Source organism: Diceros bicornis, chromosome 29, assembly GCF_020826845.1.
Source record: "Diceros bicornis minor isolate mBicDic1 chromosome 29, mDicBic1.mat.cur, whole genome shotgun sequence".
NCBI classification, from domain to species: Eukaryota; Metazoa; Chordata; class Mammalia; order Perissodactyla; family Rhinocerotidae; genus Diceros; species Diceros bicornis.
The window spans coordinates 39,000,955-39,251,673 of record NC_080768.1 but is presented as its reverse complement, the minus strand read 5'-3'; the positions used below and the strand labels follow the sequence as shown (position 1 = coordinate 39,251,673).

The 250,719-nt window shown below is 40.7% G+C and overlaps 1 protein-coding gene and 1 pseudogene across 3 annotated transcripts; one reads left to right on the top strand and one right to left on the bottom strand.

Moving 5' to 3' along the window:
• Positions 1-36,986: 36,986 nt before the first annotated feature.
• LOC131394141 (large ribosomal subunit protein uL22-like) lies at positions 36,987-37,532 on the bottom strand (annotated as a pseudogene).
• A 28,777-nt stretch (positions 37,533-66,309) lies between these two features.
• Positions 66,310-180,074, top strand: KAT6A (lysine acetyltransferase 6A). 3 transcript variants are annotated; one of them, XM_058525291.1, is made up of 18 exons: positions 66,328-66,405; positions 68,534-68,690; positions 68,937-69,853; positions 126,852-126,960; positions 131,000-131,115; positions 131,844-131,925; positions 134,227-134,362; positions 135,685-136,001; positions 138,431-138,549; positions 155,274-155,389; positions 162,566-162,707; positions 164,255-164,416; positions 165,544-165,637; positions 168,238-168,469; positions 169,474-169,684; positions 170,879-171,481; positions 174,309-174,621; positions 176,735-180,074. In XM_058525291.1, the coding sequence occupies exons 3-18, from the start codon at positions 69,254-69,256 to the stop codon at positions 179,404-179,406; spliced, it is 6,024 nt and encodes a 2,007-aa protein (XP_058381274.1). In that variant the 5' UTR covers positions 66,328-66,405; positions 68,534-68,690; positions 68,937-69,253; the 3' UTR covers positions 179,407-180,074. The 3 variants fall into 3 exon arrangements, with proteins under 3 accessions (XP_058381273.1, XP_058381274.1, XP_058381275.1); XM_058525290.1 differs by lacking the exon at positions 68,534-68,690 and having other exon boundaries at positions 66,310-66,405; XM_058525292.1 differs by lacking the exon at positions 66,328-66,405 and having other exon boundaries at positions 68,489-68,621.
• Positions 180,075-250,719: the final 70,645 nt, after the last annotated feature.

Genomic DNA, 250,719 nt, shown 5'->3' with positions numbered 1-250,719 from the left:
AAGAAGCAGCACAAGATACAATTACACGTGGTTACTAAGCAATGTGTGTCTAAGGTGCAGAAATGCAATCACTGCTGTGGGCATTTCTCATTTGTTCACTGAATTAACATTTACTGAGAGCCTCCCATGTGTCAAGCCCTGTGCTGGGGATGGTACAATGACTAATATCACAGACATAGTCTCTCTTGTCACAGAGCCTAGCTGGGAAGACAAATGAGAAGCAAGTAATTACAAAACAGTGTGATGAGCAAGGAGCACATGGTCGGGGGGAGGATGCCGGTGGAGGGGGCTGACCTAGAATCAGGGAAGCCCTTCTAAACTGAAACCTGAATCAGGAACATGGATTCCATTGGGGTGGAAGGACAGAGAGAAGAGTGCATGTGGAAAGCTGTAGAGATGAGAGAGCTACAGCTGAGCTAGAATGGGGGAAAGAGTGCAGACTTCGTTTTTGTTGCTAAAATGACATGAGGATTGCAAGTAGGAGCCAGGTAGTTGTGAGCTTTGTGACAATTGTTAATAGTTATAAAACACTATGTGCCGTGCACTGTCCGTTCATTCCATAAATATTTAGTGAGCTCTACTATGTACCGTGCACTGTGCCGGTGCTGGGATACATAACAGCAGTGAACATAAGACAGAAATCCCTGCCCTAGAGGAGCTTCCATTCTAGTGGGTAAGATAGATAATCAACCAGTAAAGTATATATCATGCTAGAAGGTGGTAAGTACAATGGAAAAAAAACAGAAAGGAGATCAGGAGAGTCATGGGACTGGAGGGCAAGTTACAGTTTTTAAAATGATAGTGAAAGTAAGTCTCATTGAGAAAGAGACATTTGAGCAAAGACTTGAAGGAGGAGAGGGAGTTAGCTATAGGGATATCTGGGGGAAGAGCATTCCAGGAAAGGGAATAGGCAGTGCAAAGACCTTAAGATCAGAGCATGCTTGAGGATGCAAACAGGAACAGTAAGGATGATAGTGTAGCTGGAGTAGATTGAGCAAGGGGTAAAGTAGGAGATGAGGTTACAGGGTTGAGGGTGGGGACCTAATTACACAGGGTCTTGAAATCTATTTTAAAGGTTTTGGCTTGTAGTGGTAGTGAAATGGAGAGCCAATGGAGAGTTTGAGCAAAGGAGTGACAGGATCTGATGTATCAATCTGCTGGGTTGAGAAGATACTGTAGATAGGCCAGGGTGGAAGGAAACCAATTAGGAGGCTGCTGCAGAGACGGTGGGGCTTGGACCAGGGTGTGGCCATGGAGGTGATAAAGAGGAGTGAGATTCTGTATACAGCCTGAAGGAGGAGCCAGCTGGATTTCCAGATGGATGGGATATGGGGAGTGAGAACAAGACAGAAGTGAAGGATGACTGAGCCTGAGCACCTGGAAGGAAATTTCCATCAACCGAGATTAAAAGGACCGTGGGCAGGGCCGGCCCCGTGGCTTAGCGATTAAGTGCACGTGCTCCGCTACTGGCGGCACGGGTTCGGATCCCGGGCGCACCGACGCACCGCTTGTCTGGCCATGCTGAGGCCGTGTCCCACATACAGTAACTAGAAGGATGTGCAACGATGACATACAACTATCTACTGGGGCTTTGAGGAGAAAAAGGAGGAGGATTGGCAATAGATGTTAGCTCAGAGCCGGTCTTCCTCAGCAAAAAGAGGAGGATTAGCATGGATGTTAGTTCAGGGCTGATCTTCCTCACAAAAAAAAAGGACTGTGGGCAGAGCAGGTTTGAAGGAAAAAAATTAGGAGTTCAGCTTTGGAATGTTAAATTTAATATATCTCGTAACTCTATTAGCCATCCAAGTGGAGATGTTGAGAAGGCAGCTGGATATGTATGAGTCTAGGGTTCAGGAGAGAGGTCTGAGCTGAAGATGTAAATTTGGGAGTTATCAGTATATGGATATTGAAAGCCAAGAGACCAGTTGAGATGACTCAGGGAGTAAGCATGGAAAGAGAAGAGGACCAGAGTCTGGGGGCACTCCAAATGTAAGGATTCATAGAGGAGAGGAAGATCCAGATTCATTTAATCTTTCCAACTACCCTAAATGAATTTCTGTTATGATCCCCTTTTTACAGATGAGAAAACGGCAGTGAATGGTTAAGTAACTTGCCGAAGGTCAAGGAAGTAGGCAAGTAGCCGAGCTGGAATTCAAGCACACAGGAAGATCTAAGCAGTCTGGCCCAGAGTGTACACCTCCTGCCTCTCTCATAAGCCTGGGAGCCCACTGAAGAAATGGTAAGTGGGAGAGTGAAATGCTTTCAGATTTACATTTCAGGAAGCCCATGTGTGGGGGATGGATTAGAGAAGGCCAAGCTTGGGGGCAGGGAGATCATTTAGATATTGCAGTAATCCACCTGAGAGATGCTAGTGACTGCACCCAGGATGGGGGGTTGGAGAGAAACAGACAAATTCCAGAGGTGTTTTGGAGGTGGAATGATAGAGATTGGGGATTCCTTGAGTGAGTGGTGAGGGGGAATGAGGAATCAAGGATTATTCATAGGTTTCTGATTTGGGCAGCTGTATACATGGAAATATTGTTTGTTGCGATGGGGGTCACTGGAAGACAGGCATATTGGGGGAGGGGGAGGCGGCATGAACTCAGTCATAGCAATGCCCATGGTCACGAACAAAGTCAACACTCAAGTAGTTTTTGAGTTTAATCAAACATCATAGAATTTGGGAGCTTATATAGTACATTCCCATGGTTTTACAAGAGGCCACAGGAAATCATTGACAAATGGCAAATCTATTTTATGCATAAAAATCTCTAGGAAAAGATTTTCTAAAGCTGCCACTGACAAACCATCCAGTGTTTAACAGCTCTCGCTGCTGAGAACTTTTTCTACCATGAAAAGCCAGTCCCAGCTATCAGGGGTCCCTGGGAATGATTGTTTTATTATTATTATTATTATTATTATTATTATTATTATTATTATTATTATTAGTCTGAGGCAAGAGAGGCCTTGCTCACTGAGAAAGACATTTTTAAGGGCTCTGCAGTGAGGCCCCAAGACACCTCTCTGGCTTTGGTACTTCCTCCTCCTGTCCATGCGTGCTACCCCTGCACCGCACCTCACTGCTGGTCATGCACTGAAGAAACAGAATGCCACCCCTCCATGTCTTTGTTCTCACTGATCCCTCTACTTGGCATATATTCATATCTTACTCATTCTATTTGTGGAAATTCTCTCCAGCCCTCAAGGCCCAGCCATATGTTTTCTCCCCCACAAAGTCTGTCCCAAGCTTGATGTCTCCAACCTGGAAGTAATTTCTCCCTCCTCTGTCATCAAATAGCATTTCACAGCTCTTTCATGTAACCTACAGAGCTTTTGACACTCTGCCGTGCATTCCTGTATGCAATCTGATCACATAACTGGACTGGAAACGCTTTGAGAACCATAGTGTGTATATCTCAATGTCTTACAGACATTCATTCACCTATGAAGCTAACATTTATGGGGGGCCTACTACCTCCTGGACACTGAGGGTACAAAGACAATTAAGGCATGTCTTCAAAGAGTTTACAATCAAATGTGGAAAACAGCTATAAAGAAAAGACCAAGTCCCTTTAAAAAATCAAAACCAGCTCCTTTAAGGCTGGACATGGAAGGAGCCTGTCCTTGTGGAGAAGACAGCCTGAACCTGGCACCCCTGCTATGGACCTCCCACTACTGGTGGCTGCCCCCACCTGCTGGGCCTGGAAGGCTCAGTGTCCCTTTAACTCTTCACACCAGTGTAGACACACTAGTTTTTGTTTAACTTCCCACAGCAGAGCAAAGACTGGGGTGGACACTTATAAAAAGGTTGTCTAAGGACTTGGGGATAATAAAAGGGAAATGAACAAAAAGAGTAATAACATGCAACTAACAATGTAGTTCACAAGATGTGACATAATCAGGGTATCATGGGATGCACACCTGCTTCCAGGTGGCAGAGATTCTCTGTAACTCCTCTTACTCAGGAGGCCCAGCAAAGCCATCTCAAGTTCCTGAAATCCAAGCCCTGCCTGACAAGAAGACAGCAGCATCCCTCTGCTGGAGCCTCAGGCTAGCCTCCTGGTTCCAGTCTCCTGAGGGAAGTAGTGGTTGCACCAAACGGCCCCTTCCCTAGACGATTAACCCCAAGAGTATCCAGCTCTGAGGCCCCACTCACACCTCAGGGGCATGGCATTATTCTATGGCTTCTTATGAGACATCCTCCATTCTCTCTCTGCGCTCTTTGCCTAGATGGCCTCACGAGTCTAAGTACTCTTTTGATGATGGCAACTCTTGATTTTATACGTCCAACCTCAACCTCTTTGCAGACTTCCAGACCCACATCTCCGCTTACCTACTTGACATCCCTACTCAGGTGCCTCCCAGACATCTCAATAGGGCAAAAAGGAACTCTTGAGTTTCTTCCCAAATCTGTTCCTTCCTTCAGCCCTACTCCACCTCCAGTTTCCCCCTCACTAACTATTCAGCTACTCAAACCGATACCCACAAGTCATCCTTAAGTCCTCCATTACCCTCATTCCCTCACCTAATCCAGACAAACCCTGTTGATTCTATCACTCAAGTACGTCAGGAATCCATCCTGTCTCCAACTCCACTGTCACCACCCTAGTCCAGGCTGCCATCACCTCTTGCCTGGAAGATGCCACCTCCAGACTGCTCTCCCAGGTCCTCTCTCACCTTCAATCCATTTTCTATACAGCAGCAAAAGTGAGCTTTTAAAACTGTGAACAGTTATCTGCAGCTTAGAACCCTTGCATGCATTCCCATGGCATTAAAGCCAAATGCCTTTCCCACCCTGCTCTAGACTGAGTGTTTGTGTCCTCTCAAAATTTGTATGTTAAATCCTAACGCCCAATGGGATGGCATTTGGAAGTGGGGCCCTTGGGTGATTCAGTCAGGAGAGTGGCGCCCTCGTGATGGGATTAGCTCTCATGAATGGTTGTCTTATAAAAGAGACCCCAGAGAGCAACCTTGCCCGTTCTACCATGTGAGGACACAGCGAGAAGACAGCTGTCTATGAACCAGGAAGCAGGTCCTCACCAGACATCCACTTTGCCGGCCCCTTGATCTTCGACTTCTCAGCCTCTGGAACTGTGAGAAATAAATGCTTGTTGTTTAAGCCACCCAGTCTATGGTATTTTGTTATAGCAGCCTGAAAGGACTAAGGCACACCTCTTTTATCTATCCCCTCCCATCTGTCTAGTTGAATCTCTTGCCGCCTCCCCCCACCCTGCTGCCAGGCCCTACAATACGTTGTTTCCTCTGTTTGAAAGGCTCTTCTGGTCTTCATACAGATAGCTCCTTTTCTTCCTTCAGATCTTCCTTGTGTCATCTTCTCAGGGAGTCTTCCATTACCATCTTATCTTTAATCTATCATTTATCACCCGCTTCTTCCCCTCCCTCTGCCACCCTAAGCTATCCTCTGTCTATTCTTTATGACACACACCACAGCTTGTAATTACTCCATTTATTTCTCTGTTGTCTTTTTTTTCTTTTTTTCTTTTTTTTTTTTTTTGGTGAGGAGATTGGCCCTAAGCTACATCCGTTGCCCTTCTTCCTCTTTTTGCTTGAGAAAGATTTGCCCTGAGCTAACATCTGTGCCCACCTTCCTCTATTTTATGTGTGGGTCGCCGCTACAGCATGGCTGACATGTGGTGTATGTCTGCGCCTGGGATCCGAACATGCAAACCTGGGGCTGCTGAAGTGGAGTGCACCAAACTTAACCACTATGCCACCGGGCCAGCCCCATTGTCTTCTTCTCTTTGTCAGTCTTCCCCACTAGAGCATCTTGAGGGCAGGCACGGTATCTGTCTTGCTCACCCTTACAGCCATTGCCTAGCACAGTACCTGGCACCCAAGAGGCCTCAATAAATGTTTGTTGAATAAATGGACTGTTCTGATCACCTCCTATTCACCCTGTTGGTGAAGGAAGGATTCCCCCCTAAACAGCATGAGATGGCCAAAACATGACACCCAACACTGGACAGGTGAAATTGACAGCAGTTTTTTGGGACATATGCTCACAGCCCTGGGGAGGAGGACGTTGCACACGATGCAGGGCCTCATGGGGGCTGCGCCCTGGAATAGAGTGAACCAGAAAGGGCTCTGGGAGGCAAGCTTCGTAGTGACAAGAGGGCGGGCTGGCCCTTGTTCCCACAGGACTATGTAATTGGCTTTTTTGAATAATTTTGAGGACTGACAGGGAGGTGAAATCCATTAGTTTGAGGACTGTGTGGATAATCTAGCTGATAGGGGAACTAGCCAGGCAGGGAGACTTCCCTGCTGGTGGGGGTCATATCTGGTGGGAGTAGAGGAATTCCCAGTTAGGCTTTGGGCCCTGTGATGCTCAAAGACGTCAAGGCAGCACTTGACCGGTCTTATAATGCATGGACCTAGCATCCGGACAAGAGACACACACATATGGTAGCTAGGGGTAGGGAGTCGGGGGAGGAGATTGTTTCATTACATGACTATGTGAATGAATTATTATTATGCTATAAGCCCTGTGATGGTGTATATACAGGCTACTATATGAGCAATTAGTGAATGTTCCCAAAAAAGATCATTCAATAAAACTGAATTCCTAGCCTACTTTGTTCTTCTCCTAAATGGGAGCCAGTGGGGATTATGTTCAGCTGCATGTAACAGAAAACCCAAATAACACTGGCTTAAACAAGACAGGGGTTTATTTTTCTCACATTATGAGAAGTCAACAGGTAGGAAATCCAGCACTGGAACGGCAGCTTCACATCAAGGTCTCAGGCTTCTCTTAGCTTGCCAGTCCACCATTCCTACAGCAACTTGTTCACCCTCATGCTCACAATATTGTTGCCATGGCTCCAGTCATCAAACTATATCCCAGGCAGAAATAAGGGGGGAAGACAGAGCAAATGTGCATGAGCCAGTGGAGTCAGCTCCCTTCAATGAGTTTTTCCTGAAGTGCCACTTGTGCTCTATTTTTCAGTATTGAGCTAAAAGAGGTCCTGGGAATGTTTTTAGCTGGGCATATTACTAACACCCCACCCAAAATGGGGCTCTGTTAATAAGGAAGATAGGAGAATGGATGTTGGATAGGCAACTAGCAGGCTGTCCACAGCCAGTGGGAGTGAACAGAGCAGCTATAATCAATGAATAGATTGGATATTTTAAATAAAGTCTGAAAATGAAGGACTTACGGAAGGCCGATGGGAAAACAGGAAAGCTCCACGAGATAGCTTTTATTAAATCACTACAAGGTAGATTAAAATAAGAAGACAAAAACATGTCCATAGTAAAAAGAAGGTCCAGCAAGGGATAGCCAGGGAGGCGGAGGGAACGTGGTCAGCTCTGCTCTGAAAGCGCTGTAGGGATGGCAGGTGGTCACAGGGCGTGATCTGATTTATGGCATGATCTTGGGCAGGTTATCTAGATAAATTCCTTGGGTCTCAATGTCCTTATCTGTAAACTGACAGGTTTAGACTAAATCATCTCCAAGATCTTTTCCAACTCTAAATTTCTATTATAACAGTGGTCTTCATTTTTTTTTTTTCTTTTTTTAGCAGCGAAATCTTTTAGACAAATGAAAGTTTACATAGAAAACAGAGCAGAGTTGCTCTGGATGACACAGGGATCCGAATCCTGGAGTTCTGTCTATTTGGCTTCAATCCTAATCCCCGTGGTGGGCCCTGAGCTCCACAGTGCACACTTTACCTAGTTCCACGTGTAACTTTAATAAAATAACATGCCATATTTACACAACCATGAATATTCTTGTCAGAAAGGGAAAATTGCTTTTACTTGTTAAAAACAATCTTAAACACTTTTTTAAAAACCATTAAATAACTAGAATTTCTTTTGTGACTCTCATTTGAAATCACTGGGGAAATATTCATCAAATCTCACAGAAAAATTGACAGAATTTCCTCCAAAATGTATTCGATAGTGTTGGGGAACAAAGGAGCTTGGATTGTAAAGAAAAGTTTTCAGAGTAACATGCTTAAGATAAAAGTCATTCTCGGAGGGAAAACAACAACCCTTCGCTCTGCAAATCCTTGTCTTCTGTGTGCCTGGCTCGGCTGCTTCCTGTTTTCCGGGGTAATTGTTGGTAATTGAAAGCAAAGACCAGAAAACGTCCCTCTTGTCAGTCACCTGCTGAACTTCTCTTCCCGTTCAGTTTTTAAAATGTTCTTTCAAAATTTTAATTGATTCAAAAAAATAACAGTAGAAAGACTCAATGAGACCTGAAACAGTTTTCCTCAAATTTTTTCCTCTAGTAGTAGATAAAATTTTATGAATACTCTGATTATTTTCCCCAGCCACACAGAATCCTAAAGTGTGTCTCTATCTCCATAATAGTTCAATATACCCAGTTTTGCTCTTTCTTTCTCTACACACTGGTGATTACAAGCTTCTGCATTTCTCTCTCCACAGCATCCCCCATCCTCCTTTATCCTGCTTTCTCTCTCACCACTGTAACCTTTCTTATTTCTAGATAGGTCTCGAAAACACCATCTGTTCCACTTTTAGGATCGCTGGTGCAGATTATAGGTTCACAGGCAATATTCTTTGAACACCAAATGCCAGACACAGGGTCAGCCAAAGACTTTTTCTCGTTTTTAAATTCAATTTTTATAAAGTTCCTCCACAGACAATATAAAGTAAATCATATTTAGATATCCATTCAAAGTACTACAGAACTTTAAAAAATATTTTAATAATACATTTAAATTAAAAGTCTGAGAAAAATACAGGTCATGTTGTTTACATAAGTGTGTCGCCTTTTCTTTAGCCAGAAGGTGTCTAGCTGCTTGAGTGCGAGACCCCTAGGACAGTTAACTAGCTAGTCCTTGTCCTAGCGAACAGGCCGCGCCTTGAGACCAGCGCGGCCCGGAGCTGGGCGCTCCCGCGGGACAGGCGCGGTAATAAGCGCTTGGCTACAGAAGGTGGTGCTGTTGGGACTGCGGGGAGAGGCTCGCACGAGAACTCCAAGAGCAGAGTTGAAAAAAGAAACCTGGATTTCTAAAGTGAATTCCCCTAGTTTGGACACTACACTTGAGAGTGAGACGTCTAGTGACTGAAAGAGTTTGAGGTAAAGGCAGAAATGCTCGAGGAAGAGTGAATCCGAGAGGAAATTTCTACGCAAGTTACGGCCGAGGATGCGGGGCCGGGCTCCAGCGTCCAGGGGGCACTTCTGGGGACAGGCGCCGTGCGCGGAGGAAAGTTGTCGGGCGGAGAGAAAGGGTGGCGATGCAAACCAAATGTCTTTCATCCCCCGGAGACAAAGAAGTGCCTTCTTTTGACAACAGCTGCCAGTGCCACACACCATACGGCGCGCCGGCGGGGGAGGGGCGCCCGGGAAGAGAGTGTCTGCGGCAGGGACCGGCTCTGACTTTCAATAATGGGGTGGTTGTCATGGTCACGAGCCGTACATCTAAAGGGGGCGGCTGAAAGGACCCATTGTTCTGGAGCCGGGCTGCCCGGGTTGCGCCTGTTTCTCAGGGACACCTTCAAACACCTCGCTTTGCTCGGGGGAGGACTGTGGACCATGACTGGGACGGCATCGTCGGGAGATTCAGGCCAGGACCACAGACCACAGATCGCAACGCCACCTCGACGCAACGCACTCTGGGAAAGGAACAAGCGCCACTTGCACTCGGGATTGCTTCCGCCCACGCACGCACGCACCAGAAATCAGTGTAGGACACGTGCGTTCACCGCTGCTCAGACGCACACACCCTGACACATAGTTAATAACACACCCGGCTCCCACCGGGCCTGAGTGGGCAGGTGAACAGACTCATAATAACAATGCTGGATGAAGAACCGTGACTCCACAAATACTGGCCAAGGTCTGGGGAAGGGGGCCTCGGAATCACTTTTCCGTCTTGCTGAAAGAAAAAGGATCACAGGATAAAGAAGATGAAAAGTTACAAAGCAGCATTGCAATTTTCCTAATAAGAGCAAACAATTGGCAACAATCTAAAAGTCCGTCCCTGGGGGCTGGTTAAATAATGTAGGGCACCTCCCTTTGATGAAATATTAAGCTGCCATTGAAATACAAAGCAGCTCTGTATGCAGAGATATGGAAATTTTCTGGTATATTCTAAGTAATAAAGCAAGGTGCAGAGCAGTGTGAGTAGCGTGTGCACGTGTGTATATGCACACATAGTACACTGGTGTGTATGCGTGTGAGTTTGCAACTCTGGAAGTGGTTGCTTCTTAGGAGGGCAACTGTGGGACTAGAGTAAGCAGTGCAGCTGTGAGGAAAACTTCCTTTCCACCATGTAGTCTTTTGTGGCTTTTGAATTTCGTCCTATGTACCATGTATTATCTACACTCAAAATAAATAACTTTTAAAAAGAACTTTAAAATTGCATTTGCTTGAACACTATCTAATGAGATTTGGAACCCTCCAAAAGTTCTCTGAACTCTTTTTTTAATGCTTTAATAAATATTAATTTAAAAAATATACATGTACAAACAAATACCATTAACTCACAGATATGTAAAGGTAGTCACAGTAGCAAGTCCAACATGAAAATATGCACCTCCAGGAGCCAACTGATATTCGAGGAGCCCGCTGTAGAATCTAATCAAATTAATCACAGGGCTTCCAAATTACACAAATATGACATTACATTAGGGCAATTTTCCTATTTACAAAATGGTATACAATCAGTGAAATGGATATTGAACCTCAGTGACACGGATGATCTTTCTACACAGATAAAAATAAAAATTGTTATTTAGCAATGACTTCCTGAATAATGATAGTGAGTTAACATCAATTGAGCATTTGCTGTGTGGCTTACAGATCACTATGTGAAGTTTGAAATGCTATTTCTTTTAATCTTCCAAACAAACCATTTGCCTATTTACAAATGAAGAAACGTAGAAATGTTCACACAGCTAAGAAAGCTGTGGAGCCTGGATTTGAATTCCCATCTGACTGAATACTCTACATGTTCTTTTAAAATTATGGTGAAAATATAGGCTCAATATGACTCTCTAATCCTGAGGTTTCACAAATTGAATAAAAGGTATCTAAATATTAAGAATTAGACTATTTTTGAAGAACCATGAGTTGTAAACAGTGTAGTGGGCCTGCAAATTTTTAACTCACACTATAGCTTGGTTGTGCAGAGTAAATATGAGGTCCTTGTTTTGTGAATAACTAATGTAGTCTTATTTAGGTGTCCATAAATAAAGTTTAATTGGAATACAGCCAAGCTCCTTCGTTTATGTATTGTCTATGGCTGCTTTTGCACCACCTTTGCAGAGCTGAGTACTTGTAAGATAGACTGTATGGCCTGCAAAGACTAAAATATTTACTATTTGGCCCTCTACAGAAAATGTTTGCTAATCTTTGGTCTGGAGTTAAGCTCATGCACTCAGAAACACAGAAGAGGGAAGGACTTTTATAATTCAAAATCTAAAAGTATTGTTTTTATATTCACCCAAGTATTCCACTCCTGTTCAAATTGTATGTTCAGGGCTGTCCCAAAGGGCTTGAGCATTGAGAAATTTCCTTCAGTTCTTACCAGATAAGAATGGTGTATGTATTGCCATGAGTTTCGTTCAGCAATAATGCTATTTTTCTTTTCTGTGAGAAGAAACTATCACACTGACGAGCACACGTCCTTTTGCTTTGGAGGCTACTCTTAACCGAAGACCTTCTGGGAAAAGAAGGAAGCCAAGGATATATGATGCTTTGCCAAAATGAAGCAATTATTGTGAGTTGAAATATATAGCTTGTGATATCACGTACGGTAGTTGGAACCAGCTTAGAGGGATGACTGCCACTGTTTTCCTTAGATTTCAAAGAATTATGTTCCCTTTTCTCTTTAAAAGCTTTAATGGCTCTGGAAAACACGGAGAAGGGTGCTGAATTTGCAGAAGAGAGTATACGGGGAAAGAGCACTGTGCTATTCAGGAGACAGTTGCCAATAATCTTAGAGTGGAGCTTTAGGAAAATCGATGTTGGAGGATACGAATCCCAGTTGCCCCTCCTCGACGTCACTGGCCCTGTCACCTTCTAGCCCAGAGCAGTGGCAGTTGCTCCCTTGTTGCAGGATCAGAAAGTCCTAGGTTATGCCTATGGACAGCACCTGCTCATAAGAGCCAAAGCCGTAGGTGTCTTTAGGCAGCAAACCAGAGGACTTTTTGAGTTTGTAATTTTGTTTTTTTAAGCTGGGAAGAACTCTCCAGAAAGTCCTCCACCCAGCTAACAGCTGACCTGTTTTGGCTTGTTTAAAGCACTCATGGAATTGGCCGCAGTACAGAACTCTTGTGAAGCACTGGGCTTACCAGTAGGAACAGAACACTTCCTATGTAATTGTGGTAGAGCTGTCACTCCATCCAACATCACTCAGAGGTTTAGGCAAGTGCTAATTCTAGCTAATAAAAATTAATTCTGACTGTAGAATCTAGGTGGTGGGTATATGGGTGTTCACTGTACATTTCGTTCAAATTTTCTATGTGTTTGAAATTTTTTCTAATCTGATGTTGGGGAAAAATTAGACTCTGATCTGAACGACTCATTTTCTCCAAGTTTCTGAGGAACAAAACAAGACTGATATTTGAGAAAATATAGAACTTCTCATTTAAAAACATATCCTCCCAGCTCCCCCACCCCCACAAACAAAACAAAACACCTCGATTAAGATCATAAGGATACTATGAATCATAAAACACAGGATGGGCTTCAAAAGCTGAAATCATTTCAGCAGCTTTGCCTAGGCTTGAAAACACTTTGGGGAAAATATGTGGACATTTCTAATAAAGTAATTCCCAGCATCACTCTTAAATTGTCAGAGAATGTAATAACACTAGTTGTGTGTGTGAGTGAAATGTTCTTTTTTTCCTTCATATTCAGTATGAAACTGCGGTTACTTGTTCGTAACTCCCAAACTGCCTTCTTTGTAGGCTTTCGTTTACCAGCAGTTCCTAAAGAGACTCAACCCAATGTGGACGTCAAAGACTTCTGTTTTCTTTCCTCTCATTTCCTAATTAAGCGCCCAGGGGCGTTTCTTCCCACAGCTGCCAAACTACCCACAAATTTCTACTCAATCCATCTCTTAGTCCTTTCAGCACACATGCAAGTAAATAGAAAAGAATAAGGAAGTGACCAATGAACATTGTGCATTAGTTAATTAAACTTAATGAATTTTCTTTTTTCTTTTTTTTTTTTTGTGAGGAAGATCAGCCCTGAGCTAACATCCATGCTAATCCTCCTCTTTTTGCTGAGGAAGACCAGCTCTGAGCTAACATCTGTTGCCAATCCTCCTCCTTTTTTTTTTTCCCCCCAAAGCCCCAGTAGATAGTTGTATGTCATAGTTGCACATCCTTCTAGTTGCTGTATGTGGGATGCGGCCTCAGCATGGCCAGAGAAGCGGTGCGACGGTGTGCTCCTGGGATCTGAACCTGGACTGCCAGTAGCAGAGCGTGCACACTTATCCGCTAAGCCACGGGGCCGGCTCTCAATGAATTTTCTTAGCCTGCTATCTAATACTTTTTATATTAATATGTAATATTAATATACTGGCCTCCAAGGCCAGTCCTGCTTGTCTAGTGGTTAAGATTTGATGCTCTAACTGCCACAGCCAGGGTTCGTTTCCCAGTCAGGGAACCACACCACCCATCTGTCTCTTGTCATGCTATGGCAGCTGCGTGTTGCTGTGATGCTGAAGGCTATGCCACTAGGATTTCAAATACCAGCAGGGTCACCTATGGTGGACAGGTTGCAGCAGAGCTTCCAGACTAAGACAGACTAGGAAGAAGGACCTGGCCACCCACTTTCAAAAACACTTGTCATGAAAATCCTATGAATAGCAGCAGAGTGTTGTCTGCTATAGCATGGGAAGGTGAGAGGCTGGAGCAAAAAGACTGGGCATGGTTCCCCTTTGCTGTCCACGAGGTCAGCAGGAGTCAGAGTCACTCACAGCACTGACAACAGAAATAGCATCCTAACCTCAATACGCCACTCCACAAGAAGTCTCTTGATTAAGTACATAAGGAGCTAAGTATTTATCTTACTAAATCAGAAAAAAGAAAGGAACTATGAAGAGAAAATGAGAGTAACAATAAAAGTTGAAATTAATGAAATTGAAAACTGATCAAGGAATAAAGAGAAAGTAAAAATGAAAAAGAATAAGAAAGATGTACCCATGGATATACAAGAGATTCTTTTTTTAAGGTTTTCATCATTGGATTATGAATTATTGTGTCAGCAAATTTGAAGATCTAGATGAAATATATAATTTCCAGACAGAATATAAATGACAAAAAGTGACCCAAGAAAAAGTGGAAAATCTGAGTGGTTCATTATCATAGAAGAAATTGCAAAGAAAATTAAACATCTTCCATTAGAAAAAGAGAAAAACAAAAACTATTGTTAAAATCTTCAAAGATAAGAAGTGTCCACGGAATGAAAATAGGACAATATGAAAAAGAAGCAACAAAGAACAAAGACTAAGAAAGAACTCTTAGAAATTTAAAATATGACTATCTAAACAAAGAAATTCAATAAAGTATTGGGAGAATAAGTCTAGAAATCTCCCAGAAAGTATAGAAAAAAGGACAAAAGTATAGAAAACAGAAGAGAAAATAGAAGACGCAGTGCATGAAATCTAATATCCTAACAAGAATGCTATAGAAAATAGAGAAAATGGAGAGAAGGAACTTTTTTTTTTAATCTAGTAAATTTGCCAGTACTGAAGAGCCTGAGTATATAAACTGAAAGGACTTGCTAGGTGTCCAGGTCAAAGAATGAAAACCAACCCACAGTCAAAAAAAATAAAAAAATAAAAGAAATATCTAAAACCCACATGGATTCCAAAAAAAGAAAAAGGAGGAGGAAGAAGAAGAGGAGAACTGATAGGTTACCGGCTGCATTTGACCAGGTGGTAAACAATGGAGAAGGGCTATCTGGTTCTACTGGAGAGGGAAAGAAGAATGATCAGGGTACATAGCAACAGGAGCAAACAAACATTCAAAAAGTAATTGCTAACTTCAGGAGAAACAGAATGTTGTACAAGAAAGGAAATGTCATCTCAGTATATTACTCAGCTTATCAGTGATAAGGGGTTAATATCCAGAATATATAGAGAACTTCTACAACTCAACAGCGGAAAAACAAACAACCTAACTAAAAAATAGACAGAAGACTTGAATAGACATTTCTCCAAAGATACATACAAATGGCCAACAAGCATATGAAAGATGCTCAACGTCATTAATCATTAGGGAAATGCAAATCAAAACCATGGTGAGGTATCAGCTCACACTCATTAAGATGGCTACTATTAAAAAAATAATAACAAGTGTTGGTAAGGATGTGGAGAAATTGGAGCCCTTTTGCACAATTGGTGGGAATGTAAAATGGTGTGGCCACTATGGAAAACAGCATAGCAGTTCCCCACAAAATTAAAAATAGAAATATCTTATGATCCATCAATCCCACTTCTCTAGTCAAAAGAGTTGAAAGCAAGGGCTTGAAGAGATATTTGCACATCCATATTCATAGCAGCACTATTGACACAATAGCCAAAGGGTGGAAACAAACCAGGTGTCCATCAACAGGTGAATGAATGAACAAAATGTGGTATATACATACAATGGAATATTATTCAGCCTTAAAAAGGAAGGAAATTCTGGCACATGAGACAACATGGATGAACCTGGAAGACATTATGCTAAGTGAAATGAGCGGTCACAAAAGACAAATACTTCAGGATTCCGCTTACACCAGGTACCTAGAGTAGTCAAATTCATAGAGATAGAAAGTAGAATGGCAGTTGTCAGGGGCTAGGAGAAGGGGAAAATGGGGAGTTGTCATTTAATGGACCTAGTTTCAGTTTTGCAAGAAAAAATAAGTTCTGGAGATTGGTTGCACAACAATGTGAATATACCTAACACTATTGGATGGTACACTTAAAACTGGTTAAGATGGTAAATTTTATCTTATGTGTATTTTACCACAATTAAAAAATTTTTTAATTAATTCAAAATAGATCAAAGATTGTATGTAAGAGCTAAAGCTATCAAACTCTTCAAAGGAAACATAGGTGTAAATCTGCATGATCTTAGATGAGGCAATAGTTTCTTAAGTATGACACCAAAAGTACAAACTACCAAAGAAAAAACAGATAAATTGGACTTCATCCAAATTAAAAAGACACCATCAAGAAAGTGAAAAAACTACTGACAAAATGGGAGAAAATATTTGCAAATCAGATATCCAGTATCTAGAATATAGAAAGAACACTTTCAAGTCAACAAGAAAAAGACACATAACCCAGTTTTAAAATGTGTAAAGGATTTCTATAGACATCTCTCCAAAGAAAATATACAAATGGCCAAGAAGCACGTGAGAAGATGCTCAAGATCGTTAGTCAATAGGAAAATGCCAATCAAAACCACAATGGGATATCACTTCATACTCACTAGGAAGGCTATAATCAAAAAAATGAAAAGTAACTAGTGTTGGTGAGGATGTGGAGAAATGAAAATCTTTATATATTGCTGGTGGGAATGTAAAATGGTACAGATGCTGTGGAAAAGAGTTTGGTGGTTTCCCAATAAGTAAAACATAGAATTATCATATGACTCAGCAATTTCACTCCTAGGTGTATACCCAAGAGAATAGAAAATATATGTTCACACAAAAACATGTAATTGAATGTTCACAGCAGCGTTATTCATAATTGCCAAAAAGTGGAAACAACCCAAATGTCCATCAACTGATGAACAGATAAACAAAATGTGGTCTAACCACACAATGGCATAAAAAGACAAGCCCTGGTACACACTACAACAGGATAACCTTTGAAAGCATTATGATTCCATTTATGTGAAATATCCAGAATAGGTAAATCAGAGAGACAGAAAGTAGGTTAGCCTTGGCTTGGGGTTATGGAGAGTGGGAATGAGGAGTGATAGCTAATGTGTATGGAGTCTCTTTTTGGGGTGGTGAAAAATATCTAAGATTAGATTGTGGTGATGCTTATGCAACTTTGTGAATATACTAGAAACCACTGAACTGTGTACTTTAAATGAGTGAATTTTGTTATATGTGAAGTATATCTCAATAAAGCTATAAAAAAAGAGTGTCAAAACAAAATAGGAATCATTATCTCTCCCCTCCTCCTCCTTCTTTTCATTGTTCTGTGATATTTGCATTTCTTTTCATCTTCCATGTCCTTGGGCTGCTTCCTGTACACATTCTGTTTTCTCTAATCTTGGGTGAGGGTCTTCTTGCCTTTCTACCCTATCCCTCCGACCTCTATGTGTTGCTGTTTCCTCCTCTCTTCTATACCCTGGGAGTGGTGGAAGGTCAGGGAGGCTGAAAGGAGCCAAAGGCTGAAACAAGGGTACCAGGTAATTAAGGTGAGAAATGACTGGGGTTGCCTCAGTAGAGACAGTGGAGGTAGTTGGATTCTCTTATCTAATTGAAAGTGGGGCCAAAAGATTTGCCAAAAGATTGGTTGTGAAGTGTGAAAGAAAGAGGAGTCAAGAATGATTTTACAGCTATTGGCCTGAGCACCCAGAAAAAGAATGAGATTGCAACTCTTTATTAAGATAAAGAAGACTGCTGGAGGTGCAGCTTTGGGGTGAAATGTCAGAAAGTCAGTTTGGGCCAGGTTAAGTTGGAGATGCCTTCAAGTGGAGCTGTTGAGTAGTGTGGTACAGTCAAGAGTATATCCAGTCTTTGTCTCTGCTTCCTGGCACAGAGCCTCAAAAACCCTGGGGATTTCCTGAGTGGTAGTTGTGTCTTTTATGCTAATGAGGTGACTCGAGGTGAGCCCCTAGATAGCTTCAGGATGGGGGCTGGTCACCAGAGAGACCAACTGCGTGATTAGAAGGTTGGAACTTTGGGCCAGCCTGACCTTAGGGGATGGAACAGGGGTGGGTGGAGGTTGAGTTTAGTCATGTAGGCAATATGATTTAATCAGTCATGCTTGCGTAATGAAACCCCAATGAGAACTCTGGACCTGAGTTTTGGAGGAATTTCCTGGTTGGTGAACATACTGATGTGCCAGGAGGGAGATGCACCCTGACTTCCTGAGGAGAGAGCATAGAAGCTCTGCACGCCCTCCCAGATCACACCCTATGTGTATCCTTTATAGTAAAACTAATTGTAAGTATAGCACTTTCTGTGAGTCATTCTAGTGAATTATTGAACCTAAGGTGGTTATAGGAATCCCCAAATTTATAGCCAGTCACTCAGAAGTGTGGTGGTCTGGAGACACAGGTGGTTAGTGTCAGAATTGAATTGTATTGCTGCATACCCAGTTGGTGTCAGACCAGGTAAGTAGGAGTAAGTAGGAGTGAGCAGGTAGTTGGATATTCAACTCAAAGGATTCGGAGAAAAGGTCAGGGCTGGAGGGAAAACACTGTGAGCTATGAGTATGTAGATAAGTGTTTAAAGGCCCAAGACTGGATGAAGTTATCTGAGAAGTGAGTGTAGATAGAAAAGAAAAGATATCTGAGGCCATGCCAACGTTAGAGTGAGGAAGATGAGGAGGAACCAGCAAAGCAGGCTGAGAAGTAGCCAGAGAGGAAACCAGACAAGTATGGTCCTGAAGAAAATAGACTGTGTCTAACATTGCTGATAAGTCAAGTAAGTTGGAGACTGAGAATTTTTCATTAGATTTAACAATGTAAAGGATATGGGAGACCAAGATCAGAGAAGTCTCAATGGAGTGATGGAGTTCAAGAAAGAAGGGGAGGTGAGAAATTAGAGCAACTCATAGCAATTTTGTTATACAGAGAGGAAGAGAACTGAGGCAATGACTGGAGGAGGTAGTGGGGTCAAAGAGGGCATCAGTTTGTTTTTTTAGAAGAAGTAGCAGTAGGTTTCTATGCTAATGGAAATGATCCAGGTGAAAGGGAAAATTTTACAGTGAAGAAGGAACAATCACTGGATGGAGCAAGCTGGGTGAGTGACAGGTGAGCTGGGACAGGACCTAGTACACAAACGGAAAGGATCACCCACAGTAGCCAAGTGTGCAGTTCACTCCTAGTAACAGGAGAAAAGGTGCAGTGCACAGAAGGAAATAAGTACATAGGTTTGGTGTTACGAGCTTACGGAAACTCTTCTCTAATTACTGTTGTTGCAGGTTGGATTCTCCAGAAGCAGACACTGAGACAAAGTTTTTTTTAGGGATCAACACCTATAAACAGAAAGTGGAGGAAGCAGGATTAGGCAGAGGAAGAATGTGAACTGGGAAGCAGGCCCAACAAAACCTTGGCCAACCCATTGGCGTGCTCTGGAGGAAACATTGCCCACTAGAGTTGTCCTGCATTGAGCTGCCCTCTAGACACCAACTTCCCCTAGTCCATGCTACAGCCTGGGTGGTGGGATTCTCCTGGTTCTCCCAATAAAAGCCTATGATACAGGTGGGGCCATGCTTGATGGGCCGTGAGCCCCCAAGTATGCCCTGAGACTGTGCCTCTTCCAGTCCACTAGGTATTATAACTGGCCTCAGGGGACTGTGAGTCCGGGGCAGCTTGTGATGTATATATTGGTCCAGTATCTCTGATCTGTGGGAAAGGAGAGGGATATGTGGTGTGCAGGGTGGAGTTCTGGCAGCCTATGTGTGGGAAGAGCAAAAAAAAAGATGGAGAAGATGAATGGGAGGTGGACAAAATTGTGTTGACCAACTCAAAAACAGAGAACAGGCTCAAGAATCCATGCTCTGGCCAAGACTATATCACTCCCAATTCTCCATTGAGATGACCTCCTCTGGTGTAAATTTGGCTTACTGTCCATAGCCATGAACTGCTCAGTAGGTCATCTGGGGCCCTCTGATGTGGGGAATAACTCCTTGTGCTGTATATCTTCTGTTTGACCCTCCAGATCCACTCTCCACTCTTCTCTACCCTGCTTTCTGCCCAGGGAGGCTATAATTTAGCCTCTTCCCTCTCTCTTTTGGTTGGGTTCAGTCAATAGGGAGCACCATCAAGGAGCCAGAAGAAGGGAGGAGAATGAGGCCAGAGTATTTGTTCTCCTATGGTTTTTCCCTTTGGGATGGCTGTGTCCTTTGACAGAAGGTCACGAGTTCTCTCAAGGCAGCTTAATCTACAAGACTCTCCTTCAGATACAGGCAAACTTTTCCTCCTCTCATCCTTCTGGGCTACATGCTCCAGGTTCCTGTCTAGTCTCTTGTGTGGTTCCCCTATATCCTACCCACATTTGGGAATTAATCCCTTTGTAAATAAACCCTTCTCAAATATCTTATTTCTTATCTGTAGCTGACCCACCCTCTAAGTCCTGGTCTGCTGCTGGAGCAGCTGGGAGTGGAGGATGAAGAGAACTGGGCACAGAAACTACAGTCAGAGGAAGAGTATGTTGTAGTGAGGAAGAGTATGTTGTAGGGTAGTGATCAAACCAATGAAACTAAGGTGGAAAGGGAAACCATTGGCTCGTATAACTAAACAGCACAGAGGCAATCTCTCTTCAGGCATAACTCATCTAAGGACTTAAACATGTGCTCAAGACTCCATCTTTTCTTCCTCTATTGCTTTTGCTTTCTTCATTGTTGGTTTCATTCACAGCCAAGCTCTTTTCTTGTGGAGGCAAGGATGGCTTAAGGCGATGCTGTGCTTCTAGCATCCTTTAGCTCGCGCTCCCATAGTACAGAAAGCACTTCTTTCCTCATAGCACCAGCCAAAGTCCCAAGTCTTCTGCTGGCTGGCTTGGTTTGGGTCACATGCTCATTCCTAAACCAATCCTTATGACCAAGGGATGGTGTGACAGAATTGTCCAGACCTGGTTCATTTGCCCAACTCTGTGGTGGGAGATGGTGGAGGGCTAACCCCACTTGAAACAAATAGTATAAATTCCCCACAAGAGGGCTGGCCCAGTGGCTTAGTGGTTAAGTGTGCGCGCTCCGCTGCTGGCGGTCCGGGTTCTGATCCCAGGCGCGCACCGACGCACCGCTTGTCCGGCCATGCTGAGGCCGCGTCCCACATACAGCAACTAGAAGGATGTGCAGCTATGACATACAACTATCTACTGGGGCTTTGGGGGGGGTGGAATAAATAAATAAAATCTTTAAAAAAAAAAATTCCCCACAAGAAATAAGAGCTCTGTAACCAGCAGTGGGAGAAGGGAAATGGTCTGGGAAGCAGAAGTTAAAGCTGCCACAGTTCTCACAGCAGTGTATTCAGAGTGGGGATATGAATGGCAGCGTTTGGGAATTCTACTGTGAGAAGACACTGAGCCCATTTGCTCTGGATGTAGGTGGTGTAGCATCACACCACCCTTTCCAAACCTGATGGTCGGCCCGACAGGTAGTCAAATTGCAGGAGGTAGGCAGTAGAGGGTTGTGGATTGCTTTGAAGTCTGACCATATCTCCTGCGATGGGAAATAACTTGGAGCCTCCAAGTCTGTTTGGATAGCTCACGAGCAATGCTATGGACAGTGTGGGGTTCTGAGAGCCATAGCTGGGGAGAGCCATGTGCATCTGCAGCCAAGCAAGGCAGAGCCCCAGCCCGGGAACTCTAGGAGCTAGCAGGCAGATGTGTGTGGGCGCTCAGCCACTCCTAGCCTCTGCTGAGCCAGAAAGGGATAAGCAGTAAGCTAAGGATTAGCCATGGGACTAGAGACTGGAGACACAGATATCCAGAAATGAATAGGCAAAGCTGGGATTAGTCACAGAGAAGACAAAGATCTGATGAAGTGCAGACACGGACTAAGGTCAGGCAATTAGAAATACTATGGACATCAGGCTTTTAGAAAAGCAAAGTCTTTTTTATATTTAGCTGTCACATCCCCATCAGGGTAGGTCTTAAAAGGCAGGCCCCACTAAACACAGGATTGCCTGTCAGTCCCTAAAGTGATGATCATACCTGAGCAGCTTAGGCTAAAACCAAGAGTTCTAGAGCCATGTCAATTGCTCTTGGGGCCAAATTGCACAGCCCAAGGGGGTTGGATGTGTAGAGTCTGTTGGCTTCCCTCAGAGGAGTCAACCAGCAGTCAGGAGGGGAGTGTTTGAGAGGTGGTAGGTGGGTAACAAGCAGATTTGGGCTCCAGAGAATTGATAAAGGTGAGGTCCCGAAGTTAGAGAGGTTCCTGGAAGCACACAGGAAGCCAGGAGAATAAAGAGGTGGAACTGATTATTAGTAGGTAGCAGGATTTGTAGTTCCCAGATAAGGCACTGGTCCAGGATAAATTGGCATATATGCCTGGTCCTAACCTCAGTGTTTTTTCTGCCTGATGCCTTTGGGTGCCCACAGGGCCAAACGCAGGCTCAGAGCAGCAGGATTTTGCCAGACGCTCAAAGATTATAAAGTATGTGGGGGTAGGAGGTGGGAGGGGTAGGGAGTTGGGTAGGGGGGACAGGTCACAGATGGGACTCTCTGGGGAGAGAACTAAGCCTCAAACAGGATTTCAGTGATTAGGAACACTGCATATAGATCAGTTGAATTCTGCAGGACTCAGTTCACCCCACCCCCTGCCCCCCATAGAAAAGAATAAGGAGCAGAGGAATAGGAGGTAGAGCAAATAGGGCTGACCAAGTCAACTACTGAGACTGAGCATGAGAATCCATGCTTTGGTCAAGACAAGGGTCATTCCCAGTCCTCCACTGAAATGGCCTCCTCTGCTATGCATTTGCCTTGTTGGCCACAGCCCTGAACCACTCATGGGCCAGCCATAGTCACCTGGGGGCTCTCTGGAATGGCTCAAAAGGCCAGATTTTGGAGAGCAGACATGGCTGTAGTCTGTCAGTTCTTCCCCAAACCTTCATGCCCTGTAGATGTGGTCACTTGCCTCTCACCAGCTCAGCTTTGCTCAGGCCCTGTGTCGACTTTATTTTCTAAAGAGGGCGGCCATAATAACTCCCATCCCACGTGCTTTTTTAAAAAAATAAGTTTTATTGAGATGTAATTCACATACCATATAATCCAACTGTTAAAGTGTACCATGCAATGGTTTTAATATATTTAGAGTTGTGCAGCCATCACCACAATCAATTTTAGAACATGTCATCAACTCCCCTGCAAAAAAATTCCACATATCAAATCACCTCTCCTCCCCCTAGCCCTAGGCAACTACTAATCTACTTTCTATCTCTATAGATTTGCCTAGTCTGACATTTCATATAAGTGGAATCATAATATGTGGTTTTCTATGACTGGTTTCTTTCACCTAGCATGATATTTTCAAGGTTTATCTGTGTTAGCAAGTATCAGAGCTTCATTTCTTTTTATGGCTAAATAATATTCCATTTTCTGAATACACTACATTTTATTCATTCATTCATCAGTTGATGGACATTTGAGTTGTTTCTACATTTTGCCTATTATGAATAATGCTTCTGTGAACATTCTTGTACGAATTTTCGTGTAAACATATCTTTTCATTGTTCTAGGGTATATTCCTAGGAGCGGAATGGCTGGGTCATATGATAACTCTAGGTTTAACATTTTGAGGAACTGCCAGACTATTTTCCAAAGCAGGTGTACCATTTTCATTCTCATAAGCAGTGTATGAAGTTTCCCATTTCTCCACATCCTCATCAATGCTTGTTATTATCTGTCCTTTTTGTTATAGCCATCCCACTAGGTGTGAAGTAGTATCTTACTGACGTTTTGATTTGCATTTCTCTGACAAGTGATGTTGAGCACTCGTATTGGCTATTTGTATGTCTTCTTGGGAGAAATGTCCATTCAGACCTTCTGTCCATTTTTAATTGGGTTGTCTTTTTATAGGAGAGTGTTAAGCACTCTTTACATATTCTAGACACAAGTTACTTATCAGATACATGATTTGCAAATATTTTCTCCCATTCAGTGGCTTGTCTTTTGACTTTCTTGGTGGTGTCCTTTGTAGCACAATGATTTTTAATTTTGATAAACTCTTATTTATTTGTTCTTTTGTTGTTTGTGATTTTGATGCTATATCTAAGAAAACATTGCCTGGGGCCGGCCTGGTGGCGTAGTGGTTAAGTGCATGCGCTCTGCTGCTGGCGGCCCGGGTTCGGATCCCGGGCGCGCACTGATGCACCGCTTGTCGGGCCATGCTGTGGCGGCATCGCATATAAAGTAGAGGAAGATGGGCACGGATCTTAGCCCAGGGCCAGTCTTCCTCAGCAAAAAGAGGAGGATTAGCATGAAAGTTAGCTCAGGGCTGATCTTCCTCATAAAAAAAAAAAAAGGAAGACAAAAAAAGAAAACATTGCCTAACTCAAGTTCGTGAAAATTTATGCCTATGTTTCTTTCTAAGAGTTTGATAGTTTCAGCTCTGACATTTATGTTTTGACCCATTTTGAGTTTAATTTTTGTATATGGTATGAGCTAGGGGTGTAATTTTATTTATTTATTTATTTTTTTATTTTTATTTTTATTTTTTTTGAGGAAGATCAGCCCTGAGCTAACGTTCATGCTAATCCTCCTCTTTTTGCTGAGGAAGACTGGCCCTGGGCTAACATCCGTACCCATCTTCCTCTACTTTATATGGAACATCGATGCAAAAATCCTCAACAAAATACTAGCAAATCACATACAACAATATGTTAAAAAGATTATACACCATGATCAAGTGGGATTTATTCCAGGTATGCAGGGATGGTTTAACATTCACAAATCAATCAACGTGATACACCACATTAATAAAATGAAGAACAAAAATCACATGATCATCTCAATAGATGCAGAGAAAGCATTTGACAAGATACAGCATCCACTTATGATAAAAACTCTAAATAAAATGGGGATAGAAGGAAAGTACCTCAACATAATAAAGACCATATATGAGAAACCCACAGCTAATATCATCTTCAATGGTGAAAAACTGAAAGCTATCCCTCTAAGAACAGGAACCAGACAAGGATGCCCACTGTCACCACTCCTATTTAACATAGTACTGGAAGTCCTAGCCAGAGCAATCAGGCAAGAAAAAGAAATAAAAGGGATCCAAATTGGAAAGGAAGAAGTGAAACTGTCACTATTTGCAGATGACATGATTTTATATATAGAAAACCCTAAAGAATCCACCACAAAACTTTTAGAAGTAATAAACGAATACGGTAAAGTTGCAGGATACAAAATCAACATACAAAAATCAGTTGCATTTCTATACACTAACAACGAAGTAGCAGAAAGAGAAATTAAGAATACCATCCCATTTACAATGGCAACAAAAAGAATAAAATACCTAGGAATAAACTTAACCAAAGAGGTGAAAGAGCTGTACACCGAAAACTATAAAACATTGCTGAAAGAAATTGAAGAAGACACAAAGAAATGGAAAGATATTCCGTGCTCTTGGATTGGAAGAATTAACATAGTTAAGATGTCCATACTTCCTAAAGCCATCTATAGATTCAATGCAATCCCTATCAAAGTTCCAACAACATTTTTCACAGTAATAGAACAAAGAATCCTAAAATTTATTTGGAACAACAAAAGACCCCGAATAAGTAAAGGAATCCTGAGAAAAAAAGAACAAAGCTGGAGGTATCACACTCCCTGATTTCAAAATATACTACAAAGTTATAATAACCAAAACAGCATGGTACTGGCACAAAAACAGACACACAGATCAATGGAATAGAATCAAAAGCCCAGAAATAAACCCACACATCTATGGACAGCTAATCTTTGACAAAGGAGTCAAGAACATACAATGGAGAAAAGAAAGTCTCTTCAACAAATGGTGTTGGGAAAACGGGACAGCCACACGCAAAAAAATGAAGGTAGACCCTTACCTTACACCATACACAAAAATTAACTCAAAATGGATTAAAGACTTGAATGTAAGACCTGAAACTATGAAACTTCTAGAAGAAAACATAGGCAGTACGCTCTTCGACTTCGGTCTTAGCAACATATTTTCAAGCACCATCTCTGACCGGGCAAGAGAAACAATAGAAAAAATAAACAAACGGGACTACATCAAACTAAAAAGCTTCTGCACAGCAAAGGAAACCATCAACAAAACGAAAAGACAACCTAACGATTGGGAGAAGATATTTGCAAACCATACATCTGATAAAGGCTTAATCTCTAAAATATACAAAGAACTGATGCATCTCAACAACAAAAAAACTAACAACCCAATTAAAAAATGGGCAAAAGACCTGAACAGACATTTCTCCAAAGAAGATATACAGATGGCCAACAGACACATGAAAAGATGTTCAAAATCATTAACTATCAGGGAAATGCAAATCAAAACTACAATGAGATATCACCTCATGCCCGTCAGAATGGCTATAATTAACAAGACAGGAAACAACATGTGTTGGAGAGGATGTGGAGAGAAGGGAACTCTCATACACTGCTGGTGGGAGTGCAAACTGGCGCAGCCACTGTGGAAAACAGTATGGAGATTCCTCAAAAAATCAAGGATAGAACTACCATATGATCCAGCTATTCCACTGCTGGGTATTTATCCAAAGAACTTGAAAACACCAATGCGTAAAGATATATGCACCCTTGTGTTCATTGAAGCGTTATTCACAATAGCCAAGACTTGGAAGCAACCTAAGTGCCCATCAAGGGACGAATGGATAAAGAAGATGTGATATATATACACAATGGAATACTACTCAGCCATAAGAAACGATGAAATCCAGCCATTTGTGACAAGATGGATGGACATTGAGGGTATTATGCAAAGTGAAATAAGTCAGAGGGAGAAGGTCAAATACCATATGATTTCCTTCATTAAGTAGTAGATAACAACAACAATAAACAAACACATAGAGACAGAGATTGGATTGGTGGTTACCAGAGGGGGAGGGGGGAGGGAGGAGGGCGAAAGGGATAAATCGGCACATATGTGTGGTGATGGGTTGTAATTAGTATTTGGGTGGTGAACATGATGTAATCTATGCAGAAATAGAAGTATAATGATGTACACCTGAAATTTATACAATGTTATAAACCAATGTTACTGCAATAAACAAAAAATTGAAAAAAAAAAAGAAAACATTGCCTAACTCAAGTTCATGAAAATTTATGCCTATGTTTCCTTCTAAGAGTTTGATAGTTTCAGCTCTGACATTTATGTTTTGACCCATTTTGAGTTTAATTTTTGTATATGGTATGAGCTAGGGGTCCAATTTTATTTATTTATTTATTTATTTATTTATTTTTTGAGGAAGATCAGCCCTGAGCTAACATTCATGCTAATCCTCCTCTTTTTTGCTGAGGAAGACCGGCTCTGAGCTAACATCTATTGCCAATCCTCCTCCTTTTTTTTTTCCCCCAAAGCCCCAGTAGATAGTTGTATGTCATAGTTGCACATCCTTCTAGTTGCTGTATATGGGACACCCTCTCAGCTTGGCCAGACAAGCAGTGTGTCGGTGTGAGCCCGGGATCCAAACCCGGGCCGCCAGGAGCGGAGCGCCTGCACTTAACCGCTAAGCCACGGAGCCGGCCCTAGGAGTCCAATTTTATTCTTTCACATATAGATATCTAAGGCTGAGGATGCTGTATCCTTTCTGTCCCAGATCTCTTCGACATCAGGGTTTGGGTCTTCTAGATCAGATTTGTATTTGTCACCCCTTGAACTTTGTGATTTGAATAGGTGTTTTTATAGAATTTCTTCACTGGCAAACCTCAGTTTTTGCTTTTAAGGCGGTCAATTGATTGGATGAAGCTCATCCACATTACTGAGGATAATCTCCTTTACGTAAAGTCAGTTCATTGTACATGATAACCACATCTACAAAATGGCCTCACAGCAAAACCTGGATTAGTGTTGGATTAAATAACTGGGTAATATAGCCTAGCCCAGTTGACACATAAAACTACCCATCACAGACGTGGGCATATTAGGGGGTCATTATTCTGCCTCCCACAGGGGAGAATAGTGAGCATGATAGGAATGGCCATCCTCTCTCCTGAGAGTCTGAGGCAGTCCCTTAGGAAGGGAGGGCATTCCACTAAGTGCTGATAATATTTGGTGTAAGGAAACACCCAGAAGAGATAATTCCAGAGATGCAAATTTCCCATGTGAGGCAAGGCAATATGTATTGTCCAGTTTACATTTTTGGGTTGGGAAGGGGGTTTCCAAGAGGCATTCATAGGGGCTATGTCGAATAGAGGAGCGTAGTAAAGTAGCAAGTCCTATCCTTGGAAATAAAAGCCATGGGGTAAAGCCTTAGCCACTCCCTAAGGTTCTCAGGTGCATTAGATCAGGAGCCACAAATTTCTAACTTTCTTAACATCTCCATGTTTCCTCCACAACAAATAGAAATTAAGCCCCAAAGTCCTATGTGCTCATTTGTGGGGAACAGCTCTGAAGGTGAGGTAAGTAACAGTGTGGTCCACTGGTCAGCAGGCTTAAGGAGAGGGAGAGGGGTAGGATAGAGAGAAATACCGCAGATCTAGAGTAGAAGTGGCAGCTGCTGAAGAAAGGAAAAGAAGACAGAGTCTTAGGGTCTGTGATCAGAAAAGGATCAACAGATTCCTGGTTTGGGCTCAAGAGGACTTAGTGCTGAGCAGTTGAAAGGAACGTGCTTAATTCCCTAACATTTGGTGAGCTCAGGGTTGTACAAGATGTGCTTGACTCCCAACGCTAATCTTAATTAGCAGCCTGGATTTCATGCCCTATCATCATGGATCCCAGGACAGAGCCTGGATCAGGGGGGCTGGATCAGCTGCTCTAGGACCATCTGAATGGACCGGTTGTAGACATGGATTTGGATACTGTTCCCTAACTGTGGACTGGGAGTCCAGTGTTCCATTTGTTACTTAACAGAGCCTCACCAGATTGAAGGTCTTCACTACCCAGCCTTTGTATGAGCCCAGGATCCCTAAAGCAGGTCTAGGAGATTGGGGAGCACCAGTAGCAGGGGGCAAAGCTGGACAGAGCTCTGTAATAACATAAACAGAGGTTCCAGGACACTTATCAGTAAGACAGTAGCCCTGGCAGGTGAGGTGAATAAGCAGATAAACCCACGCTGTAGAGTTTTTCCTCAAGAAGCACTCGTAGGGTCTGTGCCCTTGGCTCTCATAAAGAGACGAGATCTGTGCCCCAGGAATTAGGGGGGGTGACAGGGCTCAGAATGAGCAAATTAAAATTATCATGAGGAGGCCCAGGTGGTTTCCCTAAAGGTACGAGCTGGAGAGCTCACTGCCAAATCCAGCTAGAAGGAAGACTCGCGAGAGGAGAGAGGACATTTGGCTAAGTAGAACAAAAAGAATTCCCAGCAGCTTCCAAAAGTAATGCGTAGAGTGGAATTCTGGAAATGCCTGGAGGTTTGAACGTAGAAGTGAAAGTGACTCAAAGTTTCACACATCTATTTAGAAAAAGAAATAGAATCAATGAACTTTTTTCAAACTGAGGTTACCTTTGTCCAAGTCTAGCCACTTAACATCAGGTATATGTGTCATAAAGTAATTTCCATTAATTAAGTCTATTTGTGGCCACTTCATCCCATAATTACATGCGAGATTTTATGAAAGATTGCATGGATTAAGGTGCTACATAAGTGCTGAAATAAATGTACTTGAGGAGAAGTTCAGGGTCTTCAAATGGTACTTGCAGGTGGTCGCCCAACAAGGCTGAAGGTAAACCATGGTGGTAGTAATTAGTGGACTGAAAGATATGTGTCCAGTCACCATGCTCTACTCAGTGGAGTTCCAAAATGCCTCCATATCTGCAAATGTCAGCTTTCTCTAGATGAGGAGGAACCACACCTTTTGGAACCTGGTTGCACAGGTTGAGTCGCTTTTGCGGAATCCCGTGAAGCTGGCTGTGGTTCACTTCAAAACATCTTGTACTAAGCCCACAGAGTATCTGGCCTTGCGTGTACATCCACATCCACCCATCTTCCTGCTTTGTGCAACCATCAGCTGCTAAGGAACATGACTTGAGTAGCACCTGGAGGAATTCACCCTTCATGATGATTATTAATTGGGTGAGAAATCCTAAATTTCATGGGCTCCCCAACTATTACAATGGAAACCCAAGAAGGCAGAGTAGGGACATGATTACGATGGGGAGATCATTTGTCAGGTTCTTATATGGCTTAATTTTCTGTCCACAGAAAGGAATTACCTGCCAGTAGAGTGGAGAGAGTTGCAGCAAACGCATCTGTGACCTTGCTCACGAATGGGTGCAGTTCAGCAGGACAAAGTTGCCCCTGGTGCCAAATGTTCGATTTCAGAGCCCTGTTGGTGAGAATTAAGTGTTATCTGCTCTCCAGAAATCGATAGAGGAGGGGGCATGGGGGGCTACCAGGTGGCCAGAGAGAATGTTATGCAGGTGTCATTCCTGCCTTGTCCCTGGTCTTCTCTCCCACATCTTGTGACCCAGGCAGGCTAACTAACTCCTAAAAGTTTCATGTATTTGTCTTTTCCTCTCTGTTCTCACCACCAAAGCATTAATCATTTCTCTTCTGCTCTATGGCAAACATCACCTTAACTGATTGCCATCCATACCCCACTCTAATTAATCCTCCACAGTCCCCTCAGCATTGATCAATTCACTCTGCTCCCTGAAATCCTTCAACAAAATCTTTTTGGGTGTCTACAATGAAATCTAAACTCCTGTTTTTAACCAAGAAAACTTTTTTTTTTGTGTGTGAGGAAGATTAGCCCTGAGCTAACATCTGTTGCCAATCCTCCTCTTTTTGCTGAGAAAGATTGGCCCTGGGCTAACAGCCATGCCCATCTTTCTCTACTTTATATTTGGGATGCCTGCCACAGCATGGCTTGATAAGCAGTGTATAGGTCCACGCCCGGGATCCGAATCTATGACCCCCAGGCTGCCAAAGCAGAGTGCGTGAACTTAACCACTACACCACCAGGCCGGCCCCCAAGAAAATATTTTTAATCAAGAATTTTTTCCTGATTATATGCTTATTATAAAAATTGGGCAATATATATATTAGTACAGAGAAAAAGCTGAAATTCACTGGTAATTATACCATCCAAAGATACAACTGCAAATATTTTGTGATATAATATGAATGTTCTCTGGGAACAATTTAGATCACTTTAACATGAATTACAATGGCTTTTAGACTCCATCTCACAACTGTATAGTGTCCATCTCAACCCTGCCCTCAAAGGCTCCCTCAGTTCTTCCTGAGGAGTCAGGGACGTGTCTCACATGTGCTCAGGAACAAGTCAGCACCTGATCTTCCACTTCAGTCTCCTCGTGGAGACTCTGCTGCATTCCGGCCTTTAAGAAAGGTGCCTCAGCTACAGGTGTCCACCACAAGAACACTGTTTCCCAGTCCTTCCACTAGACACAGACAGCCCCCCTGCCCCTGTGTGCTGACACAGAGAGGAAAGAATACTCTTCTCCCCTCCTCCGGGGTGACTGGGTCACTGGGTCCCGAAGAGGCATTGCTTGTGTTCAGAGTCTCAAAGTCTGGCAAGAAGGGACAGACACCACATCATCCTCTCGTTTCCTTCATTCTCTAAGCTCCCCCAGGCTCTCAGGCATCCAGAACACAAACAAAAGGGGAAACCCCAATAATTACAACAAAAACATCATCTTCTTTCAGGAAAAAACCCACAAAATCTTCCCCAGTATGTAATAGCAAACACTTATATTGTGATTTCTATGCGCCATGCACTGTTCACTAAGCACTTTTTACATATTGGTTCCTTTAATCCACAACAATCCTGTAAGATAGGTGTTACTGTACCTTCAGTTCACAGATGAGAAATTTGAGGCATAGAGAGGTTAAGTAACTTGCCCAAGGGCTCACAGCTGGTAAGTCTCCTGGGGCTTGAGCTCAGGCAGACTGGCTTGAGTGTCCATGATCTTAGGGGTCATGCCTACTAGTTCTGAAAACAGCAATCCAGTTTGACATTTACTGGGGTACCATGTTACAGGTGTATATACTTCTAGCTTTTTCTCAATGCATATACACACACCCATAAACCCAAACTTGTCAACATTGTACCCAAGGCTGAGGTGACCCCAACTCCCTGCACAGCCCCCAACTCTGCACCACTCACCCGGAGGGGTAGCCACTCTGAACCCTGGAGCTCTCCTAAAGCCCTCGTGCTCTTGTGGGTCTCTCTGCCTTCGCGCTCAGCTACACTCCTTGCCTGCTGTATTGCTGGTGGATCCTGGCTCATCTTCCCAGCCCTAGTTCAGCTGCTCTGTGGTCTCAGTCTCTCCCTGACCTCCTGCAAGTTGGATGCTCCGTCCTCCCCACTCCCATGCCCTAAACCTCTGCTAGAGGGCCTACCCATGGTATGAGAGTTCTTTGTGTGTTTGTCTGTCTTCCTGTGGAACTGTGAGCTCCTGGAGGGCAGGTACTTTGTTTTATTTACTATATCCCTAGTGCCTACCATAGCATTAATTAACTCGTTTTAATAAACATTAACTTTTACAAATGAACATTTATTGTATTTTTCAACAGTTTCTGGGAAAGGTGATTTCTTTGCTTTTCTCAGTCATTGAGTCTAGTCTCTACATCTTCCACCCAGGCCTTTTTTCCAGTTAAATCTATACATTTTCCTTTCTCACAATAGTTACCCAACCTCTGCTTCTTCTCTCTGTGCAGAATTTTGCAAAGTGGAGTATACAAAGTGGAGTCTGTATCATAAACAGACATTTATGATGTATAGGGACATCATAAATAGCCCTAAAAACCAAGTGCCAGGACACACTGATTGAGAAACAGTGCCCAATTCCACCCACCCTTCTGGGAGGAGGAACAAGTTCTACCTTTTGTGGTGGACATTGAAGCTAATTTTAAGTCTTCATTGTTTTGAAGGTGGAACCTTTCAACTTGCAGTATCTTTTAAGTCCTACTGCATAAGCCACATCACAGACACACTTCTGATTAGAGTCAAAGAAGAGTTATGTCAAAATCTCAAATCTCTGAGATTTTAGTCAAAAGATACACATTTTCCTTATAGTATTCCTTTATTTGCTTAGTTGTTTGAGTGGGAGGGAGGTTATTGCCTTAAATATTTTTATCATTAAATAATTCCAGGTCCTTTAATCTTTTTGGAACCATATATTTTTCCTGACATGTGTTGTTTCCCGAGTTTGCATTCCTCTCACATGCTTTAGATATGTATGTGTCAGCTCCATGTAGGAGCTGCCCACCAGGATCTTCCCTGCTGATGAATACTGGGGAAATTCCCCTAGAGAGTTTACATGGACTGAACTTTTGATCATGTTAGCAATAGCTCCTCACTCTTAAATACTCCTCATCAAGCCACAGTGCTCACCTGTGAAACTCAGGGCAGCCAGAGGCCTCTTGGCCTGGACACAGCCCAATCTAATGAGTAACTCCTCTAAATCAGAGGTGAGTCTAGATTAAGAGATATGTAGACATTGTATGGTCCAGTGGGTTATAAATCATAAACACAAGAGTTGATGCTACAGAATAGTGACCAAGGCTTAGTTTAGCATTGTATTGAAGCTCTACACAACCTGGAGCAAATCATCCCAACATCCTCCCTTCCCACGCACCTCCTTCCGGCACCTGCGCTTCGGTCAGACCCCAGGGGTGGTGTCACCTATACACCTCCTGCTGTGGCCCACCTTGGAGTTCATTTCTCCCCTCCCTGCTCTCTGGAATGTCTTCCTCCCTCTGGGCATGGCCAGTTCCTACTTAAAAGTCATTTGTTGTCTGAATTAACTGATATTTTCTGCTCTGATATCTTTGCTGCCCCTTGTCTTTCCCTGTTAAACCAAAATAATAAAAACCTGCCCAACTTACAACCACACACAAATGTGCTAATGGCTATCATTTGCTGAGCGTTTATTTTAGCCAGGCACTGTGGGATGTGCATGATCTAATTGCCCTAAAAGGTAAGTATATTCATTTTACATTTGAGGAAACTGAGGCTCAGAGAGATCAAATGATTTCCCAGGGTCAAATTAATAAATGTTAGAGCTGAAATTGGATACCAGGACTAACCCAAAGCCACACTTTATTTTTCTATCATTTTTATATGTTATAAATAAGTTAATGTCTATAACATAAAATTTTGAATGTAGAAATTCAGTGTTCATTGACATCCTTGATTTGTCTTGATGACTTGTAAAGATTAAAGACCTTCTTTGAAGATGGGTTGCTCAAATTACCAAGCTGTAACTGAATCTGTAACTGAATCTGTGGTTTTTCCTCTATGGACATACATTTTCTTTGACCTCTAATCAGAAGTATCTCCACGACATTGGAGTGAGGCTGCTCCCAGACTCTCTCGGTGGACAGAGCCAGGGAATGTATAGATATATATACGTATGTGTACATACGCATGTATACATCCACATCTACATTTATTTTATTACCCATCTCTATATATTGAAAACCTGAGTTCTTACCAATACCTCTAATTCATCCAAGTTTCTCCCTTCCCATTTTATAACTCCCTTTTCTGATAATGAGAAAGCTGATTCCCCTTTTCCTCAATATATTTACTTTCTGAGCCAACCCCCTTGTGTATAATCAATCTCCTGTTACTAATACCCCATCTTGCAAAGATCCTTCTCACCCTACCAGCACTCTGACCCCACGCATGCCCCAGCCCCACTCCAGCCCCCTACACAGGTACCCACCTTGCTTGGCCCACTAATGGTTTTTGGACTGAATTATTCAGGAGGGAAGGAAGGAAACAAAGCTAACAAATGTCTCTACTTAACTTTTTGAACATCTGGAATACAGTTATAATAATCATTTTAAAGTCCTTTGTTGATTCTGGCATCTACACCAGTTCTGCATCACTTTTGATTGATTGATTTATCTTCTTATTATGGGTCATATTTTCCTTCTTCTTTGCACGACTGGTAATGTTTTTACTGAATATCAGAAATTGTGAATTTTGCCTCGTTGGGTGCTGGATATTTTTGTTTTCCTATAAATATTCTTGAGATTTGTTCTGGGATGCAGTTACGTTTGTTGGAAACAGTTAGATCCTTTCGAGTCTTCCTTTTATGGTTTCTTAGGAGGGTCTGGAGCAGTGCTCAGTCTAGGGCTAATTATTGCTGACTACTGAGGCCACATCTCTTTAATTACTCTACCCAATGCCTGGGATGCAGCAGGGTTCCGCTTTGGCTAGTGGAAACAGACACTAGTCCAGGTCCTGTGTGAGCCCCAGGCACTGTCACCTTTCATTCTTTTGGATGGCTCTTCTCCACCCTCAGAGAGTTTCCTCACACACATGCGCTGCTAGGTACTCAGCTGAAGACTCAAGGAGGACTTCTGCAGATCTCTGGAGTTCTCTCTCTGTGTAGCTCTCTCCTCTGTGGTACTCTGTCCTGAGAGCTGTACTTGCCTTGGTCTTCCTCAAGTCTCAGCACCGTCTCCTGGACCCAGGGACTCTGCTGGGCTCTCCCAGCTCCTCCTCCCTGTGCCAGGGCTGGGAGTGCTCTCAGGGCAGTGACCTGATGCAATGCAGCACTCACCTCATTTGTTTCCTCTCACACAGATCACTGTATGTTGCCTAATGTCTAGTGTCTTGAAAACCAATGTTTTGTATATTTTGTCTGTTTCTGTTGCTGCTGTTGTTTCAGGCAGAAGGGTAAGTCTGGTCCCACCCCCATGGTGGAATAGAGTAATAGCAGTACATATTCAAGATGTATTTTCTTTTAATTCTTAAATTCTTAACCCTCAATATATTTCTCAATTCAGATTCAATGCCAAGAATTGGTATGTTAAAGGTCCCACAGTGTTTCTAAGTTATGAAATTATGAAATGATCCTAAGAGATAGGAAAAGCCTCTTGCCTCCCAGCTAAAGAATAGCGGTTAGAAATACTCCTGAATATTTCTGATGATTAGTTAAACTTACTTTTTAAAAATGCTTAATAATTCTTACTGAATATCCACCTTATACCTATAACTATGTTCAAGCATTTTGGGAGTACACAGTCCTACCCTTGAAGAGATTGCAGCTTCTCAGGGAGACAAAACATTTTACACATGTAAAATGAAATCTCAGGAGAGTATTGTTAATGTTCAAATGACTGATTAACACAATGAGTGACAGCAGCCAGCCTGGTGGTGTAGTGGTCAAATTCGCGTGCTCCGCTTCAGCAGCCCCGCCCAGGGTTTGCAGATTTGAATCCTGGGCGTGAACCAATGCAGCGCTCATCAAGCCATGCTGTGGCAGCATCCCACGTACAAAAATGGAGGAAGATGGGCACAGATGTTAGCTCAGGGCCAGTCTTCCTCACACACACAGAAAAAAAACAAAACAGTGAGTAATAACATACCACGTGCCAGAATTTATCTTGTTCGTGATAATGGACACTGGTGGAGTGGAGTGTTCCGGCCCCATTTTTTTTCTTTTCAGAATAACAATAAAACACTTCCACTAAGGTAGATTAACATTCTCATCTTGCCTGGTTCATTTGGCAAGAACAAAAAGTTTACATGCTGTGGCAGACAGACATGGTAGTTTGAGTCTCTCAATACTTATTTCAACCTTCTTCTGGGATGCCTTCTTGTACTGCAAATAGGAAGGCTAAACATGGTGTTCCCCAGACTCCCTTGCAGCTTGGCGTCTGCTATAATTTAGGTTCCACCAATCAGGTGCCTTCATGTAAGAACAGAATTGAAATCGAGTTAAGTGGGAAGAGAGGCACAAGCATTCATTTTGCTGGTATGGATGGCAGCAGATGGCCGTGGCTTTGGAGCTGACTGTTCCAGTGATGCTGCTGCATAGATCGCGGCTAAGGCAGCATGCACCTGGAAAGAAGAATATGGCAGCAGCTTCCTGAACTCCTGACTGAGGCTAAGATGATGATATTCTAGACAGTGGTTCTCAACCAGGGGCAGTTCTGCACACAGGGGGCATTTAGCAAAGTCTGGAGGCATTTTTGATTGTCACGCCGGAGGGCGTGCTCTCAGCCTCTAGTGGGTAGAAGCCAGGATGCTGTGAAACATCCTGCAATGCACAGGATGGCCCCCTCAACAAAGAACTATGCTGTCCAAAACGTCAATAGTGTCTGTCCTAGAGCCTGAATTTTGGGTGGTTCTCGAAGCTCTCGATCATGGCAAAGTAGTCATTCCCTCAGAGGGTCATTTTTTTTTTTACTTTTACTTTCATTTTATGCTGGATTTATTCTCAAGCCATAAGCTTTTGTTTCTTTAGTTTCTTCTGGGATATCTTTTTCTTCTGTGCAACCTCCTCTTTGAGTTTAGGGACAATTTGTCCTTTTTCAGGAAGGGTCGTCTCAGTGAGGCAGGAGGAGCTCATGCAGGGGTTAATCTGCCCAGGAGCTCTGCAAGTCTGAGGTCCCTCCTGGGGCCTTTGCTCACTTGGATGAGCTCCGTGACCAGAGAGTCGACATCAAAATCCTTAAGGGCAGCATTACTGTCTGCATTTCTAAGTATGTGCAACAAAAATTCAGCACTCTTTTTGGGCCCCCGACCCTGCGTCCAGCCCCACTGCTGGTCCTGGGCATATCTACCAGCTCCACCATTGTAACCATGTAATGGCACACATGGCTTCCATCAACTGGCGTCTATCAGACTAGGAAGCTTTTCGGACATGCATGTCCTTGACGGCCTGGGCAGTTTCACAGGTGTCCGTGAAGTGAACACGAAGATTTGAACCTCTTGATTTGCACGATTTTGTGGGGGTTTCCAGGTTAAGTAAGCAATGAACCATTTTCAGAGATCACTTCAGGCTGCTTTGGGGAAGAACAGAGAGTCCCTTCTGCAGAGTCAGTCTGAGAATCATTCCTAAAGGTTCAGCCTACAGCCTGCTTTTCTAACCCTCATACAATTTTGTAAGCACCTAAGTCCTTGGATTAAATTCCTTTTCTGCTTAAGATACCACAGCAGTTTTTAATCTGCTATTGAACCCTGATACCCATGCCATTGCATGAGTTGATCTCCATATGATCCCTCCACTGAAAAAATGCATAAAATGTCATTTTGTGCTAACAAACCATGAGAAGTGTTAAGCTCTTGCATATTTGTTTGTCTCTCTCCTTTTCTTTCACCTACAGAGGTATCTGTTGATCTGTCCGTAGAGTCATGTGTAACATGCTTGCTCCAAGGAGTTTAAGATACAATAAAGTGAAGATATGCTGAAAGTAAGAAGAGGATGGAAGGGGCCTTTTGTGAATTATCAGGATATAAATGCCAGCAAGCATTTTTATATATAAGCAGACAAACGAGAATTCACTATGGACTGGAGCTGGCATAAAAGGCTGAATGGAGGCAGCATGATATAGGGTTGAGAGCATGGATTTGGTCTAGAGCAGGTGTTTGGGCTCAAATACTGGCTCTGTGCTGCTGGGAAAGCTGGTTAACTTCGTCTGTAAGTCAGCAATGGATAATAGTCTTTATGTCACAGGGATGATGTACAAATTGAAATAATTAATATACGTAAAGCAGTTAAATAGTGCTTATGCATAGTAATGCTATTTAAGCATTTGTAGAACTGGAGGTAGAACTTCAGTTGATAAATGAGTGAAGAAATTTCTGAGGTAGGGACAAGTGGCAAAGCTAGAGGACAGGAAGGAAATTGGCTTGATCATCGTGCAAGCTGGCTGTTGTGGAACAGTGACATAAAATGTTGGCACAGTAAGGTAAGGGCATGAGTAGAAAGTCTTGAACACCTTCCTAAATAGGTTGAGCTTTCTCCTGTCAAACATTGGGAAACTTCTGAAGGATGTTTAGTGGGTAGGTGATGTGGAGAAAGTGATGTTTTAGGAAGAGCACTCAGAAGGTGATTTTTTTGGTTGGTATCATACACCTTGACACCAACCTGACACACCCATGAGCCACTTGCCAATTGGCCCATAAAAGGATGCTTTAAACACCTACAAATAATCGTGGCAACCATCTGGCCTTTCTCTATTCTGAAATTTCTGTCACGCCCTAGACAGCTTCGGCGGCCGTTGGGGAAGTTTGGAAAGTCATTTACTTTAATAAATGTTGGTCTTAAAAAGTATCATAGTTATTCTATTGGTGGCCTTACAAGAAGAGAAACACACACATACACTGAGGAAAGGTCATGTGGGCACACGATGAGAAGGCAGCCATTTGCCGGCTAGGAAGAGAGCTCTCATCAGAGCCCAACACTGCTGGCACCTTGATCTCAGACTCACAGCCTCCAGAATTGTGAGAAAGTAAATTTCCATTGTTTAAGCCACCCAGTCTGTGGTATTTTGTTATGGCAGTCTGAGCTGACTAACACACCTGTGAAGCCAGACCTGGGAACAGGTTGTTTGAGAAAGATCATGAACTCCGTTATGGACCTGTTGAGTTTTAAGGGACCTGAGTAATATTCAACTGGGAATTTCTCATATATGGATTACAGATCCAGCATCCAAGAGTGAGGCTAGAAATACTAGTTTGGGAGTCATTAATATATAAACAGCAATTAGACCCATGGGAGTGATGAGATCACCCAAACACAGTGTTTAGAGTGGGAAGACGGTGAGGTTAGAAACCAAGGTGGAGGGTGCCAACATTTAGGAGGTGGCCGGAGATGGACAGATCACAGAGAAGACAGTGACAGAGAAGGAAAGATCAGAAAGAAGGAAGGAAATCCAAGAGTAGAGTATGGTATTCTGGAAGCTAAAGAAAGTTAAAAATTGGTCAGCTTGTCAAATGCTATTAAGAAGTCATTCGAGATGAAGATTGGAAAGTGGCGGGTGGATCTAGCTACAAGGAGGTCTCTGGGAGCAATTTGATTTGAGGATTGAAACTAGAAACCAAACTGGGATGAGTTGAGGAGCATGTGGGTGAGAGGAAGTGTAGGGAAGGCGTAGGTCAAACTGGCTGCATCAGGTTCACCCAGGGAGCTTGAAACATACAGATTCCTGGGATCTCCATCAAGAGACTATGATTTGGTAGATCTGGGGTGGGACCTATGAATCTGTATTTTTTTTAGGTCTCTAGATAACTCCGATGCCCTGCCAGGTTAGGAACTACTGATAGAATGTAAATAACATGACTTGCATTCAAATAGACCTGGGTTCCAATCATGATTCTGTCACATTTTAGTTGTTTGAGCTGGAACAAGATATTTAAATCTCCTTGAGCTTCAACTACCTCATTGCTAAGAAATGGGATAGCCCTACTTTGTGGTATTGATTTGAAGATTGGAGATAATGTATATAAATCATCTGGCACATAGTAAATGTTTGGCAAATAGCAGCCAATGCTATTTAGCAGTGGAAATAATGAATTTAGACTATTCTCTTAATAAACAGCTTGGCTCTGAGGGGCAGGAGTAAGGATCAATAGCTACAGACTTACTAAGGGTCAAAGAGGGATAGCATTTTGTTTTGTCTTGATTTTTGTAAGTTGGCTGAGTTGATCATGTCCATAAGCTGAGAGCCAAGAGAATGAGATGGGGTATAACGAGCCAAGAGCTCTGAGTTGATGAGAGGAATTGTCTCCAAACCACAGGTGGAAAGATTAGCTTCTGAAGGGAGAAGAAATTCCCCAGAGAGAAGTTAGTTGGTATGGGGGCAGAACATGCAGGTGTTTCACTCTTAATAATCCCAATTTTCTCTATGAAGTAGGAGGCAATATCATACACTGAGAGGGGTAGGGATCTTGAGAGGAGGCACAGATTTGGAAAGAAAATGTTGGAAGTTTAAGGAATAGGAGAGCTAGATGACAAAAGATACACAGAAAGATTAACAAGAAGTGCCAAGGTCTTAGCTTAGGTTGGAGACCACTGATTTCTTCTTTGCCGTGTCTCTGTAATATACGTGGCTTGATTTGGCTAGCCTCTGTATTTATGTGGAAATAATAGATTATACCACTGACATTCGCTGAATAGTTAATCTGTGCCAGGCTGCACTGAGCATTTGCATGTATTATTGCATTCAATCTTCACAACAAGCCTATGATGTAGGTACCATCCATTATCCCCATTTGACAGATGATGGACTGAGACTTAGAGAGTTAAATAACTTGACCAAGGTCACTCAGCTAATTAGCTGCAGAGTAGGTTCTCAACTTCAGATTTGTCTGATTACAGAACTTCTGTTCTTAACTGTGGCACACCGTGCATTAATCAGGATTAGGTTTTGGTGGCATATACAATGGAAAATCCAAATAAGTGGAGCAAAAAAGATACAGGTTTATTTTTTTTTTTCACGTAAAGGAAGCTCAGGGGTAGGCAGCCCTGGGCTGGTATGGCAGTTCTTCAATCATAAGATACCCAAGCTCCTTCTGTCTTTTTGATCCACCATTCCACCATTTTAACATGTGGCTTCCATTCTCAAGATTGCTTCATGGTCCAAAATGGCTCCTGGAGTTCCAACCCTCATGTCAGCATTCCAGAAAGCAAGAAGATGCAAGAAGTAAAAGGGTGCATATCAGAGTCTGTCCTCTTTTGAGGCGCTTTCCTACAAATCCTACCCAATAACTTCTTTTTATTTCTCATTGATGGTCTCCCTAGATTCAGAAGAAACTGGGATATGTCATCTTAAAGGCACATTTTGCTGTCCAGAATATAATTGAGTTCTGTTAGTAAGGAAGAAGAAGAAAGAAGATATTAGGTAGGCAAATACCAGTGTTTGTCATACAATGATTCCCACGTATACTTGAAAACTTAGGGGAAAGTTGCTTATCCTTATTTCATTAATATGCAAACTAAGTAGTTCCTGCTAAGCTTTCCAAACTCATTAAGAAGTGTGTTTTTTCTTGAGCCAGCCCTGATGGTCTAGTGGTTAAAGTTCGATGCTGTCACCGCTTCGGTGGCCAGGGTTCATTTCCCAGTTGCGGAACCACACCACCCGTCTGTCAGTTGCTGCACTGTGGAAGCAACTCACATAGAAGAACAAGAAGGGCTTACAACTAGGATACACCACCACGTACAGGGGCTTTAGGGAGGTTAAAAAACAAAAACAAAAACAAAAACGAGGAAGATCGGCAACAGACGTTAGCTCAGGGTGAATCTTTCCTTAAAAAAAAAAAAATCTCTTAAAAAAAAAAAAGAAGTAGGTTCTCTCAGCAGTGGCTTTAGAGTAGAGTATTTCAATAATGTCTCAATGTGAAGGCTTAATTATTATGTAAGTTACGGATTTTTTGGCTCCTGGTAATAGAAAACAGGACTCAAACTGGCTTAACTAACGAAGACCTTGCTTAGGTTAGCTGGTGAAACCCAGAGGCAGAGTGGGCCTGGGGAGATGTTTCAGGCGGAATGGCTCTTGCTAAAAGCTGAGGCTAAAACACTTCTTCCTCACATCCACAGGGAGAGAATGAGTCCAGCTTCCCAGAGTTCCCCACTAAGAACAAGAAAGAAGTTTCCCAGAAACCTTCAGTCCAACTTCTCCTCATGTCTCACTGACTAAAATGGAAAAAGACTCCCCTTCTTGAACAAAGCATGGAACAGGATAAAAACACCTTTAGACTAATCAGACCACACCCCTTAATAAGCTGAGTTCAGTTCCCCCAACCACATTGCTGCTGGGGAGAGGTGGAGTGGATAGTGGGGCATCAACCATAATGTTGTCTATAGTTTTTTTTCCCAAAGCATTTCAGAAGACATTTTTGTATTCCAGTGTTATTATCATGAAATGGAATGTATTACAATGTTTTTGATTAATGGTTGAAAATATTGTTTATTGCTTATAGATGGGACTACCTTGGAAATTGTAAAAATTGAATTTATTAAATAAGAATGGGAAAATTGAAAGAAATAGTAAAAGGGAGTAGACCTACATAAATTCATAATTTTACTGTGGTATTTGGCCAGAGTTTCATTTTTCCCTATAGAGGATACATTCATGTATACCTGTATACATACATATATGTATGAATATTGATATTTTCCTAAGAAAATATTATATGTGGTTATCTCCTACCCTTTATGCCAGCCCTGGTGGTCTAATGGTTGATTTGGCACTCTCACCACTGCAGCCTGGGTTCGTTTCCCAGTCAGGGAACCACACCACCCATCTGTCTGTTGTCATCCTGTGGCAGCTGTGTGTTGCTGTGATGCTGAAGGCCATGCCACTGGGATTTCAAATACCAGCAGGGTCACCCATGGTGGACAGGTTTCAGCAGAGCTTCCAGACTAAGACAGACTAGGAAGAAGGACCTGGCCACCCACTTTTGAAAAAACTGGCCACGAAACCCCTACGAATAGCAGCGGAGCATTGTCTGATACAGCACTGGAAGGTGAGAGGCTGGAGCGAAAAGACGGGGCGGGGCTCTGCTCTGCTATGCACAGGGGCACTGGGAGTCAGAACCGACTCCATGGCACTAACAACAGTTTACCCTTTGTAGATTTTTAAATATTTTTGAAGCTCAAACTTACTGAATTTTATGAAATAACATAAAGACGGAAAGAACTGTATCTAGAACCTAAGAGTGGTAAAAGTTGTTGGGTTTCTGTAGCTTCCAGTTTCCACTATGGAGGGGCTTCTGAGAGGGTAGCAGACCCTTTCTCTTCTCCACGCCCCCCTCACTCTTTCCTATGGCACTGGGAATGACTTATCTGAATGGTGAGTTGGGGAGAAGGAACTGGGCAGATACACCCAGTCTGGAAATCTATAATTACTAACTGTTATTCAATCTATTTACGTTTATTATTACTGATATATTTGGATGTATTTCTTTATTTGCAAAAAGAATATACCAAGTTTTTAAAAAAAATCTTTCCAGTTTTTGCTCTATTAAAGACATGAATTATGTTAAAAATTAAAAAAAAATAAACATAAGAACTTTTAACAACAACAACAAAAAAGATATGAATTAAATTTTTTTTCTTATAGTAGTTATGCTTCAAATTTTAACTGGACTACCAACCTCTAAAAAAATCTAAAGATAATTGATATCTTTAACTCCAAATAATTCTTTAACTCTCATAACCCCCTTCCAGGCTTATATTGTTATTGTGGTCCAACCAGGTTGTTCTATCTCACTATTTTTTTTAACCCCACAAATTAAAAATTATTATTACTGCTTTATAACAATCAATGTTTGTTTAGATTACTCACATCTCAGATCTTCTTTCTAGGATCATTTCTGTATGAATCCTTTGGAAATTCCTTTAGTGTGAAGTAAATTTATTTTTATTTATCTTTCTTGGAATTTATTGGAATTCTTGAATCTGTGGATTACTATCTTTCATCAGTTATGAAAAATTCTCAGCCACTATTATTTTGAATATTGCCTCTCCCCCTTTCTGTTATCTCCTCTAGAACTCTCTTAGAACAGATGGCAATTTCTCTCTTTACCAACAAATATATTTATTTATTTATTTATTTATTTATTTATTTGGGAAGATTGGCCCTGAGCTAACATCTGTTGCCAATCTTCCTCCTTTTTTCTCCCCAAAGCCCCAGTAGATAGTTGTATGTCATAGTTGTACATCCTTCTAGCTGCTCTATGTGGGACACTGCCTCAGCACGGCTTGATGAGTGGTAAGTAGGTCTGTGCCCAGGATCTGAACCAGTGGTTCAGGCCACCGAAGCGGAGCACTCGAACTTAACCACTACGCCACCAGGCCGGCCCCTACCAACACATATCTTAATTAGCCTTTCAAAGTCTCTATGTATTTTGTGCTGGGCTGCATTCTTTGAAATTCCTCCAGATTTGTCTTCTAGTTCAGTATTTAAACTTTGTCCATTATGCTGCTTAACTTTACCATTTTTTCCTGATATTTTATTAAGATAATTTTCAGAATACAGATAAGTTGAATTTTACACTAAAATCTCATATACCCACCACCTATCTTCTATAATTAACATTTCACTGTACTTGCTTTATCACATGTCTATGCACCTGTCTCTCCCTCTACACATCCATCAATCCAGGTTTGTTGTGCATACAAAAGCAAGCTGTAGCATCAATATACTCACCCTTAATTTCTCCATTTAGTTCCTATTTTTGCTTCTTATATTTTCCATTTCTAGAAGGTCCATTTGTTCCTTTTTCATATCTATCTAGTCATTTCTGATGTTTTTTTGCTCATCACTCATCTTTCCAATTCCTTCTTTTATTTCTTAAACATATTAGACATAATTACTTTACAGTCTATATCTAAGGTTGTCAGATTTAACAACTAAAAATATAGAATGCCAAGTTAAATTTGAATTTCAGGTAAACAACAAATTTTTAGTATAAGTGTGTCCCAAATATTTCATGGGACATAATTATACTTAAAATTTATTCATTACTTCTCTGGAATTCCAATTTAATTGGGAACCCCATGTTTTATCTGGCTATTATCTGATAATTCACATATGTGAAGTCTTTATAAGACTGGTTCATTTGTTTTGCTGAATCTTACTCATGATGGCTTGTTTCCTTTGTATTTTGTGATTTGGGGTCATTGGCTCATTTTTGCTTAAATTTCTCTGTCAGATTTTTTTTCCAGGCTGAGATCAAGGGTACATTCCTCCAGGGAATGTTGCATTTGCTACTGCCAGGTGTCTGGGGCACTATAGATCTGATCCACTTTAAACTAAAATTCTCAGCTAATAGTTTTCTGGACCATGCAAAGAGTGAAAATTTGGGCCAGGAACCCTCAAAAAAGCTAGTAGCCACGAAGTGTCAATGGAGACTTTTCCTTTAAAAAAAAAAAAAAATCTTCACAAAGATAATGTAGAAACAATTTTTGTTACAATCTGCCTCTTCTAGTTTTGTATTCTCCTAGCTCAAAGTCTTACCATTTCTGAGTCCTGGCTTTATTTTGAGGTTGGAGGAGCTCCCCACCCTGCACACACCCAACGCCTAGTACCAGGTGCCCAGGGCAGAGGTTCTGGGGTACTATGCAGCAGCTTCCCTGTTTCCTTCCTTCCTTCCATAGACTTCTGTGCTGGTGTGTTTGGGGCATCAGAGGAATGCCACCTGAATCCATCAGATGCCTCCATTTGTTTAAATTAGTGATTTTAATATTTTGATTGGCTTTTTAGATGTTTTGTAAACCCTCCATTTAGCCTTATTGCTGGAAACCTGTTGTCTTTATTCATCAAACGATCTTTTGATTTCATAAAGTTAAAGAGTTGCTTCAGGTGTTGTTAAATATGGAGATCTAAATCAGGCAGACCCTATCTGATTATTATCGTGTGTAAAACAAAATAAGAAGAATTCCTTTCAGAATTCTATCTTACCTTAGGACGGTAATCTTTTTCTAGGTATGGCGGATGATATAAAAGTAAGTCAATTAAAGTAGCCACATCAAAAAAAAAAAAAAAAAAACCCAAACAGTGCAACTGGAATGAACAGCTTAACCAGGTCAGCGCACACATAACATCACATAATCAAAGTAACCCACCTTATTGGAGAGAGAACTGGAGAGCCTGATTGGTCTACCAGTGATCTCCATTTCCATTGTTGCAGAGCCCACTCCCTGCCTGGGGTTACCCGGGTACAGGCTCTTTATTTCATATTCAAACACTCTGCCTTAGTTCCTCAGACTCACCCACAGGGCCCAGATGGCTGGGTCAGGAGGTGTGTCCAGCCTCCCCCACGTGACACTGCTCCCGGTTACACACTCACTCTGATAATCTAGCCTTGGTTTTGGTTCTGATTCGCCTTCCCTCGTAATAAGCGACTGCCTGGGGACCCTTGGGATCTTTTCCTGATGAAGGATTTCAGACAGGTCTGACTCAATATAGCTGAAATATTCTAACATTGTACCTCAAAATGGGAGGAATGTGCACACGAAGGTCTCAATATTCTGGAGGAATCTTGGTCTCTGTGCAAAATTTCCTTTCCTCTTGCCATCACAGCAAGAAGTATTGGGAGGGGTAGCCTTTGTCAAGCCATTAACAAAAGGTCATGCTGCATCCTTATCCCAGGTCAGTTAAGTGCCTAATTAAGAAGGTCTACTCTAATGATTTGTTCCAGAAAAAAAATCTATTCCCAAGATGACATGCCTTATGAGCTATACTAGACACCTAGTTATGAGCAAAACTAGACATCAAAGCAGATGGAAACTTTTCATTGATAGCTTGTGCCTTAAAAAATGTACAACTCTTTACCTCACCAGACAACCTCTACAGAAAGTTGAAAGAGTGTCTCCCCATAGATTGATTATTAGTTGAAAGGAGAAAAATAGTAATTCTGCAGTAGTGAAAACAGACAATAACTTGGCCAGGTGATCAAAACTAACTTCACCAACTAAATATCTATATCAAAAAATAAGATATATCTCAAATCAATAACTTAACTTGCCAACTAAAGAAACTAGAAAAAGGAGAGAAAACTAAATCCAAAGCAAGCAGGAGGAGGGAAATAACAAAGACTAAAGAGGGAATAAATAGAAACAGAGGATAGAAGAACAGCAGAGAAAATCAACCAAACCAAAGTTTGGTTCTTAAAAAATGTCAACAAAAATGATAAACCTTTAGCTAAACTGAAGAATGAAAAAGAAAGAAACTCAAATCACTAAAATCAGGAATGAAAAAGGGACATTGCTGCAACTTTACAGGAAAAAAAAGATTAAAAGAGAATACTATGAACAACTGTATGTGTCTAAATGAGATAACTAGATGAAACAGACCAACTCCTAGAAAAACAAAAAGCACCAAAACAGACTCAAGAAAAAACAGAAAATCCAAATAGCCCTATAACGAGTAAAGAGATTGAATGAGTAATTTAAAAACTTCCCACAAAGAAAAACTCGGGCCCAGATGACTGCACTGGTGAATTCTACCAAACATCTAAAGAAAAATTACACCAATCCTTTATAAACTCTTCCAAAATGTAGAAGAGGTGGTAACACTTCCCAATTCATTCAATGAGGGCAGTTCTACCCTGATTCCAAAACCAGACAAAGATATCACAAGTAAGGGAAAAAAAACTATAGACCAATAGCCCCTAAGAACATAGTGTAAAAATCCTTAGCAAATACTACCAAACTGAACCCAGCAACATGTGAAAAGGATTATATACCATGACCAAGTGGGATTTATTCTAGTAATTCCAGGTTGGTTTAAGATATGAAAATCAATTAATGTAGTACACCACATTTGCAGAATTTAGGGCAAAAACCATTTGATCATCCCAATAGATGCAGATAAAGCATTTGACAAAATCTGACACCCTTTCATGATAAAAATGCTCAACAAAATAAGAATAGAAAGGAACTTACAGCTATCATACTTAATGGTTAAAAACTGAATGTCTCCCCTCCTAAGATCAGGAACAAGACAAAGATGTCTGCTCTCACCACATCTATTTAACATTATACTGGAGGTTCTAGCTAGCAATTAGAAATGAAAGAGAGAAAAGACACCCAGACTGGAAGAGAAGAAATAAAACAGATAACATGATCTTATATATAGAAAATCCTAAGGAATTAATTAAAAACTATGAGAGCCAATAAATGAGTTCAGCAAGTTTGCAGGATACAAGATCAATATACAAAAATCAATTGTGTTTTTATACATTATGAACATTGTAAAAATGAAATTAAGAAAACAATTCCATTTATAATAGCATCAAAAAGAATAAAATACTTAGGTATAAATTTAACAAAAGAGGTGCAAGATGTACACTGAAAACTATAAAATATTGTTGAAAGAAATTTAATAAGATCTTAATAAATGAAAAAATCTCCCATGTTCACAGATGGAAAGACATAATATTGTTAAGATGGCCAAATTGCTCTACAGATTCAACTCAATCCCTATCAAATTTCCAGCTGGCTTCTTTGCAGATGTTGACAAACCGATCCTAAACTTCACACAGAAACCAAGAGACCCAGAAGAACCAAAACAATCTTTAAAAAGAAGAACGAAGTTGAAGGACTCATAATTTTCAACTACAAAACTTATTGCAAAGGTTCAGTAATCAAGATGGTATGGTACATATAGATCCATTGAATAGAACTGAGAGTCCAGAAATAAACCCTTACATTTATGGTCAATTGAGTTGGGATGAAGGTGCCAAAACAATTTAATGGAGAAAGAATAGTCTTTTCAACAAATGGTGCTGGGAAAACTGGATATCCACTGGACCCCTATTTCATACTATACACAAAAAATAACTCAAAATGGATCAAAGACCTACATGTGAGAGCTAAAACCAGAAAACTCTTAGAATGAAACATAGGAGTAAGTCTTCATGACCTTGAGTTCCGCAATGGTTTCTTAGATACATATCAACAGCACAAACAATAAAATAAAAAAATTGATAATTTGGAGTACACGAGAATTAAAAACTTTTATGCTGCAAGTTATGCTATCAAGAAAGTAAAAAGACTACTTGAAAGTTACTAAAAAAGAAGATCTTAAATGTTCTCACCACACACAAAAAGATAACTATGCAAGGTGATGGATGTGTTAACTAACCTTATTGTGGTGATCATTTCATGATATGTACACATATCAAATCATCACACTGTACACTTTAAACTTATACAATGTTATATGTCACTTTATATCTTAATAAAGCTGGGGAAAAAAAGAAAGTGAAAAGACAACCCACAAAATGGGAGAAATTATTTGCAAATATTTTATCTGATAATGGACTTGTATCCAGAACACATAAAAAACTCTTATAACTCAATAATGAAAAGACAAATAACCCAATTTAAAAGTGGGAAAATGATTTGAATAGACATTTCTCCAAATGAGATACACAAATGGCCCTTAAGCATGTGAGAAGATGCTCAACATCATTACACATAAGGGAAATCAAAACCACAACAAGATTCTGCCTTACACCCTCTAGGATGGCTATAATCAAAAGCATGGACAATAGTAACTTTTGGCGAGGATGTGGAGAAACTGCAAGCCTTACAGGTTGCTGGTGGGAATGTAAAATAGTATAGACACTTTGAAAAACTGTTTGGCAGTTCCTCAAAAATTTAAACATAGAGTTACCATATGACCCAGTAATTTTACTCCTAATTAAATTTGTTTTTAGTGCCATGGAATTGATTCCAACTCCTAGTGACCCTGTGTATAGCAGAGTGGAACTCCGCCTGGTCTTTTTGTGACATCCTCTCCCCTTCCAGTGCTATATCAGATGATACTCCACTGCCATTCATAGGATTTTCATGGCCAATTTTTTTGGAAGTGGGTGGCCAGGTTCTTCTTCCTAGTCTGTCTAGTCTGGAAGCTCTGCTGCAATCTGTCCGCCATGGGTGACCCTGCTGGTATTTGAAACCCTAGCATAGCTTTCAGCATCACAGCAACATGCAGCCGCCGCAGTATGACACCCAACAGACTGGTGGTGCAGTTCTCTAACCAGGAAAGGAACCCAAGCTGCAATGGTAGGAGTGTTGGATCTTAACCACTAGACCACCTCTAGCTATATACACAAGAGAAATGGAAACCATATGTCTACATAAAAACTTGTACACAAATTTTCAAAAAAGCATTATTCATAATAGCCAAACAGCAGACACAACCCAAATGTCCATCAACCGATAAATGGATAAATAAAATGTGGTATATCTATACAATAGAGTATTATTCAGCCATAAAAAGAAATGAAGTACTGATACATGCTATAATACAAATCAATTCTGAAAACATTATGTTAAGTGAAATAAGCCAGTCACAAAAGACCACAATGATTCCATTTATATGAAATGTCGAGAATAGGCAAATCTATAGATACAGAAATAGATTAGCAGTTGTTTAGGGCTGATGGTAAGGTGGCGGGGGCCACAGGAGGGAGATGGGGAGTCACAGCTAACGGGTATGGGTTTCTTTTAGGGGGAATGAAAATGTTCTAAAATTAGATTGTAGTGATAGTTGCACAACTCTGTGGCTATAGTATAAACCATTGAGTTGTTCACTTTAAATGGGTGAATTTTACATTATGTGAAGTAAAAATGTCAGTGTCACGAAGGACAAATGAAGGCTGAGGAAATTTACCAGATTGGAGACTAAATGGACATGCAATATGTGATCCTGGACTAGAGGGAAACAATGTCTTACGGAACATATTTGGGACAATTAACAAACTTAGAATATGGATTGTAGATTAAAGTATTGCATGAATGTTAAATCTTCTGAACTTCACAACTGTACTATGGTTAGGTAAGAAAATATCTTTGTTATAAGAAAAAACCCTAAAGTAAGAGGCATGATGTATGCAATCTACTCTCCCACAGAGAGATTAGAAATCAACATGAAAAGAATATATATGAAGAAAAGCCAGGGAATGATTATCACAAAAGTCAGGAGAGCAGTGGGCGAAGGAAGAGACGTGACCAGGGAAGGACACCAGGGAGCCTTGTGGGGCTGGCGGGGGTGGGAGGGTGGGGGGGTGGGGGCAGGGTCAATACTGTTCTGTTTCTTGGCCCTGGGACTAGAACACAGGTATTTATATTATTATTGCCCTTGAAAATGACATATCTTTTCATATACCTTTTTGTATGTTTGTCACATTTTACAGTTTTAAAAACTAATTTAAAAGAAATAAGACTTAAGTCCTATGCCACAGTCCAGAAAACTGCCCCCACACCAGAATAGTCTAATCACCATGACCTTTTCTATGACTCCTTCTTTCACTCAATATTATGTTTTTGATGAATTTTCCCTATTAAAGACATCTTGTTAAAAGCTGCTTATTGAATTCTAAAAAAATAGATATTAATTCTGGATAGTGGGTAATACAGGTTTGTTAACTTCCCTAAACTTCTGGGGTTTTTCCTACAAATTAAAATAAACTAAATTAAAAAGTGCATTCCTGATTCTGCCTAAGAAAACACTTCCTAGATTCATGGGTAAGGGCGATTTGTCAGAGAGTGCCAGGCTGACAGTCACGTTTTTCTGGGGTTTTATACCTGACCACTTTTATGACCTTGAGTTATATCATGGATCAGTTACTGGCTTCAGGATCATTGGCCATCTACCTAAACATTTAAAAAATTTTCTCTCTCTAAAGTAGGAAATGGAATTTACCCAGTCATTTTGTTAGGATATAATGTTCTTTCAGGTAAGTTACTAGAAATCACTGTGAAAAGAATGTCATATGTCCTAGACTTAAAGAGTCTACCAACTTAAAGATGCATCATTTATTTAAAGCTTTAAGCTTTTTGAGGAAGAAAGGAAGAAAAGGAAGGAGGGAGGAAGAAAAGGACGAGAGAAAAAAAAAGAAACACTACCACATTGAACTAACAGATCATCCAAAAAAGTGCACCATAGTATCAAGAAAATATAGTAATTAATCTCCTTCTGCCAGGATCATTTTGTCTTGACCTGACTGCCTTTCCAACATGCCAAAGGAGCGAAGAAGCTCTCTTCCTGAACATTACTTATTCCTCGTAGAGGTCCTCAGTCTCTGTCTCATGTGACTCGGAGAGTTGGCAGTTGCTAAGAACTCTGTAAAGTGGTAGATACACAGTTATACAAAAACATAGGGGTAACACGGCAGATTAAGCACATGCAGCTAATTTTGTTCCCTCCTAAAATTTTACTAAAACTAGAGTGAGAGGATGCTTTTTAAAAAGACATAGCAATGATTGATGGAAAGGGCAGGAAAGGAGACAAAAACTGTGGCAATCAGAACACAGGCGGACATGTGATACAGACTTAGAAGACTTCAGGAGTGGGATTCCTAAGCCTGCAGTGGGGGAAGCTCAGAAACAATTCAAATTATCTGAAAATCCTGAAAAAGTATAGACAAACTGGCAGTCCCAGATACCTCTGGAATTCAGGATTAAAGGTATGGCTAAAATCAGAAGAACCGGGTAAATAAAATGTGTTTGTAAAGCAGTGAAATATCCAGATGCCTCTCCCCAGCTCTACACCACTGGGCAACTGCTTCTCACCTACTGATAAGAGAGTAATTCAGGTATATCCTCTACAGAGAGTTAAATAGAAAGTCTGTGGAGTGCGGGATGCCAAGTACATTTGAGGGTATAGGTAATGAATCAAAAAACAGGAGGATTAAGAGACAGTATGTGAGAATATTTTTGTTCTCAGGAAATACACACCAAAGTATTAAAAGGTAAATGGGCATCAATCTCTATTCTCAAATGGTTCAGAAAAATAAATAATAATGTGGGGGGGGGGCAAAATGTTAAATGCGGCAAAATACTAACAATTGGTAAATTGGATAAAAGATATATGGAAATTTTCAACACTATTCTTGCAACTTTTCTGTAAGTTTGAAATTACTTCAAAATAAAAAAGTTTTTTTAAAAAAATAAAGACAAAATGCATGCTGAATGCAAAGACCACCAGACCCCTTCCACCTCCACCCATTGGCTATCAAAATGTCTGTAGCCAGACTCTTACCCTACAGAAAGGAGAGTTGAATACCCCTCTCTAGGGAATTGGAGTAGCTCAAGAGGAAAGACCTAAGGATACTTACATGAAGGTTTCTCTCCCCAACAGCCCACTGAGAGTGTCCTCATGATGCCAAGTGTTCTGTGAGCCCCCTACATGGTCAGACCTTCCAATCACCTTTTTAGTACTCCACACTTAATCATGAACAGATAGCAAAAGAGGCGAGATAGAGAGATACAAAAGCAAACAGAAAAAAAAAATCCCAACTTAGAGAATCAGAGAGCATGCAAGAAGACAAAACCTGGGGAGAAACTATCATTAATATCCTCAGAGAGATACGATAGAGCTACATTCATGAAACAAGAAGGAGATGCTATTAAAAGGAACAGTAAGAGAATAAAAACAGCCATTCGAAATTAAAAACATGTTAGTGGAAGAAGAGCTCAATATTGGAAAGACAAGTTTTGGAAATTTCCCAACAAGTAGAGAAAAAAAACAAAGGGATAGAAAATTAGAAAGAAAAGGTGAGAAAATAAGAAGATCTGTCCAGTGGACCCCAAACCTAAATAATAGGAGGTCTAGAAAAAGAGAAAATGTAAAGGCAGAACTTAGCAATTAAAATAATTCAAAAAAACTTCTCAGAACCGAACAAGTTGTTCAACTGAAAACCCCACTGAGTGAATTTCAGAAATTTAGAAACCTGAATTTTTCTGTCATCAGTCGGTAAGGAGCAGTTGCCCACTGGTGTAGAGTTGGGGAGGGGTGTAGAGTCTGGCACAATTGATTGAAAAGACTTACACTAAGGTACATCGTTGTGAAATTTTGGAACAATGTGAACAAAGAGAAGATTCTACATGCTTCTAGAGACAGAGAGAAAAAAAGCTTAAAAAAGAGATAGGGTAGAATCTGGAATCTGAATGGTTTTGATTTCTCCTTAGAAACTCTGGAAGTAGGGGCCAGCCCCATGGCGTAGCGGTTAAGTGCATGTGCTGCGCGCACCGCTTGTCAGGCCATGCTGTGGCAGCCTCCCATATAAAATGGAGGAAGATGGGCACAGATGTTAGCCCAGGGCCAGTCTTTCTCAGCAAAAAGAGGAGGATTGGCATGGATGTTAGCTCAGGGCTGATCTTCCTCACCCAAAAAAAAAAAGAAACTCTGGAAGTAAAAAGACTACAGAGCATTGCCTTCCAGATTCTGAAAGAATATTATTTTCTTATATAATTTTATTTTATAACCAGCTCAGTTTCATTTATGTATGAAGACAGATTAAAAGCATTTTCAGACTTTCAAACCCACCTCCCCCAAATTTGCCTCCCATGCACTCTTTCCTCAAGAAGCTCTAAAGGAAAAAAAAAAAAAGACTTAGCTACGAACCAGGAAAGATATGAGAAAAAAGAAGATTCCATCCAGGAGAGGGGTAAAGGGAATCCCAAGAAGTCCCATGACAGGTGGGTCTAGGATCATAGCTACACACTGGATGTGCGAGCAACCTATCCAGTGTCCTCAAAAGATCAACGTATTGAAGGTTATAATTTCCAAGATCCCTGTGCCATTGTACCACCTTTTTAACCTTGACTTAGCTTAACCATATGCTAATGAATTTCTGCTCTTCTCTCTATGCCCAGCTGCCAGAGTCAGATGACACTTACTTCATCCCACATAACTGGTCTGCTTTAATCTACTCATGAGCACTAGAGGTGGGTCATAAGTATAGAAGCCTAAAATACAGAGCAACCCACTCTCCCTGACGTATTTCCGCCATGCATCCCATACTTGGTCTATATACACTCCAGCCCTGCCTAATGTTCCGACCATGGTGAGCCCCATGACACTCAGCCTCATTCACTCACTCACTCACGATCTTACCCACTGTCCTGCATGTAACAGCGGCCCTTTCTTTACACAACTAGGTTTCTACCTGTTACTCAGCTTTTCAAAACAATATACTGTTTTGTTTAGGAATACAAAAATAGATGGAAACTGTCAAGAAAAGCAAGGAAATTATTGACACAGGATAGTGGTTACTTGGAAGTTGGAGAAGAGAAAATGGAGGGAAAACATTAAAGGTACCACTAATACTCTATTTATTTGTGTGTGTGTGTGTGTGAGAGAGATGTATATGTAGATGTTCATTGTATTATTACTTTGTAAATTGTACATGTTTTATATTGTTTATCTGTATATTATATCTGCATGTTGGCTATATTTTGCAACAAAAATTTCTTTTAAAAGAGAGTAAGCAAAATCACTGGCATTTTGATCAAAAATTCTTTTTCCTTAATCAAGGATTTATAGATACTGACAGACTAATTTAAAGCATTTTTTCCTCAAGGAATTTAATGATTCTTCTAAAATCCATATTTAAATGCTCAAGTAGTTTTAAATGGTTGGAGGAAGGATGAACGTAACAGAGTGTAGGAGACGACTTTCTGGAGGCAGACAATGCCAGATCATCAAGGGCCTTGTATGCTAAAATAATCCTGGCCTGCAGGGAGGTATCTAACTAAACCTGGACAAGGACCAGGTATATGCAGCTAGTGACTTCCCCCCCAGCCTTTCTTCATCAATGTGTCTGGAGCAGATCAAGAGGTACTTTGGAATGTGCAAATCACATGTAATGTACAAGCACACAGGAAATGTCCCAGGTTCTTAGAGCAGGTAAGCATTTTTTTGAGAAACAGCTTTTGGCTTGCCACGGGGCTTGGATAGAGTTTGAGCATCTGGTCGTTAGACACCAAGATACCATGTAACCTAAGCTGCCTTACATGGACCAGGTGTTAGCCGGTCCAGTTAGCTGTTATACTGCTCCCGCCCAGAGGTCTACATCAAAAAAAGGAATAGGTATGTATAGTAAGCACTATGCCTGAACAGGTCCTGAAAGACCATTGTTTCAAGAGCAGAGGGATCATATTTGCCGTGTGTCTACTCATGCTACACTCTGGCCTCTGCTTGACTGTGGACACTATTGTGTTATCATGGGGTAATTCCCTAAATCCAGTTGACTGAAGAGGAACAATTCTGAGCCTGGTTTACTGACTGGTGCTTGTGGCATAGCCCATCTTAGGAGTTGTCCAGAAGAACAGTGAAGCAGAAAAACCTTCCCAGTGGGTAGAACATTTAGCAACACATCTCCTTGTCCACCACATCCAGAAGAAGAGATTAGCCTGAATTAAGAATCTACATCAATTCATGGGCAAAGACTGGTGTCTTGACTGGATCATCAGTGACTTGGAATGACCATAATGAGGAGATTGCTGACAAGGAGCTTTGGGGAAGAGGTTTGAGGACAGATCTCTCAGAGTGGGCCAAGAGTATACAACTATTTGTGCCCAGGTAAATGTTTACCAAAAGTCCTCCACCATGAAGAAGGCTCATAATAATCAGTTTGGCAAGACCACTCACTTTGTGGATGCCAGTCAGCCTCCCTCTTCAGTGCTTGCTCATGAATGAAGTGAGGTGTCAAGACAGAAGCTATGCAAAACCTCATCAACATGGACTTCCCCTCACCAAAGCTAGCCTTGTGTATCATGGGGTAAGGGCCCTTGCTGAGTGCCCAACATGCCATCCTGAGCCCCCAATATGGTACCACTTCCCAGGGGAATCAGTTGTCATATGGTAGTAGGTTGATTACATACCATTGGACCTCTTCAGTTATGAAGGGGGCAGGAATACAGTCTCACAAGGATAGATACTTATTCTGAATTTGGATTCATTTTCTCTGTCTATTGTCCTTCTAGCACCACCATCTGTGGATTTATGGAACACTATACTGTCATAGTACTCTTTAACCCAGAAAATCAATCCACAATAAAAGAAGAAAGGTAATGGGTTTATCTTCTCAGGATTCACTGATAATACCATGTACTCAGTCACCTAACAGCAGCTGGCTAGCTGTCCCTAAGGAATGGTGGAATGGCCTATTATCAACAGTTAGGAACAATAATATAATTCCCTATGGCCTCAGAGAGACAAAGTAGGAAAAGAATTTGCCATTCAGAATGGAACTGCATATGCAGACTCATGTAAATATGAGAAAACACAGCATATCTGAGGTGTTGCAGGTAATTCAGGAAGGCAGAGAACAGAGAGAGTAAGAAAATGGGGTGAGCAGGGAAACTTTGTGGGTCTCACAGAGAAGGGTGGTCTTTCTTCCACAGGTGATAGGGAACCAAGGAAGGTTGCTATATGGGAGTGACAGGGACCAGCCCAAATTCCAGTACAATTTACAGTTTGGAGGGAAGCTCTCATAACCTCCTCCTTTCCACAAACCTTGCCACCATCCCCTCCCTGTCTGGAGGATAATTCACTGCACGAGTGGTTGGTGGTTTCAGCCTATGTCCACAAATTCTTTAACACTCCTCCCTCCAGGAGGTGGAGCTTCACCTTCCCCTTGGCTGCTGGCTTGATGTGGTGACTGGCTTCTAACAATAGAGTATACAATGGAACAATAGTAACTTTACAGCAGAGAAACCCTCTTAACTAAGCCATCAAGGTTAACATCATATCATATCACGATATCATATCAATATCGTGTAGCCCCTGATATGAGGCAATGAGAAGGGCACATCATCTCTGTGGCATTCTTCCCAAAAGCTGGGTGAAGAGGAAATAGAACTTTCTGTACTATCTTTGCAACTCTTCTGTAAATTGAAAATTATTTCAAACTAAAAGTAAAAAAAGTTATTTCAAAGTAAGAAGTTAAAAAAAAAAAAAGGATAATACCTTTGCTTCCAAAAAATCTTCACTAAAGAGAATTTTAAAGGATATATTTTAAGCAGAGTAAAATGATCCCCCATGGAAGATCTGAGATTCTAGAAGGAGTAATGAGCAAAGAAATTATAAGTATTTGCGTAATTCTAAACAAATATCCGAAAATAATGTTTTGAGGGCTTAAAAAAGAGATACAATATACATGAAAACAATGCCAAGTATATCAATACGTGAAAACAATGCCAAGTATATCAAGGAGTATCGCAATTTAATGTTCTAGGATTCTTGTGCCATTCTAGAAGATGATAAAGATATCAACTTTAGGGCCGGTCCCGTGGCTTAGCGGTTGAGTGCACGCACTCCACTGCTGGCGGCCCGGGTTCGGATCCTGGGCACGCACTGATGCGCCGCTTCTCTGGCCATGCTGGGGCCGCATCCCATGTACAGCAACTGGAAGGATGTCCATCTATGACATACAGCTGTCTACTGGGGCTTTGGGGGAAAAAAATAAATAAATAAAATTATTAAAAAAAAAGATATCAACTTTAGACTTTGACAGGTCATATTAAAATTTCTGGCATTACCACTAAAAAAAGGATATTTGTCATCTAAATCAGTAAAGATTTTTAAAAATCTAAAAAAATCCAAAATAAGGTAAGAAAGAACTACAAATAAATATAGAAAAGGACAGGATAAATAGAAACTACAAAATAAAATAGTGGAAGTAAATATAAATAAAAATAAACAGAGTAAAAACTAGTTAAGGAAAAAATATTAAACTACTATGTTTTTAAAAATCAAGATATAAGGTAGCTTACAAGAGACATTTCTAAGACATAAAGATACAGAAAGTTGAAAGTATAGAGCGGAAAAAGATATAGCAGGCAAATACTAACCAAAAGAAAGCTAATAAGCTTTAAGGCAAAAAGCACTACTGGAGGTTGTATGTTACCATACACAGTCATGCTCCACATAATGACATTTCGGTCAAAGACGGACCACGTATATAACAGTGGTCCCATAAGACTAGTAATATATAGCCTAGGTGTGTAGTAGGCTATACCAGCTAGGTTTGTGTAAATACACTCTATGATGATCACATGAGGATGAAATTGCCTAAGGGCTCATTTCTCAGAACATATCCCCATTGTTAAGTGAGGCATGATTGTAACGATAAAAAAGGTTCAATTCCCTAGAATGATATAACAATTCTAAATGTGTATGCACCTAATAACATAGCTTCAAAACACATTTGTATTTTTAAACTTGGAGAGAATTTCAAGGGTAAATAGACAAATCTATCATCATAGTAGAAGATTTTACAACGTTACTCTCAATAATGGATAAAGCAAGCAGGAAAAAAACACCATCAGGAAACAGAATATTCAAACAACACAATTAAGAAGCTTGATCCAATAGCCAGATATATTGTTTTCCAATATCACTTTTTTTCAAGCACAGTGAAATATTTGTGAAATTGATCACATGCACTAGGCCATAGAGCAATTCTCAACAAATTTTCAAAGGATTAATATTTTCAAATTATGTTTTTTTTTTTTTTTTTGTGAGGAGGACTACCCCTGAGCTAACATCTGATGCCAATCCTCCCCTTTGTTCATGAAGAAGATTGGCCCTGGGCTAACATCCATGCCCATCTTCCTCTACTTTATATGGGACGCTGCCACAGCATGGCTTGACAAGAAGTGCGTTGGTCCAAGCCCAGGATCTGAACCTTCCAACCCCAGGCAACCAAAGTGGAGCACGTACACTCAACGGCTGCGCCACTGAGCCAGCCCTGCAAATTATGTCCTTTAACTATAGCTCAATTAAGTTAGGAATAAATAATAAAAAGATAATCAAAAAATTCCCTATATTTGAAAATTAATAAATACAATTCTAAATAACTCAGAAAAATATTGAGAATTTGAAAATGATGAAAATACCACATATCAAAACTTAAACGTGTTAAATTCTTATATTAGAAAAGAAGGTGAAAGTAAATGTGCTAAATATCCACTCAAGAAGCTGGATAGGGCCGGCTCGGTGGCTTAGCGGTTAAGTGCATGTGCTCCGCTGCTGGCAGCCTGGGTTCAGATCCCGGGCACGCACTGACGCACTGCTTCTCCGGCCATGCTGTGGCCGCATCCCACGTACAGCAACTAGAAGGATGTGCATCTATGACATACAACTATCTACTGGGGCTTTGGGGGAAAAAATAAATACATAAAAAATTAAAAAAAAAAAAAGAAATGTTTGATAAAAAAAGAAGCTAGATAAAGAACGAAAGACTAAATCTAAAGAAAATAGAAGAAAAGAACTATTAATAATAAAGATAGAAATTAAGGAAATAAAAATAAATAAAAAATAGAGATCAACAAATCCAGAAGTTGTTTCTTTGAAAAGACGTATAGCACTGATAAACTTCAGCCAAGAATGTTCAAGGAAAAAAAGGTGAGAAGGCAAAAATAAACAATATTAAGAATATTCAAGAAAACATAATTACAGATACTACAGAAATTACATGGATTATATAAGGATATTATAAACAACTTTCTGGAAATGAAAATGAAATGGACAAATTCTTAGAAAAATATGTTATCAAAACTGATTAAAGAAGATAGAAAACCATAAAAATTTTACAACCATTAAGAAATTGAATCACTATGCAAACATTTTCCCACAAAGAAAACACTAGCTCTGGATGGTTCTATTGGTGAATTTTTCCAAATGTTTAAAAAACAAATAATTTTATCTTATAAAACTACCTAGAGAATGGAAAAAGAAGGAACTCTTTTTTCTCATTTTATGAGATCAGCATAACTTTGAGACCAAAACAAGCAAGAATAATTCAAGAGAGGAAAATTATAGATCAGATTCACTCATGGACATAATCAAACAAATCCTAAACAAATTACTGAAGCATGTAATCCTGTTATTTATAAAAAAGATAATATATCATGACCAAGTTGGGTTTGTCCCAGGAATGCAAAGTTGATTTAACATTAGCAAAACAATCATTGCCACTCATTACCTTCAGATATTAAAGGAGAAAATCAGCAATCCTGTCATTAGTTGCAGGAAAAGCATTTGACAAAATTCAACATTTGGTAATGTTAAAAACTCTCAGCAATGTGGGAATAGAAGGCAAGTTCTTCCTCCTCTTAAAGAGCATCCTCAAAAACTACAGCAAATATCTGGGCTGGCCCGGTGGCATAGTGGTTAAGTTCGCGTGCTCCACTTTGGTGACCCAGGGTTCGCAGGCTCGTATCTCAGGAGTGGACCTACACATCGCTTATCAAGCCATGCTGTGGCAGGCATACCACATATAAAAGTAGAGGAAGATGGACACAGATGTTAGCCCAGGGCCAACCTTCCTCAGCAAAAGAGAAGAGGACTGGCAATGGATGTTAGCTCAGGGCTAATCTCCCTCACACACACACACACACACACACACACAACCAAAAAATCCCACAAAACTGCAGCAAATATCACCCTCAATTTGAAAGCAGTCCTTTTGTAAGATTAGAAGCAAGACAAGCATACCAACTACCACTACTCAAATGATAAAAGAAAGGATTGATACATTTATGTAAATTAATAATAGGAGCTTCTGTTCACCAAAAGATACCATTAAGAAAAGTGAAATGACAAGCTAAAAAATAGGGGAAATAATATGCAACATATATAACTGACATGTATCAGAACTTGGAATATATAAAGAACTAACAAAGATATGAGAAATGCAATAGAAAAATAGGCAAAAGACTAGAACAAGACTTCACAGAAAACTCAAATGGCAATAAACATGGAAAAAAAGGTCAATCTCACTAGTAATCAGGGAAACGCAAATTAAAATACTACAATAATAACACTAATAAGAGTTAAGATTATAGTGTGCTTTCTGTATAATGTAGACTATTTTAGCGCCATAACTATAGTAACTTTTAAAATTCTCACAACAATCCTATGTGATAATATGATAGGCATGAAGTGCTATTAACTCATATGCTGTGCATGAAAAAACTCAGAAAGTTTTCAAGTCAAGCAGTATAACACCTCCAACTTTGTTCTTTTTCAAAGTTGATGACAATTCTGTATCTCTTGTATTTCCATAAGAATTTCAGAACCTGCTTGTCAGTTTCTACAAACGAATCCTGCTGGGATTACAATCGTGATTGCATTGAATCTATGAATCAATTTGGGAATAATTGACATCTTAACAATATTGAGATTTCCAACCTAAGAACAAGGTATAGCTTCCCACTTTCTTAGGTCGTCTTTAATTTCTCTCAGCAATATTTTGTAGTAATCGATGAACATATCTTGCACATGTTTGTCAGATTTACCCCTAAATATTTCATATTTTTGAAGCTATTGTAAAATGTATTGTTTTTTATATTTTCACTTGCAATTGTTTGTTGATGGTATATAGAAATACGCTTTATTTTTTAAAATTGTGGTGAAATACACATAAAATTTACCATCTTAACCATTTTTAAATGTATAGTTTAGTGATGTTAAGTACATTGACATTGTTGTGCAACCACCATCACTATCCATCTTCAAAATCTTTTCATCTAGCAAGACTGAAACTCTGTACTCGTTAAACAATAACTCCCATTTCCTCCTCCCCTCAGCCCCTGGCAACCACCATTCTACTTTCTGTCTCTATGAATTTGACTACTCGAGGTACTTCATACAAGTGGTATCATACAGTTTTTGGTTTTTTCATGACTGGCTTATTTCACTTAGCAAAATGTTCTCAAGGTTCATCCATGTTGTATCATGTGTCAGAATTTCCTTCATTTTTAAGGGTGAATAATATTCCATTGTATGTATATACCACATTTTGTTTATCCATTTATCTGTCAATGGACATTTGGTTTGCTTCCACTCCTTGGCTATTGTGAATATCGCTGCTACAAATATGAATGTGCAATTATTTTTTTTTTGTGTGTGTGAGGAAGATCAGCCTTGAGCTAACATCTGATGCCAATCCTCCTCTTTTTGCCGAGGAAGATTGGCCTGGGCTAACATCGGTGCCCATCTTCCTCTACTTTATACGTGGGATGCCTGCCACAGCATGGCTTGATAAGCAGTGCATAGGTCCGCACCCAGGATCTGAACCTGTGAACCCTGGGATGCTGAAGCAGAGTGCACAAACTTCACCACCATGCCACTGGGCTGGCCCCTGGCTTTTATTATTTAAAAAACCATATGAAAATTCTAGCAGTTAAAAATACAATGACCAATATTAAGAACTCAATATATAGTTTTAAGAACTTAGCTTACATAGCTAGATAGAAAATATACAGACTCATGCACAAAGAAAGAGGCAAAAAAGATGATAGGAAATACAGATGGTAACCAATGAAAAATTCTGGCATATGTACAATTGAAATTCTGAAAGGAAAAGAAAGATAAGAAGAGATAGCGGCCAAGAATTTTCCAACACAGCTAAAAGATATCAAGCTACAAATAAAAGGGACTCCATGAGTGGTACTCAGCTTACTCACGAACCCAGGTGGGATAAATATAAAGAAAATCACATCTACACGCATCACAGGAAAACTGTTGAAAACTAAAGAAAAAAATACTAAAAGGAACCAGAGGAAAAAAGAGATTACTTTTCAAAGGAGTAACAAAGGAACGATGGAAACCAGAAGACAATGGAAGGACATCTTTAAAGTGCTGGAAAAAACTTGCCAAACTAGAATGCTATAACCAGCAAAAATATGAAGGATAAAATAAAGTTTTTAGGCAAATAAAAATAGAGAGAACTTGCCACCAGCAGATCTCTTGCTCTGAAAAGAGGAATTATTCAAACAGAAGGAAAAAAATTGAGTTGGAAGCACATAAATGCATATTCAAACAAGAAGCAACATAAAGGGTGATATAATGAGTACCGACTGTACAGAACAATGATTATAAAATCTTGTGTGGCTTAAAATACATGCACAGTTAAAATCCATGACAGCAATAAACACAAAAGGGGAAGGGGTAATAAGTGGGCAAAAGGAAATAAATAGTAAGATGGTAGGTATAAATTCAAATGCAGCAGTAATCATATTAAATGTAAATGGACTAAAAACTTTTCCTGTTGAAACAAGGATAGAGCAGCTTTCCAATTTTAGGCTTAGCTAGACTCTGCATGAAATGTAGTTACCAAGTACAACTGAAAAGACGGGGATTCCTAGAGCTAAAGGTGGAAGGAGGAAATAACTTTTAGCTGCCAGCCCTGCAGGGACAAACTTTGAGCAAAGTTTGAACCAAGAAAAACTGTCTTTTTAGTGCTACAGATTGTTTTTTAACATGCAAAAGATGAGGACTTGAATCTGGTTTTGTTGCAAACCTTTTATTTTGAGAAGACCTCCTGAATGTGTCATTAAGTTATGCAAATGTAAGGCAAACACTCTCTATGGAAGCTGTTTGAAAAGCTAAACTGTGCTTTGTTGTTGCAGATTCTTTTAAATTCTTGCTACTGTGTGTTTAGATCCCATTTTGGTCTTTTCACAGGAATGGCTGAAGCTAATTTTCTTCCAAATTATCCAAAAGCAAACACAACTCATCTCTGTATTCTTCTTCTGAAGACCACACACTAGTCTCACACAAAGAACTCATTTTCTTTCTATTAATATGACTTTATCTGTCCTCTTTAGGGGGAAAAAAAAAACCCTTGTTTATTTTTCTAAAAGAATCTCCCTCCTTTTTTTCTGGATGTATTTCCATTACAAATAGCTCCCATTTTACCTGAGAATGCATCTGTCTGATTTATGCAGGATGGAAAATATCCCTTCTAATAGTTATCTTGTATCCCCAAATTTCCCTCTTAATTTGGGGACAGGTCTTGGAAATAGGTGATTAAGGGTGATTCAGTAAATCTCACCACACCACACTTATGTTATCAGTGTCAGTGGTAGGATATTGAGTTGGCTAGACCATCATCTGAAAATATGTTTTTATGTTATTGAATGGTCTGGACAGTCTATATTATAGAACAATAAAGCTAAGGATTAGAGTGGAGAAAAGGTGTAGAGATAGGAAAGTATAGGTTAAGATGTAAACAAGGCAGTGCTTGAGCTGGGGGTGGAAATTCCACCTGTTTCTTAGTGGCTTAAAAATATTCATTCACTAGACACGTTTTTTTGAGTCTGTACTACTTGTACAACACTATGCCACTGGAGACGCAAAGAGACACCCTAGAAGAGCATACATCTGGGAATACATTTATAAAATGTATGTAAGAGCTACACACCAAGTGCCAAATGAACAGGGCAAATAGTCAATACTGCAAAAGTTCAGAAAAGGAAGTAAACATTGAAGTTAAGGCAATGGGAGAGACGGTGGTTTCTGAAAGGTAAAGCTGAGATAAACTGAGAAGGTGTTCTGGAGGACAGTCTACGCAGGGGGCACAAAGCAGATAAAGGTCCAGTAGCAGGAAAACCTTCCACACAAAATTGTTAAGTATTTGATATGTCTTTTCATTTGTCATTTACTGCCTTTCCCGAGAATGCAAGAAAAAAAAAGTATCACTCAGTCTCTGCCTCAAGGAGTTTAATGAGATGAGAGACAAGACAAAGAAACATACACGCAGTCAGTAGAGGACAGACAGGTCATGAAAAAGTGCTGGTGCGTGGTTCAGGCACAAATTCAGCTAAGGACAATTCTGCATAGGGCATGAGTAGAAGACAGGCCTTGGAATAAGACAGATCTAGGCTCTAAACTCAGATGTGTGCCACGAAACAGCTGTGTGACCTTGTGCAAGTCTGTGCTGTTTCCTATAAACATGGCTCTGGTAAGGTCCAACAAGTCTCTCAGTTGTGGGGAGGATGACGTCACTGTGGAGAAAGGACTTGACACGAGTGTCTAAGTTTCTACCCTTTCCCCCTCCTCATCACACCTACTCTTGCTTACAAAAAGGGTGAGATGTGCGGGGTGATGGTGCGAGCCGAAAGGGAATGATAAAGGGAGGCAACTTCCTCCCGGCCCTTCGCCCACAGCTCCCGGCCTCAGGTTCCGGGAGAGTCGCCGTAGAAGTGGGGTGAGCGCACAGAAGCGGGGAGGGAGGATCTGCTCACTGTAAACAGACGCCATCAAGAGTTCAGCTCCCATCTGCTACCGGATTTCCGTGCCACACTGAAGCCACCCCACCCATGCGCCTGCCCTCAGTGTCCCCAGCTGTGTAATGGGGACACACCGTCTCCTTCTTTCCCGGGTACCCGCCTGACCTAACCGCGTGAGAAAGGCGAGAAAGAGCCCCCAGCTGGTGGCCTCCAGCCCCGCCAGGTCCTCCTCCCACTCTGGCTTTGGCCTTTTGTACCGGCCCCACGTGACCCGCCCGGCTGGCTCTTCCCTCCTGCCCCCCCCCGCCCTCCGGCCTTTCCCGGCTCTCGGCCCAGCTCTTCCCGCTCCTCGGCCGCCCCCCTCTCGCACTGCCCCTCCCGCCTCCCCCTCGCCTACCTCCCGGCTGTTCCCGCTCCCTCCCCCAGGCCGCCGTTCCCTCGCGACACTTCCCCTCCCCCCGCGGCTCTTCCGCCGCCTCGCCTCCCCTCCCCCCGGCCGGAGCTCACTGTCTCCAAGATGGCGGCCGTGTCAGTTTGGGGCATCTCCGCGGTCCGGCCCGGGGCCCCGGGATCCCGGCTCTCTTTCCCTCCGGTAAGTAGCCGAGGGGCCACCCCCGGCCGCCCTCGGCCGCCGAGCCCGAGGCTGAGCCGCCCCGGGGCCCGCTCCGCCGCCTCGCGGGGTCGACGGGCCGCTGCAGGCCCCGCCGCGGCCTGCGCCGCCTCCCGCTGCTCTGCGCCAGGCCTCGGGCTGGGGCGCCGCGGCCGCCCCCTCGCGCCCGGCCGGCGCCCGGCTCCCCCGCCCCGCGGCCCTGCGCCTCCGCCCGCCCGCCCGGCGCTCGCGGGCCCGGCGCCCCCGCCGCTCGGGCCGGGCCCAGCCTGGGGGAGCCGGCGGCTGGGCGCGCGGCCCAGGCCGCGGAGCCTCGGGCTGGGCTGTGCCGGCGCCCGCTGTCCCTCGGGGCGCGCCCACCGCGCGGCCCCACCTGCGCCCGCCGCCCCGGGCCGGCCCGTCTGCCCGCGCTCGGGCGCTCGCTCTCCGGCTGTGGCGCGCGCGGGGGCCGCGGGGGTGACAGGCTGGCGGTGTTGTGGTGTGGAGGAGGCAGCACGTGTGGTGTTGTGTCTGTCGGGCTGACAGCCCGGCGCCGGGAGGGGAGGCGGCGGCCGCCTGTCAGTGTCGGCGAGTGGACGCGGCCGCCCGACCTGTCAGGCTCGCGGCCGCCGGCGCCCGGAACGCCGCCTTTGGACTGGCCTCGGTGGAGCGTGGGCTTGGGGAGCTGCGAGTGGGAGATGCATGGCTCCGAACTCTTGCACGTGATTTCATTGTTAACTTAGTGCTCGGGCTCTGTGCTGTCTGATGGGAACCGCGAAGCACCCGGTTGGCGAGCGCAGGGCTGTGCCGTTTCAAGTTTTTAAAGTTTCTCGCACTTTACAAAGAGAGCGCGAAGATGTGTTTGGGGCTGGGGAATGGAAACCGGGGCAGGACTGTCGGAAGCAAGCAGTGCTTTCTCTGAGGCCGCGGGGGTACTTGCAGAGTTCAAGTCTGCAGGCGCTTCACTTTCTGAGGACCTGGAGACTGGTGACAGCCCGGGCCAGAGAGACAATGAGCCACTGTCATTCATTCTTTTACCTGCGAGCTTTCTCAGTTAGGACGTTCCCAGCTTCTTACACTCGGGTTGTAGCTTAATTTAGTTTAGCGTTAATTTCTACATAATAAACTTTCTTGGAGTAATAATACGATGATTTCTGTCCTCTCCAGGCTCTCACCAAAATGAGGCATAGATCTCTCAGGGGGCTTCTTTTTAGTCTGCTAATTTAAAAATAAATCTTGGCTCAGGTTTGAGTGTTTACTGCAGCCTTTTCTTTCCTATCAGAGTTAATACTACCGCTTTCCTGGTATCTGTTAGTTTTCTTTTTGGTTTTTAATGTCACTCTTAAGAATAATTGCTGCGGGAGCCATTTTTCTAGCACTGTTTATGTTGTAATGTACATGCTTTAGAATAAGAGCAGACCTTCTAAAAAACACTCGTTAAATTTATATTTGGAGGCACAGGAGTTATTTAGATTCAGGATTTATTATTTTGGTGATTTTTAAAAAGATTGGTATCTGCCAGGTTTTGTCTTAAAGAAGGATATTGACTTTGATCCTGGAGGGGCAATATATTTATGTTTTTGTCGTATTCATTAATGTTAATTTCAGGACAGCAATCTTGAATTTTTATGAGATAGTCTCCTCTTTAGACCTGTAAACAGGCAATACATTTTTTTTTTCTGTACTGTACACTTGATATGTAGTGTGTGCACTTGAACGCAGTGATTCTGGGCCTTTCTCATTTCTTGTTTCTCTCTCTGTAGATTGGTTGTGAACACTGTGACAGTTGTTACTCCCTCCAGTCTATTGGTCAATGGTATTTTAGTTTGGTTTAGGAAAAGCTATCAGCATTTAATTGTTAAAATTTGACGGAAATTGGATTATTTTAAAATTCTTTAAGCACTTTTCACACTTGACTATTTCCAATATTATTTTTCTTTCCATTTGGAATGTTTAAAGTAATAAATTCTTAAAATATGAACTTGGTCTGTGTAATTGTCTTTGTTGTTTCTGTTAATATATGAAATAGTTAAAATTTTCTCAGTGGTTTTCTGCTATCTTGTTGACTGTTTTTATCCAGTCTCAATGTCTGGAATTTTGGAAGATGAAAGATTCACTCTTACTTTCATTGCAGGATTCTTTCTGCTAATCCAGATATTTGTTGAAGTGCTGAATAGTTTCTTGGGGAAAGATGTCAAGGAAGAGTTTCAATTCATAGACTGGTGAGCAGAGATTGTGGAGTACAGAATAGCAGCACCCCTCTGGTTAGTTGTAGCCTAAGGTCATTCATGGTATGTCTCATCTTGTTTCCTCATTGTATCCTAATTATTCATCTTTTTTTTTTTCTTTTCTTTTTTATTCCAGTGGTTTACATACATGATTGTTTTGGAATGTTGATAGAAACGTGTTAAAACTCCTACAGGTGCTCAGTAAACACTTGGTATTTGATTGCTTTAAAAGATTAGGATGTTTCAGTTAATGCTTATTTACAAAATGGGCCTTGATAGAAAACTGATCTTGTTTTAATTGTTTTTCAGGCATAAGATACACATTTTTCTGCTGGGAATGAGATGTTCTTGAGTTTTTACAACTTTATGAAGAGACCCATGTGTGGTGCTATTGAGAAATTTATTGGGAAGTTTGAAGATATTTCAAATAACAGGTTGTTTTGGTTTCTAAAGTAAAAGTGGGGAGGCACTCTATTTTGTGAAAGAAGGAAGGACTCAGGCCAGAAAACTTGTATGCTATGGTTAACTGGTTCCCAGCCTCCGAGAATGTTGTTTTCCATGGTGTAAAACTTACTCAGCATCAGGATAAGGGATAACGACTCTATGGATATACAGAATCCTTCACCATGGTAAAACTCGCTAACCCGCTGTATACGGAGTGGATTTTGGAGGCCATCAAAAAAGTGAAGAAGCAGAAACAGCGTCCTTCAGAGGAAAGGATATGTAATGCAGTGTCTTCTTCCCATGGCTTGGATCGCAAAACTGTTTTAGAACAATTGGAGTTGAGTGTTAAAGATGGAACAATTTTAAAAGTCTCAAACAAAGGACTCAATTCCTATAAAGATCCTGATAATCCTGGGCGAATAGCACTTCCTAAACCTCGAAACCATGGAAAATTGGATAATAAACAAAATGTAGATTGGAATAAACTGATCAAGCGGGCGGTTGAGGGCTTGGCAGAGTCTGGTGGCTCAACTTTGAAAAGCATTGAACGTTTTTTGAAAGGTCAGAAGGATGTGTCTGCATTATTTGGAGGCAGTGCTGCTTCTGGCTTTCACCAGCAGTTACGATTGGCTATTAAACGCGCTGTTGGCCACGGCAGACTCCTTAAAGATGGACCTCTTTATCGTCTCAACACTAAAGCAACCAATGTGGATGGGAAAGAAAGTTGTGAGTCTCTTTCCTCTTTACCTCCAGTGTCACTCCTTCCACATGAAAAGGATAAGGTAAGAATAGTGTCTACATCAGTGTTGGTAGAGCTGATGTAGCATGCTACAAACTCACGTTTCTAGCAAGTTATATAGAAGTTACTTTCAAGTTTTGTGTTTGGGGACTGTGTGGGATGATCACGTCTAGTTTTTTATTGGTGAGTTCTAGGTGTGACAACCCAATAGATGCTAATTGTTCTGATACTTTGAAATATTTGACGCCTAAGATTCAAAGTGTAGAATATTGATCTACCTAAAAGAACATATTTAGGTTAGAATTAAAAACTTTAAAACTGTTAGATAAAAGTTCTTGATACCTTAGTGCTGGAAGTTGATGGAGACTTGAATTTGAAACAAGCAGGTGATTCTAAGAACCTTTTTTCTTTTTTTCATTTTCTTGCATATTATCATTAGACAAGAATGAGACTGATTCTCCTGATCCATAGTAGTAGCTAAGCAAATTTAGCAATTCTTATTTCTGCTGTTGGTATTCTAACTTTCTGTCGTGTATTATTCTTTACATATGATGAAGTGCTAAATGTTATTATTTATGACAAGTGTAAGTTTATGGGTCAGGAATACAGTATCCTGTACCCTTTACTAAGTTCTGGGGTAGTTGGGAGTTTTGATACACAGATGATATACTTGACTGTGTTGTGTGTTTTATGCTGCTATTTTGTGCAGTTGAAAGTATGTGTTCTTAACAGTGAATTTTGGCCCTTAAATAGTTATTCGAGGTTGAGGAGAATTTTGTTAGTAGCTGTTTTTCACGTTGATTTAGTGTCTTAGCTGTAAATTTAAGTGCTTTGAATTGTAGTTCTGTGGAGAGTGGTAGTACTTTAAGTTGTTGCAGACCTTAGTATATAATAGTAAAATAATCTTCATTTTGCTTAAGTTCATGGAGGCTACTTCTAGGATGAGAAGATTGTAGAGTTAACATTGAATGTATTTTAAAATATTTGAGATTTGATCTAAATTTATTGCAGTTTAATAACTCACCTAACAGATTTTTGTTTAAATAGCAATTGAAAAGTTTTTGATGAAGTTTTAGAGATGAAGTTTTTAGAGATCCATTTTAGCATTCAGTTTTCCCTGTGAACTTTGAAATGGAAACATTATCATACTGTTATTACCCTTAAAATGATTCTGATAGAGTCATGAATTGATAGAGAATCTCATTCATAAAATGGTTCTGTATCATTTGAGCATTTATTAAGAGTGTGGTATTAAAAAATTCAAGGTGGGCAAGTGACTAAAATGCTTTATTCTGTAGTTCAGTACTGTAAGAACTCCTGTCTGTAAGAACTGTTTCTTGATCACATGTGGCTGAAGTTAAATGAAATATAATGATTGATTCCTACAGCTGTTAGCAAATGATCTACAGGTTAACTGCATGGAAACAGGAAATAATTTATAGTTTAGAATGAATTCAGTGTCATATCTGTGAATTGAGTATTCTAAATTCTTGTTAGAACACCTGGGTGCTTGTGTTTATTATAATTTCCCTTGCTTGAATTAGATATTTTAATTTTTAAAAATATTAGCCATACATAAAATGTCAATTGTGCATATTTTTGAAAGGTAGTCAGTATAGTACAATGTAGGACAAATCTGAGTCCTATCACCCTAGGATTTTGAGAGAGACCTTGAGAACCATCTAATCCAACTGTCCTTATTTTGCAGCTGAGCTGCAAACAAAAGCAAGACCTTTGCATTAAAAAAAATTTAATCCAGTAGAGATCTGCTGGTTCACTTTGGTTAGAAATATCTCTTTGGTTTTATAACTTTAATATATAGTGTTGTTAACTGAAGTAACTAAATTTGGGAAAATTGAGTTTCATTGAGTAGACCTCTATGCATGTGTGCTGGTCTGATTGGAAAACTAATTTCATGATAATAGCTATGAAATTAAAGTTGATGAGAGCTGTTAGATATATATATATATATATATATATTTTATTTTTGTGAGGAAGATCAGCCCTGAGCTAACATCCGTGCTAATCCTCCTCTTTTTGCTGAGGAAGATCGGCTCTGAGCTAACGTCTATTGCCAGTCCTCCTCCTTTTTTTCCCTCCCCAAAGCCCAGTAGATAGTTGCATGTCATAGTTGCACATCCTTCTAGTTGCTGTATGTGGGACGCGGCCTCAGCAGGGCCGGGAAAGTGGTGCGTCGGTGCGCGCCCGGGATCCGAACCTGGGCCGCCAGTAGTGGAGCGCACACACTTAACCGCTAAACCACGGGGCTGGCCCTGTTACATATTTTTAAATGGAGTCATTTTCAATAGTGAATTTCCTGAGTGACTTTCCCCCAAAATATGAAAAGCTCGCATTCAAAATCATAATACAACAAACTCTAAGGTGAAGAATTATTCCTCCTCTGAACAGATTATGTGGCTGCTCCTTTTATTGTATTTTAACTGCTGTCTTTTCTCTCCTTTAAACCCTCCGATCAGTTCCTTTGTGGAATTGATTGGTTTGCTGTTATAATTCTAGATATTCTTAAAAAAATTATCCAGAGTGTCTTTGACAGTGATGGAGAAAGGGAAGTGTAGGCTAGAAGTAGTTTCACTTTTAGGCATTAATTAGTTTAGCAAATAGTTACTGAGCACCTGCTGTGGGCCAGGCACTTGGAACTGAAATGGCATTATCTTCTCTGGAATGGAAATATATCTATTGGCCTGGTTAGCTGTGGAGTGAGAGATGCAATTCAGGGACTGTATGGAGTGACCTGAGCAAGTTCCTCTTTACTTTTTTCTATATCAATTCTAACATTTTGCTTATTTTTTTCCGATACTAACCTTTGGAAAGAACTGTAGAACTGTATGTTAGATTTTCAGCAGCTGTGTGGTTTTTGTTCTTTTTCTGTGAGATCAGCTGTGTAGAAGTATTTTTAAGAGTTTTTGTGAAGACACTTGAACGTAAGTGTGTTTTCACATTGATAAATAGTGAGGAGAATCCGTGGGATACTGTCATTTAAAAGTTTTATTCATGTTATAAGGGAAATTATTGAGCTAACTTTAGGGTGTGGTAGTTTATGGTGAGTTTATTTATTTAACTTAATGATGTCTTTACTATGTGCCAGGCATTACTTTAAAGCTATACATATATCAACTCATTTAATCCTCATACAACTCAGTGAGGTAGGTACTGTTATTTTACAGATAAAAAACCTGAGGCATAATAGAGGCTCAGTAACTTCTCCAAGTCAGAGATATTAGGTGACATAGCTAGGGCTGGAACTCAGGCAGTTTGGTTCCAGAGTCTGTAACAGCTATACCTACTGCCTCTTGGAAGTTATGTATAATGCCTATTGCTGCACTCAGGCACACAATTGTGAATGTTCTTGGTGTTAACTTCATAGCACATTCTCCACTTGTGAAAGGACACATTCCCCTCCTTCACTGTTTGTGTCCCTTTTTTCTCTATTGTAGAATGAATTATAAAACTGACTTTGAACCAGTGATAAGAATGTATCAGAAACTGAAGATTATGAATAATGTAGTTTTGTATACCTGAGGTCCATCCAAAAATAGTTTTGTCTACATGACATTTTATTTTTTTTCTTAAAGATAATTTCTGTGCTTATTAATTTTCATTTCAGTTGTCACTAAAGTTTTCTGATTTGCAGTTTGGGATTGGTTGCCTGGCTTTCGTTTGGGACAAAATGTTGCTTTACCTTGAATTGTGGGATATAGATGAGGGCGATAGTGTGTAACTGGCTTAAATAACAACTTCCTCCTTGCAAATTTCTTTCTTTTTGAAATATAGATATGAAATATAGATATTACTATAAGATAATTTGTTCATTTACTTCATTTATTCCTTATTCATTCAGCAAACATTTAGAAGCCTACCATGAACAGTGCATTTAGGATTTAGGTGCTGTTGAAGGTTAAGGCAGACGGCATAGAGATGTGAAATAAATTTTTTTGGAACCCTTTTTTAGTTTATGAAATGTAACTTTTAGTTTTTTACATTCACTATTACTTTTTCATAACAGTTAGGCAGTGTGAATCTCTGAGAAATAAGGAGATGTTTCTTGGGTGAGGTAAATTATTATTTGAGATTGTGATGGTCTATTTAAAAAATTATCTTTAGACACTGAGTCTTGGAAGGATCTGTTTCTTTTTCATGAATACTTTTCACCTTGATTTCAAACTTCTGGGTTCATTTTACACATTCACAGAATGTGTAAAATGAATTAGAATAATTTACTTGAAATATATATAGCTTATGCTCCATGTTACTAGTCCAGAAAACTATACTCTTTTATGGTAATCAGCCAAATCATTAAAGTGTTGTTATTCTGTGGAGTAGTATTGTGGAACAGAATTACAATTTGCTGAAGCATTCCAGTTGGAAAGGGAGGAGAAGATATTGTAACTAATGTTATTGTTTAGATTATTACCCGGCTAGGTAACCTGGAGCAGAAAGACCAAGTGATAAATTTATATCCTTCTGTTATAAATTATTTCTCAATACAGTAAGCTCTTAGTAGAGTCCAAATTATTTTGTGTTACTGGAATTTTGCATTTTAAATTTATAGAGTAAGGAGGGCTTTGACAGGAACTTAGATTTTTGATATAGAGATACTAATTAGAATGGAAATATATTTTCAATTTACTGAGAGTTAAGATGATCAAGTTTTGATTTAGCTGTTTGTAAATGGCCTTTATGGCAAAATTGTTTCACATTTTATGTGTTAGAATAGTGGTATTATAAAATTGTGTATAAATGTAAGCTTGGTAATTTCAGTTCTGGATATCCTGTTGCTATGATATTTTATAGTAATTGTCCATGCTGTTAAATTCAGGGATGTGTTGACTTCTTGAGAGAATGATCACTTAAAAAAACCCCCAAAAAACAGCAACCCAAAAACCTTCTGAAAGCAAAAGATGCTACAAAAAAGTTGAGAAGAGATAAATTAGTAGTAAATAAGTGGAAAAAGTTCTCAATTTAAAGTGTATAAGATTCCTTATGAGAGCATGCAAGCAACCGTATTTTATGGTATAAATTATTGGGAAACTTTTTAAACTGCAAGTTTTAATTCTTGCATTGTGGAGGAGGGAATGGATGGTGCTGCCAACTGTATCAGTCTTTAAGTAAAGGAGGATTATTTTAGAGAAAATTGTTATAACCATGTGTAGTTGACTTTATTTTTCAAGTAATGGCACGGACATGGATAATGTAGATTTTTTAGTATTATCAAGTTTGTAACTGATTGATCTCAATAATTATATTTTTTATACATTTCTTACATCATTTTTTATGCCATTTCTTGGTGATTCTAAATGTTTTGGGCCCTGAGGAGAAGCTGGCTAGAAATAAATATTTGTTACAAGTCATTGAGGTGGATTAAGTATAAATGAGCTTAAGAATTGACTTTGTCTCAGCATTCTTATTGTTATAAAAAAAAATTCAGAAATTTAAAAATAACTCAGGCAGACATATGTTTGTAATGCACTATATGTTTAACTACAATCAACTGTATAGATATTTTTTTGGTCTTCTGGTTAGCCTATGAGCTCTGTGCATTTTGGTAATTTTCAGCCCATAACACACCCTGAAAGAAAACTTGAGCTACTAAAGCAACCTTTGGTTTAGCCATTGCTAATCAAAACTTCTATACCCAGCCAATGCACACAACCTAGACATTTTTCTTATACTTACAGTTACTAGCACTTTACTCCTTCTTGGGCTAATGTTTAACAAATTGTTGAAATAAAGGGAAGAAATTAATGAAGACACCAGATACTACAAATTGCTTTGGGAGTGAGATCTAGAGGATCTAACCATCTTGACCTCTTTCTTTGCCCTATATCAGTAGGCCAAGGGAATGTAAGCAGTTGCTTATAGAAACCTATTAATAGCTAACATTTGTTAAGGGCTAATAATGTGTTGGGCACTGTTCTGAGTGCTTTAACATGTGCTTCTTATAGAAGTCTCAAAAGAACTTTACATGGTTAAGTTTTATAGGCATAATGTATTTATATAATAGCTATTTAATAATGTTTAATAATACAAGTTTTCATTATGACTTCTCATAGAACACCACATGGGAAATGAATGGATGCAAAAGACATTTTCTTTCTTCTTATCCTTACTAGTTCATCCTGACATATAGGTCAGTACTTTTTCACATTATACTTACCTTTAATACTATGAAAACGAATAGTAACAGGAACTGTTTGATGAATCTGGAAAAAAAAATTATATTGTTCCAGGCCTCTTGAGGTTGTAAGAATCTCCTTGACAGATTTTTTTTTCCTCTTTCTGTTTAGAATATTGGAGAAAGTATATTTTCTACACTGACTTGGTTCTTAACTATGTGAGAGGACTGAATCTGGGGGCCAAGTTTGCTGGTTAAAGTAGAATTAAATTTTTTTTCTAGTGAACTGGGAAGTGTTTCTTAAAATTACAATAATGAATACTTTTCATGCACTGATTTAAAATCTTTTAAAGAAATAAATGTTACATATAGGAATTATTAAGAGCCTCCCTCATTCTGATAAACTTGTTTACCAATTGGCTTCTTGGGGGTGGAGTCAGTTCACAAAGGATCTGCAGCAGATGAATTAGACCAGTAGCGACTTCAGCATTCTGCTTTTCCCAGCTGGAGCAGGATTAGGACTCATTCAGCTGCAGCTGGTTCCCAGGATCTAGGCTGTTTCTTCTGTTTTTTTCCTTTGACAGGAAAGTCATAGTTCCCAACAGATGGCTTTCATCAGCACTGTACATAACTGTAAATTCAAGTCCCAAGCATTGCTTTCAACTTCATTAGGGAAGAGGTGAAGAAACAGTCTGTACTAGTTTCTAGTTATGGCACTAGTTTGTTAATGGTTGAAATTCAGCATAGAGATTATAGTAGTGTAGCATTTAGATTTGCAGAATGCATTCTGGGTCAAAATAGTTTTTAACTGCCAGCAATTAAAAAAAAAAAAAGACCTGCTAAGAAAAAAATAAGTCTGGCTATAGTGTTAAGGTGTATTTTATAGTTGAATTATGTTATGATTACAAAATATAGATAAATTCTTATAAGAAAAGAATTGAATCTTCTGCATTTTGTAGAATTTTGAGCCAGTAGCAATCGTGGATAACAGTGATTCTAATCTTATTTCACAAATAGAGAAACTGAGGGCCAAAGAGATTTAAGTGTCTTGTTCAGTGCCACGCAACAAGTTAATTATGTCGGGGAAAAGTGGTGAGGCCTTCTCATTCTGTGCTTTTTTCATTAGGTTGTAGTTCTCCTTTATAGTATTAGAGAGCAATGAGTATAAAATAATGTAGCTAGAACTCTCTTCCTTAATGGAAACCATAGAATAAACCCTGATCTAGAGAATTTTGGTGGTTTTTGTAAACCACAAATATGTAAATCTGCTTGTTTTGGTGTTTGAAGATAGCTGTACACTCTAGAAAGTTGAGACAATTTTTTGGGGAAAAAAGTCTGCTTTCTTATGGCCCAAATTAGAGGAATGAGAGTTTTCTAATGTTTTTAGCTAAATATTAGAAGGAGAACATGTTGAGCTACCTTAATGCTGGAAGAAAAAGTACTCCTTGAGTTTTGGGGAAAAAAATGTCCCCTTACAAATAAATCTGATTTTCAGAAAGTCTACAACACAGATGACCTCTGAGTGACTTGGGTAATTGGTTAGAACTTAAAATTCTTAAGACTGAGATAGAGAGATACAAGCCTTTCTATTAATTAATGAAGTAATTCTTATTAAAGGCGTTCAAGATAGGTGGACTAGGCGTGTACTTATTGTTATCTATACATAGTGTCTTGGTTCTGAGTGATTTGTAATACCAGTAAACAAACCTTACAGGAAAGGAGGCAGACAACAGCTCATGTTTGTCTTTCTTGGTCTTTATGACTGACCAACAGTTCATCTCTGCATTATTTTTACATTGTCGTAAAACTTAGCAAATACGTTAGAATAGTGGCAAATAAAGCTAAGATTGGGGACAATTATTTATAGAATTATGGGGTGGTTTTAAGATTATTGGTAAAACCATAAAATCTGGCAGCTAAAAAAACTGAAAATCTTTGTATGTGTGAAAGAAGACAGCTGATTCCTTTACCATTTACGTTTTGTGCAGAAGAGGTGGATTCCATGTATGTGGGGATGTTATCACACTTACACTATAGGCTGCTTTTTCCTCCAGGGAGTTGTGAACTATATAGTTGACTGTTGGTTTTCAATTCTTTCTGCTTAGTAGAGTGCAGGTTTCTCTTTTTTCTTGGTCATTGGCTACAGTGAAGCATTTGACTCCTGAGTTTTCTGGAACCTGTAACAGAACTCTTGGAAACATTACATTTTTTTGTGTGTTGGGTGTGATGCTGTGCTTTAATGGTTTCCCAGCTTTTCTGTTCAGGATATCTTTAAATATCTGGCTTAGGGTTTAGATCCTCTTTCACCATTTTCCTGTTTTCATTATTTCATTTCTTTTCATGCCAGTCAGTTTTTCTTTAATTCTATAGCATACATTTAAAGCCGTGTTCTGTCTAAAGCAGTGGTTCTTGACACTAAATTCACTTCAGAATCACCTGAGGAGCCTTAAAAAATAAACACCAAACCAATTAACTTAGACTCTAGCAGTAGGGCCCAGATTTCAGTTTTGTTTTTTTAAAGTCTCCATGTGCATCTAATGTATAGCTAGGGGTGAGAACCACTGCTCTGACGCTTAGAACCAACATCTCTGTAGCGGGAGCTGTGAGGGAGTCAGGAGATAGAAGCAGCAGCTTTTACCTAGTAATTGAAATTCAGACAAATACGTGAAACAACATAACACCTACTCTCATGAACACACCTTGGACCCTGGACAGAACAGTACTTCAGGAAACCTAAATTTTGTTTTATCCTGCTCTCTGACCATAACTGCCCTAATCTTCCACCTTTCTCTTGCCTCACTCCTACTGCACCTGCTCTTTTATCTCAAGATCTCATACTGTATATAGTTCAGAGGAGGTTCTCTATGTGATTCTGATGGATACTTCCCTCCCACCGCTCGGATACTTTTCTTCTAATTGCTGGGCCTTGTGGACCTCAGTTACTCACTTGACTCCTGCATCTAATTGGCAAACCCCAACCTTGAAATTAAGCCAACCATTTTCTCTCCCTGCTCCTACATGGGACTGTGTATTGTTTTGAAGAAAATTGCACAAACCACATAGTGGGGTGCCACTTACAAATTTGTGGCATCTAATCTCAGCTTTCTCCTCTGCTTGGAGGTGTATGTCTATGTCTGTAGTCTGTTCTCTCTGCAGCAGTTCAATATTTCCTCGAATCCTTTTGCCTTTCTCATTTTCAGCAGACACTCCCATATCCTATTTCATAGAATAGAATCTATCCAGCCATTTGAGCTCATTAACTTATGCCCCTCCCACACTTTCCTAAATACATCTGTACTTATTTTTACCTCTGTTGCTGCATTTTCAGAGGGCATGAAAGAAGTGTCTTGTCTAGAGCTCATCTCTCCATTTATGTGCAAGATCCTGTAGTCTCCTGTGTCAGGGGCCTTGTTCCATCAATAATGTCCCCAGTCTTTTCACTCTTTGCCCCTTAGCATGGGGAAGTCTCTCCCATCAAATTAGAATACAAACAAACAAAAAACATCACTCCAGATTCTTCTCTCCATGTACACCCTGTCTGTCTCCTTCCCTTCATTTTGAAACTGCCTGGAGAAAAGTCTGTGTTCATTCCAAATCTGTTGCAGTCTGCCCTCTGGACCTGAGCACCATTTGAAACAGTTCTTGTGGACAGTTTTCAGGCTTTATTTTACCTGACCTCTTCGCAGCATCTAGGACTTGTTGACCCTTCTCTCCTCCCTCCACCTCTGTGATAATTCTTTCCTAGGTGTCTTCCCCTTTTCCTCCCATCTTTCTTGGTAATTCATTTTCAGTTGACTGGCTTTTTATCTTTTGCCTGTATCTGAAATGTTGGATTGCCTAAGGTTTTGTTCTTTGTCCACTTCTCACTGTTTCAACCTTTCTGAGTTATCTCTAGACTTACCTCCTCTCTGCTAAATTCATATCTTAATCCAAACCTCTCTTTTGAGCTCTGGACTTGTATATCCCAATGTGTAGTGTCTTATCTCAGTCACTTAAAATTCTTGATGACCCAGGTGAAATTTATCACTCTCCTCCAGCCTGCTCTTCTGATTTCTTACTGTGGTGAGAGGCTTTGCCATTGACTCCGATTCCTAAAACAGAAACCTTGGTGTCGTCTTCTGCATCTCACTTGCACCTTGTGTGGATTCATTACTAGTCCATACCCAGTCTTTTCTCTTCTACTTCTTTAACATCTCTTGATTAACTTCTTCATTCCAGCTGCTACTCTCTTAGTGCAGGTGTTCATCATTTCTCTCCTGATTTACCTTAGTCGCTTCCTCATTGGCTTTCCTTCCTCCCATATCATCTCCCTCCTGTCTACATTATTGCCAAGAATGACCTTATTAAGAAGTGGTTAAGAACATGGTCTCAAGAACCAGACCTTCTGGGTTTGCATCCCATGTTGGTACTACTTGCTTTATGACCGTGGGTAATTTGCTTAATCTTTCTTTACCACATTTCTTTCTATAAAATGGGGATAATACAGTGCCTATCTCATAATTTAGTTGTGACGATTTAAAGAGTTAGTATACCTTAGTGTAATCTAATAGAGCTTTGTGCCATGACGGTATGTTCTGTATCTGTGCTCAGTACAGTAGCTGCTAGCCATATGTGGCTATTGAGCTCTTGAATTGTGGCTAGTTGACTGAAGAACTGAACCTTTAATTTTATTTAATTGTAATTTAGTTGAAATAGCCACATATGGTTAGTAGCTACTGGACAGTACAAAGTCCCATGCTTTATAAATGTTAGCTATTATTACCATTTTTCTAAAATTAAACTTACTCCTCTGCTTAGAATCCTTCATTGCCAAATTCTATGGCATAGTATGTATGATTTTTAACCCCCTTCTTTATCCCCCGTGTTGTTCCAAACTTGTCTACTGCTGTTTCTTCATATGCCCTCTGTTCCACTCTACCAGTGGTTCTCAAAGCATAGTCCTGGCACCAGAAGTAGCATCGCCTGAAAACTTGTTTGAAATGCAAATTCTTGGGCCATATTCCAGGCCTACTGAATCACAGACAGGGGACGGAGCCCAGCAACTTGTATGTTAACAAGCCCTCCAGGTGGTTCTGATGCCTGCGGAGATTTGAGAACCACTGCACATTCCACACTACTTGCAGTTCTTCAGATCCACCTTTTTTTCTTTTGCTCCTATGTTTTTCTCCTGTCTGGAATGATTATCCTTTTCTCTTCTGCACCGGTTAGCTCTTATTTAGCTCTTATTAGCCCAGACTTAGCTTAGGCATATCCTCTTTCTGTTTCTTCTTTCCTTATCACCCATTCTCCTTCCAGGCTGACTTAGCTCTCTTCATGCCCCTGATAATCCTGCATATACCTCCATCATAGCCCATTTTACATTGTACTGTTGCTTTAGCCTGTCTCTCCTACTAGACGGTGAATTTAGAATCTTGTTTTTCATCTCTGTATCCCCGTCTATCTAGCACAATGTCTGGTATGCTTTGCAAGTATTTATTGAACATCTTCCAGGTGCCAGCACAGTGATTAGGTCCTGAGTGAAGGAGATACAGTCTCTGTAATTAACACACACAGTGATGAGTGCTCTGATGGGGTAAAACAGAGTGCTGTGGAACGCAGAGGGGGTGGGGAAAGTCTGGGAAGTCTTCTCAAAGGAAGTCACATGTGAGAGGTTAGTGAGGTGGGGAAGCAAATGGGTGGGGTGGGAAAGAGACTGGTTCCTGCAGAGGGAACAGCATGTACAAAGGCCTAGAAGCAAAACATTGTAGGCCCATAATAAATGTTTAATTGAATATGAATAAAAAACTAAATCACATGCCTAGCTTTTAGATGTTGGTTTTGAAGTCATTACCCTCCCCAGCAAACATTAGTTAGCATTTTATATGTTTCTGCATTTAATAGCAGCTTTTATACTTGGTATCATGCTTTCTTTGAGCTGATGGTTAAGATGTGATAGGGTAACCTCCAAGCCAGCAGGATACGTTTATCTTTTTTGTTTGTTTGGTTTTGCCTTTTATTGGTAGAAGAAAGGATTTGTGTTATCTGAAGAATTATTCTACAAGGTGAGGAACACATCAGTGGTGGCAGAGGTAAACACATTCCTCTCATTGCCTAAGAATAGGCCAAGATTTTAAACAAGCAACTTCAAACTGAGAGCATTGACAAAGCATATCAAGATGACTGGAAGCCTGCCAGCATGACAACCACAACTGTCACTTTTCTGGCCCCACTCAGTATTGGCCGTTTTTGCCCTTGTTGCTGTCATCCTAGGCTTCCTGTTGCTCTCATTAACCCTCAGTGTAAGAGCATCAAGGCCTTGGTTATTGTGCTGTGCAAGCTCCAACTTTTAGTTGCTATTGAATACCTGCTTTTGTCTGTTTTGGACTTTAGATATTTAATTTTAAGTAAAAACTTAGCTTTTACTTTCTTTGAATGCTTTACAAGTGGGTTGGCTCCATCGTCTACTGATTTTGAAAGAGCGATAAAAATATACAGTTTTGTTTCTGAGGACTTCATCTAAGCAGAGGACTCTTAACTTCAGCCAAGAAAGCTAGAGGAGGAAAAAGGGAAATAAAGTCTTTTTCCCCAAACCTTCATATGGGCGGTAATAACATGTTTCTGAAGTGTTTCACAGATTATAAAGAATTTTGCTTTCACATGTATTTTCTTTTGATCTAACACTTTTGTAGTAAGGTGGGCAATTCAGGCGCTATGACGGCCAGGTTTTACTTATGCAGAATGATATGGTTAGTTAAGGGAGTAAACGGAACTAGAGCCCAGGTCTCTTTCAAACCCGGTACTGCTTCAGCTACTTCAGGCTGCCTCTTGTTCATGAAAATGACGAGCATTAAAAAAAGTGGAGGGGCCGGCCCGGTGGCGCAAGCGGTTGGGTGCGCGCGCTCCGCTGCGGCGGCCCGGGGTTCGCTGGTTCGGATCCCGGGTGCGCACCGACGCACTGCTTGGCAAGCCATGCTGTGGCGGCGTCCCATATAAAGTGGAGGAAGATGGGCACAGATGTTGGCCCAGGGCCGTCTTCCTCAGCAAAAAAAAGAGGAGGATTGGCGGATGTTAGCACAGGGCTGATCTCCTCACAAAAAAAAAAAAAAAAAAGTGGGTGCTTCTTTAGCATTTATTACATACATCTGTTAAACCATTTATCAAATCTTAACATGTTATTAATCTTTGTATCTAGGTCCTGGCACTTTGTAAGATGCTCAGAAAATGTTTGTTGACTTGAAACTGTCAGGTTTAAAATGAAAGGGGGAATGATAGAAATTAGGTTTTTTGTTTTTTTTTTTTAAGTATTAACTCTCTTAATAAACTTAGAAGCTGAACCATTTATCCTCTCAAAATTTATAGCCTTTGTAGATTAAAAGGAGAGAGAGTGTTTCAGGTGTCTTCTGCAAATGTTTGGTACCTCAGCTGAAAAGTACCATTCGCTACTTCCTTCAGGGTAATATTTCTTCTCTGTTATCCATATAGTATTTTTAAAAGTTTAAGAAATTGTGTTTTCCCAATAGATAATGCATTCATTTGTACATAAAATTCAAAAAGTACAAAAGAGTATTCCATGAAAAGTATTCTTCTAACTCCTGTTCTCCAGCAGACTGGTTTCCCTCCTGGAAGGCAGCCAGTGAGTTTGGTTTCTTTTCTACCCTTCCAGAGAGATTCTCTGTGTATATAAGCAATCACTTGATACATGCATTTTTCCCTTTTTTTTTTTTTTTTTTTTGCCACAGTTGAGAACATATCTAACATACTGTTCTGCACCTTACTTTCTTTTTTTCTCCTCACTTAACCGTATATCTTAAAGGGTGTTCCATATCAGTACATAAAAGGCTTGGTGGTATTCCATTATATGGGTGTACCCTAATTTATATAACCAGTCCCTTGCCGATGGACATTTGTTCCCAATTTTTTTGGTTAGAAACAGTGCTAATTGAATAACCTCCTTTGTACATTATTTTACTTATAAGTTCCTAGAAGTGGAATAATTGGGTCAAAGAGTGTATGTCTTTGTAATTTTGATATTTCTAAATTTATCTCCATAGAGATTCACCAATAGTGTATGAGAGTACTTGTTTCCCTATACCCTTGGCAGCACAGTGTTATCAAACTTTTTGATTTTTGGCAGTCTGATAAATAAAAAAATCATTATTCCATTTTTGACTCCATTCTTTCACTCTCGTTGGAGTTTGCTTTTCCCAGCCTAGGGACCAGGCGCAACCTCTGATCTATATTTCTGCTACTAGGCCGTCTTAAGTCTTAAGCCTGATCACTTAAAAGCATACAATTCTTAGAAGTAATCAGAAATCTGTTGATTTTTTTTTTTTTAACTGTTATGTTGCTTTAAGAAATATCTAGGTCATGGGCTGGCCCTGTGGCTTAGCGGTTAAGTGTGCGTGCTCCGCTGCTGGCGGCCCGGGTTCGGATTCCGCGCACCGACGCACTGCTTCTCCGGTCATGCTGAGGCCGCGTCCCACGTAGAGCAACTAGAAGGATGTGCAGCTGTGACATACAACTATCTACTGGGGCTTTGGGGGAATAAATTAAAAAAAAAAAAAGAAATATCTAGGTCTTTTATGCTGAGTCTCTCTTGTAAGCAGCGGCCTATATTGATAGATTTCTCTCCTGTAGATGAGTCTTCCACCCCCGAAATAAAAATCTTAGCCTGTTGCTTTTCTACTGATGGCAGGGAAACCTTATTTAATAGATGATTTAGTATGTCCTTGTTTGTCAGTCTTTTTAGGTGCATGTTATGTAGTACTTGTATTTGAAAACCTATATAATTTTGAATAAATATTATATGTTAGGTATTATATTTAGGTCACAAGAAATTAGAATGTAGCAGCTAGTGGAGTGGTCAGAAGAAAAAAACGCTGAATTCAGAGTTGAGATAAGCTGAAATTCTGGTGAATTGATGCAGTAGTTTCAAGTACTCCCTGAATTATTGCAACACTAATTGTGTTTAGTTTAGGGCTTATACAAGAGTATATAAGAGCATAGATCTCAGCTTTATCATTTACTTATTGTTTGATCTTTAAGTTACCTTACCCTCCATGAGCTTCAGTTTCTTTTCTGTAAAAGAGGGATAGTAATAGTACCTAAATCACCAAATTCATCAAGGAACTACCTTTTTAAAGATTGTTTTTAGCCTGAGCAGGTGCTAGCTGCAGTGGATTTTTAGCCTTCACTTCAGAAATAAACTGCAGAAAGTAGTGCTGACTTCCCTTTCCTTTCTCCAGTAAAACAACAGAACAAAACAAAAAAAACTGATCTATTAACCCACAAAATATTGCCATCATATTTTGAGACTATTTAAAGTTTTCATGAACATATCAATTTTAACAGGACGTAGAAACAGACACCTAGATAGTTTAAAAAGCGTTTTTCATATAATCTATAATCCATTTAAATTATGATGGATGTTCTCTGGTCATATTCCTTTGGAATAAGCAAAATACATGAACAATCTCCCCATTTGGCCTTATTTTTTAGTTTCAATGTCTCTCTCTTCCCCCAATAAAAGAACAAAAAACACAAAGTATCTCCTTTGTTCAAGTTGTCAAAATAGTCTTGAAGCTCAAGATTAGGGTAAGGATGAAGCCTTGGAGCAGGCAAAGCAACCTGGCCCAAATTGGGAATCAAACTAATGCGTTTAATATAATTAAGCACCATGTTATATAGCACTGCTTCTCAAATTTATGCAATTTTAGGCCTTTGATGAGACCTGAGATTTTGTATTTCTAATAAGCTCCCAAGTATTCTGCTGCTGCATAAAATACACTTTTTTTTTTTTCTTTGTGAGGAAAATCAGCCCTGAGCTAAGATCCGATGCCAATCCTCCTCTTTTTGCCGAGGAAGATTGGCCCTGGGCTAACATTTGTGCCCATCTTTCTCTACTTTATATGGGACACCGCCACAGCATGGCTTGACAAGTGGTGCCTTGGTGCGTGCATGGGATCCGAACCTGCGAACCCTGGGCCGCCGAAGTGGAGCGCGCATACTTAACCGCTACACTGCTGGGCCAGCCCCAGGATACACTTTGAGTAGCAAGTTTCTGTAGGACTGAATCTCTCCTTTACTCTTTACTGATTGTCTTAAATCATACGCTTATTTTCAAACATTCAGCAGATTTCCGTTGAATGTCTATGTTCCAGGCACCATGCTAGGTACTGGGATTATAACAGGGGCGCTAGATAGATACTTTGCTCTCAGTCAAGTGGCGAAGAAGTAATAATAAGAAATATAGGAAGTGGTGATGGGTAAATCCAGGGAACTCTGAGAATCTAAGTACAAAACTGCTTTTTTAACAGGTTTATGAAGATACTGAAACTAATTTGTCTGATGTATTGACATCTGAGTTCCCAATAGGTGTACAGTGGAGCTTTGATTGAATTGATTGTCAGTCTAAAATAGATGTTGGCAAACTTTTTTTGTAAGGGGCCAGGTAGTAAATATTTTAGGCTTTGTGGGCCATTTAGTCTCTGACTTAACTACTCAGCTCTGTGCAAAGCAGCCGTAGACAGTATGTAAACCAACCAGTGTGTGTTCCAGTAAGACTTTACTACAAAACAGGTGGTGGGTTGGGTTTGGTCTGAAGGCCATAGTTTGCCCATCCCTGCTCTAGAACAGCAGTGTATTACACTGAGTTGTAAGAAATGTTGAAAATAATTTAAAATAAAGAATGACTATTTAAAAGATTAAGGTGGTTTACCTTTATAATAACATCACTGATTCATTTGCATTCAAATATGCTACCTAGGAACGTGTGTTGTTTATGTACCTAGGGATACCCGGAGAATATATCATGCATGTGATTGTCATTTGTTGTGTGTATCACTGGGAAAAGAAGGGTAAAGAACTACTGCTCTAGAATTTTAGTTAGTACTCCTAAGGGCAGCACAAATGCCTGTTTTTCTCTTTTATTATTTGGGGAAAGAAGCCATGACAGGTTGAAGGGGTTAGGTAATCTCAACATAGCTATGCAATGAAGCATTTCTATAAATTGCTTTTTCTGGTCAATATTGAAAAATTTGTAATTCCCGGACAGAAGAGGATCAATGTCCTTGGGTGCCCAAATCAGTTACCATCATTTAGGGTAGCGAATAGAATTTGGGTTCTGCAGTGTGCTTTCTGGTTTCACTACTTAACTAGTTGTGTGGTGTTGGGCAAAATGTTTAACTTCTTTGCCCCTCGGTTTCTTTGTGGAATTATGATACTGTACACAATTTTGGAGATGTTAAGAAACACTATTTGCTAGCACCTAGTATAGCACTGGTAAATAGTAAGCCATCAGTAGATCTTACTTTCCCTCCCTCTGACCTGCCTGCAGAGCAGTTTATTATGTACTGAGGAAAATTAAGAAAAAATGTTCCTGGCACATAAGAATCTTAAAATGTTCTTGGAGGTAAACAAGTAAAAAAGAAGCACTGTCAAAATAACCTGCAAACAAATGTAAGGCCTATCCCCAATAGGTAAGAAATATCATTTAATTGTAGAACTAAAAGTCTTAAGAATTCTTTCAATTCCAAACCCTTATTTTTGCAGATGAGAAGATTTAATGACTTCCCCTAAATGTCTATATGTTGTCTTTATAGATATGTAGAGAAGGAGACGCTAACATTCATCAATTAACCAGATGTTACTGGCTCTTGGTTAGGAATTTCTTTATCTCTAAGCTAAATTCATCTTGTTTCAGTTTAAGCTAGTAGTTTGCCCTCCATATATATATATATATATATATATTTTTTTTTTTTTGCTGAGGAAGATTCACCCTGAGCAAACATCTGCTGCCAGTCTTCCTCTTTTTGCTTAAGGAAGATTTGCCCTGAGCTAACAACTGTGCCACTCTTCCTCTATTTTGTATGTGGGTTGCTGCCACAGCATGGCCACCTACGAGTGGTGTAGATCCATGCTCAGGAACTGAACCTGGGCCGCTGAAGCAGAGTGCGCGAACTTAACCACTAGGCCACGGGGCTGGCCCCTGCTCTGCATATTTTGAACCCTTGGTAAATGTTGACTGAAATAGTTTTCTGACCTCAGCAGAGATGGAGAGTGACTATAGTCCTGACTGTAAATTAAATAATTTTGATTTCTTTAATATTGCCACTAGAAACAATTTTCTATGACATTTTTGTGGCCCTTTAGTAGACTTGTATTTTTGCAGAACTTAGAATTTACAATACAGTGAGCCTGTGTGAGCTGCATTAGTAGAAGGGAAAGGTGACATTAAATACTGACAAGCAAAAACATATATAAAGTAATTGCTGTTTAGCAGCCTTAGCCCTACCTCCCATATCTGTCTCCCATTGCCTTAGTTTAGTTCTTTTCTTTCCTGGGTTACTGCGTTTGTCTTTCAGCTGGTTTCTCTTCGTTCCTTCAATAAATATTTAATAATACATGACATGTGGTAGGTACTGTTCTAAGTGCTGGGGATTGAGCAGTGAACCAAATGGATAAAATCGCTGCCCTCATGGAGCTTCTATTTTCTAGCAGACCCCAGTCTAGACTTTTGGAGCTCGCCTCTATATTCTGTCTAATTGCTTTCTCTAAAATATCATGTCCTCCCCTTGTTTAGAATCCTCAAGTCTAGTGGATTTCTGTTGCCTTCTGGATAAAGTTCAGGCTCCTTAGCCTTTGTGCAGCTTCATCTGTTGCCACACTCTTCTTAACCTTCTGCCTTCCAACATATTGCAGTTCCTTGTAGGCATCACACTCTTGCCTTTCAGTTTTTATATGTACTGTATGTATCTCTGCTTGAGATATCATTCTTTTAGACATGCCTCCAAACAAAAACAGAAATAGCTAATACTCATCTTTTAAGCCTCCTTGACCTACCCACTACCATTACTGGTTTGGTGAGGTGATTTTCTTCCTTTATGAACATAACACATACTCTCCTGGTACATTAGGCATGCTGATGCTATGACATTTTTCTCCCTATGTTATGATAGTCTTCTTATTTGCCTCTCCTACTGGAATTAAAAGCAAGGGCTACCTTTTATTTCTTTATTTCTCAGTGTCTGTCAAGGGGCCAAAATATTTGTCAAAATATTTCATAGTTTGAAATATTCGTTGAACAAATGAACAAAATGCTTGAACTTCTACTATCTCAGCGCTATCAAGCTGACTGGAGAATGTTGGGGGCTCATTCAATAGACCTTTGAATTTGTAGAGTGCTTACTAAGTGCCAGATTATAATAGAGATAAATAACCCGCTCTCAGATGAGTCAACAGTAAGGCTGACAACTTCCTTATTTTCACAACAGACTATCCTTTTTCTTATACACACACACAACTAAAAAGTGGTCTCTTTCAAGTATCCAAACAGTGCTTATGATATCTTTTTAATGAAGCAGTGTTTTAAACTGTTGAAGAGAAACTGGTAAAAATTTGGAGATCCACAAACCATTTTAGGATCATATGAGGAAGGAATATGAGTCCTGATTTGTCGGAAACCTTCTCTGGACACCTTCTGGTAAGATCAAGAAAGTATCAGCATCCAAACTTGCAGAATGGGGTCAATAGCTTGGAAGAAAATGCTGGAGACTAGAGTGAAATGGTCTTTCAGAAATACTGCATCACTGACACCCTGATTGGTTCAAAGAATGGTACTCTAAAAACAAGAAAAGAACAACAAAAAATGAGGACTGACAGCTTTGAATAGAAAAGTGATTCAGGAGAGATGAACTCTGAATTCAGAAAAGGTTTAAGGATACTTATTAATTTTGCATACATTTTTCTTTTTTGTGTGCACAAGATATATGATAAAAAAGTCTAAATAAGAGCACTTTCAATTAGTTTATATTAAAAATTTAAGTAATAAAAGAGTTTGGCAACAAAAAAAGAAATTGCAAGAAAGTGGAAGTATATGCAATGCTAATATTTTTTTGCACCCACCCCAGAGATCCAAAGTCGTTTGGATAGTTTAGTAACATACAAAATATATTTTGAACAACTGTATTTGCTCATTAAATTGTTGTATTTACTATCTTTAAAAATGTGAAGGCTTGTAAATGTTTTCTTCCCCCTAATTAAGAATAAAGTTTTAACCTTTAAGTGCTACTCTAGGAGAAAAATTTCTTCTGTCCCTCCCCACCCTTTATCGTAGAGCTATCTACTTGTGTATCTCATATTTCACAAGCACCTCTCTTTTTTTAAATAGTAGATTTAGTCATTTTCAAATTGCTGTTCTCTTTGACTCTTATTTTATGGATATTACACTTGTGTATTTGTAACCATTAATCTCAATCTGTTTTATGTTTATAGAAATGTTAAAAGTGTTTTGTGTGTTCATGCTGATGTTTTGAATTCAAGAATATGCATATGTAAATATACTATTTTGAAAAGGATTGTTAAATACTGTGTGTGAATACTTGTTATAAGGAAAAGGCTTAATTAATTTTTGACTAATAAACCTTGCTGTTAATTTTTACTGCTCACTTTTATTACTAATTTTAAAACAGTAAGTAGAAGGGAGTTGTGTTTCCCAAATTGCTTCCTTGGTACACCAGTTCCTGAATATGTGTTCAGAGAACAGAGGAATTTGTGTCACAATGAGTGTAGGAAACAGTGCATATTCATAGTTCACATAAGCATATTAAATGAATTGTGGAATCCTCACTTGACACTTCTTTAACTTCTCTTACTGAACCTATTTTATAAAACAACCCCACTTCTCCCACCTCTTACTGACCTTAAGATCTTTAGGAAACTACTGTTAGGCTTTTTCTGGAGCTCTAATTATCTTTCAGAACTTAGCCCTTTGGTCGTTGATGGGAGTTAGAGTCTTTGTGTTTGTCTGCATTTGCAGTAAGATATCTGTGGGAGTTACTTCAAGGGGAAAAAAAGAGCCAATCTATTTCAATTGGAAAGCCTGTCTCTAGGGTCTGACTGTATATCCAGGGGCAAACTTCTTTGCTATCTTTTAATTCCTGTATGAACATCAGACTTGTTGGCTGTTTGGATTATTGGAGTAGGAATAGATCAACTGATGTTCAACTCAGTTGTTTGTGGCATTGGAAGGGACAAAAAGATATTTAAAACAAAATAATTAAGTCCAAATCCTTTTTTTTCAAGAAAAACTTTCAAATGAAGAAAAGTACCCTTGAAATACACATGTTTAGGTCAGCCTTTTTTGTTACCTGTTTCTTTGCTCAGAAGATAGGATAATACTTATTCCAGGAGTTGAAATATGTTTGTAAAACTGTACAGGAAGGTGTGAATTGGCATTGAAAGCTTTCTGGATCTACTAATTTGTAAGCACCTTGAAGATAAAGTGTTCGTCTCCATATTGCTCACAGACAAATATTGTTTGATGAATGACAGTAATTTGTGCCTGAATTTAAGGCATGAAGGGCTTTGTATTCAGTTACAAAGTGTCTCCTGTGTGTCTGATGTTGTTAATCACCTGAGATTGGCCATTGAATGCTATTGTGGTATCTGGAAAGTTGTTTGTATAGTTGCCTCCTGATTCATCAGCCCTCCTTGCTTCCCAGCTCTGCTTTCTGCCAGCTCACAGGAGCTGAAGGAATCTGGCTGTGGATCGCAGTCCTGCTTATTCTAGCACAGGACTACTAGCTTGAGAGTCAGGATTCTCTGTAGTACAGAAGGGTCACAAGGCCATGGCTCTGAGCTCATTGGACAGATTACTGGTGGGTTTTGATATGTCATTGGATCAATAGGTTTTGATATGTCTTTGTGGGTGACGTTGGTGGAGTAACTAACTTTGACTTGACATTTTTCTGGGCTACTCTGTTACATTATTCTCCTCATTGCCTTAATGTCTTGCCTTATGCAGTGGTTAAACCATTTGAAATAGAGTCTCTTGAGGCTTAAGGATGAGTAGTTGAAGAATTATGAACAATAATTCCTCAGCTAATTAGAGAGACCTGAACCTGTAATCAAACCTAACCTAATCCTGAACTTGTAACTAAAGTTAATCACTGCATGTACCACACTATGTTATTGGATCACACACTGTTCCAGCTTCTGCTTCAGTTTCTATCTCCCTTGTATATGACGTTACTCATCCCAATTGAGTATCATCTCTGGATTATTTTGTGTGTGTGTGTGTGTGTGTATATATATTTATTTATATTTATATTTGCTAATCTGCTGTCTTCCCTACCCCACTTTATCCTTTTCTTTTCTTTTGTTTTTTTGCTGAGGAAGATTCGCCCTGAGCTAATATCCACTGCCAATCTTCCTCTTTTTGTATGTGAGCCGCTGTCACAGCATGGCCAGTGACAGACTGGTGGTGTAGGTCTGTGGCTGGGAACTGAACCCTGGCCGCTGAAGTGGAGCATGCTAAACTTAACCACTAGGCCACCGGGGCTGGCCCCATCCTTTTCTTTTTTCTTACTTTTTTTGTTTCTCTTTTGTCCTCTCATCTGTCCTTGTCTTATTACTGTAATTTCTGCCCTACCCCAAAATAAAACAACAACAAAATCATCAAAGACTGATCATGCTACGGATTGAAGATATATTTGTTGATTTAATTTTATATGTTTAAACAAACTGGTAGCTTGAGACTTTTCTCTGTGTGTGTTTTAAGAAAGAGCGTAGCCGCTTAATCTCAAGCCAAAAATAGGATTCTTTTTAGTGGCATATTGCCTTCAGTTGATTTTCCTATGGGACTTGGCCCTGGATAGCTATAGTGTGGGGGTATAGGTGATTGTGAATGCCTCTTTAATAGTTGACTACAGAATTATGGTCCAGAAATTGTTTTACTTTGTATTGTATATGAGACAGTTTGGTAGGAAAACTAACAATAGCAAAGAGACTATAATAGCATATCTGACATCTCTCTTTTTTTTTAATTGATGTCTTAATAGTTGATAACATTGTGAAATTTTGGTTGTACATTTTTTTTGTTTTGTTTTGTGAGGAAGATCAGCCCTGAGCTAACATATGTGCTAATCCTCCTCTTTTTGCTGAGAAAGACCAGCTCTGAGCTAACATCTATTGCCAATCCTCCTCCTTTTTTTCCCCCAAAGCCCCAGTAGATAGTTGTATGTCATAGCTGCACATCCTTCTAGTTGCTGTATGTGGGATGCGGCCTCAGCATGGCCAGAGAAGCGGTGCGTCAGTGCGTGCCCAGGATCCGAACCCGGGCTGCCAGTAGCGGAGCGTGAGCACTTAACCACTAAGCCACGGGGCCGGCCATGGTTGTACATTTTTGTCAATCACCATATATGCATGTCTCCCTTCACCCCTTGTGCCCACCCCCTACCCCCTTTGCACCTGGTAACCACAATATAGTTTTCTCTGTCCATGTGTTGGTTTATATTCCACATATGAGTGAGACCACATGGTGTTTGTCTTTCTCTTTCTGGCTTATTTCACTTAACATAATACCCTCCAGGTCCATCCATGTTGTTGCAAATGGGACAATTCTGTCTTTTTTTATGGCTGAGTAGTATTCCATTATATATATATACCACATCTTCTTGATCCAATCATTAGTTGAGGGACACTTGGGTTGCTTCCACTTCTTGGCTATAGTGAATAATGCTGCAGTAAACATAGGGGTGCGTAAGCCTCTTTGGATTGTTGATTTCAGGGTCATTGGATAGATTCCCAGTAGTGGGATAGCTGGATCATAGGGTATTTCTATTTTTTAATTTTTTGAGGAATCTCCATACTGTTTTCCATAGAGGCTGCACCAGTTTGCATTCTCACTAGCAGTGTATGAGGGTTCCTGTTTCTCCACATCCTCTCCAACATTTGTTGTTTTTCGTCTTGGTGATTATAGCCATTCTAACGGGTGTGAGGTGATATCTTAGTGTTGTTTTGATTTGCATTTCCCTGATGATTAGTGATGTTGAACATCTTTTCTTATGCCTATTGGCCATCTATATATCTTCTTTGGAGAATGTCTGTTCATTTCCTCTGCCCATTTTTTGATCGGGTTGTTTGTTTTTTTGTTGTTCAGTTGTGTGAGTTCTTTATATATTATGGAGATTAACCCCTTGTTGGATATATGTTTTGCAAATATTTTCTCCCAGCTGGTGGCTGACATCTCTTTTTCTCACACATCCCATGCAGTCCACTAGCAAATCCTTAGAGCAGAGCTTGCCAATTTACAGCCCCCAGTCAGATCTGGCCCCCACATCTTTTTAGATGAGCTAAGAATGTTTTTTACATTTTTAAATGGTTGAAAGAAATCAAAAGAAGAATAATATTTCATATGTGAGAAGATTATATGTAATTCAGATATCAGGGTCCATATAAATAAAGTTTTATTGCAGCACAGCCACACTTGTTTGTGACTTCTTTCATGCATTACAGCAGAGTTGAGTAGTTGCAACAGACGCTTTATGGCCTGCAAAGCCTAAGATATTTACTACCTGACCCTTTATAGAAAAAATTTGCTAAACCCTGCCCTAGAGTATATGCAGAATCCATCCATTTCTCACTTTCTCTACTGCTACTATCTGGTTCAAACTTCTTGACTAGACCATTGCTGTTGCCTCCTAATTGTCTCCTTGCTTTTGTCCTTGTCCTCCTACATCTACATAGCCAGAGACCTGAGTGATCTTTTTAAAATGTAAAACAGATCTTGTCACTGCTTTGCCCAAAACCATTTAATAGTTTGCTATCTTGCTCAGAGTAAGTGTCAAGAGTAAAAGGCTAAAGTATTTGTGACCTACAAAGCTCTAGATCAGGAGTTGGAAAATTTTTTCTATAAAATTTCTCTGTTGCAACAACTCAGCTCTGCTGTTGTGGTATGAAAGCAGACATAGCAATATGAAGAGCAAATGGATGTGGCTGTGTTCCAATAAAATTTTACTTACAAAAACAGGTGGTAGGCCAGATTTGTCCTATAGGTTGTACTTTTCTGATTTATACTCTAGATATGAAATCCTCCCAAAGCCTTTCCTTCCACATATACACTCTTCCTAGTTTTACTTCCTACTGTTCTCCTCCTCCTCTACTGTCCACCAGCCATAATGACTTTCTTGTTGTCCCTGGGTGTATCCCTGCCTCAGAGCATTTTGCATGTGTTGTTCCCTCCACTTGGATTGCTGTCCCCCCAGTTAGTCAACATCTGTTGAGTATCTGCTATGTACCAGGTGCTGTCCTCAACTTTTGGGTTATATCTGTGAGCAAAACCTGAAATCACACACTGTGTATAGCTCACATTCCTTTGTTTCTGTATGTAGACAGGAAAAAACAATAGCAAACATAAAAAATAAAGGATATGGTATGTTATAAGATACGTGTAATGGAAAAAATAGAGTATGTTAAGAGAGGCCTCGTGGATAAAAAGACATGTATGCAAAGAGCTCCCGGGGGTCTCCAAAGTAAATATGTGCATGGCTCATTTACCTCACCTCCTTCCCTGACAACCTTATATAAAATTGCAGTCTCTCTACCATACCTGGAACTCCTTATTGCCATGTCTTGTGTTATTTTATAGCACTTATTGCCATCTGACGTACTCTTTATTTTTGTTTGTCTCTTACTACTAGAATGTAAGCTCCAAGAGGGCTTTCTTTTGATTTCTGCTTTTTCCTTGGTGTCTGGCACATAGTGGGTGTTCAGTAAGTGTTTATGAAATGAACCAACCTAGGTGAATTGATAATCCCTAGATTTATTCTTTACCAGTGGTATTTATAGCGTGCTTAATCACTGCATGTATGTACTGCATCTTAGCAGGAAATAGGTTATTGGGTAATAAATTTGGAACCAGAGGAAGAAGTTCAGCACCACTAAGTGCTCTTCAAGATGATTTTGTTTCTGTTCAGACCAAATGGGTACTTAATCTGTAGTTAGGAAGATAGCCGTTAAGAAAGAGTGATGTTGGGAAGTGATTGACTAGAAGAGAAAAAAACGTAGGCTGTACTCAGTGATACATCTAGATGGTCAGTGTCATGGATGTCCAACTACTAAATGGGAATGCCCATAAGGGAGTCTACCCAAATGTTCCTCCCCTTGTCCATCACTTTTCTTTTTCCCAATTCAAAGTATCCTCAAAACAATTGATCTAGAGCAAAGGTCAGCAAACTAGACCAACATGTGGGCCAAATCCTTTCTGAGACCTGTTTTTATAACCTTTAGTCAGTTTTATATTTTTAAAGGGTTATAAAAAAATAAAACAGAGAATATACTCTAGTTGATAGAGACCTTATGTGGTCTGCAGAACCTAAAATCTTTACTTCCTAACCTTCCACAGAAACAGTTTGCCAACCTCGGATTTACAGGCACCTTTTTGGTTACTTCTAGGGTAGAAAGATACTTCTCTATGGTGGTCTTCATAAATAATAGAACTTTAGAATAGGAACATGTAATCCATCTCACTTATTTTATAGATTGCATTAAGACCTAGAAAGCTACGTTAACTTTATGGGGTCACACAGGTTTCCAGGTATAGATCCTGAGTCTCTAAGCTATTATTTTTTATGTACCTTTTCTCATATCAGTGAGGAGTGGTATTCCCTCTTCTGTGATGTCTTAGGCAAACTGTCTTCTCTAAGCCTTAGTTTTTATCATCTGTAAAATTGGGAAATTGATAGTATAGGGTTTTTGTAATGATTAAATGAAATCATGCGTATAAGGTACTAGTATATAGTTTAAAATGCTCAACAGATCGTAGCTATTATATTTTGTTACAGTGTGGTTAACGGATTTCTGGTGCCTAGGAATCACTCCCCCTCCCCAACACATATTTTTTAGGGGAAAGGGAGAGGGAGAGAATGTGTTTCTGTCACCTAGAGCTTTAATTCAGACCTCCTTTGTGTCTTGAAAAGTAGTTAGAGATCTATTTCAGTAACGTACTTTATTGATTTTTTGGGCTCAGCCAAATTTTAGAACATTGCTAAAATGGGGCATTTTATTCCAAGTTGTGAACAACTGATTTACAAACAGACTTTTGAACAAAATTGGGTTGCAAGTTGAAGATTGCTTTTCTAAAAAGGTTAGGCAGAAAAGATTTTTGGTCATGTTGTTCTGTGCGTTTTTAGTAACCAACTTTGTTGGGGAGCTGGAAGGGAAAGATTGAGAGAAGGGAGAGAAGGAAATGGAGCGCTGTGGGAGTTCAGTATAGTATTACAGGCCAGCGTGATTTCTAGTGCATGCTGACAGAAATGCTGGCAGGTTATGAAATTGCTCAGAATGTCGTTTGTGCATGGTTTCGTGCTTTTTCAAAGTTTACCTAGTCTGTGAGGGGTAGGTATATTATGAGATTGGGAAGGCCATCACAACGTTCAACTATCTCCCCTCCCACCCTCTGTCTAGATGAAATAGAGTTAATAAATTAATATCAAGGACAGTTTTGAAAGAAAGAAAGAAAGTCACAAAAGGACTAGCAGCCTTGGTTAAGATAGGAGCAGGGAATCACGTGTCTGGTGTTTAAATGTTTATTGAATAAAAGAGTGATTATACATCTGTGCATATGAGCGTTTGTAAATGGCGGAGCTACTTCCCTTTATAACAATACATTTATTTATTTACAAATTTACATACAGTAATGCATTCTTTTTGGTGTATAGTTTTATGAGTTTTGACAAGAGCATAGGGTTGTGTAACCACCCCACAATCAAGATACAGAAAAATTCCATTATCCGCTCCAAAAAACTTCCCTTATGCTACCCTTTTGTAGTCAAACCCTACTCTCCCCTGAGCTGGCAAACTACTGAGCTGCTATTCTCCCCATAGTTTTGCATTTTCCAGACTATCATAGGTATAAAATCATATATTCAGCCTTTTGAGTCTATTTCTTTCATTTAACATAATGCATTTGAGATTCATCCATGTTTATTTGTGTATCAGTATTTTGTTCCTTTTTATTGCTGAGTAGTATACATTGTATGGGTATACCATAGTTTATCTATTCCTCCATTGAGGGGTATTTGGGTTGGTTTCAGTTTTTGGCAATTATGATTAAGGCTGCTATAAACATGCATGCACAGGTTTTTGTGTGAACATAGATGTCTTAGTTTCCTATGGTTGCTGTAACAAATTGCCAAACTGCGTGCGTTAAAACAACAGAAATTTATTCTCTCATAGTGCTGGAGGCCAGAAAGCTGAAATCAGTATTACTAGGCCAAAATCAAGGTGTTGGCAGGGGCACACTTCCTCCACAGGCTCTCCTAGCTTCTGGTGGCTCCTGGCGTTCCTTGTCTTGTTGCTACATCACTTCAATTTCTGCCTCCATCTTCACATGGTGCCTTCTCTGTGTGTGTGTGTCAAATCTCCCTCTCTCTCTCTTTAAGGATACTTGTGATGGCATTTAAGGCTCACCTGGTAATCCAGGATAACCTCCAATCTCAAGATCCTTAATTTAATCACGCTGGCAAAGACCTTTTTCCAAATAAATTAACATTTTCAGGTTCTAAGGATTAGGACCTGATATTTTGGGGGACCATTATTCAGCCTACTATAATAGGTTTTTGTTTTACTTGGGTAAACACCTAGGAGGGGGTTTGCTGGGTTGTATGGTAAGGGTGTGTTTAACTTAACAAGGAACTGCCAAACTGTTCCCATGGTGGCTGTACTGTTTTGCATTCTTACCAGCAATGTATGAGAATTTTTTTTGCTCTGCAGCCTCAATAGCACATGGTATTGTCATTATTTAAAGTTATTCTAATAGGTATATAGTGGTATTTCATTGTGATTTAATTTGCATTTCCCTGATGATTAGTCATGTTGAGGATTTTTTTGTGTGCTTATTTATATCTTCTTTGGTGAAGTGTCTGTTCATATATTTTCCTGTTTTTAAAGTTGGGTTATTTTCTCTGATGAGTTTGTTCGTTTTTTAACACTTCTGTTTTCCCCAAAATTGGTCCTGGGCCCCTGGGAATTAGGAAGATGTGGGTGCTGTTGTAATCCTTGATGCCTCTAACCTTTCCTTGCTGCAAAATTGTTTCCTTTTTGAATTTCTAAAACTAAGTAAAGTAGACTTGAGTTCTTTTCCGGGTCCTAATAGATTTACTCAGTAAAGCAAATAGAGTCTAAATCAGCATGTAGTGGATGTGTTAGTCAGGTCTGGAGTTGCAAGTGACTGAAACACTTGAGTAAAAAGAGTGATTTATTGGTGCATGTGATCAATTTGCAAGGAAGTATGGGGATGGAGTTGGCTTTAGGGACAACTGATCCAAGTTTAGATTATTTCCTGGATTCTCTCTTCTCGTCTGTGCTTCTCTCTCTGAATTGGTTACGTTGTCTCCTATCTCAGACCGGTTTTCTCCAAATGGTTGGGATCATGGTTTCAGGTGTCTTAGGACTCAGATCCTTCCGCCTTAGTGACCCTAGAGGAAAAAAGGGATCTTCTTTTCAAATTTTGTTCAGAAAACCCCTGGGGTTGTCAGCATGAAATCATAAGCAGATGACGAAAGCAGTCAGTCTGACCTCCTTGAACATCTTAACTCTAATGTGAACAAAACAAACTCTTGATTCCTCTTCCCTCTTTTCTTCCCCCATAGTTTTCTTCATATCGGTAAATCTACCCCTTATCAAAGCCAGAAAACAAGGAGTCCTTGATTCCTCCTTGATTTTCTTTAAGGAATATCTCTTTTCTTCCATATCCAGACCATCACTTTGCTTACTGTTTTGTAACCACACTGTGCTTTTCTTAGTTTCTTAATACACCAAGCTCTTTCTCTTCTTGAGACCTTGGCACATGCTGTTCTTTCTGCACACAGTGATTTACCCCTCTAGGGGTAAAGCTTTTTCTCTTCTGTTAGTTCTCTGCTTAAATGTCACGACCTCGGAGAGGTTCTCTTTCTAAAGCCTGTAAGCTCCTTCTTCATTCCCATCTCTTTCCAAGCTCCTTATTTATTTGCTTCACAGTACTATGTATTACAACTCATTTTATCCATTTCTTTACTTGGATTTTATCTTTTTACCACTAGAGGATAAATTGCTTGAATTTAGGGACAGTATCTTGTTTACTTTTGTATCTCCAGTTCTGGTACAGTATGGGCCATATGGTAGGCATGTAAAGGTTTTTGAATGAGTGAATCAGAAAGCCTTTTTTTTTTTTTTTTTTTGGTGGAGAATATTGGCCCTGAGCTAACATCTGTTGCCAATCTTGCTCTATTTTGTATGTGGAACGCCACCATAGCCTGGCTTGATGAGCGGTGCGTAGGTCCGTGCCCGGGATCCGAACCCCTGAACTCTGGGCCACGGAAGTGGAGTGCGCGAACTTAATCACTGTGCCTCCAGGCTGGCCTCCAGAATGCGTTTTTACAATTGGTCCAACTTGGGTTTAGTGCCCTTGTGGGGTGGGGGTTGGTGGATAGACAGAAACACAATAACCACTGCAATAGGCTCCAAATGAACCTACATTAAGATGCCACACTTAATGCTTTTTGAGTTTTTTGAAAATAATAGTGATGAATTCTGGTATTAACAATTATACTTATTAATATTTTTGCTTGAATAGAAATAATCTCTTAAGAGTCATCTGTAGGCATAGGTCCAAACTAAGTTTACAATCTTTATTTAAAAGAATAGCCTTTTCTGTAGCTACTAAGTGTGGTGGATTGAGTGACAATTTATGGCCCAACCAGATGTTTTAAAGCATCAGTAATGGCATTCAGTTTCATGTTGCTCTGTTATGCTTACCCTCCGGATCTTCTGTTCAGCTTCTTATATTGTCCCTTTCTAACACTTTCCTTTTGACTTTCTGTTTATTTGCTGCTCTCTTAACCAGCTTTGGGAAATTCAAAACAGAGGGGTCTGGAGTCAAGTATGTTTGGACACATAGTAGAGCACAAAAAGTTTATATACCTGGCTGGGAATGACTGCTGAGTTAGTGAAGGTTAGAGTGATGATAATTTGTCATCCAAACCAGGTCATTTTTGAGATGAAGGGGAGTGCCAGGAAAACAGGTGTAAACCTGGACTGTCTTCACGAATCCCAGTGATAAGGAGGTGATAATCAGTTTCTGCAGGTTGGGGGGCTCTGAGTCTAAGGCTTTGGATTGGGAAGAGATTTGCCTAACAGAGTATAGGAAGAAGCCAGGAAGAGCTCTGGGCTCTCCTAAATCCTTTTGAGGACTGAATGTAAACAGTGAGCCAAGGGTTCTGTAGATCTGTCCTACTTAGTAAATGTAATTGCCTTATGGACAAGGTTGAAATTCTGGAATCTAAACCTAATTCTCTTTTATTTTCCCATAGGAAACTGTAGTACTGTGCTTTGCTGTAATAGTCCCTCAAAGAATATAGGGGTTGTCTGATCTGCAAACTTCTGGCCTGCTGTCAATAGAAGGTTATTAAGTGGTTTTTGCATTAGTGTTGAAGGATTTTCCCAGATAAGTCCACACTCTCTTGCCTATTTGTCCTATAGATAGTTGTAGTATGCATTTGAGAGTAGGTTTAGATGGGCTTTAAGATTAATTCTTAAGTCTTGTTTATATAAAGCAAACTCGAACTCTTAAATTAGGGAGAGGGCAGAGTTTTATAGTCACATACACGCCCAATCTCGGAATTGTTAATAGGAGCATTGTAATTGAGATTAATGTCTATGACAGTATGTAGCAAGACTGATTCTATAAAGATAAACCTAATTCTGGAGTGATAAGTTTATTTTATTTTATTTTTTTTTTGTTGGGTAAATGTGTGCTTTTTCTTTAATGAGACTTTTGTGCTTTGACAAGGATGCTAATATAAATATTTTGTCGAAAAACAAAAAATTAAAAGTTTTATAAAGAATGTAAAATACATACACGTTAGTCATCTTAGGGCCACCTCATATGTTACGTTTTCCATGAAGGCACTTTTGTTATGCCTTTTCTTATAGTTTTTTTTTTTTTAAACTCTCTTGCTAGGCTCCATGCGTCTAGAATAGTGCTATATATGGTTGTTCAGTGAGAATCACAGTTACTGTGCAGTTTCCTGAGATAACAGCATGAAAATAATATTTTAAAATTTTATTCCTATATAAAGTAATAACAGTGCCTTTGTATGTTTTAATTCAGAGTGCTTTATGGTTTCCATTTTATTTCATTTAATCAAGTCAGACAGATCTAGTTATTATTAACGTTTCTGGAGAAGGAAAGAGCACCAGTATAGGTAACTAACTGTGTTTTCAGCAACCGATTCAACTAAATCCTCTGAACATTGTATTAAAGGTGAAGGATGATATATGATGTGAGACACTTGATGTAAAAACCAGCCTTGCACAGGGTGCTATGCATACAGAGTTTGTTAAAAATTGTTTTTCAAGTTAAAAAATTGCTGTGTAGACATTGCTGTATTCACTTTTTATATAGCTTTATTCAACTTTAAAACTTTATTCATCAGTTTTAAAATGTCTTCCCTCTATACTGACATTTTAGTAACTGAACCAGTACAGTTAACCCATTAACCCCATGGAGCTATTTAAATTAGTGAAAATAAAAAAAAATAATGGTAGCCACACTTCAAATACCCAGTAGCCCACATGTGGCTAGTGGTTACTGTATTGGACAACACCGATATAGAACATTTTCATCATCACAGAAAGTTCTTTTAAACAGCACTTTTCTTAAGAACAGTATTAAAATGTCACTTGAGGACAGATTTTGTTTTTGTTTATTAGGCTTTAGGATTTTTGAAGTTAAAAATATTAGCTTTAACAAAATCGTCCCATTTGCAACAACATGGATGGGCCTGGAGCGTATTATGTTAAGTGAAATAAGCCAGAAAGAGAAAGACAAACACTGTATGATCTCACTCATATGTGGAATATAAACAAACACATGGACAGAGAAAACTGGACTGTGGTTACCCGGGAAGTGGGGGTGGGGGGTGGGGGGTGGGCACAAGGGGTGAAGGGAGTCATATATGGGGTGAAGGACAAACAAAAATGTACAACCCAAAATCTCACAATGTTAGAAACCATTAAAATATCAATAAAAATGTAAAAAAAAAAAAAAAAAAAAAATTAAACAGATTTATATGATCTAGAAATTCCATTTCTGGGTATATACCCAAAAGAATTGAAAGCAGGAACTTGAACAGATATTTGTATACCCATGTTCACAGCAGCATTATTCACAATAGCCAAAAGGTGGAAACAACCCAAATGTCCACTGACAGATGAATGGATAAACAAAATGTGAAATATACATACAATGGAATATTATACAGCCTTAAAAAGGAATAAAATTCTGACACATGCTACAACATTATGCTAAGTGAAATAAGCCAGATATAAAAGTACAAAATATTGTGTGATTCCACTATATGAGATGCTTAGGGTAGTCAAACTCATAGAAACAGAAAGTAGAATGGTTACCAGGGGCTAGGGAGGAGGGAAGAATGGGAAGTTATTATAAATGGGTATAGAATTTCAGTTTGGGATGACGAAAAAGTTCCGGGGATGGATAATGGTGATAGTTGCACAACAACATGAATGTACATAATGCCACTGAATTGTAAATTTTAAAATGGTTAAAATCGTAATTTTTATGTACATTTTTCTACAATAAAAAATATTTAAAAAAAAAAAAAAATATTAGCTTTAGGTTATTTATCCTAATAAGAGGAGCTTTGTGATTTACTGTCTGTGAATCAAGCTTGTTATGTTCACACTCAACCTAATCTTTTATTAGTCTCTCTGGCCCTGTATAAATCAATCACACTAGGCTGAGTGGTATTTTGGGCTAAATAATATAAAATTTGCAAATGTGTGTTTTATGTCATTAATGCTTAATATCTTTTAAGCCTTAGTGTTTAATATCTTTGTCCTTATCAATGGAGTGAAGATAATGAGATAATGACTACATGGTATTTGAATTAATTGGTTGGGGTTATGAAGTTAACAGTTCGAATCCTAATGAAGCTCCTAGTCCCAGCAGAAATCTTTGCTCTCTTGTGAAGTTATCTCAGCCTCAACTCTCCTCTTTAGACTCTAAGCCCTTAAAGACCGGACTCTCAGTTTAGTGCCTCCTTGAACACACTCTATAGTCTTGTTAAGTAACTGCTTTGGACTAGTCACTTCTTACATTATTTGCTAATTCATTTATGATTACTCTTGACCAGATAATGAGCTCCTTGAAAGTAGGAAACCCTGTTTTGTATTTAAAAGACCTATAATTTTAGAAATTAAGAACTGAAAGAGACTTGAGAGATAATCATGTCAAATATTTTCATTTTATAAATGAAGAACCATGACAGGTTAAGTTACTTGCCCGTAGTTGAGGGCAAGAGGACTAGAGAACTAGGACTAAAGCTTTCTATCAAGCTATCTCCTTAACTAATTGATTGTTCAATTTTATCTGAAGGAAGTCCTAAACATTACTGTCGTTTGAAGCAGCTATATTTTGTGTGTATAAACCATGTCAGTGTAGAACAAAGTTATTTATAACTCCTGATTTCAACACACACTGTTTCCTGTTTGTTTCTTATGACACATTCTTAGGGGCAGATTGTGTGCTATTTTTGGAGATACAGCATTTTGATCTTGAAAGGCATTTTTGGTTTTAAACTAAAATCGATTGTTTTCTCAGGTTAAATAAATTCTCAGGATTTGTGTTTTCGTGTATTGCATTTGGTAGTAGTAACTTATATAACGTGTTATGGGGTTGGCGTGTCCACATATGGAAACTAAGAGTCCTGACTCTTTCTGTGAGCTATGAATTCTGATCTCTACTTTTTTATTCCAGTTTCAGTTTCAGTATTACTATTGTGTACACACATACACACGCATGAGTGCACACACACAGACACACACTCACAGGAATGCTAAGAACAGCAAACTTTCCTACGTACAGACAAGACTTTACGTTTCTAGGGTACCTGAACTGTTTCTTAAAATTCATTTTTATTCCCTATAGTCATTGGCAAAGTGTATATGAGGTATTTATAAGATAATTGTTATTTCATAGGATACTTTTGCTTCTCAGAAATATTACTGGCTTATTTCTGTGGCAGCATATATGCTTGTAGTGGGCATGGGCCAGACCAGCTCAGGCGTTTTTGCAGAATACTAGTTGTTTCCCGACAGTTAGAATAATCTCCCCTCTTTCCTTCTCCCAAGAACTGAAATCAGTTTCAGAAGGGAGTCTTTGCTTGTGAATCAACAATTTAATTATAGGCTTTCTTCTTTGCAACGGCAGTTCCCTTTTCTGCAGTTGTTCTTTGGGTGGAGTACACGTGTGTGTGTGTGTGTGTGTGTGTGTGTGTGTGTTTGCTCGCAGCATTTGGATCTGTGCAGCACATTGGCTTTCTAGACATCCTTTGTATAGTAACAGCATATGCGGAGGGGCTGGCAGCCTGTAAAACAGTTTTTCTCCTCTTCCCCTTGTCTCAACCTTACTCCCTCCCTAGATCTGGTGACATTACATAGATAAATGTGCTGGCTAGGAAAACGGCAGAAGGAATTGAATGTCTGCCAAAAATTTGCAGCATGAAACCAAGCTGGCTGCTCCAGCCTCGCTTTCCTGATCTCTTATTGTGTGTGTGCAGTCTGCACTTGTCAGGGCTTTCCTTGCTGAGCATTACGTCACTATGTTCTCCACCCTCGTTACACTGTCTTTTCTTTTGAAAAGCTACTGTCCTCAGGCTTCAAACTTGTTAAACACTTGAGGCTTTATTTATACTGTTATGGAGGTAATAGCGAAGGTGAAATATATTTGTCTGAAAGAGAAATTTTAATTTGATGTAATATCAATTTAGGTGAAATATATTTAAGTCTGAAAGAGAAATTTTAATTTGATGTAATATCGATTTTAGGGTATGTGCGCGCATGCATGCACCTGTGTTTCTGGGCAATGTTAGGGTAGTGTAGAGAAGATAAGGTAATGGTAACTACCTGAAATTATTATATTGCTTTTAAAAAATGTTTTCTGTTCTTCAGAAAGAGGGATATTTTCTCAAAGAGCTTTGAAGACGGCTTAGAGAAATGCTGATTTTTAAGCAGCATTTTTAGCAGCATAATTAAGATAATATGAGGTGTTGAAATTTTGGGTTCTTATTTTCAAGACTGCTAATAAACTTGAGTCTCTAGACTGTACGAAGTGTGTCAGTGATTTTAGAGAAAAAAAATTAGCTTTTTATTCTTTTCCAGTTTGTTGGGACTGCTTAAATCCACGTATAAAAAAATGGTTTTGGCTATCAATTAAAGCTTTATATAGTCCTTATAAGATGAGGTCCTACTTCTTTTTTTCTGAATCCTATAGGCTTATTATAGTTTAGGTAAGCATTATTTTGAATAGCTTCCTTTGGACAACTTTAACAATAGTATTTTCATCACATTTGTTCCTTATCATGTGCTACCCTGTATTGTAATGTATTTTTAATGCGTGTGTTCTAATTTTACAACTAGATTGTAAGACCCAGCAGCAGGGAACTAGTTTTGTCACATCTTGTTTCTCTAGCATCTAACTCAGTGTCCTTATACATAATAGATGGTATGGATAATAGTATGTGGAGATAATGTTAAAGATGAGAACAGTGTGAGGTGATTTCACTAGCCGACTGTCTTGGTCAGCTAGGGCTCCAGTAACAATACCATAGACTGAGTGGCTTAAAAAATAGAAATTTCTTTTCTCACAGTTCTGAAGGCTGGAAGTCCAAGATCAAGGTGCCAGCTGGGTTGGTTTCTCCTGAGACTTCTCTCCTTGTCTTGCAGATAGCCACCTTCTTGCTTTGTCTCACATGACCTTTTCTCTGGCATCTCTTCTTCCTCTTAGAACACACCAGTCCTACAGAATTAGGGCCCCACCCTTGTGACCTCACTTAACCTTAATTACCTCCTTAAAAGCCCTGTCTCCAACTACAGTCACTTTGAGAGTTAGGGCTTCAACATATGAATCCTGGGGAGGGGCACAGTTCAGTCCATGACACTGACCTGAAGATAGACAGATATGCCATGTTGTTAAGCTATTAGATAACATATCAGTCAAGATACAGTCAGGGAAACAGAAACCATGAGAGAATGTAGTATATGGACTTGATAGAGCAAATATTGGAGAATTGAAAAGCAAAATGGAAATGCTGAAGTGACACAGAAGTAATAACTTCCTTAAGCAGCTACCACCCCTAGGGCTAGGAGAGCAAGAGCAAGAGATTTGGATTATTAGAACCTAGAAGCTTGGAGGAGAGGCCCCACGGAGCTGGGATTCAGACCTATGAGGAGGGCTCACTGTCTGGTTGCTTTTAAAAGCTTGGAGAGGCGTCCCACAAAGTTGGGATGCAGACCTCCCAAGAAGATACATTGCTCTGCTGCTTCTGGTACTTTTGAGGGAGTATGTTGAGGCTGATTCTGAGAGAAGTGGAAGAAGCTCAAGACTGCAAACGACTGTTGCTGTTGGGGAAGAGGACTGATGCTGGGATGACCCTGGCAGGGAACAGGAAGCAGACTGGAAGGAGCAAGTCCATTCTTTTGTCATCTTTACCTGAGTCTAGTCTCCGTCTAGTGTTGGTGGAGTCTAATGGGAAGGCAGCCAACAGAGGAGAAATGAAGTGTGCTTTCTGAACCCAGCATTACAAAGCAGAGTATAAGGGCAAGCTTGGAATTGAGAGACACCAGCCTCAGAGCTGGCACAGATATTATTGGCGAGAGTACAGCCTCTCTAAAATTCAGTTCGGCAGTATGTATCAAAAATCTTAGAAATGTGCATACCTTTTGACTCAGCAATTCTAGTTCAAGAAATATATCCTAAGGAAATAATCCAAAAAGTAAGCAAGGATGTATGTACCAGGATATTTGATTACAGTATTGAATATAATAAAAAATTAGAAGTATTAAATATTTATTAATGTTCATCAATTTAACCATCAGTGGGATTGGTTAAGTTATCTTACAACATGTAGTGAAATGTTATATAGCCATTAGAAAGATGATGTTGATTTGGATTTATTGATGTGGAAATAAATTTAACAAAAAAGCAGATTATACATCATATGTAGTGTGGACCTATTTATGTGTTTTGTTTTTTTAAAAAAGTGTATATATAGGAAAAGCTGAGAACAATATGCGTGAAAAGAGAGAGCAGAATGCCTGGTTGAAGAGTGCAGTCTCTGGAGCCAGACTGCCTGGGGTTTGTATCTGGGCTCTGCCACTTTTTATGACCTTGAGTAACTTATCTTTCTGGGGATCTGTTTTCTCTTCTGGCAAATGGTGATAATAGTACCTACCCTATAGGGCGGTTGTTAGGTCTAAAAGTGTTAATACCTGTAAAAGTATGTGACAGTGCTTCAAGTGCTCAGTAAATATTAGGTATTATAAGGGAGGAAGAGAAAGATTAGAGAATTTTACTGTCTTTTCTCTCTATCTTATCTATTTTTTTAAATAAGAATATGATGATTTTATAATTAGGATAAACAGTAAAACTTTTCTATTAAGTTTTTTTAAAACCAAAAACAGTGAAGCCAACAAAGATGTAGAAAGTATTCTTTGCTTACTTCTGGAAGTCCTAGAACTCCAAGATGCTTTGTAGTAGAAAAGCATTTCCCACTGCAGCCTAGATGCAGCTGACAACTGAGGCTTGTCTTTTGACAAGCTCCTTATTCCTTGGGGGAAAATTTCCTTGTTTCTCAAGATCTCTACAAATGCTCAGGGACTTGCGTTATTATTGTGCTTCTGACTAGGTTCCTGACGCCTCCATCTTGCTTTTGCTTTAGCTCCTTGAGTGGGTTCTCTTCCCTCTGCTCTGTGCAGAGCCAAACTTAAGCCACCTCACTTTTTTTTTTGTTACTGGACAATTGCTTACTTCTGTTTTTCACATGGACTGCAAGTTTGAAGGTTTTTATTGTAGCATAGAAACAATTTAGAATTGAGTGTTACACAGTTCTTAAAAGTCCTTTGACCACCCTTTCTCTAGAAATTTGTTACTGGCCACCTCTTTCTCCATATTCCAACCTTCTTCCACTTTTCTTGACCTTCTCTCAATACCCTCTCAGTTTCTTAGGCAGAACAGTTTTGCCTTCCTTGTTTACAAAGACACAAATGTGCTGTGCTAAAACAAAAGATCGTATTACCCTTTTAGTTACATTTAGGAAGCTACTGTGGCTTCTACATTTTTGTTTTTCTTTCCCTCTCAATCATTTTCTGAGAGTGGGAAAAAGGAGTAAAAGATTGATTTCTTATTGCTATGAATAATGCTACTCTTTGAAGAAGGCAGGAGAACCTGTGGTCAGTTTTAGTGTTACATATGTAAGTTTAAATCCTGCCACACCATATTATTAGTAAATAGTATTCCTATTTACCAATAATTGAAACTGAACATTTTACATCTGTAAAATGTTTCTTTCTTTCAAAAAAATATTTTACCTACAGGTTCTTTACTTGAGTTACTGAGTTGAAGCCATTTAGAGTATTGGAGTCAAAATATCTGCCTGCCTTTGAATAGCTTTAATCAGTTTCTGCAGTTATGTGTAGCCTTTGACAATGATTTTTATCTGTGGTAAAATGAGTATGTACTATTTTTTGAAGATCCCTTTCAGTTCCAAACACCATGATTCTGAGAGTAGCAGAACACTACACATCCTATCAGATATGTATCAGTTATTATTTTTGATAGGTCTTGAGGAAAATGATGCTATTTGCCAATTTGTTCAAGCGTTACTTATTTTAGACCTTAGTTTGGCCGGAATAAATGCCTGTAATTACAGTCTCTTAAAAATGTAGTGAATGTGAAAGTCTTGTTGAACATCTTGCTCCTTCTAAACCATCACTTTTATATATTTTTAGCATAGAAAAATATTCTTTTGCTAATGCTCTTGTACTCAAGCACCACTAAAGAATTCTTTTAAAGTGGGTAATGTACAGTGTGGTAAATGTGTGTGTACAAAAAGACTTAAAAAATCTTTATGCAATCATGTAAATAAATACCATATATAGAAAATCTGTTAGTCCACAGAAGATTTTAATCAGCTTGCCTTTTTTTGGATATTAAAACAAAACAAAACAAAAACTTGCCCTGACTTAAGAAGTGGCAATTGATCACTTAACAAAGGTAAGCTTTGAAGAATAGGTACAGTTTCGAAAAGGGATATAGGAAACCAGCATTTGTTTGGTGCTTCTTATGTTTGAGTTACACTCTCATAAGTTTATGCCATTTTAATTTTCACAATAACTTGAAAGGTTATGGTTATGGGTAATAGTATGTTGTACCATTTTACACCAAAGAGGTTAAGTAACTTGGTCAAAGGGATGCCGTAAGTGACAGAACCTAGTCTGTCTCTAAGCTCTACTGAGCTGATTCCTAGAGGAGGAATACAAAGGACTTTGAGGGATGGGATTAAAAAAACTTGGAGAGAGAGCATAAAGTATGATCTCTGAAGACAAGTGAGTTGATTGAGAGTAGAGGAAGATAGTGTGAGAAAAGTAGTTTGATGTATGGTGGAGGGAATTGAATACCAGCCTGTAGGAGTTGGCAGTTGGGATTGTTGTGTTAAGTTTTGAGCCAGGTGAGTAACTGGATAAAAAAATAGTATTTTAGGGAAATTACTCTGGTAGCAATGTGTGGAAAAAAATCAAAAGCAGACTAGAGAGAGTCAGCCCATGTGGAGGATTGCATGTGATGATATGACTTTGAATTAGGCGAGAGCCATAGGTATAAAAAGAAACTAAAATCGAAGAAGGACCACAAAGCAAAGGAGAGGCAGTATCATATTTGGATGAATGAGGAAAATGATATATCACTGACAAAGTGGAGCTTTCAAATAACTGATGAATATGTGAAAGAAAGATAACTCCTTACAATTTCTTAGCATAGAATTTAAATTCAGCAAATACATATGCATATTATCATTTTTAATGTCACCTCTGATTAGGAAATAGAAAATTGTTATAGTATCTTGACAGATGATTGCTGTCTCATCTGAATTTACAGTAATCTGTATTTGTAGTAAAAGTGTAAATTGGAATTGGTCATTACTGATCTGATTATATCATTAACTTATTTTCTTTCACCAAGAATCTTGTTATTGTGTCTAATTGTAGAAGTCATTGGATGAACTCATCATAATAAAAATGAATTTAATTTAGCCCCCCTATTAAAGCTTTGTAATCGCTAATGGGTTATGTTGGAACTGATTAAAATTATACAAGGTTAACTTATTGTAGACTATAAATAATGGAAAATGGATTCTTTTCGAGGCCATTCATATTTTATTATTATTATATATCTTTTGCAACTGTATGCTTTTGAAGAAAAGATTATCCTAAAAAAATGTTCAGTAAGCAGCCATAGAGTGCTTGATATTATTTGGGGTGCTGAAGAATTGAAAGAGATTAAATCCTACCCAAGTACAGCTCCCCTGTAGATTATTGAATCTTGGAGGAGATGCTTTGACTAAGTAATTGATAAACCTGTTTGGAGCTAAGCATGATTTTGTTGTATTTTAGTTTTAATAAATGCTTATTTAGTACATACTCTGTGCAAGGCACTTAAGAAGTGAATTAAGAGGTCTAGGGTGATTTCTGCTTACCTAGGGCTTTCTGGAAAAGATAAAGAAAAATTGAATTGTAAACTGTCAGACAGGGTTTGGGAGGAGTATGAGTTCATCCAAGAGGAGGGCTTGTCTGACTGGAAGATTCCAGCACAGTATATTTTAGAATGTTCAGCTTTCTCAACAAAGTATAAACACCTTCCAACAAAGTATCGGCTTCCTAAAGAGAACCCTGTGTGCCAGTTTGTTTCCCTTATAATATGGGAAATAGCTAATTGTGCAAATATTCTCTTAAAAGGCTTACTTTTGAATTTTTTGGTGTGTTAAGTGGATAATGTGAATAGTATTTAATTGCTTTCTAATTATTTTATGTAGATTTTGTTTTGTATTTACTGACATTTATAAGTGCTTTGAAAATATGAGAACTGCTGCTTTTTTATCTTCTCCGATTTTTGTGTTATATTACAGTGCTTTACCAAACAATATCTGGTAATATTTACCAGACTTCTTATGCTTTGGGTAGTATTTTGAAAACCTAGCAATATTTGTTTTCCTCGTGCTCAGTCATTGGACCATCATTTTGGTTTCTTTCACTGTACCGTGCCTAAGAATAGTTCAATTTTCTGTTTTTCTAAGCTAAGATTTACCTCCTCTTTATCCTTTGGTATTTATTATGTGTAATAGAGCCATTCTTTTAGCTTTATTGTACATAATAGAGGACTTGAGCAGTGGATATTATCAACTAATAAATGATATCTCAGCTGAAAATTGTTTCATGTTGTGTGAAATAAATAAATATCCATTGAAGAAAGTTCATTTGTAGTTAAATTTACTTTACTTGAGTAAACAAATACCTTGGAACCACTGGAAGAATTGGGAGAGGTTTGCGAGTCTGTGGCTTGAAGAACAGGTAAAAGTACAGAAGTGAAGTTAGGTAAGGGATTTGAGAGGAGCTTATGGCAGTTCATGCCAGGTAACCTGGCTGGATCAGATACATAGTGGTCAGAAAGAGGTTTTAGTTTGAGACTGAGTAGTGCTTAACTGATAGATTTTAATTCTTAGACTTGTCTTATAAGCAAATTGTTAACGCATAAGGGTGAGCTATTTTTATGTAATTGGGTTCCAGGTAACCAAGTTCGATGTAGGTACAATGGGAATAAAATGGCTGACATTAAAATTCAGTAGCCAGAATTTGTTATTAGTAATTAAAACTTTTTTCATTTTTGGGGGAGTTAAAACTATATTTCCAAGTCTAATTACTGCACTCAAGATTAACATAATGAGAGGTTCCATAGGAACAGTTAAAAGATACAGGCTTTGACGATGAGGACAAACTATAGTAGTTGCTTCTCAACTGCATGAGTTTTTGACCTATTACTTAAATCATCTGACTTGTGAGAATATGAAAAATCTAGACTAGTTAATTTTTTTGTTCATTTTTTCTGTTGTGGTAAAATTTGCATAACAGAAAATTTATAATTTTAAACACTTTTCAGTGTTCAATTCTGTGGCATTAAGTACATTCACAGTGTTTTGAAACCATCACCACTATGCATTTCTGGAAGTTGTTCATCATCTGAAAGTCTGTATTCATTAAGCAATAACTCCTCATTCTCCTCTACCCCTGAGCTTCTGGTAACTTCTATTCTACTTTCTCTCTGTATGAATGTAACTACTCTAGGTACTTCATGTAAGTGGAATCATACAATATTTGTCCTTTTGTGGTATACCACTTGATTTTTTTTAAAATGAGCTATAGTAATTATAGGTGAACATAAGTTTTTTAAGAATTTTTTATAATGCTTTATAGATATTTTGTGTTTAAGGAAGAATGATGTAACCATTATTTATTGCTCAGTGCATATTTGAGTATTATAAGGGAGTCTTATATGAATTATATACTTCTTTCATACTCTTAATATTGACTATGCTAATTTGTCTTAATTTCCAGTGACCATAAAACTTGAGAACGTTTGTAGCTTTTAAGAAGTTACAGATCTTTATTGCCTGATAGCTTGTGAAATTCTCTCTTAGAGGTTTCTGAAGTCATGACTAAATTTCCAAGTGCAGGTTTTTTCCTTGAAAATTCTGGGTGGTCACAAATTCTAGAATTTATCATTCAATTCAGTCTTAAAAGAACTAGAAATAATTACATACAACAAAACAGTCTCTTTACTATCCTTTTTCTGTCAGTATTTAAGAACAGAGACAACATAGAGTTGAGTTCCTCAGAAGATATTAGAAAATGTAGACAATGACAAGTGTATAATGGCTTAAAAAAATTAAAGACAGATCTTGGGGGAACAATGAAAATTGGACTTTAAGATGAGAATATTTCAGAAGATTTATCTGGATATCTAGAAAATGTCATTATGTTTAAGATATTCTAAGTGGTTGTGTCTAAAAATTCTTTTCTTTCATGGTATAAACTTCATGTAGTAGAGATCATTGGGCAAAATTTTCACTGTTCTTGTTTTTACAAGTTATTTCTAAAAGCTCAAGTCAGAATGCTGCTCAGCTGTGTCTGCTTGTTATCAGAGCATCTACTGTGTATTTACCTCAATGCTGCCATCTGGTGATTATTATGGAGATCTCAGCATGGTGCTTAAGGCAACCTGGGGCAACAGATGAGGTATACGAGGTATAGTGTAATTGCTCCTGCCACACATCTTCCCTCTTTTTTGAGAAACTGAATGGAAGTGGGTTGCTGTGGCAAAAATCTTACTTAGTTATTGAGGCTATGAAATTACTTTGTGAGATTACTTTGTAAGCAGTAGAGCATTTATATATTATTAAAATTATTATTGAGATGCAAATAGCTTTATGAGGTTCATACCAGCTCATTGTACTTTCTAAGATACCATTTTTCTTATTATTTCTAGTTCTACAAGGTAATTTAATTAATGTATTGAACAACATTTATTGAATACATACTATATGTTAGGCACTGTTCTCAGTACTAGGAATACAGTCCTGAACAAACAGACAGAAGTCAAAACCTTCATAGAGTTTACATTTAGTGGAGGACAAATAGTAAGATACACAAACACAATATGTTGATTAGTGAAAAGGGTTAAGGGGAGAAAATAAAGCAAAGAAGGGGGATATGAATTATTGTGGTTGGTGAGTTGTTTTGAAATGTTAGATGGTGTGATCAAAGAAAGCCTTACTGAGAAGTTGACTTTTGAGCAGAGAGCTGAAGGATCTAAGGAAGAGCATTCCAATAGAAGGAAAGCACATGCAAAGGGCCTGTGAGTGGAACATCTGACCTATATGAAAAAGCATGCAAGGAAGCTGGAGTAGAATGTAAGAGGGAGAGAGCAGTAGAAGATGAAGTCAGAGGTAGTTGTGTGTGTATGTGAGGGGGGTGTAGATCACATAGGGCATTGGAGTTCATTTGGCATTTGATCTGAGATGGAAGCCATTGGACTGGATGAAGAGTTTGGAGCAGCTGAGTGACATGCCTCCTTGTAACAGGTTCACTCTGCCTGCTGTGTTTAATGGTGTATAAAGTCATTTGCTACAGACTTTTCTTGTTTTATTAGCTGTAGGAACAGGTTTACTTTATATAGATATAAGAACAATAAGATACAAGGACTAAGCTTGGACAGGTCTGGGAACAGTGATTATATGGCATATTTGCCTATCCCTACATGGGTTTTATAAAATTGTATTCACAGATTATCAGTTGTTCTTTTTTTTATCTTTGTGATACAGGATAATTGAAATCATCTTGTGGAGTTTTACTTGGAATTATTAATATTAATAATTTTGGAATGAGATTAATATTTATTAATTTTTTTTTTTTTTTTTTTTTGTGAGGAGATCAGCCCTGAGCTAACATCCGCCAATTCTCCTCTTTTTTTTTTGCTGAGGAAGACGGCCCTGGGCTAACATCTGTGCCCATCTTCCTCCACTTTATATGGGACGCCGCCACAGCATGGCTTACCAAGCAGTGCGTCGGTGCGCACCCGGGATCCGAACCAGCGAACCCCGGGCCGCCGCAGCGGAGCGCGCGCACTTAACCGCTTGCGCCACCGGGCCGGCCCCTTTATTAATATTTTAATATTGGGAATGAGAATGATCTGGAGTTATAGTTTTTTATGCTTTTAACAATATAGGCATATTCTGAAACAAATTACACAATTACTGATTAGCAGTGCTATTTGATCAACATTGAAAACCTCATAGATTATGTTGTAACCTAGATATTTATTTAAACCACTTTTTTGCTTATAGCTCATCAGCTAAAATGACTGATTTTCAAAGTACTATTACTCTTTCCCAAATTGCACTTAAAAAAATACCTGAAATTATCAGTTAGTTAAAATATCATGAATATTGTCTGTAATAGTATTCCTCTATGGATTGAATTTTGTTTTGGTAGCCTAAAAACTTATCATTTTTGTGCTTAGTCTTATGATGTCGGTGAATAAACATCTTCAATGTGAAGTGTTTAGGTTAAGGAAATTAGGGCTGCACTGCTATGTATTATTCCAAACTGTCTGTTTCTATATAATTTGAGTCCGTTTGGACCAATGTCTTTGTTTGACTTAACGAATTGGTTTTCAGCCTGTCTTATTTTCACGCTGTAAATATCAGTACTGTTTAAACTTAAATAAAGTTGTCATTACTGGGAATAATCAGCGAGTTGTTTTGTGTAGTAAGTGGGCAAAGTCTAAGACTATGGTCATTTGATAAGTACCAGAATAATTGAGTTAAACTGACTGCCTACACGGCTCCAAGTAACCAGGCAGCCAGTTTGTCTAAATCACTACCCTCGCTCCCTGACTGCAATGAATACATTTGAATGACCTCAGTCATTTTGTTTTGGGATAGACAAAATCTAGTAATAGGAAGCGTTGATTATATATAAAAATATTAATAGCAGTACTATTACAAGGAACATACAGGAACATATAGGGACAATTTTACTAAGAGATTTCTTAGGTATGATTTTAAATAACATTTTCTACCATTAGGAACTTTATTGTCTAGTTGTAGGTGATAAAGACACATGTTTGAAGACACAGATTACTGAATAGTTTTAATTTTTTAAGACTATATTTTCTATGCTGCAGAATAATAATAATTTGTTTTTTAGACTTTGTCTTTTCTTCTTCCCTGTGTGTTTGCTCCCTTAAGTGTGGTCTAGTCTATCCTTCAGAAGTAGTAGATTAACCAAGTACTTTGCTATACCTAATATATTGATTATGGTAACAATATGAATTATGATACTGTTCCTGCTCTGCCCTATAGCTTCTTATTATAATGTAGGCTTCTCCATCTCCTCCATGATTGCAGGTTGTGCAGGATTCTTTATCTGAACCCAACTTTGTTCTTTTTTTAACCAGACTGCTGAAGTAATGTAATGTACTATATATGTGAAAGAGGTACCATTAGTCTACCACTAGTAGGCCATTACGTTGAATTGTTGCCATATCCTCCTAGTGGAGCTACTTTTCCATACTCTTACCCCTATTTTAAAAAGAAGATGGGATGGGGAGAGACCCAAGAAGAGTTGACACATTCCTTGATCTTTACTGTCTCTTAGGTGATTCTTGTTCCTTTATTGAATAAATTCTTCTTTTTTTAAAATTTTTTGTTTATTGCGGTAACATTGGTTTATAACATTGTATAAATGTCAGGTGTACATCCTTATACTTCTATTTCTGCATGGATTACATCATGTTCACCACCCAAATACTAATTACAATCCATCACCACACACATGTGCCTAATTATCCCTTTCACCCTCCTCCCTCCCCCCATCCTCTCTGGTAACCACCAATCCAGTCTCTGTCTCTATGTGTTTGTTTGTTGTTGTTATTATCTACTACTTAATGAGTGAGATCATACGGTATTTGACCTTCTCCCTCTGACTTATTTCACTTTGCATAACACCCTCAGTGTCTATCCATGTTGTCACAAATGGCTGGATTTCATCGTTTCTTGTGGCTGAGTAGTATTCCATTGTGTATATATACCACATCTTCTTTATCCATTCTTCCTTTGATGGGCACTTAGGTTGCTTCCAAGTCTTGGCTATTGTGAATAACGCTGCAGTGAACACAGGGGTGCATGTATCTTTACGCATTGGTGTTTTCAAGTTCTTTGGATAAATACCCAGCAGTGGAATAGCTGGATCATATAGTAGTTCTATCCTTAATTTTTTGAGGAATCTCCATATTGTTTTCCATAGTGGCTGCACCAGTTTGCACTCCCATCAGCAGTGTAAGAGAGTTCCCTTCTCTCCACATCCTCTCCAATACTTGTTTCCTGTCTTATTAATTATAGTGTCCTGTTAATTATAGCCATTCTGATGGGAGTGAGGTGATATCTCATTGTAGTTTTGGTTTGCATTTCCTTAATAGTTAATGATGTTGAACATCTTTTCATGTACCTGTTGGCCATCTGTATATCTTCTTTGGTGAAATATCTGTTCAGGTCTTTTGCCCATTTTTTAATTGGGTTGTTAGTTTTTTTGTTGTTGAGATGTGTGACTTTATATATTTTGGAGATTAACTGCTTATCAGATATATGGTTTGCAAATATCTTCTCCCAGTTGTTAGGTTGTCTTTTCGTTTTGTTGATGGTTTCCTTTGCTGTGCAGAAGCTTTTTAGTTTGATGTAGTCCCATTTGTTTATTTTTTCTGTGGTTTCTCTTGCCCGGTCAGACATGGGGCTTGAAAATATATTGCCGAGACCAATGTCGAAGAGCGTACTGCCTATGTTTTCTTCTAGAAGTTTCATGGTTTCAGGTCTTACATTCAAGTCTTTAATCCATTTTGAGTTAATTTTTGTGTATGGTGTAAGGTAATGGTCTACTTTTGTTTTTTTGCATGTGGCTGTCCAGTTTTCCCAACACCATTTGTTGAAGAGACTTTGCTTTCTCCATTGTATATTCTTGGCTCCTTTGTCGAAGATTAGCTGTCCATAGATCTGTGGGTTGATTTCTGGGCTTTCGGTTGTATTCCATTCATCTGTGTGTCTGTTTTTGTGCCAGTACCACGCTGTTTTGATTACTATAGCTTTGTAGTATATTTTGAAATCGGAGTATGATACCTCCAGCTCTGTTCCTTTTTCTCAAGATTCCTTTAGCTATTCGGGGTCTTTTGTTGTTCCATATAAATTTTAGGATTCTTTATTCTATTTCTGTGAAAAATGTTGTTGGAACTTTGATAGGGATTGCATTGAATCTATAGATTGCTTTAGGAAGTATGGACAGCTTACCTATGTTAATTCTTACAATCCAAGAGCCATGGACTATCTTTCCATTTCTTTGTGTCCTCAGTTTCTTTCAGCAATGTTTTATAGTTTTCAGTGTACAGATCTTTCACCTCTTTGGTTAAGTTTATTCCTAGGTATTTTATTCTTTTTGTTGCCATTGTAAATGGGATTGTATTCTTAATTTCTCCGAAATGCAACTGATTTTTGTATGTTGATTTTGTATCCTGCAACTTTACTGTATTCGTTTATTACTTCTAAAAGTTTTTTGGTGGATTCTTTAGGGTTTTCTGTATATAAAATCATGTCATCTGCAAATAGTGACAGTTTCACTTCTTCCTTTCCAATTTGGATCCCTTTTATTTCTTTTTCTTGCCTGATTGCTCTGGCTAGGACTTCCAGTACTATGTTAAATAGGAGTGGTGACAGTGGGCATCCTTGTCTGGTTCCTGTTCTTAGAGGGATAGCTTTCAGTTTTTCACCATTGAGGATGATATTAGCTGTGGGTTTCTCATATATGGTCTTTATTATGTTGAGGGACTTCCCTTCTATACCCATTTTATTCAGAGTTTTTATCATAACTAGATGCAGTATCTTGTCAAATGCTTTCTCTGCATCTATTGAGATGATCATGTGATTTTTATTCTTCATTTTATTAATGTGGTGTATCACGTTGATTGATTTGCAAATGTTGAACCATCCCTGGAATAAATCCCACCTGATCATGGTGTATAATCTTTTTAATGTGTTGTTGTATGCGATTTGCTAGTATTTTTTGTTGAGGATTTTTGCATTAATGTTAATCAGTGATATTGGCCTGTAATTTTCTTTTTTTTGTGTTGTCCTTGTCTGCTTTTGGTATCAGGGTAATGTTGGCTTCGTAGAATGAGTTAGGGAGCTTCCCCCCCTCCTCAATTTTTTGGAAGAGTTTGAGAAGGATAGGTATTAAGTCTTCTTTGAATGTGGTAGAATTCACCAGGGAAGCTGCCTGGTCCTGTACTTTTATTTTTAGGGAGGTTTTTGATTACTGTTTGGATCTCCTTACTGGTGATTGGTCTATTCAGATTCTCTATTTCTTCTTGACCAAGTTTTGGAAGGTTGTATGATTCTAAGAATTTATCCATTTCTTCCAGATTCTCCAATTTCTTGGCATATAGCGTTTCATAGTATTCTCTTATAATCTTTTGTATTTCTAAGGTGTCCGTTATAATTTCTCCTTTTTCATTTCTGGTTTTACTTATTTGAGCCTTCTCTCTTTTTTTCTTGGTGAGTCTAGCTAAAAGTTTGTCAATTTTGTTTATCTTTTCAAAGAACCAGCTCTTGGTTTTCTTAATTTTTTCTATTGCTTTTTTAGTGTCTATTTCATTTATTTCTACTTTGATTTTTATTATTTCCCTTCTTCTGCTGATTTTGGGCTTTGTTTGTTGTTCTTTTTCCAGTTCCTTTAGGTGCATTGTTAGATTGTTTATTTGAGATTTTTCTTGTTTGTTGAGATAGGCCCGTATTGCTATAAACTTTCCTCTTAGAACCGCGTTTGCTATATCCCATAAATTCTAGCATGTCGTATTTTCATTTTCATTTGTCTCCAGGTATTTTTTGATTTCTCCTTTGATTTCTTCATTGACCCAGTCGTTGTTCAGTAGCATTTTGTTTAATCTCCACATATTTGTGGCTTTTATGATTTTCTTCCTATAGTTGATTTCTAGTTTTATATCGTTGTGCTCAGAAATGATGCTTGGTATTATTTCAGTCTTCTTAAATTTATGGAGACTTGTTTTGTGCCCTAATGTGTGATCAGTCCTGGAGAATGTTCCATGTGCATTTGAAAAGAATGCGTATTCTTTGGTTTTTGGGTGGAATGTTCTGTGTATATCTACTAGGTCCTTCTGTTCTAGTGTGTCACTTAAAACCACTGTTTCCTTATTGATCTTCTGTTTGGATGATATGTCTGTTGGTGTAAGTAGAGTGTTCAAGTCCCCTACTATTATTGTGTTACTATTTCTCTTTTTATATATTTAGGTGCTCCTACGTTGGGTGCATAGATATTTACAAGTGTTATAGCCCCTTGTTGGATTATTATATAATGCCCTTCTTTGTCTCTTTTTATAGTGTTTGTTTTAAAGTCTGTTTTGTCTGATATGAGTATTGCTACCCCAGCTTTCTTTTCTTTTCTTTTTTGTGAGGAAGATCAGCCCTGAGCTAACATCCATGCCAATCTTCCTCTTTTTGCTGAGGAAGACTGGCCCTGGGCTAACATCCGTGCCCATCTTCCTCCATTTTATATGGGACGCCACCACAGCGCACCCTGACAAGCGGTGCATCACTGCATGCCTGGGATCCGAACCTGGGCCGCCAGCAGTGGAGCGCTCGTACTTAACCGCTACGCCAGGGGGCCAGTCCCCCAGCTTTCTTTTCATTGCCATTTGCATGGAGTATCTTTTTCCATCCCTTCACTTTCAGTTTGTGAGTGTCTTTAGGTCTGAAGTGTGTCTCTTGTATGCAGCATATATATGAGTCTTGTTTTTTTATCCAGTCAGCCACCCTATGACTTTTAATTGGAGCATTTAGTCCATTGATGTTTAAAGTAGCTATTGATAAGTACGTACTTACTGCCATTTTTTTAACTTTTTTTTCTTGGTGTTTTAGTAGTTCTTCTCTGTTCCTTTCTTCTTCTCTTCCTCTCTTCCCTTGTGGTTTGATGGCTTTCTTTAGTATTATGTTTGGGTTCCTTTCTCTTAGTTTCTTGTGTATTTATTATAGATTTCTGGTTTGTGATTACCATGGGGTCCGTATGCAGTAACCTTTGGGCTGTTCCCAGGTGGCCATGAAGCGTCAGGGCGTGAAGGTGGCATTTTTCCTCTCCAGAAAGGAATTTCTGCCTGTTCCACCTCAGTTAGGATTGTCGTTTGTTGCAGGAGTTCCTCTTATCCAGTTTTCAGTTCTCTTTCAGGGGTAATTTTTCCATGAGTAGTTGTAAATTCGCTGTGTCTGTGGGAGGAGGTGAGTTCAGAGTCTGCCTGTGCCACCATCTTGACTTCTCTCCCCCTAAATTCTTCTAACATGAAGTTCTTTCCATCTGCTAATACCATGAGCTCAGCTTCTTTTTGGAGGGGAGCTATTATTTACCAATATTCTCTTCTCTAAAACTTTAGAAAAATTTTTGCGAAACTTTCCTATCTTGAGCACAGTCAATTTTTGCTAAATTGAACACATTTATGTGATTCTTCTAAAATCATGCTTTCCTAGCTTCTTGACTTCCTAACTTTATTGTCATCAATTTTATTTTCTTCTGCACTAAATTAGAATGTAAACTCTATGAAAGTGGGGGCTTTGTCTGCCTTTTTCACCACTGTACCCTCACGTGTCTAGAATAGTGCTTACTAAGTATTAAAGAATTCATGCACATTTGCTGTTTGGGTTTCCTTTATTAGCTAGAACTTAATACACTTAGGAAATCACAAACTCTAAACTTCTTCTGGCTACAATCTTCAGTCCTTCTACTTTTCCATTACTTGTACTGGACCTTTATTTCCATTTCTTCAGGATTCCTATGGTACCTTAACTCCTTATACTTTCAGTTTGTCAGCCCACCTCTGCTTATGATGTCCAGCCTCAACTTTGCTGTCCACTATTTTAGAAATACTTGCATTTGCCTTTTAGTGGACCTCACCTTTTGGTTTACCTTGTCAGTCTACAACTTTCTGATTTTGTCAGCCCAAGGTTTCAGAGTTGTTAAGAAAAGTTGTATAACCATTTTTATTGGAAAAACTACAAATTGATTCTTTCTGAACTTAGCTTCATGGTTAGGGGTGATTGACAGTTTTATTTTACATCACTACTTGATTCTCTATCACCTTCCACACAGAGACTTCCAGACTTTTTCTGCTCTTTGTAAATGTCCAAACCCATACCTATCTACTTCTCTTTGAGCAAGTGACACTGCCTTCTATTTTAGTAAAAAGATAGAGGCCGTTTTGCAGGGACTTCATCAACTTTTTTTGTCCTGTATTTTGAATTTATTGTCTACATTAATACGTACTTTTCTGATTCTGTCTTGCGTGAGAAATGTGTGTCCCTTTTCCTTTTTGATAGGGAGGTGTTTTCATTGTCTCAGTTCTTGGACCCAGCCAATCTCACCTCTCAGTTTTCTCAGTCAGCTATTACTTTTTCGTATTGTGTCTAGCCAATTCCTGCCCTACTTTTAGCAGGAGATTTTATTTCCTATTTTCCAGAAATAATGAGGCTATCAGAAATGAGCACCCTCAACTTTTCCCCATTCCCACCATCCCACCTACAAACAATATGCAGGTACACCATCCTCTACTACTAAGACCAGTCCCTTTACCCATGCTTTAAAATCCGTCCTCTTTTCTAAGTCAGTGTTATCCAGTGAAACTTTTTGTAGTGATGGAATTGTATATTTGTGCCATCCAATACCGTAACCACTAGCCACATGTGACTATAGAGCACTTGAAATGTAGCTAGTGTGGAATTAAGTTTATTTTATTTTATTTTAAATTTAAATAGCCACATTTTGTGGTGCCTACCATATTGAATAATACAGCTCTAAACTTTACTATGTAATATGTTCTTGTTATTTCTTATTTCTTGAATCTCTTTGACTATGCGTATCTTCTCTTCCACATTTAAATGGATTTAGTCTTTCTCATCTTAAACACCTAGAACACATCAAACCCTTTGGCATTTCTTTTTAGCTGTCTCCTGGCTGCTCTGTCCCTTCATAGCAGTTTGTTGGTTCCTGTGACTTGAGTTCTTATCCTGTCACTGAAAAGGGCCCTCTCCAACTATTTCTCAATTGTAGAATCCAGTAGATACTTTATCTTCGCAACATTGATTGTTGATTGCTCTCTGCTTCTTGAAATTCTTGTGTCATTACTTCTCCTGGTTCTGTTGTCTCTGAGACTGGTCCTTTCTGGTCTGCTTTTTTTCCTCTGATGCTTCTAAATGTTGGTATTCCTGTATCTCAGACTTCATCTGACTTCTCCCCTCCCCTTCGTTACTCTCTCCCCTTTCTACCTACTCCACTCCACCTTCTCGTTGGGTGCTGTCATTTATCACCTGTGTGTTCATGTCTTTTAAATCTGTCTCTAGCCTGTTCTCTCTTCTAAGTTCCAAACTCCAATGTCCAAATCACCATTGGTATTTCTTTCAGAATATTCCAAAGGTACCACTGTCCTACTCCACAGATGTTCATTAATTTAAATTTAACTTTCTAATTAAAATATACATAGAGAAAAGTGCACAGATTGTAAGTGTATACCTTAATTATTACATAATTAACATCCATGAAACCACCATTCAGGTCAAGGAAAAGAACATTACCAGCACCTGAGAAGTCCCTTTCCAATTCACCACCTTTTCCTTTCTCCCTAAAGGTAACAGCTATCCTGACTTATGACAATATAGAACTGTTTTTGAACTTTATATAAGTAAAATGATACAGTATGTATTCTTTTGTGTTTGTTCGTTCATTCAATGTTGTTTGTGATATTCATCCATTTTGTTGACTGTAATTTTTTTTCATTACTGTTTATTATGAATAATGCCGCTCTGATCATTTTTGTGTATGTTTTATTGTATTTGTGTGTATGTACTTCATTTGGGTATATAGCTTAGAGTGGAAGTGCTGGATCTTATGGTATGCCTATGTTTAATTTTAGTAGATAATGTCAGATAGTTTTCAGAGTGGTTTTGTCAATTTATATTTCTGTCAGCAGAGTTTCTGTTGTTCCACTTGCTTATCGACACTTACTATTGCCAGTCTTCATAATTTTAGCCATTCTCGAAGATCTGCTTCCTTGATGGCTAATGAGGTTGAGCATCTTTTCTTATGTTTATTGGCCATTTGTGTATTATTCATGTATTTTCTGTTGTGAAGTACCTGTTGAAATCTTTTGCCTACTGTTCTGTTGAGTTGTCTTTTTCTTACTGACATGTAAGATTTCTTTATATATTCTGGATATGAGCCATTTGTTAGTTAAATATGTTGTTAATATCTTCCATTTTGTGGCTTGCCTTTTCACTTCTTTAACGGTGTCTTTCTAGTCTTCATCTTTCTTACTGTATTCCCCACCCCAAATCAATTAATCATCAGATCCTGCCAGTTCTATCTTTTAAATATCTCTTATCTCTCTTCTCCATTTCTTTTGTCAGTTCCTTAATTGAGGCCCTTATTACTCATGGCCTGGATTATAATCATATCCCTTCCAATCCATTTTCAACTGCTTAAAGAGTGACTTTTCTAAAATTTAAATCTTGGTCATATCATTCCTCTTCTTAACATCTTCTAGCGGTTCTTAGAGGCTGCAGCATAAAGCTGAAACCTCATGACTTGCTTCTGCCTTTTTTCTAGGCCTCCTTTTGAGTTAAATTCAGGTTTCTACTCCTGGGTGAAGTCTTTCCTGACTGTACTCCCTGAGTGTTTTCCATATTCCTTTTTAAAGAAAGGATGTGGTAGTCTTTACCACAGCCACAGTTATTAAGACAACTTCCAGCCATTCATCTCTCATTTAATCTATTGGCTGAGCAGTACTATTAGTTTGCTTGTGTTGGAAATTTCTATATTGATGTATCATGCAACTGTCTCACTAGTCTGTTTCCTTTTCAGGCCTTTTCCTCTGCCAGTGGTCACGTTGGTGTTCTGACCTTAGCTCTTTTCTTTCCACCTGTTCTCCATGGGAGAACTCATCAACTCTAATGACCTTAATGCCATTTTGTATGTCTGACTCCTATATTTTTATTTACAGACCTTTCTCTTGAGTCTAGATCTCTGTATCATAATGTCCATGGGCATTGTTACATGGATGTTCTATGGGCATTTTAAGTTCACTAAGTCCTAGACTAAGCTCATCCCCCTGCCCCTGAAACCCATTTCTGTATTTTCTTCCACTGCCATCAGGTGGGCCTGCCTGTCAAATACCTCCAGAAGAACTTATGCCTGTGAAGCCTTTACCTGTCACCCCTTGCCCCTACTCGATCACTTCCTCCTTGGCTTCCCTTTGTAATACTTCTATCCTGGTACCTACAACATTTTATCTGTTCTCCCCAGTAGACTAAAAGCATCTTGAGGGCTTTATATTGCTATACTGCACAATGCTTAGTGTAAATAGTTGAGAGTGGACTGAGAGTGCCTCCCACTAAGCACATCAAAATCAAACTCATCATCTCTTTGCTTTCCTCCTTATTTTCTTCTTTAAAATGACTTACCTTTCACAGTTGATGATGTCACCATCTTTTCAGTTAAGTTAGTCATGTTTAACTCATTTCCTTTTCTATCACTTCCACAACTAGTTGGTTTCTAAGTCTATAGCTCTTCTTTCTATTCCACTTCCCTAGCTTTGGTTCAGGTTCTTATCCTGTCTTCACCAGCGTATTGCAATCATTATTTAAATGTTCTACCTATCTTTAGGTTTTCCCCTATTTGTCTTTGATATTGCCGCTGGAGTTATTTTCTCAAGTACAAGTGATCATCTCTTGGTTCAGTAACCTATTGTTGTTCTTTTTCTGCAGGATAAAGTCCAACTTCTTTACAAGACATTCAATGGCAGCCTTCACAAACTGATCTAGCTTCTCCCCCTCCCCTGCTCCTCACCCCACCGCTTATCACAGAAACCATATCCTTTAAGCACTGGTCTTAGCAGACTGCACACCTAAGTTTTAAGTTCATCTTCTTTATACTACTGGTATTGTCTTTCTCTTCATCCTTGCGGGGGGCTAGGGGTAGGGCTAGTGCTGTAGAGGAACAAAGAAACCTAGGTTTAAACCTGGTTTTATCAATTATTATCTATTGTCCTTGGACAAACTTCTTAAGATCCCATAACATAATACTGGCACTTAATACATGTTGCCTTCCTTTTTCAACCCTTCTCCTCCAAACCACAATTGGAATTTATCTTTCCCGCTTATACAGAGCACTTACTGTTTCTCTTTTATAGCACTTAATGTCTTTGGCCTTATATTATGCTTATTTGTATACATCTTATCGCTCTTCTCCTACATCACATGGCTTTAAGGGCTGATACTGTGATTTCTTGCACTTAATTTAATTGTTCAACCTTCGGTGAAGGATTTGCTGTGTTTAAGCCATACTGTGTCATTTAGTTTCTAAGAGACCAGCATGATTAGGATCTGATTTTTTGGACCAAAGTTGTTACTCCAAGGACCAGTTGTAAAGGTCCAGCCAAAGCAGGCTTTGTAAAAACTCACCTGCTTAGTTGGATATTTAGGAGAATGATAGGCTTGTCCTAAAGTTACATGTAACTGTTGTAGGAATTTAAAACTGGTTTTAGTGTCTTTATCTTAATACTAAAAAAAAACTACTAGTACCTGACTGATTGTGTTTTTCCTTACAGCCGGTTGCTGAACCGATCCCCATCTGTAGTTTCTGTCTTGGTACAAAAGAACAAAACCGAGAAAAGAAGCCTGAGGAACTCATCTCTTGTGCCGACTGTGGCAACAGTGGTATGTGATCCCTGTATTCCTCCTAAGACGTGCTGTCAGGCACAAGGGAAGTATGTTTAACTGAGTTTGTATCTGTCATCCTTTTGAAAGTAATACTTTAATTTGATTCTGATTTTAGGTAACTGAGATGAGCTTTTAGATAAGGGAGGGATTTAAATGTATAGTTGAAATGTTTTATTCGGTTAATTTAAATCACAGCCCTTAGTTTTTTTATGAAAAGCTTTCCATAGACTTATTTTTCCCTGTTGATCCTTGTATTTCACTATCAAACATCTGTTCAGATCACAGCAATCAGTTTGAAGTTATTGCTGGTTTCTTTAATAATCACTACTTTATCTTTCTTGATTTATGCCTCAGTCTTCATGAATAGAACCAGGATGATAACAGATTTGTTTTTCTTGATAGAAACTTACATATGTCACTTTAGGAAATAGAGTGTTGACACTGCAGTTTAGTGAACTGTGTGAAATTCTGGGCTCTAAAGAAGATTTTGCAAAGAGTCTCTTAATTTGTCAATTCCAGAGATATTCTTGGCCTGCATTTTAAGAACTTACAAGGCTTTGCAGGAAGGCCTTAGTAAACCAGCATTATCTTTGATCATAGCCTTAATTTTCAGTGTTTTATATCAGTAACAATCAAGATTTAGTCCAGAAACCAGAAAACACAAGAGTTACTTCAAGAGGAAAGGAATTTAGAATCAGGTACTTGTGAAATTGTTAGAAGGACTGAAGAGGCAAGCTCTAGGCTGGGCTTTAAGGACTGATTCCTAGGACACTGCAGAACTGACCCACCAGGGGAGTCACTGTATCTGCCTCTGTCTGGAAGAGGTGGAAGTGGCAGGCCACTGTGGAACTATTGAGTTCTCTAGCTGAATACTGGAACGCTGAATTTGGCTACCATTACAACTGCCTCTGGAGAACTGAAGGTGAAGAGCAGACACCGGCATTTTCATTACTTTGCTAATCATTAGAAAACAGTCAGTACAGGAGGAAGATGGTCGTTGCTTCATTTCTGTCTTTTAAAAATCACTCAAACACATCCAATGGGTAGAACTTAATTCACATCTAGAGCCTAACTGCAAAGGAGTCTAGGAAGTATAGTTTTTAGTTTTTCAGTTTTTATATATAGAAGGCATTAAAAGAAGGTGGGAAGAGATCTTGAGTGGTAGGTGACCATATCTAGCATAATATCACAAATCAAAATGAACTCTGGATGGATTTCACAGTTACATATAAACCATAAAATCATAAAAGATTAGACAAAAATATAGTGACGTCATACAATGCAGTGATTACCAAACTATTCTAGTAGTGGAACTTTTAAGAAATCTCATGGGAACCCAAATATATAAAACAGATAAAAATGAATCTGCTCTAGGTGAGATGGGAATGAAATGGGGGTGAGGGGAGGGTTGTGTTATAGCCCTGCCTTCTAAGAGGCAGTATATCTGAGGTGGTCTCTGAATTTCTGTGAGATAGGGAAGAGCGCAATTTGAAAACTGTTATTCTAGAGGGAACCTTTAAAGAACTAGTAGAATAAATAACTATTAATTATCTATTGCTGTAGAAATAAATTACTCCAAAACTTAGCAGCTAAAAGCAACAACAGACACTTTTTATTTCATGTTGTTTCTGTGGATCTGGAATTTGGGAATGGCTTACCTGGGTAGTTTTGGCTTGGGTTCTTTCAGTGAGGTTGCAGTCAAGATTTCAGTTGGTGCTTCAGTCATCGAAAGTCTTCCATGATGACTCACTTATCGGGCTGGCAAGTTAATGCTGCCTCTTGACAGGAAGCCTCTCTTCTTTGCCATGTGGACCTCTTTATAGGGTTGCATGAGTGTCTACACCATGGCAGCTGGATTCCCCCAAGCAGATATCTGATAGACAGAGCAAGGTGGAATCTGCAATATCTTTTATAATATAGCCTTAGAAGTCACATTCTATCATTTCAGGGGTATCCTATTGGTATATAGATCAGCCCTACTCAGTGTGGGAGGGAATTACACAAGGGTGTGAATTGGGATTCTTAGCAGGAGGTAAGAATGATTGGAGGGCAGCTTGGAGCCTGGCTATCACAGTAACCAAGGAAGAAAAGGATGGACATAGTCAAGTATGTGAATTTGGATATTTTCCAAATTAAGAACTAAAATACCCAAAATTTTAAAAAGTGAGAATCATTTGGGGGAAATAATTGCATTAAATATGGCAAAGGGCCAAAAGCTATAAAGTATAAGGAGCATATTTACATTTCTAAGCATAAAGTCCAAGGGACAGAGCCTATGAACAGGTAGTTTATGTGAAAGTTAATAGTTGAGCATATAAAAAAAAAGTTTATCCAAGTAATCATAGGAATGCATGCCAAAGAAGCAGTGAAGTGTCATTTTATAGCTTTTGTAATAATAAAACATGAAAGATAAAAGAGCCCAAATCTAGAGCTGATGAAATTGTGGTAAAACATTTGTACTTTGCTAGTGGAACTGGATATCATATAAGAGGGTTTGGATTGTGTTTTGGCAGTGCATGTCTACCTCTCAAGCTATAAAAATGTTTATTTCATTTCACTCACCATCCCCACTTTCAGGAATACATTCTAAGGAATTAATGTAAAAGAAGGAAAGAATCTATAAGCATATGAAATAATTCATTTTGGTATTCTAACTATTATGGGCAATAGACTAAGTATTTAACAATAGGGAGATGGTCGGGTAGGTTTAGTGTATCAACTTAGTGGAATATAATCAGTTTAAGGAATATAAATATAAAGTTTACTTCAATAAAATAATGAAGAAAAGCAAAACAAAAATGTATATACCCTATAATTAAAACCATGCAAGGGCTTTTAGCTAGTTTAAAAAAGAAAACTAGGGGCCAGCCCAGTGGTGTAGTGGTTAAGTTCGCATGCTCCGCTTCAGCGGCCTGGGGTTTGCAGTTCTGATCCTGGGTGCGGACCTATGTACTACTCATCAAGCCATGCTGTGGCAGTATCACACATACAAAATAGAGGAAGATGGACACTGATGCTAGCTCAGGGCCAATCTTCCTCGGCAAAAAAACGAGGAAGATTGGCAACAGATGTTAGGTCAGGGCCCATCTTCCTCACCAAAAAAAAAAAACAAAAAAAGAAAGGAAAACTAGAACATGAAAGTGACTATTCCAGGATCATGTGATTATGAATAAGATTTTTACACCTCCTCTCCCATTTTCGTTTGATGTTAGTGATGTTTTGATGATAAACTTCTTACCGTCTTATAAAAGAGAAAATTATTTAGGAATAGAAAAGAGAGGAGAGAGGATAATTTAACCAGCCCTTTCCCTCACCAAAGAAAAATACACATAACCAACTTTTAAAGAAAAGGGACAAATCGTTTCAGAGTTGAGGGCAAATTGGCTACTCTAAATTTTTGAGAATCAAACTGATACTAACTCTTGTAAGAGGAAACATTTTTTCTGTTACTATTAATTCTGATCACAATGGAAATACTGCTTAGGTTTTAGTTTTAGCTTGAGTGCCTTAAATCATGAGCAAATAACTCACTTTAAATGATGGAATTTTTATTATATATTTTTTAGTTATAAAAGTAACACATGTTAAAAAAAAATGAGAGCACAGAAAGCTATAAAGTGAAATGTGAAATCCTTTTCCTTTGAAATGTTTATAGCTCCATGTCCTAGGATTTTATAATTGTAAACAGTTTTTGTGTATTCTTCCAGAAATGACCTGGGCATCTTATGTATCCATATACATACAAGCACACATAATGTATACACATAATGCTTTAATGCAGGCCTAATAAAAGTTTGGAGTTTGTCAAGTTTTTTATGATAAAATTGGGGTGTTTGTGTGTACAGAATTCTGTTTAGCATTAATAGAAGTGTATTGGAGTGCCAAGACCTGATGAGACATATGTGGCAAGCTTCCAGTAGTATCTTGTTTTCTTTGATGTATGTTTTGATTTGAGATAATTGCCTTTTTCTACATTATTCTTTTAATACAATTACAAAATGATTCTTGTTTCGTTCTTGAATTTTCCCCTTCTTAGGTCATCCATCTTGTTTAAAGTTTTCCCCTGAACTAACGGTTAGAGTGAAGGCCTTACGGTGGCAGTGCATTGAGTGTAAAACGTGCAGCTCTTGTCAAGATCAAGGCAAAAATGCAGTGAGTACCTTTGCTTTCCATTGTGAATATTTCATTTAGAAGCAGAAGGTACTGCTGGCCTTTCCCTCTAAATGTGGTTGGTTATTTTTCAATCACTTGGTCCAGCAGAATTTAGAACAGTAGCCTCTTTAAATTACACATCATTACTTTAGTATACTTGCTCATTGAGACTTGTATTATTTCCAGGTAGTTTCTAAAGCACCTAGTTATATATTTGCAGAGAGAATAAGCTACTTTAAAGACATACTCCTTAAATTTGTTTAAATAGTATGGAGGCATTCATTTAGGAATGGTCAGTTAGTGTATTAATTACAAATTGTCCTTTTCTCTTTTTTATTAAAACAGACTACAGTGAGCTTATATCTGGTTACTGGATAAACTTGAAAGTAATGAAACTGTAGTTGGCTTATTACAGATTGGGTGAAGCAAAACTTTCTGCTAAGTCAGACTGTCCATTTACAATTGTCCCTCGACATCTGCTGAGAATTGGTTCCAGGACCCCCTTCGGATACTAAACTCCTCAATGCTCAAGTCCCTTAGTCGGAATCCGAGTCTGAGGATACCGAGGGCCAACTGTACTCAGTTAATACAAATTAAGGAAACTTTTACTGTTATGGTAACTCATCTTCTTTGTGAGATTGTTGAAGCTTCCTAGGTTTTATGAAGTCAAGATCCTGACATGTTTCTATTTCAAAAGGTTAAGCAGAATTGTCCTTTCTCTTTTTCAGGATAACATGCTCTTTTGTGATTCCTGTGACCGAGGTTTTCACATGGAGTGTTGTGATCCGCCACTTACCCGGATGCCAAAAGGTGAGAAATACTTTCTAAAAACAAACTGGCAATATAAAGGTGCATGTTAGTGAAAGCACTTCTTATCTACTTTGTTACAATGAAGGAATAATTTGCATCTTTCTCTTTGGGATTGTATAATAAGTAGGAAGAGAGCTATCACCTTAAAGATGGGGACAGTCTTTCTGTTTAGTCATCATAACATTCTTATGTAGTTTGGATTTATTATTATTTTTCTCTGTTTTCAATATTTAAGCATCCATGGAGGGTGAAGTGGTTCATTTATAAATATTTGCCAGTCCTGTTGCTAGAGGACAAAATACTTGCCTTATATAATACTTTGAAATATCTCTTTCTTTACAGGAAAAAAATGAAATTGTATTAGGTCATGTTGATTATATCACTGCTCATCACTTGAGGGGCCTAGAGCTATTAGAGTCTCTGGTTTATTTAAAACTTAAAAAAAAAAACTGTTTGTAATTTGCAAACAAGTAAGTGCCCCAATCATAAGAGTACAGCTTAATATTGTTCTATTCTTTTGACTCCTGTTCCTTAAAAGGTATTTAGTTGAGATATAAGTGCCTGTTGGTTGGACTTCCATCTTATCATATGCTTATAGTTTCTTAAAAAAAAAAAAATCCAGTTAGTCTCCTGTGCTTTGTCTTATCACAAATTCTATTTTCAACTCTGATTTTGTGATTTATAGGTTTTGTAAGTAAAATGCTTGTAGGATAGGATATTTGATAATGTCTGTTTGGAGAAATTTTCCTGTTGATGGAAAGGAACATCAAACTTAGGTATAGCCAACTTATTCCACTTTAGGAACTTATTTGAGTACATCTTATGCCACTCTATTGACTGAAAAGTCTTACATTTATATGTATTGGAAGAATAAATACTCCCCTTTCCTACTTCTTCCATTTACTTGAAATCTGGACAAAAGACCTTCTGAGAATCCTTCAAGATAAGAAAGATTTTCTTAGGACTTCATTCCTGTGTATTTAATGCCTACGAAAGAAGTTTTATAGCAGCTTAAAGCAGGAAACATTTTATTTTGAAATAATTTCAGACTTACAGAAAAGTAGTAGAAATAGTACAGAGAATTCTCATTGTACCCTTTACCCAGCTTCCCTTAATGTTAGCATCTTAGAAAACCGTAGTACAATTATTGAAACCCGGAAACTAGCATTGATATGGTACAATTGACAGACACACCTTATTTGAATTTCTGGTCCAGTATCTGATCCAGGATCTCACATTATATTTAGTTGTCATAGTTCTTTAGTCTCCTCTAGTCTGTTAATTCTTCAGATGCTGTCTTTCCTGACCTTGACACTTTTGAAGAATACTGGTCAGTTATTTTGTAGAAAGTCCTTCAATTTGGGTTTGTCTTTTGCTTTATCATGATTAGATTATCATGAAGCTCATCAAGAATACCACGAAAGTGATGTTGTACCCTTGTAGTGCATCGTAACAGGGGTATATTATACTGGTATGTCTTAGTACTAGTTCTGTTAACTTTGATCACTTGATTACAGTCGAGAAATCTGATTGACACTTTAAAGTTGTTCTTTTTCTGCTTTGCCCACTAATTTTAGCATCCATCATTGATTCTTGCTTGCACCAGTTTTTACTGTGGTGTTTGCGTAATGGTGATTTTTCTATTTCCATCATTCATTTTACATTCATTAATTGGAATTCTGCTGTAAGGAGGAACTGTCCCTTTCTCCCATTTATTTATTTGTTTATTCAATTATTTATAGCATTATGGACTCATGGGTATTTGTTATCTCGTGGGTTATAAGCCATTGCTGTGATTATTTCTTTTTTTGCTCAGATTGACCCAGATTTGGCTGTTGGGAGCTCCTTAAAGTTGGCTTCAGTGTCCTTTTGACATGCCTTCGTCATCTTTTGAGCACTTCTTTATTTTCTGACACCACAAGATGTTCCAGGTTATCTTGTATTTTCCCTGCTCTAGTCCTAGAGTCAGCTGTTACTCTATAGAAACCTGGCTTCTTTTCTTGTGGGATAGTACTTAGAAACCAATATCTGAGTGCTAGATATAGAGCAGGGATTCTTAACTGAGGATCAGTGGACTTCAACCATGTGTGGGCTTCAGGATATTTGTGAATCTCTGCCAGGTGTTTGTAGAATTTTGTATGTATTTGCTTTCATGCTTATTTTTCTGGAGGGCTTGCATCAGATTTTCAAATGAGAGTCCTTGACCTGAAAGAAGTTAAAAACTCCTGGCTTAGGGTGTCTGAACACTTTCAGTGTATTTATATCTATTGTGCTTTTGTTTGGGATTTTCTTTCTTTATAGGCATGTGGATATGTCAAATATGTCGACCTAGGAAAAAAGGAAGAAAACTTCTACAGAAGAAGGCGGCACAGATAAAACGGCGCTATGCTAATCCAATAGGACGTCCAAAAAACAGGTTAAAGAAACAAAACACGGTGTAAGTTGTACTTGTGGCAAGGTGAGGGGAGAAAAGGATAGGGTCTTCTCTGTAGTGTAAGATTCACTTGTTTGCTTGTTCTTATAGCTGGCACTGTTATGTAGTAAGGTCTAATACTTATTGAGCCCTTAATAAAGTGCCAAGGCACTGTTCTAAGTGCTTTACGTGTGTTAAATCATTTAATTCTCCCAACAACCCAGTGAGGGGGAGGCCCTGTTGTTAGTCTCATTTCTCAAAGGAGGAAACTACAGCACTGAGTGATTAACTTGCACAAGTTTATAGTAAGTGTTGAACTGGGACTAATACCCAAGTAGTCTGGCACCAAAGTCTAGCCTTTAACCATTGCCTTGCATTGCTTCTCTTATATAAAAAACAAGAAAGAAAAAATTATGTTATTGTAGCATTTCACAGATTCCTCTCCTGATGTAGTCTCAGTAGTTTATTTCTATTAGGTGTACAAATCACTGGATAGCTTCTTCTATTGAGATCATAGCTAAGTCACATTCTATATCCTGATATAAAATAATGCAAGTTTTTCATCTGTTAGCAAAAATCAGGGATATAATTATCCCCTATAGACTAGGAAACTGGGCTGTGTCTAGAGGAGGTGGGGCAAGATTCAGTAGCTAATTCTGTCTTTGTTTTTGAGTATCTTTATAGTAATTCACCTTTGATGATATGTAAAATATCTTTAGGCCTGTAAACCTCTCTTTATTCTCCAAAATTTTACCTACTCTTTTTACACTTGACTGTCTTGAAAGTGATATAATTGAAATGAATGAGCATTAGCAGCTTGCAATATACAGAACCAGTGTTGTAGTTCATATTTTAAATCTTAAATCAAGCTTTAATTTTCCTATAAAATGATCTTTTGATTCCTGACTTGCAGAGAGTAACCTGTCCTTGTGTTTAGAGGTAAAGCATAACTTTGAGCTGGTGCAGAGGTCATAGTACCTTCTACCTGGAAGGGGCTTAGTTGTCCTCTGGTCCACCTATCATTTTGATGAAGACACTGATGTTTAGAGAGAATGGGATTTGTCCAAGATGTACAGCTAGTAAGTGGCAAAATTATCACTCAAACATGCCTTCTGACTCCTGACCTAGGATTCTTTTCACTATAAAATAACTAGGCTTCCCAGAAATAGATGTTTCCAATAATAGTATTACTTCTGATTCATATAATATTTTAGTTTATGGAATATTCTTAACAATATAGATTTTTATTATAAAGCTGTAAGTTTTTTACTTATGTTACATATTAAATAGGAACCTTATAAAGATTTCTTTTTAATAGTTACCCTTTTCCCTATTTGATTCTTTAGATCAAAATGTCCCTTCAGCAAAGTTCGAACTGGCCCTGGAAGGGGTCGGAAACGTAAAATCACTCTCTCCAGCCAATCAGCATCGTCATCAGAAGAAGGATATTTAGAGCGAATAGATGGCTTGGACTTCTGCAGAGATAGCAGTGTCCCCTTGAAGTTCAACAAGAAAACCAAAGGGCTCATTGATGGGCTTACCAAATTCTTTACCCCTTCCCCTGATGGGCGGAAGCCTCGAGGGGAAGTGGTAGACTACTCTGAGCAATACAGAATCAGGAAAAAGGGCAACAGAAAATCAAGCACTTCAGACTGGCCCACAGGTAAAAGTTTGTTCAGTTAGAAACAAAAAGTACTCCCAAAGTGTGTTATTTGGAATAACACTAGTTATCTGAAATAGATTTACATTTGATTATTAAAATTGGTTATGGAATATAAGAACGTATTAAAAATAGATATTTAGATGATAGTAAAGTGATATCTATGGCAGGAATTTAGAGGCTAGAGATGAAGTTGCAGAGTGGACAAGTAGAAACTCTTGGTAGAACCACAAAGAATCTGCCTATAGAAATTTGGAGTATAACCTTGAATCAAGGACAACTTTATATTCATAAATTACAAAATAAATCATGTGATGAGCATCATGATGCTTACTTTATTCCCAGAGGGAAATTCAAAAGAGTATGGGGGGATAAAGTGCTGTTGATCTAAGCATAAGGAAAAGACCAAAATATATGCAAACATGGTAGGGTCATTGATTTTGCTACTTCAAATCTTGGCAAATATAGTTGCAGTTTTCATGGATTACACTTAAAAAGAGGGAAAGAGAGAACAACAGCTCTAGACCATTTGCTTATGTATCAGGCTAAGTTTCCTAGTTTTCAAAGTGGAGAACATCTGTGGAGAAGACTTAATAGTGTGGCAGATAATTCAGGTCAGAGGAGAAAATTTTGATTAGCTGTTCAGATAATTAAAGCTTAAACTAGTCTCATTGCTATTTGAGTGCCTTGAGTTTAGAGAACCTAACCCTGTGTAGGAAGTAGAAAGGGCTCTTACGAAAGTAGAAGGAAAGTAGAAGAATGAGAGTGGACTCTTGGATCACAAGGGCCAAAGGTATGGTGTCTCATATACTGCATATACTTAACTTTGATTTTCTTCCCTTGAATGTTCCACTGGTTTTTGTATTCACTGCTTCGTCACTCCTGCTTGTATAATTGGTTGATTGGTCCAGTGCAGGCAAGAAAATCCTCGTCATTGTCAGGTCCCCGTTTTTATGCTGTATTGACTGGCCTTTTACCAGAGTGGCAATCAACTAAATTATTCTTTAAGCATTCAAGTACTTTTCGTGTCTGTATCAGCCATGTAGACTGTAGATAAGCTCCAGTCTGAGCATGTTTATCTAAGAAAATATGCCAGCTGTTTAGGCTAGACTTAGAAGGAAAGAATCTTATAAAGCAGATCCTAATGAAAGGCATTTTTGAGTTAACCATTTCACTGGAGATGGATAATATTAGAAGAATCTACTGCAAAGTTTTAGAAATAGAAATTAGTAGGGCAAATGTATAAAATATAGGGAGAGCCAGTATTAAGCTTTAGGCATTGATGAGAGCTTTTGCTTTAATTGGCTTTGTCGTATTCTTTATGAATTGTAGAGTTGAAGCAACAATCTGCACCATCTGATACAATGCCACTGAAGGCTGTACTATATCTGTGCCTGCATCTGTCTGTGTCACACACTAGGGGGCATTAAAGTCACATAGTATCTTTAGATTATATATATTTATTTTTCAGTTTGGGGGTATTGTCAACAGTGAGTCCTTGTCCTTTTTTCTTCTTATACTAAATGAATAACAGACAGCCTATATATGCAGTTGATTTGAAAAGAACTGTCTGTCACTAATTGGTCTTTTCAGCCACACTCATACAAAGAGGAAATGAGTCCATCAGCAGTGTCATCTTCATATGCAAAGGATAATGATCTACATAATCCCCCAATACTCCTTTCACTAATTTCTTTGCCCATTTGAGGAATATGCATCATTTAGTGGATGATTATTATAATTTCTCATATTCACCCAGAGGATTATCATCTGTGATCCTCAGGTTTGTGGAGTTTGTGCTTTAAAAGGGCACCCAGAATGTGAGGGGAGTTGGCACTTCTTGACATCAGTTAAGGTAGCTAATATGAAGGTTATCTTTTTGCTGGGATAAGAATGTGTTGGCCTTATGAAAATTGCAGGATCATTGAGAATTTTAAAAGGAGCAGATTTTCCTGTTTTGCTCCCAAGTGATGAAAATTATGTCTTTCTATAACATAAACTTCTTCCATACTACCAAAGAATGAAAAAGCAATATTTGAATGTTGACTTGTTAAATTCGTGCTACAAAGTGTTATATTCATACTATTCCAAAATAAATTCCATACTCCTTAGACCTTTTTCTTCTTCTGCTTTTGTGTGTATTATAATATACTAAAATATGATCTCTTTTAATGAAGTTTAAATTTAGTTATGTAATATTTTTAAGAAGCTTTGAGACAATTCAGGGTTTTCATTATAAGGCAGATATAATATATATATATTCTTTATTGACTGGTATCTTTCTAGGAGTCAGTTTAGTGCTGTCCTCTTCTCTGTTATATAAAACATATTAAGGTCTTCAAACTGAAATAGAAACGTTTGAAATTTTTTCTAGTTACTATATTAAACTAAGGATAGCACTAATAATGTGTGAGCCCTTTCTTTATGTGCAGACAATCAGGATGGCTGGGATGGCAAACAAGAAAGTGAGGAACGGCTTTTTGGGAGCCAGGAAATCATGACTGAGAAAGATATGGAATTATTTCGTGATATCCAAGAACAAGCACTGCAGGTAAAGTTGGATATTCACATTGTTGGGCAATCAACAATCTGTATATGGATGAGAAACAGAGGATTAATTATACAGTCATGCATCATTTAATGACAGGGATACATTCTGAGAAATGCATCGTTAGGCGATTTCATCGTTGTACGGACATCATAGAGTGCCCTTGCACAAACTATACACCTCGGCTATATGGTGCTAATCTTATGGGACCACTGTCAAATATATAATTGGTCATTGACCAAAACATTGTTATGCAGCTCGTGATCATATTGTGGGTAAGACAGTAACAGCAATTTATTTATCCAAGTGGACATGGTTTGTACATATACATAGTTCTGCTGGTTAGTTCCTTTCAAACCCATGATAACTGCTTTGGTTTTGCAGATAAACACGTTGCTTTGACTACCAGTATTAAATGAGCTTGGTTTATTTGTTTTCTGTCTTATGTGTGAAGAAGAGTTTAGGATTTGACCAACCAACCAACAAACAAAAACCAAGCTTCTCTCGGGTGATAAAACACCCATATTCATTAATTCAAGAAATAATTATTAAATGCTTCTGCCTTAATCCTTTATGACACATAGCAAGATATAAATTTATAGACGAAGAACTTCCTTATGTGCCAGATGCTGGAGATGCCAAAGTGAATGACAGGATTCCTTCTCTCAAGTATAGTCTGAGAGAGACTTGTCAGTAAATAATTTCATTAATGTAAAAAGTTTAATTATAACATACATGGTGTTTTGGGAGAAAGGGGGCACGCATCTATCTCTGCTTGGGGAGGTCAGAGGAAGATTCATTGAGGGGAAATAATAACTATTTGAGCTGGTCTTAAAGAATGTGTAGGAGTTTCTCAGGATGACAAGAAATGGGGTCCCATATAATCAGAGGGACCAGAAGCGCAAAGACTTGAAAATGTGGGAAAACATAAAGAACACAGGGTGTAGATAATGGCAAGAGATGAGACTGGAAAAGTGCAGGGGCTAGATCATAAAGGCTCTTCCAGATTGTGTTATTTATATTTTGTCTTTTCCTTCTTTGCCACCAACTTACTATGTAAGCCAAGTTGAGTTCTGTCGCTTATCTTGAAAGTAAGAATTTGTAAGGCTGATGCTGGGGATTCCTGTTGTGTAGGTGAACTCTGGATTAAGAGATCCATTGATGAATAGGTTGTTTATGTAGGTCTTTATGTGAGTGTTTTTGAAAAATAAAAACAACAATATAAATATTCAGCAAACATTTACTCAGCAGTCTATCCTCTTATGATTTAACAGAATATTGGCTTTGAGTCAGATAGATCTGGGTTCAAGTCTTGGTCTGTCGTTTAATTTCTACTTTGGGCCTAACCTCTGAAGGCATATTTCTTTTTCTACCAACAAGTAAAACAAAGTATTATAGGTACTACAGTAGAAGTTTACATGGAGTTCAGTTGGGAGTTCAGAGGAGCTCGGAGTAGTTAGTTCTTTTTTTGAAGAACTTTATTTTTTTCTGAGCAAGTTGCAGACGTAATGCTAATACCCCTTTACTCCTACTTTTTTGTGTGTATTTCCCAAAAACAAGGACATTCTTGTATATGACCACAGGAATTTAAAACAGGTAAAGTATATTATCTAATCTAGAGATTTTATTCAAATTTCACCAGTTGTACCACTAATGTTCTTTATAGCAAAAGAGAAAGACACTTGTCCTGGTCCACTATCCAGTCTAGGATCATGTGTTTCATTTAGTTGTCATGTCTCTTTAGTCTCCTTTAATCTGGAACAGTTCCTTAGTCTTTATCTTTCATGGCCTTGATATTTTTGAAGTGTGCAGGTCATTAATTTCGTCGAATGTCCATTATTTTGAGCATGTTTATATTTCAGCATGATTAGATTTAGGTGATACTCCTTTGGCAGAAATACCACAGAGGTGTTGTATCTTCCTCAGTGCATTATATCAGGGGGCATGTAGTATTTATTTGTCCCATTACAAGTGATTTTCACTTTGATCACTTGGTTAAGGTGGTATTCTGCCATGTTTCGTCTCTATAAAATTATTTTCCTTCTATAATTAAGTATCTTGTGGGAATACACTTTGAGACCATGTAAATATCCTGTTTCTCATCACATTTTTACTGATTAGATTTGGTATCCAATGATGATTCTTGCCTGAAACTATTACTTTGTTGGCTGCTAAACAGATGATTTTCTAATTCTATTATTTCTTTTATGTTTATTAATTGGCATTCTGTAAGGAAGAGCTTTTCCTTTTTCTCATTTATTTTATTCATTTTATTTAGACTTGTAGGTTCTTATTTTATGAGTTATAATTTGTTGCTATTGGTATTTATTTATTTATTTGGTGAGGAAGATTTGCCCTGAGCTAACATCTGTGTCCAATCCTCCTCTTTTGGCTGAGGAAGATTTGCCCTGAGCTAATATCTGTTGCCAGTCTTCCTCTATTTTGTATATGAGCCACCGTCACAGCATGGCCACTGACAGACAAGTGGTATAGGTCCGTGCCTGGGAACTGAACTGGAGCCACCGAAGCGGAGCATGTGGAACTTAACCATTAGGCCAAGGGGGCTCGCCCGCTATTGCTATTTATTTTGATGCTCAAATTGTTCCAGATTTGGGCAGGGGGAGCTTCTTCAAGCTGGCCCTTGTGTCATTTTGACATGTCTCTGTCATTCTTTTTTTTTCTTCAGAGCCAGAGATTGAGAACATTTATTGTAATTTTAATCCCTACCTCACCTTTGACTTTTTTTGTATGTGTGACTTTGTCCAATTTATTCAGCTTATTTGGTGATTTTTTTAATTGAGATATAATTAACATATAATATTATATTAGTTTCAGGTGTGCAACATAATGATTCAATATTTGTATATCCCATCATTCTTATTTACTTTTGGCACAGCAATATGTTCTAGGCTCTTATTGTTCTAGTTGTAGATGCAGCCATTTCTCTACGAATCCCTGGTTCCTTTTAGTGGAGGAAATGGCACTTCTCTTCTTTTACTTGCTCGGGCCCAAAGAGGTGTCATCCTTGATTTTTTTCTCTCCAACTCATACTCCATTTTCAATCTATCAGCAGATCCTAATGGTTCTACCTTCAAAATATACCCAGAATATGACTACTTCTTACTACTTCTACTTTTACTACCTTGGTCTAAGCCACCATCATCTCTTGTTTGGGCTATTGTAATGTCTCCAGACTAATCTCCTTGCTTCTACTTTTGTCCCTAACCCCAGTCTCTAGTCTATATTCTTTATACAGAGGCCAGAGTAAATATTTTCTAACTTATCATACTACTCCTCTGCTCAGAAAACCTTTCAGTCTTGCTTAGAATTTGTAAAAACCAAAGTCTTTACCCTTGTCTTTAAGACCCAGTATGATCTTTTTTGCCTGTCTCTCTCTTTGGATACTCTCTTCCCACTCTTGCCCTTGTTACAGACTCCACACCAGCTACAGGCCTCTTTCTCTTCCTCAGAGACACCAAGCACACTCCTGCCTTGGAGCCTTTGCACTAACTGCTCTCTCTGTCTGGATTGCCCTTCCTCTAGTCTGGATATTTAGCTGGCTTACTGCTCACTCCATTTAGGTCTCTGCGATGAGTCACCTTATCAGAGAGGACTTTCTTAACTCCCAAACTAAAGTAGCATACATGTGTCCCCACTTTATCCCTCTTTGTCCCTTTACCTGCTTTCTTTTCCTCTATAGTACTTATCACTTCTTGAATTTAAATATTTATTTCTAGGATATAAGGGCCTTGAGAACAAGGACTTTCTTTTTGATCACTGCTGTATACCAAGTACTTGGAATGTGGTAAAGGCTCAGTGAATATTTGTTTAATGAATGGATGTTGAATGAAATTTTCTGCTGGGAGAAATGGGGCAGGAGTTGGAATAATAGGAATGTAACGAGAAAGATGACTAGGAAAGTTAAAAGAGGTGCTGAGCCTTGCTCAGGCCCAGTAGAGACGATATAAATGTGTTGACAATAATCTGGCTAATTATATGTTTCTTCCAGCATTTGATTAAACTTGTGATTGTGTATGTATGTGGCACCAAGGAAGTAAACAGCTACGTATTTGAATTCTAATTTGTGCTTGTTTTTATTGGCAGTGCACTAAAATTCTGATGATGGTGATATTTCTCCATGAAGTTCATTCATTTAGTATTCATGTGCCTGGCATGCTACTAGAGCTATAGGGTGAACAAAAAGACATAGATTCTACCTTCATGAAGATTTCAGTCTCAAGAGCGAGACAGACAGATGATAAAAAATCATACAACTAAATCTGTGATTACAGATGATAAGTAATAGGAAGAAAATAAGAATGCAATGAGAGATTATAATAGGGACTTGCTGATCTAAATTGCTGGTAGTTGGGATTCCTCTTTTAAGGAAGTAGTAATTTACACAGAGACCTACAAGATGAGTAGGAAGTTGGCAAGGCAAAGAGCTAGAGAGAAGAATGTTCCAGGCACAAGGGGACTGCCTGTGTAAACGTCTGGAGGCATAAAAGAACTTGGTAAATTTGAGGAACTGAAGGAAGGCCAGTATAACTCCAGTATAATGAATAAATGAGTCACACAAGATGAAGCTGGAGACATAGGCTGAGGACATAGGTTAGGATTTGGGGTTTTATTGTAATTGTAGTGGGAAACCGTTGAATGATTTTTAGCAAGGAAATAGCAGGATCAGATTTGCATTAAAAATTTTTCCTTGGCCACTGTGTGAAGAATGGATTGCAATTAGGCAAGAGTGGAAGCAGGGAAACCAATTTAGAAGGTTTCTCAATGATACAGATGAAAGAAGATGGTTGCTTAGACTAGAGAGGTAGCAGTGGAAATGGGAGACAAGTGGATCGATTTAGAATATATTTTAGAGAGGGAATCAGCAGAACTTGGTGATAGATTTGATGTGTAATTTGAAGGAGTAAGAATTCATCAAGACTTGACTCCCAGGTTCTCTGACTTAATGTAATAGAGAAAGTGGGTTGAAGCCAATTGGGAAAGGTACTATTGATTAGATTAGATGATGTTTTGAATAATAAAAGCATTCATAAAGATAATGCATAAAGTCATTTTTGAGAGCCTAAATATGGTGTAGTAGAAGCTGTGTCAACCTTTGTTTCAAAAATTTTGCAGAAAGATTTTATTACACGGTCTTAGGCCGTTGTACAGCTGCATCAGTAGGAGATAAATTATAAAGGAGTTAATACTGGAATCCATCCCACCAACAACCCATCATTTATTGAGTGCCTAGTTTCTTATAGAAACCAGGCTAGGTGTAGGGGCTATGAGTAAGACAGATTTTATTCTCGTAGAGCTTACTATCTAGTAGGAAACATACTCAAAAAAGCAAATCCAGTATTTGCTAATAGTGATTATCTTGAGTAATTAAAGTTTGTGTGGTATATTATCTAATTAAGTCAAGAATTATTGAAATGTTTGTCAAGATTTTTATCAAAAAGAGTCATCCATTAATTGATTTAGATTTTTTTTTCAATTTTAGGAGAAGTAAGGATGTAGTTTGCCTGGTACTATGTTCCGTCATTAGCTATACAATGAACACTTCCATGAAAAAGATCCCCCTCTGAAGCTGGCCCAGTGGCATAGTGGTTAAGTTTGTGTGCTCCACTTCAGTGGCCCGGGGTCCGCCGGTTCAGATCCTGGGCATGGACCTATGCACCACTCATTAAGCCACACTGAAACGGCATCTCACATAGAGCAATTAGAAGGATGTACGACTATGACATACAACTATCTGCTGGGGCTTTGGGGAGAAAAAAGGAAAAAAGGAGGAAGATTGGCAGCAGATGTTAGCTCAGGGCCAATCTTCCTCAAAAAAAAAAAAAAAGAGCCACCTCTGGGAAGAAAAATAGAAGCATAAAAAATTAGTAGTATAGGCTTTTGTTCTGGAATTTTATTTCAAGAATGATCTTATGAACAGGGGGGAAATGGTTTTTCTTAAAAGGTCCATCACCAGAAAGAAGCATTTGTATTCAGCTCATTCTATTGGAGCATAACAGCCTTCTTGAAATATATAGAATGATTTTTACATAAAATATCACCAAACAGCATGTTATATTTCCGTACTAATTTATTTCTAATTTTGAAGGATTTGATTTTTGTGTGTGTGGTACTAGAAAGTTAACAGTGTTTTTGAAATCTGTGTGGGCTATTAAAATAATTTTCTTCTTTGCATAAAGAATTGAACAGTTATTAGAAATGAAATAAACTAGGTTCAACAACTCTGTTTACTCTGTGAGGTAAGGATTGTTATCCTCATTTTATATATGAGGAAATCGAGACTTTTAGTTGAGTGACTTTCCTAAAGTTATATAACTAGTAATGGCAGAGGTGGAATTAGAACTCAGGCCTGTATGACTTCAAATCCTGTATCCTTAATCACAATAACATTCTGCGTTACTCTGTAAAAAAATGTTATGGAGGCATCAAAATCGTAAGGCATGGACTGAATGCAAGTAGGAAAAGATACGTGGGAAGATAAACAGTGGCATAGAGTACCAATTAATATCACTTGTTGCTGTGTTAAATGATACAGACTGTTCCATATGTTCACCGTATACTAAGATTAGTAAGAAATGGTGTGATCTGAGATGATCACAGAAGAAGTAGGCTTAAAGGATGATTAGGATTTAGATAAATGGAGAGAATGAGGGCTTACCAGGTGGAATAAACAACATTAACTTCAGCTTTGAGGAATAAATGACTACTATAAATAGAAGAGGCATTGTGATTCTTGGTCCATCAGATCAAAAAATATTTGAGGGCCTACTATGTGCGTGTCACACTGTGGGGATGATGTAGAAAACACAATAGCTGCCCATAAAGGTATTATAGTACAAACAGTCCTTGCTTTCATGGCACTGTGTTACTAGAAACATGTGCCTATCAGAATCATGTCCATGCTTATACACTTCTGTGGTGCCTGAGATTTGGTCTCAGTTCCGATATGCATAAATTTCGGTTAACATGACACCATGCAAAGTGAGGACTACTTGTAGTTTAGTTTGAGAGGTAAAACAGAGTGGACATTTGTTGGACAATGGTAAGAAATATATTAAATTACTAGTATAGGGCTGGATCTTGGAGGATCTTGAAAGTTAGTAAGAGGACATTAGTCTTGGCTTGCTGGTATTTTAAGGTATCCCATGACTGCTTTTTTATTATTACTGTAGTGATTTCTCCTTGGTACTGGTGAAATTAGGAATGGGGAGCGGAGGGCTGTTTTAGTGTCTTAAGGCGTTTACCCATTAATTGTAAGTCACATATTAAAGGCTGTTTAGATGTATTTTGAGTTCATTCGACAACTTAGCACAATTTTACTGAGTATTTATTAAGATAGTGGTTAAGAGCCTAGGTATTAGAAACAGCCTGCACTGTTCAAATCCTATCTCTGCTGAGTGACCTTGGTCGAGCAAGTTACTTAATAGGTTTGTTGAAAGGATTGAGTTGATATTTGCAAAGCGCTTAGTGTGTCATTCATGTAGTCAGCACTAGATAAATGTGAGCATCTGCTAACTATCTTAATAGCAGGTGCTAGAAATACATAGATAAATAGAAAATGTGTCTCTGCCCTCCAGTTGAGGAGTCATTTATAAACAAATAATTAAAGCCATGTGGTTAGTAATAGGTACTCATTAACTGTGTGCCAGGTATTACATTCAGCATTATATATCAAGTTTTTGCATTTAATACAACCTTGTTATTACTTGCTCCCGTTTTATAGATGAAGGGATTAAAGCCTTAGAAGGATTATCTTACTTGGAGTTATATAGTTATTAAGTATTAGAATCAATATTTGAACCCATGCAGTCTGACTCCACATCTTTAACTTTTAACTGCTAGTTTATGGTATAATGCCATCATAGAGATATGAATTAGTGGCAGTAAGAATGAAAAGGAAGGCATCTGTCTAGGGCTGTTAGGGGTGTCTTCATAGAGGAGGTGATATTTGAGCAGGATTTGAAGGAATGAATAAGAATTTACTATTGGAGAAGAGGAGGAAGGCATTTCAAATAGAACAGCTTGGGTGTGAGAAAGCTTATTGAACCCTTGGAGTTGTATGTAGTTTGTTTGGCTGGAGTTGAGTAAGAGATGAGGTTGAAAAGGTGAGTTCAGACCAGATCACAAAGATCCTATGGTCCATATTAAAGAATTTGTACTTTATTTTTTAGTTACAGTAGCTTTTTAAAGTAGTTAAATAGCTCTTGAGGAGCTACTGAAGGATTTTTAAAAAGAGGGTGACATGATTGTATTTGCATGTAGAAGCTCAGCTCTGGTGATACAATGAGCAGTGGATTGGAGAAGACCTGAACAAGGACATCTACGAGTCTGATGATTACAGTAGTCAGAATGAGAAGTGACTAGGGCCTAAATGAAGGCAGAGGAGATACAGTAGGTGGAGATTTTGAGAAAGATTTAGGATAGAATGGAAAAGATATAATGTTGGGTTGGGAGTTGGGGTTGGAGGAGAGGGTGGAACCAAATAGGTCTCCCAGTGTTCTATTTTGAGTAGATGATGATACTAAATGTGGGAAGAGGAGTTTTTTTCGATAGTGGAAGAGACCATGCTTACATAAATTGGGGGTTTGTGTGAAGTCTTAACTGGAGAACTTTTGTAGACTGTTATCTATGTGGGTATGAAGGTCAGGAGGGCTTTGGGTAGGAGATTTGCCAGGTTATTAGCACATAGGTGATAGCTGAAGTTATGATCATAGATAACATTCATTTACCAGTAAGTAGTACTGAGTACTGGTTACCATGTGCTAGGCACAGGAGATAGAGCAGTGAACGAAACAGATTAAAAAAAAAATCCTTATTCTCAGGAGCTTACGGTTTAGTTGGGGTGAGGATGGGTTAAAGTAAATGGTATACCATGTGGTAGTGTTATGGGGAAAAAGCAGGGAAGGGAGAGAGAATTCAGAGAGAAAGGATGGATTTGTGCAGTTTTAAATTGTTGTGTTAGGGACTGTCTATCTGACATTTAACAGCAACCTGAAGGAGGTGAGGGAATGAACCATGTGGGTATCGGGGAATAGCATTCCAGTCAGGGGAGCAGAAATGCAAAGGTCATGAATCGGGATTTGTGCTTGGCATGGTTAAGGAAATGCAAGAAGGCCAGTGTGGTTAGAGCTGAGTAAGTATGAGTGAGAATAGAAATTAGGTGATGAGAGGACAGAAAGGTAATGGGAGGCCAGATTTTGTAGGGTCTTCTAGGCCATTATAAGGTCTATAGCTTTTACTCTAAGTGATATAGGAATCCTTGGACGATTTTGAGCAGAAGAGTGACATGATCTGACATAGCTTTTAACAAGAATACTCTGGCTTCTCTGTAGATTGGAGGGGAAAATACAAAAGCAGGGAGAACTTAGGAGGCTATTAGAATTATCCAAGTAAGAGATACAGTGGTTTGGATCATAGTGATAGTAGTGGAATTGGAATTCTGATTATGTTTTGAAGGTATAGTGATGGATTGGATGGTTATGAAAACCGAGAGTCAAGCATGATGCCGGAGCACAGTTGGAGGAGGGAGTTGCCATTTACTGAGGTGGAGGAGAATTCAGGAGGAGCACGTTTGAGGAAAAGAAGATCATGAGTTTGTTTTTGGACATGTTAAACTTGAGATTGCTATAAGGCATTCAGGAGAGGAGATATCAAGTAGAATGTGAGATATATATGTCTGGGGTTCAAAGCACAAGTCTGGGCTGAAAATTTAAATTTAGGACTTGTCAGCAAGTTGGTGGTATTTAAAGGAATGAGACTAGATGAGATCACCAAAGGAGGAGAAAAGAGTTTTGAGGAGTCCTGTGACATTCCGACTTTTAGAGATTGGAGAAACTCAGAAGGAATGGCCAATGAAGTAAGAAAAAAACTTGGAGATTGTGGTTCTTTAGAAGCCAGGTGAAGAAGATGTTTCAAGAAGGAAGGAATGGAAAATTCTGCAAATAGGTCAAGTAAAATGAGGACTAAAAAATGACCATCAGATTTAGTAACATGGAAGTGAGCTTGAGAAACAGTTTCCATGATGAGGGAGGAGGAGTAGGTTCAAGAAGAAATGGAAGAAGAGAAATTGGTTATAGTAGTAATATGTGGCTACTTTTTTCAAGTATTTTGCAATGAAGGGGAGCAAAGAAAGTAGTTGGATGGAGATGTGAGGGCAAAAGAAGGTATACATTTTTTTTAATATGGGAGAAATAACAGTTATTTGTATGCTGATAGGAATGATCTAATGGAGAGAAACCTGATGATGCAAAAGAGAGAAGGGAAAATTTTTGGAATGATGTCTTTGAGTAGGTAAGAGAGGATGTAATCTAATATACAAGTGGAAGCATTGGCCTTAGATAGGAGCATAGATAGTGTAGCCACTATTAAGGAAAGGCAGGGTATATGAGCACAGAGGGTAGACATACAGATGTGGCTGTGGAAAGCTGTGGAAGTTCTCTTTTGATTGCTTCGTAGTTTTCTAATGTAGTAGGAAGCACAGGCATTGGTTGAAAGTGAAGATGGGGGGCCGGCCCTGTGGTGTAGCGGTTAAGTGCGTGCGCTCTGCTGCTGGCGGCCCGGTTTCGGATCCCGGGCGCACACTGATGCACTGCTTGTCAGGCCATGCTGTGGTGGCATCCCATATAAAGTAGAGGAAGATGGGCACAGATGCTAGCCCAGGGCCAGTCTTCCTCAGCAAAAAGAGGAGGATTGGCATGGATGTTAGCTCAGGGCTGATCTTCCTCACATAAAAAAAAAAAGCAATTGAAGATGGGGTAAGAGTTGTTGGAGGCTTGAAGAGATAGGAGGAAGTATGAAATAATCTTTTAGGAGAATGGGAGAATGAACGGAGTAGGGAAGCATCAAGAGCCTTCAATTATTATAAATTGAGACCAGTCAGCATGGTTCTGTGTTTTTCTCTAACCATGTTCAGATATGAGAGTGACAACTTGAGTTATATGGAGAATTTAATTTAACCAGAGTTGAGATTTTATTGTTGAATCAGGAAAAAGCAAGGAAGTTAAGGATATATGCAAAGATGAGGTCCAATAAAAGACCTTGAAATCTAAGCTGGATAAGGAGAAGGAGGGCATAAGGAGAGTGAAAAGCTGGCAGGATCACTGAATTATAGGTCCTGTGAAGAGAAAGGATGAGAGAGCTGAAGACAGAATCCTAGATTTTATCAATATTTAATGGTAAAGCAAAGGAGGTATCAGAGTGTAGAACAAAAAGGCGTAGGGGAAGAAAGAGACAGGAAGTAGTCTATAGTCACATCTACAGTTCTGAGATGCAGAGTCCTGAAAACTTAAAAAAAATCACAGTAGTCCCCCGTTATCTGCCCTTTCACATTCCGTGGTTTCAGTTAGCCACGGTCAACCGTGGTCCAGAAGCAGGTGATCCTCCTCCTGCTGTATTGTCAGAAGGTCAGCAATAGCCTAATGCTATGTCACAATGCCTGTGTCATTCATCCTGCTTCATCTCATCAGTAGGCATTTTATCATTTCACATCATCACAAGAAGAAGAAGGGTGAGTACAGTACAATAAGATATTTTGAAAAAGAGGCCACGCTCACATAACTTTTATTACAGTATATTGTTATAATTGTTCTACTTTATTAGTAGTTACTGTTGTTAATCTCTTACTGTGCCTAATTTATAAATTAAACTTTATCATAGGTCTGTATGTATAGGAAAAAATGTAGTATAGATAGGGTTTGGTACTATGTGTGGTTCCAGGCATCCACTGGGGGTCTTGGAACGTATACCCTGTGGTTAAGGGGGGACTACTGTATTGTGGTAAAACATACATAACATAAAATTTATCATCTTACCTATTTTTTTTTTTTTTGGTGGGAAAGATTAGCCCTGAGCTAACATCTGTTGCCAATCCTCCTCTTTTTGCTGAGGAAGATTGGCCCTGGGCTAACATCCATGCCCCTCTTCCTCTACTTTATATGTGGGATACCTGCCATAGCATGGCTTGATAAGCAGTGCATAGGTCTCCTCCCAGGATCTGAACCTGTGAACCCCAGGCTGGTGAAGCGGAGCACGTGAACTTAACCACTACATCACTGGGCCGGCCCCCCATCTTAACTATTTTTAAGAATACAGTTCAGTGGCATTAAGTACATTGTTGTGCGACCATCACCACCATCCATCCCCAAAACTTTTTTGTCTTCCCAAACTGAAACTCTGTACCCATTAAATAATAACTCCCCATTTCTCCCTCCTTTGGCCCCTGGCAGTCATCATTCTACTTTCTGTCTATGAATTTAACTACTCTAGGTAGACCTTATATAAGGTGGAATCATAAAATATTTGTCCTTTTGTGTCTTATTTTACTTAGCATAACGTCTTCCCATGTTGTAGCATGTGTCAGACTTTCCTTCTTAGGAAATAAAACGGCTTTAAAAAGGCTAAATAATACTCCGTTGTAAGTATATACCACATTTTGTTTATCCATTCACCCATGGATGGGCACTTGGGTTGCTTCCACCTTTTGGCTATTGTGAATAATGTTGCTATGAACATGGGTGGACAAATACCTGTTCAAGTCCCAGCTTTCAATTATTTTGTGTACCCAGAAGTGGAATTGTTGGTTCATATGGTAATTCTATGTTTAATTTTTTGAGGAACTGCCGTACTGTTTTCCACAGTGGCTATACCATTTTACATTTCCATCAGCAATGCTCAAGGGTTACAATTTCTCCACATCATTGACAACACTTATTTTCTGGTTTTTTGTTTTGTTTTGTTTTTTTGATAGTAGCCATCCTAATGGGTGTGAAGTGGTTTCTCATTGTGGTTTGCATTTTCATTTCCCTAGTGATTAGTGGTGTTGAGCATCTTTTCATTTGTATATCTTCTTTGGAGAATGAAAAAAAAAATTTATAACTCATTTTACAGTAAGATCTCACTTAGCTAAACTCAGTTGTTGGCAAAACATGATTTGGACTGATGTGAAACTATATATATTCTTTACTTATCCCATTTAATGTGAATATGCCTATGTTTTGCTAAAGAAATATTAATGTGTCTGATTGTGGAGTATTGCCCCAAATTCTACTGAGACTGTTGATTTAAGATACATATATGTACTGTAATACTTTTCTAACATCAGAAAATTTCAAGATTTCAAAGCATATTCTATTCCAAGGGTTTTAGGTAAGAGTCTGTGAACTAGTAGCTTCATTTCTTTGGAAAACTGAGTTCCAGTTCAAAAAATCTTACAAACATTTGGGATTCAGAACATTAATTAGTTGAGGGCTACGCATACGTCCTATCTCACCTCTATCCATTTTGTTCTTTTCTGTCTTGATGCTTCACTCTTTTTTTTTTATTGAGGTCATAGTAGTTTATAACATTGTGAAATTTCAGGTGTATATTATTATTTGCCAGTCACCATCTATATGTGCCCCTTTACCCCTTATGCCCACCCCCCAGCCCCCTTCCCCTCTGGTGACCACTAATCTGTTCTCTTTGTCCACGTCTTTGTCTTCCACATATGAGTGAAATCATGCAGTGTTTGTCTTTCTCTGATTTATTTCGCTTAAAACAATACCCTTAAGGTCCATCCATGTTGTTGCAAATGGGATGATTTTGTCTTTTTTTTATGGCTGAGTAGTATTCCAGTGTATGTATGTACCACGTCTTCTTTATCCATTCATCAGTTGATGGATACTATGTTTCACTCTTGATATTCCTATCCTGGAGTTTTTTGCCTCTTAACTTCTCTGAGCCTTGTTTTTTTTCCTATCTATAAAGTGGGCATATTGTTTTCTACTTTGAGGAATGAATGGATTGTGGGGATTAAATGAGATAACTATATAAGGTGCAGAGTCTGGCTCTGTGGTGCTTCTCAAATACTGATTCTCTTTATTCCTTAAGTCCATGCTCTATCCATTTTGGAGCATGTGAACTCATTCTTACATATCTCTTTCATCATGTAACTTGTAATCCCAATAACAGAATTATTTTTTATTATAATATTTCTATGGGAAATTTTCAAATACCAGAAGGGCATCTCTTTTCCCCAGAGTTCACATTCTCATACTGATAATAAGGGTGCAGTCCAACCCTCCACTCCCACCTCAAAATGACATTCCCCCATGGAGAATGGAAAAGGAAGATCAAGGGGGAGCTATCTAACGGAGGCAAGGGGAGCGGAGCAGGGCTGTGTCTACGTCAATTGTAATTTTCTTGTTTGTACCAGATCTGGACTTGAGAGTGCGGCAAGAGTGGCCTCTAGATATTGGAAATTGGAATTAGATAAGTCATTTAATGGAAGTGGAGTTTTTGCAGAAGAGTAATCTTTTCTCATCAACTACTAGTAATAAAAGTTTCATTTTCTAGATAGGCATATTTAAGTTATCTTTTGGTTAAGCCCAATTACTAGTGCATTTTAGTGCCCCCCTCCCTTAGTTTCTTAGATTAAAAGGTCCATTTTGGCCTGGAATGTATGTCATCTTTTAAAGATCTTGGCATATTCAAATGAGAAGAAGGGCACAGCGTGGCAGAACTTGAGTTAAAAGTTTTTAAAAATATTTTGTGCTCTTGATTATATTAGATACATGCTTCTTTGGAAAGTTACATGTTTAATGAAAGAGTATTTTGGCTGAAGTTTAAAAATAAAATGACCTAGCAAAGGTGACCTTGTAATTCAGATGTGACGATTTGATTTTGTCAAGGACTGGGTTAATGAGCGGTTTAGATGCAGCTCTTGCTTCCTCAGTGCATAGAGCTCTTGTTAACTTCTAAACTGTAATAAATGGAAACACACTGGCTCATGAGGCTTTCACAGGGGAGTTGGAGGTGGTGGGGGCCAGAGATAGGTGAGTGTATGTGCCAGAACATTTCACAGTGCAGAAAGGTGAGGGTGGGTGAAGGCGGTGGGGAAATCTTCCATGAGTCTAGTTTTACACAGACTCTCTTAGTTGCGGTGATGTGCAAACAATTATACTGGAACTGGATATCCACTTTCACATCGGGCATCTACCTGGAAGAGCGACGGGCAGCTGACAGGAAAGCTCCCAAAGAACAGGCAGTGCCACAGCAGGTGCATGTTTTCGACTTTGTGCTTCCTAGCTGATCCTAGGCTCAGGGAGTTAGATTTGGTTTCTGATATTTGGTTATTCTGATATTTTCTATATACTGTTCTTGTCATTTTGAGCTGTGAAGATAGGTTAAAAGATACTACTTTATGAATTAGAATACTTCTTTCTGGAATGTAGTTTAAAGAAGTGTTTTTAAGACCTTTTTACAAAGTTCTATTTTGGTTTTGAGAAATGAAAAAATCTTATTTTAACCCTGTCTTGTGTATTTCCTTATGATTTTTGTATTTGTAATCACCCATTACTCCTTGATGTCATAATACAATTTATCCGACTCATAGATATTTGTCTTTTGTTTTGAGGTATCTAAGGAAGAGGTTGAGGTTTCACCTGGCTGTATTCCAGTATGAAACCAGAGATGAGTCCCTTGGCCATTTATAAAAGGGAATGGGTAGAAAGACCAGGAGGAGTTTTCAAATGAGTTGTGGTGAAGAAGCTTCTTCCTTAAATGAATTTATACAAAAATAGTGAATAAAAATGTCTGATGGTTTTAGTTAGAAGATGTGTATGTGTGTCTTTGGGCTCCAACAAGGGATTTTTAATAATCTCTGAATGGTTTTTAAAGCATCAAGTTGAAGAATAATTTTGGTTGTTCTTTTGATGGGGAATTATTAATACTTGTGTTTGATTACGCTAAGTTCTAGCTCTTTTTCTTAAGTCAGTTAATGTTTATAGGGTATCCATGATAAATATACATATACATGCATATATATTATATACATAATATATACACACATATACATGTATGTGTATATGAGTCTGTTGCTATATTGGGTACAGAGCAAATCAAATTACCCTTGAATTTAAGGTTTTGAAACCTGATCTTTGTAGTCGTTAGCAATAGCTTATATTGGAATTGTTGGTGTGGAAGTCATAGATGCTTTTTAAGTTATTCTTTTTTTAGATAACTGTAGTTCAGATTATTGGAAGGATGGTGGGCATAGAGATTGTTTTCATTGTAAACAGAAGGTAGATAAAAGGGATAACTGTATGTGTATAACAGAGTATTTTTTTCTTTGGTCAAATCTGTGAAGAGCTACTAATGAATGGAATTTTAGGGGCAGTGTGAACTGAATTTTGAAGACTCTTTTGATACTTGTTTTGTCATATTCTTTTTATATTGTTCTTAAATATCTACTTTCCCAAACTAGAAAATTATTTTTTTCTGTAGGTACTCACATGTTGAGTAACTCATTACTGGTGTTGTCAGTCTGTGTATGACCATGGCGAGTGTGCAGCACTCCTCCTCCCCCTTGTTAAAAATTGTCCTTTATCTGACAGTAAATGCCAGCAGTAGTTTCTCTTTAATAATCAAGTCATTGAAGGAGTGAGTTTAGTTGAGGAAAGTATTTGCAGTGTTGTAAAATATGGAAAATGCGGTGACATCAGCTGCATTTGGTTCTAAGAGATTTGTTGGCATTTTTGTTCTTCATTTAGATGCTCTATTTAAAGAATAATACAGCTTATTTCAAAACTTGTTAGCTTGTTCCTGGCTTTTTTTGTTCTCCTGAGGAATCCTGAGAAGACAACATTTAGATTTAGATCTTTTGTTTTGTTTTGTTATCTATCTCAGTGTATTTAATGTAACTAACTTTTATAATGTATTTTTTGACTGCACAGAAAGTTGGAGTGACTGGGCCCCCTGATCCACAAGTCCGCTGTCCCTCTGTCATTGAGTTTGGGAAATATGAAATTCACACCTGGTACTCTTCCCCATATCCTCAAGAATACTCAAGGTATGTTTTGAGAGACCCTTTACCTTCTGTTTTTAGATTCATAGAACTCTAGCACTAGAAGAAGTCTTGGGGACGTTTTAGTCCAGTTCATCTTTTTACATTTGAGGAAACTGGTGGCTTTTAAATGTCCATAATAGCAGCATACTTTGGCAGCCACTTAATCCAAGTTGACTTCAGATTTTCTTTTCTGTAACCTGTCTAAAAGCTGTTATTTAAAATTGGAAACCTGACTCACAGTCAGAATGGAAGGGGAACATTTTTTCTTTAAGAGAAATTTGCCTTCATACCTCACACTAAGAATTTAAAAAAAAGAAAGAGAGAGGTTCTTATACTTAACCATAAATAAAGTTTCAGTGAGTAGCCTTTTATTTAAATTTTTATAATTTAACAAACTTAGTGAATGGTTTGTTTTCCCAGGAATAATTGGACAATTATAAAATTAAAATTATAAAATTATATATAATTTAAAATTATATATAAATAGCTTGGGTTTCCAGATATAAAAATTGATCAGTCATGAGCTTTTTGGGATGAGGCAACATGCTTAATGAAGCCAAATTGGTTTCATGACTCAGCTCTGACATTTATAAGCTATGTAACCATAAAAGTTACCCAACTAGTCTGTACCTCAGTTTCTTCATCTTTAAAATGGGGATAATAATAGTACTTACCTTGTAGGGTTTGTTGTGAACATGAAATGAATTAAAACGTGTAAATCACTTAGAAAATGTTAAGTGTCCAGTAATGTCAGTTATTATTATTTTTTCCTTTAGGATTGAAATTAAGAGTTGAAAAATAAGATTTGGTCAAAAAATTAAACACTGGTTTATCATTTGAAGTATAGCAGACACATTAATGCTCTCTTTAATCTGTAAACTCCTTACAGTTTCCCATTTGCAGGGTGTTGTAAGGAATAATAAGTTATCGTGCTCTGTGGGTTAAACACATGTTCGGAGTACTCTCATTAGATGACTTTTTACCTCTCTAGTAACATCGCTTGTCCAAAATATTAGCAAAAGTAAATATAACAACATTAATTTATTCAGTGCTTTACAGTATACAGAGTGCTTTAACATGAGTTATTTCTAAGAAGCTGGGAATAGGCTAGTATATTTGTTAAAAAACTAAAACTCAGTATTTTTTTTACTTGTTCATTCTATATAATTTAACAACTTGCTTATGTGGTTTTCAAGTCTAGCAGAAGTAGAAAAATAGGAGTGAGAATGTTATTATTGATACAGACCTCAGTGACAAAAAAAAAAAAAGAGAAAGCAAAACTCCAGGAAACTAACACACAAGTTCATGAAACACAGTACTTGAGAGCCATTTATTATAGGCTAAACACTGTCGTACATCTTTAAGGCAGCATTCTGTTTATATCATGGAATAACGACAATTAATCTGAGTTTGTTAAGAAAAAGGTTAAATTATATTTATATATTATTATATATTTATATATGTATGTTAAAAGAGAGCAGGAAATCCTCAACTACCTACAGAACTCAGGTATTCAAGGCAGTTGACTCCTCAGGAGTTCTGGATAGGCAAGATATTGTATGATCAAGAAGAAATATGCTGAGGAATTAATTTCTTCATCAGATTTAAAATAAATTATTATTACCATTTTTTTAGTGAGCTCTTTGCAAGCTGTTCATATCATAAGAGTGCTCAACTAAGAAAAGAAGTCCTGTTCAGTGTGTGTAGGCTGTTCGAGGGATTGTGGTGCAGGTAGACTGGAACCCCAGGTACCTGTCTCTCCTGCTCAAGGGGAGGAGAGGAAATAATAATTGACTCCAGCCTAAGCACTTGCTTTTCCAGAGAGTGAGGAGAATGGAACCATGAGGCTGTTGTCTTTTAAGATATTAAAAGGCTTCATTAAAAACGTTGCCTTTTGTTCTGAAGAGATTGTCACTAATCAGGTTTGAAACCTGATTTCTTAACTTCTTAATCAGGTTTGCGGGAATTGGTTATCAGTGAAGGAATAAACAACGTTGCCAGCAGAAATGTAAATAACCAAAAAAGTAGAATGGGAATCATAATGGAAAGCAGCAATAGGATAGAACTGCAAAATTCACCAACTTTCTTAAGTAGAATTTTAGACATTTTCTATACATTTCTTTATCCACTGTGGTGGGTTCCCTGAATTTCTCATCAGAAAATATTCTGTAATTTAATAGGTTCTTTGGTAATTATGATGTTTTCTATGTATTCATAATTTTCTTAATTACATTTTTTAAAACTACATATATCTATTTAAATGAATTTAGGCTAGTTTTACTCTGAGTTCTTTTAAACTTGAGTTGACTAAAATGTTTAGAGATCTTATGTTTTCCAAATAATAAACCTGTCTCCTTACTTTGTTAATGACTATTATTCTGTGCTAAATTATTTCTGAATTATTTTCTTATTATTAAAGGTTTTAAATGCTTTTTGAAAACTCCAAATCCCAAAGCATGCAAAAACAGGACAATTGGAGCAAATAAAAAAGAAAAGATCACAAGAGGAAAAATATTTTGGAAAGTGGGATTATGCTGTTATCCCCCATAATATCCAGATATTTGTGTGTGCGTTGTATCTTAAGTAATCTTGCATCTTTGACTTAAAAAAATAAAACAAAACAAAATGAAACAACAGCAATGAAGCAATAATGCTATTTCATTTGGAGCAATATGATTAAGTCTCAGACGCTGAAGAGTATAAACTGGAATTTTAACCCCAAGTTTCTCCAACAGGACCGTGTGATGCTCACACATGGCAGACAGGTCCATAGAGAACCTTACTCTGCCATTAAAGACATGACATAGATGGGCTGAAGGCAAGAGTAACTGTGATCATGGGGTATCCTCTACTCTTGCGCTGTTTAGAGCTTAGTTTCATAATAACCTCTTTGCTTTGAGATCCTAACAAGACAGATTCCGCCATAATTGAGTTCCTGGGGAAGTTTCCTCTACCTTTTGATCCTGTTCCTGACTTGATTTGATGCATAGATTATATGTAGCCCCAGTTACTGAAGAACAGCATCCTTAAGGTCTTTGGATGATTATTAAATGATGAAATAAAATGGATGAAAGGAGAATAAAGATATTCATAGTATTAATCATAAATAATAGCAGTTGTAGTTACCATTCATTGAGCTTGGTACTGGACTAAACATCTCTGGAATAATTCTCTGAGGTGGACATTACTATCTTCATTTTACAGACCAGGGCCTGGCAAACATATTTAAGACCATACAGTTGATAAATGGCAGAACCAGGGTTTAATCCTGCTTTCTCTTACCACATAGCTATAACTTTAACCACTGTGCTTGCACTACTCCATATAGATTGATCTGTTGATAGATCTATTGATCTCACATGACTTGTACCATAACCTTTGATTTAAGTAATATTTAATATAATTTTTATTGTGGTATTAAAATTTTGCTGTAAGTTGACTTATTATAAAGGCCACACAGACGACTGCTATTTTGGGCAATGTTGAAAAGCCAAGAAGGTACTATAGGAAGAATATTTGCATCATCCTAGAATAAGAGAAACAGTGCTTCCAAAGCACACACAGCTGCAGCCCAGTTTTTTTTGAGGAAGCTTGGCCCTGAGCTAACATCTCTTGCCCATCTTCCTCTTTTTCTCTCCTCTTTTTTCTATGCCCCTACTGCATAGTTGTATATCCTAGTTGTATGTCCTTCTAGTTCTTCTATGTGGGACTCCGCCTCAGCATGGCTTGATGAGTGGTGCATAGGTCCGCGTCCAGGATCTGAACCGGTAAACCCGGGGCCACTGAAGCAGAGCGCGTGAACTTAACCACTACACTACCAGGCCGGCCCCCTTGCAGCCCAGTGCTGACTTCGCAGGCTGGGGTGACAACGTAGTGGCCGAGTTTAGAAAAACTTCAAGTATGGAGGCTACACCCCATGATGCAGCTGATCAGAGTGCCCATACACCTATTTAACAGTCAAGGCCTAGGTGCTGTCAGGAAGATGATGACAAAAGCAGCAGCACCCAGCAGTATTCTCTAGGGCTAGGAGTATTCATAATCTCTGTAACTACATTTCATTTCAGGTGATTTGATGTCCTTTCAATAGGATGTATTTTTTCAGTGAGAGAACTGCAGCCATTTGTACTATTACTAGAAGAAACATTTTGTTTTTCCAGGGATTTTATCACGATTCCCTTTAGACAAAGTGTCATCCCAGTGGGCTTGGTTATAATCAAGTAAGAGGTTTTAAATGTTTTCAGCAAGAACTGAATGGAATAAAGTAGATCATGATGCTTGCTTTTACTTTATTTTTCATATAATAAGATTTGCCAGGTTTTTTTAAAATCGTGAATAAAATGTCATACATCTTGCTATTCCAAGGAAGTAGCATGCACTTAGAATTTACCAGATAGAACTTGGCAGTAATTTTCTCAGAGATTTCATTTCTTCTAACGTTTCTTCAACAACTCGCTTACTACTAGAGCTTTAAAGAAATTAGGCCTTCTCTCATAGACATTAGGAAATAAATTGTACGTTATTTTCATGCCTCTGTACTGAGACCTAAAAATTGAATTGGGATGCTTTTAAAGTTGGCATTTATCTTTTTTTCTGACAAGTTTAGTGGCCTGTCACTGGTTCTTTATTTCTTTGTTTTTTTTCTTTCTTAATATTTTAAAAAGCACAGAATTTTATTTAGGTTTCTCAGATTCACATTGTAGAGGCTATTTAGGTGTAATATTTAGCTCTCAAAGTGAAACTCTACTCAAGGATTCTTCTTTATCTTCATGTTGCAACAAGTTAAAATTGCTCATTGAGAGTTTAGCACGGGTAGATAAAGGTAAGTAGTAGCATAGTTGGTGGGGAGGAGGTTGCTGTTAATTCCCTTGACATAGGGAGAACCTCATTCTCTCACCCTCCTTTTAAGTAGAAATTATTCAAAATCCAGATATTTAGGAAGACAGTTTGGTAGTTGTGGGTCACCTTTGAGACTCGATTAATACATCTAGTGCCCACATTAGATAATGAAGTTTACAATTGGGGCCATTTCATTTTGAGATTCTTTTAGTTCTGGTGGTAAAGCAGGAAAAAGCTATTTATCCTGCTGCCGTTCTTTCTCTGGGTAGTGGGTTTTGAGGCAACACGCAAAGGAAATAAGCAAAGTAGCCTAGGAAACCTTTCTTTTCTATATTCTTGGCTCTTCTTGATTTTAATTTATAATGTCAGTCATTATTTGTTTTACTCAGTACTTTATTTTGAAATGACTTTTTTACTAATGATTATAATTACAGGTTGTGTTGGCTTTGCTAATATTAATATTTTGGAAAACAGTTATTATATAATGTAGACATTTAGAAATACTATACCACAACAGTTCCTGGGAAGCTTTTAGTGTGCTGAATGGCAGTTTTAAAAATAAGATGTGAGATTATAGGGCGGGCCCGGTGGCGCAAGCGGTTAAGCGCACGCGCTCCACTGCGGCAGCCCAGGGTTTGCCGGTTCAGATCCTGGGAGCACACTGACACACCGCTTGTCAATCCATGCTGTCGTCTCATATAAAGTGGAGGAAGATGGGCATGGATGTTAGCCCAGGGCCAGTCTTCCTCAGCAAAAAGAGGAAGATTGGCAGAGGTTAGCTCAGGGCCGGTCTTCCTCACCAAAAAAAAAAAAAAAAATGTGAGATTATATAGGAAGAATTAATGCACATTGTGAATCCCCAAAGGATAAGGAAAAAAACTCACATGCCCTGTTCTACCCTTATTTGAGCATGAAACACGTAGTGCATACAGGACTAGTGTTCATGAATACACCTTGGGAAAGGCTTTAGTTGCATGTTAGATGTTTTCATATAATTACAATTGTGCTTCAAAAGCTGCTTCTAAAGTAGAACTTGAAAAAATAGTTATGTTCTTCACACTTTAACAAGTCAAACATTTTTGTGTGTTAATCTTTTTCTTTAATTTCAGGGTAATCTTTTTAAAGCATAGCTATCTAAACTGATAGCAACTAGGTTAATGAAGTTTTTTATTTCCTTCAGCCTCAATGTGTATTTATATGAGAGAGGATACAGTAATTTATTTGAATTATATTTTTTGTCATCACATCATCCAGTACTTTTGCATATGCTTTTTTAATGATAGTATCCGATCTCAGATGACCAAGGCATGACCAGTTCTGGACACAGTTCATGATGGAGGGAACCCTCCATGCTGAGGATACATGGGGTGTGTATTTCATAATGGATGAGCCTTGTGGTCTTCTGGATTCAGACTAAAATGGGTATAAAAGCCAGTGGTTTTTAATTTAGGTTATGTTCCTTCCATTACTTTATGAACTGATCTGATCACTTGACTTCATTGCCTAGCTCCTCATAAAAGGGACAGAAGGAAGAAGTCCTGTTAAGCTACTGATAAAATAGCAAGATTATTGAGAAAATAAAAATTAATAACAGAGAACATCTGAAAGGATAATTGAACTTTTATTTCACTTGTTAAATAATAGACTTTTGCGTTACAAGATCTAATGTGATATTTAACCAGAGGGAAAGCCAGAATTTCAGGGGTGGAAAGGAGGGAAGTTAGTATAGTATGCCCTAACTTGAAAAAACATATTCAATATTATAATATAATTTTATACTTAAAAAGATATACAAAATCTGCTTTTGTAATCCCCACTATTGTGTCCATTTTACTCAGCACTCTGCACCTAGTGTATCTAGCACAGGGCCTGACATACAGTAAGTATTCAACAAATATTTGTTTTTCTGAAATTAACGAATGAATGATCTAATGAAGGAAGAAAGAATATATAGCTTAACTAAATGTTCTTCACTTATTGGTGTGCTCTGAAGGTAGATTTTATTTTCTGCTTACTGGAGATTATCAAGGAGGAGAGAATGTGAGATTTTCATGTCTGTGAAGCGGGTAACTTAAGAAGACTGGACAGTATTAGTCTAATGGGAAGAGCACTGAATTGAGTGTCTTGATTTCTCATCCCTGCCCTCTTGCTGTTAATTAGTTGGATACCATTATCCAAATCAGTTTTATCTTGAATTTTTTTTCTTTCTTTCGTTTGATTAATGGGGATTATGATACATTCTCTACCTTTTTACCTGGCTAGTAATGAGAATGAAAAAAGAGTAGTTGTGAAAGGTTAAAGTCTTATATAAATCCCTGTCTTTTGTTTAATTATTATTTACAGGCTGCCTAAATTGTATCTTTGTGAATTCTGTCTAAAATATATGAAAAGTAGAACTATTCTACAGCAGCACATGAAGAAATGTGGTTGGTTCCATCCTCCTGCCAATGAGATTTACAGAAAGAATAATATTTCTGTCTTTGAGGTAAAGTAGAAGATGTTTAGTCTTGTTTTCCTATCCATTTCAAATACAGTGCCACCTGTACTGTATTTAATTGTGCAATTTGATTTTTGGGGGGAAATATTATTTTTCTGTTGTACTCACTATTGAGTCAGATAGTCAGCTATATGAGAAGCAGAATTAGGCCAATCCAAAAGGTACCAAGTTCACAAGCTTGATCTCAGAATAAATTATTTTGTATTTCGTTGCACCAAAGATATAAATTTTATTATTTTTATGTACCACTAAGAAGGAAAAAGTACCACTAATTATGATTTATAAGACCTCATTTGATTATAAAATGTCAACTAATTTTACATATTTTGGGTACAGTAAAATTGTGTCTTAAAACCTGTGAAGTACGGTGTTTAAATAAAAAATTTCTATTGCTCTATTTAAAGGAATATTTTGTAGAGGTGTATTTAATAGCCGTAGTAAATCTTAATGTATTTTCCTGACTTCATCATAATGATATGACTTAGGCTGTGTCTGTGATTCTGTGTTGTTAGTAGTGGTTTTTAATTTCTTGATCCTCAGTTCTGTAGTTTGATTGCAAAGTATTAATTGATTACCTCCCATGTGCTCAAGTCTGTAATTACTATGATGGTAGAATTTCAGATTGTCAGGATCTACTGAGTCTCTAACTTTCTTGATCTTCCCTAAGCCTTTATTTTAGGTGACGAATAGAAGAGCTCTTCACCTTGGGGGGGAGGAGGAAGGGTGTGGTATACAATATTGTTTCAGAATACCCAAGAGCAGATTGCTTCTCAATTTAAGCATATATTGGTGTGTATTTTAAAAGAAGTGATTTTAAATTACTTAAATTGTTGAGGAGGTTTTAGTCTTGAAGTCAATGTCTTGGAGTCTAATATGGGCGTCCATTGACATTTTCATGAAAGAGCAAGCTCCAGCAACTCCAAGAGCAAAGGAGTGTAAGGAGCAGTATAGTGTAGTGCTCCTGATCTTGGCCAGCCTGATTCCAAGAAATATCTTATTTGCCAGCTTGCTCCCTAGGGAACTTGGTTGGTGCTTCTGACATAGTTAATATTCCCTCAAGTAGCTTTATTTGGGGGTAAATCTGATCATGGCAGTCAGACTACATTGCTTCTGGCTGCTGGCACAGGTTAGATTATAGTTATACTTTGTTTTACTTAACAAATATAGTTTAGAATAGGTTGCATTTAGATCTTTTGTTGAATTAAATACTTTAAAAAATGAATCAGATCAGCTTACTCTCTGAAGGATTCCTGCAATCAATCTTATTATAAAAGCAAAAAGTGCCGTTTTTACAACAGTCATCATCTTCTTGTTTAGGTATTTATGTTTTGTTTAAGTATAGTATTTTATATATTTAGTTGTCTTAAAACAGCAGGTAGTGTAATTCTGCCATTTCAAGGGATAGCTTCCAGGTTCTGATCACTGACATCTCTTAGGCTGGACTGTGGATAATCAGAGGTGCTTGTAACTTGATGTGTATTATTCTAGAATTTAAGAGATACTCTACTGATCAGTTGGTTGTTTTTTTCCTCTAGGTTGATGGGAATGTGAGTACCATTTATTGTCAGAACCTGTGTCTCTTGGCAAAGTTGTTTCTTGACCACAAAACCCTCTATTATGACGTGGAGCCATTTCTTTTTTACGTACTAACACAGAATGATGTCAAGGGCTGCCACCTTGTTGGCTACTTTTCTAAAGTAAGTATATCAGCTTAAAATGAGTTTGAATTCATATGGAAATCTGAAACAGTCTGCTGGTTCTCACTAGGAGACACTACAGGATGCAGCACCTTCTGGTACCATCCAGCTTTTTGGGAAGGAAAATGGAAGGCACGTTCAGAAGGTGCCTGGTAACATTCAACAGACTGTACTCTCCGAATGTACTCTCCTAGGAACATGAACTGCTGGTTATACTCAAGAGGAAAAGTTTTAAAGTGACTTCTATTCCCACGGTGATAATAGGTAGAACTTGTGAAATAAACACAGTCATTACCGCTTTGGCTTCTTCCTCAGTTTAAATCTTCTCTTCCTAATTTGAGTTGTAGGCATAGAAAGAAGAATAGGAAGCTGTTTTTATTAAAGGATATTTTCTTCTTTCTTTAATCTTCCTTTCTCTTGGGGAGGGAAAAAAGTTTCTTTTGTAGTCAAACAATGTAAAAGACATACGTTTATTTAAGCAAGCCCATAGTAAAATCTAAGTGTATAAAATAGTTAAGTGGAAAGTACTAGCTTTATAAGAGTTCTGTTAGTAGGCTATTTCAGTGGTTAAATATAATTTAAAATGTCTGATTTATAAAAGTGTGTACCCAACATCTTGGGACTACTTTTTATAAATATTTAAAAATGGTTCGAGTTAGTTTTAAAGTGAAATGTGTGAAGTTAGGTGCCATGAACATGGAGGTGGGACTGCCCTGTGTAGCACCAGAGCAGAAAAGAAAAGGGACTTTGAAATAGTTGATGACTCTTCCCACTTCTGGAGTGCCACATTGACTCATCATTTGTAGCTTTGCAGGTTGACTAGGACTCAGATTTCTCTGCTCATCCTAGGCATTGACATACTGTTTTTGTGTTGCAGATGGTGTTGGATGGCATAATTTTATTTTATATTTTTTTTCTCCTGGGATGGTTGCTTTGTGGGTAATAGCAATGACTTAACGTTGTCCTATCTCCTCCCAGTGGGGTATTTTTTTCTTGATGTGCATTGTTATTCCCAAAGGGCTAGGGCTGGGGTTTTGACTGTTAATCTTTGTTTCTTAATAATTAGCATTACTATTCAGTCTTAGCAGCCTGTTTTTTTAAAACTTGGCTTCTATTTTCTCCACCAGGAAAAGCACTGCCAACAGAAATACAATGTTTCCTGTATAATGATTCTTCCCCAATACCAGCGTAAGGGCTATGGCAGGTTTCTCATCGATTTCAGTAAGGATTATAATAACATAATTTCTTATCTCTTTCTGTGGACCTTCTATATATATATTTTTAAAGATTTGCAGTTGATTTATTGGTTGCTAGTATCTTTTGTCCTACTGTTGTATGGGACTTTAAAACCTAAAACTATGTATTTTTTTTCTTTTGGTTAGACATGAAATATTTTTAAATAGCTAGTGTTGAATACCAACTTCTGAGTGATCTGTAGCAAATACCTTTTTTTTTTTTTTGCAGTAACATTGGTTTATAACGTTATATAAATTTCAGGTGTACATCATTATACTTCTATTTCTGCGTAGATTACATCATGTTCATCACCCAAATACTAATTACAATCCATCACCACACACATGTGCCTAATCATCCCTTTTGCCCTCCTCCCTCCCCCCTTCCCCGCTGGTAACCACCAGTCCAATCTCTGTCTCTATGTGTTTGTTTGTTGTTGTTTTTATCTTCTACTTATGAGTGAGATCATATGGTATTTGACCTTCTCCCTCTGACTTATTTCACTTAGCATAGTACCCTCAATGTCCATCCTATAGCAAATACCTTTAATTTGCAACTGTTAATTTACAGTGGAACTTAGTTTTATGGTAATTCTAACACACAATAATACTAAAAAAAATTATGCAACTATTTAAATTAGTGCTAATGAAGAAGTAGAGCACCTGCCCTATTTTGTTACCCAATTATCTGAGAAAACATGCATATCGTTTTTAGTTATAGGCTCTACCTAGTAGTTAAAAATATGCAGTGCACTTTTAAAAATCTTAAATGACACAGGAAATAATTTAATCTGACTTAAAAACTGAAATCTAACAGTTCTAAAAAGGTCATTGTGGAACTTGAATTTTTTTTACACATTGATAATCTTAGTAAATGTGTTTGCAATAAATTTTATATTGATTATAAAATAGTGATATTGGAGGGAATATTTTCCTTCAGCTATTGCTAAAAATAATAATATTTAAAGGAATATATTCAGAAATAGTAGTTCGAACTAAGGACTTTGCTACAGACAGTCCTTCTAAATATCAAATGATTGGGCCGGCTCCGTGGCTTAGCGGTTAAGTGCGCGCGCTCTGATGCTGGCGGCCCGGGTTCGGATCCCGGGCGCGCCCCAAGGCACCACTTCTCCGACCAACCCGAGGCCGAGTCCCACATACAGCAACTAGAAGGATGTGAACCTATGACATACAACTATCTACTGGGGCTTTGGGGGGAAAAAAATGAGTAAATAAAATCTTTAAATAAATAAATAAATATCAAATGATTACATTGCCAGTGTTAAGAAGTTAATTTTCATATGGACCATTGAAGCTTATTCTACTTGACCTTAGACTGTACTCTTGACCATATTTTATTGAAAATATGTGCCATTGGTTATTTTGTACATTTTCTCGGCCTTTTTGGATTAGTAATAGAGTGTGGAACTCAGACTATTTCCTTTAATATCATATATTGTTTTGAAATAGGACTCATGATTGGACATGTTATGCCCTTAAATAGCAAAGTTAGGGGAAATAGTCATTTTTGGGGGATATACAAACAGCAGTCTTTATGATTACAGTATTTGTTTTCATTTACTTTTCCTAATGTAATATGTTTTCCTACATTACCATTCTCAGACAGCTTTTAATCAAGTTTTCTTTAATGACAAAAAACTTCTGCCATCTCCATTTTCAATACTTTAGCTTAGAGTTTATGCCGTTGTTTTCCTGTTCTTGAGAGTCATGCACTAGACAAGAGGACAAAGTAATACCACCACACACTCACAGTGACACCCTCATGCTGACATTCTTGCTTACCAAGAATTAGGGTGGTAGGTAATTGTGAGGAGAGCTTTGGTTCAAGGGAGAAATCGTTATCTAATTCACCCACAGAAGAACCACAAACTTAATAGATAGGGGGCCGGCCCAGTGGCGCAAGCGATTAAGTGCACGTGCTCCGCTGTGGCGGCCCGGGGTTCCTGGTTCGGATTCCGGGCGCGCACCGACGCACCGTTTGGCAAGCCATGCTGTGGCAGCGTCCCATATAAAGTAGAGGAAGCTGGGCACGGATGTTAGCCCAGGGCCAGTCTTCTTCAGCAAAAAGAAGAGGATTGGCAGATGTTAGCTCAGGGCCGATCTTCCTCACAAAAAAAAATAAATAAAAAAGAAAAAAAAGCAATAGATAGGATTGCATAAAAACGAAGGCATTCTTTTGTATTGTTCAATTCAAGTATAACTGTTGCCATCTAGTGGTCCAAATAAAACATGCAAGCGTGGTTTTCTCCCATACTACATTAAACAGAAATCATTGTTGCTTTATATTACACAGCCTCTTAATATGAAGTCCTGATTTTTAACAGTTTGAATATTTTAACAATGTGATTTATATTAACTATAGACAAAGTAATACTAATGTAATGTTCATTGTATACAAATTATGTAATCTTCCTGCAAATTTTGTTCTTTTTCTTGAAGGAATTTACCTTTGAAGTTATTATTGCTTATGTAATGCTTGGATTGGTTGTGGAAGAAGAGATTGTTGTTTTGTTGAATTAGCTTATTTAAGGCTCTCTGACGTTTCTGATTTGGGGATTTCTTTAGGTTATTTGTTATCAAAGCGTGAAGGCCAAGCAGGGTCTCCAGAGAAACCATTATCCGATCTAGGTCGTCTTTCCTACATGGCTTATTGGAAAAGTGTAATATTGGAGTGCCTTTATCACCAAAATGACAAGCAAATCAGCATTAAGAAGTTAAGCAAGTTGACTGGAATCTGCCCTCAAGACATTACTTCCACACTCCACCACCTACGCATGCTGGACTACCGTAGTGACCAGTGAGTATTACATCCCTTTGTATACCTTTGAAAGATAATTAGGTGGAGGTTTTTGGATCAGACAGCCAAATTATCAATGCAAAGGTATAAACTAATATAAGTAGTACACTTGGTGGTCCTGAAACATCATTTTCCTTTGTATGATATTTGATACTATTGACCATGGGTGTTTTTTTGGTTTTGTTTGTTTGTTTGTTTTTGGTGAAGAAGATTGGCCCTGAGCTAACATCTATTGCCAATCCTCCTCTTTTTGCTTGAGGAAGTTTGGCCTTAAACTAACATCTGTGCCAGTCTTCCTCTATTTTGTATGTGGGTTGCTGCCATAGCATGGCTTGATGAGTGGTGTAAGTCCACACCCAGGATTTAAACCCGCAAACCCTGGGCTGCTGAAGTGGATCGCACCGAACTTAACCACACTACACCACCAGGCCAGCCCCAAGACCGTATATTTTTTTAACTGTTTTTTCTGGTCTTCTGCCTAACTTTTGGACCTAAGCCACTGAATCTTTTATTTTCTAGTATTGGGAGCTCCTTCACAATACAAGAAGTAACTACTCTATAAACCATGTCAAATAAAATATACTCATGATTTATTTCCATATGAATGGTACAAAATGAAACGTAGGTCAAAGGAAAGACAGCTCATCCTTATTTAGAGTGGTTGGGAAAAGGTCACAAAGATAGGAGGCATTTGGACTAGGAAGATGGAGAATAGGAGATAGAGTGCAGGAGAGTAGGAGAAATTCCAGAGGTGGGAAGTGTGAGACAATAAATGGTTAAAGTAACTTCATTCATTGCTATAGTTGAGTGTGAAGTATTTGTCCAATTTCATATTTCTTAGCTGTCTCACGTGGTGGCATATTTCTGTATTTCATCTTCCCAGGCAAGCTATTTTTGAAGCATTTATCATCATCTCCAGGATTTTCTGGGGGTTATAGCCCCGTATTCATTGTTAGGTACTCCTTGTACATCGTTGATTGCTATAAACTTTTCTCTGGTTCCAGATTTGTGATTATCCGCCGGGAAAAACTTATCCAGGATCACATGGCAAAGCTTCAGCTGAATTTGCGACCTGTAGATGTAGATCCAGAATGTTTGCGCTGGACTCCTGTCATAGTCTCCAATTCTGTTGTCTCAGAGGAGGAAGAAGAGGAGGTTGAGGAAGGAGAAAATGAAGAGCCGCCGCAGTGCCGGGAAAGAGAATTAGAGACAAGTGTAAGGGCATGAGTAGTCTCTATTTTTGATGACAGAAGGATGTATTTTTGGTGTTCATGAGTATTTGTGATATATATTATATCTTAAACCAATACAGTAAATTTACATTAAAATTTCAGAGTTTATTTCAATGATAGAAATTTCAGGAAGACTGGGTTTTGTTTACTTATTTGTATATTTTTAAGCCTTGGATCATTAGACCTTCAAATTTGTTATAATGTGTTACTTATGACTAAATATTTCTTACCAGAGTGCCCATAAGCAACTAAATTTTAAGCTGTATAGTAGTTAGGGAATCTAAATTGAATCGAAATCTGACCATTGTTAAAAAGGAAATGAAGATATATTTTCCTTAAAATAAAACGTTAAGGAAATAATGTAAATGTGTATGTTTTCTCATAGAGCACTACATAGTTCAGCGGGTACACAAATGTCTTTAGCCATTAAAGGGTTAATGAGGGACTGTACTACATTGTTGAGTTTTCAGTATTTTTCTTCATGTGATGCATACCTTTCTCTGTTCTTTTTGTTTTGAAGTAGTGCTTTCATCCTTTAAAAATCTGTCCTTTGATAAACGTAAACAGTTTCATGCCCCTGTTTGATGTAATTTACTTTTCAAAATGAAATTAAATATTCAGAATAAAAATAAATCTAAATAATTACAGAAATTTTCTTTCATTTTTTTCAAACACCCTCTTTCTCTTGCCCATGCCCCAAAGCCCAGCTCCTCTCTGTTTATAAGTTTTCATTTCTGAGAAATTTCATAATGTATCTTACTTAACATTTATAAGAACAGTAGCATTTACTCTGTTGATTGCAGATGGTATTGCACGGTGGTTAAGAGCACTAGCTCTTGAGTCAGACTGTCTGGGTTAATCCCAGCTTCACATTTGCCAGTGCATGACCCGGGGCAAGTTCCTTAGAGTTTTTGTACCTCAGTTACCTCATTTGTAAAGTGGGGATATAATAATAATACTTTATACAATTGTTGTGAGGATTAAATGAAACCTATAAAGCATTTAAAACAGTGCCTAACACTTAAGAAATATTTATGTTAGCTATTAAATAATTAATGATTTTCTTTTTTAAATCTTTGTTTTCTTTTATTATCTGAGTATTTAAAAGGTAAGAATAGGAGATATAACCAAATAAGACTGAAAAATTAACCAGCATGGTTTTATTTTCTAAAATCAGGTAGGAAAGTCTGCATCTCGAGAGAATAAAGAACAAGATTCTTATTCTTCAGTAGAAAGTGAAAAGAAACCAGAAGTTATGGCGCCAGCTAGTTCTACACGTTTGAATAAACAAGTCCTTCCCCGTGATAGTCTTCCTGCAAATAATCAGCCATCTCGGAGAGGCCGCTGGGGGAGGAAGAACAGGAAAACCCAGGAATGTTTTGATGATAAAGATTCTAAACTGCCCTTGGAAGAGACATCAACTCCTCAGGAACAATATGGAGAACGTGAGGAAAAATCAGAAACCTCCCAAGAACGATACACTGAAAGTGAGGAACAGTTGGCAGCCTCTCAGGAGCAGCCAAGCCTGGATGGAAAGCCAGACATCCCCAAAAGAAGACTCAGTGAGGGGGTTGAGCTCTGGCGAGGACAGCTCAAGAAGACCCCTGAGGCTCTGAAGTGTAGACTCCCAGAAGGCAATGATAGACTGCCCCGTCGCTATAGTGATGGTGACAGGGCTCTCCTCAGGGACTTCAGTGAGAGTAGTGAGGAGGAAGAAGAGCCAGAAAGTCCTCGCTCCAACTCACCACCAGTTCTGACAAAGCCCACACTGAAGCGAAAAGTAAGGCATTTCTTTGTGTCTTCTCTTCCTGCAGCTGATTATATATATTTGTTCTGTCCTAGAGTTCTGAAAGAGTAATACAGAAATTCTCAGTGTGTTATTTTTTAAACTTGAAGTCTCAGTGTATTGTAGCTGATAATCTTCTCGGTGAACATTTGAAATGGGTATGTGACTTCTTTTGTTCGGGGGAATTAATTTAGAAGTCATAAGCTTATTTAAGGACTGACACTTTCAGCTTGCTGCATTCATGTTCAAATTGTGACTTTTAGGAATTTTAAAAATATTTTAAAAGTATGTACAGATTAAGAAATGTTTATATTAGAAGAGGAGAGCAAAGTATTACACGGTTTGATGGAAAGTGGACATACTGGTGCCCTATGTGGGAGTGAAGAGAGTGAAGCCCTTCATCTTATCTTGGGCAGTACTGTTTTCCCGGTACTCTTTCCTCCCTTTTCTCTCTTCACCCCTCCAGTGGTTTGACTTAACCTTGTTTTAAAAATATTTTCTAAACTATATTTCATCATCTTTCAAAGTTTGAATGGTAGCCAGTTTGTTAATAAATGCTGTGTGATGACGATAATGAATTCTGTTAAACTGTATACCAGAAGTATACCAGGCTGTGGAGTGAGCTTTAAGCATTGCCACAAGCCAGCCAGACTGAAGTATGTCTGCTCCCTGGATGAGGCACCCTGCAGTAGTGGGGTGACAGCTTTCATCCAAAGCAATGAAATCATTCCTTTCCTTAGCAGAGCCTTAAAGAAAAAAACGTAGGGCTATTTATAAAAAAATAATAAGCTTTTAATTTGAGAGCAGTTTTAGATTTACAGAATTACTGCAAAGAAAGTACAGGAGAGTTCCTGTGTTCTCTACACCCAGTTTTCCCTATTACTAACCTCTTGTGTTGGTATGGTACATTTGTCACAAACAGTGAACCAGTATTGATACATTATTAATTAGAGTCCATGCTTTATTCAGATTTCCTCAGTTTTCACTAATGCCCTTTTTCTGTTCCGGGATCCCATCCAGCATACGTTACATTTAGTAGTCATTTATGTCTGACAATTTCTCAGACTCCTTGTTTTTGATAACCTTGACAGTTTTGAGGAGCACTGGCTAGGTATTTTATAGAATGTCTCTCATGATATTAGAATGGGATAATGTGTTTTTGGGAAGAAGACCACAGAGGTAAGGTGCTCTTCTTATCACGTCATATAAAGCGTATCTACTATCAGTAAACATCTATATACCAAATACAAGGGTATTTACTATCAATGTGCTTTTCACTGTTGCTGTTAACCTCAGTCACCTGGCTTGAGGTGGTGGTTGTCAGGTTTCTCCAATGTAAAGTTACTCTTGTTTTCCCCTTTTCCATGTTGTACTCTTTGGAAGTCACTGTTCACAGCCCACACTTAAGATAGGGGAAGTTATACTCTACTCCTTAAGAGCAGAATATCTGTGTTAATTATTTGCAATTCTGCTTGGGAGATTTATCTGTTCTCCCCCATCTGTCTATTTATTCAAGCGTTTGTTTATTTATATCAGTATGGACTCATAGATATTTACTTTATAGTTTGAGTTATAATCCAGTACTACTACTTGATTTAATCTGTTGCTCAAATTGTTCCACCTTTGGCCAGTAGGAGCTCTTTCAGTTTTGCTCCTTTGTCCCTTTAACATACATACCCTCATCATTGTGAGGTTTTTTTGTTTTGTTTTGAGCACTTACTTTCTGGTACTACAAGATGTTCCGGGTTCATCTTGTATATTTCATGCCCTAATCTTAGAATCAGCCATTTCTCCAAAGAGCAGGGCCGTGTTTAACCTAGTTTGAAAACTGTATTCTCAACTAGAAGGACTAGTAAATTTGAAGTGGAGAAAAACTGAACACTGACTAACTCTGCTATTCATTACATGACCATGAAGAATATATCCTTGCCATCCTAGGTTTATATTGCCTATTTATAAAATAAAATTATGCTATTTCCCTGTGTAAGAAAGAGCATATTGTAATAGGCAGTGAGATCCCGTACAAAGTACTTTTTAAGTTCTTGAAGAAATCACTTGATTGGGAGTCAGAAACTATATTTTACAACCATTTCTATACTGACTGGATGTGTAACCTTAAGCAAGTCCTGTAACCTTTCTGGCCTCTATAGAAGGAGGGGATGGGATTAGATCATTTCTGGTGCATCAGCTTTATTATTTTGTGTTATCTGTTGTGTGCTTTAAGGTATTAGATCAAGCCTAGTGCAAAATTGTGCCTAATGTGGCAAATTTCAATAACAGATTTATTTTACTTTCGAAATGCTTCAGCAACATCAAGTAAATACATTTTGGCTACATTTCACTGTAACTCTTTAGGGATAACTCACGAAAATGGCATACAGCTTTACTGATAGTCCTGCCGACCTTCATGGTAGAGCTATGAGACAAACAGAAAGTGTTTTATTCCTTTTTTCTCTTGAGGAAAAGAGAAGTTAAGGGATTAGCCTCTGTGTCATTGACAGTATTGAAATAGGCAACTCCCTAGGGTGTTAAATTTAACTGAACTATTAATAAGGGAATTAAAATCTATGCTCTTTGAGCGTGCTGCTTATTCTTTTACGAAGTTGTATTCAATTATCCATCATCTTTGTATCTATGATACTTTAGGTATAGTATCTTACTATACAGTATTTTGAAATAATATTGAAAAAATGTCTTTTGGCAAATAGCCTCCTCATTTTATATGTGCTAATTCTATTAGGTTTAAAAACTATTAATCCTATTATTAATAGAAATGATAGTGTTCATTACTGTAAATAAAATGCTTTTTGCTTTTAAATAGAAACCAATTCTTCACCGAAGAAGGAGAGTCCGAAAGCGCAAACACCACAATAGCAGCGTGGTCACAGAAACTATCTCTGAGACTACAGAGGTGTTAGATGAACCTTTTGAAGACTCTGACTCCGAGAGGCCAATGCCAACATTAGAACCCACGTTTGAGATTGATGAAGAAGAAGAGGAAGAGGATGAAAATGAACTCTTCTCGAGAGGATACTTCCGTCATTTGTCCTCACAGGATGTTCTCAGGTGTCGATCCTCTTCTAAGAGGAAGTCTAAAGATGAAGATGACGACGAAGAGTCAGATGATGCTGATGGTATGTTTTACAGAACCGTTGCTTATTGTAGTTTTATTGTCTGTAAATATACAGCAGTGATAGCTGCAGACCCTACACTAAAAGAGGCTGAAAAATGAACACAACCTACTAAGCCAGTAAAGGATGACTTGGTAATCTCTAAAAAGTTGTATCAAGTATATTCATCCTCATTTTCTCACTTAGTCCTCTGTCGTTTTAAAGTGCTTTTTGCTAGTTTCTGTTTCAACTCAGGATCTATTTTTGCTTCTGCAGAAAATATCTTGCTGTTAGGAAATTGTTCATTTTTGCCTAATCCTTTCTTGGCCATTATCTGAATGTTTAGTTAATGGGTAGATTGGGTTTAGCATCAGGAAGATATTTAAGTAACAACTCTTTACTAGAATGTGCACTCTATAGACAGTCTGTTTTGCTAATTATTGTATGCTGAGTGCTTAAAATAAGCACTCAATAAATATCGTTAAATGAATAAATGCTAAGAAGATGGTTTTTAAATAAGGTCAGATTCATGTAAATCGGACTTTCTTCATATCTGTTCAGGAATCCTTCCTGAATCATATCTCTAATGTGTCTTACTCAACGAGTAGTAAATTTCTAATCAAAATGGCAACAATACCTCAAAATAGGTTAAATTTTATGGGATAGCAAAAAATCCAATGATTTACTTTTAAAATAGCCTTGTTTTCCTTTCCTCTTTAGAGATAAAGAAACTGGGGCTCACATGTGAGCTGGGTCACAAACTAGTCATTTGCATCCTAGCCTAAAGTTTTTGCCAGTGTATGGTGCTGCCTGCATCTGCGGTGTTTGTCTTGCATGGGGTCACACTGAACTTTTTTACGTTGCTGAGTGAATTTGAAGGAATCTAGTTGTCCACCTTTGGTACATAAACCTATAGGTTTTATGTATTAACTAGTTGAGTCTTTTTTTCGCCTTTTAAAAATCAGTTCACTCAGTTTCAAATCTAGTAGGTGACTTGCGTTTTCTCCGTTCTCATATTTTTATATAATAAGTACTTTTAATATAGTGATAAGATGGCTGAGTTCTTTGCTTTATTGTGAATGATTTTCCAGAGTTTTATTTTATTTTGAAATACATAACTAGGAACCTAAAAATTTACTTTGTAACTTTGGCACTTTTGTAAAATTCTGTCTTGGATCATTGTAGACTAAAATGGTATCCCCTGTTTAAGTTCCTGTTGACTTGGACAAATTTTCTCTGAGGCAGCCATTTCCTTTGTTTATTTTCGAGTTATTACTGCTACGATACCTTTTTAGCTCTCCCCCCAAAACCCGGTTATGGCTTTGGTGTTCTTCCTTTTAAAGATTAATGGGAAATGTCAGTGTACTTAATGCCACACCAAACTGTACACCTAAAAATGGTTAAAATGGTAAATTTTATGCTATCTGTATTTTACTACAAATTTTAAAAATAGAAAAAATGGGGAGAATATAATGCTAATATCACATTTATTTCTAATAAACCATTGTCATTGGTACTTTAACTTTTTCTTGAGGTCAGTATTTGTCTAGGACTAGATGCCTTGCAGCTATTCTGATACAAACACAACATTGATTGATCAATTACTCATGTAGGATTGCTCAATTATGGCCTGGAGTAATTGGCTCATGATATTACCTGAAGTAATGATTTATAGAAACTGAGAAAACCAGAGAGATAATATAAATTGCAAACAGAAAAACAAGGAGAAGAAATGAGCTGATTTGTAACTGACACAGTAAAGACCACGTGTCTAAAGTAGCTGTGATAACTTAGTATTTGCATCTTTATAAAGCTTATCTCCATTTTACAGATGGTGAAACTGAATCTTAGAGTAACTTCCCAAAGCCATACAATTGGTGATGATAAACTTGAACTGGTTTTAACTAGTGGATGATAACAGAATAGTGATCAGGAATCTTTTGTTTTTCTGCCAATTCACTATGTGACTTTAGAAGATGTCATTAATTAGGTTTCTCATTTAGATTCTTAACTTGAAAATAAAGATAATCAGGAGTTTGTGATGATTAATAAAATCATGTCTGTTGTACATGTGATCTCAGAAAAAGGCACTAGTCTTGTAACCTATTTTATTATTTTTTTTATCCCTCCTGTATAGACACTCCTATCCTAAAGCCAGTCTCTCTCTTGAGAAAATGTGATGTGAAGGATTCTCCACTTGAGCCAGATACGTCCACACCTATGAAAAAGAAAAAGGGATGGCCCAAAGGCAAGAGCCGCAAACCAATCCACTGGAAGAAAAGACCTGGTCGCAAACCAGGATTTAAGTTGAATCGGGAAATCATAGCCGTTTCTACTCAAGGATGCATTGTTGAGCCCATTGTCCCCATTCCTAAACCTGGACGTAAATCCAAAGTTCAAGAGAATGAAGAAACTGTTGAACCAAAAGAAGACTTGCCTTTAACAGAAGAAAGGAAGGAAGAAGAGGAGATGCATGTGGAAGCAGCAGAGGTTGAAGAGGGAGAAGAAGAAGATACAACCAGCAGTGAAGTTAGAGCAGCTTCTCCAGTGGATAGCAGCAATAGTCCCGAGACAGAAATGAAAGAACCTGAGCTAGAGGAGGAAGAAGAGAAACCCCGTGTCTTAGAAGAGCAGAGGCGATCAGAGGAAGAGCCACAAGAACTGGAAGAGCAGGAGCAAGAAGAGGACGAAGTGGGTGTAGAGACAAACCAGAATGAAGACCGTGATGCAGATGACGAAGATGATGGTCATCTGGAGTCTACAAAGAAAAAAGAGCTAGAGGAGCAGCCTGTCAGAGAAGATGTCAAGGAGGAGCCTGGTGGTCAGGAGTCTTTTTTAGATACTAATATGCAGAGCAGTAGGGAGAGTATAAAGGATAAAGATGAAACAGAACCAGATTCTGAAGAGGAGCAGACTTCCCATGAAACATCCGTGGTATCGGAGCATATGCCAGGGTCTGAGGATGATCATGAAGAAGATTCAAACTCTAAAGAAGAATTAATTGAGTTAAAAGAGGAAGAAGAGATTCCTCATAGTGAACTGGATCTGGAAACCGTGCAAGCAGTGCAGTCTTTGACTCAAGAGGAAAGCAATGAGCACGAGGGAGCCTACCAGGACTGTGAAGAGACGCTGGCAGCGTGTCAGACCCTGCAGAGTTATACCCAGGCTGATGAAGACCCTCAGCTGTCAATGGTTGAAGACTGCCATGCTTCAGAACATAATAGTCCGATATCTTCTGTTCAGTCTCATCCGAGCCAGTCAGTCCGTTCAGTCAGCAGTCCCAACGTGCCTGCCCTTGAAAGTGGTTACACCCAGATCAGCCCAGAACAAGGATCCCTGTCCGCACCCTCTATGCAGAACATGGAGACCAGCCCCATGATGGATGTGCCTTCCGTATCAGACCACTCTCAGCAGGTGGTGGACAGTGGCTTCAGTGATCTGGGCAGCATCGAGAGCACCACGGAGAACTATGAGAACCCTAGCAGTTACGATTCCACAATGGGTGGCAGCATTTGTGGGAATAACTCTTCCCAGAGCAGCTGCTCCTATGGTGGGTTGTCATCCTCCAGCAGCCTCACCCAGAACAGTTGTGTTGTCACGCAGCAAATGGCAAACATGGGCAACAGCTGCAGCATGATGCAGCAGAACAGTGTCCAGCCTGCTGCCAACTGCAACATCAAGTCACCTCAGAGCTGTGTGGTGGAGAGGCCTCCCAGCAACCAGCAGCAGCAGCCACCACCACCACCACAGCAGCAGCAACAGCAGCAGCAGCAGCAGCAGCAACCAGCACCACAGCCTCCACCACCCCAGCAGCAGCAGCAGCCGCAGCAGCCGCAGCCACCACCACCTCAGCCCCAGCAGCCTCAACCCCCACCCCCACCCCAGCAGCAGCCCACCCTGTCACAGTGTAGTATGAATAACAGTTTCACTCCAGCGCCTATGATCATGGAGATACCAGAATCTGGAAGCACTGGGAACATAAGTATCTATGAGAGGATTCCAGGGGATTTTGGTGCCGGCAGCTACTCTCAACCGTCAGCCACCTTCAGTTTAGCCAAGTTGCAGCAGCTGACTAACACCATTATGGACCCTCATGCCATGCCTTATAGCCATTCTCCTGCTGTGACTTCCTATGCAACCAGTGTTTCTCTGTCTAATACAGGACTGGCTCAGCTAGCTCCGTCTCATCCATTAGCTGGGACCCCTCAAGCACAAGCTACCATGACGCCACCCCCAAACTTGGCATCCACCACCATGAACCTCACATCACCTCTGCTACAGTGCAACATGTCTGCCACCAACATTGGCATTCCTCACACTCAGAGGTTGCAAGGGCAAATGCCAGTCAAGGGGCATATTTCTATCCGCTCCAAATCTGCGCCACTGCCCTCTGCAGCTGCTCACCAGCAGCAGCTGTATGGCCGCAGCCCACCAGCGGTTGCCATGCAGGCTGGCCCTCGTGCATTGGCTGTTCAGCGTGGCATGAACATGGGGGTTAATTTAATGCCAACCCCCGCCTATAATGTCAATTCAATGAATATGAACACCTTGAATGCCATGAACAGCTATCGAATGACACAGCCTATGATGAACAGCAGTTACCACAGTAACCCTGCTTACATGAACCAGACAGCACAGTATCCTATGCAGATGCAGATGGGGATGATGGGGAGTCAGGCCTATACCCAGCAGCCTATGCAGCCAAACCCTCATGGAAACATGATGTATACCGGCCCCTCCCATCACAGCTACATGAATGCTGCTGGTGTGCCCAAGCAGTCACTCAATGGACCTTACATGAGAAGATGAGCAAGATGAACTTGCAATTAAAAACTTAAATATATATAAATAAAGGAACCTTTTATACTGACAAACCAGAGAAAAAATGGACCTTTTTTCCAGTTAAAATATTGCTGTAGATTTAGAGGAATTTTTCTTTGGTTTATTTTATTTTTTAGAAAACCTGGTCTTCTCTTTCTTTGGGTTCATTTTGTTCTGGGTTTTGATTTTCTTCACAATCTTGAACATTTTACAATAGAACTCATCTAAATATGGATTTGGGGATAGGGGAAACATGCACAAAATCTTTTCATAATTAAAAAGAGCCTTACTTTCTTTACATACCACATGGACAGAATTTGTGTAAAAGTGAATTATCTTTATTTTATTTTAAGATGTATGTTTCCCCTCACTGTTTATGCAGCTCCCAATGTTGTCATTTTTAAATGTTATATATACATCTCCAGGGTTAACCAGACCCTTTCCTCCAAACCTTTCATTTCCTACTTCATTCCAGCAGGAGGCACTTATGGGAGACTCGGATGGGGACATGGAGAACAACCCAAGCTCCTTAAACTTATTATTATTGTTAATATTATTATTATTATTATTAATAAAGTGAGGCAGGAAAATGCTTCTCCTTTTAAAATCCCCTCCACTCCCTACACACACACATGCACGCACACACACACACAAACACACACCTCTTGAAACCTTTCCCCAAGAATGTTTCTTTATAGATGGACTTCGTTGAAATGTTTGTTTTTCTTAAGTGTAGTGTAATTTTTGGTTTTTTTACTATTCCCATTCAGCACTCAGAGACACAAAAATACTGTAAGTCTCAGTTAACAGCAGAATCTCAGAGGAAAGCTGTTTGCAATCCTAATTCAGCCTTGGAGGAATAGAGATGATCAATTAACAATCAAAAAGAGGAAATTAACCTCTTGTTTTTTACCATCTGGTGAATCAGCCATAATGCACATATTCCACGCAGCCTCTTGTTTTAGTATGTACTTTGAGATGCTAAGGGTCTGGATTCTTGAGCCTTTGACTCTAATTAAACTCAAACAGGAGTCCCCAGTAATTAGCCTCTTCCATTCTTACGTAAAGTGTTGGTGGATGACTGTACATTTCAGTGATTTGAAAAATACCTGACAAAGCTTTGACACTGTTTATATTATGTTGGAAGAGATGATGCAGAATTTGTGTCGTAAGGGAGATCATGGTGTGAGTTTTATAGCTACTTCAATGATACATACCTCTAGTTTTCATTTGTCTTTTGAGATCCTGAGTTCATCCCCTGTGAATCAGATTGCACCAGCCCCTCTCCTGTGAGTGGCTAAAGAGAAGAGGGATAAACCAACCACCAGCATAGTCGGGCAATCCTGGACAGAGGGTTTTAGCAGGCTCCTTTGTTGCTCCCAACTCCATTCTCTCTTGTGCAGCCAGTTGGCCCATTCTCTTCCTATTGCTTGCTCCAGGGATAGGTAAAAAAAAAAAAATATATATATATATATATATATATATATATGTTCCATCATTAGAAGATGGAAACTATTATACCACTTGGTATGTGCAGTCAAATATCCAAAAGAGAGAAGTACTGCTTAAAGAAATACCTGTAAGCATTAAATTCTCTCCTTTATTTGTACATTTTATATAGATAAATTTTTGAAGTACTAATTAGGCATTAAATTTTTTCAAATGCACAGGTTTGTTGTTTTTTTTTATACACTTTAATTGACTTTCTCAATTAAATGTGTTAGAAAAAGGCAGAAGTCCACATCTTACTGTTATCAATTCTGAGCATGTGCAAGGCTGTGTCGGACCCAGTTTCTCTGTATATACTATTCCGGTTCCCGGTCATCTGTGTAGAAAGTGCACTGTGCTGCCCTCTGCCTACATCTGCAGCTCTGTCGTTGCTTCCTGGTTGGGGTGGGACTGGGGTGGGGTTGGGGGGCGGGATATTGGGAGGAGGGTGGGTAAGGGCAGAAGGAGAAGCTGTTGAAATGAGGGCCGTGAATTCAGTTTCTGTTGGTTTGCGGTTGTGTTTGGTTTTGTTTGTTTCTTTAAAAAAAAAAATTCAATCGGGCAGCTCCCTTTTCCACAAGCCTTTTTGTGACTGTAGAAGTATTGTAGAGAAAATGTTCTTTTCTATATTATAAAAGAAATTATCCAACACAGTAATATTGGTACCTGTCATTTTTTCACTTCTGTTTTAAAAAAAAAATGTATTTTTAGCAAGATAACTTGGGTAATCTTCTAAAAAAAGAAATTTAAAAATTCACTGTTAGTGACTTTGATGCCTTTTAAAATAAGAGCTTTTTCATTTCATTCCATCTTTAAAATTTTTTATCTTTGTTGTAGAATATTAAAAACTATTTTAAGAAAGATAAAAATTCTCTTTAAAGAGATCTCTAGCGTGTGAATAGAGCTCCAGATGCCTCTAAAGCCGCGTGTACAAATGAAGCTGAGTCTACTCCTGTCTGTTCATATTTGCTTTTCCTGTTTTGTAACCTCTTTGTACTTCGTTCACGGTGACTTGTAAGCTATGGGGAAGGGATCCCTAGATGCCTTTGTATTTCTCCATGTCATGTGCTCCTGGGCCAGTGGGTCTCCCTTCCTCTCCTTGTATGTAATATCACTTTTTTTTCCCCTTTCTAGCAGTACTTTCAAAAGAACTCTGTACATTTTAACATAAAAAAAATAAATTATGTTGAGCCATTTTGGATGTCTGTCTTGCATGTGGAATTTTTCTCCCTTCCAAATATTTGAAACTCCAATTGTTTTTCTACACACAGAGACTTACAAATATTAGCCTTTTCATGTTCCTCTTTATATAGCAAGTATAACTTCACGACTTTTGCTTTGAAATTCCAGCCAGTTTTCAGTTATATATGTGTAAATGCCAACAATATAGATGGTGTTTCCTTTTCCAAAGAAACTAGTATTATAACCTCACTTGGGATTTTTTTAGGGAAAGCCATTTGAAAATCTTCTAAAAGGATCATAAGTCACCCAACCAAAGAAAAGAAATACAGTTGCAATAACAAGTGGCTCCTAGACTTGGAACAAAGCAGTATTTTTTCTCATCTAAGTTATCTGATTATGTAGTCTAGGAAGATTTGCCAGAAATCAAGGTCTTGAACATTGATGATCTTTTTTGATGTTTTCTCTACTTGCCTCTCATCATTTAGAGTTTTGGATATAAGGCAGATTCTAGAAAATTAGATTTAACTTTGGGAAACTGACAGCTTCTTGGAATAGGGAGGTGAGGCAGGTACAAGTTTTAGTGGCCTCCAAGCTTTATCTGCTGCTGTTTCACACTAACTTAGGAATTCAGGAAGTGTACGTGAACAGTACCTATAGCAGGCATTTGTTCTAAAGCTCGTGCCGTTAAAGTTTTGGGCCATGTAATCATATCATCTCCAGAAAAGAAATGGTTTGGTTTCCTTGATTTTTTTTTCTTGCTTAAGTAACCATGATTTGGACCCAAGACTCTGTCTCTTGCTATGCAATTATTAGCGGATTGTCTCAAAAACATACTTCTTGCCTTTGCTACTACAGACTACCTGCTTTAAGTGAATTCAACATATAGCAATTCTGTTTTTTCTGCAAAGGAGATAATGTGACCAAAGAATGTACTAGACTTCTTTTAAGTGTCAATGGTTCCCACTATATATTACATTTAAGATATAATTTGAATAATATAGTTCCATTTATAGCTACCTCATGAGTGATCTGAGTAGAGAAGGTGCTCTCATCTCTTTATTGTCCACCCTCTGGCTTTTCACTGTATCAGAAGGTGGATGTGGGAGGAGAATGATCATACACTTGATTAATGTGTATATTGCTGAGAGCCTTGGTCTACTAATATTAGAATCTCCTGGCACACATTCAGTAACTAGGCTTCCAGGAATCGGTTCCTGTAACTCCTCTGAGCATCTCAGGTGGTGCTCGGCTTCCTTTGTAGCCTGGTGACAACTGTGTGCATTCGCTGCACACGAGAATCTATCAGGTTGACTATTTTAGCTGTTTAGATGAGAATTACTGTTTCAGGTTCTCCATGTTACAGCCTGGGTGGTGTGTGGTGGTTTTTGTCCTGCCTCTCTTTTCATGATGTACAAGATACGGGTCAATGATGATGATGGAAAGGCATAATGAAAAGAGAAAAAATAACTGTCCTTGTTGGCAAAACAGAGTAAGCAGAGTTGTTATGACAGGTAGGAGGAAAAAGAGGTCTGTATCCTTAATGTGGCTTTCAATAAATCTAAAAGTTCAAGCGACACATTTCTGTAAATTAACTCAGAAGGCCAGGTAGAGTAATGTTCTTGTATGTTGGCAAATATCTGGAATTCTTGAGCATGGTCATCCGATAAAAGCTGACGATCCCCAGAACAAAACCTAACTCGTTTGTTAATACATTTCTGTTCAAGGGCAGGATAGGTTTGTTAAGTAAGTTGGTGTGGTCACATAACGCAGCACAGACCCATGGGTTTTCGTTCCAGAGTGACAGCTACAAATTGGGCTTAATTGAGATTCCTTGCTGTATTAATAAGGAGCCTAAATGTTGGTATACTAATTACATAAAACCTCAAAGAGGTGGCAAGTGTAATTTTTGCATGAAGTAAGGAAAGCCCTGGGGTATGATGGGCTTTGGCTTTTTGAGATCTTTTAAAACACTAGACAGAGATAGTCATAGGGCATTGTTTTCCTGCAACTGTTGTCAACAAACTGTTTCAGTGTGAGATATACATTCTTGTTGGCAAGGAAAAAATGTTCTAACATTTAACTCTTTACTAAATAGACATTTCTGAAAGCCACATTTAAGCGACATTAGAAAAAAAAACATTTTCTAGGACGACATGTTGATTTTTAACCAACCACTTTTAGTTTTTGCATGCACAAACATGAGCAAGCAAAGACAAGCAGATGAACTGAGATAAACCAGTCACATGTGTTTACAGAATAGAACTACAGTGCTGGAGTAGCTCCCTGGGATTTTTATGACCGTGCATTGAAAAACTGACATCTGGTTAATGTGGGGAGACACAAGCCATTCAGATCACCTCTCAAGTTATTTAAATTGGCTTTAACAAGCTTTTTGAGCCCCAGAATCTTCTATTTTTGAAAATTTCATATAAAACCTTTTAACTGATATCCTAAGTTTAAAGTCTCTTGTAAATAAAGTAAAAACATTCATACGTAAAATTTCTTTGCTAGGACTAAGGCTCTGCCGCATGTACAAACAAGTTCTAATTGTTTAATTGATGTGTTACATTTAATAAAATTGGTTGATTTAATTTTCTTTTTAAAGGAAGGTTAGAAAAGCAGTTGTAGTCAATATGTCAAAGTGATTGAATTTGATCATAGTTTTCCAGAAAAAACGGAAACAGGAGACGGTGATGAAGGCTTTACTAAAGACAAGGACCTCTTGCAAAATAGGATAATTACACAATTTTTAAAAAGTTTGTTGGGGTAGGCCTGGTGGCGCAAGCAGTTAAGTGCGTGCACTCCGCTGCGCCTGCCGGGGGTTCGCCGGTTCGGATCCCGGGCGCACACTGATACACCGCTTGGCAAGCCATGCTGTGGCAGCGTCCCATATAAAGTGGAGGAAGATGGGCACGGATGTTAGCCCAGGGCCAGTCCTCCTCAGCAAAAAGAGGAGGGATGGCAGATGTTAGCTCAGGGCCGATCTTCCTCAAAAAAAAAAAAAAAGTTTGTCTAGCTCCTGTTTAAAAAAAATAACTAGGATTGACTAGAACTCCTAACTGGACAAGGGTTCTTGGTTGAAAGTTATAGATCTGAAAATGGAATAATATGGAATATTGAAAGAACAACTTTAGAAGGAAGTAATTCTATTAAAATTACAAGGGAAAACAAAGCAAAACAGACCCAAAACAAAGTCACCAGCCACTGCAGCCTCTCTCTGTTGGGGCTCTCGGCTTTGGGCCGTCCTTCACCAATCTGCTCCACCTGCCCTGGTGGGTGGACTTTGTCCTCAGCTCCTGCCCAAGCTGCCTTCCTCTGCGGTTTCTGGCATCACATGTGAATGGGCCCAGAAAAGAAGAGGGACTTTGTCCTCAACGTCTTTTTTATGCTCATTTTTACTGTGAAAATAGACTACATGCAGAGGACATAAAACAAGTGCAGCGTAATGAGTCTGTATAGAGTGAGTACCTCTGCAAAAGTAAATTAGCTCAAGAAGTAGAACAGCATCCCGGAAACCCTCCACCCTGACTCTGAGGGCCCCTTGCTAATGGCAGTCTTTCCTCCCAACCAAAGACAGTCACCAGACTTATGTGGTAAGTACTTTCTTTCATTTTTTTTATTTTACTACCTAGGTATGCATTCTTAAACACTGTAGTTTCATTTTGCCTAGTTTTGAACTTGATAGAAATGGAATCGAGCATGCTGCACCTGGCTTCCCTCAACATGTTTGTGAGGTTTGCTCATGGTGTTGCACATTGCTATAGTTCATTTATTTTCATGGCTGCGTAATATTCTATTATATGACTACACCAAAATGTATTTATACATTCTAAAGTTGATGTAGATTTAGTTTTTTTCTAGTTTGGGTTACAGACTATACAAACTAGTATATTACAATGATGCTGCTATATCTAATCCTATGTAGGACTCCTGTGCACATTTGCAGACATATCTCTCAGTGTATTCCTAGAAAGAGAATTGCTGGATGATAGGGTAGGTGTAACCTCAGCTGTACTGGATAATCAAAGAGTTTTCAAAAGTAACCCTACCACTTTTCTTGCTCCCATCAGCAGTGCATGCGAGTTTCTGTTATTACACATTCTCTTTAATATTTGAGATTTAAAATCGTTTTTATTTTGTCAATCCAGTGGATGTGTAGTGGGATATCTTTGTGGTTGTGTTTTGCATTTCCCTGATTGCTAACAAGGGTAAGCACCTTTTCATATGTTTATTGGCTATTTGAAATTCCTCTTTTGTGAATTGTCTGTTCAGCTCTCTTGTCAGCATTACTAGGGAGTTTTTTCTTATTGGTTTGTAGGAGTACGTTATACATTTTGGATGAGTTTTCTGTCGGTTACATGTATTACACATATCTTCTCTCATTCCATAACTTGCCCTTTCACTTTCTTAATGGTGTCTTTTGATGAACAGAGTTCTTAATGTTAATATGATCCAGTTCAATAATATCTTCCTTTATGGGTAGTGCTTTTTCTACCCAGATTAAGAAGTCTTTTCCTACCCTGAGATTGTAATAGTATTCTCTGTGGAGTAATTTCTAACAGCTTCATTGTTTTGCTTCCATAGTTAATTCTTTAATATATCTGGCATTGATTTTTGTTCATAGCAGAAGGTAGGGAACCAGTTTCATTTTCTTCCCATATGGGTATACAGTTCTAACATCCCTTATTCTTTCACCACTGCACTACATCAAATGTCCATATATGCATAGGTCTGTCGCTGGACTACTCTGTTCTATTGATCTGTATGTCCTGTCTTAGTTACTGTAGCGTCTTGATACTAAGTAAAGCAAGTCCTCCTAAGTTGTTTTTCTTCAGGAGTGATTGACCCTGCTAGGCCTTTTTTATGTCCATATATTTTTAGAATTAGCTTATCAGATTCCTAAAAAATCCTATTGACGTTTTATTGTAAGCACAATCATTGCATTGCATTGATTCTTAAAATCAATTTGGCAAAAATTGACATCTTAACAGTATTGATTCCCTCATTCATTGAACGTGATGCATTTGTTAAAGACTTCTTTAATTTCTGTCAAAATTTTTTATTCATTTCTGAATAGAGGTTCTGTGCTTTGTTACGTTATTCTTGGGTATTTAATATTTTTGAAACTATTAAAAGTAATAACTTTTTAAAAATTTACTTTCTGTTTCTTTTTGACATACAGAAATATCAGTGATTTTTGTATTTTACTCTGTATTTAACCTTATTAAGCTCACTTAATAATTCTAATAATTTACCTGCAGATTCTTGGATTAGTTACCTATATTGTCATATCATCTCTAAAAATGAGAGTTTTATTTCTTCCTTTCCAATTTTTATACCTTTTTCCTTTTTCTGGCCTTACAGCACTGTGTTAGACCTTTAGCACGATGTTCAATAGAAGTGGTGAGAGCAGGCATACCCTTAATCAGATTCATTCAATTCCATCCAAATTCAATTCAGTTTTTGAAGAGTTTTTATCATGAATGGATGTTGGAATTTATCAAGCCCTTTTTCTGCATCTATTGAGAATTCATACTATTTTTTTCTCCTGTAATCTGTCAATGTGGCCAAAATGTTGATTGCTTTTCTAATGTTAAACCAATATTTGGGAAAATATGTGGGTAAATCTAAATGATTATACACACACACGTATATGTATAATATATAATTAAAATACAAGATGACAATTTCATACGTTAGGAGAGGATAAATTGAGTTAAAGTGTTTTAATGTCCTTACATTGTCTTGATTAATATTAGCTGTTGGTAAATTAAGGATGCATATTTTGATTTCCAGGGGAACCACTAAAAGAATAGAAATGGAGTGTATAACTTCCAAAATAATATAAGGCAAAAATGGGATGATAAAATATAATAATAAATGCCAAAGAAAGGAACAAAGGAGAGAAAAAACACAGACAAATGGATTAAGTAGAAAACCCAAGAAAATTGACTTAAACTCAAATATGTCTGTAATAAAATTTTTTCTAAATAGACTATTCCATTTAAAAGACAAAGATTGTTAGGGAAATAAACTAAAAATCCTATTATATGCTGTCTATAAGAGAAACAACAAAAACATAAAGATACCAAAAATTTTCAGATAAAAAAATAGAAAAAGATATATGAGGAAATCACTAACCAAAAGAAAGCTACTATAGCTGTATTAATATGAGACAAAATAGAATATAAGACAAAAGGGATTACTAAAATAAAGAGGATTACTTAATGTCTTAATAAAGTTTTAATCCACCAGTAAGATATAAAAATTCTAAATTCATATACACCTAACATGATTCCAAAACATATAAAGCAAAAAAAAGGGCAGAACTATAATAAGAAATTTTAAAAATCTACAGTAATAGTGGGAAATTTCTTTTTAAATCAGTAAACTGTATTTATTAGAGCAGTTTTAGATTCACAACAAAATTGAACAGAACTTACAGAAAGTTCTCATATATCCCCTGTACCCACACATGCGTAGCCTCCCCCATTACCAGCATCCCCTGCCAGAGTGGTACATTTGTTGAAATTGATAAGCCTACACTGATACATCATAATCACCCATAGTTCATAGTTTACATTAGGGTTCGCCCCGGTGATGTACATTTTATGGGTTTTGACAAATATGTAATGATGTGTCCACTGTTATAGTATCATATATAATAGTTTTACTGCCCTAAAAATCCTCTGTGCCCTGCTTATTCATCCCTCCCTCTCCCCTAATCCCTGCCAACCACTGATCTTTTTACTGTCTCCATAGTTTTGCCTTTTCCAGAATGTCATATAGTTGTAATCATACGGTATGTAGCCATTTCATATGAGCTCCTTTGACTTAGCGATATGCATTTAAGTTTCCTCTGTGTCTTTTCACAGCTTGAAAATTTATTTCTTTATCGTTGAATAATCATTTCATTGTCTGGATGTGCCACAGTTTATCCGTTCACCTACTGAAGGACATCTTCATTCCATCCAAGTTTTGGCAATTATGAATAAAGCTGCGATGAACATCCATGTGTAGGTTTTTGTGTGGACATAAGTTTTCTATTCGTTTGGGTAAATCCCAAGGAGGGTGATTGCTGGATTGTATAGTAAAGAATGTTTATTTAGTTTTTTAAGAAACTGCCAAACTGTCTTCCAAAGTGGCTGCACCATTTTGCCTTCCCACCAGCAATGAATGAGAATTCCTGTTGCTGCACATCCTCACCAGCATTTGGTGGTATCAGTATTTTGGATTTTGGCCATTCTAATAGTATCTCATTGTTACATTAATTTGCACTTCCCTAATGACATGTTGAACATCTTTTCATATACTTACCTGCAATCTGTATGTCTCCTTTGGTGAGGTGTCTGTTCAGGTCTTTTGCTCATTTTTCAATCGAGTTGTTTATTTTCTTATTGTTGAATTTTAAGAGTTCTCCATATATTTTGGATGACAGTCCTTAATCAGATATATCTTTTGCAAACATCTCCCAGTCTGGCTTGTCTTCTTGTTTTCTTTTTTTTTTGTGAGGAAGACCGGCCCTGAGCTAACATCTGCCAATCCTCCTCTTTTTGCTGAGGAAGACTGGCCCTGAGCTAACATCCATGCCCATCTTCCTCCACTTTATATGGGATGCCACCACAGCGTGGCTTGCCAAGCAGTGCGTCGGTGCGCGCCCGGGATCCAAACCAGCGAACCCTGGGTTGCCGCAGCAGAGCGCGCGCACTTAACCGCTTGTGCCACCAGACCGGCCCCTGTCTTCTTCTTTTCTTGACATTATCTTTCACAGAGCAGAATTTTAAAATTTAATGAAGTCCAACTTATCAATTATTTCTTTCATGGATCGTGCCTTTGGTGGTGTATCTAGAAAATCATAGCATTACCCAAGGTCATCTAGGTTGTCTTCTATGTTATGTTCTGGGAATTTTATAGTTTTGTGTCTTACATATAGGTTTATGATCCACTTTGAATTAATTTTTGTGAAGAGTGTAAAATCTGTGTCTAGATTCAATTTTTTTTTAACATGTGTATGTTCAGTGTTCCAGCATCATTTGTTGAAAAGATTATCTTTTCTTCATTATGTTGACTTTGCTTCTTTGTCAAAGATCAGTTGACTCTATTTATGTTGGACTATTTCTGGGCTGCCTATGCTGTTCCATTGATCTATTTGTCTTTTTTTTTTTGCCAATCTCACACTGCCTTGATTATTGTAGTTTTTTTTTTTTTTTTTAATTTTGACATCCGTTTCGTTTATTGCAGTAACATTGGTTTATAACATTGTAAAAATTTCAGGTGTACATCATTGTACTTCTATTTCTGCATAGATTACATCATGTTCACCACCAAAATACTAATTACAACCCATCACCACACACATGTACCGAATTATCCCTTTCACCCTCCTCCCTCCCCCCTTCCCCTCTGGTAACCACCAATCCAATCTCTGTCCCTATGTGTTTGTTTATTGTTGTTATTATCTACTACTTGATGAAGGAAATCATGCGGTATTTGACCTTCTCCCTCTGACTTATTTCACTTTGCATTATACCCTCAATGTCCATCCATGATGTCACAAATGGCTGGATTTCATCGTTTCTTATGGCTGAGTAGTATTCCATTGTGTATATATACCACAGCTTCTTTATCCATTCGTCCCTTGATGGGCACTTAGGTTGCTTCCAAGTCTTGGCTATTGTGAACAACGCTGCAATGAACACATGGGTGCATGTACCTTTACAAATTGGTGTTTTCAAGTTCTTTGGATAAATACCCAGCAGTGGGATGGCTGGATCATATGGTAGTTCTATCCTTGATTTTTTGAGGAATCTCCATACTGTTTTCCATAGTGGCTGCACCAGTTTGCACTCCCACCAGCAGTGTATGAGAGTTCCCTTCTCTCCACATCCTCTCCAACACATGTTGTTTCCTGTCTTGTTAATTATAGCCATTCTGACGGGCGTCAGGTGATATCTCATTGTAGTTTTGATTTGCATTTCCCTGATAGTTAATGATTTTGAACATCTTTTCATGTGTCTGTTGGCCATCTGTATATCTTCTTTGGAGAAATGTCTGTTCAGGTCCTTTGCCCATTTTTTAATTGGGTTGGTAGTTTTTTTGTTGGTAAGATGCATGAGTTCTTTATATATTTTGGAGATTAAGCCCTTATCAGAAGTATGGTTTGCAAATATCTTCTCCCAATTGTTAGGTTGTCTTTTCGTTTTGTTGATGGTTTCCTTTGCTGTGCAGAAGCTTTTTAGTTTGATGTAGTCCCATTTGTTTATTTTTTCTATTGTTTCTCTTCCCCGGTCAGACGTGGTATTTGAGAAGATGTTGCTAAGACTGATGTCGAAGAGCGTACTGCCTATGTTTTCTTCTAGAAGTTTCACAGTTTCAGGTCTTACATTCAAGTCTTTAATCCATTTGGAGTTAATTTTTGTGTATGGTGTAAGGTAAGGGTCTACTTTCATTTTTTTGCATATGGCTATCCAGTTTTCCCAACACCATTTGTTGAAGAGACTTTCTTTTCCCCATTGTATGTTCTTGGCTCCTTTGTCAAAGATTAGCTGTCCATAGATGTGTGGGTTTATTTCTGGGCTTTCGATTCTATTCCATTGATCTGTGTGTCTGTTTTTGTGCCAGTACTGTGCTGTTTAGGTTACTACAGCTTTGTAGTATATTTTGAAATCAGGGAGTGTGATACCTCCAGCTTTGTTCTTTTTTCTCAGGATTCCTTTAGCTATTCGGGGTCTTTTTTTGTTCCATATAAATTTTATGATTCTTTGTTCTATTTCTGTGAAAAGTGCTGTTGGAACTTTGATAGGGATTGCATTGAATCTATAGATGGCTTTAGGAAGTATGGACATTTTAACTATGTTAATTCTTCCAATCCAAGAGCATGGAATATCTTTCCATTTCTTTGTGTCTTCTTCAATTTCTTTCAGAAATGTTTTATAGTTTTCGGTGTACAGATCTTTCACCTCTTTGGTTAAGTTTATTCCTAGGTATTTTATTCTTTTTGTTGCAATTGTAAATGGGATGGTATTCTTAATTTCTCTTTCTGCTACTTCGTTGTTAGTGTACAGAAATGCAACTGATTTTTGTATGTTGATTTTGTATCCTGCAACTTTACCATATTCGTTTATTACTTCTAAAAGTTTTCTGGTGGATTCTTTAGGGTTTTCTATATATAAGATCATGTCATCTGCAAATAGTGACAGTTTCACTTCTTCCTTTCCAATTTGGATCCCTTTTATTTCTTTCTCTTGCCTGATTGCTCTGGCTAGAACTTCCAGTACTATGTTAAATAGGAGTGGTGACAGTGGGCATCCTTGTCTGGTTCCTGTTCTTAGAGGGATGGCTTTCAGTTTTTCACCATTGAGGATGATATTAGCTGTGGGTTTCTCATATATGGTCTTTATTATGTTGAGGTACTTTCCTTCTATACCCATTTTATTCAGAGTTTTTATCATAAATGGATGCTGTATCTTGTCAAATGCTTTCTCTGCATCTATTGAGATGATCATGTGATTTTTATTCTTCATTTTATTAATGTGGTGTATTACGTTGATTGATTTGTGAATGTTAAACCATCCCTGCATCCCTGGAATAAATCCCACCTGATCATGGTGTATAATCTTTTTAATGTGTTGTTGTATGCGATTTGCTAGTATTTTATTGAGGATTTTTGCATCGATGTTCATCAGTGATATTGGCCTGTAATTTTCTTTTTTTGTGTTGTCCTTGTCTGGTTTTGGTATCAGGGTAATGTCAGCTTCGTAGAATGAGTTAGGGAGCTTCCCCCCCTCCTCAATTTTTTGGAAGAGTTTGAGAAGGATAGGTATTAAGTCTTCTTTGAATGTTTGGTAGAATTCACCAGGGAAGCTGTCTGGTCCTGGACTTTTATTTTTGGGGACGTTTGTGATTACTGTTTCGATCTCCTTGCTGGTGATTGGTCTATTCAAATTCTCTACTTCTTCTTGATCCAGTTTTGGAAAGTTGTATGATTCTAAGAATTTATCCATTTCTTCCAGATTGTCGAATTGGTTGGCATATAGCTTTTCATAGTATTCTCTTAAAATCTTTTGTATTTCTGAGGTGTCTGTTGTAACCTCTCCTCTTTCATTTCTGATTTTACTTATTTGTGCCTTCTCTCTTTTTTTCTTGGTGAGTCTAGCTAAAGGTTTGTCAATTTTGTTGATCTTTTCAAAGAACCAGCTCTTGGTTTTATTAATTTTTTCTATTGTTTTTTCGGTCTCTATTTCATTTATTTCTGCTCTGATTTTTATTATTTCCCTTCTTCTACTGATTTTGGGCTTTGTTTGTTCTTCTTTTTCCAGTTCCTTCAGGTGCATTGTTAGATTGTTTATTTGAGATTTTTCTTGTTTGTTGAGATGGCCTGTATCGCTATAAACTTCCCTCTTAGAACTGCTTTTGCTGTATCCCATAAATTCTGGCATGTCGTATTTTCATTTTCATTTGTCTCCAGGTATTTTTTGATTTCTTCTTTGATTTCTTCGCTAACCCAGTCGTTGTTCGGTAGCATTTTGTTTAATCTCCACGTATTTGTAGCTTTTCTGATTTTCTTCCTATAGTTGATTTCTAGTTTCATACCGTTGTGGTCAGAAAAGATGCTTGGTATTATTTCAATCTTCTTAAATTTATGGAGACTTGTTTTGTGGCCTAATATGTGATCAATCCTGGAGAATGTTCCATGTGCCTTTGAAAAGAATGTGTATTCTTCGGTTTTTGGATGGAATGCTCTGTATATATCTACTAGGTCCATCTGTTGTAGTGTGTCATTTAAGGCCAATGTTTCCTTATTGATCTTCTGTTTGGATGATCTATCCATTGGTGTAAGTGGAGTGTTAAAGTCCCCTACTATTATTGTGTTACTGTCTATTTCTGTTTTTATGTCTGTTAATAATTGCTTTATATATTTAGGTGCACCTACATTGGGTGCGTAGATATTTACAAGTGTTATATCCTCTTGTTGGATTGTTCCCTTGATCATTATGTAATGCCCTTCTTTGTCTCTTTTTACTGTTTTTGTTTTAAAGTCTATTTTGTCTGATATGAGTACTGCTACCCCAGCTTTCTTTTCATTGCCATTTGCGTGGAGCATCTTTTTCCATCCCTTCACTTTCAGTTTGTGAGTGTCTTTAGGTCTGAAGTGTGTCTCTTGTATGCAGCATATATATGGGTCTTGTTTTTTTATCCAGTCAGCCACCCTATGCCTTTTAATTGGAGCATTTAGTCCATTGACGTTTAAAGTAGCTATTGATAAGTACGTACTTACTGCCATTTTTTAACTTTTTTTTTTTTCTCAGTGTTTTAGTAGTCCTTCTCTGTTCCTTTCTTCTTCTATACAGAATTGATGGTCACTTTAGTTTGACCTCTGTCTGAAAGCTGTACTCTTTAACTCCCCTCCTCCCTCATGTTTTTGATATCATATCTAACCTCTTTGTTGTGCATTTGTATCCATTACGTTCTAATCATGGAAATAGATAATTTTTCCTATTTGTGGTCTTTTCTTTTCCCCTTAAATCAGTCCCTTTAACATTTCTTGTAGCACTGGTTTCTTGGTGACAAACTCCTTTAATTTTTGCTTATCTGGGAAAATTTTGATCTCTCCTTCCATTTTGAATGATAACCTTGCTGGGTAGAGTATTCTTGGCTGTAAGTTTTTTCCTTTTAGCACTTTAAATATATCGTGCCATTCTCTTCTAGCCTGTAAGGTTTCTGCAGAGAAGTCAGCTGATAGCCTTATGGGGTTTCCTTTGTACGTAACTTGACATTCTCTTGCGGCTTTTAGGATTCTCTCTTTATCTTTAATTCTGGACATTTTGATTATGATGTGTCTTGGTGTGGGCCTCTTTGGGTTTATCTTGTTTGGGGCTCTCTGTGCTTCCTGTACCTGGATGTCTGTTTCCTTCCTTAGGTTAGGGAAGTTTTCATCTATTATTTCTTGAAATAGATTCTCTGACCCCTTGTCTCGCTCTTCTCCTTCCGGGACACCTATAACACGGATGTTAGTGCGCTTGATGTTGTCCCAGAGGTCCCTTAGACTGTCCTCAGTCTTTTTAATTCTTTTCTCTTTTACCTGTTCACCTCGGGTAATTTCTTCTAGTCTTTCATCCAGCTCACAGATCCGTTCTTCTGTATCCACTACTCTGCTTTTGAGTCCCTCTAATGAATTTTTCATTTCCAGTATTGTATTCTTCATTTCTGATTGGTTCTTTTTTATATCTTCCATTTCTTTGTTGACATTCTCACTGAGTTCATCTATTCTTCTCCCCAGATCAGTGAGCATCCTTAACACTCTTAGTTTGAACTCTCTGTCAGGTAGGTTGCTCATTTCTGTTTCACTTAGTTCCTTTTCTGGGGTTTTGTCCTGTTCCCTTACTTGCAATGTATTCTTTTGCCTCTTCATTTTGCCTCTTTCCCTGTGCTTGTGTCTACGTATTAGGTAGGTCAGCTACGTCTCCTGCTCTTGGATAGGTGACCTTATGTAAGTGATGCCTTAGGAGGCTTCCAGTGTGCTTCCCTCAGTTCTCAATGTTCCAGGCGTGACCCCTATGTGGGCTACGTGTGTCCTTCTGTTGTGGCCTATTTGCTCTCCCTGTAGGCACCCAGGGAGGCCGAGTTATGCTCCTGGCCAGCTGTTGTAATGCTCAGCTGCTTGTAGTTGTTGTGGGCCCTTCAGTCTCTTTATCAGGTGTGGGGAGCCCCAGCACAGTTGGCTGCAAGTTCTAATACCACATTTGTGTTGCAGTATTTCTTTTAAGTGAGTAGGCCCCCAGCGTGGCAGGTTGTTAGGCTCAGGGCCTTACAATTGCTGTAAGCCTCTAGCCTATTAGGTCTCTTGTCAGCTCTCTGAGGATTGCAGCTGGGTGGGGCTGGCCTCAGGCACAGGAGCACCCAATTGTTTCAGGTTTTGGAAGGTGGAACAAACCTCCTATGTGGGTCTTTGAGAAGTACAAGTCTTCTGCAGCTGAGAAGCCCTGCCGCCCACAGGTCCACACACACAGTCAACACAGTCCTGCCCCGTGTGAGTGCCCCGACCTCCCCAAGCAGACCCAGTCTCTCCACGGTGGGAGCCCCATACACTCTGCCACCGCCCCACACTCTCCACCCACTCCTTGTGCACACCCTGCCCTGCTCAAGTCGGCTCAGTAGCCAGGCTGCAGAGAATCCAGTCACCAATCTATGCAGGCCCACAAGTTGCCTGAGGGCTTGTTGTTGGGTGGGGCCAGTCTCTAGGGTGGGCTGCCTGCCCTGGCTGAGCTGGATTAAATCGGTGCTCTAGCGGGTGAGGCAGACCCTGGGCTAGCAGGCCTCAGGGAGAACTCCAATGGTGTCTGTGTCAGCACGCCCACACCAGGCCACAACAATGGCCGCCGCCAATGTCCCAGTCCCTGGAGAGGTCTCACCCCTCACCGAGATGCACTCAGGGCCTATTAGGTGAGTCTCTTATCACCAAAGCACTGTACACCTTTCTTTCTGGTGATTTTAGGGTGCTTCCTGAAACGGGTGAGTTTGCGCGCGGGCCCTTTAAGAGCCAGTTTTAGTTTCTTTGTGAACCTGGTTTTCTGGGGGTGCTCCCCAGTGCTTTAGTAGCAGGCAAAGTCAGATATTATGCCACTGGTGTCGATTGTGCTGGGTTCACAATATGCCCACAGCGGGGGCGCTCCCCGGCTCAGGACCCCGCGCCTCCAGGGAGGCTGCGCACCTGTGAGCTGCTCCCGGCGGCCGTGAAGCTGGCGGCTTGTGAAGGCGGCGTTTTTCCTCTCCAGAAGGGAGTCTCTGCCTCTTCCACCTCAGTTAGGATTGTCCGTTGTTGCAGGAGTTCCTCTCATCCAGTTTTCAGTTCTGTCTCAGGGGTAATTTTTCCACGAGTAGTTGTAAATTGGCTGTGTCCACGGGAGGAGGTGAGTTCCGAGTCTGCTTACGCCACCATCTTGACTCCTCTCGATTATTGTAGTTTTATAATAAGCCTTGAAGTCAGGTAGTGTCAGTCCTCTGACTTTGTTCTTCAATATTGACTTGGCTATTCAGGGTTGTTGTTGTTGTTGTTGTTTTTGCCTCTCCATATAAACTTTAGAATCAGTTTGTTGATATCCACAACATAGCTTGCTGAGATTTTATTTTAATTGCATTGAATCTATAGATAAAGTTGGGAAGAACTGACATGTTGACGTATTGAGTCTTCCTACCCATGAACATTTATTTATCTCTTCATTTATTTAGTTCCTCTGATATCTTTCCTCAGAGTTTTGTAGTTTTCCTCATATAGATCTTGTACATATTTTGTTGGATTTATACCTAAGTATTTAATTTTGGTGGGTGCTAATGTAAATGGGAATGTGTTTTTAATTTCAAATTCCACTTGTTCATTGCTGGTATATGGGAAAGTGTAAAGTGGGAGATTTTAAAAGGCTTTTCTAAGTAAATGATAGAACTAGCAGGCAGAAATCAGTCATGATATAAGATAATTGAACAAGATTAACAAAACTGTCCTAATGGACACATATAAAACACAGCATGCAAGAATAGCAGAATATGCGTTATCTTTAGAAATTGGCCATATTCTAAGCAATAAAGTGTGTTTAAACAAATGCCAAAGGATTGAAATCACACAGAAGAAGTCTTCTGACTACTGTGTGATTATGCTAGAAATCTGTAACAAAAAAGATAACCAGAAAATCCCCATATGTTTAGAAATTGGAAATATGCTTTTATATAATTCACAGGCCGAAAAAGAATAAAAATCAGAAAATATTTTGAGTTGAATTATTTGCAACCCATATGAAATAGTGAATCTAAACAAAGATCATCAAAATGCTGCTAGCATCACAGAAAGAGAGACGTCCAGGACATCGTGTGCTTTTCACACCACCTATGAAAATATTCTTGCCAGAAAATCAACCAGATCCTGAGTAAGCCTCACTCGGTTTACAGGAAGGGCCAGAGACAGAAGAACATGTACAACACCACCACAGGAGTGCAATCAACAAAATCTAGAATGTGAGAAACTTGACAGGAGAAGAGACACAGTTTCCTCGACAGATAAATTGCAGAGAATAGTAAAGGATATGAGGCAGGGGAAGAGGAGCAGTTGGGGGGGAATTTACAGATAAAGAGATTTGAGAGGCGTGTGAACAAGATGCAATGTGTGGACCTTGTTTGAGTCTTGATTCTAAGAAATTAACTTAGAAATGTTTATGATATAGGGAAATCTGAACACTGCATATTTGATATCGGGGATTTATTAAGTGTGTTATAGTTTGTGTGATATAATGATACTGAGCTTCTTTTTTAAAAGATGGTTTTCTTTTAGAGTTAAATGCTAAAATATGGGGCCGGCCCTGTGGCTTAGCGGTTAAGTGCGTGCGCTCCGCTGCTGGCGGCCCGGGTTCGGATCCCGGGCGTGCACCGACACACTGCTTCTCCGGCCACGCTGAGGCCGCGTCCCACATACAGCAACTAGAAGGATGTGCAGCTATGACATACAACTGTCTACTGGGGCTTTGGGGGGAAAATAAATAAATAAATAAAAAATCTTAAAAAAAAAAATAATAAATAAATAAATAAATGCTAAAATATGTACAATGAAAGGATATGCTGTCTGGGATTTGCTTCAAAATGATCCAGCACTGGTGTAAATGAAATAACATTAGCAATGAACTGATAATTGTGGAAACTAGCTAATGAGCACATGGGAATTCATTATATTATTGTCTCTACTTTTGAATACACATAAAATTTTTCATGATAAAAATGTTTTTAAAAATCATTAGATGCAACTAAAGAAGTATTTAGAGAGAAAATTATGGCCTTAATTGAAATACATATATTTGAAAAGAAAGGCTGAAAAATGAATGGCCACTCTGCACCCACCAGATTAGTAAAAATGAAAAGGATAAAAATGTAGAGAAGAACATGTACAACACCACCACAGGAGTGCAATCAACAAAATCTAGAATGTGAGAAACTTGACAGGAGAAGAGACACAGTTTCTTGTGTCTTGTGACATTCTCAATGTCAAGCACCTGGAACTCTTACAAACTGCCAGTGGGAGTGTGAATTAGTCCAACTACTTTTCGAAATTTCTTGATATTATTTAGTGCAGCTGAAGTTGTACATATCCTGTTACCCAGCAATTCCACTCTGTTATAAACTATAGAAATACATGCACGCATGCCCCAGAATACATGTACAAGTCTTCATAGCAGGAAAATTTGTAATGGCCAAAAACAACCCACATGTTATCAACAACAAAATGGATAAATAATTTGCGGTGTGTACATACAGAGAGTTCTATGCACCAGTGAAAAGGAGAGAACTACTGTTACATGCAATGACTGAAGCTTAGGAATGATGATGAGCAAAAGAAGCCAAGTATAAAAGAATACATAGGACACCAATTATGTGAACCATAAAATGAAACAATTGATAAGCTGGATGTTATCAAAATAAAAATCTCTTCAAAAGACACCATTAAAAAAACAAGAAGTTTTGCCACAGGCCGGGAGATATACCTATTTGCAATACACATATCTTACAGAGGACTAGTACCCAGACTATATAAAGAATGCTTACAACTCAATAATAAGATAACCCAATTTTTAAAAAATAGACAAAAGACTTGAACAGACCCTTCACCAAAGAAGATATACGAATGACCAATATGTATGTGAAAAGATATTCAACATCATTAGTCATCAAGGAAACATAAATTAAAATCACAATGAGATACCACTTCACATGACCAGGATGGAAAAGGCTGAGCTTACTGCATGTTGATAAGGATGTGGAGCAATTTGAACTCTCATATAGTGCTGGTGGGAATGTAAAATGATATAACCACGTTGAAAAACAGTTTGGAAGTTTCTTATAAAGTTCCACGTAAACTTACTACATAATTCCCTGCAAGTCCACTCCTAAATATTTACCCAAGAGAAATGGAAGCGTCTGTCTACCCAAATATTTATACCCAAATATTCACAGCAGCTTGATTCACACATACCCAGCACTGGAAAGAACCCAATGTTCATCAGCTGTTGAATGGATGAACACATGTGGTGTATCCATGTGATGGGATCCTTACTCTGCAATAAAGGAAAAACTACTGATGTATGACAACATCGATGAATCTCAGAAACACTGTGCTGAGCCAAAGAAGCCAGAGTCAAAAGAGTACTTTCTGTATCACTCCATTTATAAAAAATTCTAGAAAAGGCAAGCTAATCTACAGTGACAGAAAGCAGATCAGTGGTTGCTGAGGGGTGGAGAGAGGGATTGACTGCAGTGTCACGTGGGACTTCTTGAAGTGATGAAAATGTTCTGCATCTAGTCAACACTAATCAAACCGCACATGTAAAATGGATAAATTTTGTTGTATATAAATTATACCTCACTAAATTTGATTTAAAAAGAAAACAAGAGATAGTTGTATACCACGTTCATAGCAGCATTACTCACAATAGCCAAAAAGCAAAAGCAACCCAGTATCCATTGATGGATGAATGGATAAACAAATGTGGTCTATACATATAATGGAATATTACTCAGCCTTAAAAAAGAAGGAAATTTTGACATGGTACAATATGGATGAAACTTGAAGATGTTATGCCAAATGAAATAAGCCAGACACAAAAGGACAAATATTGATTCCACACATACAAAGTACCTAGAGTAGTCAAATTCATAGAGACAGAAAGTAGAATGGAGGTTACTAGGGGCTGGTAGGAGGGGGGAATGGAGAGTTAGTGTTTAATGGGAATAGAGTTTGGTAAGATGAAAAAGCTCTGGAGTGGCCGACCTGGTGGTGCAGCCATTAAGTTCACATGCTCAGCTGCGGTGGCCCTGGGTCCGTGAGTTCAGCTCCCAGGCTTGGACTGATGCACTGCTTATCGAGCCATGCTGTGGCGGCATCCCATATAAAGTAGGGGAAGATGGGCACAGATGTTAGCCCAGGGCCAGTCTTCCTCAGCAAAAAGAGGAGAATTGGCATGGATGTTAGCTAGGGCTAATCTTCCTCACCAAAAAAAAAAAAAAAGTTCTGGAGATGGATAGTGGTGATGGTTTCATAACGCTGTGAATATACTTAATGCCATTGTACACTTAAAAATGCTTAAAATGGTGAAATTTTATGTGTATGTTACAATCTCTTTAAAAAAAAAGAAAGGGAAGACCCAACAAAGAAGAGCTAGGGGTCAGTGTTTTCTTCGTAAGTCTTCTGAGAGTTAGCCCTGCTTGCAGGTCTGGGGGTGTCTCAAGGGCCCGTGTGCCAGCAGGAAGGTGGGTCTGCCACCTGGCAGAGCAGGGTCAAATGACTCATGGGAGAAGAGCTTAAAAGCTGCTGACAGTGCTCCCGTGAAGGATAAATATGGAACAACAGAAAAGACATAGAAGCATCTTAACTGGATTTACACTGGTGTGCACATGCGTCCTTCATCAGGGTCCTGCAAGAAGGTAACTGAGACTGTCCAGGAGAGAGAGGCAGGAAGAACCCAGAGCAACCAGAGACGAGCCTAAAAATGATGTTGTTAGTAACAGTTAACTAGTGATTCGTGGTAAGTAAAGTAAGACATCCACACCTTGAAGAATTAAAACTGCATAGAAGGGTGTGTACGCAGTGAAAGTTAAATTCCTCTCTCCTCCCCAACTCCTCCATTCCCTTCCCCAAGGGCAGCCTAGTTAAGGATTCCCTTGTGTCATTCCAGACATTTGCTATGTATATCCAGGCATAGATATGTCTGTCTGTGAATATGTGTGTGGTTCTCTCACAGAGCTCTACTCTCCTTTTTTATTACCCAGATGAAAGCCTCCCATCAACACCGTTCTTCCTCTTATTTTCCTCGCTTGCTCTATCTCAGAGACGTTCTACATACGTATCACTACATACGACATTGCCTTGGTCTTTTTAAAGGCTATGTAATTTTCCATTGTATGGAAGTGTTTCCATTATGTCTATAGGCTCGCTCAACCCTTTTTCACTTTTTCCTGTGGCCTCCAGGTTTTCTCCTGCTCAGCGGCTGGCTGGAGCGCAGGTGCTAAATGCCGCACAACGTTTTCTCTGCACAGGCCGATGCAATAGACATGCTCAAGAAGCACTCGAAGGAGGGAAGAGACCTCTGCCTGTGTAATCTCTTAAATTCTCTGGCCCTTAAAGTCTCCCTGCCCTTCACATTGGTTTTCATTCCACTCCCTCTCACTTGTGTTTTTCTTGTTCATTTTCTCTTTCTTCCACCCTACTTGGCTTCCTGCTTCCTTTTTTCTGAAATGCCTTTAAGGTGATGGCTGGTCCTCCACACCTCCACCTTCCCTCTGGCTTTGACTTCTATTCACTCTCAAGGCTGCCTCTTCACCCAGAGGACCTTCACCTTTTGCTCAATTAGGAACAAGACCAGACTGATGTTTAAAGGTTAAATGAAATACTTCGCAGCTTGCGTTTAGACACATTTAAACTCTTCATGTTGAGAGAGAGATATATATTTCTGTAGATATCTACATGTCTACACTTAAAGTATTGGGCAATAGTGTTTGGTCTTAGTAGATGAGAAATTGATTTTTAATTTGGAGAACTTCATAGAAGCTGAGAGTATTCAAGGTGGAAGGGACCTCGCAGAGCATCTCATTTTAGAGACGAGGGAGCTGGGGCCCTGGGAGGTTAGGCAGCCTGCCTGTGGTCACACGACTTGACTGTTATTTTGAGGCTGTGTGTGATTTTGTGTCTGGAAATATGTCTCATTCACTCAATCAACAAACATTTGCTGAGTTCTATGCCAGTCCCTGGACTGGGCTGGGGATACAGCAGTGAAGGGACAAGAGTGGCCAGAAGAGCGGCCCCCGACTCGCTGGGCTCGGTGAGTCACTTGCTCAAGTCCCGAAGCAGATCCCTGGCGGTGGGGTGAGAAAGCAGCTATTCTGAGTTGCTGCCCAGGCATTTCACTGTGTAACAACCTGCTCACACCCAGAGTCCAGACATCTGGAGAATACCTGAGCTTAGCGTTCCCTCTAAGTTCCTGCTTTGCTTTTCCGGGGTTACCTTTAAAATAACCCCTTAGAGTAAAGCCCGTGCAAGTGAGTGACCTCCACCCCAACCACCTTATAAGTGGCAGGCGCTTCCCACCCTGCCCTCCTTCTCCTGCTCACTCGGGACCCGGGACGAAGGACTGCCCTTCCACGGCTCCTGGCGCCCCCCCTCACCCCCACTTCTAGGATCGGCAAGTAATAAATCTGGTGACTTGACTTCCTTTGTGTGAGTGTATTGAAACTGCACCTTCAGTCAAAATGACCCTGGTTTTCACTTCCCCACAGTGGGAGCTTGGGTGCAGAGGGAGCCACCTGCCGACCCCTCCTTCAGCAGATTATAATCCACATGTTGCAATTCAGTATACCAGCTTTGGGCCCCTCAACACAGGCGGTCCCTGCTAGCAAGAGACCACACTGCCCTCTCCCCCTGCAGCCTCTGCTCCAGGCCACCTGCACACGGAGCATCCGTCTGCTCACTCACTGTGTGCGTCCTCCACGACAGTTCCTGTCCCTTCCCCGGTGCCTCCCCCAGGCCAGGGCCGTCTCCCACCGCCTGTGGAGTGGGTGCTCTTGGCTGATGGCGCCTCTGCCCGGGCCTCTCGCAACCTGTGTTGCTCTCTGTTTGAGGCGGGACCTCGGGCTCTGACCCCACTGGTGACGCATACCTCGAGTGAGGTCAAAGTGCCTGTGAGCCCTCAAGCCGGCACAGCCCCTCAGCGCCTACAGAGTTCTGTCTCCTCCCTCGAGCTCCACGACTGCTGGCACCGCCTTCCCGTACATCTCAGGGAAACCTGGCCTCCGCTCCTGGCCCCTCCAGGCACCCCTGGGTGGCCTTGGGCCAGTCACACCCCCTCCCTGAACCTCAGTTTCCTCCTCTGCAAGATGAGGGTGGGAAGATCTTGAAGGTGCTTCTGGCTCTGCCATCCTGTGACCCCATCAGCAGCCTGGGGTTCTGGACTCAGCCCTCATTCAGGTTTGACATCCTGGTAGATGCAGGGGACCATCTGTGAAGTCTTTTAACCCCATTGAATGGTATGCCTTTCCCCTCCATAACAGGTGAAATCAAAGGAGGCCACGAGGGACACTGGGGTTCTGGGGAGCAGAGGTGTGTGTGGATGGGCCCCCCCACCCGACCCCTCCACATTACCCCAAATCGCCGCCCTGCTGCCCTGTTCTCCATGAGACCTTGCTTCCAAAATTGGGAGCTGAGAGCAGCCATTTAGAAATTCTAGGGGGAAAAATGAAAAGGTCAAGAAAAGGCATTTTACCAAAAAAAAGGCCGGGACAGCTGTCTCGGACGCACTGCATGCGTCTAACCAGTGTCATGAGGGGACACGTGCATCCATCCACGTGGTAGAGGCGCGGGGAAAACCACAACCAAGGAAATGCACACTGAATCCCTAAAAAGAAAAGAATGTTTATCAAAGGATCTTTTAGTAAAGCAGCCCCACTTCCTTTAGCCGATGTCTTTGGCGTTTTGAACTTTTTAGATATTGAGTCTTCTCAAAGCAAAGTGCACAGTTATAGAAAATTCACTGGAGGTGCATTTATGCCTCTCAGGGTGTGTTTTTAAATACCAAACAGAAGGGCAGGAAGGAAAAAAGTTATATGACTTCTGGTGCCAAAAAGAGGGTAAGAAACGAAAAGGCTTTTTGCAATTGGATCAAGGAACAGGTGCCGCAGTGAAGGCAGTCTGCTAATAAACGAGCAAAAGTGCGCCATTCACAACGACGGCGAGCATCTCAGACGGTGAGGCCATTTTCAAAACTCATTTAAAAATCCTTAATAAAAATAATCAGAGAAAGAAATATGAGCACCGGGGTGTTCTGGAGGCTTTAATTAATTAATTATCTGTGTTAATGATATTATCCTAGCATAGTGCCCGCTATGCGCCAGCCTCTGTGAGAGGCCTGGCGATACTCCAGGGAATGAGGCTGACAGCCCTGCTCTCTTAGGCTTCCATTCCTGGGGGAGAAATTATGAGAAATACTCTATGTCATTAAAACACACAGGGTGACCGATTGTCACAAGTGCTCAGGAGCAAAATATAAGCAGGAAAGGGAGAAACGAAGTGTGTGAGTGGAGAGGGATGAAATTTTAGATAAAGTGGTTAGGGAAGACTGTTATGTGCTGAATTCTGTCCTCCCAAAATTCTTACAGTCATACCCCAAGTATCTCAGAATATGACTCTATTTGGAGACTGGGTCTTTAAAGAGGTAATTAAGTTAAAATGAGATAATTAGGGTGGGCCCTAATCCAATATGACTGGTGACCTGATAAGAAGAGGAGATTAGGACACAGGCAGAGGGAAGATCACATGAAGACAGGAGGAGAAGACGGCCATCTACAAGCCCAGGAGAGAGGCCTCAAAAGAAACAAACCACGGCAACACCTTGATCTCAGGCTTCCAGCCTCCAGAGTTGAGAAAATAAATTTCTGTTGTTTAAGCCACCCAGTGTGTGGTACTTTGCTATGGAAGCCCAAGCAAACTAATACAAAGACCTCATTGAGAAAGTAACTTTTGAGTAGAGATCAGAAGAAAGTGAGGGAATGAGCCAAGCAGATGAGTGTTAAGGGGGTGAGGTGGACAGCAGGTGCAAAGGCCCTGGGGCAGGGGTATGCTCCATGGAGCTGAACAGAGGAGAGGGAGAAGTCAGAGAGGTAACAGGGTGTGGGGAGGTGGGGGGCAGCTTTGGTTTTTCCTCTGAGGTGGGAAACTGTTGGAGGGTTTTGAAGAGAGAAGTGTGACCAGGTCTGACCTATATTTTAACACAAGCATTCTGGCTGCTGACTTGAGAACAGAAGTCGAGTAGACAAGGGAGGAAGTAGGGAAACCAGTTAGGAGGCTATCTAGGACTTCAGATGAGAGATGGCAGTGGCTTGGACACGGTGGGGCTGAGGGGTTGGTAAGACATGGTTGAATTCTGGGTATATTTTGAAGGCAGAGCTGCTAGATTGGCTGACAAATCACATGTGGAATGTGATAGAAAGAGAAGAGTCAGGAGGACGCCAGTGTTTTGATCTGGGCGACTAGAGGAATGGAGTTGCCATTACCTGGGAGGAGCGAGACTGTGGGAGGAGCAGGGGATGGGGAAACGGCAGAGATTTGGCTTCGGGCATGTTAGAAGCCCCTGGGCTTAGAGCAGCCTGTTAGGAATCCTAATAGAGATGTCGGGCCCATAGCCAGACACTGGACCTGCATTCAGGGGAGAGAGCAGCCAGGAAAAGCACACCTGGGGGTCACCGGTAGACAGCTGTATCTACACCCATGAGGCCAGTGGGGCACCTAGAGTGACAGCAGTGGTCCGGGGACGAGCCCCGGGGGCGCCAAAGGCAAGGAGGCGAGAGAAGCAGCCGGAAAGGTCTGAGGAAACCAGGCTGGTGGGTGCTTGGATGCCACGGGAATTCTGTGCTTGCAGAGGAGAGTCATCAGCTGTGTGGAATGCCCTGGGGGGCCAAGTCAGTGGGGAGCAAGAGCTGGCTCCGGAGCGATGGGCGAAGGCCTGGAAGAGTAAGGTCAGGAGAGAAGGGGAGAGAGCAACTGGAGGCAGCTAAGGCTAAACATGAGGGCAAGGAATGTTGACAAACTACAAAGATTTTAAACTAGGGTGGGGGCCCTATTGTGAATCAGGAGATCTGACTAGGTGTCTCAACGCCATAAAGGGCCTTCAGCTTCTTTCCTTCCCTCCCTTCCTCCCTCCCTCATCTCGCTTCATCCAGCACACACTTAACTGGCACATATTCAGTGCCAAACCCTGTGCGAGGTGCTCAGGACACGTAGGTGAAGGAGCCCGGGGTCGGCCCCCTCCTGATTCCCAGACCATGTCCTTCTCCCTTCAGCTGAGCCACTTGACCCATCTCTGGCGACTGGCTTTCCTCCCCCTCCTCTCCCCCATCGTCCCTCCTCCCCCTCCCCCCCTTCTCCCCCCCTCCCCCCTCCTCTTCTCCCTCCTCCCCCCCTCCCCTCCTCTCCCCCCTCCTCCCCCTCCCCTCCTCTCCCCCCTTCTCCCTCCTCCCCCTCCCCCTCCTCGGGGCTTTCTTTCTCAGCTCTTCTGCTGACTCATCTCCCTCCTCCCACCTGGGGAGTGTGGTGCCACCAGGGGCTTCCCCCCTCACTTAAGTCTCTCATCTCAGCTCTTCCGGTGGGCTCTGAATCCCCTGCAGTCATATGCAAAGGGTTTGTAGTGACACAGACAAACCAGCAGGGGCCCGTCCTGGTGGTGCCCTCACTCAGGTCACTCACCTGTGCTCCGCACCACAATTTCCTGTAACTCGAGGTGGTGGTGAGTGTTAAAAACAAAATTCAACTGAATAAATTTAAAGATCTTATTGGTTTTATTCAACAGTTCAAGAATCGGGCAGCGTCCCATCTAGCAGATAGAAAGGAGCTCTAAGAAGCTGTACAAAATGGAAGCCTTCTTTAGGTGGAAGGAGATGGGACAAGGAAGTTATTCTAGCAAAGAACTGATTGTTTCAGGCAAGGTCACCATCCTCTGGGCGACGGCAGGGGTCTATGGGTGGATGACCTCATTCATGCTGGCCAGGAAATTCCAGGCTGACTGGCTAAGATTACGTTCCTGGGAGAGGCTGAAATGACAATTAGGTTAGGTATGAAGTCTTAGTTTGGTGACGTGGGCTTAGCACAGTGACTCCATTTGGGGCCTGTTGTCTCTTTTTTTTTAGCATGAAGATTAAATGAGACAATGAACACAGTGTTTGGCACAGTGCCTGGTGTGATCAGTCACTGCTCTGTGGGTGAACGAGGCGGGCGTGAAGGGGAACTTGAGCTGAGCTGTGAGTGGCCAGCAGGACAGAGGGATGCGAGCAGGTACACAGCTACCTTTTGTGATACAGGCCCTAATGACAGTGTGCACAGCACCTGGTGGGCTCTGATGACGAGGGCCTTCGGGTAGGCTCTGCAGTGCCTGTGCCTGGACGGATGGGTGGAATGGCAGTGGAGGGAGGGGTGCCAGAAGGGAAGAGAAGAGCAGGGCCCTCCAGGCAGAGGGAACTGAGTTAGTGCAAACACGTTGCTGGGAGGCTGGGGGACAGAAAGTCCTGTGTGGGGGCTGGAGTGAGGGGGTGTGGGAGCGGAGACTGCAAGCCTGCGAGGGGCCAGGCCCGGAGAGGCCTTGAAAGTCACTCTGAGGCACGCTTTACTTCATTCAGCAGGTGATGAAGGAAGCTCCGAGAGGTTCTTAATAAAAGAGGGAAGTGAGTGTTATGAGTTGAATCCTGTCCCCTGAAAGATGTTGCAGTCCTAATCCTCAGTACCTGTGAAAGTGACCTTGGGACTGGTCTCATAGCTGCGTGGGTAATATATGACTATAGTATTTGGAAAAAGGGTCTTTGCTGATGCTTAAGTTAAGATGAAGTCATTAGGGTGGGCCCTATGCCAATATGACTGGTGTCCTTTTAAAAAGGGGAAATTTAGACACAGGGACAGACACACACAGAGGGAAGACAGAGTGAAGACAAAGGGAGAATGCCGTCTCCAGGCCAAGGAACGCCTGACCTACAGGGAGCCAGGAGAGAGGCCTGGAACAGTCCTCCCTCATAGCCCTCAGAAGGGACCAACCCGGCGACACCTTGATCTCAGACTTCCAGCCTCCAGAACGTGAGACAATCAGTCTCTGTTGTTCAAGCCGCCTAGTCTGCAGCCCTGGTTCCCACAGCCCTGGGAAACACCACAGGGAGAGAGCTGATGTGAGGAGGTCAGCCTGGGGCGTGTGCAGGCTGGACTGGAGGGGAGACTGGCTAGTGGGTTATGGCTGGGGAAGGACGTCCCACTGCTACCCCAGGACCTGCTGGAAGAGTGAGATGAGAATGAGGAGCTCAATGGACAGAGTGTGATTAGGAAAATATCTTCAATCCAATTAAAATATGAACAAAAGATGCGGAGAAACACTTCAGGAAAGAGGAATATTAAAATGGCCAATGAAGAAGTGATGTCAGCATCATGGCGAAGTGAGCTTTCCCATAAACTCTTCCCCCGATAAGATACAACAAAAAGAACAGTCACAGACCAACAACAGAATCCTAGACAGTGAAAAGCAGGAAAGATCTACACTGCTGCACATCTGAGAGTGGAACGTGCTGGGCCCCTGGAGGAAGTGGGGAGAGGTAAGGAGAACTCCTCTCCCTCCCCATCATATCAGTGATCTGAGACCGCCTGGCTCCCAGAGCAGGGGGAGGGGCGGCCCTCTTCAGGGAAACCGTAGCTCTTCGGGCTCCCTCAGCCAGTGGGAAACTCCCACACAGAGGACTCAGAACTGCTACAGGGTACCATCAACATCTGAGCACCCCAGAGAGCAGATAATGAGGGGCAAACGAGAAGCCTCCCATGCCAGGGACCCAGCGGGCAAAAGAGAGAGCCCCCTCCCGCCCCCCTGCAAACCGGACCCTGCAGCTCAGCCGACCAGACCAGACCAAGCAACCCGTGGATCGCAGCAAACAGCCGGGGCAGAGTCCAGGGGGCTCAGATTACACAGCCCTTTACCCGCCACACAGTGGCGGTGGGTGGAAATTATAACCAGAGGTTTCCAGGAGGAGGAAAAACAAAGCCAACACAGGAACACCAATGCAAAGATACATGAACTCACCAGAACAGAAGGAAAATGACAAGCACCCAGAAACCAACCCTGAAGACACAGAAATCCATAACCTAAACGACAGAGATTTCAAAATGGCCATCATAAAAACACTCAACGAAATACGAGACAACACAAACAATTCAATGAGATTAGGAGTTTCTTCACAAAAGAGATTGAAATCATAAAGAAAAACCAATCAGTGCTGATGGAGATGAAGAACACAATGGAGGAGATAAAGGAGAATCTGGAATCTTTAAAGAACAGAGCTGACAATATGGAGGAAAGAATTAGCATTTTAGAGAATAGGAATACAGATATACTCCAGATAGAAGAGGAGAGAGAACTAAGACTAAAAAGAAATGAAGAAAGTCTCCAAGAAATATCTGATTCTATTAGGAAATGTAACATATGAATTATAGGTATTACTGAGGGAGAAGAGAGGGAAAGAGGAACAGAGAGCCTATTCAAGGAAATAATAGCTGAGAACTTCCCAAATCTGGGGAAGGAGCAGGAAATACCAGTAAGCAAAGCCAACAGGTCACCTAAACATGTCAACAGGCAAAGGCCCACACCACGACACCTAGTGGTAAGGCTGGCCAAAGTCAATGAAAGAAGAAACAATATTAAGGGCAGCTAGACAAAAACAAAAAATAACGTACACAGGAACTCCCATCAGGCTCTCAGCTGATTTCTCAACAGAAACTTTACAGGCTAAGAGAGACTGGAATGATATATTCAAAATACTGAAAGACAAAAACTTTCAGCCAAGAATACTCTATCCAGCAAAAATATCCTTCAAATATGATGGAGAAATAGTAACTTTCCCAGATAAACAAAAGCTAAGGGAGTTCATGGCCACGAGACCCCCACTACAAGAAATACTCAAGAAGGCCCTCAGGCCTGAAAAAAAGAAGAGAAAAGGAATACAAAGCTTGGAGCAAGGAGAAAAGTAGGTAGACAAAATCAGAGAAATAGTAGATCTTTACCGGAATAGGTTAGCAACCACTTAAATACCAAAATCAAAGATCAAAGGAAGGAATTCACCAAAAATAAATTTAACCTCATCACTGTAAACACACAGGCACAACACAAGATAGAATAAGGTATAACAAGAATGACTTAGAAGGGGAAGAGGAAAGTGATTGAATTGACTTAGTATAAGGAAATAGGAGGCCATCAGATAATGGACTATCTCATACACAAGATTTTTTTACACAAACCTCAAGGTAACCACTAAACAAATAATCAAAACAAAATCACATATGATAAACAAAGAGAAAACTAGAAGAGTCATAAGACAGAACAACCAAACTGAATTGGCAGTCTGAAACAAATGGGACAAGAAACAAAGGAAACACAAAAGAACCAGAAAATAAGTGACAAAACAGCAACATTAAGCCCTCATATACCAATAATTACCCTAAACGTAAATGGATTGAACTCTCCAATCAAAATATACAGAGTGGCAGGATGGATTAAAAAGCAGGACCCAACAATATGCTGCCTCCAGCAAACACATCTCAGCTCTAAAGGCAAGCACAGGCTCAGAGTGAAAGGATGGAAGACAATACTCCAAGCTAAAGGCAAACAAAAGAAAGCAGATGTTGCCATACTCATATCAGACAAAGTAGACTTCAAGATAAAACAGGTGAAGAAAGACAAAGAAGGGAAATATATAATGATAAAAGGGACACTCCACCAAGAAGACATATCACTTTTAAATATATATGCACCCAACATAGGAGCACCAATGTACATAAAGCAACTATTAACAAACCTAAAAGGAGACATTAACAACAACACAATAATAGTAGGGGATCTTAATACCCCACTTACATCAATGGATAGATCATCCAGACAAAAAGTCAATAAAAAAATAGTAGACTTAAATGAAAAACTGGATGAGATGGACCTAGTAGACATATACAGAGCACTCCATCCAAAAACAGCTGACTACACATTCTTCTCAAGCGCGCATGGAACATTCTCAAGGATAGACCATATGTTGGGAAACAAAGCAAGCCTCAATAAATTTAAGAAGATTGAAATCATAACAAGCATCTTTTCAGACCATAATGCTGTGAAACTGGAAATGAACCATGAAAAAAAAACTGGGAAAGTGACAAAAATGTGGAGATTAAACAGCATGCTACTGAACAACAAATGGATCATTGATGAAATTAAAGGGGAAATCAAAAACTATCTGGAAGCAAACGAAAATGAAAATATGCCATACCAAACCATATGGGATGCAGCAAAAGTGGTCCTGAGAGAGAAACTCATAGCGATACAAGCCCACCTTAAGAAACAAGAAAAAGCCCAAATAAGCAACCTTAAATTACACGTAACAGAACTAGAAAAAGAAGAACAAACAAAGCCCAAAGTCAGCAGAAGGAGAGAAATAATAAAAATCAGAGCAGAAATAAATGATGTTGAGACCAAAAAAAAACAGTGGAAAGGATTAATGAAACAAAGAGTTGGTTCTTTGAGAAGATAAACAAAATCGAGAAACCCTTAGCCAGGCTTACTAAGAAAAAAAGAGAAAAGGCTCAAGTAAATAAAATTAGAAATGAAAGAGGAGAAATTACAATGGATACCATGGAAATACAGAGGATTATAAGAGAATACTATGAGAAATTATATGCCAACAAATTGGACAATCTAGAAGAAATGGATAAATTCTTAGACTCATACAACCTCCCAAAACTGAACCAAGAAGAAATGGAGAATCTGAATAGACCAATCACAAGTAAAGAGATTGAAATAGTAATAAAAACGCCCCAAAAAATAAAAGTCCAGGACCAGATGGCTTCTCTGGTGAATTTTACCAAACATTCAAGGAAAATTTAGTACCCATCCTTCTCAAACTATTCCAAAAAATAGAGGAAGATAGAACACTTCCTAAATCATTCTACGAGGCCAACATTACCCTGATACCAAAACCAGACAAAGACAATACAAAGAAAGAAAATTACAGGCCAATATCGCTGATGAACATAGATGCAAAAATCCTCAACAAAATTTTGGCAAACTGAATACAGCAATACATTAAAAAGATCATACACCATGATCAAGTGGGATTTATACCAGGGACGCAGGGATGGTTCAACATCTGCAAATCAATCAACGTGATACATCACATCAACAAAACAAAGAATAAAAACCACATGGTCATCTCAATAGACGCAGAGAAGACATTTGACAAGAGACAACATTCATTTATGATAAAAATTCTCAACAAAATGGGAATAGAAGGAAAGTGCCTCAACATAATAAAGGCCATATATGACAAACCCACAGCCAACATCATACTCAAGGGGGAAAGACTGAAAACCATTCCTCTGAGAACAGGAACGAGGCAGGGCTTCCCACTCTCACCGCTCCTGTTCAACATAGTACTGGAGGTTTTGGCCAGAGAAATTAGGCAAGAAAAAGGAATAAAAGGAATCCAAATAGGTAACGAACAAGTGAAACTCTCACTATTTGCAGATGACATGATTTTATATATAGAAAGCCCTAAAGAATCTGTTGGAAAACTATTAGAAATAATCAACAACTACAGCAAGGTTGCAGGGTATAAAATCAATCTACAAAAATCAGTTGCATTTCTGTATGCTAATAATGAACCAACAGAAAGAGAGCTCAAAAAGATAATACCATTTACAATTGCATCAAAAAGAATAAAATACCTAGGAATAAATCTTACCAAGGAGGTGAATGACCTATACAATGAGAACTATAAGACATTATTGAAAGAAATCGATGATGACATAAAGAAATGGAAAGATATCCCATGCACGTGGATTTGAAGAATAAACATAGTTAAAATGTCTATATTACCTAAAGCAATCTACAGATTCAATGCAATCCCAATCAGAATCCCAATGACATTCTTCATGGAAAAAGAAAAGAGAATACTAAGATTTATATGGGGCAACAAAAGACCCCGAATAGCTAAAGCAATCCTAAGAAAAAAGAACAAAGCAGGAGGCATCACAATCCCTGACTTCAAAACATACTACAAAGCAATAATAATCAAAACAGCATGGTACTGGTACAAAAAAAGACACACAGATCAATGGAACAGAATTGAAAGCCCAGAAATAAAACCACACATGTACGGACAGCTAATTTTTGACAAAGGAGCTAAGAACATACAATGGAGAAATGAAAGTCTCTTCAATAAATGATGTTGGGAAAACTGGACAGCCACATGCAAAAGAATGAAAGTGGACCATGTGCTATCGCCATTCACACAAATTAACTCAAAATGGATCAAAGACCTGAGGGTGAGACCCGAAACTATAAAACACATAAAAGAAAATATAGGCAACACACTATTTGACATTGGTCATAAAGGAATCTTTTCGGATGACATGCCTACCCAGACTAGGGAAACTAAAGAAAAAATAAACAAGAGGGACTTTATCAGATTAAAGAGCTTCTACAAGACAAATGAAACCAGAATCAAGATGAACAGACAACCCACCAGCTGGGAGAGAATATTTGTAAAACATACATCTGACAAGGGGTTGGTCTCTATAATATATAAAGAACTCACACAACTGAACAACAAAAAAACAAACAACCCGATCAAAAAATGGGCAGAGGAAATGAACAGACACTCCTCCAAAGAAGATATACAGATGGCCAACAGGCACATGAAAAGATGCTCAACATCACTAATCATCACGGAAATGCAAATCAAAACTACACTAAGATACCACCTTACACGGATTAGAAGGGCTATAATCACCGAGACAAAAAAACAACAAATGTTGGAGAGGATGTGGAGAAACAGGAACCCTCACACACAGCTGGTGGGAATGCAAACTGGTACAGCCTCTATGGAAAACGGTATGGAGATTCCTCAAAGAATTAAAAATAGAGATGCCCTATGATCCAGCCATCCCACTACTGGGAATCTATCCAACGAACCTGAAATCAACAATCCAAAGAGGCTTATGCACCCCTACGTTCATTGCAGCATTATTCACCATAGCCAAGAAGTGGAAGCAACCTGTGTCCCTCAACTGACGATTGGATCAAGAAGATGTGGTTTATGTATATACAATGGAATACTACTCAGCCATAAAAAAAGACAAAATCGTCCCATTTGCAACAACATGGATGGGCCTGGAGGGTATTATGTTAAGTGAAATAAGCCAGAAAGAGAAAGACAAACACTGTATGATCTCACTCATATGTGGAATATAAACCAACACATGGACAGAGAAAACTGTATTGTGGTTACCAGGGGCTATGGGGGTGGGGGTGGGGGGTGGGCACAAGGGGTGAAGGGAGTCATATAGATGGTGATGGACAAACAAAAATGTACAACCCAAAATTTCACAATGTTAAAAACCATTAAAACATCAATTTAAAAAAATGGCCAATGAACACATAAAAGTGTGCACAACTTCTTTAGTCATCAGAAAATGCAAATTAAATCCACTGTAGGCTAGCTCTGCTCACTCACTGGAAAGGCTAAACTCAAAACCAATGACAATACCAAGTGCTGGTGAAGATGGGGAACAACTGGAATTCTCTTACATTGCTGGTGGGAATGTAAATTGGTACAACCACGTTGGAAAAGTGTTTGGCAGTACCTAATAAAGCAAAATATGTGTATGTCTTATGACCCAGCAATTTCTTTCCTGGGTATATACCCAACACGAGTCCTTCTGTCTACCAAAAGAAGTGTACATGAGTGCCATGTCCATGGCAGCTTTATTCACAGTAGCCTCACAGTGGAAACAACCCATGTCCACCAACACGAGAATGGATAAATTGTTGTGTATTCATACCATGGACTACTACACAATAATGGAAAAGAAAAAACTGCTGATATATGCAACAACATGGATAAATGTTGAGTGAAAGGAGCCTTATACAAAAGACTACATATTGTATGATTCCATCTTTATGAAGTTTAAACCTAGGCAAAGTTTACCTAAGGTGATAGAGGTCAGAGGAGTGCTTAACTTTGTGGGTGGGGCGCACTGAGGGGGAGGAGGCGAGAGGGAGCATGCTGTGGTGCTGAGAACATTTCCTCTCTTGGTCTGGGTGGTGTTATCCAGGGTGTGCGTATTTAAATTGTTGTGTACAGAGAGGGACAGAGAATGGGGGCCACTGTGCATCCACCCAGACCTACGGAATCAGAATCTGCATTTTAACAAGATCCCTAAATGATTTGAAGGCACATTCAAATTTGAGAACTAGTTTTGAAGAAAGGCTCGGAATCTAGTGGGCAGTGGGATGGGGGCGTAAAGGGGAGAAAGAGGGGAGCTCCACAAGACCCCAGGTTTCCAGCTCAGATGAATGGGCGAACGTTAGTGCCATCAGTTGGGAACTGAGATGCCAGGAGCAGTGGGATGGCTGTGACCTCTGATGGCGCTGTCTGGAGGCCTCGGGTTCACCACGTGTCTCAGTCTTAGGAGAGGGGTCAACGCCGGAGTTACAGATTCAGTGTCACTGGCACGTGGATGCTAGCTGAAGCCAAGGCTGGGATCATGGAGGGAGAAGTATAAACTAAAAAAGGGCCAGGACAGAAGTTTTTATTAATGAGCCCTAAAAAGAGCATTCAGGAGACAGGAGGAGAACAGGGAGAGAGTGGGGTCTTTGAACCCAGGGAAGTGTGCCACCAGGTCAAATGCACCAGGGAGTTAAATTCAAGACGGAAACGTGACTATCGGTTCTGTAGTGTGGGGCCAGAATCAGACTGAGGAGTGAGAGGGTGAGGAAGCATTGGTCGAGCTTTCTGGCAGCTTGGCTGTGGAGGGAAGAGAGAGGGTCATTACATAGTTAAAGATTGTGGAGAGTCTACCAGCTGAGTGGAAGGAGCTGGTGGAGACGAACGCAATGGAGACCTGGTGGTGAGTGAAGGGATAATTGATGGCTGCATTTTCTGACGAGGTGAGAGGGGATGAGATCCAGAGGATAAACCAAAGGAAAAGCATTGACAAGGGGGTGGGTGTAGACAAGTATGAATGGTGAGGATGAGGAGGAAGCCAAGGACATTCAACCTGGTGGCCTCCATTTCTTCTGTGAAATGGAAGCCAGTGGCCTCTGTTAAGGATGACAAAGGAGAGAGGAGCGGGTAGGGCTTGAGGTTTAGAAACGCAGATAGGAGAGTAGCAGACGGGGGTTACCAACAGGCTCTGAGGGCCCAGTCAGGTTGAGTAAATAAATGAATTTTATTCCAGCATTTTCCAAGAATCCAAATGTAAAACATCTTCCTATTTTTCTGTTTTCTCTGAACTCCTTCACTTATAGGCTCTTTTATCTCTTCAAATGCCACCCTGGAAAATGCAATTATTAAAATGATACATTGCCTTCATTTGTAAACTTTAGACAAGAAATGAGGAATTCTTGAGCTCAATATTCCCCTTTGCTATGAACTCCTGACATTATTTTGGACAAGTTTAAGGGAGAAGCGGAAGCTCTCCTCAAATATTTGAAGGGATATCGCAGAAGAAGGGTTTGAATAATTCCTGTATCTCACCGGAGGGCAGAGCAGGGCTGTGTGTACACACTCAGGGAGATGGTTTAGACTCATATGGAGCAGACAATGGGCCCTCTTGGGCAGGCTGCCTGGGGAGCGATTTGGCCTGGGAACGTGAGAGTAAGCAGAGGAATCCAATCCTCCCACAGGTTGGGAGATGAAAAGGCAATTCCTTTGGCTTCTGAGACTCTTTGATTTTCCATTTGCCTTCCTTTTCCACCCTCAGCATGCATGCCTCATGGATGACCTTTCCTGGCTCAGACTTGAACTGAACACTTGCGGGGCGGGGCACTAGGCTGGATGACTGGGACCCACAGGTGAGCGGGACAGCCTCTGTCCTCAGAGGCCCTGATAGACACTTGTTGGCTCCTTCCTTCCTATAAGGGATTAAGGGCACAGGGACAGAATAGGAGACCTTCAAGGCCCAACCTCAATCCAGGATGTTAGCTCTAGCATTGTGGTAAAAGCACAGATGCTAAAGATTGACTCTGGTTCAAACCCTAGGTCCCATGATTTACTAACTGTTGATCTTGAACAAGTTATTCATTCTCTCTGTGCCTCAGTTTCCTCATCTGTAAGATGGTGATGATGATTATGGCACCTACCTCATGGAGTTGTTTTTAGGGTTAAAGATGCTCAGAAGAATGTCTGGTACACTCAATGTATTTTAGCTATTTATATTATTTAGTGCAGGAGGCAGCTTTTATCTTAAGAAGCTTTATTAATTATTAATAACGTTTCTTTTAAGAACACAAATCGGTCTAGTTGCATAAATGCATAATAACAGAATGGGGTTGGAGGAACCAGCTGGAAATCTTAGGGAAGAAAGCAAAAATATAAAAATAGATCCCCTTCCCTTTGCTTAACAGCTAAATAACAAGGCCCCACTGAAATGAAGAATTTACTGGAGTTATAATCGTCCCTGGGGAGAATGAAAGAGGAGGGGCTTCCAGGGACTGTCTCCTGTGCTGGGCTTTCAACTTGCTTCTCATGACCACCTCCCTGCACAGCTAAGTGAGCACCCGTCCTCAGCGGGGGTGCACGCAGGGCTCTGGGGCTCCTGAGAAAAGGCAAGAAGAGGCTGAGGAGAGATCACAGACTGACACCCCACCCTGGTTGAGAGATGTGGCTGTGGCAGCAGAGGAGGTAGCCCCTGGTGACCACAGAGGGGCAGTCTCTTCAAGCTAGATGCTGTGCAGAGTACTGTGGGTTTTGTTTCTACAATGTTAGAGGAATAGGTTGGTCCTTTGGTTGCCTGCCTGGGGATATTATTCTAAGTTTCTAACTCAAATAATTACTCTTCTGCACTGCAGGAGAGCCGCTGAGTCATTGGCAAAACCAGTCACCTGACGGTTTCCTTCTGTCAGGCTGGAGTTAGGCATCTTGGGTCAGAACTCTGACTCTGCCCCATTAGATGTGTGACCTCAGGGAAGTCAGGTAAACACACTCAGCTTCCTCAGGTGAAAACAGGGACAACAAGGCTTTCGTTCTGAGAAATAAATGTTATGTAAATGGTTAGCAGTGCCTAGGGCATAGCAGACTGTCAATAGGTGGTGAGTATTACTGTCTGTTGACATGGGGAGTATCTAGAAGGATTATCTTCTGACCCCATAGATGCCCAACATTGTCCGTCCTCTGACCACGAGGAAGGAAGCCCCTCCAGCTGCTGGGATGGCTGGCGTCAGCTAGAGGGGCTGCGGTCCCTTCATCACCCCTGCCCGAGTCCAGATCAGCCTGTTGGAGCAAATGCCTTAAGACAGCACAAAACCATTTTCTCTTTCTCAGCTTGCAATCTTCCTAATATCTAATAGGATCCAAGAGAACTACCTTCTGAATGAACTTTGGATATGGACGGACAGGATTTTCATTTTGCCCCCATTGGGTTGTGAGTTGTTGGAAATGCAGGGCCAGAGCTGCCCCCATTAGTGGCGATTTGGAGGGAACCAAGGCAGGACCTCCGTACCCACTGGCCACTGTTCATTAATGACAGTGTTTCCCTTAGCGTCTCAGAGATTTTTTTCTTAATCTTCAAAAGGATCCTATAAGGATTTAGATATAGAAGAGAAATCAGGATTCTGGAGTTGAATGGGGCCTTAGACACCAACCTGTCCAACCTCTCCCCTCCTTGCCTTAAGAAGCTGAAGCTCAGTACAGCACTTTATGTTTTACTGCATCATTTCACATTCACTCTCTCCCCTGGTCCTCCTGATGATCTTTAGGGGAAGTATTATCAGCATCTTTGTTTATAGATAAGGAAATTGAGTAATTTACTGCAGCATGATGGTTAAGAGTATGCACTCTGCAGCCAGACTGCTAGGGTTCAAACTCTGGCTCCACTATTACCAGCTGTGTGACCTTGAGTGAGTTACTTAACCTCCTTGTGCCCCATCCCCGCTCTGTGAAGTGGTGACAGTGCCTGGTGGAGTGGAAGTGCTGAGTAAGTGTCAGCTAGTTTCATCATTTTTCCTTAAGCCAGAACACAGGAGACTTGTTGATTTCTTCAACACATGTTTTTTGAGCCTTATCATGTGCCAGGCACCCTGCAAGGTACTGAAGATACAATGGTGAGCAAAACCAGACACTGGCCCTTCCCTTATGGAGCTGAAAGCCTAGTTGGGGAGACAGGAATCAGTCAGGATAACCCCACTGGTGCAAAATGGCATTGACGGCAGGTGCTATGAAGGAGGCACAGACGGTGTCAGAATGAGAAGGCGGTCGGTCTGGGGCTCCAGAAGAGCCTCCCTGAGGAAGAGAAGACCACCTTGATGTCTGATGAGTGAGTTGGAATTAGCCAGACTTGGGGCGGTGGTGGTGGTGGTAGGAAGAGCCCCATCATTCAGGGCCTTGTAGGCCATATAAAAAATTTTGATCTTCATCCCAGGATCAAAAAAGAAGATGGTAAGCTGAGCAGTGACAACCATCAGATCTCTGTTTTGAAAAGATTAGTGTGACTGCAGTGTGGGGGACGGGTTGGCGGATGGCGAGAAGGGATGCAGGAAGGCCAGGTAGGAGGCCGAGGGGCACAGGTGTGTGGGCCTGGTGCTCGGAGACGGGCTGTGCTGGAGACAACACGTGTGCCTCATTGACCCTGATGACAGCCAGGGTCATGGGTGAGCTGGCCTGGGGAGAGGGTCTAGAGCTGGGCCGTCCAATACAGTGACTGCCAGTCACGGGCAGCTCTTAAGCAACTGAAATGTGCCTCATCTGGATTTAGATGTACTCTCAGTGTAAGATACACACAGAAATTTGAAGCCTTAGTATAAAAGAATGTGAAATAGCTCATTAATAAGTTTATATATGTTGCATGTTAAAATGATATTTTGGATGTATTGAATTAAATAAAATATATTATTAAAATTAATTTTAACAGTTTAACTTTTTTTAATGTGGCTACTTGAAAATTTAAATTACCTATGGGATTTGTGCCTCCCATTATGTTTGAGTTGGACAATGCTGATATAGAGTGAGGAGAGGAGAGGGTCCAGGACCCAGCCCTGGGAGAGGACAATGTTCAAAGCAAGGTTTCAGCCAGCACCTTAATTATCTGCAGGTTCTAGGTGGAGAGGATTGTGCGGGATAGGGGGATGGGGGGATTGGGGGAGACGCAGAAGGAAGGTTCCAGTAAAGGGAAAGCATGGCAGCTGGAGGAGAGGTGGGTGATTCAACCACTCCCCAAGAGTGTACTGTATGGGGGGTGCCCGGCGCAGAGCCCTTCGAGAGTCATGTCCCGATGGTATAGTGGAGACTCCACCTTCTAGGCTCTAGTCTGTGGCTGGTTAAATGCCTGCATCAGGCCCTCAGCCTAGCAGGGCCCAAGGAAGCGAACTATTTCATAATAACTTTTCACAATTCTTAAATATAGTTTTCCACAAATCCCTCTTTAGCCCTATGTGCACGAAGAGCTCCGTCCCACTGGATGAGGAGAGAGCGGATTGAGAGCGGCAGCAGACCGAAGGGGCAGTGCTTCGCAAGCGGGGCCTCAGTTTCCCCGCCTGTCACGCGAGGGGGTGGTTAGATGAGTTTAATGCCCCTTCCTGCTCCGGAGCCTGGGGGTGTGGCTGTGTGACCAGCCAGGTGTGCGGCTCTTTACAGCTGAGCACGGGCACAGGCGCTGCCGAGCGAGGTGGGGTGAGAGTGTCGGGAACGGGGGTGGGTGGTCCCCGAGGCAGAGACCTAGTTCCACTCCCGTCAAAAGAGAGCTAAAAGGAAGGCTGCTACTTCGCCTTGGCCACGTTTTAAGGTAAATATGCAAATAGAAGGCCCACATGGTCTGAAAGGGGCAAATCAAGCTCGAAGCGGGGGAACGGGCCCTTCCCCGGGGAGCCCTGGCACGGCGCGCCCCACGGCGGCACCCCCGGCGGGACAGCTCGGCGTGGGCGCGGCCGGCCCCGCCGCCGTCGCCGCCGGGGGGCGCCCCACGCCCGGCCCCCGCCCCCGCCCCCACCCCGGCCGCGCGGCCAGGCCTCGGCGGCCCGCGATGCCCGCGCTGCCGCCGCCGCCTCCAGGCGCGCTGGTCCGCAGGGTCGCCCGGGCGCGGGGCCCGCCGCCGCCTCCCCTCGGCCCCCGGCGCGGCGAGGCCGCCTGCAGCGGGGTTCTCGGCGGCGGCCCTGGAGCCCCGGGTAGACCGGCGGCTTTGTTCCCCGCGACCCGACGGCGCGGGGCCGTGCGTCCGGCGGCGGCGGCGGCACTGCAGTGGTGGAAGCCCGGCCGGCCCGCCCGCAGCCGGCGCTCGCAACGCACCAGCGCGGGCGCCGAGCGCGCCCAGCCTCGTCGGGCCGGCGGGGCCCCCCGGCCGCTCGCGGCCCCCGCGCCCTCCTGCGTTAACTGCTGGAGTCCGCCTCCTCCCCGGCCCGCTCGCCGCTCGCCGCAGTACGAGCCGCCTCCCCGCCCCCGCCCCCTGCGCCGCCACCGCCGCCGCCGCAGGGCGGGAGGGAGGACAGAGGGAGGGAGGCGGCCGGGCCGAGCCAGAGCCCGTCCCGGGCGCCGGCGAGCGAGCTCCGGCCGCGGCGGGAGGCGCCTTCCGGGGGCCGCGGGGCAGCCTCGGCGCGCTTCGCCCTCCGCGCGTCTCGCAGCCGCCTCCCGCGCCGACCCGGCCGCATCCTTCCCGCGGCGCGGAGAGACTCCCCCCTCCGCCGAGCAGAGACTCCTTTTTCTCCTCCTCGGGAGGGTGTCGCCACCTGGATCGCCAAGTGTGAGGGATCCGGGAGGCGGGGAGCGGAGCACCGTGACCCGCCATGGCTCAAGCGGCCAAACAGCTGAAGAAAATCAAAGACATCGAGGCGCAGGCCCTCCAGGAGCAGAAGGAGAAGGAGGAATCCAACAGGAAGCGGAGGAACCGCTCCCGTGACCGAAAGAAGAAGGTAAGAGGGGGGCGGCGGCGACAGCCCGGCGGCAGAGGCGCCCTGGAGGTGGCCGCTGGGGGAAGGGGCTCGGCGGACCCAGGAGCGAGGTGCGGGCGCGGGGGCCCGGGCGCCGGCGGAGTTGATGCCGCCCTCTCGAGAGTGGAGGGCGCGGGGCGGGAGGGGTGGGAAGAGGCTTCGGTGCGGCCGCGAAGGGGACAGGACAGGAGGCTGGAGGGCAGAGCGGGCGGCCGGGAGGCTGAGGGCGCGCGGAAGCTGGCCGGCCCGCCGCCCGCGGAGACCTTTCAGCACCCTGGACAGATGCCGGCAGGCCCGCTCCGCTCGCCGAGGAACTTTTCCGGCCTCCCCGCGGCCGGCGCGGGTGGGGAGCTGCTCCGCTCCGGCTCGCCGCCTCTCCTGGCTTTCCAAGGAAGCTGGTTTGGGGAAACGCGGCTCAGGATCCGGAGGCTGCTTTGCCCGGTGCCTCCCCTGGTGACTCTCTCTCCGGCGCAGAGAGCATGGTTTTCAGATCTCTGAACGAGCGGGGCTCCTGCCCTTCGCCTACCCTTCTCAAGCCCAGGAAACGCCTTTCCTAACCCTCTGGGTCCAGCAGCAAAAGGGCATGCCCCCAGGGCATTTGGCAGCATCTTACGTTCGGGTCACTCAAGATGAGCGACTGATGGCCGGCAGAGGAAGTTCCTTTGGAAGCCAGACACGGGTGCTGTCCAGCCTGGCGCAAGAGTCTGGTCAGAGAACAGGTCTGCCTTTTTGTGGAGGAGTGCGGAGACAAGATACCACCCCCCCAAGGACCCAGACCCCATAGGGCAACTACTGCTGTGTTCAGCACTTCCCTTCTGGGTCTGGGGTCTTCCTGCCCCTGACTCAAGCACCTTTAGAAACATCTTTGGTGAGAAACACCTTTTAGCCTGAAACATCTTTGATTGTGAAGGGAGGGGGGTGGTTAACTAGGCCCAGGGCTCCAGCCAAGAGCTATTTTAGAGCCCCCTCAGAACAGGCCAGGAGCACAGGGATGCAATTCCGGGAACTGGCGATGGGGCTGACCTCTAGCTTCAGGAGAGCCATTTTAACCTGAAGAAGTAGATGTGAGGCACGGCATGCAAGCCTCCTCACCAGGGCAGGGGGCCCCTCGGGGTTTGGGGCAGAGGCCCTGGTCTTGGTTGAGAGGAAACAGTTTTTCCTGAAATTGCCTCTCTCTGAGAAAGAAGTTCGGAACCTGCAGTTGACAGCAGAGTATGGGGAACAGGCTGCCTGTGGGTCACACTCCACTTACCAGCTGGTCAGCTGGACCCACATCCAACCTTTTCCTGGAGAGGAGACACGGGGCAGAGATGTTCTCTGAGAGTAACCAAAGTAACCCACGTGCTCCAGGCTGCCCTGTACCCCTTCAAAAGACAGCCCCTCCTCCCTCGAGGGATTGCCATCTTGTGTGTAAATAGTAGTTTCCCAAAGGCACCACCCCTTTAGCAGGATGGAAAAAGAGGCCTTCCCCAAGCTGATGGTGAATCAGAGTTTGGGTTGGTGCCACTTAGAGAGAGAATCTCCTCAAGTCCTTCTGCTGGGGTCCGAAATACCGGAGCCCATCCTGTGAGTCAGGCGGGGGGAAGTCTGGTTATAGCTGACAGTGCTCACCCACTTGCTTGGCATGAATGTAAACTTCTTGTTCGGAAGGGTTGCTCTCTATTTCCATTCCTCCTATTGCGTTAGGAGCCAAGCCGATCCTCTCCCAAGCTACTCAGTCAATGCTTTTATTCCCACTTCTTGCTCGTGAGCTGCTTCCTTGATGCTCCTGATGGTGTAAATAATTTTTTTGAGCAATAGTCAAAACAAAACTCTCCCTTCTTCTCTTCTTTGGTTTCTTTCCATTCTATGAAACTCCCTTTAATGTAACTCCAAATCCCGACTGTATGTAATACACACATATAAAAGTGGCAAGTTCAATATTCTTTTTACTTCTTTGGTCTTAATCTTTCCATTCTTGGTAAACTTTATTTCCATTTTGAATGCTAGATGATGATATATTCCCCTCCTCCTGAGGTGGGTTATTTCGTTTTACTAGCTGGTCATAGCATACTGCGTCAGTAAGCATTCAAAAATCTTCCATACAGATTTTCATTATTTTATGCAGTATCCTGGGTGCTTTGATTGATACAACAACAAAAAGGAAATCTTAACTCAAAGTGATAGTGATGACGTAAGCTCTTAGAGCTGGTTCTTTGGCCAAGCGGAGATATGGGATGGGGTGAGCTGTGGGGTGCTTCCTTTGTATTACATGATTGTGAGTTCTCTTAGCCATTGGCATGCTCTTGGGAGCCATCTCAGAGAAGAGAGTTAAAATTTATAGCAAAATACAAAATCACAGGAAGGCGGAAGGCCCTCAAGGGAAGGGTGAGGGAGGCACAGCAATGCAGAAACGTCTATCTGGAGAAGGCAGAGGATGCTCAGCGGGCCGGGGAAGCAGATGACCCCGGCCTACGTGGAAAGTTCGCATACGGTGAAGTCTAACTAAGACCCACTTTTCACAAATGAAGTACTGTTTCAAGGCACAACATATTAAAATCAAGCAGCTGAGGATTTCTCAGTTGGTCACCACGACCACGGGGATGCTGTGGAACTGTGCTTACCTCAGCATGGAGAAAGAACTTCATACATGCAAATATTTTCTTCCAGCGAATTGGTAATTCGTGTGAATGTGTAGCCGAGCCAAGGGCCTTCTGAATTTACTAAAAGGAAAAGTGTGTGTCCCATGGGTAACCTACTTCACGGGGACTGGCTGAGCAGAACCACATCCCTCCCCATTTGTAGAAATGATTGCGGTTGTAACTTCACCAGCGGCTGCAGTTTTACAGTTGATGGTGCTGTGTGGGAAGGCACTTGCTGAGGGGGCCGTGCAACGGGGGGTGGAGGCTGGTGTTGTGACGCACCGGCTGACACAGATAGAAACCACATCGACACAGGGAATTGAGCTAAAACTCTGGAGCTCCAAGAATGCCTGCAGTCTTCTGGGGCTTCATTCAGTTTTCTGTTTGTGTAGCACACAGCCTCATCAGATGCTTGCTGTTGGAGCTGCAGCTTTTTTTTTAAAATATAAAATCCAGTATTTATGACATTTACTGAGAAGTCCCCCTGCATCTGAAGGTTGGGATGGAATAAATAAATGGCAAAGCGTGTGTAAAGCAGGCATTTGCATTAAAAGCGACAGCTTTCCAGGGCTGAGGAAGCCTTGGGCATAAGAATATGTGTGCTTTTTATGTTTCCCCAGAGCTGGAGTTTAGGAGAGGAGGAAGGGAGGCTGGAGAGAAAGTGAGGCCGAGGGTGGATGAGGAGGGAGAGAGGCAGAAGTAAAGAAAGGAGGAGAGGCTGCGGGGTGAGGGAGATAGAAGGGGGGGGCTGGCATTTCAGCCTGACTTGGAGGGGTTTCACAAAGCCTGCTCCCTGCAGTACCTGTAAGTACGCTGGGATAGTGTTCACGAAGCTCTCTCCTTATCCTTTGTTCTGTCCGCTTCACCCTGTGATGCTGGTGAAGGAGAAGATCGTGTCCTGTTCATAGCTGTATACCCACCACCCAGCTCAGTGCCTGACACACGGTGGGCAGGCAATGAATGTGTGCGAAATGGCTGGGGGAATGAGTGGATTCACGTATTTGTCTGTGCTTGCCTAGGTGTTGTCTTGGTCGTAGGTAGGTGTTCAGGTGAGCAATACACTTGTCGACTGACTGTCTTTTGGGGGCATCTGAAGAAAGCCTGATATTTCTCTCTTTTCTAGTCATTTGCAAAGCAATAGAGATTAGGAGGCAGGCAGTGGAACCACCTAATTTTTTGGCGCAGTGAATTCTACCACTGAGCATGCAGTGGCTTCCTTGCAGGGTCTCTGCTGCTCTAAATGTCAAGTGGTTTTAGCCATTTGGAGCACCAACAGTATTTGCACAGGGCCCAGGGAGCCAGGCAGAAGAGGGTGCAGAAAGAAAAAAAGCAGCAAGCCCAGGAGTGGAGAGTGGCCTTTGCCTCTTTGCCATGCGGGCAGCACTGTTAGCCCTCTGGTCTGCGCAGCATCCCCCCGAAGGGCCCTCAGCCTCAGCACAGCGGGGCGAGGCCCTGCTCCTGCTTTGGTTGATCCAGTGATTGGAATCACAGGGGAGATCTGGGGGCGCCTGCACGAGACTGGAGTGGTCATGGCTGGGCTTATCACCAGGAGGGTGATGGGGGTGGGGGAAGGGGTGGGCGAGGGATGAGTGAGAATGGGATGAAGGGAAGGGAGTTAAGCATTTGTAAAGCACCTCAAATTTAAACTTCTACTGTTATCTCCAGGTGAGTTTGTAAATTCGATCTGAGAGATAGTGGACATGATTGAAAGAGAACGACGTTCATCACACGTCTTTAAACCTGCGTCCTGTGGCTCAAGCACGTCACTAGCATATGTTGCCACATGAATTGATATTTGTATATAAAGTTTCTATTTGGCTTTTGAATTGCATAATTATGTTGCATTGCATGGTAATTATTAAATGTGTTAATTCATTAGTGGCGAGCCTTTAAAATATAACACAACTTTGGGAACTCTGCTTTGGCATCTCTTATTTTGGTACCTTGGGAGTGTGGAAAAATGGAAGTGGCCCTGCCCCTCGAGAGCTCTGGGAGGTGCCGGCAGCGGCTGAAGATGTGGGAATTTTCCAAGCCTGCTCTGTGATCATCTCCCAACCCAGCGCCTCCCTCCCTGCTGCAGAGGCAGTGGCGGGGGGCGCTGCTCCTCGGGAGCTGCCGTCACCCCCAACCATCGGCTGGACCAGGAGAGCAGGGTCTTGCAGGCAGAGAGGATGTCACACCCTCAGTTGTGTCCAGTACTATACAGTGTGCACATCGTCTGCTCCTCACAGCCACTACTCAAAGAAGATGAGGCAGCAGCCGAAATTCAGAGCCTGAAGCAAGTGACCTCCCTGTGAAGGGGACCACAAGCCAGTCCCCAGGACCTGTCTCTTCTCTTGCTCACCACTTCTGCTTATCTGCCCTCACTATGGCAGTGCTTGCTTTTTTTCTTTTTTTTAATCTCAGTCTTAGGCCTTTTCCTCCTTTTTTCCAATAAGAATGAGCAAGCATTAGTGAGTGGATGCTATGTACCAGGCCCTTTTCATGCCTGTTAGCTCATTCTCACACTTTGCTTCCGTAATGCCTTTGCATAGGCTGATCCGTCATCCATTTCTTCCTCCCTCAAAGCCCATCACTTCTTCTTCAAGAAACTTTTCCTGAGTGTCCCCTCCTCACCCCACCCCCATCACTCTTTCTCTGCACTCCGCGTTGTCAGCCTTTGTTCTGGGGGGTGTGTGTGTGTGTGTGTGACATGTGTTCTTGTTTTATCCCTTCTACTAAATTGTAAGCTCCTTGAAGCCAAAGCCTGAGTCTATACATAACCACTCAATAAATATTTATGGCTCGAATTGAGTCAGCACCTACATTTAACTGGTTCAGATTTTTTCTTGTCTTTCTATTTGACTTTCAGAAGAGTTGGCTCTACAGGATTGGGACCAAGTAAATAATTTCTTTCCCAAGAATTATTCTGACTAAAGCAGAGTCTGTTGTCATCAGTGTTTGGTTTTTGAAAAAGGCAAATAAGCCTTGCTTGGCTCCATATCTCCATTTCTGGTTCTCAAAAAGCAGCCCAAAAGTCCACCCCTTATAGAGCACCGGGCCGAGAGTCAGACCCTGGTTCCCGTGTCAGCTCTTGCCTGCATCGGCTACATGTGCATGAATAAGCCTCTGAATTTCTCTGAGCCTCAGTTTGCTCATCTGTAAAATAGAAATAAGAATCAAATGAAGGTCTGTTTTGTAAATTTTAAGACTCCTATATATTTAAGAGGTTATAGTTAATAACATAATGATTGTTAACTACATTATTCTTGCTAATAAATCTGATTCCAATGCTCATGCCTAGCCTTCCTGTGGTAGCGTGAAATCTTGGTGTTTGCCTGGGAAGGCCAGCACATTATTATTTCAGTGCTGGTAAATGAGAAAAGGATACTTTAAATCATATCCTCATTCATTTTCAGGAAAGGAATGAATTTCCTATTTTGACAAGATTTATTATCGCAGACTCACTCAGTTATCTACATGGGTCCAGTCTATAGCTTTGAGATGGGCTTTATTAAACTATATATCAAAAGGGGAACAAAAAAGTGGTTCCAAAATTTCTGAGAACACATCACTGTTGGGGCCGTGGCTGATAAATCTGAGGTGTGGAATATCACCGATAATGAAGCACGGGTGTTCTGGGTGGACTGGCTTCCTCCCGGGAGACTACATCTCAGGAGTGCAAGCATCACACATCCTCCAAGAAAGAGAACTTGCGTTATGGACGCTCACGGCTAAAGCAAAGAAGATTTAATGGGCTTTAATTTTTTAAAGAACTTTTTTTTCTCATTTGTTCTCAACGTGGCTGGATGCTCTCCCTCAAAGAACATTTCCGTGTTTTCGCTAAGGTGATAATACAGTTTCAGTGAGTAAGTTTTTGTCCATTTCAGACCATCGTCGACAATGCTAGCATAGAACAACATTCTTTGTTTATCAAAAGAAGGGTCTGTGTTTATTAGGAGCCTGCATCCCTCCGGGCGTTAGCTCTCTGGAGCCTCTGAGGGTGTGGTGACCACAGAGCCGGGCTCAAACCCCGATCCACTGGGCTGCAAAGCTGATTCACAGACCTCTGTGCTAGGCGGCCTTCTTTTAGGTATTTCTTGCACCCTCAGGATATTCAGGGCTACGTGAGACATGGAGAGGGGCATCAGAACCGACCGTATTTGTCCTGCCTTCACAGACTCACTCAGTTATCTACATGGGTGAAGGACTTGCAAATCAGTGGGAAGGCTGCCAGAGGAGGAAGTAACCAAGGCAGATAATGGAGGCAGGTGATCTGGGCTTAGGACAGAAGCACTGGCCTTCAATTCCAGCGGGAATCTGGGTGTCCAAGGCTTCTCTGAATGTCTCAGGAGCAGCCCGACTGATGGTGAGGACCCTGTCCAGGCACCTGGGTTGATGAGAGGCCAGATGAAAGAGTAGCTGAAACCCGAGTCCTAGGGATTTCTTGCTCTGTTTCCAGCTCGTCCGCCTCACGCAATGGTTATTTTCCTCTTTACTTTCTGTTTTGGAGATTTCTCTGCCTACCCCACAGTCAGCATCTTCTCTATATAATTGTTTAATGATATGCTCACATTACATATGTAGAGACAGAGTTACAGCATTTCTGTCATCAGCATCCATTCTTTCCTCGTAACTGGGACTTTGGCTTGTTGTGTAAAGGAATCCCGGGCCTCTGAGGTCCTGGGCCTTTACATGAAGCGCTTGCCATGAGCTGGACTTGGTGGTAGGTGTGATAGGGACGGGTGAGAATAGGAGATGAGCATGGCACAGCTCCTGCCTGAGTTCTCACCGCCATCCCTTGGATCCGCATGGTTTCATTTCCTGCCCCTAAGAAGTCAAGTGGGCTGAGTAGTGCCCACCAGGAGGAGTGCAGTCAGGGAGAAAACAGGCATAGGAGAGTCAAAGGCACAGAGTCCATTGAAGGAGAATTGGGAGAGGGTGGGGCAGTGAGGGGAAGATGAAGCATTACAGGAGAAGGAAAGGAGACGCTCGATTATGGCCTGGCCAGAGCCATGACTCCTAAACCCAGTTCTGAGATGGAAGGGACAACCCCAAGTCCTCCAGGTGAAACCCACAGAAAAAGAGGGAGGCAGAAACGGTCCCTGGGGCCCCTCAACTTAGCGAGTATCAGGACAGCCTTGGGGGAGAGGGCTTGTCACATGCAGACCTGGCCTGCCTCCCATCTGCAGAATCTGACGCAGGGCGTAGGCAGGGCCAGGCACCTGCAGGTCCAGCAAGCCCCTCAGGTGGAGCACGCATATATCACATTGTTCCCGCCTCTGTTCTGGCAGAGTGATAGGAACAGTTGATGGAATGTGGCAAGACGAAAGGAGAATCAAACCAGGAGATGAAGGAAAGAGGTGAGAGTAGAGGATTTGTATTTACTTATTATTTATTCTGTATCCAATTTTCCAAAGGAGGTGGGCAAGGAAAGAGTTGACTTTAGCACTGTGGCCAGTCCAATGGGAGAAGTAAGCCCGGCCAGGGCCCCGGACTGGGCCTGGGGAGGGGAGGGGCCTTGGAGGCTTCCAGGGGCAGAGGCTGGGTCTTCATGGACTGTTAGGGGTCAGCCCTGTGAACAGTGGGGCAGGGCTCAGCTGAGGCAACAGCATGTGTGGAGGGTGAGCAAGCGGGGTCTAGAGGAGGAAGTGGTCTGGGAACCGTGGGCCCAATAACAAGAGCAAAGAGCACAGAGTGAGGGAGGACAGGATGAGCTGAAGAGGCAGTGAAGACAGGCGCCCAGTTGGGTCCAAAGGGCAGAGGAAGCCCTGACAGGCTCCAGGCAGAAGTCTGAAGGTTACTGTGCCTTCCATGCAGAAATGGGTTGGGATGGAGCGACTCTGTGGTAAGCAGAGCATCTAGGATGCTGAGGGATGGTCCAGCTGAGGGGTAGGCTGACCTGAGCTAGGGCAACTAGTGGGGATGGAGAGCCTGTGATAAACTGGAGACATTTGGGCGGTAGAGAAAGTTGGTCTTTGTGAGTAATAAAGTGGGTATGAGTAAGTAATCAAAGATGATGCTGCAGGTTCCATTTGGACATATGTTAACATATTTGCACGAGCGCGCGTGCGTGCGTCTGTGATTAAAGTCACAGACAAATGAGGATTTAAAGTCCTCATTTCTGGCTTGGTGTTGGGGTGGTTGGTTAGTGGTGCCTTTCATTGAGCCAGGAAAGAGCAGGGGGAACACGTTAGGAAGAAAATGATGAGTCCTTTTTTGGGAAGATAGTGTTAGGTAGCTTCCTGGGGCTCTCAGTTGGTAGAAGGTGAGAGTTAACAGAAAACGTTCTTAAATGTCAGGGAACCTGTCAGTCTTGTGGTGGAAAGAAGAGGCAGTCAGTTTGAGTCCGAGTTCTCCAGCAAGGCCCTGGAGTGCAGATCTTCTGAGTGATTGCTTTAAATAGGGCACGTGCACTGACAAAGCCGACAGGGCCTTGTGGGAACTAAGGAATCTGACTGGTGGATGCTCCTGCCTGCGGAAAAGCAAGCCCCCAGGGCCAGAGGTGGGCTGAAGGAGGCAGGATTAACTGCTCTTGAACGATGGACTTTGGCGCCATCACCCATATGGTGAAATACTATGCATTCACTAAAAGCAATGCTTAAAAGAATATGTTTTTAAGAATATGCTTCTAGTAAAAAAGTAGGAATATGCTTAAGATATAATGTAATTTAAAAATGTAAGGTAATGTAATTAAAAGAAAAGAACAGACAGAGGGTGCCCTGCTTGTCAAAGAGAGTAGCCAGGCCTTCTCTCCCTGTGTGTCTTCTGGAGATGGAAGCTGGAATTTATAGATCACGTCACGCCCAAATAAAGAATTCCGAAGTGATGTGGACTAGAGCCAAGTAGGTAACAGAATGTACTGGCTCAAAGTGGAGCTGGAGTGTGGTCCCGAAGACTCTTGGCATGTGAAGCCGTCCATTGTAAACCAACCTGAAAATGTGTGTGTATTGGGTCGAATACTCCACTCTGCAGCCAGAACAAGCTTCCAAAAATGCAAATCAGATCTGGACACTCCCTCCTTCAAATCCTTCAGTGGCTTCCTAATTGCCCTTAGAGTAAGGTCCAGGCTCGTTACTCCGGCTTCCCAGGAGCCTCCAACCTACCCATAGCTGCCTTCCCATCTCGTCTCTTCCTTTCCTACGTGCTGCCCTCAGCTGCACTCTGAACTTCTTCTAGTACTTTGGATATGTGTGCTTTCTCTGCCTTTAGAGCTTCCTGTCTGCTGAAACTTTTGCCTGAAACGCCAAGGCCAACTCCTCCATCAGAATTCAGGTTAGACATTGCCTCCTGTTGCCCCCCAAGTTAGGCTACCCTGCCCTATATTATTCCAGTATACTCATGGGAAAGTGACCAGAAAACTAAAAGGACATTAGTGTGTGTCAGGGGGTCGTCTTTGATTGTGATGTCAAAGCAGCGATGAAGAGATGTGTGCTTTCGATTTAGATGGAGTCAGACGGTCCTGGGCTGGTGTCCTGGCTCGGATGTCACCAGCTGGGTGACTTGGGGCAAGTTGCTTAATTACCCTCCCTGAGTCTCCGTTTTGCCATTTATAAGGTGGAGAGAATAATATCTCCCACACACCACACAGGGTTGTTGGAGGGACTGAATGAGTTAAATATGTAAAGCATCTGGGATGTAATAACCACTCAAGAAATGCCTGGTCCAATGCATAAATAAATGCCCACAATAAATGCCTGGTTCCCACGCACGCCCGTCTCCCACCCTGGAGTAACCAGTAAAATCCAAGACATGAGCTTTAACAGGCTGTGGACATGGTGGGTAGAGTGGCAGAGAGAAACGGATGTCTGCATCCAGAGCACTGAATGGGTAAATAAGTGAAGATTTTTAAAAATGTGACCACCGGAGTTTTCCTCTTTAACGCTAAATAACACTTAAAAGGTGAAAGTCCCACTTAGCTGAATTCTCACCTTGTATGCAATTTGAATAGAGTGAGCTCCTTTCCAGAGATGGCCAACAACATTACATCCCAAGGTTGGTTGTACTCATCTAGTATTGCTGCCAATTTCTTAAATGAATTAGGAAAGACTGTGGAGGAATGTGAACCTGATCTAAAACTCCAATTAAAGTGAAAAATCGGAACCAGTGCATGTCAGAAAAGCTTCAAAGTCTGAAACGTCTGTAGAGTTGTATTGAATTTACAGACAGTTAGATTCCCGTTTGGTGTGCAGATTGGGCAAATTCATTTTGATGCCATTTGGAAGAGCTGCTTTGTTCTCTGCCACTCTGCGAATGAGAACGCTGCCCTGCTCATCTGAGGTTACGTGGTACAATGGGCAGGGCCCTTGCTCAGCTCATCCTGCCTTGGGAGGGGCCAGGTAAGCGATGGATTCAGTCCACGAGCCCTCCCTGCTTTAGGACGGCTGCAGCCCGCAATGAAAGAGACCCACTGCCTGTCCACTGACGCTGGGCAGTGTCCTGGGAACTGTGGTGTTACTGCAGAGTCCTCCAGCAGGTGTGCTTACTATCTGCTTTAGGTAGAGCAAACGGTTTGTCTTTCTTTTAACACTGTCTTCTTGCTTGTCGCCTTTGGACCTCATTCTTGAACTGATCTGCGTCTGAAGGACATCTAGACTACCAGCCGTGTGGTTGAATCTTAGCACTTTAAACCCACATGTCAATATTAGCCCCAACACGACAAGACTTAAAAGAGGCAGATGGGAAAAACATTCTTTACGATTCTATACCAAGGTAAAAGCTATGCCATCATTAGTTTCTTCAGGAAGAACTTCTAAGGATCTCCTGGTACCCACCGTTCTCCACCCCTGCCTGCATCTCCGCCCTCTTGCCCACGCATCATTCCTGCGCTAGCCTCCGCTGCTTGTGCCCTCCCAGTCCGGTCTTTATCTTGCAGGAAGAGTCACGTTTTTTCAAGCACAGTTTGATAGTTGTCACTTCCCCTCCTAAGACCTTTCAGTTACTTCCCATTACCTTTAGGATGAATTCAGACTCTTTCTCGAGGCTTCCAAGGCCATTCATGATCCCCTACCATGGGGTCTTACCCCTCAGCACCCCCTCCACCATGCCCCCGGGGTTTATGGTGCTCTCCTGCCCCTCAGTTGAATCCCTACTCCTCGTGAAGGCCCAGCTTCCCCTCCTCCAAGAAGCTCTCCTGAGTCTGGGTCAGAGAGGCTATAGAAGAGGTGTCACCCTGAAGGCAGGTTGGTGAGCTGGTATCCAGGATCCCTTCCCACTCGGCCACTGTATGTGGGCCGAGGGGGTTTCCCAGGCCTTTTCAAGCCAATGGCACTTCAAGTAAGTCCTGGACAACACAGGATTATGGACCCAGTCAGGAAGTGAAACTAAGGCAATACCTTGCATTTCTCAGTGGAGCCTGTGTGTGAGGGATTAGCGAGCATTAACTACGTGTGGTTGTGGATGAAAAGAACAGACCATGGCGTCAAGAGAGCTGGGAGTGAGTTCTAGTTCTCTCCACTCTCTTGTGTAGCTTTGGACACTTCTCTGAGCCTCGGTTTCCCTGCCTCTAGAATAAGAGGATTGGTTTAGAGGGCTTCTAAGACTCTTCTGGGGGTGCCCATAATTCCGCGGTATGTGAATTTACAAGGCCACAGGCAAAATGGTTCCCAGATGCCGGCTAGCTCACCCGGCCTGAGGTATGCATGAAGGGAAAGCCGGGTGGAGGAGGCCACCTTGCGTTGTGGTCCAGACTGGAGGACATCGGGATGTTAGCAGACGTCGGCAAGACCACTCAGCTCCAGGTGCTGGCTCAGCTCGTTGATACTCATGCCATCCAATGTATTATTCCACAGAGCTGACCCTGCTGTCGGCAGATCGAGGAGAGGAGGGCGAGAGATAAAGCGTGGGGGCCACGCCAGCAGTTGGAAGGGGGTCGTGCTCTGGGTTAACAGATCTGGTCCCTTGGGCATGAGTCTTTGGAGAGCCTGTGTGATCAGGCACCCCTGAGACTCTAACCCTCCTGCTGAGGCCGGTGAGGTGCCACCTTCTCTGATGGTAACAAAGAGTGACCTCTGAGAGGCAGAGAGCACCTGCCCAGGTGGACAGAGGCTGCAGGAGGCAGAGCGCCTTCTGTTTTCAGTGCAAGGTGACTGGGTCTGTCATACACCGGTCGAGCTGCTTTCAAGGTCAGAGGACAGCGAGCCTCCTCCCACGGAGCCTGGAGGAGCACAGGAGGCCCCGACTCCATGGGGGGGGGGGCGGCTCAGGAACATAGGAGGCCCCAACTCCACGGTGGGGGGGGGGCTCGGGAGCACAGGAGGCCCTGACTCCATGGGGTGGGGGGCTCGGGAGCACAGGAGGCCCTGACTCCACGGGATGGGGGGCTCGGGAGCACAGGAGGCCCCGACTCCACGGCGGGGCGGGGGTTGCCTCGGGTCACCCTCGCTGCTGTGTTTTCCTGGAAAGCAGACTCAGGCAAACCCACGGCCCCAAGAGCAGGTGACACACTGTGGGATACACGGTGCAGTTTGTCAGACAGTCTTGGCTTTTGAGGGACTCGTCTTTTAGAGATGAATTGCACATTTTTGGAAAATTCCAACTTCGTCACTTACTGTTTTCAAGGAATCAGTATTTTCTGGAGGAGTCAGTACCCCAGTTCAGTCCCGGCTGAAGTTCTTTTCCGGTTTCAGTCTTTGCCCGGTGGCCCTCTCCTTCTCCCTGGAGTGCAGTGCCCAATGGTTTTAATGGCAGCCCAGGTGCTGAAAACCTGTTACGTTTTCTCCAGTGGCTGGCTCCGCTGGGGCTGGGGGAGGAAGGAGAGAACTGCTCGGTAAGGGGACGTCCAGGTCCGGGCTGTTGTCGAACTGAACCCTCTCCAGTGGTCACATCTCCTGGGACATGATCCTCCGGATTTTCAGGCCTCACAGAGCCCTGGGAGCTGCAGAGCCGGACCACGTGGACAGTAACCATCATTACACAGAGCTCGCTGGACACCAAGCATCTAGGGCATTATTTCACTTCTCTTCCCAACAGCCCCGCAGAGAAGCAGGTATCAGATTTCCCATTTCACACAGGAGGAAAGTAAGGCTCAGGAAGATTAAGTGCGTTTCACCCACTAGAAAGTACCAGAGCTGAGCTGAAACCTTGGACTGTCTCTCTCTCAAGTCCTGGTTTTTTATAACAAACAGGCAGTCGCAGATATAAGGTGTTATGGATCGAAATTTGTGTTGTTTTCTGTTTTTCTCATCTATCAACTGCCTACCCAGCTACCAGCAGGAAAACAGTGAGGCCCAGCCATCGGCGGCTGGTGTTTTCTCCACTGAAGGAGAGAAGGGAAGGGAAATGGACACCTCTGACCAGCATACCACTCAACTGAGCCCACTGAGCCCGAGGGGCCCGGCAATAGCCTGTTTACAGGTGGAGGGCTCGGGAAGGTTAAGTAACTTGCCCAAGGTCATACATCTGAGCAGAGCCAGGGCTGGGGTTCACATCAGCTGCTTGATTTGAAAAACTTCACCTTACTGCCTCTAGGATTATTGTGAGGATGAAGCAAAATGAAATAAAGTGTCCAAGGGAGAAAGATGAGGGGCAAAAAATGAAGGACATTTTAAAAGCACTTAACATGGAGCCTAAAGCTTGATGAGAACTCTACAGATCAGTTCCCTTGACTCTGTAAGATAAAATACCATCCCCTACCCTGTGGGGACCTCCAAATCACTTGGGGAGAGAAAGCATGCATTCCCTAAAAAAGAACCAACACCATAGATGTGGATATAAATATAGACATAGACACAGACACAGAGATAGACATAGAGACAGATATAGACATAGAGATAGACATAGACACATAGACACAGAGACAGATATAGACATAGACACAGACATAGAGATAGACATAGACATAGACAAAGAGATAGACACAGACATAGAGATAGACAGAGAGATAGACACAGACATAGAGATAGACACAGACATAGACACAGACATAGACACAGACACGGACATAAACACAGACACAGACATAGAGATAGACACAGACATAGACACAGACAGAGACATAGACACAGACATAGAGATAGACATAGACATAGACACAGACACAGAGATAGACACAGACACAGACATAGACATAGACATAGAGATAGACACAGACATAGACACGCAAAGAGATAGACATAGACATAGAGATAGACACAGACACAGACATAGACATAGACATAAACATTGACATAGACACAGACACAGAGATAGACATAGACATAGAGATAGACATGCAAATAGACACAGACATAGATACTGACATATATCCAAGGCAGTGCATGACCAGCACCTTAGAATGGGAACATTAGGAACTAAGGATGCTGATCCTGACTCTGCCCCTCAAGAAGTGGCTGGGTGACCTTGAGAAAATCACTACACATCTCTGGCCCTCTGTTTTTTCACCTATAGAATGGAGGGCCTGCAGTAGGCTAGCATCTTGGAAGGGACCTTGGAGATCTCATACTCCATGCTCTTCTTGGGGAAACTGTGGTCCAGAGAAAGGAAATGACTGGTCCAGATCACACAGCTATTTTTAATGGCCAAGCAACTACTAGAACCGGGTCTCCAGGCTCGGCTCCTCTGTGCTCTGTCTGGTGAGAAATCTCAGCCCTTAGAAGCTATGACTCTTTGCGTACAACATGGTGAAGGGACTGGGAGAAGAGAAGAAGGACTTTGGTTCTTTTGTTCCAGTGGAAAGAGCCCCACCATGTAAAGGCAGCACAAGGGAGCGTGCAGAAATGGGATGTGTCCTCTGCACTGCGGGGAGAGGGGGTAAATCATTCAGGACCATCCAGGCGCCTCTGCTAGGGAGGAGGCTGCAGGGAGCTCGATTTGGGCACAGAAGCCTGAGCCCTCTCTGGGCCTGGAGGAAGAAAAACTGCCCTGGATAGATTATTCCAGACTGGTCCTCGTACCACTGCCCTAATTAGTGCTCTTTGGTGCCATGTGCAGCTCGGGGTGCTTTCAGAGCCCGATGTGCTGCCAGCCATGGCCTGGTGTGGACACTGAGTTTGTTCCACACATCTCTGGCCTGAGGGGCACATTTAAGTACAACTTGCTCATTCTACAGACGGGAACTGAGGCCCGGGCGGGGGAGTGACCTCCCCAGGGAGCACAGCTGAGCAGGGCCTGAACCTGAGGCTTCTGAGTACTATTTGGATGCAAGGTCTGGTTGCCCCTTAAGTTACCGAGTCTGTCTGTCTGTCTGTCTGTCTGTCGCTCTATCATCTATCTACCTACCTATCACTATGTATCTCTCTATCATCTAGCTGCTGATCATCTATCTATCTATCATCTATCTACCGATCATCTATCTGTCCGTCTACCTATCTCTCTATTATCTATGTACCTACAGATCATCTATGTATCTCTCTATCATCTATCTGCTGATCATCTATCTATCTATCATCTATCTACCCATCGTCTATCTGTCTGTCTACCTATCTCTCTATCATCTATGTACCTATCATCTATCTATCTAATCTATCATCTATATCTATCTATCTATCTATCTATCTATCTATCTATCTATCTATCTATCTATCTTAGTTACCTACTATTTAAAATTTTCATTGTGCTTCTTTCTTGGGGAAAGAGAGATTAAGAAAAGCTCCTTTGCAGGTACATTGCGTTCTTCATACTTGGCCTAAGCCTATCTTTCAGCTTTATCTTCTTCCCTCCTTTCCCTCCTTCTCTTTTTCTCCTCTGATATGTGCTGGGTCACTTCCTACTTGCTGCCATACCCCCATGCTCTATTCATACTGGCAGTGTTGTATACAAAGTATGAAACCCCTCTCCTTTTGGCTACCTAACGAACTCCTATTCAGCTTTCAAATCTGGAAAAAATATCACCTCTTCCGGGAAGCCTTCCCTGACTTTATTAAGCAGAAATAATTGCCGCCTCTTTTTTGTCCCATTAGCACTGCTAATCTCACTATCACAGCACTCATTGTGTTGTCTGTTTAAATCAGAGGTGGGTGAACTTTTACTGTAAAAGGCCAGATAGTAAATATTTTTTAGTTTCTGTTGCAAGTATTCAACTCTGCCTTCGTGGTACGAAGATAACCACAGACAACACGCAAATGAATGAGCATGGCTGTATTCCAATAAAACTTTATTTACGAACACTGAAATTTGAGTTTCATTTCATTTTCACGTGTTCCAAAATGTTATTCTTTTTCCCCCCAACCATTTTAAAATGTAAAAACCATTCTCAGCTTGAGGGCTGTATAAAAACTGGCAGCTGGCTGGATCTGGCCCTGGATGTAGCTTGCCAACCCCTGGGTTAAATGCTTGTTTTGCTGGTTGACTGTGCGCAGAGGTTGCAGCCTCAGAACTTGTTGGTCAAACGAATGAACCTGGTGGCGTACAGTAAACACACACACACACAGGATGCCAATCCCTAACTTCTTAATAACCCTTTGAGGGGTAGGCAGAACAGGCATTATTGCTCCTATTTTGCAGACAGGAAAACTGAGGCTATAGGACTGGTCCCCTGGGAGAGCCTCAGGGCTTCTGATTCCCAGGCCAGCAGGGGTGTTGCTGTGTCTTTGGTCCTGGGGGCTGCTGTGGTCGCTGAGTCCTCCTCAGCCTCTGGGGGAAGCTCTGAGGAGCTGGGCTAGCAGGATGATCAGCTGCTGGATGCAACACAAGCCATCCGGGAGCACGTCTTTTGGTTGTGAAAATAGAAGCAATCTGGTGCCTGCCTGGGTAAGAGGCCTATGTCAAATGGTTTGGTTTCCTTCCTGCATCTCTCTGGCGTTGCTCTCCTCAAATGAGAGGCAGCAGTGTCTGTTCTGTGGAGGGGGAATTGTTACACATAGCTAAAATTAGATGTTTTGTTTGAATTATGTTAATTTGACTTAATTGCTGGGGAACGTCAATGTTCTTCAGCAAACCGAGAGCTCTGCCAGGCTTGGTGAATAGTAGTAATCCCTGATATTTGTGTGGTGCCTCGCCACCCCAGCACCTCCACCGTCATTATCTCATTTGATCTCTCACGACACACTCAGCAGGGCAGCAGCCCCGAGTTTGTGATCCCTGTTTTTCTGGATGAGGAAGCCGAGGCCTGGTTGGTGAAGTTACATGCCCCAGGTCACACAGGTCTGATTTCCAGGTGGCTTCCATTCTACTAGTGCTGGAATTTAAAAACTTTGTGCCTTTTTCTTTTTGAGCTGTATGTGAGGCTGGCTTCATGAGCAGCCCGTGTGGTTGCACAGGGTCCTGCCCTGAGAAGGGTCCTCTCCTTGCTTTAATGCTCTGCTAGGGCCATTCTGAAATTATTCATCCTTTTTTAATACCGTATGTTAATTTTGCACTGGGCCACGCAAATTTTGTAGCCAGTCCTGGCCGTAAGATTGTCTTCATGGGCTCACGCTTGTATTCTTATGTCCAGTTAACCTTGAGTGTGCTTTGATCTTGGCCACGGTAGCTGGGACGTCCAGAGGAGCTGCTTTTTATAAACAACTCCCCCCAAAACCTGTCTAAAGGTGAGATTCCCGTGGGGCTTCTGGTGAGAAGGCCAGCAGGTCAGCCTCCAACTCCTTCCTTCCACCTTAGTCTCTGGGCTGCAGGGCAGGTGTGTGCATGTGCGTGCGGGGGACGAGTCTCAGGTTGGAGGTCAGGTTGAAGATGCCCAGAAGTGCCCTCCCCTGCCTGTGGCTGCAGCATCAGGCGGGATGCAGAGTGAGTCTTGGGTACCATCTTCCCAGTGGGGTTAAGTCTTCAGAACCACCTCTACTCTCCAGGTCTGTGCAGACTAAATTCTCCATTAGTTTTTGTCATTGCTACCGATACCATTTGGGATTATTTTATAGGTCTCATAATGGGTCCCACAGGGGAGTGGGCGTCTGGTACTGCTGCTGGACTCTGCACCTTCCAGAGTGTTAGTGTATGTGCTCTTAGTGGACTGTGTTCTACCAGGAGTGCCCTGGGTCACTGACCACAGGCTGGATGCTAAGTGTTACAGCCAAGCCTCAGCCTCTCCCTCACAGGCCGCGGCCGGCTGGCCCATGTTCCGGTCCTCACAGGCACCGAACTTGCCTGGCTCAGGGCTGTTGGCGTGAAGTTATCTCTGTCTTCACTGTTCCTCCCCGCGCTAGCTGGCTCCTTTTTGTCTGTCTCAGCTCACCCTTTCCCCACTTAGTCCCCACCCAGCTGCCCACCCACTCTATCACATCATTCTGTTTAATTGTCTTCATTATCTAGAATTCTCCTATTTCTGGTTTATCTGTCTCCTCCTCCCTGCATTAAAAATAAATTTCATAAGACCGGGGACCTTGTCAGTCTTGTGCACCACTCTATTTCCAGAGTCTAGAAGAGTGCACCACACACAGTGGGTGCTTGATGAGTATACTGTGTATTGAACGAAGTGATGACTCCTCACCACACTCCTGCCAAGTGGGCGCTATCAGCCTCATGATATAGGTAGGAGATTGAGACCCCAGAGCAATTCAGTAACTTGCCAAAGGTCTCACAGCTTAGAAAGGAGGGATTTTGCTGGCTCTGCAGAAAAGGTGTGCCACCCGGAGCACAGGTGTTCTGCCAGGAGCACAGGGGAGCCGCCAGGACCAAGCTGTCCTGCCTCTCCAATGACCCTGCTCCCTGCCCCAGCCTGGAGGTCACTGATCCGGAGGGGGTGTGTGTACGTCTACAGCTGGGGTCTCATTTTTCTGACCTGTGCTGTGCCTGGTAGATTCCTTTCCTGGGGTCCTGCTATGACAAGCATGGAAGTTCCATAAAATATCTTTGTTTTTCTAAAATATTGGACACAGAAGTGATTTTTATTTGCCTTTTTTTTTTTTTTTGCTGAGGAAGATTGGCCCTGGGCTAACATCAGTGCCCATCTTCCTCTACTTTATATCAGACGCTGCCACAGCCTGACTTGACAAGCAGTGTGTTGGTCCACGCCCAGGAGCAGAACCTACCAACTCTGGGCCGCCTAAGCACAGCGCCCACACTTAACCGCTGTGCCACCAGGTCAGCCCCATGATTTGCAATTTTTTTAATACGAGCCTTTCCACTAAATCACATCTAGTTTTACACTGATCAAATGGCCTTTACTGAAAAGAAAAAATTCCATGAAACCTGTCCGAACCCGATGGATGGTTCCCGTAAACATGATATATAACGTTACGCAAAATTGCTCTGAAAAGTAAAAAGTAGTACATAAATGGGAGGGATAACCATTACCCAACACATCTGCCATCCTAGTTTCTTAATACAATCTAGCAATCCGAGGAGGATCAGGTGAGGGAATTGTAGGCGTTTCCTCTTGCATTCTTCAGCGTTCAGGTTGGAAGTCGAACCTTTGAGTGGTGTAGAGGAAAGCGCGAAGGTTTTGGGGTTGGGCAGGCCTCGGCTATTGAAGACTACGAAAACCGAGGTCTTCTTACCCGTAAAATAGGTCATCAGTCCCTCCGCGACCCCTCCCTGTGGCCGCGGGGTTGCAAGGCAACGTTACATGCCCGCCCCAGGTGCAGGCTCCGCGCCCGCCGGGCCCCGGGTGGGGGCGGGGCGGAGGCGCTGCGGTTGCTGAGCGCGCGGGCGCGCTGCGAGGACGGGGGTGGGGCGGAGCGCGGGGGGCTGAGCTCGGCGGGAGGCCTGGCGGGCGGCTGTCCGTGCGGGCGGCCGGGAGCGCCCAGGCCCCGCCGAGCGCTGGGCTCTGACTCTTCCCTGGGCGCCCGCCGAGCCGGGCTGGGGGCGGGCGGCTCGCTGCCTGCGGCAAAGTAGGTCTTCTGGATTTGGGCAGCCGGCGCGAGGCGAGGGCCCTGACGCAGGAGGCTCCCGCCCGGCGGAGACGAGCGGCCCGAGGTCCCCAGGGCGCGCGCGGGCCACGGAACCCCGAGGACGGCAGGCCGGGAGCGAGCGAGCGAGCGAGCGTGCGCGTGCATGTGCCCGGGCGCGCGCCGGCCCCGCGGCGGAGCCTCGGACGCAACCGAGTCGTGAAGGCCAAGCAGGTGTCCTTGGCCTCCCTTCTCTTGCCCGGCTGCCTGCCAGCCCCGGGGACTTGCAACAGTAGATCATCTAAAGACCCAGCAAAAAGAACAAAGATGTTGCTATCCCTGAGTGAAACGGCGCCCGCAGTGGACTGGTGAGCTGCCCTGGAAAGTGGATGCTTTCCTGCACGTGGCGGCGCTCCGCAAGCGCTTAGGGAGAGGGGCCAGTGGACTGATACTCGTTCAGTCAGCAGTTACGGAAGACTTGGCACGACAGACAAAGTGAACCAGACGTTGAAAGTGTCTACCTACTATGTGTACACGTGTGTCTGACTATGGAGCCTTGGCATCAAGGCTGCATGGCCGGTTGGGAAGAGCTGGGATTTGGGAGGTGGATGGATCTGGCGTCAAGTCTAGGCTCTACCTGGCCAAGTCAGTTGTAGCTTTTCTCTTCCCACCTTATGAGTTCTCCAGTGTCAGCATGTAGGTCATGCATCTAACACGTGGTGTTGAGAGGCCAGTGGTCCCTCTCTCAAGGACTTCTGGACGCCCAGGGCTGAGGATTTCTGTCTTCAACCACGCTGCCCTATTCTGTGCATCAATCCCCTCCTTCCTCCCTGCCCCAGGTTCTTCAGCCTTGGCCCACCGCTGCCGGCCTCTGGGCTGGGCCCTGAGTGCTGGGAGACTGGCGTGGCTGACACTGTGCACCAAGGGGCTGCAGAGCCCCAGCTTCTGGGTGACTGGGGGCTGGAGGACCAGGATAGGAGGGCTTGGAGTAAGGAAAGCAGAGAGAAGGGACAGGAAGACAGGAGCCTGGTTGTCCCCACTGTCCCTTCCAGCCCAGCTCTGTGCCCTCCTGTCCACCATCCCAGGCTCTATAAAGGGACTAAAGTAGATTGTCCTGAGGCTCTGCCCCAGGGTGAAAGATGCCTTGTCTCTGGACCCAGACTCCCACCACCTGTCCTGAGAGTCTTGTAGCTGGGACTTTTCATCTCATAGTTAGACATCCTTGGTTAAATGCAAACACCTGGAGGAAAAGCCCCATGGAGGGTCAGTGGTACAGGAGAAATGGAAAGTTTAAAAGCAGGAAGTCATGACCATGAAGGAGAAGCAGAGTGAGATGGGGAGGCCAAAGCAAAATTCTCAGTTGTAAACTTTTTCTTTGCCAGTGCTGAAGATGGGACAGCTGTGACGGAGGCTCTCAACGACTTTCTTGGTTCTAGACCAGTCAGGGAGCGATAAAGGCATTTGTGGTCACCTCCTCATTAGCACACTGTGCCTGGAGATAAAGAGGAAGGCAGAGGGAACTCACCCGTGCCTCCTGCCCCTCTCCAGTACACTCTGAGAGAGATAGGTGTTTATCCAACACCACAGCAGGCCTGCCGAAGGGCCTGGCAAGCACCTGACCCAGGTGTGCCTCAAAGATGAGCAGGTGAGCTTCAGGACACTATTACTTTGCTAAAATTTCTTACCCTAACTCATTGTCCTTTTCCTGGGCCCACTGCAGCCTTTCAAAATTAAATTTAATTTAGTGGAAACAAAGTACGGTGGATATGAGAAAAAATGAGATCTGAAATAGAGATGTTTCCCACATCCTGCTGGTCCTTGATAAGTGGCCATGGGCCTTTCTCTGAAGGCAGCTGTATTTCAGTAGCTGCAGTCTGACAAGGGTGCCCCGTAGACAGTTCAGGGTGCAATTCCCATGCCTCAGCCACTCCGGAATGCAGCTATCCTTCCCCCTACCTGCAGGATGTCCCAACCCCTTCCTGTTGTGTGTCCAAAAGTCTCTTAGTGCTTACAAGCCTGTGTGTGTGTGTGTTGGGGCAGGTGGGTGTTGGTGTTGAGCTTGGCTGGATCTGTCTGGCTCCTGGAGTAACTCGCCCAGCCAAGGCCCCCAGGCTGTGCTCTTTCCATCACCTCTTGGCTCAATGTATGAGGCAGACGCGTTGTCACTGCTGTGCTGGTGGCCTGATTTTCTCCAAGAAAGACATGAGGTGCTCCAGGAAGGGTGGCTGCAGCATCCACGGCCTCAGGGGTCCAGCGCCTCCCAGCTCTGAAGCAGGCAAGGCACAGGCTCAGCTCCAGAGCTCCCAGTCTGGTAGGAGCCCCTCACCACCCCTGGAAATATTGGTGAACCTTGGCCTGACATTTGCCAGTTTACAAAGGGCTCTGGTCTGCGCTATCTTATTTAATTTAATCCTGGGGGGTGGGGGTGGGCATTGCATTCCTGCTTGAGTTTTGGAGTAAGACTAACTTGGATGCAAATCCTGGCTCCACCACTCATAGCTAGGGGCCAGTTCACCTCTTTAAGCCTTAGTTTCTTATCTGCAGAATGGAGATGGGACTAATACTACCTGTCTCATAGGGTTATCGTGAGGATTACATGAGGTCATGAATGTTATGTCTCTGGTGTATGGGCAGTGCTCAGAGTGTGACTTCTGGATGTTGATATTATCATCCTAATTTTACAAATGAAGCCTGGAGAAAGTGGGTAACGCACAGAGAAAGTGGCCCTGCCAGGATGTGATGGATCAAATATGACTTAGAAAACCATTCCTAGGAGGAGGCACTCTGAACCTGGTTAGAGAGAATGATGTTAAAGGAAACTTTCAGGCACCGGGGAAGAAGTTTTAATCACTTATTTCTTTGACTAAATCAATCAAATCTTTTAAGTAGAATAGAGACTTTTTCCCAAAGAAAACCAATCATAACGGAGGGAGAGAGCAGGGTGCTCAGGCAGAAGGAGGAGCCGCAGAAAACCAAGCCCTTTTCTCGTTGACAGCTCCAGGCTTCCACTCTGTCGTGTGCTCGCTCAAGAGATTTTTCTTCAGTGGAGAATGAGTGCGAGTTTAATACTGTGTTTCCATAAACCGTGTTACTGGTGGTTCTGCCGCAAATGTCTCTGCCTTTGTCTCCAGAGACGTGGGCCCTGCAGAGTCCACCAGTCGGTGGTGGGTGGTGGGGAGGATGTGCTCTCAGACTTGGGGACCTCAGTCTATTTCTCAGGTCAGGGCAGTGGGAGGCTGTGTGGGAAGGGGGACCTTGGCCAAGCTCTTAAAGATCATTCCAGGAAAAGACCTAGGCAGACCTCTCATCTTGCAAAGGCTCTATCAAGCCTTTCTGCAGATATACCACTTTCTTTTTTTTTCATATTCAACTCCCTTTATAATCCAGGTTGACGATTATAAAGCAAGTGCCCCCACCCCACTTGGCACATACCCCAGGCGCACTGATCATGCATCCGCAGCCCCTACCCCATGGCTCTCTGGTCTGTGACCCTGGACCTTTGCTCTCACCGTGACCTTCACCTGCAATGACCTTCCAGAAATATGGCTTAGTTAGTCGGGGAAAGCTGGGGCTTTTGGAATTAGAGCTGGATTAGAATCCTGGCTTCCAGTCATCACCTGTGTGACTTCTGTCATGTTATCGAACTTCTTTGGACCTGAGTTTCTTTCCCTCTGAAATGGGGGAACTAGCAGCCTTGGAGGAGTCAGTGGGATACTGTGCACAGAGGGCTTGGCCCAGTGCCTGGCACGGAGAGGCAAATGAGAATGGAGCAGAGCAGGCAGGGGGTGGGGGATAGAGGAGTGATGTCTGGGCTTGTGGCGACCAGGCCTCTTAGCTGTGCCGCTTTTGGCTGCTGTGTTCAAGCTCTGTGTGGGGTGCCAAGCCTCCAGTGTTGGCTCTTCCCTCTGCATGACCAGTGAGATGTTTCACTCGAAGTCATCTCGCAGCATCTTTTTGGAGGAAGTGTTCTATGTGACTAAGACTCCGAATAGCTCGGGCAATGCCGGGCTCATCTGTTTCTGAAATATTAAAGACTCTCTGAAGTGAGTTAGACTGAGCAAAGTGATGACGCCAGCTTATAAATAATAAACCCCTCGGGGGCTGCTGAGCCGCTGTCATCTGGTGTGTGGGTGCCTCTCACAGACCCTCCCCTCTCCCACACCAGGGGGCTGTCCTCCCAAGCCGGGATCCTTGGGAGGGGCTTCAGGGGCTGCTTGCACTGGGCTCTCCAAGATTCCTGCCTCCCCGGCAAGCACAGCCCTGCCCTCTGCTCCGTGGCAGGTACTGCAGCTCCGTGGAGCCTCACAGATTTCCAACACACGTCTTCTACCAGGGCTCTTGATGCATGCTGTATTAGCTTGCTAAGGCTGCCATAACGAAGTGCCACGCACTGGGCGGCTTAAACAACAGAAGTTCATTGTTTCTCAGTTCTGGAGGTTAGAAGTCTGAGATCAAGGTGTTAGCAGAGTCGGTTCCTTCTGAGGGCTGTGAGGGAGAATCTGTTCCAGGCCTCTCTCCTGGCTTCTGGTGGTTTGCCGGCCATCTTGAGCGTTCCTTGGCTTGTAGACGCATCTCCCTCATCTCTGCCTTCACGTTCCCATGATGTTCTCCCTGTGTGCGTGTCTGTCTCTGCATCCACATTTCCCCTCTGTATAAGGGCACCAGTCATATTGGGTCAGACCCCACCCTAATGACCTCATTTTCACTTGATTACCTCTATAAAGACCTGATTTCCAAATAAGGTCACAGTCTGAGGTACTAGTGGTTGGGACTTCAGTGTATCTTTTTGGGGGACACAACTCAACCAATAACACATGGGTAGGCATGTGCCAAACTTGTGTGCCTTGGAGGTTGCAAGCTGTGGACAGTGTCACCCAGAAATCCTTGACTGTTCTTGGACTGTCCTGGGCTCTGGAATCAGAGACTCTCTGGACTGTCATTTACTGATGAGGACACTGAAGCTCTGAGAGGGGCACCCCTGCGGTAGAACACCGGCAGCCTGAATCCCAGGCCGGTGGGCTTGCCACCACACTCCGTGTCTCCCCTGCTGGAACTGTGAGGTGTGAGTGAGTGTATTTCTATGACCAGAGGAAAGGAAGGGAAGAGAGTGAGGGGAAGGAAACATTTAGTGTGTGCCAGATACTTTCACATCATCTCATTTAATTTTTATGAGAACATCTATGCTGTCCCCGTTTTTTTTTTCTTTTTTTTTTTTTTATTGTGGTAACATAACGTAACATAAAATTTACCATCTTAACCATTTTTAAGTGTACAGTTCAGTGGTATTAAATACATTGTTGTACTGCCATCACCACCATCCATCCCATAACTCTTTTCATCTTGCAAAATTGAAACTCTGTACCTATTAAATAACAACTCTCTATTTCCCATCCCCCCAGCCCCTGAAACCACCATTCTACTTTCTGTCTCTATGACTTTGACTACCCTAGGTACCTCGTATAAATAGAGTCTTGCAGTATTTGTCTTTCCATGACTGGCTTATTTCACTTAGCATAATGTCCTCAGAGTTCATCTATGTTGTACCATAAGTCAGAATGTCCTTCCTTTTTAAGACTAATATTCCATGGTATGTATACACCGCATTTTGTGCATCCATTCATCTGTCAAGACGCGTGGTGGGCTTCCACATTGTAGCGATTGTGAATAATGCTGCTATGAACATGGTGGACAAATACCTGTTTGAGTCCCTGATTTCAGCTCTTTTGGGGATATACCGAGAAGTAGAATTAGTGGATCATTTGGTAGTTCTATTTTTAATTTTTTGAGGAACCTCCAGACTGTTTTCCACAGCAGCTGTACTGTTTTACATTCCCACCAACAATGCACAAAGGTTCCAATTTCTCTACATTCTTGCCAACCTTGTTATTTTCTGGTTTTTTTTGATAGTAGCCATCCTGATGGGTGTGAGGTGGTTTCTCACTATGGTTTGTATTTGCATTTCCCTAATGATTAGTGATGTTGGGCTTCTTTTCATGTGCTTATTAGCCATATTCATGTATCTTCTTTGGAGAAATGTCTATTCAAGTCCTTTGCCCATTTTTGAATCAAGTTCTCTGTTTTGTTGTTGAGTTTTCATCCCCGTTTTTATGATGAGCGAATCAGGGAGGTTAGGTAACTGGCCACAGACTGCACAGTAGAGGTGGAGCTGGAATGAGGACCCGGCAGTCCACACCAAAGTTCCCTCTCCTTCCACTTTCCACTGCGTGCTGCCTTAGTCGTGGCTGCTTGTGTCAATGATTGGTTGGAAAAGGGAAGGGGAGCAGGTCAAGTCAGTAAGGATTTGTTGAAGCGCCTGCTGTGGATCCAGCCCCTGCCTGGATTCCGTAGGGAAGTTAGGAGGGCGTGTCCATAGCCCTGTCCTTCAGTGGTTCCAATCCAGTTGGGGAGAGAAGATTCAGACTCATAAATGAATCAGAGAACAGTACAAGGGTTATGTTAAGGGCCATGTTGGTCTGAGTAGACAGGTCGTGGTCTCCACTGAAGCTCCTGGGGAGAGGGTGCTGGTAGCAGAGGGCCTTTTGGATCAGGGCCCTGCCTGGTGGGAGGCTGGCCTTGATGCGTGCGTGGTCCAGGAGGAGACAGATGGACTTGCTCCATTGGACATGGGGGCTGCAGAGAGAGGACCACTTCTTGAGGACAGTGACTAGCTGGAGCCTGAGTGTGGAGGACAGTGAGAGAAAAGGATAGGAAGAGACAGACAGGCCATGTGGTCTTGCACAAGCCAGGAAAGCAGCGAAGCAGCTTGTCCTTGATTTTGGAAGGAGCTCTCACCAAGTGGAGGCACCGACTCACTGCCCCCTGTGCCACTTGCCATGTGCACCACCGGGATGCAGACCCAGGTGCCCTGGCCAGAGCATCGCCAACAGGACCAAAAGCTCTGTGGGCATGAACTTGGGCTGCTGCTACTGAGCCCCAGGGATCCAGCGGGTGTGTGTGCAGGCCCACTCCCCGCCCAGCTTCTTTCAGCTCAGCTCTGGGCGGGCTCAGAATTTATTTCACTGACTTTCTTTAGAACTTGTGTCTGCTCATCGTCCCAAGAAATGGGCCTCTCATGGATGCTCTTGCTCCATGTTTCTCAGGCCTCTGGCAGCCTTGCCGAGCACCTAAAATTTTTTGTGTAGCAACTTCCATGATCCGTGGAGCCAGGGGTTAGCAAGAGGCCCCTGCAGCTGTGTTAGTGTTTCTTGCAGCATGGTCTTCCGACCACCTGAATCCTAGCTGTCTAGAGCACGTGTTAAAATCACAGGGTCCTGCCCGCCTCAGTCTCCTGAGTTGGATTCTCTAGGGGTAGATCTCAAGAATCTGTATTTTTAATCCTTTCTTCTTAGGTAAGTCTTCTCTACACTAAAGATAGAGAGCTACTTCACCAAGAGACCAACGTTATTGCTCAAGTATTGAACATTTGGATTTGCAGCAATATGGAAAATGCTGGTAACTGCTAGTTACCATTTTGACTGAACATCAGCTGTGTGTGGTGTCATTGAATCGAAATCTTGTGTTAGCTGAGCATAGCCACAGAGCAGCCAGGTGTTGGAGAGCACGGGCAGGCCTCCGTGGGTGCAGCCTCTGCTGGCTCTTGGGCTGCTCTCCTACTTAGGGTGGCGTTTCTCAGCATGGTCCTTGTCTTACCCGCGTCAGTGCTCAGGGTCAGTGGTAAAAAATGCAGCACCTGGGTCCTGCTCAGAAGGACTAATTAAGATCTCTGAGGATGGGGGTCCCCAAATCTGCATTTTAAGCAAGATCCCTGATGATTCTTCTATTCAATAAAGTTCAGGAAACACAGCCCTCACCTCCCTGCCTGACACCTTAAAGATG

Coding starts and splice junctions, on each gene's coding strand:
- KAT6A (XM_058525290.1), top strand. CDS start 69,254: ATGGTAAAACTCGCTAACCCGCTGTATACGGAGTGGATTTTGGAGGCC. Junction 69,854..126,851: donor TTCCACATGAAAAGGATAAG/GTAAGAATAGTG, acceptor TTTTCCTTACAG/CCGGTTGCTGAACCGATCCC. Junction 131,926..134,226: donor ACTTACCCGGATGCCAAAAG/GTGAGAAATACT, acceptor CTTTCTTTATAG/GCATGTGGATATGTCAAATA.